The sequence below is a fragment of the Crinia signifera genome, chromosome 1, assembly GCF_055691185.1.
Source record: "Crinia signifera chromosome 1, ASM5569118v1, whole genome shotgun sequence".
In the NCBI taxonomy this organism is placed as follows: Eukaryota; Metazoa; Chordata; class Amphibia; order Anura; family Myobatrachidae; genus Crinia; species Crinia signifera.
In genome coordinates this window covers 243,126,373-243,414,730 of record NC_139217.1, presented here as the reverse complement: position 1 = coordinate 243,414,730, position 288,358 = coordinate 243,126,373, and the positions used below count along the sequence as shown (strand labels likewise).

General features: G+C 43.1%; 1 protein-coding gene across 12 annotated transcripts; it reads right to left on the bottom strand.

Moving 5' to 3' along the window:
• Nucleotides 1–45,912: 45,912 nt before the first annotated feature.
• On the bottom strand, nucleotides 45,913–246,494 carry SUSD1 (sushi domain containing 1). 12 transcript variants are annotated; one of them, XM_083179480.1, is made up of 25 exons: nucleotides 246,354–246,494; nucleotides 230,414–230,536; nucleotides 225,241–225,396; nucleotides 216,001–216,153; nucleotides 215,629–215,808; nucleotides 201,463–201,615; nucleotides 194,837–195,016; nucleotides 186,284–186,463; nucleotides 169,249–169,428; nucleotides 166,010–166,189; nucleotides 157,366–157,545; nucleotides 156,819–156,916; nucleotides 156,537–156,726; nucleotides 143,130–143,224; nucleotides 138,453–138,639; nucleotides 132,978–133,066; nucleotides 132,056–132,212; nucleotides 131,652–131,737; nucleotides 101,046–101,235; nucleotides 85,074–85,167; nucleotides 76,029–76,275; nucleotides 67,955–67,994; nucleotides 59,434–59,527; nucleotides 57,545–57,587; nucleotides 45,913–46,355 (listed from the first exon to the last, which is right to left on the bottom strand). In XM_083179480.1, the coding sequence occupies exons 1-24, from the start codon at nucleotides 246,427–246,429 to the stop codon at nucleotides 57,572–57,574; spliced, it is 3,324 nt and encodes a 1,107-aa protein (XP_083035606.1). In that variant the 5' UTR covers nucleotides 246,430–246,494; the 3' UTR covers nucleotides 45,913–46,355; nucleotides 57,545–57,571. The 12 variants fall into 12 exon arrangements, 10 of the variants coding, with proteins under 10 accessions (XP_083035606.1, XP_083035605.1, XP_083035609.1 ...); XM_083179479.1 differs by having other exon boundaries at nucleotides 57,549–57,587; XM_083179482.1 differs by lacking the exon at nucleotides 45,913–46,355 and adding an exon at nucleotides 55,205–55,335 and having other exon boundaries at nucleotides 57,549–57,587.
• Between the last annotated feature and the right edge of the window lie 41,864 nt (nucleotides 246,495–288,358).

Here is a 288,358-nt window from a genome sequence, read left to right as displayed (position 1 = left end):
TGGTAGCTGGATGGAAATACTAGCAATAAATAGAATAGAAGGATGAAAGCTGCAGGTTATAGGTAGCGGAGCCAAATAATTAAAAGACAGCGGACAAATGAATCACAAAAAGCAGTTTAAGTTTAACTGCTCGTTGAGTCCCGCTGGATTAACCGTGTTTAATTCATATGTCCATCTTGCCTCTTTCTGCAAGAGGATTTTATCACGGTTGCCTCGCCTGAGAGTCTCCGGGACACTGTCGATGATTTTATAACGCAAAGTGGACAATCCATGACGCGCTGCGGCGAAGTGCCGGGCCACCGGTTGGTCCGAGATCTTATATATATATTTCTTTTCACTTTAACTTTGTTTAACCTTGATCTCTCTACCTGTAAAATTAGTATCGGTTTGCTTCTAGTTTTCATTGCATAGCTGCCACAGTTTTTAGACAAATTCTAGGATCAGAATCCAAATTGGCCAAATGTTATGCTCAGAAAAATGATGTACATATACCAATTGTGCTTAAATGGAAATACAAATATTTATTCTACAACTATTAACTTAAGGCTGCCATACAGCTACAGATCGATTGTCAGATTGGGCTTGTTGGAACAAATGCCTGGTAATATTTGAATGACAGTTTTTGTCAGTTTTCCAGCATTTCAAAGCAAATGGTCAATTGTCATTTGCTCTCATCCATTACCAGGTGTTTGTTCCAACCAGCCCAATCTGACAATCGATCTGTAGATGTATGGCCAGCTTTACATCCAAAATTAGTCCAGTTGACTATTACATTTACAACCTGTACATAATATTTTCACTTTGGAACTTTGCGCAGGAAAGGTAGGCACACCTTCAGTTGGCACACCTGTGAATAGCACAAAAGATGTATACCTGGATGATTCACCAAGCACACATTAAGATGCAGCCCTTGTTGATTATGTACTCTTGTTATTTATGTTAACCAATCAGTGGCTTCCCAATGCCTAGTGAATCAAAGCAAAGACACCATTATAGTTGCAGATAGCCATCTCTGTGCTAAGTCTCTAAATCACTTGTCATTACTGGTAGCAAACTGCACGGGAGAATATTACACCGTCAAACCACAAAGTGGGGGGAGGGAGAGATTAATATAAACATAGAGCTCAGCACAAGCCTCTCAGCCTCTGACTTCTTGTGCAAAGTCTCATGGGATTTAGTCAACTCCCAGTAATGCACTGCACACTTGTGCCTTGGCTCCCGATGCTCAGCACCCTTAATCATTGTCACATTAGTATATAGGTGAAGGGTCCACTGGGGAAAATTAATGATAGGTGCACATGCTTCTGGGCAGGGGCGGATTTAGGGATGAGGGCGCCCCTAGGCACAACAATAATGTTTACTAAGTAGGACAGTTTACAGGGGCAGTATCTGCATGTCCTATCCATTTACACTCTATTTAAGATGGAATACGGTACAGTACAGTGGATATTTTGCAGTTATTGGTACATTTTGGGCTGACAGTACTATCACAGGCATCCAAGTGCCGCCCCCAAACATGTGCCGCCCCTAGGCCGGTGCCTCACGTGCCTAATGGGAAATTCGGCTCTGCTTCTGGGTGTAGTCAGCCTCCATAGGGGGTGTGGCCATCTACTACAAACACTTGGCTAACTATTATAGAATGGATGGTCTGGATCCCTTCTATAAATACGGGACATACTGATAGAACATACACCATAGCTCAATGCAATATAATGTATGCATAATCTATAATGCAAGTGCACAAACTGGAACCTAATCCATAGAGTAGGTTGTGGGATTTCAGGCAGGGGTGCCATGGGGGTTAAGAACGATGGAGAAGATGCTAGAATTATTTTTAATTTGAACAAAATAATCCATTGTAAGATTAAAAAAAAAAATTACAGATGGACAAAAATACAGTACATATAAATCTCAAAAATAACAGGGAATAATATTTGATATTGTAACATGTGTGGGCACCTTAAGGCATCATTTCTCTGTAAATAGCCACTTTTCATAATAAAACACAAAGATAATAATACTGCTAATAATTCTGTATTTAGTAGCAGAAAAATAGCCCAGGATTTACCTTTCTGCTGCACGGTTTTCTCCGAATTAGGGGCGGGCGCTGAACCCAATGGTTCCTTGGGTGCGCCTACTGTTTTTGTGTGCATGCGCAGACCCCCACCATCGTAGATGGGGCTAAATTCAGACCTAACCAAGCAGGTCTGAATCGGCCCCTTAGACTATGCTTGCACTTTTGTTGTTTGTGGGAGGAAAGAAATAATCACACTACATGTAACAAACCCACAGCACCATGGGCCTAATTCAGACCTGATTACAGGACACATTTGTTATGGAAATGGACAAAATCATGTGCACTGCAGGATACGACCATTAGTACCCATTCGATATTAAATTCCCCCCTTAGTGCATGCACTAAATATCTATTCACATTGCTGGGACTAGATCGCTTAGAACGGATCGCTAAGCACACGATCGCCCCGTGTGTATGCGGTTTAACTCCCTGCACATGTTACATCTGCCCCACCTGCAGTTCACAGGTTTTTGCCTATTTTGAGAACCAGTTTGTCCTGCGATCAGGTCGGAATTGTGCCCAATTTCATGTGACTAATAAGTTATACTTTATACCCAAGGCTCATATCTGACAATTTTTGTGTGTGTGTATTCTTGTGGACCTAAAGTGGATCGGAAGCCAGCAAATAAACATCTAAAGTGAACACACTGTAAGTATAATTATGGATTGTATTTTACTTACCTAGTGACACAGTGACAGGTTTCACTGGTACAAGCTCATGCTATTCACAATCCCAAAATAGAGCACTGGTATGTCAGACGTTACTCTGCTGTGACCACTGAGATCATTTTGCCTTTGTGACATGTAGTGACTTAGCAGTTCCCGTACTTGAAAGCAGACTAGGATCACTTTTATTTGGGCAGGATAAACAACCTTATGTCTATGAGTCAATACAGCTGTTCTGTATTGATTCCTGGCAAGTGCATGGTTTCTGTCAGTCATATTCTGCTATGTAAGGGAATGCAAAGCAGGACAACTGTCCGGTGACTAGGACATTGTGTGCCATGCTGTAACTGTACGTGTCCATATAGGGATTGATATATCCTATGCATGCTTCCCATCAGATAGTAGAAAGAATGACATTCCATTGTAGAGACATCTGTCCAATGAAAGATGGGATCTACAACATTCTGCTAATGTAGTAAAGCCACCTCCATACAGTACTATGTGAGTCTTTGTCACACAGGCAGAGGTGGATTTAGCCCTCATAGGGTCCTAGGCAAGATACTGGTTTGGGCCCTTCTCCCGTAAACAATCCATTTTGGTATATTATTGCTGCTGATAGCAGGCAGCAGCAATAGAGTAGGATACCTTTTCATGTCTACAGTCTACTACCGATAAATGCCCAGCTGTGTGAACATCAGCATTGCATTCAAATCTGAATCAGGCTCTAGGTCTTTTGGATACCTGTGTCACACTTAGAATAACTGCCTGTTCACGTACAGTGGATGAAACCATTTTGTGTGTCCAAATATTTTTTTATCCTATCAAATGGACTTTGGAGTGTGGGCAGGTCCATGTCATGACATCATACGGTAGTGTCGCAATACTCCTCTGGGAACATTTTGCACAGCCAGGACATCTTTATGGGGCACCTTGGGACCTGCTGGGCATTAGGCAGTTGCAATATGTGAAGCATGGTGCCAGGTAGGATCTGCATCTATTTCAAATTCTGGATTACACTGCTATTGTATTGGAGAGAGAAGGTTTCATGGAGAAATAGGGAATGAGAGAAAGAGAGAAGAGAGAGAGGAGGAGGGGTGTGAGCATGAGTGAGAAAGAATGTCAGGGAGGGAGAGAAAGAGTCAGCAAGAGAACGGATAAGAGACAGGAAAAGAAAGTGCAAGGAAGGGAGAGAGAAGGGGAGAGCAAAACAAAGAGGGGGGGAAGGGAGGAAGAGAGAGGGGAAAGAGAGGGAAGAGAGAATGAAAAAGGAGGGAAGAGAGAGGGGAAAGGGAGGGAAGAGAGAGGGGAAAAGCAAGGGAAAGATGTGGGAAGGAGAAAGATAAATAGAAGAAAGACTAGAGGCAGAGAGATGAAGTGGGAGGAAAAGAGAGGGTTGAGAAAAACAAGGGGGCAGTGGGGTAGGGGAAAAGAGAAAGAGAGCAGAGATGTGAGAGGGGGGAGTGAGAGGGTGTATAGAAAAATAAGGGAATCTGGAGATGTGGGGGAGACAGTGATAAGAAGGTGAAGTGAAAGAGAGGTGGGGAAAGAGCAAGAGAGTGTGTCAAGGAAAGTGAGAGACAGTGCCTGAGAGTGAGACAGAGGGGAATGGGAAGAGGAGAGAAGGGAAAGAGGACTGGAGAGAGAAAGAGAGTGCAAGACAGAGAAAAAAAAGAGAGGAGAGAGCAGGAAGATGTGTGGGGGAGAGCTAGGAGTTTGAAACGGGTGAGACTTGTATATTCTTTATGCCCTCCTAATCCACCCCACCCCAGTACAGGTTGCATTGTGCTCCCCCACCCTTCAGTATAAGTTGCACTGTATATATCCAGCAGTGGTGCTAGGTCTCCTCATCAGCACTTGGTCACGGGTCTCTTGCTCATCAGCACTTCCAGCCCTGGGACTCCCTCTCACCTGCTCCAAGTCTCCCTTGGACCCCTTAAGTGGCTGTGCCTCATAGCAGTTGCATCCCCTGAAGCCTCCATAGTTATGCCACTTATTGCTACTACAGTAGACTTTAACTGACATTCACAGAGAGTTGGCAAGTGTTAAACCCACCCATGCCAATAATAAAAAATAATCCTATTCAGACAAATGAAACTAAATAAAAAAATATCCAATGAAAAATGAAACGGCTTCTTATTGAAAGCAGCATTTATATTATATCATTTCAGTTGATTAAGTCAGCTCCTGCAATCACACATGGTTACCATGCTATATAACTCAGAGATTTTGGCTCTGTATTTACCACATAGGGGTTTATGTAAGCAGTGCCAAGTCATCAAATGGCTGCAGGTAACTATAGTCCCGCAGACACCCCCCCCCCCCCCCCAGTGCCCCCACCTTCTTAGCGCCTCCCTGCGCTAAGAACTATAGTTACGTGGGACTGTAGTTACGCCACTGCATACATAGTGTATTTTGGGCTGCCGATACGATGGGTGCTCCCGCGTACAGCAGGCCTGTCCAAACTATGGCCCTCCAGCTGTTGTGAAACTACAAGTCCCATCATGCCTTGCCACAGTTTTGCTATTGGGGAATGCTAAAACTATGGCAAAGCACGGGGGCCACAGTTTGGACATGCCTGTCGTACAGTCCAAAATATGTGCTGCAGGTTCTTTTTGAACTACATCGTATCTAGTTCAAAACGAATGCTGATTTAGCACATGGGACGGATTTTGAAATAGATACGATGCAATCTACTGAAATTCAAAACGCATGGTACCTATCGCAACGTGTATGGGCACCATTAGTCGTATCTATCCTGGTTTTACCTTTCACTAATTGGTGCTTTCAGGATATTTTATATCCCATTAAAATTAAAATAAACCATTGATATCCTTGATTTTACTAAAAAAAAAAAAAAAAACATAAACATACTTTACTTGACTAGCCAAAAATGATATTAACCTGTAGAGGGAAAAGGCAATAATACAACTGAAGTGAGAAACAGATGCAGCTTTAATTGACAGCAGACCCATCATATGACAGCAAATGCATTATGGTCTGGAAGGCATTCCAGTGTGATCCTTGCTTAGAAATGGTTCGGCTTATTAATGTAATTGTGGTATTCAAGTAGCTGTGGGATTTACCCTGCAGCTAATTGCCAGCAACATTCAATTCACTAAAATTTTATTCAATAGACATTTTTGGACTTGTGAGTAGAAACCCGCTGCGGAATCAATGGGGTGTTTTTCCCATGTTTGACACGAATTTTAAGTTTTTCCTGAGGTACTGTAGGTTTTTTCTGTCCATCTGTGGGAACGAACACACGTGGTATTTAATGCTATCTGAATGCTTGGATTCATGTAAATATTTTCATTTTTGCCTTATAAATACTCTTATAATCAAAATATATTTCATAGAACATTAAACAAAGCAAATCTACAAAAAAGTTCCTTTTCCTACATAAAGAACTCAATAACCCGCCTGACTGTCCCTAGAGGGGGAAAATGGCACGCTTGGTATATTCCATTCCTTTCAAAGATGAGAACACAGTCAGAGGTCTAATTACATTAATATGACTTCAATCTAATGCCACATCACAGAAAAACATAGCATCATACCAGAAATACATGCAACTTCCAATGCCTGGACGCTATTCAGGACTTAGCAGGGAACATGTTATTTACTATTATTATTTTTAAACTTGACAACAAGAAAGTTTTTATGGTGAAAACAAATCATTTATAGATCGACTTGCGAGTAGTATTATTAAACCTAGTTTATATATTTATTAATGAATGTTAATGTAAAATATTTAGCATCCTTGTACAGTACACTTTTACATAGTAACTTATGGGGCCCAGAGGCAACTGGGATAGTACACTTCAGCATTGCAGAGGCCACATGTAGCTCCGGGACAGGGTCTTGTGGGATTTCATGTTACTGTCCTGCAAGACTGACTGTAGTGAGGAGGAGGAATGAAGATAAATGCAGTGATCTGGGTTTAATAATGCCAGTGGAAGATTCTGGGTGAGTGTGTATGTGGTCCCCTAATGTGTGGTGGTCTCAGGATGTACAGTACGCTCCTGTTGTCCCTACTAAAATCCTAGTAAAGGCCCCCATACATTAGTCCGACTTGTCCTAGGGACAAGTCAGACCTGATTTCCCCTGCAGCTCCGCGGGAGGGGGGCACACGATTAGGCACTTGATGGGCCCGGAGACTGCACATAAGGTTTAGGAAATCTTATGTGCAGCCGATGTGACTGCCCGACTCCTATCCGATGCGCAAGGGACCGCGTACCGGGTCGGACAGGGTGTCAAATCATCCGAATTGGTTGAAATCGTCCCAAATGAACTATCATATAGGCTGCAGGGTGAGGGAGTGCATCAGTGTAATAGACACAGGCCTCGGGGTGAGATAGCGCATCAGTGTTATACTGTAGTTGCAGGCTGCCAGTTGAGGGAGAGTGTCAGTGTGATAGAGTGCAGAGAGTAGGATAGAGAGCAGGCCATAGGTTGAGGGAGCACCTCAGTGTGATAGAACGGGTGAGGGAGAGCTTTAGTGTGATGCAATGAAGGCTGTGTGGTGAGGGAGCATGTCAGTGTGATAGAGCACAGGCTGCGGGGTGAGGGAGCATGTCAATGTGATTGATGCAGGCCATGGGGTGAGGGAGTGCATCAATATAATTGTAGCATGTTTACCAGGTCGTAGTGTGTCTACCTAAAGTATACCTGCCACATTGTTTCTAAGGGACTCTACTTGGTGACATAAGTGCCAATGGGTATTTATTCGTACCTGGCACACTGTGTACAAGTAGCACTGAGAATTGGTACTATGTAACCATGCCCCTTACCCATTAAGCCATGTCCCTATATTTTTTGGTGGCCGCTTTCGTATTTAAGTATGGGGGGAGCACCAATTCCATTTTTTGGCACAGGACACCAAAGTGTTTTGTTGTTGCACTGCATTGGGCCAATTGTAAGTGCTAGCAATAAAAATGTCAATATCTCAGTATTAAAGTATTATAAGTGAAACCATATCGCTTTTTGCCATCTAGCTGTGTGATGTGTTATATAACGCACCCATATTTAATATGCCCCCAGTCTACAGTATCTTGTGCTTTTCAGCATTTGCATGATATCAGTGTGGGATATATATGTTGAGGTATGTCCCACGCTTAGCAGACCAGTAATGTAAATCTTATTTTCACCACAGCCTAGAGGTGCTCACATGTCATGTGACAGGCAGGAAACATCAGTGACTCCTACATGAAAGAGGTGATCGATGGTAAGGCCAGATAATCTGTGCTACATTGCCCGTAGTGTTAGGACATGTGTTTGCATGTTCATGGCATCCCAGCCTATGCTATTACAAGGACGAGGATAATAAAAGAAAAAATAATTAAAACATATCTTTCTCTAATTCCTATTGGGATACAATTGTGACATGGACACATTGTTGAAGAGATCTAAATGAGTGCCATTATAAATTGGGCATGTGCCTACCCTTTATCAGTGTACTATTGATAAGTATTAAAGGACCATAAAACAGATCTCTTTTTTATTTACATTGTATATATTTATTCACATACTTACCTGTGAATAGTCCTTCCCACTCAGTAACAGCTACATTTATGCAATTAAGGTATTTTTCCTTCAAGAGGAGTCATTGACTACTTGTATTCCCTATGACTTGTACAAAAAATTCCACAGAAATACATGGACACTGTATGAAGCTGTCAGGCAGGAACAGTGTCAGCAATAGCTAGGAAGGTTACAGATGTCAATAAGTGGAACGTAAATAGGACAGACTGATTTACGACCAAAAAGAAAACAGAAAGCAATTACGTCACAGATGCCGACAGCCAAACAGAATCTGTGGGATGAAATAAAAAAAGTGTAAACAAGCTACAATATATCACGCATTGACTATTGCAATAGCCTCCTTACTGGTCTTCCAAAGAAAATAATCTCACCGCTACAATCCATTTTGAATGCAGCTGCGAGGCTGATCTTCCTGGCTAGACGTTCATCATCTGCTGATCCGCTCTGTCAGTCCCTCCATTGGTTGCCTGTATATTGCCGCATTCAATATAAAATACTTCTACTTACATACAAAGCCATTAGCAGGAGGTAATTAACATATAGACATGCATCTATATATTAAAGCAGCACTATATCTTTAAACAATGTAAACGTTTGGGATTGTCTGAGAAAAAAAAGTACATTTATTAAAATACAATTTTAACAATTTTAAACATTTAAAACATTCATGTGAGCAGCCTCTTGGGATAATGGTTGCAAGGTTGAAATAAGTCCCCTGAGGGTTTGGAGCAATATGTGGAACCACAGCTAAGAAGTTTGAGTCTCACCAGTTTAGAAAGGGTTTTTCCAGATGGGGTCCAGTTGTCCTCACTATAGATGCGGCTGTGCTTTGATGGTAATAGACCGCTGGAGGAAGTTCTCAGACCTTGTGGTGCTTCCCAATCGGTTTGGTGGTGGGTTTTGTAATGCTGTGCTGGGTATCCAATTTCAGAAAATAAGCTCTTATTAACAGCAGAGGGTAGTTGATGCCAAGGATTTGTTGGAGGTCTGCTCAGGTAGCCACCAACGCGTTTCACTGAGCTATCTCAGCTTTTTCAAAAAGGCTGACATAGCTCAGTGAAACGCGTTGGGGTATTTACAGACAGTCAAAATGTAGGAGGGCCCTGCTCGCAAGCTTACAATCTATAGGGAAGTAGTCATTGATACATAAGGATAGATACTGTATTCTTTATTGCATCGATTCCCCCAGAATGCAAGGTTCTATGACTGGTTCTGGAATTTGATAAGCTTGCCTGAAGAGATGAGTTTTTAGGGAACGCTTATAGGTTTGGAGACTGGAGGAGAGTCTTATTGTGCTTGGGAGGGCATTCCACAGAGTGGGTGCAGCCCAAAGAAAGTCCTGCAGTCGGGAATGGGAGCGAGTAATGAGTGTGGATGAGAGACGCAGATTTTGGGAGGAGCGTAGAGGTCGTGTTGGATGATATTTTGAGATAAGAGAAGATATGTATGTTGTTGTAGTTTGGTTTATGGCTTTGTGTGTAAGTAAAATAATTTTGTATTGAATACGGTAGAATATAGGTAACCAATGAAGTGACTGACAGAGTCAGTCACAAAGATCCATGGACTTTCTGACACTCAACAGTTGGAACATTGAATTCCGACTGGTGAGTTACTGTCACAACAGACAAAAATGACCCCGGATTCTGACTGTGAGAACATTCCAACAGTCGGAATCCCAGATTGAATACCCCCTATAATCTGATTGGTTGCTTATAAAAACTTGCACTTTTACCCCCAAATGTCTCACTATAATGGGCTTCAATTTAACAGCACCGTTTCAGAAAGAAGTTATTTTTGGTACTTTGATTCACTTGTACATAAGTCCTAGCAGCATACAAGTAAAACTACTCAAAGCAGATGCTTTCAGCTGGGAAACAGAATAAGGGCCAGCTGCACTAAGCTTCAAAAGTGATAAAATGGAGAGTGATAATCAGCCAGCCAATCAGCTCTTGCCTGACATTTTTCAAACCCAGCCTGTAACGTGTCTGTTACAAGGTGATTGGCTGGTTGTTTATCACTCTCCATTTTATCACCTTTGAAGCTTTAGTGCATGGGTCTTCAAACTGTGGCCCTCCAGATGTTGTGAAACTACATGTTCCAACATGCATTGCCACATTTTTTCCTATAAGAGCATGACAAAACTGTCAGGGCATGCTGGGACATGTAGTTCCACAACATCTGGAGGGCCACAGTTTGAAGACCCATGCTTTAGTGCATCTGGCCCTAAATGAGAGGCTCTTGGCAAATAAGTAGTTAAAGGTAATAGCTGCAAGCAAGGTGAGTGTGAGTCAGGCAATTGGAAACACAGGTCCAGAAACAAAGAGTAACAAGAACAGTGTAGGTCAGAGCAGGGTCTAGGGATAGGCTGAAATAAAGAAACAAGGTGCTGATAACAGAGTTTCTACAGGACAAAGTGCAAGACAGGTTACTTCCTACAGGACAGAAGCTAATACTGGCAAAGCACTAAAGCTCTGACTGTGCTTTAAGTGTTCAAGGAGCCAATTAAAAACAGAGACAGACTCCTTGCAATTAATTACACTGCAACTGAGTAGAGCTTACACACACAGGCCCCTTACAATTACATAGACTGCAGCCGAGCTGCTAACAGGGCCAGATTCAGGTCTGTGGGGGCCCTGGACAACAAAGTTGTGGGGCCCGTAGTGCCATTAGCAAGCAATGCACAAGGGACACACTGGGTATTAGGCAGCACAGGGTGAATGGCATGTGCCAGCTGGGCATAGAGCAGTGTGACCTGCTGGTTACCTGATGGTGGTTGTAGTTGATCCTCTGCTGGAGGAAGGCAGCAGCCTGGTGGTGGTGCTGGGGGTTCAGCTGGGGGCTGAGCGGGGACCTCCGGCTCTGCTGCTTGGTTATTCTGATCTGAGCTAATAAAGGGCTGCTGAATCCAGGCACATTCAAGTCATTGCCAGGGAATGGGTTGGCAGAGACCGTGGAGAAGCTGTGGAAGAGAGCTGGGTTGTTGGAGGAGAGAATGCTGGGGTAGTACTAGTAGCTGTCAGGCTCCGGCCATTGCTAGTCATTGAGGTTATGGCCGTCAGCGTGGGGCGCAGCCGGCTGCTGCTGCTGGGGGGAGGTGGTGGCGGAGGGGATAAGGTCTGCACAGACCAGGGGGTGCCAAATTCCAGCAGTGAGGGAGAGGAGCCGGGTGCCCCGGGGCTCTGGCTGCTGCTTTGCCTCTCAGTGCTCATTGAAATGGCACCGAACGCACTGCCTACTTCATCCCAGGCTGGCCCCTCGGATATCTCGGGAGAGCTGGGCCGGACAGGCGCAGAGCTGCGCGCCGGGTGCGTGCTGCGTACCTTCAACTTCAGCCTTCACTGCGTCGGTGTCCCACTGTTGGAGACACAGCGCAGGCAGGGCAGGTGACAGGGGGGGTCAAAGGGGACACTCGTAATGGGCCCAGACCAGTTGAGTGGAACCAAGACTTTGAGGGACTCTGGGTCTGAAAGCATGGCTGCCTAATCACTTGCCTGGCTACCTGTACTAATGAGTTTAGTGACATCACGCAACACACTAAACCACACAACACACAGCGCACAATGCTGGGCCCTCCCATCTGTGCCCTTCCGTATTATATTGCATTGTAAATATTATTTATCTATTTACTTCTAAGAATTAAAAAAATGCATTCAATATGCAATGTAATAAGAATCCACGTTCGGTGTTGGGGGGGCCCCCCCCCCGATATATCAGTTTTCCAGGCCCCAAAATTTCTGTTGCCAGCCCTGAGTGCAGGTCTATCATGCTTGCTGTGCTCTGCAGTGATCAGCAGCTGCGTACTGCAGTGTTGGGGCCCCTGATGTGTGTGGGCCCCGGGGAGACCGCCGCCCCTATTGCCCCATGCTGAATCCACCACTGCTAACAGCCCAGACCAACAGGCAGTGTGGCTGCTGAGTCCCAATTGCCTAGCAACCAGATAAACCTGGGAGGCGCTGCAGTATCTCCTAACACCAGGTAGGATAGTAGTCTAATGGAGATACTTATGTACTCTATTTAATTACCCTTCACCACCTGGACCCTACCATGTGGTATAAATTGTTAGCAACTGATCGGGGCTTTTCAGGCACATTTTCACCGCACACTTTAAGGACAAGCATTTTTTGGTCTCTCCACCTCCAAAAGGCACCAATGGAAGATCATTACCCAAATGTATTTAGGGTTGCCACCTCACCCCTTTAATCCTGGAGACATATTAATTACACAGGTTCTGTGGCTGGCACACTTCAAGGCACAATTTCAACTGTTTTTTTTTAATCAGCCATCAGACTTCATTCCAACTGTGTTTTTTTAATCAGCCACAGAACCTGTGTAATTAATATGTCTCCAGGATTAAAGGGATGAGGTGGCAACCCTAAATGTATTGGATATGCAGATTGCCTGAGGATAAGTTTCATTGGGGATTCACCCAATCTCCCTCTATATATCATCGAATTATTGATTCAATCTCAATGGGGGGTCATAGGAACAGACACTACAGTATCTATCAATAGAGCATACAAAGACCAGGAGCAATAGTGTGTATTTTAATGCTGTGATACACAATGTTGGGATTTTTATGTGATTTATGTGAGCTATAGCTTCATTAAAAGCTTCCTTAAAATGATGTTTATATTGTAAAGTCAATTCAATCTCAAGTGTTGTTTTTAAGCGCTGGTTATCCATACATTTGTATTTGTACAGGAGTGACTCCTGTTTCTCCAAGCAGCTGCTAGTGCAGCATCTACATACCAAGTGCCCATCTCAGCCGGGCCACCAGGATCTCTTTTCACTGCTTTTTTTGTTGAAGAATAGATACATGGAATAAATAAGCAATAGGTAAATATACACAGTGGAGATAGATGAGAGCTCGAAGAAAACTGAACACATTAAGGAAAGTAAAATAAGAGACAAAGGTGAAAAGGTACTGGACCAGTGGCGTAGCTACCGCTACGCAGCCCCAGTGGTGGTGGGGGGAGCAGGGTCACGGTCAGTACTATTTTTCGGGAAAAATAGGTGCAGGAACTCCAGATCTGGGGTTGGATCAATTAAATAAAAAATAATATATATAATAAAGAGAGGGAGGGAGAGATAGATGTATATATTGTATTTAGAAACAAAGGCACTAACAGGTGACTTTAAAATAAAAATTATCTTATGGAAAGTACATTTGTAGTTCCTGATGATGTCATATTTAATTAGAGGTTCAGGAACTGAGTTCCTGCTGAAACATAGCACAGGTCACGGTTCTCCAGTCTCACTGAGGCTGCCTGTGTGACAGCCCGGAGCTGCAGGCTGTCACACAGGCAGCCTCGGCGAGACTGGAGGTATTTTCCATGGTTCCTTCTATGGCATCCTGGCCTCAGGGCTGATTTATCCTCTGCGGTTGGTAATTTTGTTGGTAGGGGAAAAGAGCTGCCCCCCTCAGTTACCAGTGTCTGCTGGTTTCCTATTGGCTCGCAGTTATCTGTGCCCTGCTAGGGGTTGCCAGTCCTTCTTCAGCGCTGCCACCTGGTATTAATTCCCCACACAGGGAGGGGGGATCCGTCTCTCCCCAGCCCATGCGCCAGCCAGACACCCCGCTGTCAGCAGTGGCCACCCGGCTCCAACTCCTCCAACACGCTCACAGCCTGTGCGCCCAGGGCAGAACAGTCGCCCGCCAATCACCGCTCAGCTGCAGGCAGGAAGCTCTGTCCGCACCATCAACAGCCAGACCAGACCACACAAACAAGTGGCAATGTATAAACACACTGCCTGGGGTCCCGCCAGTTAGAATCGGTCTCCCTTTACATTGCCGTGCAGTCACCATCACCCGCCTGTGACACCGCCAACATGGACTTCAACGTGAAGAAGCTGGCGGCAGATGCCGGCACGTTTCTGAGCCGCCCAGTACAGGTATGGACGGGGGGCTGGCATTGGCTGTATAAGGCCCACACAGCGAATAGAACCCATGCAGCCATTCCTGTTACCGGGACACCGGTCAGGGGAGGATGACGGTTCCTTTCTACACAACAGAGCTAATAGTTATATACAGCAGAATAATTATGTCTGGCATTTATCGCAGTGTCGTGTCAGTGATGGACAGGCCATTCTGGGTTTTGTAGTAGTACACCATTGGGAGAGCCATAGACTGACCACTACAGTTGTATTGTGAAGTTATCCTGAGCTCCATACATACAGATGATGTCATTGCTTCCTTGCTGCCATCCTCCCAATGTATATCTGTGCTGTGATTGGTAAGCATGGAGCCGGGCAGGGGGGTCCACTGATTGGTCCAGAATTTTTTGGGCAGGGGGAGCTATATTTCTAGTTAAGCCACTGTACTGGACACTAGGGAGGTGTAATACACAGGGTGGATACAGAGGCGTAACTAGAAAGTTGTGGGCCCCATAGCAACATTTTGAAAGGGCCCCCCCCCCCCCCCACCACCATTGTTACTACAAGGAGAAAGAGAGAAATGGAGAGAGTATCAGGGAGCGTCAGGAAGAGAGAGGGGATGTCAGTGAGAGAAAGGGGGAGAAACAGGTAAAGAGAGACAGCACAAGGTAGGGAAAGAGAAGAAGGAAAGAGATGGGGAAGTGTGGGAGGAGAAAGATATGGGGGAGAAAGAGGGATTTATTGCAGGGAGATGGATGGGGAGTGAGAGAGGGGGTTGAAAAAGAAGAGGGCGGGGAAAGGGAGAGAGCAGGGGGACAGAAAGAGAAAGAGAGTGAGTGTGGGAAGATATAGCAGGAGATAAAAAGAATGGGGGCAGTGGTGAGAGCAAAATAGAGAGGAGAGAGATAGTAAGAAATAGAGGGGAAGTGAGAGAAAAAGAGGAGGGTAGGCTGGGGGGGGAAAGAGGTGTGAGCGTGAGCAAGAGAAAAGAAAGAGGGTTTCAGTGAGTGAGAAGAGAGATGAGGGTAAGAGGGAGAGAAAAAGAGGAGAGAGGTGAGATAGAGGGGAATAGGGGATTAAAGAGGCAGTTAGAGAGAGAAAGAGGAGAGGGGGGAAGGGATAGAGAGCTAAAAAGAAAGTAGAGACATGTAGGTAGAGAAAATAAGAAAATAAGTGAGATAGGGAGTTCGGGGGAGGGGGGGGAGCAAGGCTTTTAAAGATTTAAGATATGCATACAGTAGCTTTATTTCTCCTAACAATCCCCCACCCCTCTCTTCCGATTCTATATCGCTGGTACTGTGTACCTGTCCTGACCTGAAGCAGTGATGACGGGTCTTTGAAGGGTCGCCGGGTCTGCCGCTTACCAGCGCTGGCAGCTTAGCCGGAATCAGTGGCAGTGGGTTTCAGCGCAGAGCTGCTGTGTCACAGTCTACAAGCGCCGACTTGGGGGAGCGGTGAAACGGGACCACAGTAGCGCCACTACCCAGGAGTGCACGGGACATCAGCGGCACCGCTGACAGGAGACTATGGGATGTTACCGGCACCGCTGACAGGAGACTATGGGATGTTAGCGGCACCGCTGACAGGAGACTATGGGATGTTAGCGGCACCGCTGGTGAGGAAACAACGTAACATGTCAGTGCAGCTGACGGGGAGCCACTACTGGAAGAACGTGAGACATTTCAGCACAACTGATGAGGGAGCATAGGATGTCGGCTCCCTCATCAGATTGGGACATATGAGGAGTATAGGACGGCAGTGGCGCCAATGCTCGCGGCAATAGATTAAAAAAACAAAATGGTAAAAAAACTTTAGAAGGGTGCAGGGGATTGCCTGCTTGGACCTCGGGCCCCCCCAGCGGCCGGGCCCCATTGCAGTTGCATCCCCTGCACCCTCTATAGTTACGCCACTGGGTGGATAGCCTCAGCATTGAAAAGTATATAGAATTAATCTCACAGTATTACAATCCCTAAAAGTTCTGGGGGTCTCTGGCCAGTAACATGAAATGTACATAACCAGCACTTTCAAATCACATTTCAACTTCTGGACTCAGCGCTCCAAGTAAGGATATATGATCTTCTTGTTGTTACAGTGGTGTTCTCGGTTTCGTGACCTCAAAAATAGAAAGAGGAACACAAAACACATCTCATAGTGTAGATGCAAACCTTATGTTATTATATAGTTATTATATACTGGATGTATGATCGGAAGTGTCTAAGAATGCACAAAGCTATACATTTACACGTGGGAACTGCTATTTGTTTAAATTTACATCTAGTATATTAGTTCCTGATTCTTTTGCTGCTTATTACATTAATACCAGTTGTTACTTTTGTTTGTACCCATTTTTGTCTTAAATGCAATTTGTGCATTTGTAATAGAGCAGAATTGTAATTTCCCAGAACACATTTTATATGAAAGTCTAAATAAATACATCGAAATACATATATTCTAGGTGCCTAAGAAGATATAAAGTGCTACATTAGAAGTTTACATAACTAAAATGTATCTAAGATATACAAGTTTGGAGTTGGTGTAATAAATATGAAGGGATCAACCATGAACATTTCGTTATGTTAACAATTTAGGAAGGTCTCAATACTCTTCACACCCTAATACCAAATGTAATTACCATCCTGTTTAGAAAGTAGGTGCCATCAAACATATACATTCTTTATATATATGTGAACTATCTTAGTGATATTCTAGTAATGTGATTATATGGCTCGCAGAAGTGTCTTGATTGAAATACATTTTAGCAACTTGTTTAATAGTACAAGTAGTCTTAAAAAGTCTTCATTGTGACAATTTTGTGTAATTTTACTAGAAATCTTTTAATTATTATTTAAATGACCCCTCAAATGCTTTCTTTTTACATAAACTCACCATCGGGTATCCCCCTGGCCCACCCCGACGGTTGATACACCTAAATACAAACTTAACTCTAAACCTTATATAACTTAACTTAAAATAAAGACACGACACAAAGTGCTGGCGTTTCAAAAAGAATGTCAAATTTATTTTGACAATTAACTAAGACTATGAATGGTGGCGGCACTAAAGAACGGTCACTATAGGAAAGGTGGGGTTAAAGATCACTAAGCATACATACAACGCTGGGTGACCACTCTCCCTGGTCAGCCACCAGGCCTGGTGGTGACGGCCATTCCCCGGACAGAAGCATGGCCCATGACAATCGATGTCGAGGGAGAGTGCACCCCACTATCTACACACATACAGAGTTCTTAAAGAATGACCGTTCTTTACCGCCGCCGAAGAGGAAGAGAAATAGGGAAGGGTGGGTGGGGCTTCTTGAACAGAGGGTGGTCACTCTAAACTCGTGATCATTCCTACCCTGTCTAAACCCTCCCCCTGCTCTGATAGGCCTTGTGCCCATCCTCATTACAATAGCATGTGATCAACTGCAGAGTGTACCCTGGGAGAACCCTCAGTGGTTTATGTCACCTCAGGCTAATTCAGCCTTCTGTGTTTCTTAAACTCACCATCGGGTATCCCCCTGGCCCACCCCGACGGTTGATACACCTAAATACAAACTTAACTCTAAACCTTATATAACTTAACTTAAAATAAAGACACGACACAAAGTGCTGGCGTTTCAAAAAGAATGTCAAATTTATTTTGACAATTAACTAAGACTATGAATGGTGGCGGCACTAAAGAACAGTCACTATAGGAAAGGTGGGGTTAAAGATCACTAAGCATACATACAACGCTGGGTGACCACTCTCCCTGGTCAGCCACCAGGCCTGGTGGTGACGGCCATTCCCCGGACAGAAGCATGGCCCATGACAATCGATGTCGAGGGAGAGTGCACCCCACTATCTACACACATACAGAGTTCTTAAAGAATGACCGTTCTTTACCGCCACAGCCAGGCCCTAGGCCGCAGCCACCGCCACCACTAATAACGCTCAGCACCTTGAAGATAACCATGAAAATGTTGCCTAGAAAACTGAGCCACGCCCTGCGTGCTCAGATGAATGTCATCGCTCCTGTACAGGTCTGGACACTGGAAGTCGATGGCGTCATGACACCCCCGCCGTTAACTAGCAGGTATCTCTCAACCGCAGAGTTCACCTTCTTACGTGAACGCTCCAGGCGGGGGCACAATCTAGCGTTCCTCCAAACTCTCCTTGAGATCATGGAGGACCACACTAACTCACAAGATGGCAAAAATTGGGCAATGATGTGGAGGTCCCGGATAATCACGGAGCGCAGCTCCAGAGCGGATCCCCGCCCAAGGTCATTCCCGCCTAAGTGGAATATAACGACCTTCGGGACCCCAAACTGCTTCACGGCCAGCATCAGCTGAGCCTGCAGCGCACACCACCTCATGCCCCGTACTCCTAGCCACCTAACCTCCTCAGCTTGTGGGAACATGCATACATCAGAGGCGAGATCCGCCTACGAGGCCCAGTACACAAAGGAATGGCCCAACATCCACACGGACTTAACGTCCTGTCGACCTGAAATATGCACACAAGAGGTTAGTTAGTAGGGGACTCAATTGCAACCAGCACTCACACACCAACCAGGTTAGAGAGAGAGAGGGAAGAGAAAACCGTGGTCGACCAGCTCTTGAGGCACAAAACACACCGCCCGGAGTAAACTAACAGGTACGCCATGTCAGATTGTAAATGAAGCCAAATTGTGCCCCCGGGCGGATGCGAAAACACACCTCAAGGCCCCCACTGGAAGTTGGCGAGCGCTTATGCGTCCAGTCGACCATGGTGAGCAGTGATAGATAAAGTCGGCCGAATGTACCTACGGAATGCTGCCGAGCGCCATCGACCCAGAGACTGAATCTCTGAATAGGAGCGGCCCTCCGCAGCCGCCGAGGTAGCAGCCCCAATCCGAAAGGAATGCGACCCAAATTCCTTTGGATCGAGACCCGTGGCCTCCAGCGCCCGTCCCAATCCGTGGCAAAACTGATACTTGGTGAGCGGTGACCCATCATCATGCATCAACCATGCACCAGGTAGGTCTGGGTGCACCTGTGCGAAGGCCGTAACCAACGCCACGGGGCACACCCCTTCCACCGCACATGGGAGCAAAGACAGCCACCACCCCCTACCAGCCTGGTCCATCTTGGAACGGCGCAGGTGACATAGCACCGAATCCACATGGACCACCAGGTCATCCACGGTCAGTGGTGAGGGCATTCGCTTTGACAGCGCCACCAGCTCCCCGATCCTGAAGGCACCATGATAAGCCATTGCATACGCCCTTCGGAACAACAGGACCTCATAGTCAGGCCAGCAAATGTCCCTCAGGGCACCCAGCAAGGCTGGGAGCAATGTCAAATCAATTGGTCGCCTGCAGTCTGGGAGCGCCGGCGAGGTGCGCAGCCATCCATGCAACGCCCTGGACACCAAAAAGGACCGGGACAGGTCCGCCCTACCATGCAGAGATGAAAAGATAGACACCCCTGCCAGCATCCTGCGTACTGAGGCAACAGAACACCCCAAGGAGTACAAACTCCAGACAAAGGACCCCATGGCCGCACCAGGTGTCTTACCTGCAGAAGGGGCAGACAGCCTAAACTGTTCCCCCTCGTGCCATCCTTCCTGATAGCACCACAGTGTCCTGGGCACAATAGCCCGCATAGCTAGCCCCTCCATTCCGGGCTGATCACCTGAAGTGCCGTGGACACGCCAGGGGTCCCGATAGCCGAGGTTCCAGGAACAACTGCCAGAGGAGGAGCCGGCCTGCCCTGCGAGGCCGAAGTGGACACCGGCCTGAGCTCCCGGGCCACGGCACTAGTTGGGGACACAATTACGGGCGCCACCTGTGAAGAGGCTGTAACCCCAGGCAGCTCAGTAGGGGCTGGCAAAATGGCAGGGTTGGGAGCTGGCAGAGCCCCAGTAGGGGAAAGCCCAGACATGCGGTCCATAAAGGAAGTCAGAAGGGCCATAAACTGCTGTACTCCCTTACCGGAAGTAGGTGGCAGGGGCCCTGCACTGCGTCAGCCAACAGAGGGGAAGTATTTTTGGGAACTACCCTAGACCCCCCTTTAGCGCTGCGGGACCAGCCTGGTCCTCTGCAGCCATTGTCGCCTGGCCGGTCCTGCAGGAGGCATGTCCCCGGGGATGGACAGGAGTGACTGGGGTCCCACAATAGGGGGGTGGCCGTCCCCAGTAGCCTGTACTAGCAGCCCTACATCCCCGTCTCCCGCCACCCCGCTGGCCAGTCTTGGAATGCCAGAGGGGCGTGCAGTGCCTGTGGCAGGAGCAATGGCGGGGACTGGGCAGTGGTATCATCCAGGTGGCCCTGCCGCGCCCCCTGGGAAGTTGCGCCATGGGCACTAGCTCTGTCCGACCCCCCAGGCTACTAGGAGGTCCAGGCGCCATTGCCACGGCCTACCCCTTAGTGATGGGAAATCTAGTTAATTTTTGTGACTATTATGATTATTATCATTATGATCTAGTTCACCCAAAAGATTAGTTCAGAAGATTACCATATATATACTCGAGTATAAGCCCACTTTTTGAGAACATTTTTTATGCTGAAAATGCCCGTCTCGGCTTATACTCAAGTGAGGGTCCCACTCGAGTCAATAAGCTTTCCCGGTTTTTGTTGTAGACTTAGGTGCCTAGGCTTATATTCGGGTCGACCTACACTCGAGCATATATACAGCAGTTTGTCTGGCTCATTATTCCATCACCAACTCAGAGACTGAGAGGGGCGATTAGAACTAGATGAACCAGACTACATTATTACACGCAGAGCAGGGATTTCTAATACTAGCTCATTGGAGGAGTAATGGTCTTGTTAGAATGATCAGATAGGTTTAATAAATCAGATTATTTTTCATTTTAGAAAAGCAGTAAATTATACAGCACCCTTTACCCCTTTCACACTGCACTTTCACATTTCAAACACGTTTAAGGCAAACGGAAAGTTGATTTACCAGTTAAAGATAACCGATATTTCAAAACGTTTAAAAGCAGAGTCCTACACGTTTTATGGGACATTTTTTTTTATGCAGTGAGAATGGCTCGAAACGGTATTTAGCAAAAACAACAGACTACAGACCTGCCCCCTGCATTCTGCCTTGAAACGTGTTGAGGGGATCAAAACGGGTTGACTGATGTGAATGGTATTCAAATGGCATTCAAAACGGCAATCTACTGCAATGTCAAGGCTCAAATCCGTCTTGAATACCGCCTTAAAATACAGCTCTGTTAAAATGTTTAGGAAGGGCGAAAGCGGCTCTATAGGGACCTATTCATTGTTTAGCTCTGCAATATTTATCCCATTTTGGCTATTATTTTAACTTCCATAATATGCAAGTAAAATACCCAAATTCAGAGTAATATACTGTCACTATTTTGCTTTTAAAATACAGTATTTAACATGTCCCTTTGCCCCAATGCAACTGACTTTAGAGAGAGATAAAGTAAAGAGTTTGCAAAATATCCGGTCAGTTTCTGTCATTTATCTTCCACAGCCTAAATGTGACCTAAGCCGATCGGCTGCTAGGGGAAACTGCTCCACTTTATGTATTATGAAGGTTCATACATATCCCTCTTTGTCCTGTGGAGTAAACAGAGCTACAGTATATAACATACTCTACATGATTGGGAGTGTAGCTCGTGACCGAATATGAAGGCAGCATGGCAGTGCATACTATAGTGCTGCTCCATACACACAATACATGTGCCTGAGCACGGCAGTGCCACACATGGCAGCCCAGAGGCACTGTACAGTCTCATTATGGCTGTATGAGTCAGAGATTAGTTTAGGGATCTGTAGGAAGTGAACTAATTGAACTACTGAACTATTTGCATGACTCATGAGTCATCAGGACAATGTAGATCCGCAGAGTCCAGACCATGTCTGAGCTCTGCACTGCCACCTGTGGTAGCTAACATGCACTGCCTCCTGTATATTACATAATGAGAGCTGAATAACATTGCTGCTGAAAAAGCACCTACACTGATCCCAGCAGAAGATTTAGCCCAGCAGTATGCTCAGGACTCAGTAACAGCAGCAGCAGCAGTAAGTGTTTGGGCATCTGTTCTGGACTAATAGTATAGTGATAGTATCACAGAAAGGTGAGCAGCATGAGCACACATGCTCACTCACAGACACCCCACACATAGACTTTGGCTAGGCAGTGCATACTTTCATTTCATTAGATCTGTATTTGCTGGGCTTTGCTGTACATTTAACTATAGATTCAGTAAATAAAGATGCAGTAAATTAGCCTTATGTAGCTGCTGGGCTCTGTATCAGTGTGTTACACTGGGCTCTGTCTGTCTGTGTGTTACACTGGGCTCTGCCTGTCTGTGTGTTACACTGGGCTCTGCCTGTCTGTGTGTTACACTGGGCTTGCACCCAGCTAGAAAGAGAAGGACAGAAAAGGAAGAATCTTACAGGGGAGAGAGAAGGTGAAAGATTTTAGAAAGATTTAGCAAAAGATAGAGAGACAGTATAAGATACTTTTTTTAGAGAGAGTGCTGCAAATGCAGCTCTTGCCTTACCAGCTTCTTGAACAGAGGGTGGTCACTCTAAACTCGTGATCATTCCTACCCTGTCTAAACCCTCCCCCTGCTCTGATAGGCCTTGTGCCCATCCTCATTACAATAGCATGTGATCAACTGCAGAGTGTACCCTGGGAGAACCCTCAGTGGTTTATGTCACCTCAGGCTTATTCAGCCTTCTGTGTTTCTAACATATCCATAGCTATATTTGTGATGTAGTTCTGGTACTCCAAGGAATTGTAGATTTCTGTATTGATCTATAAGTACCAGATACCTTTAGGACCGACCAGGGGTGAATTGGGATGGAGAACCAGCCTTGAAAGTTTATGGATGCAGCCTTAATGGAGTGAGGTCTGCTGAACGGGGCGGGATCACTCTTAATGGGGCCTGATTTTGCGTTGGACGCAGTTGCGGCCTTCCTTAAATCCTTTTCTGCAGTTATATCTGTGGCTTTATACTCATGCCATTACAGATGCTCTTCCCTAGCATACATCCAGGTGTTCATATGTGCAAATACTGAGAAGCCCAAGTTCAGTGTCTATGGATGCTGCTATCATGCTTTGTGTGTCTTTAGTTGCAACCATACTTCACCTTTGAAACATTCACCAACCCTATGCTAGATGCAAATCAGCCATATAGCCTTCAATGAGAGCAATTCAGCATCTCTGTAATCAACCACTTTTACAACATAACCACTTTTACAACATAACCACTTTTACAACATACCCATGTTACTCCAATAACATGCCCATACTGTGTTATAAGTGTGTCTGATTATCCAACCATATGTATCCGCCTAGGAATGTCCAATACATTTCTAATATACTTCTTGATGCATTTGTCAATCTGATCTGCAATTCTGTACAAACACCATCAGAATGCATGAGGTGAGGGGTGCAACTTTCATACATGCACTGGTAAAAACGACACACAAGAAAAAAATCGGCGTGGAGTTGAGAATAGAATAGTGTGGCGAGCGCAGCGAGCCACCGAGCCCGAAGCGTGGCGAGCGCACGCGGATACCTGTGAAGCCCGCGAAGGGACGCGTTTACCTGTGAAGGTATCCGCGTCCGCTCGCCACGCTTCGGGCTCGGTGGCTCGCTGCGCTCGCCACACTGTTCTATTCTCAACTCCACGCCGACGTGGATAGTGGGGGTATGAAAAGGTCGTAGGATGCGTACCGCCGCCCCTCGCGGGCTCGCTGCGCTCGCCACGCTTCAGGTTCACGTTGATCGTGGGGTGGCGTTAACAATTGTGGGGGCCATTTCACACTTCAGGGTGACTATTTGGCCTCTGTGGGCCATTTAACATTGTTTCCTATGGAAAAATCGGGTCCATTGAGGCATTGAACAGTAAAATCGGGTCAATTGAGAAATTTAACATTGATCCCTATGGGAAATCGCGGGCATCGCGTCGGTCGCGTCGCACCCGATTTTTAGTTCATTCAATGGCCGCGATGCCCGCAATTTTTTTACCTGCGATGCCCACGATCAAAATCGTGGGCGCCGTGCTAGGTAAAGAGTACCTTGTATTCTTCAGATTTTGGTCATGGGTTGTTTGTCTGCTTTTGGAGGTTTTGGGGTCCATTTAAGTCTTGTTTTCAATGTGAAGGTTTGTGGATTGTCTCAGCAGCTTAAAGGTCTGGTGGTCACTAGACTGCAAAGCATATTGAAAAACCAACGGCTTTCACAAAGATGTAGTGTATTTACCCCATCTGTTTTAGGTGTTGCCTCCGCCTACATTTGATTGGTGCCACCCACATGAGGCCACTTCTAGACATTTTTAAGTTCCCCATCTGCCCCTAGTTGAAAGGAATACTTGGGCAGATGTATTAAGCCTGGTAAAGTGATAAAGTGGTGATAAAGCAGTGAAAAAGTGAAAGGTGATAACACTGCGGCCAATCAGGGGCCAATTGTGACTTTAATCCTGGCCATGGGGGGGCGGTGTATATAATGGGGGGGTTGGCGGCTGTGTATGTACCGTATGTAATGCGGGGCAGGGTGGCGCCGGCGGTGCATGCGGTTGGGCTTACCTACTGGCTGCAGATGCAGAGCGGTCTCTGCAGCCTCCTCCACCACCACCACCGCCGCCAGTCCACCAGCTGGAAGTTCAGGAAGATGGAGCCAGTTACTGCTGCCTACCCCTGTGTGTTCCCAGCAGCAGCAGAAGGCCCATGGGAGGTGCTGTGCGCTGTCGCGCATGTGCAGAAGCCCTCCCGGGGCCATTTTGCTTTTGGGAAAAGTGCCCAGCCAGCCCAGGGGGAGCGCAGCCCAGTTTTAGTGAGTTTGGGGCCGGCCCACCGGGAAACGGCCCGATTTCCCGGCGGGCCAATTCACCCTGCAGCCAATCAACTCCTAACTGACATTTTCTAAAACCAACTGTTTGGATAGTGCATTATTACCTTCCACGTTATCACCAGTTTTTCACTTTACCAGTCTAATACATCTGTCCCTATGTAGTTGCACTGTGCAGTGTCAGGTAAACCCCAGAGTAAGGTATGAAAAAACTTCATTATATGTATTAATGCAATTTCTAAAGTGTAGATACTTCAATGATATATTCCTACACACCTCATGTTGGAATCCATTTAAAATGATCAAATGTAGTCCCATATAATACAAGGCTTGTGTGCAACTGAATGGGTCCTGCATAGCCACAGGCACTGACACTACATTATGCTGTTCAATCATCTTGCTGGGATGGCAACTAGTATATGTGTATATATATATATAGTAACCACGTGAACCCGGCACTCGGACCCCCCACAGGGTTAACTTACTCAGTTGCCCTCTGCACAAGCGATTGGCTTGATAGAATACAGATCCAGGACAGCAGCGGCACTCTGAGTCTTGTAAACGGTGAAACAAGTGAAGTTTTATTGTCTACATGTTTCGGGGTGTTTCCCCGTCTTCAGGACAAAAACAAAGTGAACAAACAGCTATAAATACCCCACACAGAAACTTACCCCTCCCGCCGGCTTTCCCGCGTCTCTAGAGCCGCCTCCCCTCGCCGCCATCCGTTCGCCGGATGTCTGAGACCCGGAAGTTGCTGCGCTGACCCCGGTGGTTGCCAAGGCGACCAGAGGACTCTCACCCCCCTGGAACGCCGAGCACAGTCCCGCATCATCGCATCTCCTTCCTCCCTTCTCAGGGTACTTCCGTGGACGCCTGGGCAGGTTGTCATGGACACGCTGGAGCCCCTGTAAAATATATGATGAACAAGTGTAAAAATTGTGTATTTATAATAAACACTTGACATGGAAAATAGGTATAAAAACAGCTTAGTGTGGGTCCAAACCCGTAATTTTAAAAAAACATATACATATTTTACAAGGTGTACTCAGTGACTATCACACATATAAGTTTCTGTGTGGGGTATTTATAGTTTGTTCACTTTGCTTTTGTCCTGAAGACGGGGAAGTACCCCGAAACATGTAGACAATAAAACTTCACTTGTTTCACCGTTTACAAGACTCAGAGTGCTGCTGCTGTCCTGGATCTGTATATATATATATATATATATATATATATATATATATATATATATTAGAGATGTGCGGGCTTGGATTCCTCAGATCCGAGCCAGCACAGACGTCATCAATCCGGGCCCAGATACGAGCAGCGCTCGGCGCTTCCCGCCTTACTCGAATCCGGGCGCACGGGCAAAACGTCATCGCCCGGCGTCGGATTCACGCAAGATCACGGAACCTTTAAATTCCACAACCTCGCGCCGCCATCTTCACTCCAATCTCGGAGAAGGGTAGGGAAGGGTGTGCTGCTGCTGTGTGTGGTCTCTGCTGGGGCCCGTGCTGCTGTGTACTGTGTCTCTGCTCAGTGATCAAGACATCACCATTGCAAGGATGACTGGTGCTGTGTTCTGTCTCTCCTTTGTGCTGGGGCCTGCCTCTGCTGAGTCTGCTCCTGTATAGTCAGTCACAGTGTGATAGTCCACTGGTGCTGCTAGTGCCACTGCCTGCCTTGCACTGCCTAGTGTCTGCTGCAGTCTGCTCTCTGCTGTTGCCACTGGCTAGTGCCTACCAGTACCTATTGCAGTATATAATTCCAGTGTGCTGTTGCCCCTGGCTATCAGTACCTATCACAGTATATAATTCCAGTTTGCTGTTGCCACTGGCAGTGGCTACCAGTATTTTATTTATTGCAGTATATAATTCTAGTCTGCTGTTGCCACTGGCTACCAGTATTTATCGCAGTATATAATTCCAGTCTGCTGTTGCCGCTGGCTAGCAGTATTATTTATCACAGTATATAAATCCAGTCTGCTGTTTCCACAGGCTACCAGTATTTATCGCAGTATATAATTCCAGTCTGCTGTTGCCGCTGACTACCAGTATTATTTATCACAGTATATAAAAATCCAGTCTGCTGTTTCCACTGGCTACCAGTATTTATCGCAGTATATAATTCCAGTCTGCTGTTGCCGCTGACTACCAGTATTATTTATCACAGTATATAAAAATCTAGTCTGCTGTTTCCACTGGCTACCAGTATTTATCGCAGTATATAATTCCAGTCTGCTGTTGCCGCTGGCTACCAGTATTATTTATCAAAGTATATAAAAATCCAGTCTGCTGTTTCCACTGGCTACCAGTATTTATCGCAGTATATAATTCCAGTCTGTTGCCACTGGCTACCAGTATTTATTGCAGTATATAATTCCAATCTGCTGTTTCCACTGGCTACCAGTACTATCAGTCCAGGGGTGCCCACATGTGTGCTGTATCCATCCAGGGGTGCCCACATGTGTGCTGTATTTGTCCAGGGGTGCCCCCATGTGTCCTGTATCAATCCTGGGGTGCCCGCATGTGTGCCGTATAATTCCAGGGGTGCCCCATGTGTCCCATATCAGACCAGGGGAGCTGCCCTTTTTTTTAATGAAAATAAAATTAAGGTGTTTTTTTTTTACTGCAAGGGCTGTTAAATGCTCTGTAGTCCAGGGGTGAGCCAAGAGTGCTGTATAATTCATGGGGTGTTGCTAAGTAAGGTGTGCTGCTCTTTTTTATAATTAAAAGAATACACATATTTATTTTTACTGCAGGAATTTGTCTGCCGTATAATTCCATGCCTGCTGCCATGTGTGCCGTAACAGTCCAGGGGTGCCGCCATCTGTGCCGTATAATTCCATGTGTGCTGTATCAGGTCAGGGGTGCCACCATCTGTGCCGTATAATCCTGGGGTAAGCCAAGTCTGCCATATAATTCATGGGGTGCTGCCAAGTGTGCTGTATTAGTCCAGGGGTGATGCTAAGCGTGCCATATCAGTCCAGGGGTGATGCTAGGTGTGCCGTATCAGACTAGGGGGATGCTAGGTGTGCCATATCAGTCCAGGGGTGATGCTAAATGTGCCGTATCAGTCCAGGAGTGATGCTACCTGTGCCATATCAGTCCAGGGGTGATGCTAGGTGTGCCGTATCAGACTAGGGGGGTTGCTAAGTGTGCCATATCAGTCCAGGGGTGATGCTAAATGTGCCGTATCAGTCCAGGGGTGATGCTACCTGTGCCATATCAGTCCAGGGGTAATTCTAGGTGTGCAGTATCAGCCTAGAGGGTATGCTAAGTGTGCCATATCAGTCTAGTGTTTGTGCCGCACACTTGTGTGGCTTATCATAGTTATCCAGCTACCTCGGTGCAACCTTTTGCCCTAAAAACAATATTGTAAGGTGTGAGCTGTTCAGAATAGACTGTAAATGAGTGGAAATGAATGTTATTGAGGTTAATATAGCGTAGGAGCAAAACAAATAAAAAATTCTGCGATTTTAGCAGTTTTTATGCTTTTTTAACAAAAAAATCAGAACCCAAAACCCAAGAAATCCAAACACAAAACACTTAGGAGGTGTTTTGGCAAAACCCATTAGAACCCAAAACCTCAAGGTAATCAGAACCCAAAACCCAAAACCCAAAACCCGAAAAGTGGCCGGTGTACATCTCTAATATATATATATATATATATATTTGTTCCTTAGCAAGAAACCAGGCGGCACTCCACGGGATTGTTTAAATGTGAAAGGTGGTGTTTATTCAGGTATCAAAGTTTCAAAGCCCCCCTGGGCTTTTTCATCAGGATAAAAAAACACGTTTAAACAATCCCGTGGAGTGCCGCCTGGTTTCTTGCCATGGAACAACTGTTTATCTATCTAAATTGTGTGGAAGGCACTCCGGCATTTACTCATCACCCCATCCAGAGGGTGCTGCAGACCTGAGTGCCGGTCGACATGCTATAAATTTATTGTTGCTGAGGAGACGGAGCTAGAGGCAGACCCAGAGAACTAGCTGCTAGTGCTGACCTAAACCCATGCAAGCCTTTTCAACAAGCTCATATTTGAGTAATTAGTACCCAATTGCCCTCTCTTGTCGCCTCTGGGCACCTTACTCAGGGAACTGTACAGGGGTGCAAGCAATGTTCACGTCCAATATAATTACTAATGCTAAATACTTACAAGGAGAGCTGTCCGTTGCATTTTGCACTGCTTGGTACATACCTGCATTATTTATGCCGATAAGTACCCGATAAGTGGTGGGATATATGGCATTGCAGATGTGATTCCTAGTACATCCCACCCACTGTGAGATGTCTCACGCAGTGGTCGCCCATGATATCTGATGGATGTCAAATAAAATGTCTGTTGGTCTGAAATGCACTTTATCTGACTGTTTATACCCAATATTAGAAATCTATGAATCATTATTTTTGTATTTTTATGAACTGGTTGTTTTGTGATGGAAGACCCTGGTAATCTTACCAAAATTGCATTTTTTTTTCATTCAGATGTCACTCTAAAGTAATTTTTATATTATTATTTCTAATATTATTACTTTTCAGTTATGCCTTTTATTAATTTATTTAATTTTATATACAAATATTTTTTAACCTAAATATTAGGGGCTGCAGAAAGCTTTGTATAGGGCATGATATTTTACTAAATATTTTACACAGATTTCCGCACTATAACTAACACCAAACGTTGAAATGTTTGAACAGAGGACATAAAAGGTTCCCCCTCACACCTCATGTATTTATACAAACTTACCTAAATAACGTCATGGTGCCTCTGTTACTTTCTTTACACCTTCTGTCTGTCATATAAATAAATTGCTGTTTTTAAAGATAATACTTTAAATTAGTTAGTCCTTATTTTGGCTGTGCGCTTTGGCTGCTTACTATTTATATAACCTCCGAACTGTTATTTGCTCATTTCAAACATTATTATTAAGCCCAATAAAGTAGGTGTTCAGTTCATACAGTATAAACGAGAATAACAACTTGTGAAATTGTAAATGACAGTGTTAAGCATAGTGATATAATTTCACACACACACACACACACACACACACACACACACACACACACACACACACGTGCTGTCATGATCCCTAAACCCCTTTCACACACACACACACACACACACACACACACACACACACACACACACACACACACGTGCTGTCATGATCCCTAAACCCCTTTCTCTAAGGTAATGTTTCCCCAGGACACCACCCTTTGTCGTCTACAGTATGTGTTGCTTACAGACATGTTCAGCATTATATAAATGTTTTTGTACCAAGCCAGTATGTGGATGCTTTATACATTAAAAAAAAGTGTTCATTCTCTGTTTGTGTGTAGTTCTTTTTTTAGTCTTTGGAAGCCAAGACATGCCAGAAATTTTGGTTCCGCTATCAAACTTGGACCTAATATTATTAACCCAACACCCACAGCGCTGAAATGAGCCCTATGGCTACCAGTTAGGTGCTGTGTTATTCTTCTTTTTTTGGGGGGTGGAGTGGATGGCAGGTGCAATTTCCTTTTATTGTAGCCCTGATTGACCTCCTAGAGAGTACAGCCCTGTGCTGTGCTGACCAGTCTGAATTTGCAAAAAGCTGTGGGACCATGCTGGTCATGGCTACTTCTGGCAGAGCAAGGTTGGGGGATGCAATGGTCTTTGTCCCCTGATTTTTCCAACATCAGCATAGTCTTTGTGCTGGTTACAGTTTTGTAGGGGAGCAAAATGTATATTTTGTTATGTTTTCCTATGTGAAAACATAACAAAATATACCTGGCAGCACAGATTGCTTTTCACAACCATGTATTCACAGTAGGATTGCAGATGGTTTGGAGGAGGACCAGGGGTTATTAATCCACAGGTCCAGTTCTAAAGGTCAAACTGACCTTTAGCAAATATTGTGGTTTTGACCATAATTCCATTGATTCCAAGCCACAAAAACACTGTCACTTAGGGCCCGATTCAGACTTGCTTGCTATGCTGCGTGTTTTTGCTGCCTAGCCAGCAGGTTAACCCTTTGAGTATGAGCAATCCTCAAAATATCCAATAAAAATGTCAGCATCGCTCACAGCGACTGTTCTTTTAGTATAAATAAATACAAATACAGCCAAGTCAGTTCATTGAAGTTTAGTTAAATACTGTAAACCCAAAAAAGATCAGTCACAGGGGGTTATTTTGGTTCACTCTTTCTGACAAAATCCTTCTTAGATGGACAAAACCATGTGCACTCAGGGGCAAACGCAGGATTTTCAGAAGGGGGTTTCCAGAGGGGCGGAGCAAAGCACGGAGATGGACACTTAGGTGACCCAGTATACGCCGCGTCAGTTAAAGTATTATAGATAGACCAAATGTATATTAATAATAATAATAATAATAATAAATATATACATATATATATATATATATATACATATACACACACACATATATATTATACACATACATTTACATAATATATATATATATATATATATACATACAGGGGCATCAACAGCAGTGTAGACCCCTGGACATGTATTGGGGCCCCTACCGATCCTCCAGCAGTAGGGGTGGGGGAAGCTTTGATGTCCTGCGGGTGGTAGGGGGTATTATATCAACCGCTCAGCATGTAGGGCCTAGATCAGTAATTTCCACTAATTACCTTTTTACTGCACATATGGTGGGAGATGGGGTGGGAAAAGGGGGCATTGGGCTGAATGAAGGGGCCCTGATACATAACTACCAGGGTGGTAAAGGATGTTTAATATGCAGAGGAGGGGTGTATAGTGGAGTGGGCTTATTATCCATAATTTTCTGGTGGGAGGACAGCTTGCTTGACTGCAGATATCTCCAGTTCCCAAAAATAGATTTCTTAGATTTTAATGGAATTAAAACCTAGAGAATCCCACCTACCAAATGGTATTGGGTACTAGGGGATCAAAGTTGAGGAGGCAGAGCAATCTGCCAACGAGTATATAAAACTACATACCAGGTGTGTGGAGCTGGAGCAGTAACCAGCTCCTGGAAAGCCAATATCTCTGGTTCTGGGAACAGTAGAGACAAGCTTCTAGTGTCCATCAAAGGGGGAGAGTCCCAGCTTTTGGAATATACCCTCAGAAAAACTGTAAGTCAGACAGAACCTGAAATATCTGACTGGATGGGGACCACTGCTTTGAAGTCAGATATCTCCGGTTTCCAAGGGCCGATTTTTAAAATTCATACCCATGGAAAGAGGGGACCCTCAGCTTTCAGCCTAGGGCCCTTAGACTCCTGGAGGGGTTTCTGGGTACTCAGAACCCCCCCCTGCGTGCGCTACTGGCACTGCAGGGGGGGCAGATGTAAAATGTGCAGAGAGAGTTAGATTTGGGTGAGTTATTTTGTTTCTGTGCAGGGTAAATACTGGCTGCTTTATTCTTACACTGCAATATAGATCTCACTTTGAATTAAAACCCCACCCAAATCTAATTCTCTCTGCACAAGTTACATCTGCCCCATCTGCAGTGCACATGGTTTTGTCCATCTAAGAATAATTTTGTCAGAAAGAGTGAACTAGAATAAGGCCCACTGTGAGTGGAACTGGGTTTTTTTGCGGATATTTTGAGGATCTCTCACAGCAACATTGGCACGCAAAGGGTTTAATAACAAGGTTTGCGTGGCAATTTTTACACCTACTTTGACAAATTCCCTTGGCACGGAATGGGTTAATTCTGCCCCAGTGAATGCCCCCTTCCCCCGACACCCCCACCAAAATCATCCCTGTGCTGGTATGTGAATGGCTGCATCACATGTGGCCGCACAGAGGAAAGACCATTCAATGGTTATCCCTGTGCTGGGACGTGAACGGATGTCTACACACACACATTTATTTAGTCACAGTTTCTTATCTAGTGCAACATATTCATTGCTCTTTAACAGTTTACATGCAGCCACAAAGAGGAGATATAGTTCGATTGTTACTTACCATCAAATGATTTATCCTACTGTGCCCAGTGCTCGCAGATGCCTCGTGTACCTAGAGTCACTTGGCGGCTGCACGTATCCATGCGATTTTGTCACAGGCTCCGACGTCATGCTCCCGCCCCGAACAGGAAGGGGATATGCCTGTATTCGCTGGGGCATGCTCAGTATTTCTATGGGCACGCCGATTAAACACCAGGGGTCCACCCCGGAATGCCACCTGCCTGTCTGTCACTCAGCATATAGCCAGCAAAGGCTGCCCTTCGCACGACCCTTATGCAAGGGGACCCTACGCACATGCACAGTATACCGTACGCATGCACGGTCTATCAATGTTTGGATGGGCTGCAAATTCACAGCGATCCGAACGGGTCTTAAGTAGACGCTTAGTACATAATGTTGTATTAAGTTGTGAAATTATAGGAAAACTGTTTCATTGCAATAAAAATGATATTTTTTCAGGTGAAAACAGCTGTCACCATGAGTCCATATGAAATAGAGAAAGCCACCAGCCTGACATAACAGACCTACCCTATAATGTTCTGCACCATTTTTATATTACGTTTAGTTTATTTCAAATTGTCAGCTCTGAAAGATATACTTTAATTGACACGTGTATTAAGCAGCACATTTGCATCTAAATGACTAATAATTTGGCATGATGTGTGAATTAAGTTACTTATTATGCACATTCTCAGTTCCATTTGTGTCCCTACAGTTGTCATTATGGTAATTTGCACTCATTTCATGCTCAATATAAATAATTGTCTATGTCAGAGATGTAACATTAAACTTCCTTATTCAGAATTTCAATACACTTGCCAGTGAGAAAGGCCAGCAACAGTTTAATACAACAATTTGAGTTTCCTCTTTTTATAGTGTGTAATAATTGAGCAGGTTCAGATCTCCGAAATCCAAGTCCACCTAAACTTTACGTACTCACTTACATCTCCATCATCAGAATCGTCAGCATTCTCATTAGAGCCGACTACACCAATATCCTACTCATCCTGGTGTACTTCTACAGTGACATCTACAATCTCAATGTCTGCATGTTGTCTGGCGCTGCTCCTCCGAACACTTGCAGAGGATGTGCAAATGGTGGAAGGAATCTTCTCTTCCCTACAGTATTGGTAGGGCCAGGCCTAGACATTGCAACCACGGACATAATACTTAGACTCTGCTTTGGGATTTGTGCTAAGAAGCACTTTAACAGCTTTATTTTTTTTATTTTTTGAGAACGAGGAGAGCTTCCATCTTAATTAGAAGCTGAAACACCAATCATGGACTTCTACAGTAGACTTAACAGCACACCTTGACTTGTACAGCAAACAGGGCACCCATGGACTTATATGCCAGACTTGGCAGCACCCCTTGACTAATATAGTAGACTTAACATCATGGGGGGGGGGGGTACTAGACTGCACACCCTGTAATAAGAGGTGCTGCCTCACTGACGTTTTTAGTTACATGCAAAACAGAGGTGGTTGTGCAGGTTCCATATGCACAATTATGAGGTTGTTAGCATACATTTGGCCAAAGATATCTACCTGCCCACTGCGTTAAGGTCACCACTTTCGACAAGCACTAGCACTATGGGGTTCATGTCTGGGGCACAGGGCACCCCCAAACCAGTCCAGCAAAACCACCTCAGGGCATCATATAAATAAAATATAGCTGTGAAGTGTAATAGAGTGTAAGGTGTCATAGAATGTAGGGTATGTGAAAGCAACTAATAGTGATAAAGTGTGTTAAAAGTAAAACAAAATATATATGTGAAAAAATACAAAAATACACTTGTGCAATTGCATTTGACGTGATATCGCTCTCGATTTCCCTTGAAGCTCACCTTGAGATAAATCTAATCGAAAAAAAAATTTTCTCTGCTTTTTTATTGTGCATACAATCATGCGATTTATCGCATTCTGCTTACAATAGAAATCGCGTGGAATTGCACGATCTAATGGGATTGCATCGAATGCTGACAAAAGCACCGATTTATTGAACAATCTTGAAAAATGTAAATAGAGGGCTGGGCTATCTGGGGAATATATAACCTGGCAGCCAATTAAGTCTGCACTCCTGTTTGCTCTGTTATACCTGTTGCTCGTTCCACATTGCTAGCTACCGTGCACTGCTTAGTTCTGCATGCATTACAAAGTGTTTCTATACTGCTGTGTGTAGAGATGGATTCTGCTCGCTATCAGGCTCTCATGTGCTGCACTATGCTCAGTGGCGTAAGTTCAGATGAGGCGCCCGGAGGCAGTATAGATAATGGTTCCCTCCTCTGGCACCACCCCATCCCTTTTTTTCTCCCAGCGGCAGCCCTGCCCCCCCGGCCTCACTGAGCTGGCTGCCCTCAAATCAACAAGTAGGCAAGTATGGGAAGTGTATTTGCACATGCACTATGCACTTATTACTACTAACATATATTCCTTTTTAAATTTTATTTAAGAGGTTGTTAGCATACATTTGGCCAAAAATATGTACCTGCCCACAGTGTTAAGGTCACCTCTTCCAAGCAACCCTGGGCTTATACAGCAGTACCTATTTTTTTTGTGAAATAAAAAATATTTATTTCAGCCTCAGTATTGGCAGACCCTGTCACTGAAATGTTTTGTAAAACTATGCATGTGCTGTTTATGTGGGCCAATTCCATCTTGCACCTCTTTTTTTTGTGGGGTTCCAAATGAACCAATTATTCCAGCCACAGTTGTGTCAGACCCTGTCGCTGAAATTATTGGTTTGTTAAACTACAGTATGCATGTTCGGTTAATACACCATACACAGGACCCAAGGACAATTCCATCTTGCACCTCTTTTCTTTGCATTATGTGCTCTTTGTGGCCTACTTTTTAAAACCGCCATCCTGTCTGTCACTGCAGTGCCACTCCTAGATGTGCCAGGTCCCGCCCACTTGTGTTGCTTAGCATACAGTAGTTATCCAGCTACCTTGGTGCAACCTATTGGCCTAAAAACAATATTGTGAGGTGTTCAGAATAGACTGGAAATGAGTGGAAATTGATGTTATTGAGGTTAATAATAGCGTAGGAACCAAAAAAAGTTAAACATTCTGCAATTTTAGCTGTATTTATGTTTGTTCCCAAAAAATACAGGGGTAGATTTATTAAGCTCGCTGAAGTGATAAAGGGTCCTTATTACCGGCCAAACACACTTCCCATACTTGCCTACTTGCTGATTTGAGGGCAGCCAGCTCAGTGAGGCTACAGGAACAAAATGTATTAATAAATATTTAAAATTAAGTACATTAATACAATATCTTTAACAGAGAGAGAAAATAACAATATGAACAAAAAGATTATTGCTGACCTAATCGGACTAGAACAGATGGATACAAAATGAGTACAAGGGTATAGTGAGAGCTCTCAATCTGGTTGTGATTCCAGGTATTTTCAAAGTAGAATTCATACATATTTTTCTACATTTTTAGGGACGTACATACAATAGGAGTGAATGAATGAATTCTACTTTGAAAATATCTGGAATCACAACCAGGTTGAGAGCTCTCACTATACCCTTGTACTCATTTTGTATCCATCTGTTCTAGTCCGATTAGGTCAGCAATAATCCTTTTTGTTCAGATTGTTATTTTCTAATTATGTTAAAGATTTTGTATTAATGTACTTAATTTTTAATATTCATTGATACATTTTGTTCCTGTAGCCTCACTGAGCTGGCTGCCCTCAAATCGGCAAATATGGGAAGTGTGTTTGCAGGTACACTATGGAAAGTGTGTTTGGCCGGTGATAAAAACCAGACACTAGATTTGTAAAAAAAAACAACATACCCCTGATGAAGTCTCGTCGAGACTAAACGCGTCGGGTACATGTTCTTCCAAGAATTAAGGAACTCCAATAAATCAAGTACTGATGAGAAAAATAGGAGATGGGAACAGGGTGGGGGGTGACTGGGACAGTTGGGTCTGGGTGGGGACTTGTTTCGGACACACACACACATACCTGGGTCAGCTTTTAAGTGGCAGCGGGGTAGACGGTGACAGGGAAGGTTGGTTTTGGGCGGGAACTTGCTTAGTGATATACATGGCCGGGAATAGAGATGGGCAGAATGGGTCACTAAAAAGAGCTGGGATCGCGTGATCAATCTGTGCGGAGATCCGGATCTTTTAGACGGATCACCGGCTGACTTTTAAAAATGGGGTAATTGAAGCATTATTTGTTGTACAATTTTTTATTGGCGTAAACGGTAAAAGCAACAGGTTTTTTTTTTTTAAACAGGGAGCTGAACAAATAAGAACATACATGACCGAGTAAAACAGTAATCCATGGCTGGGTGCCGAATCGCCATCGATTGCAACCATCGATGGTGTCTGCACCGATGGCCTTCCCTAGCAGCAGCAGCCTTGTTTCTTTCACTTGCAGTCGCAGCACTGTACTACTCAGTCTCCAGAGTTATTACATCTCAGCTGCCACAGGTGGCAGTGCTGAGCTCAGGCATATGTATTGTAATGGAAAACGAAACTGAAAGAATGATGGCTCACCTGTTTGGGAGCGGCGGTTCACTCACTCGTTTATCCGATCCGTCCGTCCCATCTGTAACTGGGTAAGCTGTTTAGCGGTGGTGGGAGAGAGGGGTGGGGACTTGCAGAGCATAGGGGGATTGTAGGGGCGGGGCAGCTCTGGCAACTATGTGTTCAAAAGCCATAGCAAGTTACCCGGCAGCATGATGAGGACTGGGAAGGAGGGGGGAGGCGGGGTCGGTTCTGGGCGGGGAGTGGCAGCGGGACTCTGATTGTAAGTGTCCCCAGCCGCAGATAGGGTAGGATCAACCTCCGCACAGTAGTTTATATGCCTGCAGGAAGTGATGTGCAAATGGATCCCCGGACACTGCAGGCTAGTTTGTAGGAAGCTGCTGCATGGAGTCCTGTCTGTCATTCTGGAACTGTGTGTGGGCGGAGTAAGGGGCTCTTATTGAGCCTTGACTCCGCCCAGCATTATAGACACACTCCCAGAATGATTGACACATGTAGCTAAATATATAAGATATATATATATATATACTCAGTAGCGCACGCAGGGGGGGTTTCTGAGTACCCAGAAACCCCTCCAGTAATCTAAAATCCTGAGGAACCCTGGGGAACCGGAGATATCTGACTTCAAAGGAGTGGTCCACATCCAAGCCTGTTAATTGCTCTTACGAGTCAGATATTTCAAGTTCTGTCTGACAGAGTTTTTCTTAAGGTATATTACAAAAGCTAGGACTCTCCCCCTTTGATAGATACTAGTAGCTTGTCTCTACTATTCCCAGAACCAGAGATATCAGCCTTCCAGCAGCTGGTTACTGCTCCAGCTCCACACACCTGGTATGTAGTTTTATATACTCATTGGCAGATTGCTCTGCCTCCTGAAATCTGATCCCCTAGTCCCCAGTAGGTAGGTGTGATTCTCTAGTTTTTAATTCCATTAAAAGCTAAGGAATTTAGTTCCAGGAATTGGAGATATGTGCAGTCAAGCAAGCTGTCCTCCCACCAGAAAATTCTGAATAATAAGCTCACTCCACTATACACCCCTCCTCGCGTATTAAACATCCTCTATCACCTTGGAAGTTATGCATCATGGCCCCTTCATTCAGCCCAATGTCCCCTTCTCCCACCATCTGTGCAGTAAAGGGGTAATTAGTGGAAATTACTGATCCAGGCCCTAAATGCTGAGCGGTTGATATAATACCCCCTACCACCTGTGGGACATCAAAGTGTAACACTCGGGTCTGAGGTTACAGAGATTTACCTTTCAGGAACACCTTCAGTGGCAACTCAGAATTCTTCACAGAGAGACAGGAGTTAAACAGGTGATAGTGAAATAAAGGGGTTTTATTACAATTTCAGCTTCTTCAAGCAATAATAGCAATTGTCACCATTTACTTAGAATACAGGTGCTGAGGTCTGCATTAGTCTGTATGTCTCTTTAAAGAAGCCCTTGGACAGTTAAACAGTCTCTTTTTCATTAAGGCTCTGAATCCTTGCTTTTGCAGCCACAATCTCAAGCATATATATATACAGTATATAGAGTCTTTTCCAGCATTCTAAAACTACAGAATCACAGTCAAATAAATGCTGCAGATGCAGCCTTTAGTATCTTGCCTTATGTTCAGCAAATTATCCGGATGGCACAGTGTCCAAATGTTAAACCAACAGTCTATGCATGGACTTGTCTTTTGCAGTATCAGAACTAAACTTTGTAGAACTATAACACAAACAGCAATAGCTGAAACTTGCAAAGGCTGGGTGACCAAATACAGACTAGTCACATATAAGTGCTGGTTCAGTTTCTTTACTGGGAATGTCTTTACTGGCTGGGTCTGTATCCCAAACAAATGCCTGTCCATCACTGGTTACTTACTCACAGCAGCCAGGGTGCTCATCTCCTCTCAGCATTATTGTACCTTATAGCTTCACTCACTGTGGCTATGGAGGGATCAGATAAACTCCAGGGCCTCCCAAAGTCTTTCTCTGCAGCTTAGCTGGCTATCTTCATGAGAGGTCAGTGTCCTTGCTCCTTGTAATGCTCCAGCAGCTATCACTCTGCAACCATGCTCTCTCCATATGCTGGCTGACTCAGTCCTCTCTTTACTTTCACTTTCTAAAAACTCCTCACCTCATCCTGTGCATGTGTAGCCAGCTTCCTGAGCCAATCAGTGCACTAGGAAGTGCCTGCTATACATGTGGACACATGAGAAAATAAGTTAACCTCTGCAGTACCCAGAGTGTCCCTGAAATGAGGCAGCAGAATAAATAAAGCACATGGATGTTTTCCAGAACAAAACAACTGATAATCATACACATTTCTGTACATTGCTTCCAAAAAACAGTCCCAGTATTTCTTTCTGGGGTGCCACAAACTCCCACACTAAAAGGTTGCATGTCCTCATGCAAAACTGTAAGGTTCAAGGTCCTGAATATACGGTCTGTGTCCATATGATCTCTGATTGGCACTTTGTGTCACATTTTCCATTCCTGTGCGCCCCTCTCCACCTACATTGCATTTGTAGTTTGGCTTGTAGTCCAGTGGAGGACCCCTGTGATGTGAATAGCGCCAATACTGTCTGCGATGTGTTACATATCTGCTGCCTTGAACTGCTACACCATTAGCACCGGTGACATTTACAGCCTGTTGACCTTTAGCTCCAATGATCACATCAAATTCTACAATTTCTCCCTCTCCCAGGCTACGAAAATATTTTCTAGGGTTATACCTCTGGATGTCTGTATAATGAACAAACACTTGTTTCTTCATGTCTTGTCGATTTATGAAGCCATAGCCATATTTCCTGCTAAACCAAATAACTTTTCCCGTAACTCTTCTTGCAATGACTTCACACTCTGGGCCTGTAGCTGGTGTGGTAACCACTTCAATTTGATTTTGGATTATAGGATGGATATCCACATCTCTGATCTGCTCTTCTTTGGTGCGCCATTTTGTCTCTCCTCTGCACTTCCTTTCTTGTTGCATGAGGTATCGCAATTGCTGTGACATTTCGGTGATTCCGTGGGTCAGTTCAGCCACTTGCACTTCTATAGTACTTAATGGATCAGGACCTATGGCCGGAGCACCCTGTGCAGCCGCTCCTTTCAGTATATGCAGATCCCGGATTTCCATCTTTACATTCTCTGGGGCATATTTATTTTCTTGGCACCCCAACATTTCTGGACAGGACAGTTCTTGACTGTTTAATTTCCCTACTATTTTAATGGCAGATTCTTTGAAGGATGAAAAGGAGCTTGTAGATAACTGTAACTGAAGGAGGCGTAAATGCACCTTCACCATCTCACCACGGGAACCCTCTATAAATTGATTAATCAACACTTTGTCTGTTGGGCGAATTTCTGTTGGGTCAATGGCTTGAAGTGTTTGAAGTGCCTTCTGTAAGGCGAGAGCAAAATCACGCAGTGTTTCTCCTGGCTGCTGCTTTCTTGTGTAAAAGGCCATCTTGAGTTCAGACAATGTTCTTGTATCAAATATTGTGGCTATTCGTTTTAGGATCAGGTCGACTGTTTTTCTTTGCTCCTCTGGCCATGAAGTCACCTCTTCTAAGGCTGTGCCTTTCAACTGCCCAATTAAGATCTCCACTTGTTGCTGGTCTGATAATGTGTGCAGGATAAACATCGACTCCATTTTCCTTTTAAAGTCTGTTAAGGTATTTGCCTCTGAAGCTTCTCCACTATAAACTGGGAGCCATGTGACCCCAAAGTGATAGGGCAGCATTATTGGGTTTATGTTGGTCATGGTTGGAATAGTATTTGGAGAATCTCCCGCAGCTTGTTCATTGGATGACATGTTGATATTGTGTTTGTATCCTGTTCGTAGGACGCCAATTGTAACACTCGGGTCTGAGGTTACAGAGATTTACCTTTCAGGAACACCTTCAGTGGCAACTCAGAATTCTTCACAGAGAGACAGGAGTTAAACAGGTGATAGTGAAATAAAGGGGTTTTATTACAATTTCAGCTTCTTCAAGCAATAATAGCAATTGTCACCATTTACTTAGAATACAGGTGCTGAGGTCTGCATTAGTCTGTATGTCTCTTTAAAGAAGCCCTTGGACAGTTAAACAGTCTCTTTTTCATTAAGGCTCTGAATCCTTGCTTTTGCAGCCACAATCTCAAGCATATATATATACAGTATATAGAGTCTTTTCCAGCATTCTAAAACTACAGAATCACAGTCAAATAAATGCTGCAGATGCAGCCTTTAGTATCTTGCCTTATGTTCAGCAAATTATCCGGATGGCACAGTGTCCAAATGTTAAACCAACAGTCTATGCATGGACTTGTCTTTTGCAGTATCAGAACTAAACTTTGTAGAACTATAACACAAACAGCAATAGCTGAAACTTGCAAAGGCTGGGTGACCAAATACAGACTAGTCACATATAAGTGCTGGTTCAGTTTCTTTACTGGGAATGTCTTTACTGGCTGGGTCTGTATCCCAAACAAATGCCTGTCCATCACTGGTTACTTACTCACAGCAGCCAGGGTGCTCATCTCCTCTCAGCATTATTGTACCTTATAGCTTCACTCACTGTGGCTATGGAGGGATCAGATAAACTCCAGGGCCTCCCAAAGTCTTTCTCTGCAGCTTAGCTGGCTATCTTCATGAGAGGTCAGTGTCCTTGCTCCTTGTAATGCTCCAGCAGCTATCACTCTGCAACCATGCTCTCTCCATATGCTGGCTGACTCAGTCCTCTCTTTACTTTCACTTTCTAAAAACTCCTCACCTCATCCTGTGCATGTGTAGCCAGCTTCCTGAGCCAATCAGTGCACTAGGAAGTGCCTGCTATACATGTGGACACATGAGAAAATAAGTTAACCTCTGCAGTACCCAGAGTGTCCCTGAAATGAGGCAGCAGAATAAATAAAGCACATGGATGTTTTCCAGAACAAAACAACTGATAATCATACACATTTCTGTACATTGCTTCCAAAAAACAGTCCCAGTATTTCTTTCTGGGGTGCCACAAAAGCTTCCCCCACCCCTACTGCTGGAGGATTGGTAGGGGCCCCAATACATTGCTATGCCCAGGGGTCTACACTGCTGTTAAATATATATTATTATTTATATACATTTGGTCTATCTATAATACTTTAACTGACTCGGCATATACTGGGTCACCTAAGTGTCCATCTCCGTGCTTTGCTCCGCCCCTCTCTGTAAACCCCCTTCTGAAAATCCTGCATTTGCCCCTGATACTGTATACATACATATACAGTATATAACATAAATGGGCAAGTTTGCTAGAGAAGGAATGAAACAAAGGGTACAGAGTTGCCTGCTCGTAAAATGTGTTATGAAGGCTGTGCTATTGCTTACATTCTTCCTTTTTAAATGATAGCTGATCATGGAGGAATGTATATTATGAAGCCACATTCCTAGACATAATACATTTTAAAAGCAACTGGTTGTCCCTTTGGCCTGCTCTGACACGTTTACAAATAATATTCCTGTAATAATTAGAGAGCTCTTATGTTACACTGATTCGCATTGTGATATATGTAATCATGACTTTCCTACGCTGGATCGGATCATATTTACCTTGTCAAATATGTATCTGTATAGCTTGTTATTTTTTGAATCATCTTGAAAATGTACAGATTTCAGGAATAAAAGAAAGCAGTCTTTATTTTGACTTAATTACAGATTAAGCTCCATTTACTGGTAAAACATATGTGTACTTTAACTCCATTCCAATCAATAAACATCATTTTTAAAACAAAAAAATGTAATGGAACACAGTAGCAGCGTATAATATTATACTTTTGAGGGCCTCTAGAATGCTCAAAAACATTTATGAAAAATACAGTACGGTATATACTCCAAGTGTGCAAGGCATGTGCTCCTAAATAGTTCTGGAAATGTTGAAATAAAAAAAGTACTGTATGGACCTCTGTCACTTCCATTGATTTGTATATGCCCACCCAGAGTATTCACACTGCACCAACAGGTATGTACCTAGAAATGCTCAAAGGCCAGCTCTTTTCATAAGAGCTTTCTTATGCGATAGAAGATCTTCTGTGCTCAAGTGCAATATGACTGGACAGCCACTGGTGTTGCTGGGAGGGAATCGGATCCATTGAATCCCCCTCAGAGGGAATTGTGGAGACAAGCAGATGGCATTACCCACTGGGTCCAAGCTCCAGAATGTATGGCATTCCAAAGCTTGATACATATGGGAAATGTGGGCAAATTCCAAAAAATGTTAGTTTCTGGAAGTTTGACTGCATTTTCTTTACAGTACATCTCAAAATGCATTTTATTACATGGTAAATATGTAGCAGGTTGTAAATGGTTTAATGTCACCCATTTTATTTTCTGTTCAAACTCCAGTCCAGTAACATGTATAGGTTACTTACATGGCCGAAATTAGAATTTTGTTGACACCATAGAAAAATTCTGAAAGCGACAAGGAGCAAAGGGGTGAGTGTGGCAGAGAGGAGAGTGAAGGGTATATGTTGAGGTGTCAGCATAAGTTCACATGAAGTTAATGTGAACAGATTTTAGATTAGATCCAAAGAATAGGGGGTTATGCAGCGCTCTTTTAATGATGCAAACAATATATTGTACAATACATATTTATTTAATAGTGAAATGTAAAAAACAGCGATAAAAACACAGTATGGCAATTAATAATTAAAAACAGTATGATATATGGGCCTGCCGAGAAAAATAAATTGTATAACCTGCTCTGGTCACTCAAAAGTCCCAGCATGATTGGAGAGAGATAAAGTAGGAGTCCCAGGGCCAGCGCTACCCGCTCAGCAGAGGATTCAAAGCAGGTAGGCGCCGGGCAGGAGAGGCGCCACTGTCCCTGCTGTGCATCCCCTGCTGTCTCGGAGGCTGCCGGCTGCTGCTGCGCCTGTCACACTGCAGGGCACACAGCAGCGCCGGAGGCGCAGAGTTCCCTCCAGGCTCCTAAACATCAGGGCAGCAGTAGGTACTAAAAGGGGCGGGGCTACACTGGCGGAGGGGCGGGGTTACATGGACAGAGGGGCGGGGCTATGATGGAGCAAGACTGAAGAAAGACACAGGAGAGGCTGAGCTGCCAGGACAGCAGACTAAAGTGTGAGTGTACTAATGTTGGCAACTGGTGTGGGCACGTGTATAGGCAGGCAGCATTACCAATGTCAGCAACTGGTGTGAGCATTTGTGTAGGCAGCATTACTAATGTCGGCAACTGGTGTGAGCATTTGTGTAGGCAGCATTACTAATGTCCGCAACTGATGTGGGCATGTGTATAGGTAGTGCTACTAATGTCAGCAACTGGTGTGGACACGTGTATAGTCAGCGCTACTAATGTCAGCAACTGGTGTGGGCACGTGTATAGTCAGTGCTACTAATGTCGGCAACTGGTGTGGGCACATGTATAGTCAGCGCTACTAATGTCAGCAACTGATGTGGGCATGTGTATAGGTATTGCTACTAATGTCGGCAACTGGTGTGAGCATGTGTATAGTCAGCGCTACTAATGTCAGCAACTGGTGTGGGCACGTGTATAGTCAGCGCTACTAATGTCAGCAACTGGTGTGGGCACGTGTATAGTCAGCGCTACTAATGTCAGCAACTGGTGTGAGCATGTGTGTAGACATCGCTACTAATGTCAGCAACTGGTGTGAGCATGTGTGTAGACATCGCTACTAATGTTGGCAACTGATGTAGGCATGTGTATAGTCAACGGTACTAATGTCGGCAACTGGTGTGGGCATATGGTTACACAGTAGCGCCTTGAGTCCTGTTGGAGAAAGTGTGCTATATAAATTCTACTTACTTACTTACAGTGCTACTAATGTCGGCAACTGGTGTGGACATATGGTTACACAGGTTACAAAATATGTACCCTGTGTCTCCCTTGTAGTGTTCCATATCTGTACTGTAAACCTATCTGGCTGTTGCAACAACTTAGTGGCACCACTAAATGGCTTCCTGGGTGCTGTGCAGCTCAGCAAAGATGTGTTTCCCATTTCAGTGTCCCTCATCAGGATACGTATATCTGTACGTGTGATTATGGGGGAAATTTACTAAAGGAAATTTGTAAAAAAATAGGTGTATTTGTATCCAGAAATACACTTATTTTTGACATTTACTATCCCGAAAATACGGCAATTCGTAATCGTACTGATGTGCTATCAATACGAATAGGAATGGCCGTATTTTTGGGATAGTAAATGTCAAAAATAAGTGTATTTCTGGATACAAATACACCTATTTTTTACAAATTTCCTTTAGTAAATTTCCCCCATCATATATCTGTACTGTCACTGGTTTACTTGTTCTAGTATACGCACGTATACCTGGCCAAATAAAGCTGATTCTGATATCACTTAAATACATTCTGCTATTTTTTTTCTAAATCTTAATAATTTAGACTTGTATCATAATTCCTGGGGCCTAAGAGTAAATATCAAAAAGATGGAAACATTTTTATATTACTTCCAAAGTATAAACAATGTAGGTGCGTAATAAATATGACAATAATGACACACAAGAAAACATTATTCAAAATATACATTTAATTGTAAAAACACTGAAAATAAAACAATAATATTCTTGCAATGAAACAAATAATAAATAAAGCTGATTTCACAAAAAAAACAATCCCAAAGTCGGATTTTCATAAGTTATTGCAAGTGCAATTTTGAGTTTTGAGTCTAATACTATAAAAGGCTCACACCAACATATTTGTGGTGCTTTAAACCATTTTCCCTTTGATAGATACTGATCTCAGTAATACTGACATATACTGTATAGACAATGAAAGTTCTTGAAGTCAACATTAAATCCTAAAGCAATCTGTAACCACATCTATGTGATGAATCCTATCTTGATTCTCTTCCAATAAATCTTGTTGTTTCAATAAATGCCTCTTTATAAATTGGAATTTCATACATTGATGGTTGAAATAAGACTGAAATAGGCCAGTAGGAATTAACCCTGGGGAAAAAAAACAAAGAGAAACAAACATCACTGCATGGGCCAAATTGTTATAGTGCAAACAGTATAATTTAGCAAATGTATCCAAAATGTATCCAAAATAAGTATACAACATATATGATACAGTATATTAAGATACAGGTAAATTAAGGGACGTCAGCATGGGATCTGCCAGAAAGCAGGGAGAAGAGGGAGGGTGTGTGGTCAACCTTTGGTTACCGTTATCCCTACCAGGGGCCGTGCTCTGCAGCAATAGGCTGAATTGGGGCAGGATTAAGGGGGGGGGGGGGGGGGGGGCAGTAACCCGGACTGGTCCTCTGTGGTCAGCATGTATAAAAAAAAAAAATTATATTAGCTAAAGGTTTTGTGCATGGAAGTGGGGTAGTGCTGCAGCTTCACCTATCTGCAAGTGTGACAATAATTAATGGTGCTGAGTATCGGGAGTCAAGGCACACTAACTGCACAAGTGCAGTGCATTACTGGGAGTTGACCCATGAGACTTTGCAAAAGAGGTCAGAGGCTAAGAAGCTTGTGCTGGGGTCTGGTTGATGGAGCTCATCACATGCTTCTCAGGCCCATGGAAGACAGCAGCAGTGGCTTCATCATGGGAGGGTTTTTAATCAGAGGCAGCACTGAGCCTATGAGGTCTCCTACAAAGTAATGCCTACAGGCTTTTCATGTGGTATATATTAATCCCCCACCCTGCCGTTACCCATTAACCAAGTTTATACTGCCTTTACTCTGTTTTGTTACAGTGTAATATTCTCCCATGCAGTTTGCAGCCAGGAATGACAAGTGGGAAGGGGCCCCCTGTCTAAAATGACCCGGGCCCCCGAAGGCATAATCGGCCCCTGGGCTGAATGGACCCTGTATCTCCTGTCATTCTCTGCATGGCTCTCCTCACTGACAGCCTCCACTGGATGTGCTTCATTTTACCTGGGAAAGAGTCAGGGTTAATGATTTAACCCCTTCAGTGGTGGAGTTTTCTTTAGGGAGTGCTCCCCACGGGGCACATTTTTTATGGGGAGCGCTCCCTAAAAAAATACACCACTGCCTCCCCGGGTCCGGGCAGTGCCGCTGAACTGTCAATAAGCCGCTGCCAGTCCCTGCGACCCAGTGCCCCATCCCTGCTCCCGGCAGCCAGCTTGTCATAAGCCGGCTCCGGAGTCTTCTATAGAAAAGCCGGAGGGGAGGGGGGAGGAGGAGGCGCGGGAGGGGGGAGGAGGAGGCGCAGCAGAGGGGAGGGAGCTGGGCATGGGCTCAAGCTGCCTGAATTCAGCGATTGAACTCAGCAGCGCTGCCCAGCTCTAAACAGTGGCAATCCCGAGAATTTTCCGGGCTTGCTAGACTGGGCACTGAGGCACAGCCCAGAAAATTCTCAGGATTGCCACTGAAGGGGTTAATGGGGTTAATTTTGTTTTCTTTTTATAAGACTGAGGTTTAATTAAGTGTTGAATGCTCTTTGTATTATATGGTAGTCACTAATGATGTCTATTATATAGAGAGGTCATTAATGCTGTCTGTACTATATATTTGTCATTAATGCTATCAGAGTAGAGTAGTAGAAATGTGCCCATTTAGAGTGTTGCTGTGATACATATGTGCATACCTCCCCACATTTCTAATTCTCAAAGCAGGACCTGCCGCACTAAAGGCGCCATTGGTCTGAAAAGGGGGTGGGGCTAAGGGCCTAGCACCATAAACCCCCATTTAAAGCATTTTGTGAGGCATGCCCAGTGCTCCCCTAGCGACTGCCCTCTCTCCCTGAACTGGACAGATGCCACACCCAGTGCTCCACTAGCAACTGCTCCCCTAGCAACTACTCCCCCCACCCCCACCCGTGGGACTTTGCCACCTGCGGTACAGTCTACAGATAGCAGGAGCACTGCCTCCCTGTTACTGTTGTGTGTACACAATGCCACAACAAACATAGCAAAACAATAAATGGACACATCTGTATATTGTGGTTGTCCTTCCTTAATTCTTTGTAGTACTGTACATAGGGGTCATATATAGAGGGTGACTACTGTACTTTCCACTCAGACAGTATTGGTACTGTAATTATCACTGCCCCAGGTGACAAAAACGGTATCTTCTCCCCTGTATGCAGAAACAAAATGTATGTTTAATCTACACTGACAACAAAAAATATATATATATGTTGCCCTTTCCTCCTATACAGAGCACCAGAAACTGAGGCCCTTTGGCCCAGTACTTCTCTGATTTTTTCATAGCTCTCACTGGGGAGATGAGCAAGAGAACGAATCGCAATCACAAACAAAGATTACAATTTGTGAATTGGTCCAAATGCTCAACTCCCCTTGCTCCACCATTTAAACCCTTGCATTGATTATGGGGGTGATTCTGGTTGTCTCACAAAAATTCACTGCTTAGCGAGACTTCTAACACCGCACGCCAGACATGTGAATGCCTGCCCCTGCCACAGTCAGCACATCCCCGCCGCTTTGCGAATGGATCAGTCTGGGCTGACTTAGGGCAGAATTCATTGCTCCCGATTCACCGTTTTTTTCCGGTGAATCGGGCTGTTTTCACTCCTTGCGGTGAATCTTTTTCACTGAAAATGTGATTCACCCTATTCAATGTTCTCTGTTCGCCGAAAGTGAACAGTGAATGCCGACCAGTTCATTGTTTCATGCTCGCTGCAATTCGCTGGTGTATTTCAATGGGGTTCTCACTGGGATTCGCCGAAAGTGTATTCAATGCTAGGATGGTGAACTGCTTTCAGCATGATTTTTGCCATGATTCACCGTTTTGCATTCAAAGGCCAGTATTCAATGGCCGGGCTGGCGGCTGGCAGCGAATCCTGTGTAGGATTCGCTGCACTTTCGCCACAATTCTCCCTTCAGAGAGATTCGCCCAGCAGCCTCCCGTCCTCCCTATTCAACGCGTCAGGGGCTCTCTGCCCCTGACGGCGATAATCACTCTCTGGGGCGAATAGTGCAGGACTCTCTCCCCTGCTGCTGCGGCTACACTGCCACTGCAGGGGATTGAGCAGAGTCCCGGCGGGGGAGCGCGCTGATACTGCCAGGAGTCCCCGCACAGCATGAGGATGGGGACGGCTCAAGCAGCAGTGGCAGACCTCCGGCTCCAGCAGTCCCAGCGCTGACATCTGCTATCACCGCGCTGGGGCTGCCTGAGACGGAGGTCTGCTACTGCTGCTGGATCTGTCTCTACGTCAGCTGAGGCAGGTCTGTGGGGTCGGGGAACAGAGCGGGCGGGGTGTACTGATGAGCAGTATCTTCACCTCTTTCCCCTCCGCTGCCTGTCAGCTCATGTCCCCTCCTCTTGCCTGTCAGCTCATGTCCCCCGCATCCCCTCACCACCACAATCAGCGCAGCAACACACATGTGTCGTCCCACCTGTGGGGGTGTCCAGTCACTTTGTGGGGGTGAAGAAGGGCTCGCAGGGTGCTGGCAGGGTGCTGGGATCGGAGCCGCTGCACTCACTGGTCCCGATCAGTGCAGTGAATATATGAATATTAATGAGCGGCTCCGGCTCCCGGCCCCCTGCTGGCGAATGTGTAAAAAAAAAAAAAAATATTGTTTAAAAAAAATAAATATATATTAAAAATATATTCATGTGCTGCACGTATATGAATAAAAATAGCATGCCCTTTCATAGGAAAAATATTCTGATTTTTGAACACAAAAAAAAAAATTTAAAACGCTTTAATTTAAAAGATCACATTACAGTTCACCTAAAAAAGCTGCCGAATGCTAAACGGAGAATCATGGCGAAAATCAATGGAGAAAGCAGTTCTCCATTTGAGCATTGAATACACTGTCGGCGAATTCCACTAAAAACCCCATTGAAAATCACAGGCGAATTGTGGAGAATCATTTACGGCGAATCGGCAGACGTTCGCTGTTCATTTGTGGCGAATTGCCTCCATTGAATATGGCGAATTGTTTTTTGTGACAGAAAATTCGCCGTTAACCCAGCGAATTGCCAGATTCACTGAAAAAAAACGGCGAATCTGAGGCATTGAATACTGGCCAAAATCTATTTAAGGTGAACTGGAAAGTGATCTTTTAAAATAAAGGCTTTTCTTTTTTTTTTTTGGTGTAAAAAAAATTAGATTTTTTTTCTGTGAAGGGGCATGCTATTTTTATGCATGAATATGCAGCACATGAGTATATATTTAATTTGAAAAAAAGTTTTTACATTTTTTTTTACACATTCGCCAGCAGGGGCCGGGAGACGCTCATGAAATATTCACATATTAACTTCACACTGGTCCCGCTCATTACATATGCACAAGCGGGACCAATGAAGTGTTTCCTACCCACGTCCCCTGCCAGCTCTCCCGGGGTGGCAGCTTCTGCTGCCTGTGTCCCTGGGAGCACTCCTTCCCCCCCACACACATTCCAGTGCAGGCACGGAGGCTTCCAACTCCCTGCCTGCCGCCGTCCTCCGGCTCGCGGCAGGGGTTAAAAAACGCTGTCAGGGGCAGCGTTGAATAGGGTGAGAGGGAGGGCTGGCAGCAAATGCTCCAGCCCTCTGGAACCCTGCGAATGTGCAGCGAATCCTAAACAGGATTCTCTGCACATCGCATAATTTATCATTGAATACTGCCCTTAGACTTGCTGCGTCCGGTCCAAGAATGTTGCAGGTGGCTGACCTCCTGTGGCATCAGCCACCCTTTCCTGGCAGGCAGCGGCCCACCTGCATTTGCATGGGGACGCCCAGCATTTTCCTGGGTACTTCCAGGACACTCTGGGGAACCCGAAGTGAATGCCCCTTGCACCTGTGCACATGCTGGGTGACCTAGAGGGCCGAGGTTTAGAACTACTGGTATATAACATTGAGAAATGTCCTCCGTATTCCATTTGTTTGCCCACTTGAATACTCCCCCACACATGAAGCATTGCACAGATCAGTTAGTTCCCTGCCAGCTTCTGTATGTAAATGTGTTCAAATTGTCATAAAATAGAAACCAAAGTGATTTTTTTAGAGGAGGGACCACTTTGAACACATGTACATACAGTACATACAGTACATACAGTACAACCACTGCACAGATCTAACTGATCTATTCAGCATGCTTGAGAAATAAGTTTTCACCCAAGTATTGCAATATTACAGGTGTAAACCTGTTATTAAAATTACAATTCTTGGTAAATCTGTCTGTATGTTTTTAGTGAAAAGTAAGCGTGAGTTTGGCCGCTAGTGTATTTGTTTGTGACTGAATGCTCACAATTGTTTTTCATTTGCTTTCGTAATTTTATACTCGTGCTTGCCGTTAGTACTGTAGATCTCCGAGTTCAGATAAATGGGGAAACTCACATAGAATTCTCTCTTGACCAAACACAGAGTTAACTTATCTTATATATATAGATAGATAGATAGATAGATAGATAGATAGATAGATAGATAGATAGATAGATAGATATGAGAGAGAGAGAATATATGTATAGATAGAATAGATATAATGTACAGTATTTGCAATGCATAGGAAGTACGGATGGTGTAACGGTTAGCATTACTGCCTCATAGCTCTGAGGTTGGGTGTGGTATAACACACCGACAGTCGGGATTCCGACAGTCATTAGCGTGACGTCGGAATCCCGACTGCACAGCGGGGGGAGCGCAAGGAAGCCCCTTGCGGGCTCGCTGTTGTGCTCACTATGCTGCGGGCACGGTGGTGAGCTGCGCTTGTCACCTATTTTATTCGCCCTCTATGGGGGTCGTGGACCCCCACGAGGGAGCAGTCGGGATTCCGACATCGGAGTAATGACTGTCGGAATCCCGACTGTCGGTGAGACCTCCGGCACCCCTGAGGTCATGGATTTGATTCCGACCATGGCCCTGATGATGCGGAGTTTGTATATTCTGCCCATACTTTTGTGAGTTTCCTCCAGGTACTGGTAGGTTAATTGGCTTCCAACAAAAGTAACCCTAGAATATTTGTGTGTGCATGTACATGTAGTATAGATTGTAAGCTCCACTGGGTCAGAGACTGATGTGAATGTTCAAATATACTCTGTACAGCGCTGCAGAATATGTGTGCGCTATATAAGAAACTGTTATTTAATAAATAAATGGGCTGTATCTTGTAATTGCTTAGCCTGGGGCTATCCAGTTAGTCCTTAAAAATGCCGCTATGAACCATGGCTTGTCAGGGATTTTATTTCACCTGTCTCAGGCAGGCAAAACCAAATCGCAGATTGCAGGGGCTGATAGTCTGAAAAAATAAAAAATAAATATATATATATATATATATATATATATATATATATTTGAGATGTTACAATGTTACAATAACTGTATACCCCCCCCCCCTCATGTATTGTAATTGCGATTTGTCAAGCTACAAAGATGATTGTTTCTTTTGCTTTGATCCCAACTCAGAATCCATCCATTAGAGGTTATCCAAAGACACGCCTTTGGCTAGATATTTATTAAAACAAAGTGTTAAATAGTTTCTTGAGCTAAACAATTAACTGAAAATGTTATCACAATTTGCAAAAATGCTTTTAGTATATAACTTAAGATAAGATTTGATTTCTTACTTAAACATATAAGTTATAAAGGGTAAGGATATAATAAAATGTATTTAAAGTTCTCAATGTTTACACTATAAATACAACTACTGATAAAGATATGGCTAACCTTGAAGGACAGACTTCTGAAAAGTTTCCACTAAGTGATAACTTAAAAAAAACAAAACATGTATTATATATGATTCCTTGGGGGGAATTTGGTTCTTTCCTGTACGCACTGCTGGGCGCCTATGCTAATGGTCATTTATCAGAGAAATACAAACATTGCTCTGATCACACGACCATTTCACGCAGCACATTTTCTAATAGCCTCCGGAGGTGCGAGAAAAAAGTGTTTAAAGTCCATGGTTTGGGTGCCAAAAATTAGATGGGTTTAGGTACACAGAGACAAGTACAATGCCTGGAGTCTACCACTGCTCCACCCCCACCCCCCCCCCCCCCCAGTGTACTTAAAAAAGGGTAGTCTGTGCATTATGGGGATGGAAAAGGGTGACGGGGATGAGAGAGGGAAGCAGTGGGTGTTTTTTCCCCACATACTATACCATAAAGTCTGTGCTCAGTGCTCCCCTTCTTTACCCTCTTGCTCATCTGCTGCTGCCTTGTGGAACCACCCCTCTTGGTGGTCATGGATGACCCCCCCATGCTGCACTTGTTTACAAGAGGTTCATCACAGATTCAGATTCTGACTCCTGGGTCCTACAGCTCAGAAGCCCAAGGACATGGGAGTGGCCTCGCTGCTGTTGATATATGCATGTAGATATGGTAGACAGGATTGCAGCCTGCTAATGGCAGCAGTAGGGCTAGAGATAGCATGAGCATGTCCCGGTAAAGCCAGGAAAAATAACCTATTACAGGTGTTTAGCCACTCCCCCTTAAAAAAGTGAGCCCTGCACTTAGTAAAAGCAGCCTCTGTGCCCCACACACAGCAGTGTGTGTTGTGCTAAAGAGAGAGCCTGCAGCTTCTAGCTGAATCACATGTACAGTAAGAGAGGTGAACATGGGCCCAAGCCCCATCAACAAGCCTGTGCCTAGGTAATAAGTACTCTCCCCCCACCTCCAGTGCCACTGGGCAGCCTTGGCAGCAGCTGCTTCTAGGTGAGACATGAGAGACAGAGCACTGCAGTAGGGCAGAGCTGTTTAACGACTCCTCGGATCTCTAAACCAGATTCCTGAGAGACCAGAGAGTCATCAATGTGACAGTCAGCAACATGGAGTCTCGACCCATGCTGAGATGGTCAGGACCCACAGTTTAAGAACCACTGATCCATTCTCTTCCTGAAACATGTCAATGCAAAATATCTTTTAAAAATACCAGTGTTACTTGCATTTGTTATATAAATTCAAATAAGAATGTTGTGTAAAAAAGATATATATTTACTATACAAGGTAAACATTACAGGTCCCTATGATGAATACAAATGTTTGCTTGGCAATATGGTGTGTGTCTTGTCCACCTTATTATTAGAAACGCAAAAGGTCTTGAGACTGAGAACCACTGATGTCAAATAATGGTATAAGCAGGGGCATAAATTCTTCCCAGTCGCCTTCAGACAAGTTGAAGTGTGGTACCCCACTTTAATAAAAAAAAACAGGGAAATAAATTTGTGTGTGTGAATGTGTGTATCAACATTCACTGGTGTGTCCTATCTCAGAGATTATCTGGGATAGAGCCCATTATCTTCAGTATGCAGCAACAGAAGTGGGTGGATCGTAGAGCTCCATTGGAAAACAGCGGTCACACTTGGATCCGGCTTTGAACCACACAGGTGCTGCTGTACATGAAGATGCCCCTTCAGGGATTGAAGCCCAGAGGCTGGCACCTCCATTGCTTCTGGGAGTTAGGCTCCTGGCTAAAAGAGTAACCATTTTCTTGAAAAAATAGCATTATTTATTTTTTAAAAGTACTTTATGATCATTCTTTTGTTCAATTTATTATTTTAGAAGATACATGTGTAATAATCTACTTAGACCATTTCTTGTGATTTCTATGCTTAATAAAGCAATGTGCTATTGTTTTCATATCAGCTCTATGGGTCCCATATTGCTACAGGTTCTGGAAACAGTGATTAGGTATGACATCATTAGAGGCATATGGTGTGACATCACTGCAAATGGTGGTTCATTGGAAGTCATTAATCATTGTCCTTAGTGACTCATTAGTTTCATTATTGAATAAATCAACATCTATATTTTTTCTCATTTAAATATATTGCAATGTGCAATATTTCTTGTTTTCTCGCAGATATAAATATAAAGAATTCTGATCTATTTTTAGATAACATTGATTCATGCACTTAGTTTTTTTTTTTTTTTTTTTTTTTTAACATTGGAGTAGTTTACTTTTACTGCCTTGTGAGATAACATAAAATTGCTCACTTAACACTTGTTTCCTGTGCAGAGAACACCAAAGAGCTGTGTCATATCCTGGTATCTTGAGGAAATAAAAATACTTAAATCTACATGAAGAGATGAAAATTCCCAAACTTTATTTGAACAATTTATTGCAAACCTACTAGTATCCTGTACTATAACTCATTACCAGCATTAAACTTGCTTCAAGTGAATGAACGTTAAAATTATTAAAAAAAGAAGCCACAGTGTTAGTAAGGGTATGGTATAACTTAACGACAGTCAGGATTCCAATGGTCATTACTTTGACATTGGAATCTCGACTGTCAGGAGCCCAACGGGGGGGGGGGGGGGGTGAGCACATTCAAGCCCCTTGTGGGCAGCTAACCACCACCATCGCAACCTATTCTATTATTAAGTCACTTTGTAGTGTATCCACATCCTCTACTGAGTTCATTTCCTTACTCAATGTTGTCCGCAAATATTGCAATGTTACTCACTATGTCACTACCTTTATCATTAAGGAATATACTAAACAAGGTGGGTCCCAATATTGAACCTTGTGGGACTCCACTTTGGACCTTACCCCAACTAAAATATATGTCATTTACCACCACTCTCTGTCCCCGATTGTGCAACCAGTTTTTAACCCAATTACAAATTTTATTTCCTAACCCTAAATTACCTAGGTTTATTAATAACCTTTTATGAGGCACCATGTCAAAAAGTTTAGCAAAATCAAGAAGTATTACATCAGCAGATTTCCACACTCTTACTGACTTACTCATAGAAGGTAATTAAATTAGAAATTTTGGATAATATCTCTTATTATTCCTTCTAATATTTTTCTCAAAATGGATGTAAGGCTGACCCATCTATAATTTTCAGGGCTAGTTTTGCTACCTTTCTTCCATATTGGTACTACGGTAGCTATGCGCCAGTCCCTTGGTACTGTCTCTGAGTTTATTGATTCATCAAATATCAGATATAATGGTAGTGCTATGACAGAACTCCGCTTTCTCTTTTTCTTCTATTACCAGGGTACCCTGCTTATTTTTTAGTGGGCCAATATTTTCCTTCCTTAAGCGTTTCCCATTTACATAACTGTAGAATGTTTAGAAATTAGATTTGCTATCTGTAGCCATTTTTCGTTCAGTCTCTTATTTAGCCATCTTGATTGTATTTTTACATTTCTTATTACATTCTTTATATGCAGCAAATGATTTGAGTGTCCCATCTTGTTTAAACGCTTTGAATGCCCTCCTTTTTTTTAGCTATTTCAAAATTGACTTTGCTGTTAAGCCACATTGGTTTCCTTTTGACAGAACACTCATCATAAAATTACAGGGCTTTATTCTCATGGGGCACCTTTCTGTATATATTGTCCCAATTGTGCTGCAGGGATCTCCCCTCCTTCCTCCCTGCAATCAGGGTGCCGCAGGCTGCAGTTTGAAATATCATTGGACAGCTGAGTAGTCGCTCAGCTGTCCATACTAGCGCTGTCAGTGCACTCCAGAGGGAACCGATACAGGGAACGCATATCGGATCGGATCCGTAATAGAGATCCAATCCGCAGCGAGTGTCAGCGGGGCCCTTTCAGTGGGAGAGGCCTGATACGGAGACCTTAAATCCCCAAGCGGAGGGGCTCCAAGGACTCTGCAATGGTGGACCTGGTGCCTGTCCTCTGTGCCCCCCTGATGGCTAACGCCTGGCGGCAAAAGTGTCCATTGCCTCCGGGAGTTACGCCACTGCTCCTTACTTATCTTAAATGATGTCCCAGCTAATCAGCTGCTAACTGTCTTGTGTTTGAAAAATGACAGTTATGAGCTGATTGGTTGAAGCACCATTTAAAATTAGTAACAAGTGGTAACAATAATATCAGTCATTATTAAAGCTGCCTCTACATGTCTTAATTATGTCACTTATAACAGATGCTAGCTCTACTTGTTCCATCTTTGCAAGTAGATTTATAGGTTTTCCCTTGCTGAAGAATTTCTGAAAGCATAGTCATGTGATAAGCAGTAAGGGAGGTTAAAAAGTCAAATATTCTTCCTGTTATCCAACACTAAAGTTGTAGGAGTTCATAGCATGGCATTAATCATAACTGAAGAATGTTAGTAATCAAGCCAATCACACACTTAAGCAGAATTTTGAATTAAAGTACCCATATTTTCGGAGTAAAAGCAAAGTTTTTGCTTAAAATCTAATTATATTTAGTATAAACTGCATTTATTCTATGTATAATGTCATCAGCAATTATGGCTAGAAAAAAGTTAAAGGTTTATATTGTTCAAGATAAATTGCAAAGTAACTTACTGACCAGCTCAAAATTCTTTACTTCCATTATCTGTTACAGCACCTATAAAATGACAAAAAAAAGTATTTAATTTTTGGTGTGTGAGGGGAAATGTATTCATTTGTTAATGCTTAACTGCCATATCCTGTTTTTCATAAAAAAATACATTTCCCCACCGAAATTTAGATGGAAACAAAAGGAAAACTTTCCCAGAGGGAGTCAAACATGTCTGTTATTGTTTTGTGTGCCCATCACCCCTCAGCTTAGTATAGCTGGGAGTATGACACTCCCAGCTATCAGTGGATAAAGCACAAGGAGAGGCCCATAATGTCTGTAGCACTATCCTTCCTCTTGTTAATCTGTTTTATTGTTTTTCAGATCGGAAATATTTGTCCACGTACCATCACCATGCATGTGCAAGATATTGGGAGACCTACTGAATCAGCTTTAAGGTGCAAAAACAATATGCAATATCCATGATCAAGATATCCAGGGCTGCCATCAGAGGGGTACTATGGGGACAACTATCCTGGGCCCTGCCACTCTGACAGAGATGGGAGGGACCACTTCCAGCGGCAGACCTTCTGGCTGCCTGCGCACCAGCCCCAGTGTCCCCTTCTCTTATCAGAGCCCACTGCACACCAACTGCCTGCCTACTTCAATTATAAGAGCCAGACTGCGGGTTGGCTGCTGCCCGCTGCTCAAACAGGCAGTGGAGCCAGGGTGCCACACGACTCACAGAAATCCCCCACGTACTGTGTGTCATGGGTAAAGACATCATGCCGTTCCAATGAACAGTGCAGAGGAGCCACCAGCCTGAGGAGCAATGAGCAGCGTGTGAAAGTCAGCAGTAAAAGGGAGGCCCAGGGCTGGCTCTCTGGATGTAACAATATTGCCTGCTGAATTTGTGCAGGCCCAGCAAGGCTGTAACTAATATTATATCAAATAAAATAATAAATAAAATAAAACAAAACCTCTAATATAAAATATCTGACTAAAATATTTTGTTTAACAATAGAGGGGGGGGGTTATTTTGTCAGTCCCGGGCCCCACAATTTCTGATGGCAGCTCTAAGGATGCATAGGGTGCCAGATGGGGTCTCAACAATCGGAATCCCGACAGTCATTTACCCGACGTCGGGATCCCGACAGTCAAAACCCCGACACACGGTAGCCCGACGGCCACCGGCTATTCTCCCTCGTGGGGGTCCACGACCCCCATAGAGGGAGAATAGAATAGGTGGCGAGTGTAGCGAGCCACCGTGCCCACAGTGCATTGAGCACAGCAAGCCCGCAAGGGGCTTTGTTGTGCTCACCATGCTGTCTGCATGTTCAGCAGGGGGGTACTGGTGATATCACCTAAAACTGTTCATTGTGTGTGCGCTATATCGTTTATACGTGAGCTCTGCCGATATTGTTAGTTAACAATATAGTATAATGTTTACCCATTAAGAAATCTTATTGGTTTAAGTTAACTACTGTGCTATTATTAGTTGACCTACTACCTTTTATGTTGCATCATATTATGGTTTACTGTTATGTAAACTTCACTCTTGATCCCTTAAAAATGCTATTAAAATGTTCAGTTCTGCTTATATATATATATACCATAGAATCATAGCAATCCTCTTAGCAATCACATGACTGTGATAATAGGAAAGTCGAGCATCTTACTCAGATGCCTTGGCTTCTTCATTTAGGTTTAACAGAAACCAGTCACTATTAAGTTTCTCCTACTAGGCATAATTCAGGTTATTTCCAGCAAACTAGAAATATTCAAATCCATAAAGATATATATATATATATATATATATATATATATATATATATATATAAATATATATACATACATACATACATAATACATACATATACACACACACACACGATATACAGAACATAATCCTTACCTAGCCAATGAGTAAGATGTGAGTACTATGAAGCACACAAAGGCAATTGATCCTAATAAAACTACAGTCATATGATGTCTACTAGTTGGAAGCTCTGAAAGAAAGAGACAAAAAGTTGCTCACGGACTTATAATAAAGATAGACCAGCAAACACAATTTTAGACTTGAGAAAATAGTCAGTAAAAAAGAATAGTGAGTAATCAGTTTAGTATTAAAAAGGGGAGCTTTATCAAAGCTTAAAGAGAGATAAAGTACTAACCAGCTCCTAACCTCCATGTTACAGGCTGTTTGAAAATGACAGTTAGGGGCTGGTTGGTTGATAGTTTATCTCTCTCCACTTTTTCAATCTCTAATATTTAATACATCTGCTGAATATGTTAATTGGACACAGAAAAATCAATATAGCTGGATTACAAATCAGAATAAGGCAATGCTAGCATTCAAATATTTCAGTCTACAGCATACTGGTATAAAATGATGTATCCATTGCATGCATTTAAATACATTAAGATGAATATAGTGAGCTTGTATTCTGTTTTAGTATGGCACTCCATATTCCTGTTAACAAATAAGTAGGATCAGTGGCTGTACACCAGAGGCAGAACTCTGGGAGGCAATGGAGTCATCTGCCGCCGGGCTCCTGCTCCCATGGGGGCACCTCCCCTCCTCTGCTAGTTTAAATCAGTTAATTGAAATCCATTGATATCGCTTCTATGGCTGGTTCCCCCTCCTAGCAGGACCATAGAGGTCACATTCTCTTTATTTTAAACATAACATAACATACATACATACATACATACATACATACATACACACACACAAGCAAAAATGTACTTATATAAGGTGGTATCTTGCCTCCGGGCAACTGGGATCAATTTACGCCACTGCTGTACACTGTATATGAAGAAAGATATATTATATTTATTTATGATGACTACATCATGGAATGGATCATATAGACCAGCGCTTTTTTCTCTACCCTTGATTGGGCTTTTCATTTATGAGACCCCCTCCTCTCAATTTGAAATATCCTCAGTACTTATGAGTGGAGTGGAAGTGAGCAGTATGCGTGTCCTTATATTAAGGCGTAGTGAGCGGTCAGGAATTGGGTCCCTCTGTGTCTGGCCGCTGGCTGTGTACTGTTTATGGGGATCCCTGTAACACCTGTAGAAGTAATGCCACTGATGTCTGAGGGCAGCATAGGTAGCTCCCAGTGGATTGCTGGTCAGGTTAAAAGTATGAGAAAATGCAGTTGAGGCTACAGATGGATCCAGAAGTGACATAACGTGATTCATCTCCACGACAACGTGCAACTTCTTCCTCTTCTGTCTCCATTACCAATATAAATATCAAGTACCTGCAGCGTACCCTCAGGGGTATAAGTATCCCAGGTTGTGAACCTCTGATATAGACTCAGCCATGAACTTATTAATTTGTTCCACTAATTTACCACCTTACAAACTCCCCCAGATTAAGCAGAGGCACTCACAAATTGTCTGGAGGAGCAGGCCACCCTCTTGCATCCTACCAATGACGATGTGATTCCCTGAGAATTGCCTCATCTTTCACCTGCCACCAGTCCATTTTATTGATACTGACATTATTATGCTAAAGGATATAGTATGCAACCCATCCTTATAGTGACCAACTGCATCTCCCCTTCTGGGTATTTCCCAGAGTAGTACACTAAAAAGTTAGTACTGTATGTGCATGACTGAAAGATTTTTTCAAATACACTCACTTAGCGGAATTCAATGCCCTGATGGCATAGAAGTGCAGAAAGCTCGCTGTCAGGGTATTCAACGAATCTGGTTCACTCACCTGTTCCCTGAGGCGAGGAGGAAATGATGAGTGTGGCCAATAAAACGGCGGCACTCGCCACAAAATGCAATCGAATTCACTGCTTTTGTGAAAAACCTCATCATTTAGGGGGATCCTTGCCGGATTCAGCCTTACATTGAATATGGTGAAGGGGATTGATGGCGCAGACGGTTTTTTTTTGGTGAGGAAAAGCCATGGTTTTTCCCTGCCGCACAACCCCCCTCACCGGCCTCATTGAATACCGTTAGCTGTCTCAATTTAGTAAATAGCAAAGGACATTTTGAGACCCGGGTTATAAGTAGGTACTGTATGTGTTTTATATATTTGCCACTCTGTATATATATATATATATATATATATATATATATATATATATATATATATATATATACATTTTTTTTATATTACATGTGAATAATAAATTGTTTTGTTATACTTTTATCTAATTGTGTCATTAAAACTGTTAATAAATAAATAATAAATAAATAATTATGTTTATAAGGACATTAATAATGTGTGTCATGTGTAAGGGGCATTACTGTGTGGTATTATCAGGGGTGCCGAGAGAAAGGGGTAGGGGGTACAAATAACATAATTACTGTTGTTGTTTTCTGGAAATATTGGCATTGAGAAAAATATGGCAAACTAATAGGTTGATTGTAATCTCAGAAACATATACTGTAATCATTTCCCACCTCTGTCATGCCTAGGGTATAGGCTAACCGATTTTACAACTGAATGTCAGGGCGTGCAATAATAATATAGCAATAAAAGAACCGTGGGAAATGATTTTATAACTAGATCAGGAAGTAACCACTTAGGTTATGATATTCTATAAAGTGACTGAAGCACAAATATTCCAGTCTACTGTGCCAGATTTGTTTATATGATAAAGAACAGACAGACAGTATTTGGCACCCATAGACTACACATGACAATTGTTTTATGCATCTGAGCACTCATTCGGGGGTTTGATAAGATCGTCAGAATCAGCCACCATTATCCACTTCATTTTACTATGTAGGCTCTCTGGGATGCAGCTGTAATTATATCTACTGTCAGCATTACCACTTCATTGAATGAATAATACATGATAGTTAGATAGAGTTGAACCCTGTGGAGATTGCTGGCAAGAAGGAATCTGTGACTCTGTTATTTTCAGTTGTTAATTATTAAAAAAGCTAAACAACAAAGTCAAATATTTATAACACACTGTAAACATCCATTTTGAACACTCACTTTTCATTGCTATGCAAATATCTGTAGAAGTATATTACTATATCAATACAGTATGACTAGAGCAATGAAAATAAGAGTCACACTGGAGAAAGTAATTTGATTTTATAGGAGGAAAATATCAAGACCAAAAGTTAAGTAACTGTGCAACTGCTATAAAACCACCATTTTCAAATGCAAATCGCCATCCCAATTTCTTAATTTTCAAATAATACAAATTATACTCACTGACAAGACGCCCAACAAAAGAGATAGCTGTGACAAAAGAGATAGCTGAAATTGCAACTATATTGCCAGTTCACAAACATGGGTGCCCTATTTTTTTAAATACATTTAACTTTGAAATGAATGAAAGTTTGGTCTTGATTTGCTGCCTGACTAAAAAGACAAACTGAACTAATTCATCAGGAAAGCACAATGGAATGTCCCAGTCATTGTTTTTAGGGGCTTTTAATGTATTTTTTAACCCCTTGGCCTATATTGAATTGATGCCAAAAGAGCTAGAGCAAAGTATAAGATCCACTACACTAAGGAAAATAAATGATTAATTTTGTTTATAGAGGCCAAATATTCTTATTAAGGACAAACATAATCAGTTATTAAATATATTTCCTATTCACTAAATAGTTCATTCATTGAAAAATAGGGTACTTGTGTATTATCACGGTGCCCGTTACGTAGTTAGCGTAGTGTCCCTGTCAAAATCAGCGTAGTGTTCCCGCGGCCAGCATAGTCAGCGTAGTCAGCGTCCCTGTCAGTATCAGCAGTGTGTTCCTGCAGCCAGCATAGTTACTGTAGTCAGCGTCCCTGTCAGTATCAGCGTTGTATTCCCGCAGCCAGCGTAGTCAGTATGTTTGCGGCTAGCTGGAGCTTCCGCAGTTAGCAGAGTCAGTCAGCACTTATTACATTATGCGGGAACCATTGACCATTTTAACCTGCCTGACATGACAGGTGTGAATCTGTTCATGAAACACCCCCCACTATCCACGTCTGCCCGAAGTGTGGAGAGCGTAGCGAGCCCCGCGAGGTGACGCGGTATGCATCCTCTCGACGGGTTCATACCCCCACTATCCACGCTGACGTGGAGTTGAACTTATAAAGTGTGGCGAGCGCAGCAAGCCACCAAGCCCGAAGCGCGGAGAGCGCAGCACGCCCCGCGAGGGGACGCAGATTACCCGTCAAGTAATCTGCGCCCCCTTGGGGGTTACTCACTAGGCTTGCCAGGGATGCCTGATGGGGACACTATGCTGACAACGCAGGGCTGCCGCGGGGACACTATGCTGACTACGCTAGGCAGCCGTTGGTCTACGCTGACAACGTAGCGGCGTGATAATACACAAGTACCAAAAATAGTTTTATTTGCTAAGCCAGTGGTTCTCAAACTCTGGCCTCAGGACGCCACACAGTACATGTTTTCCAGGTCACCCGACAGGTGCACCCATTACTAACTGACACATTTTAAAAGATCCACAGGGGGAGCTTATTATTTCACTTGTGATTCTGTGAGGAGACCTGCAAAACATGCACTGTGTAGGGTCCTGGAATGACTTTGAGAACCTGTGTCCTAAGCAATTAAAGAAAAAGAGTACAATAGGACATAAGGAAGATAGTCATATGAAGGTCGGCAATGGGGAGGCATTTATAGCTGAGGATATGCAGCCATAATAGCTTAAAAACATTTGAATATTGATGGTTGTAGTGGCATAACTATAGTGGGTGCAGCTGGTGCCATTGCTGGCCCTACCAGTGTCTTAACAAGGCCCAACCCACACCCCAAAGTCGGTAAGCTTAGTTCCCTGTATTATTACACTGTGGAAAGCCACATCCCCCTCGATCAGCAATGAACTAGCATGTTCTCTACCATGGTAACAAATCCTGAAGTCCTATACTGAGCCGTCACAACCCTCTCACTAGTTCATGCAAAGCAAGGAGAAGCCAGTTTGCTATTCTGCTGTTACTAATGGCTGCATCTGTCACACTTTATATGAAGTGTGAAACCTGGCTCCAATGTCAGGTTCCTCCGGCTCCTTTCCTTCTTCTCCTCCTACCCGCTGAACCTTTCACAGTGGCGTCGGAAGCTTGAAATGACAGCTTCAGCTGGGCGGGGGGGCTATATGCAGCAGGGGGGTCCGCGCGGTCTGAGGGGTACCTGCGGCACCCACAGCAACTTACAGAGCCCCGTCGGGTGCCGCCATCCGGCCAGAAGAGAGGGAGCCACCCGCTGAAGTGCTGCCGTCCATCATCATCCGCCAGGCGGTGGCGCAGGAAGCGCTTCTGATTTTGAAAACACTGGCCGCACGCCACTCCCCCCCCCCCCCCGGCTATATGCAGACAGCATGGACCCCCCTGCTGCATATAGCCAGGGGGGTGGGGTTCTCCTCCGCTCACCTCCATCCGGGGGGGGGAGGGCTGGGGGGGGGCTGGCTGCTCCGAACTGCTGCCCTCCAGTGGCCGGTGCCCTAGGCAAATGCCTTAAGATGCCTAGTGGTGGCGCCGGCCCTGGTGCCAGCTGTGCCTTACCCACAGCGCATCTACACTGTAGGCGCACTGCTGGCACCCAACTAGTCTTTAGAGCAAGCGTTCTCACCGCTTTGCCTCCTGCTGCTGCTCGGCTGCTGCGGGGAGAGAGGATAGCACCAAGAAACAGGCTGCGGCAGCAGGAGAACCAGAAATGTCAAAAGTCCCAATAAATCAATAGATGGCCACTGATTGGCCCAAAGAGCTGTCTGTGACGGCTCTCAGCCAATCAGTGGCTTTCCCATTGAAATTTTTTTTTTAAAAGCAGCCCATTGATTCAGTGGGTCTTCTGAAATCTCCAGCCAGGCAGCAGCATTATGGCACTACAGGCACCCTTGTACTGCCGACACAGCCACTCACTGCACTGCAGACACAACTGCCACCCCCAATGCAGACACAGTTGGCACTCCTGCACTGCTGCAAAAAAGATATTAATGACACCACTAAGCGCTACTTCCAAGATGCAATCAAACATTTAAAGATAGAATGCAATACATAACTTTTGATTTGAACAAGTGATTTGCCACTTCATAAGTCCCGAATGAAGATGGTATCTTTCTAATTCTGTAAGAGATACTCTCCAAAAAACCACAATGAGGGTTTTTTTGGAGATAAAGAAACAACAAAGAATTGGTGCAATACGTTTAGGACAAATGGAAGTGATTTTTATTCAAAGATATGCACTCACAAGGCATGCGATAGGTAAATGGCATGTATATGGTCCCATATGGCAAAAACTGCTGGGCTAGTTTTCAAGCTGCAACTATTCCATGGGAATAACAGTATTTCTGTGAATACAAAGATCTCCAAGGCATCCACATCAGTTGTAGTAGGATGTGTTGGAGACCAGAAAACAGAAAACAAATTGGTGCAATACTTTCTTAAACAGTGACAGATATTTATTGTGGTAATACACTCACAAAGAAAGCATGATATAAAAGCATGTATCAAATCCACCAGGCAAAAACTGCTAGGCCAGTCCCGAACAGGATCTCTCACCCACGATGTTACCAGGGAGGTAAATGGATTCCAAGTGCCGGCTCAAGGGTCACTAACCAGTATCAGGAAGGGCTGTGCAGTAGGTCCACGGTGGTCACAACACACACTTAACGCGTTTCGGACTCTAAGTCCTTCGTCAGTTCTGACGAAGGACTTAGAGTCCGAATCACGTTAAGTGTGTGTTGTGACCACCGTGGACCTACTGCACAGCCCTTCCTGATACTGGTTAGTGGACCCTTGAGCCGGCACTTGGAATCCATTTACCTCCCTGGTAACATCGTGGGTGAGAGATCCTGTTCAGGACTGGCCTAGCAGTTTTTGCCTGGTGGATTTGTTACATGCTTTTATATCATGCTTTCTTTGTGAGTGTATTACCACAATAAATATCTGTCACTGTTTAAGAAAGTATTGCACCAATTTGTTTTCTGTTTTCTGGTCTCCAACACATCCTACTACAACTGATGTGGATGACTTGGAGATCTTTGTATTCACAGAAATAATGTTATTCCCATGGAATAGTTGCAGCTTGAAAACTAGCCCAGCAGTTTTTGCCATATGGGACCATATACATGCCATTTACCTATCGCATGCCTTGTGAGTGCATATCTTTGAATAAAAATCACTTCCATTTGTCCTAAACGTATTGCACCAATTCTTTGTTGTTTCTTTATCTCCAAAAAAACCCTCATTGTGGTTTTTTGGAGAGTATCTCTTACAGAATTAGAAAGATACCATCTTCATTCGGGACTTATGAAGTGGCAAATCACTTGTTCAAATCAAAAGTTATGTATTGCATTCTATCTTTAAAGGTTTGATTGCATCTTGGAAGTAGCGCTTAGTGGTGTCATTAATAACTTTTTTGCACATTTGTTTACTGTTGGTGATTGACAAACACTAATTTTGGTGATACCTTAGCTGCACAACTTCTTGTTGCGCTTGAATTCTAGAAATACTTTGTGAAAGACTCCTGCACTGCTGACACCATTGATTTCCTTGAACTGTGGGCACTGCTGTCAACCTCGAACTGAGTACACCACCAGCACATTAGTACTGCCGACACACCCGGGTTCCCCTGCACCAGTGGCCTAGCTACGTTTTGGGCGCCCCCCGCCGTTAGGGGGGGCGCCCCCCTGCCCCGCTAAGCACCCCTACCCCCCCCCCTGCCCCGCCGTCGCCCATGCAAACCCCCCCTCAATCCCCCACAGCCTTACCTATTGCGCTGGTCCCGGCGGCTCCGTTCTTCTGCTGAGGACCACCAGAAAATGGCCGCCCCCATACAGCAGACAGTTTCAGAGAACTGTTTGCTATATGGGGGCGGCTATTTTCTGGTGGTCCTCAGCAGAAGAACGGAGCCGCCGGGACCAGCGCGATAGGTAAGTCTGCGGGGGATTGGGGGGGTTAACTATAGCACCGCAGCCCCCGGCGCCCCCACATGCACAGCGCCCCCCCGCGGTGGCGGGGGCTGCGGTGCTATAGTTACGCCGCTGCCCTGCACTGCTGACACTCCACTCTGAGGAAACTGACAGCAACCCTGTTTTTCCAACACCTCATGTCACAGTAAGTGTACTATGGGTGTATCCAACCTACACAGTATCCAACATGTACTGTATCCAACACACACTATATCCGTGCTGTATCCAAACTGCTCTATATCCCGCACTATATCTGCCCCACACAATATCCTGTGCCCTGTGTGTGGCCACTTCAGCAGTGGAATGTAGACAACTGGTACTGTGTGGAATAATGTGAATTGGTACTAATATGTGGCCACGCCTCTCCATGTAAAGCCACGCTCCTAAATTTTCAATGCGCGCACTGTCCATTTTTTTTAGTATGGGGGGGAACCAATTCCCTTTGTGGCGCACAGTGCCAAAATGTCTAGGTACTGCACTACTCTGGACATGTGTAGTGTATTCATTGCAGATCAAGTTACAGTGAATATTCTTACCTTCAACTTCTGCCATAACCATACATGTCTTCGTTCTCATCTGCAGCAGAGAAATAGATCACAAATGTATTAGTATTGCAATGCAAAAAATAAGTCACTCTGCATCGTACTTAACAAGAGATTAGAATAGTATTCTGACAGAGGTCACACAATAAGTACCTAGTCCAGTTCACCATAAAAAGTGTCCCTGGATTGTGGTTTTTGTGTGGAGAAGCTGCACCATTACTGTGCAGGTGCTGTAAAGGGGCACAGCCTTGGGAAAAGGGATGTGGCTTTGCAGGAACGCCATGACCATGAGCCATGCCCACATGTACCATCATGAAGAGGTATGTCCAGTGCTCTGTTAACTACTGGCATGCCCCTTGTCCCTCTGTCTCCTGTGAATGGACCCCACTGCATGACAGTGCTAGTCCACACACTTTTTTTTCTGTATTCATGACTTCTCAATAATAAAATGTATATAATTGAAGCCTGCTGCATGGTGTGCTATGCTGCTCAGGTGCACAGCTCACCATTATGCTGCAATATTTTACACCCGGGTCGTCCAGAGGTGAGGGGGGGGGGTACCCCCTCCCCCATTGTAGGGAGCCCCCTACAGTACATATATCTTCCCTTATAATATTCCACAAGCAGATTTTAAACAATAATTCTTTCTTTGTAGCAATCCTATATCCTAATATTGCTATCAATTTGTAATGAATGAGAGCACTGTGGAATGATAGTCAGGAGATGCACTTTGATCTTGTGTCATAGAGGCCATAGATTAAGATCCAAACTTGTGATCTCACATGAAATGATTTACATCATGTGAAAGTCATGTGTTGGAGTTTTACAATTAATTGCTATAGAATTGTAACCCTCTGTGGACTGACTGCTAGGCAATACCATACCTCCAAACTGTCCTGATTTTTACGGTACTTTTTTTGGAATAGTCCCGGCCCCCAGGTCCCACCCACGGGCAGCATTGTACCATGGTGGAGGGCAGTTGGTAGACCCCCCCCCCCCGTTACTGCTGTCTGCTCTGCGTTGATCAGACACTGTGCATATGCCCACTGCATCTAATCACAGAGACAGAAGAGCTGGAGGCCCCTTTTACATAGGCCACGCAGACGTTCCGATATCAAAACTTAAAAAGTTGGGAGGTATGCAACCAGGATACCCGTTCACACTGCGCCTGGAGCCACGAGCGTTTCCGGGTCCAACTCAGGTCAAGACCCGGGTTGAAATACTGTAACGCTGGACCCGGGATAATCTTTCAAGACCCTTTCACACTGACCAATTTCCTGGGTTGATGCGCGTTCATGTGCAATAACCCGGTAAATATTTGTCAGTGTAAAGGGGTATCAGAGATAAGGGAGGAGAAGTGCCTGGTACTTTATCACTGGCCAATCAGCTTCTAACTGTCCCTTTTTAAACCCAGCTGTAACTTACAGTCAGAAGCTGACTGGTTGGTGATAAAGTACCAGGCACTTTATCACTTCTACTCCCTTATCATTGCTTCATACATCTACCCCTGCTTCATACATCATACATCTACCCCTGAATGAACAGAATATGTATAAATGTGTTTTGTTTCCTGTTCTCTTTTATGTAAACATATCCTGCTTTTTCTATCTCTGAAAACAATTTCCTGTAATTGTGTATATTTTATTAATCATATTGCAAGTTTCAAAAAAATGTTTTCAAATTTCATATTTTAGCTATTTAAATTTTAAAAAGACAAATTAATAGCAGGAAATAATTACCGGTATGAATGGTGTAATGGTTAGCATTACTCCCTCACAGCACTGAGGTCATGGGTTTGATTCCAATCATGGCCCTAACTGTGTGGAGTTTATATATACTGTGCTTGCGTCGATTTCCTTGACAATGCAAAAAAATACTAATAGGTTAATTTCCCCCCCCCCCCCCTCCCCAAAAAAAAACACCTTAAAATGAATGTGCGTGCACGTGGTAGGGAATATTGGGGTAGATGTTTTAACATGCGATTTACGTCCCGCTTTTCCTGCAACCTGGAGAAGTGGGTACCCGTATTATTGCAATGTATTATCATTCTGGATGTGATTAACAATTACCATTCTTTCCCATCTGGGGACATAAGCGATGCATTTATTGTTTTACGCTGCTGCCGCTCTAATCCTAGTGAGACCAGCTCTCTTTCCCCCGGTCAGGTGTGAGATCTCGCTATTATCGCGATATCTCATGTGCAGCCTGGAGCCAGCAGTGGGGACAGCATCGTCCCTGCTGTTGGAAGAGGACAACGCCAGCCTGGGGCTGGTGATCCAGATGCAGCGGCTTTTACTGACACTTTATGTCTGACAATCGCCCGCACCGCAAACACCAGCGAGGCTTCAAGGGGACCGTGGCGCAAAGTAGTTAAGTGTGCAATTAATACATTGTAAAAAAACCTCTAAAACCTGCAGTTAAAGTTTGTGCATAAATGACATAGCGCAGCTTCATACATCTACCCCATAGATTGTAAGCTCCACTAGGGCAGGGTCTGATGTGAATGTTCAAATGTTCTTTGTAAAGCGCTGCAAAATAATTGTGCGCTATATAGATAACTGGTAATAAATAAATATAAATAAATATTTCACATAGTGTAACATGGGTGTGGTATAGCTCACAGACAAATGGTCGGCATGCACTACTGTAGGTCAACATTGACAACCAGTTGACATGGAAAGGTGGGCATTCGGTTTCCACTTTTTTGGTGACACGTGATCATGCAGACCCCAAATAATTGTACCACGTCCCTTCACATGGCTACCACTGTGCCTGGCACACTTTACTGTGTCCAATCAGAGGCCAAGTGTGCCAGGCATACTTGGACTCTGACACTAGCTAACCACTATGAAAATGGGGAAAAAAAACTACTAATGTTGATCTTTCCACGCGTCAAACTTTCTCATATCAACTTTTGCTTGTGTTGACCTTTTGCCAATGTCGACCTTTTGATGTGAATCTATTGGCTGTCATAGTAGAAATCGTCTGTCAGATTGACTATTACCCCAACAGGGACTGTAATGACACTGAATTCAAATACATATACTTTAATACATATTAAATACATCTACATATACAAATACATATACTTTAATATGGTGTTGGCCCTACTTTTGCAGCTATAGAAGCTCCCAGTCTTCTTGGAAGGCTTTCCACAATGAGGTCAGGCACTGAGAAAAAGTTTTCCACACCAAACTCATCAAACCATGGGGCTGATTCAGGATCACTTTGCAAACCCCAGCACCGAACGGCTTTGGGAGGTATAGGGGAGGACTGGGGTGGAAACGGTGCTGGACCATGGGAACATCCACTATTTTATGGGCATCCAATGGGAAGGCAGGCGGGCTGACGTCACAGGTCAGCGGGCAGCTGACGTCTTCAGGCGATTTGCGGAGGAAATAAAAGTCTGTTTCGAGTGACTTATTTCCAAAAGCAAGAGAAATCATTCAATGGTCTGCCATTTTCACGGCTTACTGAGCCAAGCTGAATCAGGCCCATGTCTCTATAGTGATTGCTTTGTGCACTGGGGCATGGTCATGTTGGAGTAGAAAAGTTCCTTCCACAAATTGTTTGAGCAAAGTTGAAAGCAGTGAATTGTCAAAATGTCTTGTATGCTGAAGCATTAAGATTTCCCTTCACTGGAAATAGAGGACCTAGCCCAAACCCTGAAAAACAGCCCCATGCCATTATCCCTCATCCACTAAAATTTACAGTTGGCATAATGCAGTCAGGCAGGTACCATTCTACTGGCATCTGCAATGCCCAGACTTGCCCATCTTACTGCCACACAGAGAAGCATGATTCATCTCTCCACAGAACATGTATCCATTGCTCCACAGTCCAGTGTCGGTGTGCTTTACACCACTCCACTCACTTGGCATTGGCATACATGCAGCTGCTCGTCATGGAAACCCATTCCTTTAACCTTCTGCCACACGGTTTTTATGCTTACATTAATTGTAGTGCATCAGCAAATTTTATGCACCATGTGCCTTAGCAGACATTGAACCAGCTCTGTGATTTAGCATGGTCTTACTCTATGTTGCTACCCTCCCAAAATGGCGGGATGCTCCCGAAAATCAGGTTCCCCTCACAGCCCCCCCGAGAAGGTGTGCAAGTATCCTGCATGCTCTGTAGAGTCCCAGCACTCCCTTTCCCGCCAAGACAAATGCCAGTATTCAGGGCTAAAATGACGCAAATTGCGTAATTTCACATAATTTTTGCCCCTCCCAGGAGAGATGTAAATCAGGGCGTTTTTGTTCAACTTGGGCAGAGTTTAATCATGTCAGCCTCTTCCTTGCCTTCTCCCCTGTCATTTGGGTCTCATCTAGCAAAACAGGCAAATATGCTTAGAGGTGGGCATGGGAGCAGGGATTAAATTTCACAAAGTGTCTTATTGCAAAGGGAACATTCTATCACAGTACCATGCTTGAAGTCACTGAGCTCTTCAGAATTACCCATTTTGTATTTGAAATGTTTGCATATAGAGACTGGCTAGGTGCTTAATTTTATACACCTGTGGTAAAGGGCCTGATTAAATTCAATATTTAACAGGTGTAGCCAAATACTTTTGTCAATATAGTATATATATATATTTTAAATTCAAACTAACATCTGTAGCATGGAAGTAATTTCATAGAGATTAGTTATCAGATTATTGCTATGTTCTGGGAACGAAGCACATACTATTAGGTATTTTTACTACTATAATGTTTCAGTTTAAGTGAAGTATGTAATACTGGCAAGGCATAGAGATTTCTGTCCTTGAAGGGATGCAGTCAGGATTCTGACAGTCATCCCAGCTATAACACAGTTCATGATCTTATACTAAAATGATAAACCTCTTCTTTATTTTTATGTCTTATTTCTTGGGCTTTTGTTCTAGATTCATCTCTCTTTTAGTTGGTGCTGGCGGAAAAATCAGTTATCATCCATGACATCTAAGCCAGGATACTGCAGCATTGTGATAACAGCGTTGCGATTATTATCATTTTTCTTTTTACCTTTGCAATTTTGTTGTTTTCTTAGATTAAGCGAGGGCTGCCTAAGCCAAAGCGTAGTTAAGAGGATTACATTTTGTGTTTGTAGTAGAAGTTGATGACTGCTAGTTGTCTCAAGTTTGGTTGCAGTTACAGTTTTTTCTGGTAGCCTATGAGAGAGAAATGGGGCGTGAGCCTAGGAGAGGGGTATATAGGCGCTATCCTGCAGGAGCTGCTTCCTCTTTCAGAAGTTTCAGCCCCTCCCACACTCCCTTGCCTTTCAGGTATCTAAATTGATTTCGCTACATTTACCATTTCTTTAAAACTAGGTGGTACGGCGTCATGGTCCAGCAGTCACTTGTGGCATAAGAGAGTGTTGGGAGGCACTGCTCCTTGAAAGATGGTGGGTGTGTCTTGCCTTTGCAGGGAGACACATTGGGCATTCCTCCACGGGAATACCCACACCGGCCAAATAAGGGGTGATGAGACTTCCCAGAGTTAGGTTATGCTTTAGTCGGATGGGGCGTTTCAGTTGCCGTCATATTTAGTAGTTGGGGCATTTAAGTCACTGGCATGTTATGTGACATCACATGGTGCCTTTTTGCAAGCCCTTTTACAAAGAAGGGTCATATCAATTAATAAGTAAAAATGACCTTTTAGATCTAATGCTATAGTGCCCGAGTCGTTTTTGTGTCAGCGTGTTTTATTATGGATAAGCTACAGTAGCTTAAGATTTTGTTAAGGTACAAACTCAAGAAATGTATAGATGCCTTATAGCAAGATCATTCCAACTGTGATATTTCTTAGGTTCACTGTCTTGGTTCTTTTGCCTACTTTAAATTACGGAACATCTGGCAGGTCCCTTAGTGTATGCACATGCTTGCTGCGGCTTGACTCCTCTCTGCAGGAAGCTAATGAACAATTTAGATTTTGCATATGGCTTGAAATGTGATATAATAATGAATGATAGCTAAAAGGGTGTACACACAGTGCAATTTTGGCAGGCGATTTTGACTAGATACCTCCCAACTTTGAGGTTGGAGGAGGAGGGATACTGGTGCGCGCCGTAGACGCGCCTGAAAATGTTTTGCCGCTTTAAGGGCATGAATAGACGCTGTGCACATGCTCACATGGTCTATTCACAGGAGACAGGGGGTGAATCACAATTGCTTATGTGTTCTGTTGATGTTGTGACCGTGGGGGGGGGGTTGTGCTAATACCTTGTTGTGGGGTGGGGGTGCGGGAGCCTGCTAATATCCTATAACATACAGTATTTCTCAGATACAGCAATATAATATGTTAAAATGCATGGTTGTAACAGGCAAGATAGTCTGTCATATTGAAGGGAAGACAATGATAGCCACACTTTGCCATATTCTCTGATAGGTCCATTCTATTCAGAATTTGGGTTGGTCCTTTGGGAGAATGGTGATGAACAAACTGTATAAATGATGCTAAGCAATGGGTTTATCTTAGCTTTCAATAGACTATTGAAACCAGATAAGTATAATATATATTGTATATATTGTGCAAGATTCTAAAATGTTTAGGACTTGCACTTTCACTTCTATTATATATATATATATTAATAAAATAATAATAATATCATTAATAAAAGTAAGTAGACCCCCTTTACAATTACCAATAAAACCTTGACACTTTTTAAAATAAATACAACAAAACCTCCTATAAAAAGGGAGACAATAGTGCCTCATACAAATGAAAAATATGTATAGTGCTGACATTGTTTAAGCAGAAAAGTAGTGCTGCCATTAAGGGTAAAAAAAAAAAAAAAAAGTCCACTAACACTTACTTGTCCTCTCATTCTTAGCCTGATTGGGTCAAGCCTAAAGGTTCATAGTGGGGCCAATTCTGGTTCATTTGCAATGAACCAAAATCGCGATTTACACTGTCGCCGGGCCATTCGCAGCAGAGAGGGAGGAAGGGCAAGACATGGGCGGTGGCAGCTATGGTCCCCATGGTAACGGATGGCAGTCCCATGCAAATGCAGGCGGTCCAAAGTGTGCAGGGGGGTGGGCAGCTGAAGTCACATGGCGTCAGCCACCCACCTTGTCTTCGTCCGGGCGCCCACAAATATAAGTCAGTCTCCACTGACATATTTGCGAGCCTAGGAGAAATCATTCGATGGTTGCCAACCATCAAATGATTTCTCCTGTTGCAGGCACATGCCAGGGGGTGTGTACATCCTCTCACATGATTACAAGGGTATACAACGGTGGGGGAGTTTCGTCGGGGTGGGCACTAGTGGACTCAGAAATCTGCAATCTTTACAGCTTACCAAGTCAACCAGAACCAGGCCCAGTGTATAGAGAGCTGAGCAGTTTTGTGAAACTGAAATAAAGCCGACAGTATAACCACCCAGGAACTCTCACTTCTGATTATATGACCAGTCAGCCTTGTCATAAGATATTGGCCAAATGTACTTAGTATCATGTAGTGTGTGTGCATTCTTAACAATGTGCCCTGTTTTCTATGGTTCATTCTCAGTATTCATTCTCTTTGTACAGTAGGTGGACATATGCAAATTCAGTGTGTTGTGTCAGTAAAATGGTAACTTCGGGCACACCATTAAGTGTGTATGGCAGATTTTCACACAAGTGACCGACTACATAGTCAAAATCAATATCCACCTAATGCAAATCGCATCGTGTCTTGCCGCATCCGATCTCAATTTAATCCCAATGCTTTCCCTGAGGTATTGGACTTGAGAGTAGAAATGGACTGTGCAGCACAGCACCCCTCCCTGCCATGTCCTGGCAGCTGCCAATAATGTATCGATATCGGCAGCTACCACATCAGCCCATGTGTACATAATGTTAGGCTTTGCATCTCTTGCTGGGATCGTATGCGATATAACCTATGCAAGAGACCGCACATGATATATCGCATGTGATCCATGCACCGGGGAACTGCCGGGTCACTTGCCAGGGTATTGCATGTGATGCTAGCATGCGATACCTCTTACAAGTGTATGGGGCCTTTAGATTTTTACAAACGGTCTATACCTGTAAACAACCAAATCTATAGTTTTTAGTGAGCTAAAGAGATTTATTATGTACTAAATATACCTTGGTGATAGTCCGTAGTATAATGCAATAGTCCTTCCCTCGTTCTAGTGGAGCATTATAAAAGTCTCCATAGTATTGTCTGTCCCCAACTGAGAATTCTGTATGGTCGGAAACATCTCCAGGGAAAAGCTCAGCAGTGACATATCCTTGAGTCTTTGATGTATTATTGAAGTATGTGACTGCCTCCAAAGACTCACAGGTAAAGGAGCACCAAGAGGTGGGCTGGATCACAAACACCTGGTAGGAACTGAAAAAGTGAGCAGTGATGACAATCAACTCCTTGTCCATTGCACATTTTATGGCATATAAGTACCATTACTATATTATTCATTTCATTACAGTGACATTGCATAAAGTTATCAGATTATAGCTACAGTATATATCAGAAGCAATTTAAAAGAATTGCTTTATAACAGTGAAAAATATGCGGTGTGGATCTGGGACAGCAACGTCTAGTTGTTTGGAACTGGGGGCTGCACTGCTGAGACATATGGTTACACTGTACCTGCTTTATATATATATATATATACACAGCATATATAATTTATGTGTATTTGCTGTAATTCACTATATGGGAGGATGGCAGGGACTACCATGAAGTTGTGCATAGGCGAGTCACCTCATATAGTGTATGACATATGACATAAGAAAGGGTGACACAGGTGTCAAGATTAAAGTGGGGAAGGGCAGTGCAGGCTTAACAGCATTGTGGGCCCTAGGCAAAGCAATGCACTGGGGCCCATAGTTAGGTAAAAAAAATCATATCTTCCTGCGGTGTCTCTCCACCTGCCATAAGCCATCCAATAATTAGCATTACTTACAGCCAGGAACTATTTGGCTGCAGGCTGGTAGGGATGGATTCCCAGCAGATTTTGTGTAATTCACAACCAAAGAAGTCGGGAAGCAAAAAACTCACAAAAAACTTGAGAGGCACCAGCATACTCATGCTCGAAGGCCTTTAGAATTGCGGGGCCCTAGGGCAGCTGCCCAGTAAGCCCATGCATTAAGATGGCCCTGGGGAAGCGAAGGCTTATGCAATTTCACCTCTCTCACTTTCACACACTTTATTCTCCTTGTCATATGTGGCATTCTGTGGCCAGAATCAGGGCAGTGGGCGGCCTACTGTATGCTGCTCTCTCTCCAAGTGCAACATTTCCCTGCTGTACCTCAGCTGGCATGTTGAGACCCTGTTTAGAAAAGGGATATTTAGTTTTCAACTGAGTTACTCATTTGTCTTCCCAACTAACAATAATAGTAAACTGGTATCCTTCCCTGCAACCAGACCAATCATTACATTAACCATCACATTTACTACAGAGCCCCTATCAAGCTGCACTTCAATTACATAAAAAGACATCATATTAAGGAAATAGCTTTCATACTACAGAGATATTTAATAAAATAGTTGCTCATTTAAGCATAAAAAAAAAGGTAAAGGTTATACACTTAGTCCCCGTCACCCTAGTCACATGGTCTGTTGACATCATGCTGTGCCCATGCAGGCCATTATGTGCTTGCCGCAGTGGAAAAATGTAAATCCTCCTTCACTGCAATGGACTTATATGTAACATCAGGTAAGGGCGGAAGTTATTATATGCCCTTACAGCATTTTTCTTTTAATCTAGATATTTTGTACAGCCATGGCCAAAAGTTTTTAGAATGACGCAAATATTGGTTTCCACAAAGTTTACTACTTGAGTGTTTTTAGACCTCTTTGTCAGATGTTGCTATGGCATACTGACGTAAAATTACATGCATTTCATAAGTGTCAAAGACTTTTATTAACAATTACATTAAGTTTTTGCCAAGAGTCGATATTTGCTGTGTTGACCCTTCTTTTTCAAGATCTCTGCAATTTACCCTGGCATGCAGTCATTTATCTTCTGGGCCACATACTGACTGATGGCTGCCCATTCTTGCCATTCAATGCTTGGAGTTTATTAGAATTTGTAGGTTTTTGTTTGTCCACCCACCTCTTGAGGATTGACCACAACTTCTCAATGGGATTAAGCTCTGGAGAAATTCCAGGCCATGGACCCCAAATTTCAATGTTTTGCTCCTCAAGCCACTTAGTTACCACTTTTGCAAGGTCTCCATCATGCTGGAAAAGGCATTTTTCTTCACCATGTAATAAAAGAAGCAAATCAGGCGCAATAAGAGTGTCACACAAATAAACTAAGCATAGATGTCCCAGAGTATGGGATCCAGCAAATAGTGTATCTATAGGATGAAAACTAACATAGTTATATGCCTACATAGGATACAGCCGCTCCCAACTAGTTAACTGGATCACTAGAGAGATAATCAATTAATAAGCAAAGGGAGCGCTTATTTTTCTTCACCAAACTGTTCTTGAATGGTTGGGAGATATTGCTCTTGGAGGATGTTATGGTACCATTCTTTATGCATGTCTGTTTTTAGGTAAGAGTGAGCACACTAACTTGGCTGAAAAGCATGGTCTCAGGATGCATTACTATTGGCATGACACAGGACTGATGGTAGTGCTCACCTTTCCTTCTCCAAACAAGTGTTTTTGCAGATGCACCAAACAAACAGAAAGGGTAATCAGAGAAAATGACTGTACCCTAGTCCTCAGCAGTCCAATCCATGTACCTTTTGCACAAAATCAGTCTGTTCCTGGTGTCTTTTCGAGAGAGAAGTGGCTTCTTTGCTGCCCTTATTGACAACATATCATCCTTTATTTACCTCACTGTGCATGCAGCTGCACTAACACCTGCCTGCTGCCATTCCTGAGCAAGCTCTGCAATGTTGGTGCCCCAATCCCGCAGCTGAGTTAACTTTAGGAGATGGTCCTGGCACTTGTTGGAGGTCCTTGGGCACTCTGAAGCCTTCTTTCCAGCTATTGAACCTTTAAAGTTCAAAAATAATTTAAAGTTCATGATGATCCAATAAATGGTTGATGAAGGTGCAATCTCCTTGCCTGTAAAGGTTTTTTCGTGCAAAGCAATGATGACTGCACATTTTTACTTGCAACTAACCAAGTCTAAAGGTGGCCATACATCAGAATACATATTGTACCCAATCATACAATCTCAATTGATTATAACATGGATTGCTTGCAGATTGTGTGCACATCGTGTGTATACAATCACACAATCTCCCGACTCCGGGAGATTGGAGGATTGGTCCTCTGATCTGACGTGCTGCATGTCAGATCAATTGGGATTGGGAGTAGATTACATGTGCTTTCAAGCACATGCAATTTGTCATTAGATGGCTCATACAATCAGAGTCATGTGACACTCCCTCCCTGACTAGCAGAGAAGAGAGGTGCAGCTTCCGGGTGGCCTGTGGCAGTGAAGATGCTGGGAGCCGCAGAAGTATCCAAGCGGCAGATGGGCAGGAGGCTGAAGAGAGCGGTGGATGTCCTTTTGCACAATTCTGTCACTACTCTGAAAACAGTTTTCAGAGGATTGTTGCATTTGGGCTATTTAATAATGGCATAACACAGCAGATGTGAGTAGGTTGGTAGTTGCTGGAAATCTGTAAATTAAATAAATAAATAAATAAATAAAAAACAGGATTTTCGGTACTCCTATCCTTTTGATCCTAGTAGGCCAGCCCCCTATTTAAATGAAGCTTCAATCATACAATCATGCAGCAGATGAATTGTACGATAGATTGTGAGTGCATTAACAGAAGAAGAACAATGATTTCAAGCACCACCCACCTCTAAAAGCTTCCAGGCTGTTATTCTAACTCAATCAGCATGACAGAGGGACCTTAAGCCTTGTTCTCATCAAAACTCTCACCTGTGTTAATGAGAGAATCAGTGACATGATGTCAGCTGGTCCTTTTAAAACATGAATGATATCCAGTTGAAATGTTGTTTTGAGGACCTGATTTCTGGGCTGCAAATTTTGGGACCACAGCAATAAGTTAGCCGATGGCCCGCCATAGTGAAATATTGCCCCTCTAATTCTTTTTAATGGATCTCCACCTCAATCATCCCCCCCCCCCATCCCCCGTGTGCAGTGGCCTGTGTAGCCAGAAACTTACTTGGCACTGCGATCAAGAATCTAAGGTCTGGGGCCAGAGCGGACATCAATCCTCCCTTCCAATGCCGAAATCCACCTTCTTTTCCCAGACACTACCTGTAAATGGCTGGGTGCTGCCCCAAAATGCCAGCTCCTGTCAATCGTCTTGCGTATGACCAGCGATGAAAACTCATCACTGGATTTCATCACAGGATGACCTTGTGCATGCGCAATATGAAGCATGTGCATATGCGGTCATTCGATAATCGTCACGGCTGCGAATTCAGCAGCAGACTTTGTGAAAATTAATACTAATGTTATTCTCCAAAATTTGGGCCATGGCTGTAGGTTATTTTTGGTTTCCTTTATTTGGGCTCCACACTGACAAAGAGACAGTGGGAGGAATGTATTATACCTATACCATATGTGTGGTTATAATGTTTCCTGGTTAGCCTCTATTTTGAGGTAAAGCAGGAAGCCGTGGTGCCGAACATTAACATCACTGATGCTGAAGTGAGGGAGGGAAAATCCCCCATCCAGCAGATGCCACAGCCAAGGACAGTGCTCCCCCTACTTGTGGTGTATGAGCTATGACTCCTGCATCTGTCAATATAGAGAGCTGCAGAAGAGAGCTCAGAATGATCGACGCATTGCCCCTGCTATCGGCATACTATCTTGTAGAAAGCAGCACCAATAATGACAGGGTTGCATGGTCCCATTAAGCGTGAAACATCATGACGCATTATGCATGTCGTGAGGTCGCAGCCAGAGATGCCAGTGTAACAGGCCCCAATATTTCTGTTTCCGGCCCTGCCCTCCTGTATTAAATCACAATATTCATAGTCCAACCCCTATATCCCATACCTTACATTAATAGCCCCAGCACATACAGGTAACCCTATTACATTAATACCTCCACTACAAGACTGTACTGTACTGTACTTGTCAATGCAGTTTGCTTAACCTTTTCAGGTGATTAAATATGTTGACATCCATATAAATACCAACCACCAATTTTTAATCTACCAGAATAAACTGAACACATCTGGACATGTTTATTGAACGATTAGGCTACAGGGATATTTCTAACTTACAGGAAATACAAATATTTACATATTTATTTTCCGGAAGAAGGATCTAACATGTAGCTTTTCATATCAATCAGTACACATGGCATTAACATTTGATTTGTATTCATTAAAAAAGGGTTAATATTGCAACCTGTAATGAAATGGTTATTATTTGATTTATGAACATTTAGTAATCATTACCCTTTAAATGATCCCCTGTTTAGAACCTACAATATTTGGCTGTTCACTAGATCTCAGTGAGTCACAGAAGCAGCTACACATAAGGATTTAGAAGTGAAACTAGACGTTGCTATGAATAGCCATATTCAAACGAGTCACAGCCCAGCATGAAAGTCTACATATAACAAACAAAAGCAATAACATACACACATTGCCTTGCTACCTGTACTTTCATTACATGGAAACATGGGAATATAGGCTGTTACATGAATATCTTTGTATTCTAAATCCCCATTGCAAACATTGCTAGCAACACTTTCAAGTAGATTCTTAGTAAGAGGCAACCCATGGACTCTAATGGGGCCTACACACGTAGCGACACTGCTGACCATTCTGAGCGATGCATGATAGCGATGTACAAGCGCTGTGTGCTCAGTGATCTGTTGTGGGGCCAGGGTGAACACTGGCCCTGACCCCAGCTACCAACACGATTTTTCCAGCATGCTGGATATAAGTCTCCCAGCGATAGCGATGTACGGAGTTGGCCATCGCTATCGCAATGCTCCTACACACGGAGCGATGTAGGGGCATATTCTAAGTGATATAGTAAAATCGCTTAGAAAATGCCCCTACATGGCTAGGTGTGTAGGCCCCATAAGGATACAATTATAATTAGGGATGGTCATCGGTGGGTTATACATCAATGGTCACTATCGATGGTACCATTGATGGAGAACTTTGATGGTGTGGGCAGCACGGATGGTGTAACTGCCTTTAGGCACTGACGTCATGGGTTTGATTCCCACCATGGCCATAATGGTGTGGAGTTTTTATACTCTTTAATCATTCATACTTGCATGGGTTTCCTCCAGGTACTATGGTTTCTTTCCACAATCCAAAAATATACAAGTAGGTTATACCCCTTTCTCATCGCAAATGCGGGGTCACACCCGGATTTGGACACGGGTCTGTATCTGGTGCTCCCAGTGACGTCGTTCAGGGGGCGGGACAGAGCGTCAGGTGGGTGCGGGGTAGAAGGCAGCACTGAGGTGACACTACTGCCTCCTCCATAGAAATGAATGCGACCTGGGTTGCTCAAGCCAGGTTATCCATTCAGACTCAGAAAAATATATTAACCGAAGTTAATCTGTTTCATAAACAGTAACATTAACATTTATTAGTTACACAATAAAACAATAAAAAATGTGCAAGATAAATGGGCAAGACGGAGGGACCAAGGGTGGTGTAGGGACCGGTCATATATACTGTAACCTGCTCTGATCCAATGAAGAAAGTCCTTGTGGAATGCAGTCCAAAGGTAAGTTGCTTTCCGGGTGTCGCTGGAGGGATCGTTCTTGAGAATTGTTGGAGGAGGGCCAATCTTAAACCTCAACTAGTGCTGCGATTGAAAGTCCCGATGATGTGGAATAAGCATCCAAAAGGGTGAAGGCAGTGGCGTAGCTTGGTTTGGGGCGCCCCCTCCCCGCCGTTAATGGGAGGGTGCCTCCCCCCCTCCCCGCCGGCCTCCCCACCCGCCGGTGCCCGGTGCCCCCCCATCGCCGCAGGCTTCCCTGTCTGCGCGTCCAGGCTCCACACTTGGCTTCAAATAATAATTCTATGCAGACGGACCGCAATAAAATGGCCGCCCCCATACCGCAGACAGTTTCATTTTATCGTGGTCCGTCTCCATAGAATTGATTGAAGCCAGGAGGGGAGCCGCGACGCGCAGACAGGTAAGCCTGCAGGGATGAGGGGCGGGGGCATTACTATAGCACCGCAGCCCCCGCGGTCGCGGGGGGGCGCTGTGCATGTGGGGGCGCCGGGGGGCTGCGGTGCTATAGTTACGCCACTGGGTGAAGGTGGAAACATGATGGTGTGGTGAATGATCAGATGAATAAGCAGGTAGTGGTCCAATACAGCCACCCAGGCTGTATTGGACCACTACCTGATTTAGATTTAGGGGAGTTATTTTGTTTCTGTGCAGGAAAAATACTGACCGCTTTATTTTTACACCACAATATAGATCTCACTTTGAAGTACAAACCCCACCCAAATCTAACTCTCTCTGCACATGTTACATCTGCCCCATCTGCAGTGCACATAATTTTGTCCATTTGAGAAGGACTTTGTCTTTGAGAATGATCCAGAATAAGGGCCTATATGTGTACACAGCATGTCCTGAAGCATGTCATCTCTAGCAATGTCTACTGCTTGCCCTGCTACAGGTCTGTCAGAGGATGGTGCAGGCATCCTGCAGCAGCGCACATATCATGGGTACCCAGTATGTAATTCCAATCCATGGGATCGGGCAACATATAGTCTAGTGCAAGCATGTCCAAACTTGGTCCTCCAGCTGTTGTGAAGTGCAAGTCCCATCATACCTTGCCACAGTTTTGCTTTTAGGTAAGGCTAAAACTATTACAAGGCATGCTGGGATGTGTAGTTTCACAACAGCTGAAGGACCAAGGTTGGACATGTTGGACATGTTGGACATGTCTGGTCTAATGTGTACCCAGCTTTACTGTGCACATTAATTACGTAGCTTCAGGCATTTAACCCAGGAGCTAAAAGGACTAATGGAATTCCTCCCTATAAATGAATAACCCTAAAATAAAAACTAGCTACAATGACATGCTACAAACTAAAACAGGAATAATATTGTACAAAATGTCCATTTACATAAAAGCCTGCCAAAACAATCCAACAGACTGACAATCCAAAGAAACAATACTGTTAAGGAGGAATTCAATTGCCTTACGGTTTTATTATTAAATTGCAGTACTGAAATGGGATGCAGTGATCACCACATTCTTTTTTCACACACCTCCATAAAAATTCAGATTTTTCCTAAAATCATTCATTTTAAGGAACATCAGTGGAACATGTTCTATGTACCTAGTGGTGTTGTCTGCATCCATCATTGAGAGTCAGGTCTTTTACAGCAGTAGTGAGTATCTAGTGTGTGAGTGTTTGTAAGTGTGTGTGGGTAACTCCCTGTGGGTGTGTGACACCGCTTCTGCCTCCTGGATTCATCCACTGGGATAACTACAGCTGCCAGCAACCGAAGCACCCTCCATCAACCCCCAGGTCTCCCCTGGCAAGACAGAGGGGAGAACATTGGGAGCCTAAGAGATCACCAGATGGCACCGGACAAGTAACTATATACAGGTCGAGTATCCCGTATCCGAATATCCGTTATCCGAATTATTCCGAAAACCAGACATTCCAGAAAGTGAAAAAAAAATTTTTTTTTGCTAAAAACTCACTGGGGACATTTGTAACAGCATCACTGGGGACATGATATGTAACTGGCACTATATATGTGCAAGACAATGATTGCTTGGCATTCAAATTCAGTGCTGAGATAGTAGACACATTTTGTTTCACGTTTTGAAACCTTGTTTTATGAACAAATAAAATATATTTGTGTGTATTTTATGTGGTAATAAAATATATTTGTGTGTATATTATGTGTTTATACAGCATAAATGCAAGATACTTCAAAATACATCATTGAAATATTAAAATATTCCGAAATACGGAATAATCTGTTATCCAAAATTCTCCTGGCCGAGCATTTTGGATAAGGGATACTCAACCTGTAATAGTTTTGTTTTTTTGTGATGAAAGCGTAGCAAGTTTTTTACCTCACATTCAATTGAATTGCCCCTTTAGTGTGACACTTAGGTATCCCTGTCAGTTAAAAACAAATTGCTAAAATTAGTTGTAAAATACAGACCAGTTCAATTATGAATTGGTTATATATTTAGGTTTGTATGGTTTAAAAAAACACTTACCTGATGGGTCCATTCCTATCAATTAGCTGAAAACGAAATTTAAGCAATTGATTGTGCGTTGGTCTGATTGTTTCAAATGTAGGGAGTGAAGGTTCTGAAATAGATAAGACACCAGTTTTTTAAGCAGATGTTAACTTTAGAAAAAAGATTAATTAAGGCAACAGGGTAAGACCTCTTAATCTATGCAATTCTGCAGTTGAACCGGTTATCTGTCTCTTCCCCTATCCACATCCGTTTCCTGGTTACTGCTGCTACAGTACTTGTTGCCAATTCCCATGATGGTACATAGCCTGGGGTTGCATCACAATATATGGAGAAGGGAATGCAAAGTATTTTTTATATGGGGGGAGCAGCATATTGAGAAGGGGAGTGCCCTGTATATATGGGGCACTACTTGGAGGGGTATGGGGCCGGGTGCAGTGTTTATTTAGGGGAAGTATATTGTGAGGGGTGCAGAATATGAAAGAGGATGGGATTGTAGTGTATATAAGGGTATTTATGATAAGGGTACAGTGTACATAGGTGTGTGTATGTCCACATACAGTAGGTGAGGCTGCTATAATATATCCACACTGGTCTCCATACAATAAGCCTGTGCGGTGGTACACACACTATTAGAAAATAGCTACCGCACCGCCAGTGCATGGTGAAGTATATGTAAATCCACCCCGTTTTTGTCTGTATTTATCTTTTTATACACTTTTTATGTTAATTGTAATGAAGCTGTTTACCATATCCATTGTTTTAGACACTTCTATATCACCTATTAAGGGCAGAAATGGGTTCACACATAAGGCAACATCATCCCTGTCCTTGGTGCCCACTTTGCTTTTTTTCATCCTATTTCTATAGACTGTATATGAGAGGGGGTGTTTCTCTCTATATAATTAGCAAATGCCGCCATTATGACAGAGGGCCTAATTCCAACCTGTTTGCTAGGCTGCGTTCACACAGCTGAGAACTCATCCCCGAAGGCGACAGAAATCATTCAATGGATGCCGACCATGGAATGAAGTCCACTTTGGAAATACAAGTCAGTCAGAACTGTCTTTTATTTACGCCGAAGACCGTCGAAAAGTAAATGTCCAGTGTTTTACCCTGATGCCGCCTTCCGCCCGTCCCCTCCCTCCTCTACCCATGTTAATGCCTCGTGTGATCTGCACATGTGCAAATACCATCGAAACGGGCCCAAATGTGTCCCCTTCCAAGTCAGCCTGAATGAGGCTGAGAGTTTGCTGTGCGCAAATTGATACACTGTCTAAAACCATTTTAGATATTCCTGAGAAACTAATCAGTGGACTTTCATATTTCGTTAAGCTCAAAATCTCATTTGTACAGCTTCTAATGGAGTTTCTTATAGCTGTCATTGATGATGCTTCTGCTAAAAGACAAATAACGAAAAAGCCTACAGTACTGTATCATCAGCAAAAACATAGACATGAGCACTGGCAGTGATACAGTAATGACTTTTGTTTCTCCATGTAGATCAAAGGGCAGCCACTGGTAATACAGTAGCTCTGTGCTAAGATTCGCGGTACTTCTGTAGTTTCATGGTGGCAGTTACGTAGTTAGCGTAGCGTCCCCGTCAGAATTAGCGTAGTGTTCCCACGGCCAGCTCAGGCGGCGTAGTCAGTGTCCCTGTCAGTAGCAGCGTTGTGTTACCACCCGTTCGCGGCCAGCCGAAGCTTACATAGTTAGCGTGGTCAGTCAGCGTTACGCAGTTAATGTAGTCAGTCAGCGCTTATTACATTGTGTGGGAACCATTGACCATTTTAACCTGCCTGACATGACAAGTGTGAATGTGTTCCTAAAACACCGACACTATCCACGCCAGCCCGGATCATTCCGAGCGTAGCAAACCCCGCGAGGGGACCTGTTACGCGTCCTCACGACTTATTCATACCCCCATTATCCACGTCGGTGTGGAGTTTATTTTATAAAGTGAGGCGAGCGCACGTGCTACCGAACCCCTGTCCATCTCCCTGAAGCGGACACAGGCAGGGTTGCCGTACCCTGCTGTAATAATTACTGAGAAGCACAAGTGTGTGAGACGTTCCTGCTTCTCAGACAGATGGAGCGCCTCTCCGCCGGCGCCCGTATGATCCCCTCTCTGCCGGCTTCTGCCAGCGCAGGAGATCTGGCGGTTACCGGTGCTGTGTGAGAGGCGCTCGCTAGACTTGCGAGGGACACCGGGGACAGAGCCGCAGCTCCTGGGGACAGTACGGTGACTAGCTGCCTGACGGGGACACTTTGCTGACTTCGCAGGGCTGCCGCGGAGTCACTACGCTGACTACGCTAGGCAGCTATTGGGCTACGCTGACAACGTAGTTTAGCCTACGCTGAAAACGTAGCGTAGCCTGCCGCCGTGATATTACACAAGTACCAATTCGCTTATGGCAGCAAAGGCTTTGCCATGCGAAATACAATATTCTGCAGAATAGTGGCAAAAACTCCATATGAACTTTAGCATGATAAGTCTCATTTTGGATGCAAGGGTCAAATGTGTGTATATTTTTTAAACTAAACATTATAGCCAACCCTCTAAATTGTTTAGGATTTTTCTGCACATACCAGATTTCCTCTGTATAGATCTATTGTAGGGCCTTGCCCTCAGACTGTAAAAAGGGAATGGACTGAGACCAACACCTTGCAAACAAGATTACATATAATGTTACGCATTTAAAGTTCTCTCGTGATCTGAAAGCTTTTCAACACGTCACTTTACCATGGATCAATGTGTATTTTAGAGGACCTATATTAGTAAATTGGGTGGAGACTGTGGCTCACCTTGTCTGAAAGCCTGCTATTGTTCCTTTGTGAGTTTGTGTAGTCACAAAGTCATATGTACAGAAGCAAAATGTCCTAAGAAATTCTATTACATTTCTTGATGCCTTGTACAACTGCACAGTGCCATCTAGTGTACAACTGACTGTTGCACACACTAAGTAATTTAAACAAACCACAAATGAGTACAAATACAATTAAAAAAAATATATTAAAATATAGTTCACACACATAAAATGTAATATAATTTACCAAAAAGTAATAATGTATAATAGATATTTTTGAAGCAATAATCCCTAGAAGCATGGTATAGAATTTGCAGATGAAATTGGAAAACATCATCCACATGACAATTAAAAATGAATGCCCATAGCAAAAGGTTGTGAGACATTAGACAATGAAAAGGTCTTCAGGGAGCACTTGCAATGTTCCTAGATGTGTACTTGTTATAACCACGATGGATCCCTGACAGTTTAACACAAAACAGACTCTATTGCAATGGTTACCAAGAGAGAGTGTCACATTTTGTCATGGCATGTTTCTTATAACACACATCTCACAACTGATGACAGCATTACACAGTACGTACCGCTGAACAGGGAGGGCTGCCCAGCTACTAAAGGAGTGCTGGTCATGCCCCCAAAATTATGATAACAGGGGTCGCCAGCAAGGACCCGTCCCTCTGTCCAACATTCCTCCCCCTTCTCGGACAGGCGCGCCAGGTCCCGCATTGCTAGCCATGAAAATAGACCTGCCTATGCTATTGGTCTCCTTGCTATGTCCACACCCAATGCATGTAGAGTAGAATGCAATTGCTAAAATGTAAATTTAAACTATAACATGAAGTCCACGCAGAACATCCATATTACATGCTGTGTAACCACAATCTGGATAGAATGAATTCCATCAAGAATGAATCTAAAGAGCAGGGGTAACCAACTCCAGTCCTCGAGAACTACCACTTAGAGATTAGAACTACCAACTCGAGTTAGATTAAGTTTAGGTGATTGATAGATAGTCCAGCCAATTAGGTAGAAAAGGGTTTGTAGCTTGTGCACGGGTATATAAAGAGTAGTCAGATGATACTGCTTCCTCTTTGAGTCTGGAATCAGTTAAGTCACCACACTTTTATTTTTATAATCCCTTAATCCTACTTTTAAACCTTATGTCTGTGATCTTGTCTGCTCCATGTTGCTCAAGGTTCCCTTTCCTGGAGCACATAGCTAAAGGTTCCCTGTTCTCGAGCACATATCTCAAGCACATGTAGACAGTGTCAGGGTTGGGGATTTCTTTGCTCCCTGGCAGTGGTGGCGCTGCAGTGCCACCTGCTGGTGCTCTGGTTACTAGGTTTGATTCCACTTCTGTGGCATTTAATATGTGTTGAGGGAGGCCTCTGTTTGCGGGCCTCCCTGCCTCACTTGGGCTGGTGCAATCTCAGTCACCCATGGCTGTTTAGATTGGCCCACCTTTTGTTCCCTGTGCAGCCTTCCTGCCTACTGGCATTGGTGGTCCTCAGGCTGCGTAACCTTGGTTACATGGCCTTATGCCTCTTAATTTTAGTTTACCAGCGATGTTTTTATTGCTGGTGGGTCATCAGTTTGCAGACTACATGGTTGGTTACCTCACCTCAGACTGATGGGCACCTGGTGGTTTATACAGGCCAGCAGCAGCTTGGTTTACAGGGTTTTCCATTGCAGCAGGCTGCATATCTGCAATACGCCCCTTTCCCAGGGTTACAGTGTGCATTGTACGTACATGCGTGGGCTGGCGCATCCCCACTGCAGTCCCCCTTTTTGGCGGTCTGGTGCGTTCTCTGGCATTTCTGGGGCAGGTTTCCCTGTGGCTAGGGTCTCTGTACGTTCCCCTAGTTTCCCGATGTGCCCTCCCCCGCGGGGTCTGTGGGTCAGTTGAGGCGACCTCCTGCGTGGTTAATGTCATTGTTTCCCAAAGTGTTTACATTGTGATGTCTCATGCCTGTGTTTTCTCCTAAGGTCACAGTTGGTGTGGGTCATATTTCCTCTGCGGCTGGGCCGTCACCACTGGATGTTGCTCTGGTGATATCTCACAGGGATTCTACGGCATAAACTGAGTGGATCCCATCGACGCTGCTTCCTTCAGGTGTGGTATTCAGGTTCCCCTGAATACCCACGCAAATTTGCTAGATTAGTGGCACATGAGGTGGCTAAACAGGTTTGCAAAGACGGTCATCCCAAGAGGTATAGGGCTCCTGTGAGTCCTATGCCCTCTTCTGACATGGTGCATTACGCCAACGCAGTGGTCACCAGCGGCTTGCGGAAAGGTATAAGGATGAGATCAAGAAGGGTAAATTTGTCGTCTTTATGTTAACTGTTGACATCAAAAAGGGATTTGACAAGGCTAAAAGGTGACAGGCTCTGGGGATAACTCATACAGGAGTTTTCACGGCTGGCTGAAGGGTTTTCTGATGTTTGCCTCGTGATATTTAGATACCAGGCCTGATGAGCATAAAAACATTTTTAGATACCTGTTTTTGTAAATGAGACCTTTTTATCCTATAAAGGTTGTGCCTGGAAGGATTACGATAATCCATTTTTTTTCTGAATCACAACGGCACTCGGGTCATGCCCATGGGATTCAAGGATGTAGAAATATGGTTAGAGGTTATCAGCCTAAGCTGTCCATCTACCAAGGCCTCCGGCAAGAAGGTGTTTCAGGGGGGAAAGGGTAGTGTCAAAACGAGATGAGTGCTTTGCGTTCAATGACTCAAAGTGTGACAGGGGTGCCAAGTGCCATTTTCACCACGAATGTTGGCTATGCAGCACGGGTCCCCCTGCAAAATTCTCCAAGTACATCACATCTGGTCAACATGCGGAGCAGGGAGATGCTGGCACTGGCAGCAAGTAAGGTCCCTCCCCCATGGTAGTTTTGGAGTTGTCCCATTGGTTGAGTCGTAACCAAAACAGGGCAGGTTTTATTACAAGGTTTTGGGATAGTTTTCGCTTACCCATGGGTCAGTCAGTGTAGTTTCTAGCAGGAATTTGAAGTTGGCCAGGAACTTGCCGCGGGTGGTATGGCAGAAGGTGCAGGCTAAGGTGTCATTGGGTCAGATGGTTGGCACTTTTCCATTGGAGCCACTGCCTGATATGTGCTTATTATCCCCTAGGGGGTGGCACCTAAGAAAGCTCCTGGTAAATACCGGCTGATCCAGCACCTGTCGTACCCCCCACGGTTCTTCCATTACGGTGCAATTCCTGACAAATTATGCAGTGTTCGGTATCAACTGTTTGATGAGGTCCTCAGTTTGGGGGTGGCACGCTAATGGCCAAGATGGACATTGAGTCCGCCTTTTGCCGCTTCACCTGGACCCTTCCGTTTTATGGGTTTCCAATTAGACGCAGGGGTTTCCATTGACAGGTGTCTGCCCATGGGCTGTTTCTATCTCCTGTTCCTACTTTGGGAAATGTAGCACTTTTTGCACTGGTGCATCCAGTCTGATACAGGTTGATTTATTGTGGCACGCTACTTTGCTGATTTCCTTTTGTAGGGCCGGAGACAGCACAGTGTGTGAGCATTGTCTCTCTTCTTCCACCAGACTCTTCAGAGCTTTGGTTAGGGCCACGGCGGGAGTCAGGGACCCACATCATACCGTTGGATTGTCCCAGGAGATTTGTGATGACTTGGTCATCTGGTCCTGGTTCAGTTTAGTTGGGGCCTCTGAACCATCCCCAAATTCCAGACTGCAGCTGTTTACTGATGCTGCGTGGTCTTTTGGTTTTGGGGGCATTTCTTCAGGGCGAATGGCCGTGGCTCCACGGCCCCAGTAGTTTTATCACGGTTCAAGTTCACAAAGTGTTGTGAGTTGGCCCTAGATCCGCACCCCTCGGTCTCACTTGTCCACGTTCTGCATGGCAGATTGTAGAGCGGGCATGACGGAGTAAGCCTTGCGACTCCTGGCTACTTCTACTCTTAGGGCCTATTCGGTTGCTTGGCAGGACTGGGTGGCCTTTCAGATGGCCCCGGGGGGGGCAGCGGTAAGTCGTTGACGACTGTTTGCTGGCTTTCGTGTGGGCTTACTATAAACGCGGTAGGTCCAGGTTGGCCATGGAGGCTGCCTTTGCCGGCAACTCCTTCTATGCCTGCGAAGGCTCTGAGGGGTTGGTCTAGGGAACAGCCAGTTTCTGCAGTCTCTCGCAAACCTATCAATTTGCAGATACTGTGTAAGTTGATCGCATGCTTACCTGGGTTTGCTGAGAGCAAGTATCGAGGTGACCCTGTTCAGGTTTCTTTCGCATTTGCTTTCTTTGGCGTGTTTTGCATTAGCAAACTGGTAGTGGCCAATAAGAGGTCTGCTGATTCAAGTCTTCTGGCACAGTCAGGTGATGCGCAAGATACGCCATTCTAAGAATGATCAGCTAGGCAAGGGTTGCTGGGTGTCCTTGGGTGCTCAGGATTACAGTGACATCTGCCCAGTGCTGCTGGCAAGGGCTTGTGTGCCCTGTAGGACAGTTGTAGGACAGTTGCAGCCTTGCAGTTTTTGGCACATAAAGCTCTGCCTTACTGCACTTTCAGTTTACGGCTGTGTTTAAGCGTTATAAGGCCACGGTTCTGAAGTGGTTTAGCGGGAGGGGGGTAATTTTAGAACCTGGCTGTGGCGGGAAGGCGCTCGTGACCGGCAGTCATGTTGAGGTACAGGTGGTCACTGTGCAGTATTGCCCCCCTTTGCAAGGACGACTGGTGAGTCCTACTTCTGTGGGAGGACGTTGGCCACTTCCTGGAAGTGTCCTCAACAAGCCATTGAAGGGGCGGTTTGATCGTCACAGCCCGGGCTGTACCTTTAGATTGGTGGGGGTGTTCATAGCCCATTTTATAAATTGCTGCGTTTTAGTCGCCGCCATTATTAACACCCATTGATCTTCAGTTCAGCCTTGCAGTTTCTGCCTTTAATGCACTTACAGTTACGACTATGTTTAAGCATTGTTTGGCTGCTTTGGGCTTACGGGCAGCCCATTACGGTACTCATTCATTCCGTATTGGTGCGGCCACTGGCGTGGCTGGGCTTCCGGCATCCGCCTTTCAAGAAATGGGGCGTTGGAAGTCCTCCACATTTAAATATTATGTACGCTTAGATAAGGTGTAATTTGAGCTTGTTGCGCGTACTCAAAAACCTATGGTTTACACTCAGTTTTGGAATGGCCAGCATTCCGGAATTGAGGGTGTGAAGGGAATTTTTCAATTTTTCCTCCGAATGTGGGCTAATTACAATTGGCTTCCCCCTCAAGTCCACCGGAGGTTTTTAAGGTTTTCACCTTCACTTGGGTCCTTTATTTGTATTTATTCAAGTTGTGCATTGTAGATGTCCAAACTTCAAGTTGTGTCTATCTTACAGTTTAAGTTTATGATTCTTTTTCAGCCCCTTCCCCTCCCGCATTGACTCATGCATAGTCTGGTTCCTATGGAAACTAATTTATTTTCTGGGCATCAAAGCATCCGTTAGCTGCCAAGGCACCTATAGCATTAGGGGCACAGGCGGTGAATTGGTTTGGTGTCAGGGGTCTGAGCTGGAACGGTTTGTTAGCCTTGTTGTATGCTAAGGAGCATAGATGGGGCCGCCCAGATGTGTTAGTTGTCCACCTCGTGGCAACGATTTGGGCCGCGTGACCAGCATTAGTCTGATCTTAAAAGTGGAAGCCAATTTGAGGAAGTTAGTTTTACGCTGACCTGGGTTGCGAGTTGTGTGGTCGCTTTAATTGGAGGTGCTGTCGCTATCTGGCAGCCATTGAAAAGGACAGGCGTAAAGTTAATTTTGCTGTTTCCAAAGCGGTCTCATCCTTGGGCAGCATAGCCGTTCGGCACCCGTCTTTAGTTTATAAGTCTCCCTCTTAATATAGAAAGGATAGTGTCCATCTGTCAGACAAAGGCATGGTGGTCTTTCTCCAAGATCTATTCACTTGTTTAGATTGTGGGTTTTTTTTTTTTTTTAGTTTAGCATAGATTTATTGTTAGGGTTGGCGGGCTGCGATTCTGCAGTAGTTACCAGTAAGGGTAATTTTGAACCTAGCTGTGGCAGGAAGGCGCTCTCGACCAGCGGTCATTTTGAGGTACAGGTGGTCGCTGTGCGGTATTGCCCCCCTTTGACAGGACGGTTGGTGAGTCCTGCCTCTGCGGGGGGACGTTGGCCACTTTCTCAAAGTGTCCTCGCCATGCCATAGAAGGGGCGGTAAGTGCGGGCTGTGTCTTAAATTGGATGGGGGCGGTTCATCGCCCTAGTTATAAGTTGCGGCGTTGTAGTCATCGCCATTACTAACATTCTTGACCTGAGCTGGTCTCCAAGCACTTTCCTGGCCATCCCTTTACAATAGGGTCATACCACTTAATAAATATCCATGACCTTTTAACTTATGCAGTTGTCCGTGTGATTATTTTAGAATAAGGTGTCTGTATGATTTATTTCTAGGGGTAATATAGAGTTAAGTTAAGGTAAATATCAATCATGATAATTCAATAGGCGCCTTAACATTTTCCAGGTCTCCTCACAGAATCACAAGTTAAGTAATTATCTCTACCTGTGGATCTTTTGTAATTTGGTAGTGAGTGATGAGTGCACCTGTACACTTGCAAGGTGGTCTGGAAAACATAAACTGTTGGTAGCTCTCGAGGACTCAAGTTGGGTACCACTGCTATAGATCATATCATAAAAAAAAAAATTCTGAATAGGACTGACCATGCCCCTAGCATCGTGTCCATATTCGCCATCCCGGAATGGCATAGTCTAAACACCATATGGAAACTGGCAAGGTAGTGCTACTTCCATCTGTTTCTGTCAATACTGGGACCTAACTCCTTTTCTAGATCTCCCTGCTGCAGCTTATGAGCCTGATTCAGCTTCAGTCACAGTTTTGCTTAAGATGCAAAATTGCGACTGCTGTCTCTCATATGCTGGGGGCCTCCCTGCATAGGACAAGGCCACCCAGCATGCACAGTCCCTCCCTGCAATGTGACTGCATTTGCATTGCAGAAATGCGATGTAATCACATTTTTATGGTAGCTTCATGCCTCCGCAGCCTGGCTATAAAGGCATGTGCAGGGATGCATTTTATGGCTCATATCAGCTGGGTGTGATGTCCCACAGCAGCCGGGAACCACCACTAAATCAGTCCGGACACACCTACATCTGCATTTTCCGGACCACGTCACCCAACGCCATTCACCTTTCGGGAAGTGACCACAGTTTGAACCCTCGCTCATTTACTCTGCATGCATTATGCATGCATGTTGCATAATAGCGATTTTTGCATTTTTTTTGCAAGCTGGACCCTTACAAATGGCAACAGGAGGCAGAGAGCAACCCAATCAGAAGACCAACAGCACAATCCCGACAGACTGAATCCCCACATATCTTGGAGGTGAGTACAGGGGTTAGGAATAGGCACCAGGGATAGGATTAGGTTTCATCTGCAGGGGGGTGGTTAGGGTTAGGCTACGGTAGCAGTGGATTACTGTTACGTTAAGAATTAGGGGAAGGGGAAAAATACTTTACCAGATTATACAGGGATCCTGGCCACCAGTATCTGGCTATCAATCTTCTCTGTCAGGATCTGTCAATACTGTTGGTATTTAATGCCAAACCCATAGAACACATTAATAGAAATGTCAGTGGGGTTGCACAAACGCAACGTAGTAATTATTAGTGTTTATCAGGGTTTCCCCAAAATTAAAGCATACTCCACCTAACAACCCCTCCCACTGACTATCCATAACCTCCCCCTCCTGAGCCTAATCCTAATCAACCCCCCTTTCACAACCTTAACCTAATAAATTTACCTCTACACCGTAACCTAACCCTAACTCCTTCACTTCCAATGAGCAAGAAACCCCTAGCAATAAGCATGTCGGTAAGCAGCTCTTATGTGGCATGATATGCAATGGGAATTACCGTGTGTAGCATATTGTGTAATGGGTTTGTGGCATAATATGTCATGGGCATTAAGGTGTGCATAATCCCCTGTCCCACAAAGCCATGCCTTAAATTTTTGCTGTTACTGTTCGATTTCTTTTAGGTGTTGGGTTGTTTTTCACTGTGGGGCACAATTTGAATTGTGCCAGTCTAGTTCATGACTAATATTGCATTGTATCTATATTGCATAATATTGCATTGGCACAGGCAAAATACAAGTGAGATGTGTGTCATGGATATTTTTTTGTTTGTACAATACAGGTTGAGTATCCCGTATCCAAAATGCTCGGGACCAGGAGAATTTTGGATAACGGATTATTCCGTATTTTGGAATATTTTAATATTTCAATTATGTATTTTGAAGTATCTTGCATTTATGCTGTATAAACACATCAAACACATGAAATGCACACAAATATATTTTATTTGTTCAAAAAACAAGGTTTTAAAACATGAAACAAAATTTGTGTTCTATCTCAGATATTGAATTTGAATGCCAAGCAATCATTTTCTTGTACATATATATAGTGCCAGTTACATATCATGTCCTCAGTAGTGCTGTTACAAATGTCCCTAGTGAGTTTTTAGCAAAAAAAAAAAATTTTTCCCACTTTCTGGAATGTATGGTTTTCGGAATAATTCGGATAAGGGATATTCGGATAAGGGATATTCGGATACGGGATACTCAACCTGTAATAATTTAATGATCCTGCATAATTTAATGTTTTAATATTATAATTTTCTGAATAAGAAGCTGGTCGAATAAAAAGCCAACTGCAGCCTCGTAACCCTTCCCCTAGTGCATGGGATCTTGACTGCTAGTATTTTGATTATAATTACCCATGAAGATATTATATTCTAAACCAGGGGTCAGGGAACTTTTTTACCTTTTACCCCAAAATATATTTAGATACGCCGATGTTACCCCCTTGATTTAAAAGGAAGGAAATCATATAATTGTAATACACACTGTACCCCCAGAACTTGATGATATATCCTGCTAGTATGGTACACAGCCTGGCAGCCATTGATGATGATGATGATGATGATGATGATGATGATGATGATTACCATGTATGGCTGTGCGTGGTACAACATTTGTACCACACACAGCCATACATGGTAATCATCATCACCATCAACAATGGCTGCCAGGTTCTGTGTAGTTTAGCCATTGATATTGTTACGTCCAGGCAACTATTATTGACAGTCTGCATTTTTTCTCTCTAGAATAGTGATGGGTATACCTTGACAGGAGCCTATAACCAGGCAAAGAAACTCAGCACTGCAGCGGCAGTACAGACTGTACACTGCTGCGATGGTGCAGCAAATCTCTACTGAAGAAGCGGGTAGACTTGGTGGCGGGGTCCGGGGCATTACTCAGGGAAGTGTGTTCTACACAAGGTCCTGACGCACTACACTGTTCTATGTGCATGCCTGCAGGGCCGGGGCTAGGGTGTTCAGCGCCCCCCTGCAAACTGTAAATTTGCGCCTCCCATACTTTACAGAAAGACAGCATGTGCAGAAGGCGCATGCTTCAAAAAAAGGGTGTATAATGTCCATAGTAGTAGTGCCTCATACACTCATAATATGCCTAGTAGCAGCAGTACCATGACTAGACAATTTGATGGACCTGTGGCAGAAAAGGGATTTGTGCCCCAGCCCCCCCCCCCCCCCCCCACACACATGCGCGCGAAAACACTGGGAGAGTGCTCGCCAAAGTGACTTTGTGCAGGAGGGGCAGGGCCACATAATAGTACAGTGGTTCCCAAACTGTGTGCCGTGGCTCCCTGGGGTGCCTCAGGACACTTGCAGGGGTGCCCTGGGTTGGTGGTCCAGGACCAATTCAAATTATCAATGGGTAATTATTTATGAGCAAAACCAGTGCTGGAGGCTGCCAATCATAAAATGTGTGCAAACAGAAGCAATTCCTGCCCTTTACCACATAACTGACCCTAAGAATCAAATATAAACCCAATCTCATTTTTATTTTTTTTGGCCTAGGGGTGCCGCGAAAAAATTCTGATACTCTAGGGTGCCGTGATTCAGAAAAGATTGGGAACCCCTGTAATAGTACCAATTCAAATCACGCTGCACAGTAGTGTGTTATTCACATTACACCACACAGTACCACTTGTACACATTGCGCCAGGTAAAGCCCCTTAGAAACACTATGCCAGGAAAAGTCACTTAGCCACTTAGAGCCCCTTGGATACACTGCACCAGGATTATGCACACCATATTGCTAATTACATATCGTCACACACTGTAATGCCCATTACACATTATGCCACACACCATAATGCCCCTTGCATATTAAACCACACACAATAATGCCTATTACACATTATGTCACACATCTTAATGCCTATTACAAATTATACCATGTAAGGTCCGCTTACCTACATGCTCATTGCCAGGAGTTACATTCTCCTTGCCTGAGGCTGCAGGCGCACAGTGCCCCAGCGCTCCTGGAATTTGCACTTCCAGATAGCGCTGGGTGCCTTGACAGATGTTCCTGTCTCCTCTAACATGATGCCCATTTTTGGAGGGGTACAGGGTCTCTGTGTGTTCGCAGACAGAGGCACAGAGCCCCCTGCTCCTGTTTTTTTTTATGTAAACGGCAGTCGCCGGGGACCCAACAGGTGCTAGCTAGTGGAGTGAGCACCTCTCTGGCTTGGTGCACCCCCGTCACATTAAACACGCTTACCAGGTTCTCCCGCCTCTGCTTATACCTACCACCCCCTCCTTTCCATTTATCCATATGCCATCACCACCTCCCCGCCCCTTATATCTTTATGTCTATTATATCTTTGTCTATTACTGCACATCATCACAGAAAACATAAGACCCAAATACCTTTAACCTTCATTTGTTTGATGGTGGCTTTTTGGCTGCGTGCACTACTGGAGCTGGTTTAGGTGAGCCATGGACAGCATTGAGGCTCCCTCTCCCTGCTTACTGCACTGGCAGTGCTGACAAGAGATCAGGGCCCCAGTAAAATGTGGAGGCGTGGCCTAATCGCGGGAGGCGTGGCCACGCCCCCTTCGTGGATTTTTTTTTATTTTTATTTTTTTATAGAGGGATACTTTGATCATCCTCGGACCTCCCCTGAGTCATCAGCAGCATAGCCACAGCACACTGCAGCGTGTGCTGTGCTGACAGTTACAGCATGAGCTTCTCATATGCCGTCACGTATGAGAGCTTATGCTGCTGCAGCTGCTACCCCGATATGAGTTGCGGCGGAGCCCGTCACCATCCAGCAGGTATCAGGAGCCCTAGCTGCCTGGATATTTAGAAAGAATGATGCTGCTGCTCACTCTGCTCAGTGCAGATTCCCCCATCATTCCCCAGGGAGTCCTGCTGCTTTACGCTGCCAGTGCCGCGTCCTGTTATAGGCACAGCGGCGGCCAGCAGCAACACCACAAGCAAGGTGCAGAGCAGGGAGCGAGCGCCTATCCAGCCTGGCGCCTCCCTGCTTTGCATACCTTGCTGAGCGGCTAGCGCCGGCCCTGCATGCCTGGCTGTGTGTGTTACAGTACTGTACACTACAGTACTGTAACACACACAGCCGGGTATGCATATAGAATCTATATATAGATTCTATATCCAATTATAGGAAATTACTGGGGGTAATGGACGGCCGGCTGCCGAGATACAGCCGGGCATGCATATAGATTCATATGCATGCCCGACTGTTTCTCGGCAGTGGGACCATCCATTACCCCCAGGAATTTCATTTTTACCCCATTTGGGTTAATTTACCCCTGTTCCCTGACCACTGTTCTAAACTGTTATCACTAAAATAATATTATTTCTGCCCTTCAGTGACTTAGCACTGTAGTTCGTATTGTCCAGATCTGTCAGTCTCAGTTTGGGGGCGAGCGAGCGCTACGGAAGTGGGGGAGAGAGGCGGCGGTGGCGGCAGCGGGTTGGGAGCCTGGAGGCTTTTTTAGACGCCCGAATTCTGGGAAACTAAAAAAGCCTCCGCTAGGGTTGCCACCCTAGTGGTGAGCCAGGTGCATATATATGCATATATATATATATATATATATATATATATATATATATATATATATATATATATATATATATATACCACAAGCGTTCCAGGCACTCATCCGGAGTATCAACGGAAGATGATGAAATAAATCAGCCCAATACAGTGGGTGCTTTGCAAAGCACCCACTGTATTGGGCTGATTTATTTCATCATCTTCCGTTGATACTCCGGATGAGTGCCTGGAACGCTTGTGGTATATATTTCTTCCAGCCGGAATACAGAGGCACCGTCCAAGTTGATTACTTCATGCCTGAGTGCCGAGTGATTCGTTCAATATATATATATATATATATATAATTTGGAGCCCCCTTCTCACCCTAATCCAAGTTCACAATATGCAACACAGCAGTGGGTGGCAGGGGGAGGCAGAAGGTGAAAGGGAGAGGCAGGTGGAGGCAAAGTGTGACAGGGAAAAACAGTGGGTGACAGGAAGAGGGTGACAGGGAAAAATAGTGACAGGAAGAGGGTGACAGGGGCAGCAATGAGCCCCTTAGTCCTCATGGTCCCCAGTGCATTCACTTGCTGCACCATTGGTAGTTCCACCTCTACCTAAAACTGTGCTGGAATCATGGAGAAGGCATTCCAAACTGTGGGTCTCTCTTCCATGGTTTCACAGAGCCTGGCTGGTAAAGCCTAGTGTCTGGCTCATTTTAAATAGCAATGATCTGGAGATCTCTTTTCCCTGATTTTTCCACTACAAGCCGAGGCTTAAAGTCCTAGGCCTGGGTATCAATTTAGCGGGAACTACACTAGGATTTTCTTTTTCTTTTTTTTTTCCTCAAAATTCACAATGTTGGGCTTTTTTTTAAAGATAGTAGCTAACTAACTTAGAAGAAGCTTCTATAAACATGCCTGCCAGAGGAAGGGTATTTCGAAGTAGTGGGAGTGGGGAGAGAGCACCAATCCTCTTTTTTGGCACAGGGCACTGAAATGGTTAGTGACAACAATGCTGGTTTATTCTTATTTCCCTTTTGTTGTTAATTGAAAAATGTATTGGTTTTTTTTTCTCCTTAAATCACAATACCCTAATTGGTTTTCAGTAATCCCAGGATTTCAAAATGTGTCCAGGATTGAAATCCTATTGAACACATTGACCTACTATAAATCTAAAGCCAAAAAACAAACTGAAAAATCATACTGTAGGTATGTTTGTAGTATCTTTCCCAACTACAATGAAAAAAGTGAAAGCATACCTGAGATAGGGGTAACGATATTGACTTGGGAAGGCAATTGTGGGTAAAATGTTGACACAAAATCCACAGTATAGTTAGTTCCTTTTTGCAGTTCTAAGCATACAATAGGTTGTTCCTCATCTGTGGTGAAATTAAGCATCAGTCGGTGCATGAATTCCTTTTGGTAACGCCTATAGCCATGGACAAAAAACTGAAAAACAATATAAAAGGCATACTAAATATAGACTTGACACTGCTTTAAAACACATTTAAAAAAAATATATATATATATATATATAAATGGTTAACTGTTGGCATTATAAAGGTCGACATGAGTTGTTTAAGTTTTTTCATACCCTACCATCCACTAGGGTGTGAATGGAGAATATAATAGTGTGCCGAATGTAGTAAGGCACTGTGCCGGAAGCATAGCGAGCCATGCAAGGGGATACAGTACACTGATATGGTGTCCATGTTGACTTACGTCGAGATTCGGAACAAAAGGTGAAAAACTCATGTCGACCATTTGACTGTGGACCTTCCCATAATGGTTGTGTCGACCTTTTGAATCTCTTGACCTTAGTCATGTTGACCTATTTCATGTGTTGACCTAAGCCCAGTATGTACTACTGATGAGGATTTAGAGACGGCTATGCTTAAACTAGAGAAAGCATTAATACGGGAGGGAAAAATATGGTGGGAACTTACTACCTTAGAAACCTACTGCGTAGAAAAAATTGTCCCCCGTGGTTTGAGGTTGGAGAAAATTCCTTCCTTTGGGAATGAGTCTAAAGAGTTTATGGACTCTTGGTTCAAAATTCTCGATGACTGTTCCATAAAATTAATGCAATTAATTATAACCCAAAAAAAAGAGGAGCTAGAAAAGATAGAAGGGGAAATAGCCGTATATAAGTCATTGGTGGAACCCTATGCAAAATCTAAAGAATATAAGGATTTAGAAGAAGCCGTAACCATTAAAATAGAAAGGAATGAGAGAGATATTATGGCCAAGAAAAAGAAAAAATTCTGGAGGGATAAGGATGATTATAAAAAAGGGAACCAACACAGCTTAACTAATAAAGAAAATAATAAAGAAAAACGTTTACCCAAAAATGATACAGTTAAAAGTAATGAGAACAGTGAACCCCCCCCCCCCACTAATGTCCCTAAAAAAGTGTTTAATTACGGATTAAGAAAAAAACCACTTAATGTCCATGGAAATACTCCTAGACCCAAGCAAACAGAATTTTTGCCATCTAGGGATAGGGATGAGAGAAACCATGACAGGTGGGAAGAGAACAGGTGGGAAAGACCAAAAGAAAAACGGTGGAGGAGGAATAATTACAGACAAACTAATAACTGGAGGGAAAATAAATCATCTTGGGAAGTGACTAACAGCCCTAATGTAGTTAATGATAATGATCAGCATTTTTTAGACCGGAGACCGACAACCCCCAGATACAGATAGAAAAAGTCAAAACACATAGAAAAAGGGGTAAAAGAGGGAAGGGAATTCATAGGACGAAACCAAAAAAGAAAGGTCCTACCCAAACCACTCTAGAAGCTGATAATGAAGCAACCAATACCATCCCTGTAGAGGATCATAAAACAAAAATTGTTAACTTAAGTAATTACCAGCTTACACAGGATGAGAGCTCCCTACTAGAGAAGGGTCTAAAATTTGCTCCCTCGAATAAAATCGACAAATTCGAGGTGTATGTCGACCTCCAGAAATTTGTAAGAAAGTTATCCCTAAAACGGTTCTTTGATGAAAAAAACTCAGCAGGGGAAATACAAGATAATGGTGCAGAAGTTCTCACCGATACTGTATCAATTTTCAGGAAAAAATCCACTTTTTATCCTGCTCATAAAAGGGGACATCTAGTTGAGACCTTTGAAAAATTAGTGAGGGACGATCTTGACAGAATGCAAATCAAGGCCCCTAAGAACCTCAATTTAACCAAAGGTGAAAGGAAGGCTATTAAAACTTTGAAAGACAATGACCAAATTATAGTCAAACCGGCGGACAAAGGGGGGAGTATTGTAGTATTGAATACAGAGGACTACAATAAGGAAATATATAGACAGTTGCTAGACAATAAAACCTATAAAAAACTGAGAGGCAACCCTACAGGGGCAATTAGTAAAAAATTGGAGGTCTTTCTTAACATGTATGCACTGAAGGGTGTATTGGAGGAGAAAACCAAGGAGTATATCATGATTGAAACACCTTCCATACCTGTAGTATACATACTCCCCAAAATACACAAAAGTATGATAAATCCGCCGGGCCGCCCGATTGTAGCGGGCACCAATTCAGTGCTTTCAAATTTGTCGCACTATTTGGACACGTTGCTGCAGCCACTGGTCCAAAAAACTGCATCCTATCTCAAAGACACCCCAGCTACCCTTGATGTTCTCAATAGTGTTCAGTGGGAAACAGGGTACACCTTGGTCACATCTGATGTGACCTCCCTGTACACTATAATTGATCACACAGTAGGCCTAAAAGCCGTAGAACATTTCTTAAACAAGGAAGGGACTCCAACAGATGAGAGAAATTTTATATTGGAGGGTATAGCACTCATTTTAAATAACAATTATTTTTGGTTTGATGGGGATTTTTATTTGCAGCTAACGGGTACCGCGATGGGCACCAGGCTGGCACCGAGCTATGCCAATTTATTTATGGCTAAGTGGGAGGAGGAGAGCATTTTTAACAACATGCAGCTCGGTGCCAGCCTGGTGTCCTGGAAGCGGTACATTGATGACATTTTGTTTATTTGGAATGGGGATGATGTCTCTTTAAGTAATTTTTGTGATGTTTTGAATTGTAATGATATCAATGTAAAATTAACTTTTGATAAAAGTCAAACAAATGTCAATTTCCTCGACCTATACATTTATGTGGAGGATGGCAAGGTTAAAACCCGCAATTTCGAAAAAACTACGGATTGCAATTCATTTATCAATTACACGAGCAACCATCATATAAATTGGTTGCGCAGCATACCCAATGGGCAGTTCCAGAGGATAGGCAGAAATTGCACGGAACTGGACATATATGAGGTTCATGCAGATAAATTGGAAAAGCAATTTAAAAATAAGGGCTACCAAGAGAATGTCATTACTAAAGCTAGAGAAAAGGGCAGGGGATCAGTACAAAATGTAGTGAAGGCAACACCAGTGGTCCCCCAACCTGAAAGGAGTAATGCACACAGAGGGGTGAACTTTATCACCAAATTTACCAGCCAATCCAAACAGGTTGAAAAAATCATCAGGAAACATTGGGGCATCCTTAAGAGTGATCCCATCCTAAAACAGTTTGTTGATGAGAATCCCCATTTTATTTACAGGAAAGCCAATAATTTAAAGAATCTCCTGGTCACCAGTGCTATTAATACACCGTCCCCCCTGAACCCCATAAAATCGAAAGGTTTTTATCGGTGTGGGACCTGCTCAATGTGCAGGGTGTGTAAAAGTGACAGTAGAGTGATTAATCAATACAAGTCCACACAGACAAATGAGTGGTATACCATCGATGATTTTATCACCTGCAGCACTAAATTCTGCATATATATAATTGAATGTACTTGTCACAAACAATACATTGGTAAAACCACTAGAATGCTTAAGACCCGCATGGCAGAACATGTGAGAAACATCAAAAAGGGGACTGAAACCCATAATGTGTCTCTGCATTTCAAAAACATACATAATTGCGACACTAAACATTTGTTTTCATTCTGTGGTGTAAATGTTATCAAAGAGCACTGGAGAGTCAATGACAGGGAGAAAAGATTGTCTTGTGCTGAGATGAAAAAAATCTATTCTCACAAGACAATAGAACCAAATGGGCTAAATGTGGCTTTTGAAGTAAAGTGTTTTTTATGAAAATGTTTTTATGAAATTGCAATTTACTAATGTGTGCTTTTTATTATGTTTGTCTATGTCTGGATTAATCCATGGAGAAAGCAATTACGTTTTTTGGCTACATCATGGCTCCCTGAAGTAGGGACACATATTACACAGCATTGATCCTTATGAAAATGGAGCATCCAAAATGGCCCCCGCTGTACATACAAACGGAGAAGGATGTGACACCTGTGCCTGCAGAGGAAGCACATAGAGGAAGCGTTTTACGCGCGCACAGGGAGGAGAGCTGTATAGTGACAAGTGGAACCACTGAAGCGGGTGTTTGCGCACGATCCGGTAACCGGAAGTCACTTCCGCCGGACCGGAAGTGACGCGACGCAACCCTCACAGGTGTGTGAGGAGCTGTAGGAAAAAGAGAAAAAACATGGACTCTAATCCCGGAAGGGATGCGGTGGATCTCTCCTATACTGTATGCGCAATATTATTCATATTATGTGACAGCATGTGTATTTGGTATATGGATGTAATAGAAGTGTAGCCAGGAACAGAAAATGTATTAGCTAGGTATTTAGGAGGGCTTATAGGAGGCAGTTATTTTCTGCTCCGGCCCAGGTTTTTTGTATTACTGTTTTATAGCAATGAAGGGGACAGGTATATAAACCACCCCAGTATACTTACCTCTCACACCTTGAAAAAGGGCTATAACCTGGAGCCCGAAACGCGTTGGTGAAGGAGGGGACACAGCTGATGGTGAGACTTTTTTGTGCTATTTTACATCTGGCAAATTCAGCTCAACCTGTTCCGGATACAGGGAGAGTTTGAACTTTAAGGTCTCACCATTTTTGTGTTTGTTTTTTTAACACATTTTTTATCGTCTGTTTTTACCTTGTACCACATGGAATAAATTTTTTATGGAGTACGCTGGTTGTGGAGAATATCCTTACCTTGAAAAGACTAAAGAAACCGTTATGTGCCTATAGGGCCTCACATAGAGGTGAGTGTTGGTCTTTGAGACGTGTTGATGTGAATGTTGGGAGTCTAAAGTGACAAGGAAGTTACCAGAGGATCGTAAAACCTGCATTAAAGATACCTTTATATGAAAATAGGGCCTTTATATAAGGTCAGTAACATCTACATTGGGTCTATGAAAAAGAGTGCGAGGTCAGAGGAGGAGTGAAGTGAGACAATCCTGGGGAACACATAAAAGATACCTTTATGTGCATATAGGGACCCCCACAGAGGTCAGTAAGAGGCCTCATCCTGTCTAGACAGTGTCGAAAGACATCAGTCAAACCAGGAAATCATCAAGCAAGTTCATTCCAGAATCAATTTAGGGACAGCGCTGAAGTGTTTTTCATTTTTTGTGTATTGTACTTTGTTTGTGGGAGTGTGGTGACCCACAGAAATTACACACAGCAGCAGCCCCGGGCGCAGCTATCCATCTGTCGAACCAATTGTTTTTTGCTAAGCCCAGGGCTGTCAACTTTTCCAGTCTCCTCTTCGGGAGAAGCCCGGAGAGGAGACTTTCAGCAGCAGTTCGGGGGCGAGGCTTGAGCGTGTCATCATTAAGCCCCACCCCCAGGGTGCAGGGGTATCAGAATGCATATCCAGATAGACAAACAAACAGAGCAATAAATTATATATATACAGTGTGTGTGTATATATATATATATATATATATACACACGCACACACACAAGACACACGCAGGGAAAACAGCTCGCCACTCACCATAAAGGCATCAGCTGGCTGTGTGCCCTTGCCACAATGACACATCTGCACCAAACTGGGTTACAGGAAACTGGCATAGCGCTACAGCATCGACATAAACTGTTAGCAGAACCCTGTTTACAGTTCATTCAATGCAGAAATCAGTCCTGTGGGTTAATTGTCCACCTGGTTCCTTTTTAAGAGTCTTATTGCAGCCTCTTTCACAAATGACCCACCAAAGGTCACAATTCAATTCAAACATGTAAAAGAAACAAAGAGCAGGGGAGCAAGTACGTAAGTATAAAAGTATAACAACTTTACTGAAGTAGACACAATTCACATACAGATGTGCCCTTTTATATGTTACAGCATGTATGCCTTGAAAAAGGGGCCCGCTGGTGGAAGAGTTCATTGCATTCGAAAACATGATCCCATAGGATTGCAAGGTGCGAATGCCCTGAACTTTACTTCCGGCGGGCCCCTTTATCAAGGCATACATGCTGCTGTAAGAATGTGCCCAGGTGCTGGGACAGCTCCCCTGCTCCCAGCACTGGAGCAGCAGCGTGGCGAGAGGGAGAGAGCTGTGTCCTCCTCCTGGGCAGCGGCAGACAAGCGGCGGTGGGGATCGGCGGGGCGGCTGTTTGAAGTTGGCACCATTATTGCCACCAATGAAAAACGCCCCCGACTGTGTTAAAACAATGGCGCCATTCGGGAGCCAATCACAGCTCCCGAATTGGCAGCCAATAGGAAATGGCCGCGGCGAGCCAATCGGCACTCGCCGCACTGTACTCTGCCCTGCCCCCGGCGTCGCAGGAAGAGGAGCCCACGCCGGAGGAGCGCAGGAGCACCCCGGCTGAAGAGAGAAGACGCCGGAGGGGGAAGGAGACAGCGGCGACGGACTGAAGAGCTCCGGCAGCCGCTGAAGAGGCCAGAAGACGCCGGGATCAAGCAAGATCTCCGGCGCCTTCTGGAGGAAGAAGAGAAGCGGCGCCACCGATGGCAAGGACAGGACAGCGGCAGAAGTAAGAAGATGGTGGCCGGTCTTGGAGAGGCCAGTGGGAGTGGGATGCAAAAGAGCTGACAAAGCTCCCCCCCCACGGCCTCTCCGAACATCAGGTAGGCATCCCCAGGCCACCTACCCCTACCCTAGACCACCGGGTGTCGGGCACTAGGCCTGTGGGTAAAGTGAGGCCCTTCCGGCCTGTGGGTGCATGAGTTGGGCCCTCTTGGCCCGCGGGCATGATTATCGGGCCCCTAGGCCTGTTTCCTGTTAGTCGGGCCCTCAAGGCCTGTGGTCCTTTCTTTCCCCCCAAAGCACTGCATCGGGCATTATTCCCAATAGTAATTCAGGGCCCCTGTTAGGTCGGGCAGTAGGCCCGTGGCCCCATAACTGGGCGCAAGGCCCGAGGCCCCTATAGGTCGGGCGTTAGGCACGTGGGCTCATCCAGTCAGGCCTGGGCCTTCATCCCAGACCTGTTCCCCAGTCAGGCACTAGGCCTGTAGCCACTGACAGGCACTAGGCCTGAGCTGCAGTTAGGATTTGTTGTAGTGTTAGTGACTTTGGCATTAGGCCAAAGTCACTCTAGTGTGGTATAGGCAGGTGCTAGGCCTGTGAGTAGTATTCAGGCCCCTAAGCCTGCAGGTGGGTAGGGAAGGGCTCTAGGCCACATATCGTTGCGGTTTCCTGTGGGTGGTTGGGGTTAAGAGGTGGACGTGCTCCGCGGCAGTCCCCTCGTGGGTCCCCAAGTAGAGAAAGGGTATCGTTTAGAGTGTGCATATGCTGGCCAGCTCTAGGTAGGAAGGGAGTGTAACACCAAAGGTTAGGCAGAGGTTGAAGGGACTCTTTGTTGGTAAAGTCTTGGGTACTGCTTTCCTAGCACGGCGCCCACGATAAGCATCGCTTGTATCGGTCCTTAATCGTAAGCATCGCATGCATCTTATGTGTTTCTGCACCAAAAGATGCATGCGATGTATACGATTTATGCGACTACAGTGATTTTTCATCATATCCATTTTTATCACATGTATCGCATCGGTAGTACTGTTTTAATGTCATAAGATGCATGCGATGCATACGATTGATGCGATGAAAGTATTTTTTTATCTTGGGCATTGTAAATCCTATCACATGCCTTCACATATCATAAGTAGTGGTATGTCATGGCATGCAATGTGATATGATTTTCATGTTATTTTACTATGATGATGGTGCTTATACGATAAAGAATCAAATGTGTTTCCTTTCGGTTGTATGTAAAGTGATTCCATGTGAAGCAATTCTTAACACCACCCCCACTATGACCGCCAACCCGAAGCGTGACGAGCGGCGGCGGTACGCGTCCTCCGACCTTTTCATACCCCCACTATCCACGTCGGCGTGGAGTTGATTCTATAAAGTGTGGCGAGCGCAGCGAGCCACCGAGCCCCGCGAGGGGACGCGGATACCTTCACAGGTATCCGCATGCGCTCGGCACGCTTCGGGCTCGGTGGCTCGCTGCGCTCACCACACTTTATAAAATCAACTCCACGCCGACGTGGATAGTGGGGGTATGAAAAGGTCGGAGGACACGTAGTGCCGCCGCACGCCACGCTTCGGGTTGGCGTTCATAGTGGGGGTGGTGTTAAGAATGGGGTGCATTTAAAATGACACTGTATTTAGTGGTTTATAATGAGATGATATGTGATTTTTAAGTGTTGATGCATCAAATTGGGTGCTTATAATGTCAACTCCACTTCCATTGTTAATGCCTCCCCAAATGATCAACGGCAATCGATTTAAACGCATAAATCGCAGTCATCGAATCGCACGCATCGTACCTAACTATACTACTGTTTTTCATACGATACATACGATTTAAAAACCGAAATCGCACAGATTGTATGCCTTATAAAAATGTACACGATTAATGCGATGGGCGCCATGCTAGGAAAGCAGTACCAAGTCTTGTGCTGTTTGTATATTGTGTCCGGAGTAAAGTTGTTTAGGCTATTATTGTTGTGTCGCACCACACACACTTAGTCAGTTCTAGGGCTTTGTGTTGTAGTTAAAGTAGTTGTGTCACGTTTAGGTTGTGTTAGGCTCTGCACGTGTCTGGTATTTTTGTCTCCTTACAGGGACCTGTGAGGAGAACCGAGGGTTGCAGAACAAGAGTGAGGACGGTGAGTGTCATCTTGTCCATCTGTGTGTTTGTTCCTGCCTGTCTCCTTTTCTTCCTCAATCCAGGGCGTACGTGGACCTCACATCTCCGTGCGAGGTCAAGGCCTCACCTAGGTGCCAATAGGTTTCCCGGAGCCCGGAGGGTGCCTCTGTAGTGACGTCGCGGGACAAAGGGTGCATCGGTCTTCATCCAGGAGGAACAGCATTCACCTACTCTCCTTCCTCCTAGGTGTTCGTGTCCGGGTGCCGGAGTTTCCAGGACCGTGATTTGGCACGGCCTAAAGGTGAGAGGGTGCGGTGCCAGGTAAGTGGTCCGACGACACCTGCATGGCAGCAGGCACCACACCGCACCGCCCCCAAAACCCACTCACACTGCAATGGGCCAGTACGGATAGTGTAATAGTTAGCATTACTGCCTCACAGCACTGAGGTCATGGGTTCAATTCCCACCATGGCTCTAACTATGCAGAGTTTGTATATTCTCCCTGAACTTGCGTGGGTTTCCTCCGGGTACTCCGGTTTCCTCCCACAATCCAAAAATATACAGATAGGCTAATTGACTTCCAAACAAAATTAACCCTAGAATGTCTGTGTGCCTGTACATGTGGTAGGGAATATAGATTGTAAGCTCCACTGGGGCAGGGACTGATGTGAATGTTCAACTAGTCTCTGTAAAGCGCTGCGGAATATGTGTGCGCAATATAAGAAACTGTTAATAAATAAATAATAAATAAATCATGTTGTAGCGTGCTGCAAATATATAAAAGGACATGTGTACATTCAAGATTAAAAGTACAATGCACTCACCAGCTTTTTGGCTTTCTCAGAGAGTATTGTCCGTGCTGGCTTAGTAATCAGTGTGTAACGTCAGAACATCAACGTCCACATGTCTTCCAGACCATGTCCAACGTGTTTCATCGAATGTCGGGGGGTGATGAAGTCACCCTGATGAAACTCTTTGGGCTGGTCTGGAAGACAATCTAGAATGTACATGAATTGTTTTCTCATCAGTAAAGTTGTTATACTTTTATGCTTATAAGCATGAGCCCTTTCTTTGTTTCGTTTACATGTTTGAATTGAATTGTGTTAAGCTGTGAGTGCTCCATTTACACTCTTCTATACAACCTATTTGTGAAGGCACAGGGCTGAAATAATATTTTTTACGTGGAGTGCCAGACGTACAACACTTTTCATTTCTATGAACCTGTGTGTTTTTCCTTCTATTAAAAAATAGTTCAGAGGCAGCGCTGTGCAGCAGGAGAAAGGCAGAGTGGCAAGCCTGCTATACGCTGCTCTGCTCTGGGGTGCCACCGTTCCGGTAATGCTGCCACTGGAGTACCCCTGCCGGGCTCCCGCCACTTGGCTGCTAGTAGGCTAGCAAAGTGAATAGCCTGCTGTAGTATAGTGCTTTACTGTCCCAGCATCCTCGCTGTCTCTGTCCCTGCTGTCTCCATCCCTACGTCCCCGCTGTCTCTGTCTCTGCGTCCCTGTCGCCTCTGTCCCTGCCTCTCTACAGCCTTTATTTTTCCTCACCCCCTTCAAAATTTCCACTTCCACCACTTTATATATATATATATATATATATATATATATATATATATATATAAAAAGAATGGTTTTAACCTCCGTAGTGCGCTAATCCTAAAGGGACTAGCAGAGGTGATTGGACGGTGTCACGGTGGACATTCCCCAGCATTTGATCTTCTGCAACGCAGTTTTTTCAGAAATTACATTATTTGGGTTCGCCATATATTGAGGCGAAGTCTGAGGTGGATTGGATTGGCGTATTCCCCTTTTTTGCCCATAAGTGGTTGGAGTTTATGCATAGACCTCTAAGGTCATGGCTACCATTTAGATCTAAATTAGACTTGCTTTCACTAAAGAATTTCCCTGAAGGGATAACCGCCTATCCAGGAAATTGAATACCTGAGATAGATTTTATACAGTGTGAAGACACTCTTCTTTACCAATCTTGTCTAGATTGAAAAAACTTTTTCTGCTATACCCCTGACAAAGTCCTGTGTGACGAAACGCGTTGGGTTTTATGAATAAAGGATCACTTATCCTAAAAGGAGTCTCCTCCTTATTTCGGAAAACAGATGAAAGAACTTTCTAATTTCTGATAAGAATACCAGTGGATATGGACTAATTGTGAACTAGCTAGGTGGTACTCCTTATAGCGCACTCCGATAACCCCTCTTTATATATATATATATATATATATATATATAGTACTTTTTATTCACGCTTATGCCTTGACAAAGGGGCGTTGTAGCCCTGAAACGTTGGCCTTTTGCTTGTTGTGAAATATACTTTTTCATCGTTGATAAGATCCCAGAATGACATCTTTTTTCCATTAGCTATATATATATATATATATATATATATATATATACACGTGGGGGTTTGACCCTGAATGCGCTTCCAATACTAGATAGCGGCCAACCTCTACAAAATCCCCCCTGTTAGTGGGAGATGAGGGACAAGACACGAGAAAAAGATGTAGAGGGCGCTGTAGGAATTCCCACCACCTTATTGTGTGCTCAAGTTTCAAGCAGATAGGTAGAGTAATAATTCAATCACATTTATTAAAAATACAAATGTATGACATTTACAAATTCATATTCTTGTGAACCGCAAGGAAACGACCCGACGCGTTTCGTCTCCGAAGAGACTTCCTCAGGGGTACACTGTGGGTGGTAAAGAATGCCATAAGAATCATATATATATCACACAGAATATTAAAACTTTTTCTTTCAGAAATTTTGAGAAATATGATATATAATACATACCGGTAGAATGCGGTATGTTGTAAAAACAATCTTTTAAAATTCTTTGTAAGAATCAAACAGAGTTTGGAAAGGACTTTGTAAAATTCTGTAAACCAGAGCATGTGTCTCATGAGTCACAAGTAGCAAAATTCTACCACAATAATAGGAGGAGCAAAAGTAGGAGGATAAGGAAAAGGAGGAGAGAAAGCATAAACGAATATAAGGTAAATGGACATACCCAATGTAGACAGGCCTTCAATAAGGGCCCTTTTGGCAGAATAGGGTGCTGGAAAAAAGGGGGAGGAGTGTACCTATAGATAGATGAACCATTAAAGGTCAAAAGGTCACCTAGCACAAAATCAATGCTAACAATTCATTGGCCATACCTACTTTAGGTGGGGTCATGTGCTAATAACAAATCTAGCTCAGGGAAAAGTGAGGCTGAGTAGACAATTATAACAGGGAGAATGCCCAAGACCATAAAAGACTCTAACTCACAACTAAGGGGTCAAAATACCATCATAGAGGCTATAAAAGATAGTATAATCACTAAACCTCAATGATGATGGCATCTGAAAAGGACAACTTTAATAATCCGATTCAGTGTATATAACAGAGGACAACCTGATATCTTACGGGTCCAATAAAGTATGCATGGCTGGGCGATTTATATAAGCACAGTATAGTACCGGCCACATTACAAAAGCATTTGTAGTGTTAGTACCTGGAAATATCGGCATAACAATATTGTACCTCTGCATGATATAAATGACTACATCCAGATGAAATGGCTGGATATATCATAAATCCACATAATCAACATGGCTATGTGATTCACGAATGTATAAATTTCAACAGTATATTCATATGAACAGGGTGACAATAGTAAAGACAATGGATATGTGAATCACAATCCAACAGCATAAGGAATTACAACATCATAAACAATTGTCAGATATATCAAAGGGTAACCTACCAGAATTTGGTGAGCACAACTGAACTCTCCTGCACCTTTTCCAGAATGAATGGACTATGGGAGGGTGGACCTAATTTATACCCTGAATGTGGGCCGTCCTATCCGGTCAGTGGAAGGAGTGCAAAAACCGGGTATGAGATGTAATGTGGATAGCTGGAATTCTAATTTAAAGTGAAAGTGCAGGGAGCCGTATAATCGGCTGATATAGATAATAGAGGGCCAAGTCACGCAACTAAGTGTCCTAAGTGCTAGTATACCTAACATTCTATATAGTGCACCTATGCATTCCCCAATCCGATAATGGGGATAATAGTGTTGCTATAATAAGAGCATAAATATTTAAGGGGAAAATAATAAACAGTGTTGAATGGGATAGAAACATTGTGTTTAATGATTAAACCCAATGTTCTTATGAGGTCTGGGTAAACCACAATGATGGATCTGACATTACATATCAAAATACAATGATGACATAGTAATGGGTGACAGAGGATATATATCCTATGTTTACAGGTTGTGAATATAGGCTTTTTACAGATTGTACAGGTGATAAAAATTCTGGTGATCACATGATGACCAATAATATCCAAGGAAATTTTATACAGAAATTCATACATAGATCTAAAGTGTGATATCACATAGTTTCATACAGAAATTTATGTATGGGTTTAAAGTGTGATAACATATAAAGAAAGAGTGAACCCAACCATAAATAGTGTCCCGTATAGGGATATAATATTTAGAACAGAGTATGCCCCAAGCGGATATTATAGAACCGTAGTAGTGCCAATAGGATGGGAAAAAGGGTACAAGGGTGGAGTATAAATCCTGAATCTCTTAAAGGATATACACTAATAATAGGAAAGAAGAAAGAACATATAATGGTATGAATGTATAGACAGATATAATAGGAATATGCTATGGGAAAGGTTCAAAGTATGCCCAGGGGTATGAGGGCCCAAAGTACCACACAAAATTAATTCAAAAGACGGAGACCCAAGGTGTTCAACCATACAACTTCCAAAAAAAAGGAGGGGATGGGCAGCTGAGTGAAAGGGACTAGTGTCCAAAAAATAATAAGGATTTTCTATGAACCTAAAAAGGACACTATGTCAACATTTTCATTTAACCCTTTAGGGTAAAGGGTGTTAAGTGTGTATATCCAAAATGTCTCTTGTTTGGAGAGTTTTAGGTCCCGATCTCCACCTCTGGGATCTACAGTGACTTGTTCTAAGATGGTGAAAGAGAAATTCTTCACTTCCACAGAGGAATTATGTTTCTCTGTATAATGCCGTGAAAGACTGTGGATGGATACTTTATGCTTGATGTTACGGATGTGTTCTTGTATCCGAATTTTGACCTGCCGCTTTGTTTTGCCGATGTACGTAGCTCCGCAGCCGCAAGTGATTCGGTAAATCACGTAACTCGAATTACAGGTAGTTGGGAGGTTCAGGGAATATTTTTTCTTTCCAGTCTCATGTTTGAATGGGGATTTTTCTATGAATTTGCAACACAGACACTTATTACAAGGTGTGCAACGTACCACTTTTGTCAGAAAATTACTCTCTGGTGGTTTTCTGGAGATAGCTCTCAATTGACTGGGAGCAATGATACTTTTAAGATTTTTTGCACGTCTAAAAATCAAATCTGGTTTGGGCGGTAGATGTGGGCCCAAGATGTTATCCTTCAGTAAGATGCCCCAATGTCTGTTCAGAATTTTCTTAATTTGAAAGTTTTCCTTGTTATATTGGGTTACAAAGGATCGTTTTCCAAAGTTCTTGGTGGATGGGGCTTCAACTGGTGATAGGAAGTCTTCCCGTGGTCTAGCAGACGCTTTACTTCTTGCTTGATTGATTTTTTGTGGGTCATATCCTCTCTCGATGAACCTATTCGCCAACATCAAGGATTGGTCATTGTAATCTCTTATAGAACTGCAATTTCTTCTAATGCGGCAGAATTGTGCAAATGGGATACTATCCTTCCATTGTGGTAGGTGACAGCTGTCATATGGAATGTAGCTATTACAATCCACTTCTTTGAAGAAAGTTTTGGTGGTCACTGTTTCTCCAGGGGAACCTTCCAGAACCAAGTCTAGATAGTCGATACTTTTTTGATCCATTTTGTGGGTGAACTTAAGATTGAATTCATTGTTCTGAAGGCCTTCCATAAAATCATCGATGGTGGAAATGTCCCCTCTCCATACCAGAATGAGATCGTCAATGTAGCGTTGGTAGAATAGAATATTCCCGTAGTACTTGGAATTGTAAATGTATTGTTCTTCCCAGACACCCATGAACAGATTTGCGTACGATGGGGCAAATTTGGTCCCCATCGCAGTTCCGGTGGTCTGCAGGTAGTATTTTTTATCAAATTCAAAGAAATTATGTGTTAGAATAAATTTGATGCTGCTGAGAATGAACTCTATCTCTTTAGGGTTACTCAGATTATGTCTTAAGAGTATGGTTTCCACTGCTTTCAGGCCTTTCTCATGTGGGATCGATGAGTACAAAGCTTGGACATCCACAGTCAGCCAAGTCAGATCTTCCTTCCATTGGAAATTGGTTAATTTGTTCAACAGGGAAGTTGAATCTTTTAAATGTGAGGCATTTTTGAGTACGTATGGCTGAAGAAGTATATCGATAAGATGTGACAGGTTGCAGCTTAATGATTTTATACCAGCCACTATGGGTCTTCCAGGTGGGAGTTCTTTATTCTTATGAACTTTTGGTATGTGGTAGAATATGGGCATTGTAGGATGCCTGGTATACAAGTACTCAAATTCTTCCTTTCCAATGACCGAGTTCTTCCTGGCCTCTACTAGTAAGTCATATAGGCCCTTATTCTGATTGACGCGTACTTTTCCGCATACTTTCGGATCGCGTCTTTACGGCGTCTGCGCATGCGTGGAGAACGCAACGCGCATGTGCCACGCCTTGACTCCGTACCTGTTCGGGCAAATCCCGTACAAAACTGTTCACCGCAATCAGTCGGGAAATATGGGCGTATTATGGGCGTCATGCGGAATGACACATGGGCGTAGTTTCAAAGTGGGAAAAACTGGGAGGAAACATGGGCGGACACGGGGGAGTACACTTATGTTGGGGGGCGTACATTCGGATAGCACTCCGAATGCACGCGACCAAAACCGATAGAAATGTGCGGTGTCCAAAAGGCTACTATTGCTTTGCGGACACCACTCGTTCCTGCGGTAGGCGAACGGACCGCCTAATGACTACAAGCATTAACACCTGAACCCAATAGAATCGACTCCTTTACTCATTACTCACTAATAGGACGCTTGTCAGTGCTTTAATTGAAACCATTGCTGCTTCAATTGCTGTAAGGGTTAATGTGTGCAATGCATGTGTTAGGCATGCTTGTAAGGATATATTGGCATCTAATTGATTCCAATTCCAAATATGCATTTTTGTATGAGGATAGGTAATTGAATAAGTGGGTCATGTGATGTATTGCAGAATATACATAATAGTGGGTTTTTTTGCGTAAATACACCGCTTACGTGCGGTAGCACCGCTTGGCTCCCGTTCGGATGCGGTATTCCCGTGCATACTCTGTAATACTCTGTAATACCGTGCAGAATCGGAGTGTTTCTCCCGCACACGCATGGTTTGTATGTCGTCCGTAAACACGCCCTGTTCTTAAAGAGTGAGTCCGTCCGAATGCGGAGGACACGTGGGCGTTTCTACGGACGATGGCCGCACGCGGCAGAACACCGTGGCGTGCGGGCCGCACCGTAAGAATTCGGGAATATCCGCACCGATCAGAATAAGGGCCATAGTGCCTCCAGGTATTCAGCCGTGGGGTTGGTGGGAAGTTCAGTGTAGGTATTTTTGTCCAGGAGAATATTACAAGCTTCCTTTAAATACATTTCACGTGATTGAAGCACTACCGTTCCGCCTTTGTCGGCATTACGTATGATAAGATCTTCATCTTTTTTCAGGGACTTCAAAGCTTTGATTTCTTTAGGTTGCAAGTTGCTTGTGGTTTGTTTGTCCAAGATTTTAATTTTCTTGAAGTCTTCATTCACTAAATTATAGAAAATGTCGATATGACTGCCCTTTGACTCCACCGGGTAGAACTTTGAAGGATTGGACACTCTGGGCAGAATCCGTTCATGAGACGGAAGTATAGGATTTTTTAAAAAATGACGTTGAAGCGTTAAGTTTCTTATAAACTTATTAAGATCAATGAACAAATTAAATTTGTCCACATGTCCGTCCGGTGCAAATTTTAGTCCTTTATTTAGTACTGAGATCTGTTCTGGGAGTAGTTGCCTTTTTGAAATATTGATGATTCCTGTCTCCTGTGGCTCTGGAATACTAGGGCTTTCCTTTTCTTTGGGCTTCTTTCCGCCCCCTCGGCAGCCTCTTCGTCCCCAATGTGCCCTCTTTTGACTCCTTGTGGGGAATTGATTTTGTCGTATAGAATTTCTTCTCCCTGAACTGAAGGGAGACCCTTTCTTCCTAAAAAATGCACCGGTGGTGGTATGCGTTCGTGAGAACGACTTCTGGATCTTAGAGTTCTGTCTTCAAATCTATCATGGAAAGTAGGTTTTCTAAACCGATGTGGGTGGTTATCAGAGTGTGTATATCTGTCATAGTTTGTCCTATGTCTTTGATTCTCAGTGCCTGGATTATTTCCTCTGTGGCGTCTGTAGGGGGACCTGTATCTATAATCCCTTTTGGGAACAGGTTGTTGCCATCGCGAATCATTTCTCCAATTAGAATTGTATCGACGGCGAAAATTATTTTGGTATGGTCTGTCCTGTTGAATTTGCTCGTTGTAGACGTGAGAGTCTCTTCGCATTTTTGGTCTATTGTCAGTGGACCAGTTGTGGATTTGTCCGCTAATATAATCATTTTTGTCGCGTTGAAATTTTTTTTGTTTCCTAAGGATGATGTCACCTTCCACTTTTTCCAATTTTTGATGGAGATCTCTTACATCCCGTTCAAATTCTTCACTATTGGAGAATTTCTCCACAGCTTTGTCTATTTTGATCATATCCTCCTCTATCCTCGTGATTTCCTTCTTTCTTTCACTTATAATAAGTGAAATAAGTCTTAGGGAACATTCCTCAAGGATTTTATTCCAACTGGATGTGAAATCTTCATCACTATTACCCAATGTGGGAGTTTTACTGATTCTGAGTCCCCTTGGGATACGTTTTACTTCCAAATACTTTTCTAATGTGGTTATGTCATACCAGCATTTGATTTCTTTGACTGCCAGTTTTTCGGCTGTATTTAAGTATATGTAGTAATCTTCCTCGTCTGTGAGAAACACATGCTCGTCCTCAGAGAAAATATTTTTCACTTTTAGAGACCTTTTCGATCTATCATTAAATAAAGGCATCCTTACTTGGGAGCTGCAATCAGGAGTCCTAACAGATAGAGAACAATGGGTACACGTGGGGGTTTGACCCTGAATGCGCTTCCAATACTAGATAGCGGCCAACCTCTACAAAATCCCCCCTGTTAGTGGGAGATGAGGGACAAGACACGAGAAAAAGATGTAGAGGGCGCTGTAGGAATTCCCACCACCTTATTGTGTGCTCAAGTTTCAAGCAGATAGGTAGAGTAATAATTCAATCACATTTATTAAAAATACAAATGTATGACATTTACAAATTCATATTCTTGTGAACCGCAAGGAAACGACCCGAAAAACTGGCAGTCAAAGAAATCAAATGCTGGTATGACATAACCACATTAGAAAAGTATTTGGAAGTAAAACGTATCCCAAGGGGACTCAGAATCAGTAAAACTCCCACATTGGGTAATAGTGATGAAGAATTCACATCCAGTTGGAATAAAATCCTTGAGGAATGTTCCCTAAGACTTATTTCACTTATTATAAGTGAAAGAAAGAAGGAAATCACGAGGATAGAGGAGGATATGATCAAAATAGACAAAGCTGTGGAGAAATTCTCCAATAGTGAAGAATTTGAACGGGATGTAAGAGATCTCCATCAAAAATTGGAAAAAGTGGAAGGTGACATCATCCTTAGGAAACAAAAAAAGTTTCAACGTGACAAAAATGATTATATTAGCGGACAAATCCACAACTGGTCCACTGACAATAGACCAAAAATGCGAAGAGACTCTCACGTCTACAACGAGCAAATTCAACAGGACAGACCATACCAAAATAATTTTCGCCGTCGATACAATTCTAATTGGAGAAATGATTCGCGATGGCAACAACCTGTTCCCAAAAGGGATTATAGATACAGGTCCCCCTACAGACGCCACAGAGGAAATAATCCAGGCACTGAGAATCAAAGACATAGGACAAACTATGACAGATATACACACTCTGATAACCACCCACATCGGTTTAGAAAACCTACTTTCCATGATAGATTTGAAGACAGAACTCTAAGATCCAGAAGTCGTTCTCACGAACGCATACCACCACCGGTGCATTTTTTAGGAAGAAAGGGTCTCCCTTCAGTTCAGGGAGAAGAAATTCTATACGACAAAATCAATTCCCCACAAGGAGTCAAAAGAGGGCACATTGGGGACGAAGAGGCTGCCGAGGGGGCGGAAAGAAGCCCAAAGAAAAGGAAAGCCCTAGTATTCCAGAGCCACAGGAGACAGGAATCATCAATATTTCAAAAAGGCAACTACTCCCAGAACAGATCTCAGTACTAAATAAAGGACTAAAATTTGCACCGGACGGACATGTGGACAAATTTAATTTGTTCATTGATCTTAATAAGTTCATAAGAAACTTAACGCTTCAATGTCATTTTTTAAAAAAACCTATACTTCCGTCTCATGAACGGATTCTGCCCAGAGTGTCCAATCCTTCAAAGTTCTACCCGGTGGAGTCAAAGGGCAGTCATATCGACATTTTCTATAATTTAGTGAATGAAGACTTCAAGAAAATTAAAATCTGGGACAAACAAACCACAAGCAACTTGCAACCTAAAGAAATCAAAGCTTTGAAGTCCCTGAAAAAAGATGAAGATCTTATCATACGTAATGCCGACAAAGGCGGAACGGTAGTGCTTCAATCACGTGAAATGTATTTAAAGGAAGCTTGTAATATTCTCCTGGACAAAAATACCTACACTGAACTTCCCACCAACCCCACGGCTGAATACCTGGAGGCACTATATGACTTACTAGTAGAGGCCAGGAAGAACTCGGTCATTGGAAAGGAAGAATTTGAGTACTTGTATACCAGGCATCCTACAATGCCCATATTCTACCACATACCAAAAGTTCATAAGAATAAAGAACTACCACCTGGAAGACCCATAGTGGCTGGTATAAAATCATTAAGCTGCAACCTGTCACATCTTATCGATATACTTCTTCAGCCATACGTACTCAAAAATGCCTCACATTTAAAAGATTCAACTTCCCTGTTGAACAAATTAACCAATTTCCAATGGAAGGAAGATCTGACTTGGCTGACTGTGGATGTCCAAGCTTTGTACTCATCGATCCCACATGAGAAAGGCCTGAAAGCAGTGGAAACCATACTCTTAAGACATAATCTGAGTAACCCTAAAGAGATAGAGTTCATTCTCAGCAGCATCAAATTTATTCTAACACATAATTTCTTTGAATTTGATAAAAAATACTACCTGCAGACCACCGGAACTGCGATGGGGACCAAATTTGCCCCATCGTACGCAAATCTGTTCATGGGTGTCTGGGAAGAACAATACATTTACAATTCCAAGTACTACGGGAATATTCTATTCTACCAACGCTACATTGACGATCTCATTCTGGTATGGAGAGGGGACATTTCCACCATCGATGATTTTATGGAAGGCCTTCAGAACAATGAATTCAATCTTAAGTTCACCCACAAAATGGATCAAAAAAGTATCGACTATCTAGACTTGGTTCTGGAAGGTTCCCCTGGAGAAACAGTGACCACCAAAACTTTCTTCAAAGAAGTGGATTGTAATAGCTACATTCCATATGACAGCTGTCACCTACCACAATGGAAGGATAGTATCCCATTTGCACAATTCTGCCGCATTAGAAGAAATTGCAGTTCTATAAGAGATTACAATGACCAATCCTTGATGTTGGCGAATAGGTTCATCGAGAGAGGATATGACCCACAAAAAATCAATCAAGCAAGAAGTAAAGCGTCTGCTAGACCACGGGAAGACTTCCTATCACCAGTTGAAGCCCCATCCACCAAGAACTTTGGAAAACGATCCTTTGTAACCCAATATAACAAGGAAAACTTTCAAATTAAGAAAATTCTGAACAGACATTGGGGCATCTTACTGAAGGATAACATCTTGGGCCCACATCTACCGCCCAAACCAGATTTGATTTTTAGACGTGCAAAAAATCTTAAAAGTATCATTGCTCCCAGTCAATTGAGAGCTATCTCCAGAAAACCACCAGAGAGTAATTTTCTGACAAAAGTGGTACGTTGCACACCTTGTAATAAGTGTCTGTGTTGCAAATTCATAGAAAAATCCCCATTCAAACATGAGACTGGAAAGAAAAAATATTCCCTGAACCTCCCAACTACCTGTAATTCGAGTTACGTGATTTACCGAATCACTTGCGGCTGCGGAGCTACGTACATCGGCAAAACAAAGCGGCAGGTCAAAATTCGGATACAAGAACACATCCGTAACATCAAGCATAAAGTATCCATCCACAGTCTTTCACGGCATTATACAGAGAAACATAATTCCTCTGTGGAAGTGAAGAATTTCTCTTTCACCATCTTAGAACAAGTCACTGTAGATCCCAGAGGTGGAGATCGGGACCTAAAACTCTCCAAACAAGAGACATTTTGGATATACACACTTAACACCCTTTACCCTAAAGGGTTAAATGAAAATGTTGACATAGTGTCCTTTTTAGGTTCATAGAAAATCCTTATTATTTTTTGGACACTAGTCCCTTTCACTCAGCTGCCCATCCCCTCCTTTTTTTTGGAAGTTGTATGGTTGAACACCTTGGGTCTCCGTCTTTTGAATTAATTTTGTGTGGTACTTTGGGCCCTCATACCCCTGGGCATACTTTGAACCTTTCCCATAGCATATTCCTATTATATCTGTCTATACATTCATACCATTATATGTTCTTTCTTCTTTCCTATTATTAGTGTATATCCTTTAAGAGATTCAGGATTTATACTCCACCCTTGTACCCTTTTTCCCATCCTATTGGCACTACTACGGTTCTATAATATCCGCTTGGGGCATACTCTGTTCTAAATATTATATCCCTATACGGGACACTATTTATGGTTGGGTTCACTCTTTCTTTATATGTTATCACACTTTAAACCCATACATAAATTTCTGTATGAAACTATGTGATATCACACTTTAGATCTATGTATGAATTTCTGTATAAAATTTCCTTGGATATTATTGGTCATCATGTGATCACCAGAATTTTTATAATCTGTATCACCTGTACAATCTGTAAAAAGCCCATATTCACAACCTGTAAACATAGGATATATATCCTCTGTCACCCATTACTATGTCATCATTGTATTTTGATATGTAATGTCAGATCCATCATTGTGGTTTACCCAGACCTCATAAGAACATTGGGTTTAATCATTAAACACAATGTTTCTATCCCATTCAACACTGTTTATTATTTTCCCCTTAAATATTTATGCTCTTATTATAGCAACACTATTATCCCCATTATCGGATTGGGGAATGCATAGGTGCACTATATAGAATGTTAGGTATACTAGCACTTAGGACACTTAGTTGCGTGACTTGGCCCTCTATTATCTATATCAGCCGATTATACGGCTCCCTGCACTTTCACTTTAAATTAGAATTCCAGCTATCCACATTACATCTCATACCCGGTTTTTGCACTCCTTCCACTGACCGGATAGGACGGCCCACATTCAGGGTATAAATTAGGTCCACCCTCCCATAGTCCATTCATTCTGGAAAAGGTGCAGGAGAGTTCAGTTGTGCTCACCAAATTCTGGTAGGTTACCCTTTGATATATCTGACAATTGTTTATGATGTTGTAATTCCTTATGCTGTTGGATTGTGATTCACATATCCATTGTCTTTACTATTGTCACCCTGTTCATATGAATATACTGTTGAAATTTATACATTCGTGAATCACATAGCCATGTTGATTATGTGGATTTATGATATATCCAGCCATTTCATCTGGATGTAGTCATTTATATCATGCAGAGGTACAATAGTGTTATGCCGATATTTCCAGGTACTAACACTACAAATGCTTTTGTAATGTGGCCGGTACTATACTGTGCTTATATAAATCGCCCAGCCATGCATACTTTATTGGACCCGTAAGATATCAGGTTGTCCTCTGTTATATACACTGAATCGGATTATTAAAGTTGTCCTTTTCAGATGCCATCATCATTGAGGTTTAGTGATTATACTATCTTTTATAGCCTCTATGATGGTATTTTGACCCCTTAGTTGTGAGTTAGAGTCTTTTATGGTCTTGGGCATTCTCCCTGTTATAATTGTCTACTCAGCCTCACTTTTCCCTGAGCTAGATTTGTTATTAGCACATGACCCCACCTAAAGTAGGTATGGCCAATGAATTGTTAGCATTGATTTTGTGCTAGGTGACCTTTTGACCTTTAATGGTTCATCTATCTATAGGTACACTCCTCCCCCTTTTTTCCAGCGCCCTATTCTGCCAAAAGGGCCCTTATTGAAGGCCTGTCTACATTGGGTATGTCCATTTACCTTATATTCGTTTATGCTTTCTCTCCTCCTTTTCCTTATCCTCCTACTTTTGCTCCTCCTATTATTGTGGTAGAATTTTGCTACTTGTGACTCATGAGACACATGCTCTGGTTTACAGAATTTTACAAAGTCCTTTCCAAACTCTGTTTGATTCTTACAAAGAATTTTAAAAGATTGTTTTTACAACATACCGCATTCTACCGGTATGTATTATATATCATATTTCTCAAAATTTCTGAAAGAAAAAGTTTTAATATTCTGTGTGATATATATATGATTCTTATGGCATTCTTTACCACCCACAGTGTACCCCTGAGGAAGTCTCTTCGGAGACGAAACGCGTCGGGTCGTTTCCTTGCGGTTCACAAGAATATGAATTTGTAAATGTCATACATTTGTATTTTTAATAAATGTGATTGAATTATTACTCTACCTATCTGCTTGAAACTTGAGCACACAATAAGGTGGTGGGAATTCCTACAGCGCCCTCTACATCTTTTTCTCATATATATATATATATATATATAAGAGGCAGGGTGAGGGCACTCCAATAAGGAGGAAACGGTGCCGGGGTGCTGCACTGAGGGGATAAGTAGAAGTGGGCAGAAAGTGGCACACGCTCGGGCTTGCAGAAAAGAGATGACAGACACACTGATCTGTATCAACGTTTCGGGGGTTTATTCCGTTGTTCTTATCTTGACAACGGAATAAACCCCCGAAACGTTGATACAGATCAGTGTGTCTGTCATCTCTTTTCTGCAAGCCCGAGCGTGTGCCACTTTCTGCCCACTTCTATATATATATATATATATATATATATATATATATATACACACAGTATGGCAATATAGTATCAAGTTGATTCTCTATGTAATCACACCCACTATATTTCTACAGTACATTTCCCCCATCTATTTTCAGGTCTCGCTGAATGATATTTCTTGCAGTATTCTCTCACATGACCTTCCACAAACTCAGCACTACTGTATGCTGTTTGACATCTACATCAGCTAATTAATGAAAATATACAGGTAGATTTGCAGAAATGTGACAGGTGACAGTCCATTGAGGCAGAGGAAGAAATATCTACAGATATAGCTCCACCATATTAAAAAAATGATTCAGTATAAGAGCAAACTAGAAAATATATAAACTTTCTTGATAGTTGTTCATTTTAATATTAATATATTTGACATTGATGTAAAACTATTACTGCAAGAAATGGCTGATGGCAGCTGCAGCACAAATAGTGGTGATGTACAAGCACCCACAGAACTGGCTCCATTGGAGCATCTGCTCAACAAATAGTCTAATCAGGCTGTAGCCTAGGGCAGTGTGCCTTAAGGGCAACAACTGCAATGGTCTTAGGGTGATGATATATTGTTTTTAAAAGAGACTTATTTACTTTTAAGTGGGAGAGGTAGAGGCTGAAGCTTGACAGTCCATGGATGCCCAGATATAGTAATTTCCCTCTTAAGGGCCATTAACCCTAACACGTCTTGGCAGGACCCACTTGCTCTCTGTGTCATTAGGTGGCAGTGCTCTCTGTATTATAAAACAGTTTTTTCTATGCTCTCTTTTTGTATGGTGGTAACCAAAATGTTCTCTGTATTGCTGGAAAGTTCCTGGATTGTTCACTAATGAAATGGCAATCCCAAGCTCTCACCACATTTTTAGGGATTGATTTGCACTGATTGATTTGATCAGATTGTAGATTGCTCAATATGGATTGACTGGCCATATGGCACTTATGGCAAATGCCAGAAGGCCCGATGGCTAGGTGGGTTGAATTTGAGTCCTGCTGGCCGCTGCATGAGTATTGGCCATCTCCTCCCTTGAGCAGCGCTGGCCGCGGCTTCAAGAATACGGCCGCAGTTTAGGGAACATTGCCACCAGCCTCCTGCACTGAGGACCTGTCTAAACAGTGCAGGAGGCCACTACAGAGGGCAGCTCTGTGGGCAGGACGAGGGGCCAGAGGAGAAGGCAGGAAGCAGCACAGTCTGCCTGTGCCGATCACAAGGCACCCTACTTTCTGCTGCCAGCTTGTGTGTGTATGTGTCTATCCAGCAGCGAAATAAGCTTCACACAGCCTCAGGTAGCATATGTACAGGGGGAGAACAGGACTGAGTAGTCAGGGCACCACAGGAGAAGCCTGTGGTGTCTTGACTCCTCAGTCCTGTTATTGTGCAGGGGGAGCAGCCTGTGGTGTTTTGTTATTGTGCAGGGGAGCAGCCTGTGGTGTTTTGTTATTGTGCAGGGGGAGCAGCCTGTGGTGTTTTGTTATTGTGCAGGGGGAGCAGCCTGTGGTGTCCAGTTATTGTGCAGGGGGAGCAGCCTGTGGTGTCCAGTTATTGTGCAGGGGGAGCAGCCTGTGGTGTCCAGTTATTGTGCAGGGGGAGCAGCCTGTGGTGTTCAGTTATTGTGCAGGGGGAGCAGCCTGTGGTATTCAGTTATTGTGCAGGGGGAGCAGCCTGTGGTGTCCAGATATTGTGCAGGGGGGGCAGCCTGTGGTGTTCTGTAATTGTGCAGGGGTGCAGCCTGTGGTCTCCTGTTATTGTACAGGTGGAGTAGCCTGTGGTGTTCTGTCATTATACAGGGGAGCAGCCTGTTGTGCCCTGTTATTATACAAGGGGAGCAGCCTGTGGGGTCCAGATAGTGTCATATTCTGTAATGGGCATTACGGTGTGTCTCATAATGTGTAATGCCTCCTTTTTATGATGCCACGCCTCCTTCCCATGAGACCACGCCCCATTTTTGCTGTGCGGCGAAGCCTACTATGGGTGGGCCTGTGTGCTCAAAATGCCAGGGCCGATTTCTGGTCCCAGTCTGGCCCTGGTTGTGGAGGTATTCAGGGTATCCATCTGAAATTGACTGAAAAAATACACAGGCTACTCACCCCTGTACAATATAAATTGCATGTATAGTACACCCTGCACACTGACACACACAGCATAACATGCTGGCATAGGACATGCTGCAAAAAGGCACGTGCAGTATGACATACTGTACAAGTATATAGTATGCTGCACAGTGACACGTAAAGTATACCATGCAGGTATTGGACATGCTGCACACATAACAGTAATATGGGCATCTGGATATCTGACTTATCATCATACATAAGTTTATAGAATAACATTGAACGAAATATATTCTGGCACTCAGCCAGTAACTGTGACATGTTATGCACACCAATGTTGCCTCTTCACATCCCAAGTTACAGTCCTGGCCATGATATTGCTTGTTTCTCTAGTGAAAATAAACCAACACCAATTAAGCCTAGAAAGGACTATTATTGTATATACTGTACATAATACAAACAAACATTCATACACTGAAGAAACACATTAAAAAAGTTGTAATAATAACAATAACAATAATCATCATTATACTAATGATAGATATATGCTGGAGGCAGGGCCGATGCAAGGCACCGGAGCGCCCCAGGCGAGTCGGGGTGGGGGCGCCCCGGTGCCGGGGGGGGGGTGTACCTGTCCTGCGGCTGTGTATATAAAGCTTGCGGCGGCGGCAGCGGGGGGTCTCTGCAGTCAAGAAATAACGAGCGCTATCCGCCTGGCTACGCGGAAGCGCTTCTGTTGTGAAAACACTGGCCGCACGGCGCATGCTGAATCTCAGCCAATCAGCGTGCGGGCCAGTGTTTCCACAACATAAGCGCTTCCGCGTAGCCAGGCGGATAGCGCTTGTTATTTCTTGACTGCAGGGACCCCCCCGCTGCCGCCACCGCCTCAAGCGTTATGGTACTCTTTACTTAGTTGGGCGCCCGTCGTGGGCATCGCGGGTACATTTATGTCTGGCCGCGACGCGACCGACGCGATGCCCGCGATTTCCCATTGAAACCCATGTTAAACATGGAAATCGTGTCGGTCGCGTCGTGGCCGGCCATAAATGTACCCGCGATGCCCGCGACGCGATGCTCCCGATTTGCCATAGGAATCAATGTTAAAAGGCCCGATGGACACGATTTTACTGTTAAATGCCTCAATGGACCCGATTTGGCCATAGGAATCAATGTTAAATGGGCCACAGAGCCCAAATAAGCACAATTAACCCTTAAATGTCCCCCCAAATTTTTAACGCCACCCCACGATCCACGCCAACCCGAAGCGTGGCGAGCGCAGCGAGCCCGCGAGGGGCGGCGGTACGCGTCCTCCGACCTTTTCATGCCCTACTATCCACTAGGGCGTGGAGTGAGAATAGAATAGTGTGGCGAGCACAGCGAGCCACCGAGCCTGAAGCGTGGCGAGCGCAGCGAGCCCCGCGAGGGGACGCGGATACCTTCACAGGTAGACGCGTCCCCTCGCGGGCTTCACAGGTGTCCGTGGCGACGCGGACACCTGTGAAGCCCGCGAGGGGACGCGTCTACCTGTGAAGGTATCCGCTGCGCTCGCCACGCTTCGGGCTCGGTGGCTCGCTGCGCTCGCCACACTATTCTATTCTCACTCCACGCCCTAGTGGATAGTAGGGCATGAAAAGGTCGGAGGACGCGTACCGCCGCCCCTCGCGGACTCGCTGCGCTCGCCACGCTTCGGGTTGGCGTGGATCGTGGGGTGGCGTTAAAAATTGGGGGGGACATTTAAGGGTTAATTGTGCCTATTTGGGCTCTGTGGCCCATTTAACATTGATTCCTATGGCCAAATCGGGTCCATTGAGGCATTTAACAGTAAAATCGCGGTCAATTAGCCTTTTTAACATTGTTCCCTATGGGAAAATCGCGGGCATCGCGGGCATCCCGATTTACCCGCGATGCCCGCGATTTTTACCCCCGACGCCCGCGATTTCAATCGCTGGCGCCCATCTAGGTAAAGAGTACCAGCGTTATATACACAGCCGCAGGACGGGTACCCCCGAGGTACGGGGGGGCGAAATGCCGCCCTCCAGTGGCCGGCGCCCTAGGCAAATGCCTAGATTTGCCTAGTGGTGGCGCCGGCCCTGGCTGGAGGGGGGCTTCACACTGCCTTGGGGTAATGGTAATTATGGGAGTGAGCTTCAGACTGCTGTGAGGGAGTGGGTGGGGCACCGGTTACCTGGTAAGCTTATGTTGGAATTTGCAGCAGTGGATGTATTGGTATCGCCTCCACCTCTCTCATTTGTCCACACCCATAGTGCCCTGACCAGTGCCCACAGATAGGAGGAGATCAGTAGAAGGAGGGGACAAAGCCTAGCAGAAAAACACAGGTGTGGGGTCCACCCCCCACAACCCCCCCCTCCTTGTTGGTCCTAGGACTGGAGTCCTGACTGTTCCCAGTAATGGTGGTCCTGGAGTTGTCAGTATGAGTCTATTAGCCTCGGTTGGTTGGAAATTCATTTAGGCTCTGTTCCTAGGCCACATTGTTAAATCAATGTTTCAATGTTCATAAAAGAAGTAAAGAAATTATTTTGTCATCTATGTTTTCATTAGTAATTTTGACAAAACTAATCAGGACCATTATTAGCATGCCTAAAGGCCCAAATACAGTTCCAACTTGTCGGACCTGATTTCCCTGAATTCCTGGGGAAAATGACATTTTTTATATGCAATAAATCGCATGTAAAACAACTTTCCGGGAGCTGCCAGGGGGAGTTCAAGGGAAAATCGGATGCAATACATGTGCCACGCGGCGGATTGGACCTGATGTGAAACACCTCTGAATTGGGCCTATTTCACCCGATACTGTATATCGACCCGATCCATCGGAAACAAGTGAAATCAGCCTAAATCGGACCTGAGTATGGGCACCTTAAGACATTGCTCAGATTGGTGCGCACCTAGCTTTCCAAAACCAATGCTTATTAATCACTTATCCTGAAGAAGGCAGCCCTGCAACTGAAAAGTGTGTGAATACGAGATGTGCTCAACCCCTCCATGTCTTGGATTTGGATTTACAGTGTTAACTTTGTGTATTAGTCTTGGTTTTGCAAAAACTGCCCTCTTGTGTTTTGGTTTTGGATCTGTAAAAACTTCAGATGTTGGTTTTAGTTTCGCCAAAACTACCATTTTAGGTTTTGGTTTGAGTTTTTGATTGGGTTCTGCATTATTTAAAAATTTATAAGAACATCTAAATGACATAAATATTTTTTATTTCAATAACATTAATTTCCAGTTACCTCCACTTAATTAGACCATGTGACAGCTCATAAATATTGTTTACCAACATAGGCCAAACAGAGCAGCAGCACAAACAAGGCAGTCATTTCTGTATAAAATGGTTTTGCAAATTAGTATCGTATTAGCAATAATGAATTAAACCAACTTGCAAGTACTTTCAATAGAAAGCAATTCAATAAAATATACTAAAAATCATGTATAGAATATCATTGCTCAGAAGCAGTGGTAGTTAACAAACAGCAATGAAAAAAAAAACTAAACTATATGTAATATAGCAACAGCTCATGTGAAAGCCCCCTATACAGGTGCACAAGTTCATAGCACATGCCTATTCCCAGTACACAATCTGTATCTGCCTTCTTGGGGCCATTGGCCACTGAAGACTGGCACTCACACTGCGCGGCTCATATACAGTGGGGTTTATAGTGCAGGTTGGATCTACTGCCTTTTTGTATTAGGATAACAATGAAATGAACTGAATTAGAAACTCCTCTAGTTCTTATTCTCAGGCAGCACTTTATGTAGAGATGTGTGGTTCAGTTTTCCTGAAATATGAACGCGCCCAAACTTAAGTGCCGAGTCCTAGCTCATGCTTATTGTCAGTTTGGAACTCAGATTTAAAAACCTAACTGGAGTTCTTGATTACATGTCCAAATTACATAATTGCAGTTGTATTTATCCATATATTTTCATACAAAGTTTATTGATTTTTTTTTTAAGGAATCCAAAACCAAAACACAATGATGAATTAGAAGCACTGAGATCTCTTATTTCAAGGACATCTAAGGTTGGGAGGGTTTCTACTGAGTTGAGCCTCAGTGAAATGCCCTTAATGCGGAAGATGCTGAGTACTAATGGTCAGTGGCATAAATTCATCCCAGTCGCCCCCCGGATGCAAGATAAATATAGGCCCCCCACACACACACACACACACACAGCACTTTATATAAATATATGTATGCATGTATGTAGTCGGAAGTCGGACACAGCAGCGATATTGATGGCTTTTAATGAACTGATTGAAACTTGCAGGGGAGGAGAGGTGCCCCCTTGGGAGTAGGAGCCCTGCGGCTGATGACTCCATTGCCTCCCACAGTTCTGCCTCTGCTAATGGTACTTAATTAGAATATCAATATCATTACTCTGTAAAGCTAAAATAACTGACTTTAAAACTGATCAAAGAATAACCTATTACCAATAAGTTAAAATCATATCCTTAAGTCTTGTGATGTGTCAACAGCAAGCTATACGAAGTCAACCAGTTAAGACGAGAACATAGCTCAATACCCATTGACTTACCACATAAAGCTCTTTGAAATGGGAATGTCTTCTCCAAATCAAACACGTTCCATTGAAAACAGTCAACTTTTGAATGGGTTCCCCTCCTGAAAAGCATATACTTTAAGCTCCAATCATAAGGCAAAATACAACTATTTGAAAAAACTTTTTGGGAGTCTTTACAGTTGTAATCAACATACTTCATGATACATAAATTTACTTTTCTGACATCCCCTATTCATTTTAAATGGCAGTACGTTTTAAAAATATATTTCTGGATTTACTGATCAGATCTCAGTGGATTCATCTATAAAATAGAAATGTATTAAGATATTTGAAAAGGCATATCCCCCATTGGACAGCTTTACTATAATTTTCATCCATAAGGGTATGGAGGAGGCTCGCCTGAAAGAGTAAGTACTCACCCGCAAAGTTAGACAGGGCCCCAGTCACATTGATTTGGTGCTGAGTATCCATGGGTATGTCTAAGCATACTGCACTTATATTTTGGGTTATATTAATGTTAGACTGAAGATCCTGAAATAATTCCTCTGGAGACCATTTTCCTCCCTGAACATATAACTGTTGATAGAAAAATCTAAATGACAACATTGAATTTATATATACTCAATAAGCTGATGGTCAGGACAGAATTGCAATTTTCTAATATTTTTTCTTAAAACTAAAACAAAGAAAAGAAAACACATTGAAAAAACTTCGAAAACAGAGTCTGCATACTTTTAATTGTGCTTTTATATAGTCATATATTGTAATTTCATGTAAATAAAATGATGGGGTAAATTTACCAATGTTTGCAACAAAGCAGATCTTTTTTTATGATACATACAAAGAAATAATAGCTACAATCTGGTTACTATGAACAACTCCACCACTTTTCATTTTAAGAATCTTTAGTAACTGAAAATGTAAGTAATTTAAATGTAAGTATTTCATCTTTAGTAACTAATCCTTAGTAATTAAACTTTAATAACCTTACGTGTAACTGTAAAGTTTTCATTTACCGTAATATCAAATTATATTTCTAAATACATTCATGTCTATAGAACAGAACATTTTTGTCACTTAAAACTTTTTTTCTGATATTTCGCTAAAGGACCACGTTTAGGTAATGCTTAGTACACAAGGAAATCTTAATACATGCAAAAAAATAAAGAAATATATAGTTATGCCTGATTCCCACTGCAATGAATGAATGAATGGATGGATGAATGAAAAGAAGCTCTAACAAAAACTGGCAATTCATATGGGAGATCTCTATCTTATATCTCTATCAAGTTACATATAAACCCATACACATAGGCATAAAATACATTCATAATCACTTACTTTGTATATCTCTCTTAAACCATCTAAAATTTTATTCGCCCACAAACAATTTTTATTGAATGTCTCCCGGTTTCTGGATATGTCCCTTTCTAGAAAACAAAAATATATAATTATATATTGTTGTGGTATAAAGGGTCGATAGTGTCTAGGTTGATGGGCAATAGATTATCACCAAATAGTCGATATAGACAAATAGTTGACAAAAGCAACAGGTAAACATAAGAATAGTTGACTCATCAAAAGGTCGACATGAGTATGTCAGTTTGTAGATTTTAGAATATGGACACCCGATTAGTTTACCGTGCCACCCTGCACGGCTCCCTTTACTCTCCATGCTTCACCATTCCCAATTGGAGTCCACATGGATGGTAAAGTATTACAAAGTTTAAAAAAAATATGTTGTGCTTTTTTCATGTCAACATTTTGCTTATATCAACGTTTTTGTCTATATCGATCTTGTCAAGGTCGAACAAGTGGTGTTTACCTATTGACCTTTGATCTATCGACCAGATACTATTGTATAGTAGGCACTTATTTTGTGCTATGTTCTTCTTTAACCAGTTTTACCTTGCACACAAGCTACTCACAAAGAGTACAGTATTAGATACTGTATATGAGATCAGAGCACAGAGTAATGTGCAATTTAGCATAAATATTCTTATATCTGTATTATAGTACTTTTAGTACAGTGCTTCCCAAATCCCAAAATGAGTTTGGAACTATAGTTAGAGAGGTTTTCTGTAATTAGATGAACTTGTGCTATTTTATGGTATTAAGTACCAGGAATATAGTATCTTTACTGGTACTTGTGTACTTTCACGGCTCCCATCGCATGCCATCACATGCCATATGTAGTGGCATGCGATGGGATGCGATTTTTGCAGTTTTTAAGCATTTTTTTTAAAAATCGCATGCGATTTTTAACAGAAATGCATCCAAATGCATTGAAATTAGTATCAAACATGTTCAATGGCCCCCAAATGTCATTTTTCAGGCTGTACCACCCCCACTATCAACACGAACCCGAAGCGTGGCGAGCGCAGCGAGCCCGTGAAGGGGCGGCGGTACGCGTCCTACGACATTTTCATACCCCCACTATCCATGTCGGCGTGGAGTTGAGAGTAGAAAGTGTGGCGAGCGCAGCGAGCCACCGAGCCCGAAGCGTGGCGAGGGGACGCGGACACCTGTGAAGCCCGCGAGGGGACGCGGATACCTGTGAAGGTATCCGTGTCGGGGCTCGCCACACTTTCTATTCTCAACTCCACGCCGACGTGGATAGTGGGGGTATGAAAAGGTCGTAGGACGCATACCGCCACCCCTCGCGGGCTCGCTGCGCTCGCCACGCTTCGGGTTCGCATTGATAGTGGGGGTGGTACAGCCTCAAAAATGACATTTGGGGGCCATTGAACATGTTTGATACTAATTTCAATGCATTTGGATGCATTTCTGTTAAAAATCGCATGCGATTTTTTGCTATGCGATGGACATCGTGGGAGCCGTGATTGTACACAAGTACCTCTTTACTTAATGTACCATGTGTGGTATACTGTTTGCTGCAGTAAATTAAAGCAGCTAATAGATCTTCTGGGGCTGGGGAGAGTCAGTTTTTATCCAAATCAACACCAATGGATGTATATTTACCAGATGATTTGAATGTCCCTTTTAGGAAGAATTGCGCAAAGTCCCAGTGATTACCCAGTGATGGACACCAAATGTCACTCGGATTTTTGAATAATGCAGTTTTGTGGTATACCAATACCCAGCTTGAGTACTGCAGAGTGGAACTCGGTGGTGGGATCCAAGATGGTGGTATAAACTCCAAAAATTAGTTTAGGGTCTGGTATGATGGCTCCAAAAATGGCTGGAAAAGTGGAATGTCTCTCCAAGCGCAGGCTGGAATGGGAATGCTGTGGCTCAAAGCGTTTTAGCGTGTTCACACGCCTTCACTCCTCCAGCCTCCACACTTCAGCTCCTGATGAAGACGTGTGACTTTGCTCAAGTCTTCCTAAAAGGGACATTCAAATCACCTGGTAAATGTTACAAGCTGCATCCGCAGCTTGTTCCTGTTTTTTGTTTGTTAGTATCCGCATGCCATGGTTTGGTATTCTCCATGTAGTGGAGAACCTGGTTTTGGGGTCCTTTGACCCCTCCTCATGGGGGGGGGGGGGTGGTACTGTTAGGAGTCATCAGTTATGACTCCTATCTGCCTTGCCTGTCATGGGGTTATTTCAGCTTGTGTTTGTATTTACTCTCTGGTGGCCTCCAGTGGTAGTCTGTGCCATAGCAGCTCAGTCCTCTGTGATTAATTATGCACAAGTCTGACCTAATCAGTCATGTTGGGCTGGATGCTGCACAGCTGCCCTAATCACCTGAGGCCTTCATAAGGCATCCTCACCTGCTCAGCCCTGCCAGTCATAGCCCTCAGTTCCCAGCCGTGTGCAAGCCTCACAGTCAGAGCTCATAGTCCTGTGTGCATGTTTGTCAGTCTTTGCTCCTGGATCCTGCCTTGTTCCAGCTCGTCTGTTTGTGGAAGCATTTGGTCTCCTGGTCCTAGCTGTGCCTGATATCCAGAGTCTGTCCTGGTTTCTGGATATCCTACCTGTCAGTCCTGTCTGGTCCTGTGCCCTCAGGTCCTCTCAGCGTGCTCCAGTCTGCTCCAGGCACCGATAACACAATAACAACCTTAAATGGCTGCCTAGCTGTGCTCCAGGAGTGGATGAGTGCCAGTTGGCTGAGACTGAACCCAGATAAAACAGAAGTCCTGATGATAAATCACAGGACAAGATGGCAGCATAGCCAACTGACAGGTCTTAAGCTGGGGGGCACAGCACAAAAAACTCTGATCATGTGCGGAATCTTGGTGTTGTCCTGGATAATGGCCTGACACTTAAAAATCAGGTGTCAGCCACAAGCAAATCCTCATTCTTTCATCTGAGAAACATAGCCAGAATCAAGCATTTAATTCCCTCAGAAGACCTGCCTAAAGTCATACATGCATTTATATCATCACGACTAGACTACTGCAATGCTCTCTATCTGGGTCTTCCAGCAAAAGAATTGCACCGCCAGTGGCGCACACAGGTGGGGTTTCTGAGTACCAAGAAACCCCCCCAGGAGTCTAAGGGCCATAGACTGAAAGCTGAGGGTACCCTATTTTTATGGGTACAATAATTTTAAAAATCGGCCCTTGGGAACCAGAGATATCTGACTTCATTGCTATGCCCAGGGGTCTACACTGCACTGCTGTTGACACCCCTGTATGTACGCCCTCTGACGAAGTGTTCCACGAAACGCGTTCGGGCGTGGCTACAGTGACGCTCGCTGTGTGTGTTTGGTCCAGGAGTCCTCCCGCTGTCTGTTCCCGCGAAGGATATCGGCACGCTGCCCTAACCCGTGAGGGAAGAAGCAGCGTGGGCTGTTAACATCCTGTCGGTGCCCCGGACTGATGCTGGACGTGCCTGGCCTGGTAATATGTTGTAACCTTGTGGTATCCAGCCCACAACTGATGAATATTTTGGTACGAGCGATATTTGTTGGCTTGTTCTCCCTGCTTTTTGCTTTTTTGAAAATAAATCGTTTATGCACTATGGAGCGCCCCTCTGTCTCTCTATTGTCTACAGATAGATATATATATATATATATATATATATATATATATATATTATACATTTGGTCTATCTATAATACTTTAACTGACCTGGCATTTACTGGGTCATCTAAGTGTCCATCTCCGTGCTTTGCTCCGCCCCTCTCTGGAAACCCCCTTCTGAAAATCCTGCGTTTGCCCCTGACCGCTTGCAGCTGGTACAAAATGCAGCCGACAGACTATTAACTAACCAGCCCTGCTCCTGCCACATAACTCCCATTCTCTACGCCCTTCACTGGCTACCTGTAAAATGGCGAATCGTTTTCAAGATTGGCTTACTCACTTTAAAGGCCCTACATGACCAGGGCCCAAGGTACCTGCAGCAGCTGCTGATCCCTTACTGTCCTACTCTATTACTACGATGCACTGAAGTAGGACTACTAACAGTACCCAGAATTTCCCTGAATTCATTTGGGGGTCGAGCTGTCAACTTTGCTGCTGTGGAACTCTCTTCCTCGAACAGTGCGAGAAGCCCCCACTGTAGAATCCTTTAAAAATAGACTAAAGACGTACTTATTTACTCAAGCATTTCACTGACATCTACTGTTAAACTTGTTTTGTATTTCGAGCTGTAAAGACAATGGTGAAGCACTTTGAGTCCTATTGGGAGAAAAGCGCTATATAAATATTATTATTATTATTATTGTTAATGTTATTAATATTCACAGATTAAGAAATTGCGTTGACCTAAACTCTACATTTTCCCCAAGCATTAAGTCATCTGTTATTATTTTTGGATATATATTTGGCTAGTTTAGCAGTGAATAATTCACTACAAAATATTCTGTACTTGTCTATAGGACATGATGGAATTCTGCTAGTCTGCAGAAGCAAGTGTACACTGTATGGGTGGTGCAGAGAGGGCCAGATTAGCCAATAGGCTGATCAGGCTGCAGCCTGGAGCGCTGGGTCCTGCACTTACTACTGGAGGCCACAGCAGGGGGTAGCCAGGTCTCTGCAGATTTCATGTGGACGCCATGGAATCTGCAAAAACGGGTATCTGAAAAAAGTGTCCACCACCTCCTAGGAGAAAAATGCTAGTCCTACTGAACTTTTCCTGTCTGTCAGGGGAAGGCAGCACACCAAACTGCGGTTTCCGGGCAGTACCCAATAGCAACAAGAATATTACCCCCTGGCATGATTATGTAACTCCACTGACAATGAGCATGTAACTCCCTGACAACGCGCAAGAACCCCCCTGGCAATTAGCATGTAAACCAAGGCAATGAGCATATGTAACCCCAGACAATGAGCAAGTAATCCCTTGCAATGATCCTGTAACCTCTGGCAAAGAGCACAAAACCACTGGCAATGAGCAAGTAACCCCTGGCAACAAGCATGTAACCCCATGGCAATGAGCATGTAACCCATGGCAACGAGCACGTAGGTAAGAGAAATGATAATTAATGTATGGCGGTGGCTGGAACCCTTAATCAGGCCCTGGATGCAGATCATATGCATATTAATCACATGTTCATATGCAAGGCACAGTAAGGTGTTGGAAATGCAGCCTATGCAGAGTTGGACAGAAGTGTATATACTCCTGTTTTCAGCCATATCTTTTGTATAGGCTGCTGTGTAATAATGATAACTATTAAATACAATGAAACACATGGACAGTGCACCCTAGAGATGCATAAAAACAGTATACAGGGAAATATATGCTTTTCATTTATATGAGGCAATGTGAGAACAACTCTGATCCACTCTTATGCAACTCTCCATCAGCCTCATCAGTTAGTAGTCCTTTAGGTTTAGCATTACATTTGCTTTAATAGAAACTAAAAATCAGCAGATATTGATTTATTTTTTTGGGTATCCATACTAACCATAGGTTGTCGTGTTTAAATTCACATGTTTAGAAATTTCTGTAGATGACTCTGTAATGTTTATCAAGTATTCTGCTGCATAGGGTAACTCTAAACACAGGACAGGAGTAACCTGGTCTGTACTGAAATTAAACATTATGTTCTCAAGTGATCCTTTCCGAGACCAGGTCCTACCCTGAATAAACACCTAAGGCAGAGAGAAAATATGTAATTAGAATGAAAGAATAACTCCAGTTTAAAACGCAAAGAAAAATGTGATAACGATATATATTCAGTGTAATAGAATTAACGTGACTACTTGGGTATGACTACTGTGTGGGTTGCACAGTAAAATGTTCCATAAACCTTATCAATACACTTCCTGACATATTACGGTATATAATATTTGTCACTAGTAAATTTGACTTGGTCATTGACCATTATTTATGTCTTTTTGTTTCACAGTGCAATTTGCAAACTCCTTTATCAGCTTCATGGAGACCCCACTCTGCAAAGAACAAACATATTGTTATAATTTACATTTGTAGATACAATTGTTTTTGTCAAAGAATATAAAGACAGTTATCAAATAAACCATAGAGATTTCCATATGTGAAATACTATGAACACCTATATAATATAAAGTGGATTCATCAATTGCTAGGTATAAATAACTGTGGGGTTTTTAATTAACACTCGAAAAAGTTACAATTCACCATGACCATAAAAAGAAATACAATGTGGTTATTTTGGCAGAGGTGGCATTGCAACTCTGAGGGAGCTGCAAGACGTGGCTGCCGCACCTATCCGGGCAGCGCTGCCGCTTCCACCCGCAGCCATCACTGAATTGTGGCGGGTGGCAGGTGACCTGGGAGAGGGGGGAAGGTGCCCTGGGGGATTCCTGAGGCCAGGTGCTGCCGGTGGTACTGCACCTACAGGTCATATGCACTGTGGGCAAGACATTGCCTCCACACCGGTAGTTACGGCCCTGAATAATAGTACTATTATGAGCCTAATCTCTATTTCAGTATTAAATTATTACTTATTATTGTTGACTTTTATTTATAAAGCACCACAAAGCGCTGTAGAGAACAAAAATGGAAGACATGGCTTAAATGTATAAACAGATGTTCATAGTAACAACTGGGGGCATAGAACTGATATAATGTATGATAAACAGAAACCACATTAAAACACAAACACAGTTGCAAATACTGACAGTTAATAAAATGGTTGTAGAGTGCTGAGTTAGCGAAAAGAAGAGTTCCTACAAATAATATATACCGGATGGCGATGGACACAAAAGGTACTCTTTACCTAGAACGGCGCCCGCGATTAGAATCGCGGGCGTCGGGGGTAAAAAATCGCGGGCATCGCGGGTAAATCGCGGGTACATAAAAATCGTGTACCCGCGATCACCGCGATTTTCCCATAGGGAACAATGTTAAAAAGCCTGATTGACCGCGATTTTACTTTAAAATGCCTCAATGCCCGCGATTTTCACATAGGAATCAATGTTAAATGGGCTACAGAGCCCAAATAGTCACAATTAACCCTTAAATGTCACCCCAATTTTTGTACGCCACCCCACGATCCACGCCAACCCGAAGCGTGGCGAGCGGCGGCGGTACGCGTCCTCCGACCTTTTCATGCCCTACTATCCACGTCGGCGTGGAGTTGAGAATAGAATAGTGTGGCGAGCGCAGCGAGCCACCGAGCCCGAAGCGTGGCGAGCGCAGCGCGCCCCGCGAGGGGACGCGGATACCTTCACAGTTATACGCGTCCCCTCGCGGGCTTCACAGGTATCCGTGGCGAAAAGCGGACACCTGTGAAGCCCGCGAGGGGACGCGTTTACCTGTGAAGGTATCCGCGTCCCCTCGCGGGGCTCGCTGCGCTCGCCACGCTTCGGGCTCGGTGGCTCGCTGCGCTCGCCACACTATTCTATTCTCAACTCCACGCCGACGTGGATAGTAGGGCATGAAAAGGTCGGAGGACGCGTACCGCCGCCCCTCGCGGGCTCGCTGCGCTCGCCACGCTTCGGGTTCGCGTGGATCGTGGGGTGGCGTACAAAAATTGGGGGGACATTTAAGGGTTAATTCTGCCTATTTGGGCTCTGTAGCCCATTTAACATTGATTCCTATGTGAAAATCGCGGGCATTGAGGCATTGAATGCAAAATCGCGGTCAATCTGGCTTTTTAACATTGTTCCCTATGGGAAAATCGCGGTGATCGCGGGCATCGCGTCGCGGCCGTTTATGTACTGCCCGCGATGTCGCGATCACCGCGATGGGCGCCGTTCTAGGTAAAGAGTACCCAAAACATAAATTACAAAATAGTGAAGAAAAGTCTAAAATTAGGGCATGCGGTTTACAAAATAGTAGGGTAAGGGATGACAGCAGACATGGAAAAATGATAACAGGCTATGGTAGGTACAGGTATCATAAAAGGATAATCTGAATGAGCAACAGTCAATGCAAAAGCAGACTACAAAACAGATACACCAGCCAGACCTGAAGATAAATCTTACTAGTGTATGGACACCTTTAAACATTCTTGTTGTGCAGTGTCCCCAGTGTTCTGAGGCCAACCATAACATTTTTATCTTAAGATAAGGATTTACCTGGTCAGAATTACTAGAATATATTAAACAGACCTTGCACTAATAACATTTCTAAAGCATGGGTGTTCTGGGGAATATATTCGCCACAAGTTAAAAAAAAAAACCTGATGCCAGGTACTAGGAAACTACTTATAAAAATGTCAGCAACTACTAAAACAACTATATTATCCCAATGGATTATACCTACCACGTCCTCTATGCGTCTAGTCCATCCTAGAATAGTTTATCTATTTCTTATGGACTGGACAGAGGCATCAGTTCAGAAAGAAAAATTGACACACTTTTTTTAGGTATGGTTACCATACGTGCAAACATTGCTACCGCCTCTAAAAATAGCCCTCAGAAACTCCTTCGCATATACATCTTGGTACATGCAAGAAACATTAAATATGAACCCCCATTCAAAAGAAAGGTGGGCTAGTATGAGAGTTTACCACAAATTGGGTGGGAATGTATATATAAATAAAAGTAAACCTTGATAAAATGTCTAAGAGAATGATAAAATGTAATGTGGTAAAGAAATGTATTGTAACTGAATGTCAATAAAATAAAAAAATAAAAAATAAAAAAAAAGGATTTACCAATTTCTTTTGCCTGCTCTGAATTCTGAAGTGACATTATCAGTGCATTATCTGATGTGGATAATGGTAAACAGTATTGAGGTTGATAGGGATCACCCTAAAAAGTTGACATGCACAAGATTGACATAAGAAAAAGTTTGACACAAGCAAAAGATCAACACAAATGTCAACATGAGTTTTTCACATTTATTTGTGTCAATTTCTACATCTGGGCACATGGACCCCAACTGTAAAACTTCTCGCATCGCTCAACATGCTTTTGGCCTGGTGTCTTGCTCTACTACTGCTGCATTTGGCACCCTTTACCATTCCCAATCATAGTCCACATGTTTACATAGTTACATAGTTACATAGTAGGTAAGGCTGAAAAAAGACTTGCGTCCATCTAGTTCAACCTGGTATAGATATCCATTGCTGATTTGGTAGGTTCTGATATTTTACAGACAGATTATATTTCTTATTTGTACCCATGGATGTTTTTCTCCAGTAAATGTTTGTCCAACTTTGCCTTGAACGCATTTAATATGCCAGCCGTTACCACCTCTCTGGGAAGAGAGTTCCAGAGTTTGACTGTTCTGACCGTAAAGAAATTCTTTCTATTAGCTGAATGAAATCTTTTTTCTTCTAATCTATACTCATGCCCTCGCGTCCTAGATTCCTTTCTAGTAGAAAAGAGGGTGTGTGACAGTTCCTTATATTGGCCCTTGATATACTTGTACATGTTGAGCATGTCCCCCCTTAAACGTCTCTTTTCTAATGTAAATAGTCCCAAATTGCTTAATCTCTCCCCGTAGCTTAAATTCTCCATTCCCCTAATAAGCTTTGTTGCTCGCCTTTGGACTTTTTCTAATTCTATGATGTCCTTTTTATAGTGTGGGGCCCAGAACTGTTCTCCGTACTCTAGGTGAGGTCTCACCAATGCTTTATATAGTGGCATAATTACCCTTGAGTCCCTAGTTTCCATTCCCCTCTTAATACATGCCAGAATTTTGTTGGCCTTTTTTGTAGCTACATTACAATGGGCGCAACATCCCAGTTTGCTGTCTATTTGGACTCCTAGATCCTTTTCAAGTATGGAATTACCCAGTTCCTCTCCGCTAAGGTTGTAACTTGCACACTGGTTGTGTCTCCCAAGGTGCATAACCTTACATTTATTGTTTAGAGTTCAAAGAAACATTAAAAAATAAGGAAAAAACTCATGTCAACCTTTTTATGTGTCGAGTATTAACATGTTGACCCTTTGCTCATGATGACTTTGTGCATGTTGACCGATAAGAGTTGACCTATTGACTATCAACCTAATATATGATGTCAAACCATTATTAGGATGCCCCACAGCCTATAGAGCCAGTGTGCAGTATGTGCAATGCAATATCTTTCTACAGCCTCAGTACAGCCTCAGTGCAGTATGTTGTATGAAGGAAGTCACATGCAGTGGGAATTCTTAACTTAGTGCTAGTTACATCTGTACACACTACTTACTTACATACTACTTACTTTATACACCTCCAGTGATCTAACTGGGGAAAAACTTCTTATCCATGTCAAACATGTTTCATTGAATACTACAATGTTACCAAACATTGGTTTCACTGCAAAACAGACATACAAATGTTAGTATATATTAACACTCATTTAATATATACAATTTTATAATATGCTTTAATAAAAAGTTGTCTCTAGATACACTCTGTGAAAATTCCATATAATTTTTTATTTTTATTTAAATAGTAAACTACAGTGAACCTTTTTAAATGGAGAACTATTTAATAAAATGTAATGAAAAATACATATTGTCAGATTAATAACTGCTTTTTGATCTAAGCCAGTGGTAGCCAACTTCAATCCTCGAGAGCAACCAACAGTTCACATTTTCCTGCTCACCTCGCAGGTACACAGGTGCACTTATTACTGACTAACACATTTTAAAAGATCCACAGGTGGAGAAAATTACTTCACTTGTGATTCTGTCAGGAGATCTGGAAAACTTTAACTGTTGGTAGCTCTCGAGGACTGGAGTTGGCAACCCCTGATCAATGCTTACAGTGGCGGATTCAGGGGGGGGCACCCGGGCACGTGCCCCCCCCCTGTCATTTCATTTTGTAGCTGAGGACCAGGGCTTTCCAACGAGCCCAACCCCGTGTCTCTAGCCCCCCGGGAACCGGAGATATCGCCTGGCAAAGCTGTAACGTTTTTCCCCATAGGATAATATGGGAACCGTCAATTCCGACCCCCACCCAGTTCCAATGGCTGCCAGTTCCCCCCCTGGCATCACAGGAGCTTGTGGTTGATGTCATTCAATTCCAAATTGCTGGGCCTTCAATATGATTCCAGGATGGTCCATATCGGTCAATCGGTTCCAGAGATATAGCGTGTAAATCGATTATTTTTCTTTTTGAAATGTAATTTCAGGGCTGTTCATGTTCTTTGAGGGCAGATTACTCTGGAACCAAACGTTCCAGTTTCACTGGACCAAAATCCTTCAAAGCCCACTCAAAAGTTCTTCAATATGATACTCATGTAAATGGGTCAGTTGCTTCCGATTTAGCCGGTTAAATGAGATAACTGGTTAAAGGGGGGGGGGGAGGGGTGGTTTTCTCTCCCCCTCACACCAGAAAATGCAGGGACTAGGCTGGTGTAAAAGGGGCCAAACTGGGAATGCATTTTCTGGTGTGAAAGGGGTATTATTTCAAAGAGCTGGTACCTGCAGTGCTCTGAATACAGCCAGGCTCTGCCACTGTCAGTGGCTATCACTTCTGCCTGGCGGCGGCTGTCCCCCATTTACCGCGAGCATATACTCCCCCTTGGCAATGAACATGTAATCCCACATGGCAACGAGCATGGAACCTCTGGCAATGAGCATGGAACCCTTGGCAATGAGCATGTAGATAAGCAGCACTTATGTAGCATAATTTTTAATAGGCATTATGGTGTTTGGCATAATACATAATGGACATAATGGACATAATGGACATAATGGCGTGTAACTTAACGTGTAATAGACATTATGGTGTAAATCTTTAATGCGCGCCTTTGGTGGACAATGTCCCTGTTTATGAAGCGTATTGTGAATTTTGGCTTAATCTTTGTGGCATTATGTGAATTCTGGCTCTATCCGTGTGGCATTATGTGAATTTTGGCTCAATCCATGTGGTATTATGTGAATTTTGGCTCAATCCATGTGGCATTATGTGAATTTTGGCTCAATTCATGTGGCAGTATGTGAATTTTGGCTCAATCCATGTTGCATTATGTGAATTTTGGCTCAATCCATTTGGCATTATGTGAATTTTGGCTCAATCCGTGTGGCAGTATGTGAATTTTGGCTCAATCCATGTGGCATTATGTGAATTTTGGCTCAATCCATCTGGCATTATGTGAATTTTGGCTCAATCCGTGTGGCATTATGTGAATTTTGGCTCAATCCATGTGGCATTATGTGAATTTTGACACAATCCATGTGGCATTATGTGAATTTTGGCTAAATCCGTGTGGCATTATGTGAATTTAGTTTCATTCCATTTGGCATCATGTGTAAGGGGGAAGTACAGATGTAGCAGGATTCATCTTTGCAGGGGATGGCGATGGCGTCGCCATCGCCATCCCCTGCCCCACCGCCATCTGTATGCCATGAGGGGACGCGCGTGCACGAGGTGCGCGCGCGTCCCCTTCCAACGGTGCTGCCCTCGGTCGCCCGGTGCACACACCGGGCGACCGCACCCCCCCACAGTGGCCAGAGGTCCCCCCCAGCCCCCTCGAACGGGAGGCGGACAGTATTGCGTCCGCCTCGCCCCCCCCACCGCCAGGATACTGAGACGCGCGTGCGTGGGGGACGCACGTGCGTCTTAGTCAGATAGAGGCGCCGTGTTGCTGGCGGATCGCCAGCAGCATGCTGCTGGCGGATCGCCAGCAACAATGAGGCTGGATACATCGTATAAAGGGGTCTAGTATTTTGTTGCATAATGTGTAGAAGTTGTACGTGGTGTTGTAGACTACACTCAAGGACACACCTCTGTTGAGTGGCCACACCCCTCTTCCGGAGCGCGCCTTCGGCGCACGTACAACTACATCCTTTGCTTTTGTCGCCATGGTGGGCCTGCATACTTTAAATACCAGGGCCTATTTTTAATCCCATTCCCACCCTCTCTCTGCCGCTCTCTTAGCATGTACACTGGCACCACTAACACTGCCCCTCCCCCACCTAAACCCTCTTTTATCATGGTGCCCCCCCTGTCATTTTATCCTGGATCCGCCCCTGAATGCTTATATTATACCTCCCGATTTTGGCGGGACAGTCTTGTTTTTTTGGGGACGGTCCTGCATCCCGCCCAGGATTGGCAGTGTCCAGAATACAGTACAGTATATGTATTTGCATTTTGTGCAGATGCTCCTACAGTATACACATGTCTTGCACTACAGATCTGCATGTCTATTTCCTAATATGGAAAGTGCAGCCCTAAATATTAATAGCCTGTGCTGTTAATGTCATATATATAACAGCAGGGACATAACAAGACATTTGTAGGCCCCATAGCAAAAGTTTGTAAGGGCCTGTATTTAGAAACTATACAATAAATGTATATAGCACATATAACTTAGGGCGGGATGTACTAACGGAAAAATGCGGTAAAACTCCTGTTTTACCGCATTTTCCGATGTACTATTACCTGGCCGCCACGTCACTGCATTGTAGGGTATCGCCACCTTTGGGTGGCGATACCCTATAGAAGCCTTTTGGCTTCTTTTCGCCGCCCGCTGCCTCCGCCGTAAAAACCCGCCGACCCTCCTCTCCCCCTCCCTCTGGATTACCTGGTCCAGGTCCTCCTGGACCCGGAAGGTAACACATCTCTCCCCCTAGTGATGCAGCCAAAAGCGTAACTACCATAGGTGCAAGGGATGCAGCTGCTATGGGGCCCAGAGCTGAAGGGGGCCCATCTTTACTGTATAAATGATATTTTCTATATACATTTATCGCCAATATTTGGTATATAGGGGCCCTTACAAACTTTTGCTATGGGGCCTGTGAATATCTAGTTACGCCCCTGGATGCAGCCGACGTCCTTCCGGCTGCAGGGGGGAGAAGGAGGCACCGGGGACAGCCTGCTTAGCTGTCCCCAGTGTGAGGGATGCAGGAGGGGGCAGGGAGGTGACGGAGACATTCCAGGTATCGTGGGGGGCCTCCGTCACCGCATCGTGATGCCAGCCGCATATGTTAGTACATATGCGTCAGCATCGCGGGGGACAGGCGGCGATGTATATTAACACATCCCGCCCTTAGACTGTAAAGATGGGCCCCCTTCAGCTCTGGGCCCCATAGCAGCTGCACTCCTTGCAACTATGGTAGTTATGCCCTTGTATAACATTATGCTGAATTAAACAAAACATAATTTATTAATATATTCTAAAAATGTTCAAATAAAATAAGCTACAGTATACAGCCACATCATTCCTACAACTCACCATATATTCTTTTAACCAGCATTCACATGTCCCAATTTGTACAAATGACATAGACTTAGCCTGCTAGCAAAGGAGGAATGAATGCATGTATCTGACAGTGTATAGGATCAAGTCAGTATAGATGGAACCTAAGATAAGCCTGTATGTCTTACAAACACCTTTTGGCTGATAGGTTTCTGAGCCCCAATTATAGTATCCGGCTCAGGTACTTTTAAATCCAGAAATTAATTGCAGAAGCAGTCAGGCTTAGTAATACATAAATGCTGTTGGTCAGAGGCTTTGTGGTACTGTCGCTACCAGATAGAGTGCAGATATTGGGTTGGAATAGTGAGCAATAGGTAAAGGGATTCCAGGCTGTAGTTTCTGATGCATTTCTGTGTCAAACACACTTTCATCAAAGTATGCACTATCTTGCGGAACAGGTCCGCATGCAAAGTTCCAGATTTGCCACCCTTTAAACTACAGCACTTGGTCAATTATATGTTTGTGGACAAAAAAAGTGCTTAACTGGTCTGGATAGATCGACAGCATAGGGCTGCATTTTCTCTTCCTATTCATTTTAATCCATAGAATTTGGACCACAGACTTCATAGAAATATGTGCTAAACTGTATAGTTGTTTTAACAGCTTAACCCTCCCCACTCTTTAGGTGTGAGAAATGTAAACCCAGCAAATAGCCATTTTCTATGTCAGCTGGCCATCTACTGTAAAAGGGTGATTCAGTTCTCATTCTTTCATACCTCATGCTAGGGCTGATGTTCTCCCAGTATATCACCTCCCTTCTATAGCACTGTGTTTACAATCACGGAGGGTTATTAAGACCAGTAAATTTGCGGAGCCCTGTGAACAGATAGCAGCCGCCCTGCCATAGTGAAATCCCTGTGCAAAGCTGTGTAAGACTTGCAAAATGATCGCAGATAGGCGATAGCTGCAAATCCATTTGCAACTCACCTGCCATCAAATGATTTTCCAGTGTGTGCAGTATTTTTATAACTAAGGACCTACTCAGCCAGTATGATACAAACAGACTGATCAGAGCCAGAGCTGACGTCACATAACCTACCTGAAAATGCCTGGATTTTCCATAACACTACCAGAAAATGGCAGGTGCCCACCTAAAAATGGCAGCTTTGTATCAATCAGCTTGCAAACTGCTTGCAATCAGAAAATACTCTGGATTTTATCGCTGGCTGGCCCTGCGCATGCGTGCTACGAACCACTCGCATGTGCAGTTGTTTAATAATCGGGCGGCCTGCAAATTCGTAGCCAAGTGATCAGGTCTGAGTAGCCAGCACAAGAAATACACCATTGAAAGACATAACTGTGTATAGCTGGCCACACATCCAAAGATTGTATTGTCAGCCAGCCAACTAGTTGGCTGACTGGAACTGAATTCTGGTATTGTATGGAAGTAAATTAAAATCAACAATTTGTTTCCAAATGGCAAAAAGCAGTCAATAAGGTAATGCAGACACTTTGTTACATTTGTTTGATTTAATAAACTTGTCTGAGTAACCATTTGTGTAAATTTCCCAGAGTTTGGGAGTAAACAGTTGATTGTAATTTGATCCTAGTTGGCTGATTGGAAATATAGGGAGAAGAAGCTTAACTGCGAAGCGCGTGCCGGCTAGCGGTGCGCAGGCAGTTTGTTGCTGTTTTGTTATTTTTCATATACTGCATTTTGATTATATATATCTACAGTGTGATGTCTTGGAAGCCCTTATAAGGGCTCGAACTCACATGTGTGCTCCATTAAGAACACCCTGTACCTGAGTCTCTTACACCTACTGATACCCCCCACCTTTTTGTCGATCTCTGGGGGTTGAGGTCTCTCTGATTTCTATACAGAGAGATAACCCACTCCAGTGACTCCACTAGTAGCAGAATATATTATCACTGTTCATTGGTTTTCCGGGGTTGAGGTCCCTCTGGTATATACACAGAGAAGACACCCCTTAACCCCTTCCCGACATTTGACGTATATATACGTCATGGCCGGGATGTACTTCCCGACACATGACATATATATACGTCATGACTTCAAAGTGCCACTGCGTCTCGAGACGCAGTGACAGAGGGACGATGTCTGCTGTCCCTGACAGCAGACATGTCCCTGCATGCCCAGGGGGGGCTGCGATGCCGCCCCCCCCGTCGGCGATCGCTGTGATTGGCTGTTCAGTGTGAACAGCCATTCACAGCGTTTTCCTGTGTTACCGGCGAATCAGACGCTCGGTAACACAGGTGTCAATCACCGCCGGGCGTCAGGGGGCATGAGGGGGTCATCGGTGATGACGACACCTCACCCCACCTGCCCCCAAGGCTGTGATTGGTCCGTGGGGCCCACGGACCATTAACAGCCAAGGCGCGTGATTTAAACTAACGGTGACTGCGCTGCAGACGCCATTCCGGTCTGGAATTGCGTGCAGAGCGGTCACCGTGCCAATCTGTCGTGATACATACCTGATCCTTGCCTGAAACTTACCTGATCACCGCTGATCACCGCTGGTAGCGTGCTGCCAGCAGCTGGATACTTCCTGGATCTTGTGACTTCTGTGTGTGCTGCTGCAGCAGTGTCATAGAGTCACAGATCGTGAGAGATAGGGACAGATAGTGACAGAGAGTGATAGAGAGTGATAGAGAGTGATAGAGAGTGATAGAGAGTGCTATATTTTGTGTCTGCTGCACCCCCTTTTGTGCTGATCACTATATCTGAGGTGATCAGCAACTTTTTGGGGGTGCAGAGGTTTTTTTTTATATATATATACCTGTCAGTTGCAGCAAAGGTTGTGCTGCCTGTGCAACTGACTGCTGCCCCCCCCTGCTGCCCCCCCTTTTGTGCTGATTGTGCTGATTAATTAACTGATCAGCAACTTTTTGGGGGTCCAGGTTTTTTTTTTTAATATATATACCTGTCAGTTGCACCAAAGGTTGTGCTGCGTGTGCAACTGACTGCTGCCCCCCCTGCTGACCCCCCCCTTTTGTGCTGGTCAGTTTTAATTAATTAATCAGCAACTTTTTGGGGGTCCAGGTTTTTTTTTTTATATATATACCCTGTCAGGTTGTGTGTCTGCTGCCCCTCACTGCTAATCAGTGGTGCATCACTGCATCACTGATCTGCAGTTTTTTTTTTTTTGGGAGAGTGCAGTGGGGTTTTGTTTTTACACCCACGTTGCTTGTGTGGGTGTCCTGTGGCCGCTGAGCGCTGATCAGTGACGTACAATCACTGAACAGCATTTTTGGCACAGGTTGATATCATTTTTTTTCTGCAGTTTTTTTTAAATTGTTTTTTTTTTTTTTTTTTACACCTACGTTGTTTTTGTGGGTGTCCTGTTGCCTTTGAGCGCTGTTCAGTGATGGACGTTACTGACCAACATCTGTGCTCAATTTTTGGCGCAGGACCTTTTTTTTTTTTTTTTTAACCCCTTCAATTTTTTTTTTTTTTATTGGGATCAAATTCCTGTATAAAGTATTTTTTTTTTCTGCACTACATACACACTACACACTACATACCCCCCGTGTTGAAATAAAGTTTGTACCCCCCCTACACTATACACGTGTTGAAACATTACACTTACAGAAACACAAAAATAAAAATGGCATCCCAAATGTCATCCCAAATATCATCCCAGTCATCCAGAAGAATGTATTCAGCGGAGGAGGCATATGCCATGCTTGCCTCTGACTCTGACTCTGACACAGCCAGTGATGCAAGTGGGGAATTTGAAGGATTCGCCTTAAGCTCCTCTTCCTCCTCTGCTGATGAGGGGCCCCCTCAAAGACGCCCCCGTAGAGCAGCTGAGACCCCCCCCCAAATGATTGATCCCGTATGGACCCCACCACCAGACAATTTTGAGCCCCAGGTTCCTGAGTTTTTGGCCATCCCAGGAATCCAATTTGATTCAGCAGGTCTCAGAGAAATTGACTTTTTCAAATTATTTTTCTCTGATGATTTTATAAATTTAATGGTGGACCAAACTAATTTATATGCCCAGTAGTTTATTGCTCAAAACCCCTCGTCATCATTTGCTAGGTGGACCCCTGTAGATGCAGTAGAGATGATGACGTTTTGGGGTCTGGTGTTACATATGGGCATAGTAAAAAAGCCAGAAATTAGGCAATATTGGAGTACAGATGTTCTGTACAGCACCCCATTTTACCGTATGGCCATGACTCGTGCTCGTTTTGAGATAATCCTTAAATTTTTACATTACACCGATAATACACTGTGCCCACCCAGAGATGATCCCACCTTTGACCGGCTATTCAAAGTCAGGCCGGTCATTGATCATTTCAGTGCCAAATTTGCAGAGATGTACATCCCTGAAAAATTTATTTGTATTGACGAGTCCCTTATACATTTTAAAGGAAGGGTTAAATTCCGCCAGTACCTTCCCAGTAAGAGGGCAAGGTATGGCATAAAAATGTATAAGCTGTGTGAAAGCACCTCAGGGTACACCCACAGGTTTAGGGTATATGAAGGGAAGGATTCAAGAATTGAACCGCCAGAATGCCCCCCCCTCCCTCGTAGGTGTTAGTGGCAAAATTGTCTGGGATTTAGTGCACCCCTTCCTGGATAAAGGTTATCACCTCTATGTGGATAACTTTTACACTAGCATCCCCCTGTTTAAGGCCCTTGGTTCAAGAGGTACAGCAGCTTGCGGTACTGTGCGTAAGAACCAAAGAGGCCTCCCAAAAACGCACATTGCCCAAGTAATGAGAAGGGGTGAAAGCAGGGGAATATGCACTGAAAATATGTTGTTGGTCAAATATAAGGACAAGAGGGATGTCCTTATACTGACAACAATTCATGGAGACAGTACCACCTCCATCCCTGTACGAGGTACCAGTACCCACACCTCAAAACCTAATTGTATCCTAGATTACAATAGGTACATGGGCGGAGTGGATCTTTCAGATCAGGTACTGAAGCCGTACAGTGCCCTGCGGAAAACAAAAATCTGGTACAAGAAGCTGGCCGTGTATATCATCCAGATGGCACTGTATAACGCTTACGTGCTATTCCGTTCTACCAGCCAGAGGGGGACATTTATGCACTTTCAAGAGGAAGTCATAAAGGGCCTAATATTTGGGAACCAGCAGGCAGAGGGCCCCAGTACTTCTAGTACTGGCCCCCGTATTGTACCAGGGCAGCATTTTCCTAACGAAATCCCCTCCACTGCAAGAAAGGGCAGGACACAAAAAAGGTGCAAAGTTTGCTATAAAAAGGGAATAAGAAAGGAAACTATTTTCCACTGTGAAACTTGCCCCGACAAACCCGGCCTATGTATAAAGGAGTGTTTTAAAATATACCACACATCTATGGATTATTAGGTTCATCATTTCACCGTGCTTCGGGGGTCTTGCTAATGCCACATAGCACCCACCATTCATTCCACCAGAATCTGAGCTGCAAAATCCAAAAATCACTCCTTCCCTTCTGAGTCCTGCCATGCACCCAACTGGTATTTTTTGGTCACATATGAGGCATTGCCATACTCGGGAGAAATTGGGGCACAGATTTTGGGGTGCTTTTTCTCCTTCATACCTTCTGAAAATGAAAAATTTTGAGCCAGAACTGCATTTTTGTGTAAAAAAATGTAATTTTTCATTTTCACTGCCCAGTTGTATCAAAATTGGTGAAACCCCTGGGGGTTTGAAATGTACACTATTCCCCTAGATGAATTCCCTGAGGGGTGTAGTTTGCAAAATGGGGTCACTTGTGGGGGGGTTCCACTGTATTGGTGCTTTGGGGGTCTTGCTAATGCGACATAGCACCCACCAACATTCCACCAGAATCTGTGCTGCAAAATCCAAATATCACTCCTTCCCTTCTGAGTCCTGCCACTTTTTGGTCACACATGAGGCATTGCCGTACTCGGGAGAAATTGGGGCACAGATTTTGGGGTGCTTTTTCTCCTTCATACCTTCTGAAAATGAAAAATTTTGAGCCAGAACTGCATTTTTGTGTAAAAAAAATGTAATTTTTCATTTTCACTGCCCAGTTGTATCAAAATTGGTGAAACCCCTGGGGGTTTGAAATGTACACTATACCCCTAGATGAATTCCCTGAGGGGTGTAGTTTGCAAAATGGGGTCACTTGTGGGGGGGTTCCACTGTATTGGTGCTTGGGGGGTCTTGCTAATGCGACATAGCACCCACCAACATTCCACCAGAATCTGTGCTGCAAAATCCAAAAATCACTCCTTCCCTTCTGAGTCCTGCCATGCATCCAAATGGTATTTTTTGGTCACATGTGAGACATTGCCGTACTCGGGAGAAATTGGGGCACAGATTTTGGGGTGCTTTTTCTCCTTCATTCCTTGTGAAAATGAAAACTTTTGAGCCAGAACTGCATTTTTGTGTAAAAAATGTAATTTTTCATTTGCACAGCCCAGTTGTATCAAAATTGGTGAAACCCCTGGGGGTTTGAAATGTACACTATACCCCTAGATGAATTCCCTGAGGGGTGTAGTTTGCAAAATGGGGTCACATGTGGGGGGGTTCCACTGTATTGGTGCTTGGGGGGTCTTGCTAATGCGACATAGCACCCACCAACATTCCACCAGAATCTGAGCTGCAAAATCCAAAAATCACTCCTTCCCTTCTGAGTCCTGCCATGCACCCAAATGGTATTTTTTGGTCACATGTGAGGCATTGCCGTACTCGGGAGAAATTGGGGCACAGATTTTGGGGTGCTTTTTCTCCTTCATACCTTCTGAAAATGAAAAATTTTGAGCCAGAACTGCATTTTTGTGTAAAAAAAATGTAATTTTTCATTTTCACTGCCCAGTTGTATCAAAATTGGTGAAACCCCTGGGGGTTTGAAATGTACACTATACCCCTAGATGAATTCCCTGAGGGGTGTAGTTTGCAAAATGGGGTCACTTGTGGGGGGGTTCCACTGTATTGGTGCTTGGGGGGTCTTGCTAATGCGACATAGCACCCACCAACATTCCACCAGAATCTGAGCTGCAAAATCCAAAAATCACTCCTTCCCTTCTGAGTCCTGCCATGCACCCAAATGGTATTTTTTGGTCACATGTGAGGCATTGCCGTACTCGGGAGAAATTGGGGCACAGATTTTGGGGTGCTTTGTCTCCTTCATTCCTTGTGAAAATGAAAAATTTTGAGCCAGAACTGCATTTTTGTGTAAAAAATTTTATTTTTCATTTTCACTGCCCAGTTGTACCACAATTGGTGAAACCCCTGGGGGTTTGAAATGTACACTATACCCCTAGATGAATTCCCTGAGGGGTGTAGTTTGCAAAATGGGGTCACTTGTGGGGGGGTTCCTAAATTTTAGCATCTTATGGTGCCTAGAAACCTACATGGTGCCTAAAAAATAATCTCATAAAAAGGAGGCTCCAAAATCAAGTAGGTGCTCCTTCTATTATGAAGCCTGTGGTTTGGTCAACGTGCACACTAGGGCCACATATAGGATATTTATGAAAACAAAAGAATTGGGGGAATCAATTTTTAGTCACATTTCTCTAGTAAAATCTACTGTGTTCCTTAGAAAAATGTATTAAAATTGCAAATCTGCAAAAAAAATGAAATTTTGAAATTTCACCTACACTTTGTTTTAATTCCTGTGAAACACCTAAAGGGTTAACAAACTTCCAAAATGCTGTTTTGAATACTGTGAGGGGTGCAGTTTTTGAAATGGCATCATTTATTGGGGTGTCTCACATACAAGTCCCTCAAAGTCACATCAGAACTGAACTGGTCCCTAAAAAAATCAGTGTTTGAAATTTTCTTGAAAATTTGAGAATTTGCTATTCATATTGTAAGCCTCCTAGTGTCCAAAAAAATTAAAAGGAAGTTGAAATAATGATGGAAACATAAAGTAGACATATGGTCTATGTTAGTTATTAACTATTTTGAGTGGTATGATTATTTGTCTCACAAGCAGAAAATTTAACATTTTGCAAATTGCTAAATTTTCCATTTTTTTACGACATTTTGGTATTTTTCACAAAAAAACACAGACTGTATCGACCCAAATTTACCACTAATTTGAAGTACAATGTGTCACGAGAAAACAATCTCAAAATCACTGGGATAAGTAAAAGCAAAAAAAAGTTATCCCCACTTAAGTGATACATGTCAGATTTGAAAAAAAGGGCTCTGTCAGGAAGGCAAAAACTGGCTGTGTCAGGAAGGGGTTAATAGTAAGACCTGTCATAAACTACTTGGTGACTGTGATTTATTACGCACAGTGCCCCACATTGTCAGTCATTTACACCACCAGAGATTATACATTCTGTCATGCTCTGTTTGGGTTTTATTTGACATTCTGAGCGACTAGAGGTTTGCTGACCCAGTCCCTCATGGCACCCACTATAAGGTTCTGTTAGCAGGGACAGATTGGATCTCTTGCAGATCACGATCCACTGCACAGACAGGGCTGGAAGGTCGACACAAGCATTAGGTCGACAATGGAAATGTCGACGGTCAAAATGTCAACATGAGTTTTTCATGCTTCGATTGAGCCGACAGGTGGCATTTCATACCTTATCATCCACCGCAGCTTGGTAGGAGAATAAAATGGGGTCCATGTCGACTATGGCGACATTCAGGACAAAGACCATGAAAAACTTGTGTCGACTTTTTGACTGTCAACCTTCCCATTATCGACCTAATGCTTGTGCCAACCTTCTGGCCCTGTTGACCTTAGCAATGTCAATCTATTTCAGGTATTGACCTAAGCCCTGTAGACATTCAGTGGTCCTAATGCGTGTCGACCTTCATGCAGTCGACCCTATGACGCATACCAAATGTTTTAATGTGAACAATTTTTATTATGTTCTTTATTTGAAATACCTGAGATACCCGAGTGAGATTAGTTGATTAGTATTACTCAGAGGAAGCTGTATATACTTTTTTAGTCTGCCTCTGTCAATTTGTTATACTTTTATATATTTAGAGCAGGGCTATTTTTCAGCAGGCTCCAGCAGGAACTGAGGCCCTTATTCTAGTTCACCCTTTCTGACAAAATATTTCTTAGATGGACAAAACCATGTGCACTGCAGGTGAGGCAGGTGTAAAACCCCACCCAAATCTAATTATCTCTGCACAAGTAACACCTGCCTCACCTGCAGTGCACATGGTTTTGTCCATCTAAGAAATATTTTGTCAGAAAGGGTGAACTAGAATAAGGGCCTCAGTTCCTGCTGGAGCCTGCTGAAAAATAGCCCTGATTTAGAGAGACATTGGAGCATATAGTCTACATACTACCTACATGGCGCTGGCCTCACCTCCGCCACTACTCATAATAGGCCTTTGAACATTCCCAGCTCCAGGCCCATGAGGCCCTTAATGTGACACTACAGTACAGTGCAAATAGTATTTTATCCATTTTGCTCATTGTGAGGATAAGGACATGCAAAATACCAGTATCCACACTCTACTTTTGATGTTTGTACAAAATAAATTGTTACCTACTAGCTGTTTGTACCGTTATATTTAGCTGTACAGCAGGAACATCGGATGCCAACACTGTCATCGTCACAGTGTAGTTTGTATTTGGAAGAAGATCCATACACACAGTTGGATATTCTTTGTCTGTAATATAGCTGAACGTTTTCTTGTCAACAAAGTCTTTGTCATACCACCTGACTCCATGTATACTGAACTGTAAGAGAAGAAAAACAAAGTTATTGCACAGTCTCCATGATGTACTTACAGGTGCCCATATACCTGTATATACAGAAGTACACAGTTTACCTTATACAAGATCTCCCATCCGAATGTGTCACTGCTTTTCTTCCATTTTAGGCACGTTTCATTGAAAATAAGTGGCATGCTTATAATATCTTCTTTTACTAAAAATTGTAACAAAATACAAGCATTTACATATTTCACTTATGTAGATATTGTATCAGACATGAAATGGTTATTTCATTAGTATTATATTTTCTATATACCAAAGTTTAGGATTTGAGCGAATACCAGCTGTCGGTGCATGTGCCAAGGAGGGATACATCCCCGAACCCAGTCCTCAGGATGTCAACAGTCAAAAGACAGAGAATCCCGAAAGTGCTCCATAAGTGATCTAACCCCTAGCGTACCCCCCTAACCTTTACAATCCCTCCTCAATAGAGTAACCCTCCCTGCTAGAGCCAAATCCTATACCTCTGTAGAATGATTTTGTTGACCAGATTTAAAAAAAATAGTTACTCTATAGAATTGGAACAGACAGAATACCTTTTGTAAAGCGCCACGGAATATGCTGCGCTATATAAGAAACTGTTAATAAATAAATAAATAATACCTGTGCAGGTCAGATTTAGTCCTTCCCAAGTAGCATTTTCAAGGCATTGAGAGTGTTTCTTTCCACCATTATCCTTGAATCCCGGCTTACACTTATAAAAGACATAGCTTCCCATGGCACTTTTATTGTTCCACAGCCAATCAGTATGTTCAATGACTAAAGGTGTTCCACAGTTAACCTCTCCAATAAAAAAAATTACAATTACTTATCTATATAATAAAATGATAGGGTCACATTTAATAAACATTGTACAATGTATAGTATATCCAAAGGTTTTTAGGCTCATTCAGAGTTGGACTTAAGTGGGAAATGCCCCTTTGATTACTATACGGTAAAGGGTGTAGGGCCTGCTTCATATGCTTCATACTGTATGTTGATTAGGATATACAGTATTTTGCACATATTGCGTACTAAGCTAAATAATGGGGAAATGGAGAGGTAATACAAGACGAGGTCTAGCTAAAACAATAAGGAAATTAATTAAGTAGGCTTAGAGGCATGCAACAAGAGGAAAATGCCAATGCAGAATTATAACATATAACCCCCCCCCCCCCCCCCCCCCTCCTCCCAACTTAAAATATAGTGCAGGTTTCTGGGGTAAGGGGAATAAAACAATTTAAGTAAAACATGCTTTTTTAACTAGTCCTCAACATGTCCTGTCTACCTTGAAAATGCCGACCCTTGTTCATCAAAGTATGGCACATTTTATTCTTGGGTCCAAGGAAGGGGGTCTATGTAGGCCTCTCAGAGTTAAGAAAAATCTTTACAGATGATGAGAACTTATACCTTAAAGAACTGTGATGCAAATGAGATAGACAAGGCATATCACTTCTATTTATACAGTGGAGTGTTCTATTTGTCTTCACTGTAATATTATAATTAAAATTGTTACCCCACTAGACTTTGTTTTGTATAGTTACCCTGCGATCTAGTTTCAATGTTGTTACCCCATTAGACTTTGATATGCATAAAGAGTTACCCAGTGATCTAGTACCAGCATAGGCGTGCCCAGCACATTTTATTAGGGGGTGCACTATTAAAGCGGTGTGTGTTGCACCCCTGTTGTGCATGTCTATTGGGTGTGTCTACCATCATCTATTGGCCACAACATAATCTCCTGCCTACAGTATTACAGTTTGAAACTTCTAATTACTCTGTGTAACAGTAAAGGCAAATAAAGTCAAAAACATATATGGATGATGCAGGTATTTAGTGATAGGACAATGGTCTAGTACAGTGGTAGCCAACCCTAGCCTACGAGAGCTACCAACAGTTCACATTTTCCAGACAACCTAGCTGCTGCACAGCTGCACTCATTAATCACTGACACATTTTAAAAGATACACAGATGGAGCTAATTAGCTCACTTGTGATTCTGTGAGGAGACCTGCAAAACATGCACTGTTGGTAGCTCTCGAGGACTAGGGTTGGCTACCCCAGGTCTAGTACAAATAACAATGCAAATCACGTAATTGATTGATGGGCGCTTCTGTTAATGGAATACAGTTCTAAAAAGCAAAAGTCTTTGGTAAAAGGTATTGCAGATATTGCTAGCAGCAGGGAGGTTTTCATAAGGTGGGCACAGCATTAGGGGGTGCCTGTGCACCCCTAACACTCAATGTGCGCACACCTATGAGTACCAGTGTTATTACACCTCTTTCTTTGATGTGCATATAGAGCTAAGGTGCATACACACAGATAGATTTGGGAAACGATAGTGGAGTGGATTGGAGTGGAGAGAGAGAGAAAGAAAGTCAATTTGCTTTTACCAAATCGATTATTGTGCATACACATAAAACGATTTGAACATATTGCAAAAGATTAGTCTATGATCTTTTTGCATGCATGGAAGATCATAGACCTCTATTAACATGTGGTATGCGCATCGGCATTGATATCGTTCATACACAAGGAACGATTTGAACAATTGATCGTTCCGATCGATAGGGAACGCCCACATTGTATGCCAAATCTATCCACGTGTATGCACCTTTACCCTGCAATCTAGTCAGGGCCGGATTTTTGCCTAGGGCCGTGAGGCACGGGCCTCAGGGCGGCACCGATCAAGGGCGGCTCAGCAGGCTGCCATTCTTTTAAATAGCAGCATGGCAGAGTGGGTGGGAAGCGGCAAGTGACAAGCGGCGACGCCGCTGACATGATTCATCATATGTCAGAGGCAGCATTGCTCGTTACCGGCCGCTACCCTCCCGCTCTGCCATGCACACAGCACATTGTTCGCACACGGGCCGACTGACAGCCGCCAGCGCCAAGGGAGGCTAGAAGACAGTACCTGTGTCAGCTGGGCGGGCGGCGTGTCAGTAGAGCAGCCTGGGCGCTTCCCGTGATCTGCCTCCCTGGGATCATAGCAGCTTCTTACTGCTTCTGTCCCAGCCAGGGCCGTGCGTAGTGTTCCAGCAGCTGCTGCAGTGTGGCCTGAGTGGCTGCGGCTCCGGCTCCCAGCGTGGGCACCGGGATGTATGTGTGGGCAGTGGCATCAGAACAGAGGAGGTAAGGGGGCAGCTTAGTTGGCGCCCGGAGTTGCAGAAGTGGCACTTGCAGACAGGGACAGCACAAGCAGCGCGGCTGTCCTGTGACTGTCTGTTCATCGGCAGCGTGTCCTCCAGTTCCTGGCTCCAGAATGACTCTACTGACAGCCTGTCTCTGTGCCAGAACCAAAGTAAGGGCCTTGCTAAGGCTTACTTTCTTAAAACAAGGATGTTGTACATGTAATGTGTATGTGTATATATGTATATATATATATATATATATATATATATATATGTATATAGATACCTGTTCTCTCGCTGCACCTTGATAAAAAACCTAAGGGTTTTGAAATGTTGGTTTAAACCTGCTGTCCGTCTCCTTACTTCTGAGTGCCGCCGCGCCCCCCCCCCCCCCCCCCCCCCCCACCACCACCTGTGATATTGTATGAGGGGTACAACCGTATCTCCTCCTATTGGAAGGCACCGGATTTACAAACATTTCTGTATTCAAGTCTGCTTCTAAACTTGGGCTCATTGGAGTGCTAACCTCCTACATTGATATATATAGATATGTATATATATATATATATATATATATATATATATATATATATATATATATATATATATATATATATATATATATATATACAGGTTGAGTATCCCGTATCCGAATATCCATTATCCGAATTATTCCGAAAACCATACTTTCCAGAAAGTGAAAAAAATTTTTTTTTTTGCTAAAAACTCACTGGGGACATTTGTAACAGCATCACTGGGGACATGATATGTAACTGGCACTATATATGTACAACAAAATGACTGCTTGGCATTCAAATTCAATATCTGAGATAGTACACAAATTTTGTTTCATGTTTTGAAACCGTGTTTTTTGAACAAATAAAATATATTTGTGTGTATTTTATGTGGTAATAAAATATATTTGTGTTTATTTTATGTGTTTATACAGCATAAATGCAAGAAACTTCAAAATACATCATTGAAATATTAAAATATTCCGAAATACGGAATAATCCGTTATCCAAAATTCTCCTGGTCCCAAGCATTTTGGATACGGGATACTCAACCTGTATAGATATTATATATTTAGCCACGTGTCAATCATGTGTGTGTGTATATAACTACACCCCGTCCAGCGTTATACACACTAGCTAAATATATAAGAAGAACAGTGTGTGTAAGTGTGTGTATAATGCCAAGCCCCTCGCACAGAGCCGCCCACCTCGTCCCCGTCACACTGCTGCGCTGCCACACAGCAGGATTCGGCTGTGCGCCGTGCTAACTGTGGCAGCAGGCGCAAGCGTCAACAAAAATTTGGTCTTGTTTTTATTTTATATTTTATTAATATTCATTTTGCATAAATGTATAGTGTGCAAATCTTTTTTTTTTGTGATGGACAATTCACATCTACTGTATTCAAAAAATGGTTCATTATAGGTGCAACCCTAACTGAACAGATTACAATATTACTGGGGCCAGATTCTCTAAGCTTTAAAAGTGATAAAATGGAGAGTGATAAACAGCCAGCCAATCAGCTCCAATCTGCCATGTTACAGGCTATGTTTGAAAAATGTCAGGCAGGAGCTGATTGGCTGTCTGTTTATCACTCTCCATTTATTATTTATTTATTTATTAGCAGTTTCTTATATAGCGCACACAGATTCCGCAGCGCTTTACAGAGAATATTTGACCATTCACATCAGTCCCTGCCCCAGTGGAGCTTACAATCTATATTCCCTACCACATGTACATGCACACACAGACATTCTAGGGTTAATTTTTTTGGGAGCCAATTAACTTACCAGTATATTTTTGGATTGAGGGAGGAAACCAGAGTACCCGGAGGAAACCCACGCAAGCACGGGGAGAATATACAAACTCCGCACATTTAGGGCCATGGTGGGGATAGAACCCATGACCTCAGTGCTGTGAGGCAGTAATGCTATCCATTACATCATCCGTACTGCCCCGTACTGACTTAACATACAGTACCTGTTTAGGAGACCTACATCTGCATTTCCCAACTACAATCTTAAGCCTTCTAAGTGCATGTGTCACAGATCTCCTAGTTGGTGCCAAGGTGTATTCATTACTGGCTGATCACTTTGAAATGTCCATAGATTGTGCTTATTATTTCAAATGTGATACTGAGGGGATACAGTCATTTGGTCTACAGCATGTTGGTCGACAAGCATTGGGTCGACATGGGGATAGGTCGAAATGGGTCTAGGTCGACAAGCATTAGGTAGACAGTCAAAAGGTCGACATGCGTTTTTTCACTGTTTGAGAGGACATGTGCCGACAAGCGGTATTTCACGCCCTACCATCCACTAGGGCGTGGTGGGAGAATAAAATAGCGTGCCGATGCGCAGCGAGGCACTGTGCCCAAAGCATAGCATTAAACAGTGTCCATGTCGACCTTTTGACTGTCGACATGACACGGTCAACCTAATAACCTGTTGACCTAAACCCATGTTGACCTTTCCCCATGTCAATCTAGTGGTGTAGACCAAATGATCTCAACCTATACTGAGAATCTCTAAAATATGCACTGAATGGGTCCCTAAGGACTGGAGTTGGGAAACCACATAAAATGCGAGTTAAGGACTCTGAATTCAAAGAAAATATTAAACTAATACGTAGCATATACATCCCAGGGTTCCAGTAATGTGGGTTTCTTACAACATAGTGAAGAGGTGCAAGTACAAGAAGGGGAAATAACAATATTTGGATTTATCACTTTTAAAACTTAGAGAATCTGGACCCTGGTCTTTTGTTCAGGTATATTAGTCTTAAAATATCTCACTCACTATAAAACATATAAAAATAGTATGAATTATTAAACAGACCATGGATTACCAACAGTACTACATATTAAAGTGTAATATTAAGGGAAGTCTTCCACAGCATGTATAATTAAGATCAAATTGCAATTTTATCATTCAATATGGTATAGCTCACGGGCGTAACTACACTAAGGCAGCCACCGCCACCGCTTGGGGGAGCGAGTGGCAGCGCTGTCTGTGTGGGCGCCGGCATCCAGCACTTTCGTTATACTTGCCTGCCGCTGCCCACCCCGCATCCCTGGTCCACACTGCGCTGCCGGCCCGACGCCCAACAACCCCCCCTTCCCCCGGCAATCACCACTTATCTGCCAGTGCCCGGTGACTGTACTGAGTGAGGTACAGAGCAGCCCTGTGCGGACCCTCCCCCTCCAGTCTGCCGGGGCTTGATGTCACGCTCTGGGAGAAATGAAACACAGGCCGCCCGCAGTGTTATGACGCTCTACTGCCCAGTGCTCCTGAGTCCTGCCACGGGCTCTGCAGCCATAGCCTTCTCTGGACCTGCCGCTGTAGCCTCCGTGTAACCCACCGCTGATGCCTCCACCGTCCACATGACCCACCATCGCTGCTGCCCTGCACTCCCTAATGTGATGCCCTGCTTCCCACTGCAGCCTCCACGGGACAATGGCCACTGCCTCTACGGTACTATGATTGTCTAAATGATGATTGCTGTCCTTATCTCTATCTCTGCTGTCTTTATCTCTCTCTGCTGTCTTTATCTCTCTCTGCTGTCCTTATCTCTCTCTGCTGTCCTTATCTCTCTCTCTGCTGTCCTTATCTCTCTTTGATGTCCTTATCTCTCTCTCTGCTGTCTTTATCTCTCTCTGCTGTGTTTATCTCTCTCTGCTGTCTTTATCTCTCTGATGTCCTTATCTCTCTCTGCTGTCCTCATCTCTCTGCTGTCCTCATCTCTCTCTGCTTTCTTTATCTCTCTCTGCTGTCTTTATCTCTCTCTGCTGTCTTTATCTCTCTCTGCTGTCTTTATCTCTCTCTGCTGTCCTTATCTCTCTCTGCTGTCCTTATCTCTCTCTCTCTCTGCTGTCCTTATTTCTCTCTCTGCTGTCCTTATCTCTCTCTCCACTGTCCTCTCTGTGCTGTCCTCTCTCTCTCTCTCTCTCTCTCTCTCTCTCTCTCCGCTCTTTCTGCTGTCCCTCTCTCCCATGTCTTTTCTCTTTCTGTTGTCCTTTTGTCTCTCTCCACTCTCTTAGTGAGTACATGCATCCTGGCAATATATATATATATATATATATATATATATATATATATATATATATATATATGTATATATATATATATATATATATATATATATATATATATTTGTGTGTGGGGGGGGGGGGGGGGGCACAATTTTTTTAGCAGGGGGGAGCAAAATTTATAGTTACGCCACTGGTATAGCTTTTATGCATAGAATATATTAATCCTTATATTTACACTCTTTAGTTTTCAATATACAACATGCATCTATAATATACTAATATACCCCTTGCACCCAGATTTCCTGTATCGTATCTCATAGACAAACAAAAGGGGGGATGCAGTAGCGCACGCAGGGGGGGTTTCTGAGTACCCAGAAACCCCCCTAGGAGTCTAAGGATCAAAGGCTTAAAGCTGAGGGTCCCCTCTTTCCATGGGTACAAGAATTTTAAAAATCGGCCCTTGGGAACCGGAGTTATCTGACTTCAAACTAGTGGTCCCCATCCAAGCCTGTTAATTGCTATTCCCAGTCAGATAGTTCAGGTTCTGCCTAACTTAGAGTGTTTCTGATGGTATATTCCAAAAGCTAGGACTCTCCTATTTTGATGGACACTAGTAGCTTGTCTCTACTGTGATATCAGAGATATCAGCTTTCCAGCAGCTGGTTACTGCTCCAGCTCCACACACCTGGTATGTAGTTTTATTTTCTCATTGGCAGATTGTGCCGCCTCTTGAACTCTGATCCCCTAGTGCCCAGTAGCATTTGGTAGGTTGGATTCTCTATTTTTTTATTCCATTAAAATCTAAGAAATCTATTTCCGGGAACTGGAGATATCTGCAGTCAAGCAAGCTGTCCTCCCACCAGAAAATTATGAATAATAAGCCCACTCCAGTATACACCCCTCCTCTGCATATTAAACATCCTGTATAACCCTGGAAGTCATGTATCAGGGCCCCTTCATTCAGCCCAATGCCCCCTTCTCCCACCCCATCTCCCACCATCTGTACAGTAAAGGTTTAATAAGTGGAAATTACTGATCCAGGCCCTACATGCTGAGCGGTTGATATAATACCCCCTACCACTCGCGGGACATCAAAGCTTCCCCCACCCCTACCGCTGGAGGATCGGTAGGGGCCCCAATACATTGCTATGCCCAGGGGTCTACACCACTGTTATATTTATATGTGTGTGTGTGTGTGTGTGTGTATATATATATATATATATATTTATTATTATTTTTTTTTTATTATTATTATTATTATTATTTATATACATTTGGTCTATCTATAATACTTTAACTGACCCAATACTGGGTCACCTAAGTGTCCATCTCCGTGCTTTGCTCCGCCCCTCTGGAAACCCCCTTCTGAAAATCCTGCGTTTGCCCCTGGGATGGGTGGTTTTCAGGGTCAGTTGCCTCTCACACAGCCTGGCCAGTGGCCACCAAGACATGGAGAGAGAGATGCAGCATGCAGTGAAAGCTGTTCATGTACAGTTACTTTGTTCTCATTACCAGTTCATGTTATGACCAGTTGCAGTTTATATAAAACAAATCATACCACAAAGACCTTTCCGGTGTGTGCCTACTGATTGAAGCTTAGTCCAAACGGTGATGCTGACTGTGTGGGTAAAACTTAAATGCCAACAGGAAGCAGTAGCATCAATCCTACAGGCAGCAGAGGGAACCCCGGAGACAGTATACAGCCAGCGGCCAGACACAGAGGGACCCATTTTCTGACTGTTCACTACTCCTCCTCTACTCCTTAATATAAGGACATGCATAAGGATACACGTACGGCTCACTTCCACTTCACTTAAAAGTACCGTCGAAGTTTAAAATTGAGAAGAGGGGGTACTCATAATTGAAAAGCCTAATCAAGGATAACAGGAGAGAAAAAAGGTTGGGAACCCCGTTTTTAATGACTCTTTTAAAATGTCAACATTGTATTGTGCACAACGCAGTTTGTATATTACAAGGTGGAACATTATAATTTATAGTAACTTAGAAATAGATTAATGTCCAGTTACACTAGCAAAATAATGCTCTGCTTAAGGATATAAAATGGTTATAAAAAAAATTTATCTACTGAGCTTACCTCTACATACAAGATTAGCTCCTGTCCATTTTCCATCCTCATTACAGGTAGCCACTTTATTTCCCCTGTCTATGACATATCCAGGTAAACATTCAAAAGACACATGGCTTCCATATGTAGTGTTCTGCTGCAAACCCGGGACAGCGTACTGGATAGAAGGTGGAGGACCACAGTCTGCAACTGCAACCAGTACATTACAATTATTCACTGACACAGTAAATGGAAATTGGTGCCTCTGTGGCCTTATTGCGTGTTTGGATATAAATGCGGATCTCCACCTGTATAAAGTAGGCTGCATCTATGGAGCGCCGCCATCACAATCATTTGCTTGTGAAATCAGCCAGATGATCTCTGAATATAATCTCCACTTAATAAACTGCAATTCTGTGTACATACCCATAGCACACGTAATTTTGAAAACACCCAGTTAGTAGATATGTGTATGAATTCCCCATAGTTACTGTACATAAAGTTACAGAGGCACAGTTACCAAAAATCACAAACTCCAACTTGCATTTGTGCGGGAATCTAGATCAGGCACATAATATCCAATGCATTTATTTTTAATTGTTTATCAGTTTTGTATGTCTAAGATCTTTTGCTGCTGAAAGTTTTTATATAGCTGTATGTGCAATGTGGCATGGCTGTATTAGTATGTATTACCTTTACATCGCATCACATACAATGGGGATATCACTATATAGAAAACTTTCCTACTCTCCCACATATTGCACAAGACTAACAATTTTTGGTACTTATGTATTATCTGGGCTGCCGATTTTTTGATTGTATGCCTTAACTTAAGGCATACAATCAGATGCGATGCGATGCGATGCGATATCGCATCGCATCGCATACGACCATATCGCATGCGATGCGATGCGATGACCCGATTTTTCCATAGGATTCAATGTTAAAATGGACTGAGTCCATTTTATCATGGAATTCAATGGGAAAAAGGGGTCCTTTTCATACCCCTACTATCCAAGTGGGCATGGAGTTGGATATAAACCTGTGGCGAGCGTAGCGAGCCACCGAGCCCGAAGCGTGGCGAGCGAAGCGAGCCCCGCGAGGGGACGGCATTCTGTGTCCCCTCGCGGGGCTCGCTACACTCGCCATGCTCCGGGCTCGGTGGCTCGCTACGCTCGCCACAGGTTTATATCCAACTCCATGCCCACTTGGATAGTAGCGGTATGAAAAGGACCCCTTTTCCCATTGAATTCCATGTTAAAATGGACTCAGTCCATTTTAACATTGAATCCTATAGAAAAATCGGGTCCATCGCATCGCATCGCATGCGATATGGTCGGATGTGATGCGATGGACCCGGTTTCAAAATCGGCAGCCCAGTTAGTACATAAGTATCCAATTTTTTGTGCAGTCCTCGGAAGAGCATCTTGCATCCCCCCAGGGATTAAAAATTGCAGAAGTAAAAATGTAATACACTCCCAACTCCACTAATCATCAATTACAACAAGGAGTAACATGGGTAGTCAGAAATTATCTCACTGGCCTTTGCTATACTCCTCCTAGTGAAATGCCATCCACCCTAGGTGCAGATTGGCCAATAACTCTTTGGGCCAGATGTATCAAGCTTCAAAGTGATAAAATTGAGAGTGATAAACAGCTAGCCAATCAGCTCCCTGTTATTTTTCAAATCCAGCCTGTAACATGACAGGTAGGAGCTGATTGGCTGTCTGTTTATCACTGTCTATTTTATCACTTTTGAAGCTTGATACATCAGGCCCTTTAACTTTAACTAGCCTATCTAAAGAGACCCAATCTAAACACTCGGAGTTCCCATTACATTCTGTAATAGCATAAATCAAATTACTCTCAATTACATAACAGGAAATATTTACAGGCGAGGGCTTTAGAAATACTGCTGCCCAAAATATCCTCAAGAAGAAAAGGCATTGCTTAGCCTTCCCAACCACAACTGAAATGTGAGATGACCATTACAAATCCTCAGTAAAATTTATCCTTAAAGACTTACTACAGGCCATCTCTACTTCCTCGCCATTCAAAAAACAATGGCTCATTTGTGGTTTTCCAAAATTTTCTAATATCTATTAGCACCTCCTTCGTCTTCTTACCGCTTAAAAATAAATGATTTTTCTCTCCCCAGGTTGCTGCATCTTGTAGCTGTCCTCCTTTCCCTTACTTCTTTCAGTTCCTAGTAAGGCGGACAGGATGAAGATATTTTATGGGGAATTGTAGCACTGTGACGGTGGCAGGGCTTATTGGTACATATTTGCATAATTTAACCCCACCCCTCCCTATGCAAATTACATAATTTTGGGGACAGGGCCTAGTGATTCTTCGTTCTTTACTCTTCACTCCAATTCAGTCTTCCATCTATTCTCCGGTGGTATGTGGCATATGAGTGAATGACCTACCAGACCCTGATGATGAATAGGCACCTTAGAAGTGTTCTTATGGGATTATGGGTACCACTATTCACTAACATGCACAGACACTCACACAGTGTACAGTATCTGTTACTTATGTAAGTCATTTATTCTACATTGAACACCATAGAAGCATGAAGCCATGCCTACAAATTCCGTAGAAGGTTTCAAACAGAAGACCAATGCATCTGCTTATTGAATGTGATTTTATTCCAGTCATAACTTAAAATATACGGTACTTATGTAGTATCTGGGCGTCCGATTTAGAAATCGGATCGGATCGCATCGCATCGCATGCAACCAAATTGTATGCGATGCGATGGTCAAGATTTTTCCATAGGATTCAATGTTAAAATGGTCTGAGTCCATTTTAACATAGAATTCAATGGGAAAAAGGGGTCCTTTTCCTTTCCCCACTATCCAAGTGGGCATGGAGTTGGATATAAACCTGTGGCGAGCGTAGCGAGCCACCGAGCCCGAAGCGTGGCGAGCGTAGTGGGACCCGCGAGGGGACACAGAATACTTTTTAAGAAATATGTGTCCGCTCGCCACGCTTCGGGCTCGGTGGCTCGCTACGCTCGCCACGCTATATAAAATCAACTCTATGCCCACTTGGATAGTGGGGAAATGAACAGGACCTTCTTAACATTGAATCCTATGCAAAATCGCATCGAATCGCATCGCATCTGATTGTATGCCTTAAGGTAAGGCATACAATCACAAAATCGGCAGCCCAGATACTACATAAGTACCAAATATACTGTATATAAGCAACAATAAACTTTTTTTTACATTTATATTATCCAGTTGATGATCTGTGGGCCTCACCTTTACACTCCAGATCTGCTCCTTCCCAGCGAGCAGCTACAGTACAGATTGATGAATTGGAACCACTCAACGCAATGAATCCTTTTACACACACAAATATCACAATGCTTCCAAAAGTTGTGTTTTGATTTGAATGGATTTCAGCAAATGGCATGGCCAATGGTGGTCCACAGTCAACAGCTGGAAACACAGAAACCACATGGTGATCGCTTTATGTTCATGCTTTGGTCTCAGGCAAATCAATGGAACAACAAGGGTTTATTAATCTGTTACAAATTTGATGGAGTTGCCAGAAGAGTTGTATTGTTATAGAAGGGATACTGCTCATACACAAGCCCCACAACTGAAATGATCTTACATTTTGACAATATCTAAAGGAGCATAGGCACTATGACATTTTGTTAGAATGATATGCACAATAACGATACCGTTAAAAATTCACCAGGGTCGTAACTACCGTATGAATGTCAACATACTGTAATAAAATGTTTGCTTTCACTGTGCTGTTTGAGCATCTGGGACACTCACAGTCACAATGACAGTGGAAAGCACAGGCAGCTTTATAAATTCACTAGGATAGTAACTATGAATATTAAAATAATAAAATATTTACTTTCTCTGTACTATTTTAGCATCTGGGATGCCCAAAGCCAATTAATTTCACTGAGCATTCACTATCTCACTGCAGGTGATCATCATCTGCCTCTGTGGCTGTCTTGTGTTAGTGGGTTCACCAATTGTTACCATGCCCTTTTCTTAGGGTATGGTTCCTGCAAAGGATACATGCATCTTAAATATGGTGGCCAATGGACACCCATTCTCTGGTGGTGAGCTGTTTATGTTGGTGTGCTGGTGGGATCAGGCTTAGCCAGTAACAAGAATAAGTGGCAAGGTTATAAAGGTTCCTGGCCACATATGGGCGCAGTTTCTCTGAGTGCTCCCTCCAGAGGCGCTAGAGGATGCCTAGTCATTTGCAGGCCCTGGGAAAGTGTAATTAAGTATGGTAGAATATTACTGTACATTAAGTTACTGTATATTCATTAAAGTTAAAGTTACTGTACAGGAATTGTATAGCCAATCAGGTTCTGCTGTAGTGGCATTACTGTTTTTGGTTTTAAAGGGAAGTGTACTGTAACCAATTTTTGAGGTTGCCCATGGCAACCTATCATAATGCAGGTAACATAATAAATTTTCGTACTATAGAGAACGTTGAGTAGAATACCAAAACATTAATGAACACAAATAGAATGCACTCTGTCTAAGGCTATCTGTGCATAAAATGTAAAAATTATATCTATATATTAATAGTAAAATAATGTAGTAGAAATAATAAAACCGAATCACTCCTGAGCAGGAACGAACCTTAGGCGCTGTACATGGCCCACTGTTGCCTTAGCCACTAGTTCATTCACACCTGATGCTTTTGAGTGGCAGTGTACAGTACATAACATTGTGTAACATTGTGTAAATCAGGCTTAACACAGAATAGAATTACAGTATAGTGCACCATTGCTATCGAACATAAGCACAATGCTGAGCAGTGGCAAACGCAGGATTTTCAGAAGGGGGTTTCCAGAGGGGCGGAGCAAAGCACAGAGATGGACACTTAGGTGACCCAGTATATGCCGGGTCAGTTAAATTATTATAGATAGACCAAATGTATATAAATAATAATAATAATAATAATAATAATATATATATATATATATATATGTATATATATACACACACACATATATTCATACATACATATATATATATATATATATATACATACAGGGGCGTCAACAGCAGTGTAGACCCCTAGGCATAGCAATGTATTGGGGCCACTACTGATCCTCCAGCGGTAGGTGTGGGGGAAGCTTTGATGTCCCCCGGTTGGTAGGGGGTATTATATCAACTGCTCAGCATGTAGCGCCTGGATCAGTAATTTCCATTAATTACCCCTTTACTGCACAGATGGTGGGAGATGGGGTGGGAGAAGGGGGTACTGGGCTGAATGAAGGGGCCCTGATACATAACTTCCAGGGTGGTAGAGGATGTTTAATATGCAGAGGAGGGGTGTATAGTGGAGTGGGCTTATTATTCATAATTTTCTGGTGGGAGGACAGCTTGCTTGACTGTAGATATATCCAGTTCCCAGAAATACATTTATTAGATTTTAATGGATTTAAAAACTAGAGAATCCCACCTACTAATGGTACTGGGGACTAGGGGATCAGAGTTCAGGAGGCAGAGCAATCTGCCAACGAGTATATAAAACTACATACCAGGTGTGTGGAGCTGGAGCAGTAACCAGCTGCTGGAAGGCTGATATCTTTGGTTCTGGGAACAGTAGAGACGAGCTACTAGTGTCCACCAATGGGGAGAGTCCCAGCTTTTGGAATATACCCTCAGAGAAAGTCTGAGTCAGACAGAACCTGAAATATCTGACTTGGAAGAGTAATTAACAGGCTTGGATGGGGACCACTGCTTTGAAGTCAGATATCTCCGGTTCCCAAGGGCCGACTTTTAAAATTCTTGTACCCATGGAAAGAGGGGACCCTCAGCTTTCAGCCTAGGGTCCTTAGACTCATGGGGGGTTTCTGGGTACCCAGAAATCCCCCCTGTGTTCGCTACTGCTGAGTGCAAGTTGTTCAAACAACGAAGTTGCAGTATAAGCTAAGCTCACTGTGTTAAAAGCTTTGCGAGTGTCTCTCCCCCCAAAAATAGGACAGTATGGACAGAATTCAACAGAGTAGCGGAACATAATTGCACCAAAACTGAGCTCAGTGATTGAAATGCTTTGTGAGTGTCTCTTCCCACCCAAATTATAATATAAATACCGTTATTGTTATTATAAACAATAATAATAATAATAATAATAATAAATGTATACAGTAGATGTTAATTAAAAAGATTTGCAGCCACCAATGCACCTTACCCCAGATTCAAACCCAGGATACTAATGCTATGTAAAAGCATTAAGTTAACCACTCTGCCACTTACCCCAGTCCTAAATTGGAGCCATCACTTTATAAAGTAATCCTAAAGCCCAGAATTCTTTTGGAAGGCAGTATAAAAATGACACTAGGACTTGTAGAATTTGATAATGTAGTTTTTCCTTCAATATTATTATATATTATATATTATATTGTATTTACTGTACTGTGCACTGGGCAGCTTGTCAGGACTTGCTACAGTACCTGTACATTATGAGTGTTATTCTGGTTGATTCGTTCAGATGTGAATTCGCATCCTTGCGAGTCAACCAGAACCCGCAGTGCGAATGGTGGTACGCCGGCCCACCATTCGCATGATGCATACAGTCGCATGGCATGTGAATGTATTATTTACAAATGCATCCATTCGCATGCCAGTGGGAACCTCCCTCAGCTATCGATGGTCCCTGACCATCAAAAGATGTGGTACGCACATGCATATATAAAGTGACTCTCAGGTCACTTTTATATGCCTGTACGTTCTTGCTAAAATGGGCGGATATCTGACATACAGGCGATTTCCATGGGAACGCCCATGAAACGCTGGGCATTCCCATGGACTAGTACCCCTGCCTGCCGCCCCACGCCCCTTCGCCCACCAGCCGCAAGGTTTGGTACATGCACCCAGCAAATTTTTTGTTCGCCATGGGCGCATGCACTCATAGTGTTCATGCTAGCACCCGCTATCTTTGAAAACCCATGCAGTTCCTCTTCTCTGCCTGGGGTGTCGCTTTCTGCTGTGGTGTCTCTAACACAGGTCTGGTTTGCATATCAGTGCTGCAGGGGCAAACGCAGGATTTTCAGAAGGGGGTTTCCAGAGGGGCGGAGCAAAGCACGGAGATGGACACTTAGGTGACCCAGTATATGCCGGGTCAGTTAAAGTATTATAGATAGACCAAATGTATATAAATAATAATAATAAAAAAATATATATATATATACACATACATACAGGGGCATCAACAGCAGTGTAGACCCCTGGGCATAGCAATGTATTGGGGCACCTACCGATCCTCCAGCGGCAGGGGTGGGGGAAGCTTTGATGTCCCGCGGGTGGTAGGGGGTATTATATCAACCGCTCAGCATGTAGGGCCTGGATCAGTAATTTCCACTAATTACCCCTTTACTGCACAGATGGTGGGAGATGGGGTGGGAGAAGGGGGCATTGGGCTAAATGAAGGGGCCCTAGAACTAGAAATTACTCAGTTTTTTAAGTAAATTAAGGTTGTGACTTGTATTCTTAATTATATCTGAAAAACTGGGATAGATCATGTTTTACGCAAACTAGTTGCGGTTATCATATTTTATCAAATGTGAATGTATGTTTTATGAGAACTGTACGCACAAATGTTGTGCATTGAATTGTGTGTGTTTTATAATTGTGTTTATTTATTATTATATTGTGATATTTTGAAAAAAGTGTATAACACAGCGATCAAATGTTTACGTTGCTAGGAGCAACTACAAGCAGGCATCTAGCACTGCGGTGAGACCTTGACGATTCCAATCAGGTGATTAGCAACAATTCGTAACATCTGAGTTGTGGCTATGAATGAGGAGACTGAGCAACACTAGGCCAGCCCTCTGACAAAGTCAGTGTGATGAAACGTGTAGGGGCGTGGCCTAGCGACGTTCAGACTGTGGAGCCCAGGCGAGAGTGACCGCTCCGGCAGTGGTAACGCAGTGTTGAGCACCGTCATTTATGTTTTATTCTCTGCGGTGATTATATACCGCCATTTGTGGTACGTCACCTTGACCATTGTGGTGGATTGTTCTTAAAAATAAAAATTATTTTATACTTATGATAATTGCACTATGGGATTCAGGACACCTGTTTGGTTCAGGACGGAGAAGCCGGTTTAAATGAACTGAGTGCATTTAACGAACGTGGAAAATACTGTTCACTGACTATCATCTGTTCCCCTCTATAAAGAATTGGAAGTGACCTAGAGTGGGGACTGTCTTGAGGAAGCTCTCAGTGTCAGAGCCTGTTCATAATTTGTTAACCAATTGCGCACTGTTTTTGTTTCTGTATATATATATATATATATATATATATATATATATACACGTTTCGGGCGGGTAGCCCTTTATCAAGACATGTCATACAGTAGATTCTCCTATCGGATGGAGGGACACCTAAGTCTTTGCAACTACATTACATGAGTGCCGGGAACCTTCCTATGTGTATATATATAAATATATATATATATATATAATGTATGAGGGTTATGCCGCACCGGCTTCCAGTGAGATAGAACTGTGCCAGGTTAATATTAATACAATTCCATGTCCAAGTAATGTAATCACAAGTCCTCAGACAAACCAGCACCAGTAAACTTGTTTGCAAGTAAAATATTTATGTTCCATTTCTGGGCTAGTTGAAACCATCCCCCCTGTTGTATCCTCTATTTTTGTAATAGTGTTTGCGGAGTTATCTGTTTGCGCGATAAATGAGAGAAATCTTCCTGACCTATCTGAGCTGGCATATCTTGTATATGATATAATACAAAGTTGAGATTTCCAAACTGTATAAGGCGCAAAAAGATCCTGATGATGTTCGGACCGACAAGCTTTTCAACAAGTTTCTCCGTGTGTGTGAATCCCCTCTGTGTTTATTTTTTGAAAACATAAACCAGAGAAACCAGCAATTAGTTTAAGTTCAGACACATAGATAAATTTCACAGGTGGAGCGAACAGAAAGAACTGAGGGTGAGCGTACCCCTACTCACTCTGTGAGTGGCACTGTACGTGCACGTAGCGTGTACTTTCTCCTGTTGGAATCAATCTTCTCTATTCTCTCTCCTCGCTCCAAATGATGTTTATATCATGAAAAAAATAATAAATAATACTGTGTAAACCCGTTTCCTTCTGGGTATATATAGATTTTTCAATAGAAAAAATGATTCTAGGGCGCACCTCACTCACCCGATCTCAGGGGGAGGCACACATATAAAGGTATCTTTAAATACAGTGAACTTGTGACTCAATTCAATGGTGAAAAAATGGGCGTACCCCACTCACGGTAGATGTAGATGGTGTAAATGCCCGTAGCAGGTTCTTTTAAGTTTTCTCTCTCTTATCCAGCGGGATACTTTTAATTTTTCTCCAAAATGTGAACATGAAATATAAAATAAAAAAACACAATGTGTAGTTTCGTCCTGACTGATCAGTATTTAACCAGGGAACCACCAAGTGGTGTGTGCTGAATCGTACCAGGACTCACTCGTTAGAGGTTTTTATAAAGTGTGTAAAGGTATCTTTGTGGGGTGTGAATTTTATAGAAGATTCCTCCACCAAGACCAAAAGTGTAGAAAATTTTCTTTACCCAGGGGTAACAGGGTTTAGATGGAGAATGATGGCGTACCAGACTTACGGATTCGTAAGGCTTTATGTTCTCATAGCGTTTTCTTTATTGGGCTTATGTTTTTAAACCACACTGGACAATGCTTCATCCAACCATGTACACCAATGGGTGCAGGATAAGACAAAAAAAAAAAGAATATTTTTGTCTCAGTGTTTTGTGTTCAAAAACAGAGAAGGGGTTATCTGTTCATTCCTTATTGACCATAAATAAATTTGTATCCTTTGTCTCTTTTTTTTTTTTTTTAATTATTTAGACAAATGAGGTAAAAAAAGGTTCAATCACCCTTTGATGGTCACACACCATACAACAGGGGGAACACAATTTAGAAGGACCCACACGGTCATATAGAAAAAACAGAACTGTTTAAAAATCACAACAATAAGCATTACAAAAAGTAAAAAGCATAATAGAAAATATGATAAAAAAATACATACATCCAATGAAGATTCGTGATAAAAAAGGGGGGGTGATGGCTGCTCACACTCCACACCAACTATTTTTACTCTGTTTCTTAGTATTACTTATTCCTTTTATTAAAATACCTCTCATGTAGGCCTTAAATGCATCCCATGTAATGTTATTTGGGGCTGAGCCTTTGTTAAGTTCCCAGAATTCCAGCCACTGTTCTCCATATTTATCTGCTTCTCCCATCCTATCCAACCACCTGGGATCAAATTTCCAGAATTGAGTAGCTCTGTCTTTGGATTCAATAAGTTCTAATAGTACTGGAGAATGATCGGATATCCCTCTCGCTTTATATTCCACTTTACCTACTCTTGGCATCAGTTTCCTTGAGATCAGCATCAAATCGATTCTGGAAAATGATTGGTAGGATGTTGAAAAGCACGAGAACTGCTTCGTGTTCCCATTTCTCTCTCTCCATCCATCTACCCAGCCTAGCTCGTCTACAAATTTATCAAACCCTTTGTTCCCTCTCTTCGTTCCCACCTGTGATCCGCTCCATCTGTCCAGTTGGATATCCAGGACGTTATTGAAATCTCCTGTGCAGATCACAGGAAGGCCCGGCGAGGAGGCAACAAAGTCCACTGCCTCCCTTAAGACATCATATGAGAATGGTGGCGGTATATATACTACCAATAGATACATTTGAACCGCATTGATAGAACATTCCAGAAATATATATCGACCCAATGCATCGATTTTTACCCTACTGCAAGCAAACATCAAGGATTTTTTTACTAATATTGACACTCCTCTAGAGTTCGTAGTAAAGGGTGCATGGTACGTCTGACCCACCCATGCTTTCTTCAGAGATTTTAACTTGCTTCCAACTAAATGGGTCTCGGCCAAGCACGTAATATCTGCGTTGTATTGTTTTATTTGCTTTACAACTAGTGCTCTCTTGATTTTATTGTTAATGCCCCTTATGTTCCAAAACAAAATCCTTACCATCCTTGGTGCTTGCTTGCAATTTTTAACCCCTCATCGTGCCCCTGTTTTATTGGGCAATCCCGTTTATCACGGTACATAATTAATACAACATTTCTGAACAGAAGGAAGGATAATTCTACTATCACGATAAATATACCCAATAGGCCTTCTTCTACACATAGCATCGTTACTGGACCATTTCTGTTTTTCCTTAATAACTCTGGATGAAGACAAACATACAACAAAAAAAACCCTCCCCCCACCCTGTATAACTACCCCCCTGTGTTATACTTATTCCCATATCCCCTCTCCCTCTTCTACCTAAGAGGCTTTTGCTACGAAGGCCACCAAAGTGCGGTGAACTCCCTGGCTCTCTAATTTATTATTTAAGCTTCGCTGCCAGCAAGTTGGTTCTCCCCCGGTACCCACTTATCCACCCATCTTGCTGCATCTCTGGGTGTCTGAAAGAAGATTGTTTGTCCTTCCGAGATTACTCTTAATTTGGCAGGATATAACATGGAGTATATTATTCCCTTTTCTCGCAGCTTCTTTTTTACGTCCGTATATTTGGCTCGGTCTTTTTGGATTTCAATCGCAAAATCTGGGAATGACGATATCCTTGCACCGTTGAATTCCACTAAGCCTTTCATCCTTGCCTGTCGAAGTATAGTGTCCCGGTCCTGATAATTCAGCATCTTTATAATCATGGTGCGAGGAGGGGCTCCTGGGGGTGGGGGTTTAAACGGAACTCTGTGGGCTCTTTCTATAGCAAAAGATTTGGAGAACACATCTCCAAATGTTCCCCGGATCCATTTTTCCATAAATATTATGGGATCATTGCCTTCTTCTCGCTCTGGGAATCCAATAAACCTTACATTGTTCCTTCTCAACCTTCCCTCCATATCCGTTATTTTGTGTCGCATGTCCCGCACTTGATCTGCAAGAATATCCACCGCCCAGAAATCGAAAAGGCATTTAGAGAATATTTCGGTAAATTGTATGAGTCAAGACTCCAAAAAGATCAGGGTGAAATTAGAGAATATTTAAATAATATAAATATGCCGTGCTTATCAAGTGAAGATAGGGAAGTGATGGAGGCACCATTGAACCTACTTGAAATAAAATTGGCCATCAACTCACTTTCAAACGGAAAATCTACAGGGTTGGACGGTATACCAGGGGAAGTTTATAAAAAATATGTAGAAGTAATCGCCCCTATGCTGTTGGATACCCTAAATACCAGTTATGAGGATAATGCTCTTCCCAGGTCAATGCTGGAGACAAAAATAGTGGTATTGCTTAAAGCAGAAAAAAATCCTGTAATGCTAGACTCATATAGGCCTATCTCGTTGATAGTGACTGAGCCGAAAATATTAGCTAAAATATTAGCAAAAAGACTAACCCCCTTACTGGGTAAGATAATACATGAATACCAAACGGGCTTCATGCCTGGAAAAGCAACATCATGGAATATACGGAAATTATATACCCATCTGCAGACTCCTCGGGAGGACGATCCCTGCCCGGTGGTGGTGTCACTCGACGCGGTAAAGGCGTTTGACGCTGTGGAGTGGCACTACCTCTGGGAGGTAATGAGGAGACTGGGGATCGGGCCTAGATTCATAAGATGGGTACAATTGATGTATACAGCCCCTGAGGCCAGAATGGCAATAAATGGTCGAATCTCTCAGGCATTTCCCATCAGTAGAGGGACGAGGCAAGGGTGTCCCCTATCACCCAGTTTGTTCGCCATAGCGATTGAACCTATGGCATGTATACTGCGGGGCCAATTGGGAATAGAGGGATTCAGGAGGGGTAGGCATTTGGATATAACTGCATTGTATGCAGATGACCTGCTAATATTCTTGGCAGATGGAGCGAAATATGTCCCGATAATTTTGAAAGTCATCGAAGAATTCGGCGACCACTCCGGCTTTCGGGTCAATTGGGGAAAGTCGAGTATTCTTCAAATTAAGGCGGGAATATTGAGCTCCCAAATAGATTCACCACTTAAAATTGTAAACACATTAAAATATCTGGGAATCTGGTTCTCACCGGATCCCGGTGATTTTTTAAAATTAAACCTAGATCCCCTGGTGGTATATCTGGGGACAAAAATAAAACAATGGAGTAAGTTACCATTTACAACAACCGGTAGAGTGAATCTATTAAAAATGATAGTGCTCCCAAAATTTCTTTATATTATCCAGCAGTCCCCCTGTTACATACAAAACAGTTTCTTCAGAAAGATAAACAGTATGTTATCTTCCTTTATCTGGAATAACGCTCGTCCAAAAATCTGCCTTCAGACCCTGATGAGGGAAAAGGGGGACGGGGGGTTGTCACTCCCGGATCTAAGATTGTATAACTATGCTAGCCAAATAACAGCAATGGCAGATTGGAGGGAGGAACCAGGGACAGGGGAAGGCATAAAAGAATTGGTAAAGCAAAGTACAGCGGGGAATACACCAATGCAAAGATTGCTAATAGGGCATGTCATGACCAACGACTGTCCAATGGTGCGACAAGCTATTCAAATTGGGGGCGAGGTTAAAAAACTATATAAATTCCAAAGCATGGATGTAGATCATCCCTTAGATGATGGGAAGGGCCTGAGAGAACTAAGACATTTGCAAGTAGCTAAAGTATGGGGAGTATATGGGATAACGAGAGTAAGTCAGCTATACGTAAACAAAGAAATCAAGCCCTTTCACCAATTGCGGGAGGAATTCACCCTACCATCATCCCATCTCTTTAGATACCTCCAATTAAAAAATGCACTTCAGACACAATTTAAAGGGGCCTCCCCAGATTTTGGGGTATCCCCAATGAAGAAAATGATAATGGGGGATGCGAAATCAAATAAAATTTCTAAGATTTATAGCTATCTGTTGCAGCGTAAAAACGAAGATGGGTTAACTATTCTAAAGGAAAAGTGGGAAAAAGATGTAGGGCAGATAAGCGCAGAAGAATGGGAATCCGTAAAGGCTTCAATACCCAGATCAACAAACTCCATCCCAGTCCAACAAATACAGCTATATATATTACATAGGTCCTATCTGTCTACAGCGAGAATGATGAAATTTAAGGCGATAGTATCAGATACATGCCCAAAATGCAATAATGCACCTGGATCCTTTATTCATATGTTATGGGAATGCCCAGCGGTACAGGAATTCTGGAATAAGGTTAAAAAGGTTATGGGAGAGATTGGGATAGAGGAAAGTGTACTCACGTCTAAATGTTGTCTGTTGAATATAATTGAAAATGGGGAAACATCTAGAGGTCGGAAAGATCTTATCATCAACCTGTGCTCTTTAGCTAAAGTGATGATCGCCAGAACTTGGATGGCAAAGACAGCGCCAGAACTCGCAGGCTGGAGGTCTTTAGTAAATTACACAATAACGCACGAAAAATATATTTATAAAAATAGAAACACAATAGAGAAATTTAAAAAGATATGGAGTGAATGGATTGAGAAATAAAGTCCCTATAGGAAACACAAGTAAAGGGGAGTTCACAAATAACAATGTATCACAAAAGGAAATTAGATATAAGAAAATTAACACATATCGTATAGTTAGGTGCATAGTTACATGGGCACAAAGGACAAATAAAGAAGATGGGGGGTGGGGGCGGGGGGGAATAAACTAATAAATAAATAAATAAAAAAAAAAAAATTATAGAGTTAGTATGGGCACCAGGGCCGGATTAACAATGGGCCTGATGGAGCTACAGCTCCAGGCCCACTCCCCAAATAGGCCCATTTTGTAGCTGAGGGCCAGGGCTTTCCAACGAGCCCGGCCCCGCGTCGCAAGCCCCTCGGGAACAAGAGATACCACCAGGCAAAGCTGGAACGTTTTCCCCATAGGATAACATGGGCCCCGCTAATTCAGACCTCCACCCGATTCCAACGGCTGCCAGTTCCTCCGCCGGCATCACAGAAGCTCGAGGTTGACCTCAGTCTAACCCATATCGCTGGGCCTTTAATCTAATACCAGGCTGGTCCATATGGGTTCATTGGTTCTAGAGATATTGCGGGTAAACCAATTTTTTTTTTTTGCATTTCTGAAATGTAATTTCATGGCAGTTCATGTTGTTTGAGGAGAGATTTCTCTGGAACCAAATGGCCCAGTTTCACGGGACCAAAATCATTCAAAGCCTACATGTAAATGGGTCAGTTGGTTCTGAAGATATAGCTGGTTGTTTAAAGGGGGGCAGTTTTCTCTCCCCTTCACACCAGAAAATGCAGGGACTAGGCTGGCGTAAAAGCGGCCATACCGGGAATGTCCCTGCATGATCCTGGGACCATATTCCCAGGTAAGTCCCTGCATTTTCTGGTGTGAAAGGGGTATTATTTCAAATACCCAGGACATGCAGTGCTCTGAATACAGTCAGGTAGCCCCCTGCTCTCTGCCCGGCTGTCAATGGCTGTCATTTCTGCCCTGCAGCGGCTGTCCCCCAGTTACCGCGAGCATCTATTCCCCTTGGCAATGAGCTTGTAATCCCACATAGCAACAATCATGGAAACCCTGGCAATGTGCATGGAACCCCTGGCAATGAACATGTAGGTAAGCAATACTTAGGGCGGGATGTATTAATATACATCGCCGCCCTTCGCCGGCTGTCCGCCGCGATGCCAGCGCATATGTACTAACATATGCGTCTGGCATCGCGGTGCGGTAACGGAGACCCCCCGCGATACCTGTACTGTGGTCTGCGGGGGGTCTCCGTCACCTCCCAGCCGGCTCCTGATGCCTACACGCCGGGGACAGATAAGCAGGCTGTCCCCGGCGCCTCCTCCTCCCCCCTGCAGCCGGAAGGACGTCCGTCTGCATTGATAGGGGGAGGAAGGGCTTACCTTCCGGGGTCCAGGAGGACCTGCAAGTAGGTAAGCCCAAGGGAGGGGGAGAGGGGGGGTCGGCGAGGTGGGGGGGTTGTGGCGAAAAGATGCCCATAGTTTTCTATAGGGTATCGCCACCCAAGGTTGGCGATACCTTGCCCTGCGATAACGATGCGACCGGGTAATAGTACATAGAAAAATGCGGTAAAATGGGGGTTTTACCGCATTTTCCCTTTAGTACATCCCGCCCTTACTGTATGTAGCATAATTTTTAATAGGCATTATGGTATTTGGCATAATATGTATTGGAGATTATGGTGTGAGGCTTGTCATGTAATGGGCATTATGGTGGCGCGCAATGCCCCTATTTATGAAGCATATTGTGCATTACTGCTCAATCTGTTTAGTATAGTGCAGGCATGTCCAAATGATGTCCCTCAAGCTGTTGTGAAACTACAAGTCTCATCATGCATTGCCACAGTTTTGCTATTAAGGATTGCTAAAACTATGCCAAGGCATGCTGGGACACGTAGTTTCACAACAGCTGGAGGGCCACTGTTTGGACATGCCTCGTATAGTGTGTATTTTGGCTTGATCCATGTGGCAAAATGTGAATTTTGCCTTAATCTGTGTGGCATAATGTGAATTTTGGCTCAATCGGTGTGAATTTTGGCTCATTCCATGTGGCATAATGTGTAAGAGGCAAGTACAGTATAAGGGGGTTACGATTGTGTTGGATGATTTGTATAAGGGGTATATGGTGTGGTAAACTTAGGTGACCATATAAAATGTGCTGAAATGTTGTCTACCAAGTTTTATCTTTCAGTATTTTTTTTATGACTTGAATGCCGCCTCACCCCGCAAGTATCTTAGGACATTGGCATCCTGTGGGTGCACCTTTGGAGGGCACCCGCCAATATATCTCCCTGCATTTTTCCTATGCCAGCCCCCTTCCTTTTCCAGGCATATATAATTAGTTGAAAGTATTTACACAAATAGAGACACACCCATGAGCAGACCAACCAACCAGAACACTGGTTCTGGTGCTGGCCACCACCCCTATTATTGTGCATAATAGGCCCTTGATCATTTTCAGCTCCAGGCCTATTTAGACCTTAATCTGGCTCTGATGGGCACAGTATATTAGAGAATGGAGAAACCAACCTCTTAGCCATACGAGTAGTAAAGCAGGTCGGACCAGAAGATCGGCTAATAAAGTAAAGCACAGGCATACAGAGAAGGGAACTATTCAATAGGTGCAGACTGGGGTAAGGATTTATTGGACCAAAAGGGGGTTGAACAGAAAAGGATGAGGACTGTTTAATGTTTAGTGTTATGTATGTTGGGTTATGGTATTGACATGTAGGCAGTGGTAAACAGGCAGGAATATCAGAACATTAGCCCTAATAGTTTTACAGGCCACTGCAATATCTGTAGCTGTTTATACTGGTGTATGCATTGTATAAGCATATCATTAATGTAATACGCAAATGCATATACATGCAAATGTTTTAATGTTGATGTCTTTTTTTATGCAAAAGAAATAAAAAAAATATATATATATTTATGTTCCATGAAAAGGATCCATTTTCAAAAAAGCCAAAGTCCCAACACCACATCACATGGCAATAACAGTTTGAAGAAACAAACGGGCCGTTTCGGCGTTACACACGCCTTTCTCAAAAGGGCAACATTATTCTCATTCCCCTTTTGAGAAAGGCGTGTGTAACGCCAAAACGGCCCGTTTGTTTCTTCAAACTGTTATTGCCATGTGATGTGATGTTGGGACTTTGGCTTTTTTGAAAATGGATCCTTTTCATGGAACATAAATATTTTACTTGCAAACAAGTTTACTGGTGCTGGTTTGCCTGAGGACTTGTGATTACATTACTTGGACATGGAAATATATATATATATATATATATATATACACAACAAGGGAAATAAGTGCGCAAATTTGAAAAAACCTTTAACAGTAAATGTTACTGTGATCGTCCACACACAAAGGGGTTATTTAAAAGACCCGTTCCAATTTTTCAAGCACCAAGGGTTCTCTTTGTCTTATCTTGGCAGCTCTCGAACACCTGAATTCCACAGGTGTGCAAACACTAAAAAAAGAGGTGAGAGCGCTCCATAGTGCAATATCATAAGAAACTTTTATTTTTTAAAACAAAAGTTTTCCAGTAAAAAGCAGGTATAAAGTGACGTACCACAGCAGGCGGTTAAACTACCGCAAGACAATCGCGTGTACTCGTGCCTCAGACACAAGAAATGTAGGAGCGGTTACACTCAGTATTCTCCGCGTCTCGACACATCTAATGGACAGACTGCCACGCCAGGCCACGCCACTGCCCCAGCCCTCTGACGAAGTACGTCATTACGAAACGCGTTGGGTGGTGGCCTGGCGTTGCAGTCTGTCCATCAGATGTGTCGAGACGCGGAGAATACTGAGTGTAACCGCTCCTACATTTCTTGTGTCTGAGGCACGAGTACACGCGATTGTCTTGCGGTAGTTTAACCGCCTGCTGTGGTACGTCACTTTATACCTGCTTTTTACTGGAAAACTTTTGTTTTAAAAAATAAAAGTTTCTTATGATATTGCACTATGGAGCGCTCTGACCTCTTTTTTTAATATATATATATATATATATTTATACAGTATATATATAATATATAGCTATATATCTCCTTACAACTAAATATTTATGTGTGTATAGCTGTAGCTGTAGCTGTCTTACTTTCATTTTAAGCAATAACTTGACTTGCATGTCTGCTGTTTATCATACCATAATTTAAAAATGGTTTGGCGTTATATCATCTTTCTTTAAGCAATGACAAGGTTGATCAAATCTTTTAATTTAACTATTAAACTGTTAAAATGATATATTTTAGAAGTCATCTATAAAAAAAAGAAATTCATGGTAATCCAATTCTGAAGAAAAAAAGTGTTACATGTGCTGGTACCTTAATTACAATTATGGTTACAGAGATAAAGTAAAATTGAGAAAAGTACCCATAAACCCTTTGGGCGAAATTTAATAGGGGGCGATTTTTGGGCATGTTTAAAAAAATTTCGCATATTTAATGAGATGCGTATTTGCGGCAAAATAGCACGATAATGTGCAATAAAGTGCGATTTTTAGTCATGAAAATGTGCAATTTCAGTCATGAAAATCTGCACTTTCAGAAATGTGCGATTTTGATAAAAAAAAAAAAAACGGCGTGGGGTCCCCCCTCCAGAGCATAACCAGCCCCAGGCTCAAAGAGCCGGTCCTGGTTTCACAAAATCAGGGGGCAGAACAAATAGGGGTCCCCTGGATTTTACAAAACCAGCACCAGGCTCAAGGGCCGGTCCTGGTTCCCAAAATTTGGGGGACAAATTGAGTCGGGGTCCCCCGTATTTCAACAACCAGCACCTGGCCCAACCAGCCAGCAGGGTAATGCCACACCCGGGGGAGACTTTTTATACAAGTCCCCCCGGCCAAAGCATTCATCCCCCTGACCAGTCAGCATGGGCAGGGATCCTGGGGAAGTGGGGACCCCCCCAAAGAAGGGGTCCCCCCCCTCCAGAACTTACCTGTCCATGCTGAAGCCCGGGGCTGTCCTCGATGCCGCTGGGCTGTGGGCATCGAGCTGATTCTGTGTAAAAAATAGATGAAAAACTATTCTCTTATACCGTGGAACTTTGAGTCCCAGCAAGCCTCCGGGGCATCGAGGACAGCCCCGGTCTTCAGCATGGGCAGGTAAGTTCTGGAGGGGGGCGGTACTCGTATATAGTGTGGCGAGCGTAGCGAGCCACCGAGCCGAAGTGTGGCGAGCGCAGCGAGCCCCGCGAGGGGATGCATAATACACGTTCGCTCGCCACGCTTCGGGCTCGGTGGCTCGCTGCACTCGCCACACTATATAAAGTCAACTCCACGACGACGTGGATAGTGGGGGTATGAAAAGGTCGGTCGGACGCGTACCAATGCACTCACCACGCTTCGGGATGACGTGGATAGTGGGGGGGGGAGGGAGTAAATTACATTATGTCATTTTACCATTTAATGGCATTATTCTAGGTTCCATCAGAACCGATATCTCATCGCATCGCATGCCATAGAATAATGGCATGCGATGTGATGCGATTTTTTATCGCATCCTATCTTTTTAATGGATTCACTGACACAGAGCAGTGAATACATTACATAGGAAAATCGCATTGCATCACATTGCATGCCATACAATATGGCATGCAATGCGATGCGATGCGATTTCACTACCCTGAATAGCCCTCTACGCAAATGGAGTAGTGGGCGCCGTGATAATACACAACTACCCTATAAAATATGCAATTTTTTGGAAAATGGCCGAAAATGTCAAAATCGCAAAAACAAAACAAAACGCACCCTATTAAATTTCACCCTTTGTGTTTTGCACAACTGAATACATGAAACAGAGATATGTACTTACCTTTACATGCTATTAATGCTTCAGTCCATGTACCCACATCTGAGCAAATAGATATATATTGATCTTTGTCTGCAGTGAATCCATCTTCACACCTGTATGTCACTTTACTTCCAAATGTGGTGTCAGTTATGGGATCCGTGTGTGAATTTGGCAGAAGCGGTGGATGTCCACAGTCAGTTACTTGAGAAAAATGAATTGTAAAATAAATCACTTTAGAAATGACAGACTTTAATACTAAATAAACAATTCTGTTTTGTTACAGACTTTATCTATATATCTATCCATCCATCCATCCATCCATACATACATATGGCTAAATACTCCTCACCGCTGAGCCAGTGACCACTAGAGGCCAATCGATGGACCAAATTACTCCTACAAAAAGTGAAAGCAAAATGATCTGTTTCCAACTTACTGGATACTGGATATGGTAATGGAGAGAGGAAGCTGTGAAGACAGAGATTGGAGGTAGGAGCAGACTAAGGGACTAAGCCGTCATTTTGACAGGCGTTTAACTAGTATAAAAATAATCTGCATCCACTTCATGGACTTTGAATACTCTAGAGAAATTTATCTGCAAATTATGAGCTTGTGGGTCAATTGATTTGACTATTTTACTGCTTACTCACTGCACTTTTTTAAAGTGTACCCATTCAGACCATCCCCTTCATTAATTTAAACATTTCTCTTTTTCTTCTGAAATAATGCTTTCTGGTTTGCATTCATGAATGTAGACAGAAGTTTTTGATTATTTCTCAATGAGATTATTTTTAAGTGTTTGATTATCGCTCAATATGAGATAACAGGGCTTAATATTGTAGAGTGTGCATAAGCACTGGGTTTTTTCTTTGTACAACTACAAGTCCCAGCCTCTTGATACATGGGTGTGCATTCCAAGATTCTTTCCCCCCATAGGCACAGACTTTAGGCTTGATTCAGAGATGAATTTGTAGCTGCAATCCTGTATGTGCATAAAAAAAAATGCAAATATTGCAACCACTGAGAATTCCAAATGCCACACTTTATATTCTCAACTCCACGCCGACGTGGATAGTAGGGGAATGAAAAGGTCGGAGGACGCGCACCGGCGCCCCTCGCGGGCTCGCTGCGCTCGCCACACTTCGGGTTGGCGTCAATCGTGGGGTGGGGTTTACGGTGTTAAATTTGGGGGTCTAGGGAATATTTTACATTGAATCCAATGCACAGGTACACGATGCCCAAGATTGTGGCCGTGCTAGGAAACAAGTACAGAATAAACTCACCACAGTGACATGTTGATACTCTATAAATATATATTTTGTATTGTATTTTGTGTGACGGTTTCTTCCTTTTACCAAGCAGCAGGACAGCTGCAATCTATTTTTCAATTAACCATTGGGTGTATATATATGGACTCCTATGGACATGTTTCATTCTGCTCCTGATGAAGCTAGGAGACCTTTCCCAGGGAAATACGTAGAACTATTACATCTTTAACCTGATATGTACAACTCCTGAGGACTTCTTTTATCACGACCTTATACTGGATAAAGGACGCCCCATCTTTTCTATGGTCAACTCTCCTTCTCAAGTGCAAAAAGAGGACCTGGCCAGCGGCATCTAATAATCCAGTTACCATGAATATATGCAAGATATATATTTGAAAAACATAGCCAGCACTGGTTCTTTTTTTTTTCCATTTGTATTGTTTGGATTGACACGAACCAGCTGCAGATAGCAGCGCACCTTAATATATATCTCACACACTCCCTATCACGTAAGTGTAGGATGCACTGAAATCACAAATAGTCTCTAAAGCCCCCTATCCTGATGTCTATTCTATGTCATGCTACAAATATGCTACAATAGGAACAAGACTCTTACTGAGATGTAAACAGGACTTATATGTAGCTTTCACATCACACTTTTAAAACGGTATATTGCCGTTTTTTTGCCTTTTAAAACGTCTAAGGCTGCAGTGTGAAAGTGTCATAGTTGAAATACCATTTAAAGTTAACTGGTATTTCAACACGTTTAAAAAGCAGAGTCCTACCCGTTTTAAAGCCAATTCAGAGCCGTTTTTTGTGCTGTCTGAATGGCACTGAAATGGTATTTAGTAAAAAATATAGGTTAGAGCACTGTGATAGGCTGTCCCTTGTCTTGTGTCCCTTCCCTGAACCAGGAAATAAGCTGTGGGTAGAAACGTGTTCAGAGGTTAAACGGCTTGACTGGTGATGTGAATGGTACTTAAACGGTATTTTTAAATGGTAATCTGCTGCAATATGAACACTAGACCCGTTTAAAATACCATTTAAAATTACAGTTTTTCAAAACGTTTCAAAATGTTTTATGTGATGTGAAAGCTACAATACATTCTGGCTGAAAATTTAGAACTGCTATGAAAAAAGTAATGGTACTATTAAAAAAGGAAAACGTTTCAAGTAATCACCAACACTGCTGAAGGCCCTGTAGCTAGGTTAGGGTCTCCCTGGTTTATTAAAAAAGCTGAATTTGACAACTTTCCTGGAAGAAATGTTAAAAAATACCAGAAATGACAGCAGAAGAATTTCCTGTTTACTGAAAATAAAACAAAGGTTCTGCTGGTCTGATACCCATTTGTTATGGTTTATAATTGAACCAGGAAATCTGACAAATAACTACTTATATGTGGAAATTGATATATGAACTGTACCATTTAATGCATAATTATAATTAGCAATCTGATAACATAGTATACAAGGTAGACTATATTATTGCTACTCACTGTGTTTTTAAATTGCTACTCACTGTGGTTTTTATCTCTATTTTTATACTTTATTGTAGAATATTTTTACATTTAGGTTTTCCTCTTTAATGACAATCCTTTTGTAAAATTTGGATCTGCCTTCTTCAAGTAACACTGATCTATTGTAAGAATTATATACCATATGATGAATTATGCAAAAAACACCTGGCAGCTTAACATATTTGTTGCCATATACGGTACCTTTAAAAATGATCTTTAATGACTTACTATACATGCAGTGCTCAAAATGGAAATAAAGTGGGGGTATGGAAATTTGAAACACCCCCTCCTCCCTGTGCATCTAATTCCCCTATACCTCAGCTCCCAAACCCCCATTCCTGTGTGCCTCTCACTTCCCTATTCCCCCTCCCCACACGACTCTCATACCCCTATCATGTCATCCCACAACAAACTTTTCCATGCGCTGGGATAGAGGTGGTGGTACTTATAGACAAAGCATGACTTTATAATCGACCTGTCAGGCCATCACATGATTGGCCACGATTTAAAAACAAACGTGCAGCAATCCAGAAAGACATTGGCACAATCTCAAGCATCCAACACATACTGTACTCTGCCCTCTGCTGACATTTATACTCCATCAGGTTCCCCAGCATGCCACCCTCACAGTACCACTACAGTACAGGTTCTCAAACTTGGTCCTCAGGACCCCACATAGTTCATGTTTTGCAGGTCTCCTCACAGAATCACAAGTGAAATAATTAGCTCCGCCTGTGTATCTTTTAAAATGTGTCAATGAGTAATGAGTGCACCTGCCTGGCTACCTGGAAACCGTGATCTGTGTGGGGTCCCGAGGACCGAGTTTGAGAACCCCTGCACTACAGTCATGCATCTTTAAATTTGGTAATGATTGCACACCAATCTTCAATCACGAACAGCCAGACAATGAGAAGCTGCCGCTTGCCAGCTTCTTATTGGCTGTTGGTCTGCGGAACATGATTGGCTAATGCCATATTTAAAAAACAAAGGAACTTCCTTCTTTAGATTGGCAGCTGGCTAGTGAGCCACATCAAACTGCAATGCAGGGGAGAGTAGAAGCGTCCTACCTGCCTCCTATCCCAGTGTTGCTGCCACCAATGGAGAGACACTCCTTGAAACAAATTCACTGCTGTTCCAGTGCTGGAATCTGGAACTCAATTCCAGCCCAGGTACATTCTATTCAAGGGCAAAAACAAAGTGGCGGTATTTCATACCACCGTATACTGCCCAAACTTCAAGCACTGTATACATGTATAAAATAACTTATGCTTTAGAAATGGCAATTTCATTATTATCATCAGCATCTATTTAAGTACAAACTACCATTACACATAAAATCAGAACAATTAACATTGAGCATTATTCTAGTTAATTAAAAACATATAAAAAATATAGTGGAATACCAATAACAGAATTAAATAAGATAATGCAATAGAACACTTGATCACAAAGTTGTATACTTCCAGGGGGACATGTACTAAAAGGGGAGTTCTAATTCACATGGGATGTTGCTATGGGCAGCCAATTAGATAGCATCTACTATACTATATACTCAGAGGCGGATTGGCCACCGGGAAACCGGGCCGTTTCCCGATGGGCCGGACCAGATTTCACTCTGGCTGTGCCGCTTACCTTGGTTAGAAGCGGGCGCTGTCCAGCCTGGTCACAAACGGCAGCATTGCCCAAAACAAATATGGCCGCCGCATATATGCATATATTAAATGCACATATGCGGCGGCCATATTTGTTTTGGGCTATGCTGCACATGGAGTCAGGACGGATACAGGATGAGTTTGCCCGCCCTAGGCTTTGAAGTGCCCAGCGCTTGAGAGGTCCCGGGCTGTGCTGATTGCTACAGGCACAGCTGCAGACAGCAGGGAAGTGTGACTCCGGGGAAGATGAGCGATGCCGCGGCCGCCAGATCACTGCTGTGCTCGATCGCTTCCCCCCCATCTCCTGTGGTCAGCGAGCCTGGGATAGAGGAGCTGCAAGCAGCACACAGTCCCTGCCTGAACTCCAGCAGCAGCAACTGCTCATCCGGCTCGTTCTCCCCGCTCGGCATCGCAGACAGCCTTCATGCAACACTGCTCACTGCTGGATCATTGTATTCAGCGGCTGTACCTTGGAGGCAAGTGTTCACCTTATGTTTATGGCCAGTGTAGGAGGTAATCACTCAATCCTAATAAAATGAGCAACAGATATTTATTTGTTCTGTGTAAATAAGGAAGTTCCACATTGAAGACAATTAGATCAGGTATTATTTGTGCTATAGGGAACTATTTTACTTTATTTATCCTTGCAACATATCTCTGTTACCCTTTTGCATCTGCCCCTCCATTGATCCAAGGGCCCATTTATCATTTAATATTTGCTGCTAAAGCTTTTCGGGGGTTAGCCGCAAATATTAAGTATCACCTGAATGTATATAGGAGGGACTGCTGCGTTACCTCCTGCACTGACGCCGGCCGCATCCCTCATCGGTTTCTATGGGGGATGCAAAGCTGCCCTGATGTATCAACATCGGGCAGCATAGCTTTGGGTCCCCAGGCTACCACCATGCGGAGATGGTGGTAGCTCATTGTAGCCTATGGCTGCAGAAGGCAATACCACTAAGCGCGCTTTTGCTGACCCCCAGCTGAGAGCATCACAGGGATGGGCTCCATGTGCGTATTGCCAGCTCAGGCACTTCTGAATCAGACCCTAAAGGACATGTTCAATTAACAGCAAGGTTTATCCTGCGGCTAATTGTCATGTTATTATCAAGGGGTGCAGGAAAAAAAACTATTCAATTGAATTGCCTTTTTCCTTCACCATGCGGAGGCAGGATAACTGATTCTCCTGTCTGAGGTGATGTGTTAGTCCTGGTGTCTGCCTGGCTTATTTTGCTATTGATAGGAATACGTACTATTTGCAGGACATGCACTGTTTAATTTTATTTTGTACGCTAAAAATTCTAAATATATACACACGTACTGTATATATGGATTTTTTCTATATTTCTTTCTATGGATCATATTCACTGGCATTTCAGTTCGCAGAAAAGGGTGGCAAGCTGAATTCTGCAAAAAGTCACTTGTTTGAGCGGCCAAGCAAGACTATTAATGCTGCGCCCATTGGTTTGGATGTGTTTAGCCACTATGTGCAGCTATACTTGACCATAATGAGTACCTTCAACATAAAAAAATAGATCAATTGCATATCGCCCTACTTTCTCCTGTCACTTTAGATGGAAGATTGGGTGCAATATGTCTATTATTTGTGTGAAATATACTATAATATATTTACACACTGGTCTCATGCCCATATAGGTGGTCACACCCTTGGCACTGGCACACAGTAGGCCTTTGTAAATTTTTAGCCCACATTCTCTTCACCCCACCTCCAGTTGTGCAGGCAGCTGACATCTGGTGATATTTGTTTTGGCAATGGTCAGAGAGGTGTGCCAATACAACGCAGGCGTGAAATCGACCATAATGATGGTGAATATCAGACAATGGGCATCACAGTGTTTGGCATATGTATAGTGGGCATTACGGTGTGTGGCATATGTATAATGGGCATCACGTTGTGTGGCATATGTATAATGGGCTTCACGGTGTGTGGCATATGTATAATGGGCATCACTGTCTCCCCTCCCTGCATCCTCCACCACTTTGTGACACCCCTCCCTGCATCCTCTGCCACTCTGCATTCCCCCTCCTACCCTGCATCCTGTGCCACCATGCCCCCCTCACACTCTGCGTCCTGTGCCACCCTGTGTAAGTCCTCAATCCCTTCATGCTCAGCCACCCTGCATCTCCCCTCCCAGCATTGTACGCCACCCTCCGTCCCCCCTCCCTCCCTGCATCCTCTTCCACCCTGCCACTCTACTCTCACTCCTCGTCACCCCCTTCTCACCCTTCATTACCAACCCCTCTCACCCTGCACCAACCCCCTCTCACCCTGTGTCTTCTCATTCTGTTGCATAATGTGAACTTTAGCTTTTTTTTTTACTCATTCTGTGTGGCCTGAGGGGCTGGGGACATAGCCAGCAGCTCAGAGAGCCACTAGCCATGCCCCCGCAGCGGCAACAAATTGGACGTGGCCTCGTTGAAATAGGCCACACCCCATATTGATAGGCCATGCCCCAAAAATGGGCGCGACTTCGGCGCGCAACAACACCCCCTCCACCCCCCACCCCCTATAGGGCTGCTTCAAGATATTTTGTGAGCTGGTTTTAATTCCCAATCCGCCCCTGTATATACTATAATAACTTCTAGAAGGTGCTAAATAAGAAGTAGAGAACCTTCCATGTGAATAGAGAACCTTCCATGTGAATAGACCTACCATCTTAGTAAATCCCCCCCCCCCCCAGTCTGAAAGCCAGCAACCAAAAGAATAATTTAAATGTACTTAACAGTTTAGCATGACATTTTCTATGAAATCAGTATCAAGGATATGTATTATGTTTACATACATCATTCCAGTGCAATTCCTGCTGCTGCTTTTGCTCTCTTTTGCTGAATGCAATTGCAATTATATGCAATGATACCATTTATTATTATAACTTTCCGCCAACAGTGTATAATTGCTGATACATCATCACAGCGGAACATGTCACAGACTCTGAGTATAGCTGAGCAGCTCTCCTGGGACATACTGTAGAAGGATCTCCAGTAGAAAGTAAGATCGCAACTGCTAATTTATGCACACCAGGGCCGGTGCAAGGCACCGTAGCGCCCCAGGCGAGGGGGGGTGGGGCGCCCCGATGCCTGGGGGGTACCTGCGGCGCTGTGTGATCTGGCGGCGGGGTCCCTGCAGTGATGCACGCAATCCGGCAGTCAGGCGGCGCGGGAAGCGCTGATGGGTTTGAAAACTCGCCGCACGCTGATTGGCTAAATCTCAGCGCCCTCCAGTGGCTGGCGCCCTAGGCAAATGCCTAGATTTGCCTAGTGGTGGCGCCGGCCCTGATGCACACCACAAAAATGCAATTTAAATGGCCACTACAAGCCTGCATTTATCTGACCACTCCCTGTTCCCATCCCCAACTGATGTCATAATACTCATTTGGTGAATTATTCCTCAGTGAAATAATAATTCACTTCCTACGTGTGAGTACTGTGGCTCAGATGCATGCACAGTAAGAAAACATTTTCTAAGAAAGTAAGAAAACATTTGTGACCACATCTGAATGAGCCTCCATGTTAAGACTCCCATACACTATGCGATTTGGGGCAACTTTCACCCGATTCCAATTGGATCTGGTCAAGAAATCATGTGAAATCTTTATAAATTGCATGTGCATGACATCCGATCTTATACGATGCGCAGTTCAGTGCGCATCGGACCAGAGGTGGAGGACGGACAGGCTGCACGTAAGATAAGTTGTACGTTCAGCCGTCAACAGCACACACCTATCTGAAGAGCGGGGAAGTGCATGACAGGAGAGGCCTTCTCCACACTCTGGCTCCCCAGTGGGCGACGGCCAGGATCATTTAAAAAAAAACATACAATAGACTGGGCAGCCGCTGGTTGGCTGAGAGAGATCTGTCAGCCAATCATCAGCCAACCACTAGTTTGAATTTTTTTTTTAAATTCCTCTGTAGCTCCCCGGGAGTAGTATTACATGCAATAAATCGCATGTGATTTATCGCATGTAAAAATGGCACATTAAGTGCCAAATCGTAAGTAAATTCTTACAGGGAGCTGCCAAGGGAACTCAAAGGGAATTGAGTCTGACTTGTGTCCTTAGTACAAGTCGGACTAGTGTATGGGGTCATTTACATCAAGTTATAAATTGAAAGCATTACCTGCACAGACAATAGATGCACCATCCCAAGTCCCACTAACTGTGCAAACAGAAGTGTTGTGTCCAGATTTTACAAAGAAACCAGAAATACATTTATAAGTTACTTGGCTGCCAAACGTAGTGTTTCCTGATAAGATCATCTCAGAGTTTAGGATAACTGGTGGCTGACCACAGTCAACAGCTAGAAAGATAAAGAATAGGAAAAAAAAGCTAAAGTTATTTCGGGAAATGTATTTATTGTACATATAATACAACATGTTAATGATTACTTGATTTCTAACTTGAATATTAAACTAATTGTGGATATGTAAACTAATGTCATATTGGTCATACCCTCATACACTGTTATAGTACTAAGGGGAAATAGTACTATGTACTAAGGAGAAAATGTGACCTTTGCCTTGACAAAGCGGTTAAGCGAAAGCACGTGCTCGGCAACTCAGTCGTGCGGACGCAGCTGACTGTGTGCTCCGTGCTGCCACTTACTATATCTGTGCGGTGACAGCCGCTCCGGCTTCAGCCCTTTTCAGGGCTCTGCCCGCTCATGTGTTTAGCTATGTACTTAATGCCAGCTTAAATTATTACCATTAGAACTGTCCATACCAGTGTGGGGGCATCAATAGCATACCCACCTGTGGAGAGAGACACTGGCAGAGACTCCAAATATTGGAGCCTGCTGCAGGAGTTTGATTTAACCCCATTAATACTGGCTCTCACTGGTCGGGCATATGTGAACTATGTACAATTATTTTACTAACAGCAGAAACTGCATGTACAAGAGTTAGCGAAGATATAACTTTATAGCTCAAATACTCATTTATGTGAGCATATAGTCAATACCTTTACCATTTGCCCACAGGGTTAACGAGAGTAGTAACACACAGAGCCGAGTGCAGTGTAACCAGTCTGGGTGAATGATACATCCAATACAATTTTTGGTCTACAATTGTTGCCAATTATCTTTTGAACTTTAGGATACAATGTTATACAATCTGCTTGTTTAACAAATATCATATTATAAAAGTGTCTGTTCAAAGGAATCTTATAAATTCCCAGGTTGCATAAAAGCCTTACCTGAGCTTGTCCCACTTGAAATCGCTTGAGAAGCTTTAAAGTAAGTGGAGCACACACGGCACGTCCGCACGTTTTAAGTTTTAACACACACCACCTGTCACTTGTCTGTTTATTTGTGTTTTTTTATATTTTTTTATATTTTTCGCTTGCTTTAAAAATCAATAAATAAAAGTTATGTTTTATGAATAAAACTTCTTGTTGGTGCACCACACCATGACAAATCTTTTTCTTTCCTTCTGTCCTTGAATATATTACATTTGTTAGTGGTAGCACACTTCTATAATATATTTCCCTATATGGTTTGCAAATAAATGAAATAAGGGGGTCGAATAGGTATACACCATACAATTGTAACCTACAATCTTGTGTGATTGCATCCAATCCAGGCAGGACAAACCTACAAGGGCAGGTTTGTCCTGCCACAGCAAAACCCACCACTGAGCTGCGGGCCAGCATTAATGGCATGGAACACCATATCAGGGAATTTATCACGTGCAATACGAAGAATGTGGTTTATCTCATTGGGTGTACGTGTAATTTGTTTTATATAGGTAGGACATCTTGACCACTTAAAATACGGCTTAGTGAGCACATCAGGAATATTAAAAAGGGTGTGGAAACCCACTCTCTTTCCCAACACTTTAAAACATTCCATAGCAGTTCCCCTAACGATATAAAAATATTCCTGGGGATCAAATATGTAGAAGGACACTGCCAACGGAGAGATACAGATGTCCAATTAGCAAAAATAGAGATGCAAACTATTTATAATTTTAACACCCTGAAACCCAATGGCATAAACGCAGACTTCGAACTGAAATGGTTTTTATAAGGATTTTTTAATAAAGGTTTTATATTATGCATTGTATTTATTTTATCTTTTTCTGTCCAAGGTAAATTATATATGCCCACAGTATCTACTGGCGGAAGCAGATTTTGAATGAATGGCATCATCCGCCGATCATGTGAGAGTGTCGGTGATCACATGATCGGGGTAATAGGAAGCCTAGAACAGCGGAGGACAAGGACGTCATCCACAGCGTCATCACGCAATGACGCGTACGCCACTCCGCCCGTCAGCACGTATGCGTTGCCGCGAACCCGGAAGTGCCGGGCTTTCGCGTAGCATCGCGATACCGGGAGGGTATATAAGAGGACTCAAGATTGCACAAAGTCTGAAACGCGTCGGCGGGCAAGGACATTGGACTGAACTGGAGGACTGTTATCCCTAAGCAGCGCATGATCCTGGTTGTGCCCGAGCGATCTTGGTATCATTCTGCATGCTCACTTTGAACTGTATTATGTACGGTTCACTGGCCATCTGGTAACTACCTCTAAGTCTCTTTTCTGATGCACTTGCCACTTTATACCTTGGATTTTTTACTGTGTGCAAATTTTTCATTTATCAATGTTTATGTATGTGTTATGTATTTCCATGTGATGTATTAAACGGTATACACTATGTCATTTATATGTTCTTTTTTCATGTACAAATGAATACGAGCTGAATAGAAACAATATATGACATATGCAGGTGTGCATGGAAAAAGGAACATACACATAGAAGGAAAGTATCAGTTTATTTATCCTGTGCTGGTGGTGGTTGAACCTATCTTTCTTCCAATGCGCTTAGTACAGTATAGTTGCAGTAAGTGGCAAGATATGACGCTTTACAGAAGCAAGGTATAATACCTCCCACCCCATGTCAGGCAATAGCAGTGAGTGTTGTGCAAGGTCATTCACCAACTCAGAAATCATATGAATATGTGTGCAGCAAGATCATATATATGTAGTATTCCATACATTGCATGGAATGGGGCTGGCTTCATCTTTGCAGGGCTGGCGTTTCTAACACCAGCCCCGCCATCACGCCAGCCCCGCCAGGGGCGTGCGTGCACGAGATGCTTGTGTGCCCCCTGGGCAATGGAGCCTGCCTCCAGTCCCCGCTGCCTCCCCCGCCATCGCCGCCCCGAGCGCCCCCTAACCCTGCCCATCTCCCTGAAGCGGACACGGGTAGGGACATGCAGCATCCCCGCCGAGAGACTGGGACGCGCATGCGTGTGAGACACACGCGCATCCCAGTTCAGTGTAGCCCCTGCCGCCAACGCTCGCCAGCGGGGAGGGTCTGGCGAGCCCCGGCCAAGGAAGGCAGGGGCTCCATCTGTAGATGTATTGATCTGGCTTATAATGGATTCTTCTAGATTACACATGTTCTCCAAAACTTCATGAAGTTAGGGATACTTTTTTTGTACCTGCAGTGCAAAAGATTTCTATTGATGTAAAAGCAATGCATACATATTCAAAAAGAGTGCTGGATGACGGCCCGATGGTCGATTACTGACATCGGAATCCTGACTGTTCAAAAACTAAACAGTCAGGATCCTGACTTACAGGGGCTATTCTCCCCCATGTGGGTCCATGACCCCCATAGAGGGAGCATAAAGCCTGTGGCAAGCACAACAAACCATGGAGCCAGCAAGGGGCTTCTTTGCGCTTTTAATTTCAGTACACTCGTAGGCTCGCCTGCCTTCCCGCAAATACAATCTGTCCCGTGGGAGTACTCTGAAGGACTGCACCATTTGGCAAAAGCACCAGCAGCCGGGTTACCACGGTAAGACTGAGGACATTGTTACAAAAAAGGAACGAGGACGGCGAGTCTTGAGTTCAGGTGAATGTATTATTTTACACCTTCTCCATTCTACACCACACTTGCAGAGATTGGTAACTAATTACGTTTTTTATATGGCATGCAAATAACGTTTAAACTAACCAACAGCAGCGAGAGAGCTGGTTGAGTGACTGTAATTGGATTCATCTACATACTAATCCAAAATGCCTCTCTACTATACAAATGGAAGCTGATCAATAACCTATTTTATTCTATTATTGAAAGCTGATCATTAATCTATTGTGTCATTATATATTTTTAATAATAATTTGATGTAATTTTCATTGTATATTATACCGGCCGGTGATTTGCTATTAGTGTACTATTATTTTTAAGTAAAAATGATTTAATATTATCTGGTTACATATTGTATAATGACTTACATAGTTACATAGTAGAGAACAAAGAAAAAGGTAGCGCTTGGACCAATGAGGATTTGAAAAAAAAAAGGTACTTGTGTATTTTGGCGGCGCCCATCGCATCGCATACCATAACGTATACGATGGTATGCGATGCGACGCGATATCGTACGATAGTGCACGATGGCATACAATTTTGAAATTGTATGCCATTGTACATGGCATACAATGCCATACGATGCGATGCGATTAAACATTGTATAAGCACCCTAATGGGTGCTTATACAATGTTAAGCACCCAATTGGGTGCTTACAATGTTAAATGCACCCCCACGCCACCCCCCCACTATAAACGTGAACCCGAAGCGTGGCGAGCGCAGCGAGCCCGCGAGGGGCGGCGGTACGCGTCCTACGACCTTTTCATACCCCCACTATCCACGTCGGCGTGGAGTTGAGAATAGAATAGTGTGGCGAGCGCAGCGAGCCACCGAGCCCGAAGCGTGGCGAGGGGACGCGGATACCTGTGAAGCCCGCGAAGGGACGCGTTTACCTGTGAAGGTATCCGCGTCCCCACGCGGGGCTCGCTGCGCTCGCCACGCTTCGGGCTCGGTGGCTCACTGCGCTCGCCACACTATTCTATTCTCAACTCCACGCCAACGTGGATAGTGGGGGTATGAAAAGGTCGTAGGACGCGTACCGCCGCCCCTCGCGGGCTCGCTGCGCTCGCCACGCTTCGGGTTCACGTTTATAGTGGGGGGGTGGCGTGGGGGTGCATTTAACATTGTAAGCACCCATTTGGGTGCTCAAAAGCACCCTTTAGGGTGCTTATACGATTTTTCGTCGTATAGGGGGTCAAAATCGCGTCGCATCGCATCGTATGCCATCGGGTGCATGGCATGCGATGCGATCTGTCCGTCGTACGACGGACATCGGGGGCGCTGCCAAAATACACAAGTACCAAAAAAAAAAATTACATTTATTGGTACACATACATGTTAAATCACATGGAAAATAAAAACAAGATTCACTGCCCACCAAGCCACTAATGTCAATGGGTTTTTGGGGGGGAGAGAAAAACCAAGATGGGGATTCGCTCCTATTTATGCCGCCAGATGGTAAAACGGGGGACCAGTTGATATAACAGGGAGTATTGTCAGCGCCAATTTAGCTACACAGTAGCTTATTGTCTGTATAGTTACATAGTAGGTAAGGCTGAAAAAAGACTTGCGTCCATCTAGTTCAACCTGGTATAGATATCCATTGCTGATTTGGTAGGTTCTGATATTTTACAGACAGATTATATTTCTTATTTGTACCCATGGATGTTTTTATCCAGTAAATGCTTGTCCAACTTTGCCTTGAACGCATTTAATGAGCCAGCCGTTACCACCTCTCTGGGAAGAGAGTTCCAGAGCTTGACTGTTCTGACCGTAAAGAAATTCTTTCTACTAGCTGAATGAAATCTTTTTTCTTCTAATCTATACTCATGCCCTTGTGTCCTAGATTCCTTTCTAGTAGAAAAGAGGGTGTGTGACAGTTCCTTATATTGGCCCTTGATATACTTGTACATGTTGAGCATGTCCCCCCTTAAACGTCTCTTTTCCAATGTAAATAGTCCCAAATTGCTTAATCTCTCCCCGTAGCTTAAATTCTCCATTCCCCTAATAAGCTTTATTGCTCGCCTTTGGATTTTTTCTAATTCTATGATATCCTTTTTATAGTGTGGGGCCCAGAACTGCACTCCGTACTCGAGGTGAGGTCTCACCAATGCTTTATACAGTGGCATAATTACCCTTGAGTCCATAGTTTCCATTCCCCTCTTAATACATGCCAGAATTTTGTTGGCCTTTTTTGTAGCTACATTACAATGGACACTACATCCCAGTTTGCTGTCTATTTGGACTCCTAGATCCTTTTCAAGTATGGAATTACCCAGTTCCTCTCCGCTAAGGTTGTAACTTGCACACTGGTTGTGTCTCCCAAGGTGCATAACCTTACATTTATCTACATTGAACCTCATCTTCCATTTTTTTGCCCACTCATCTAGAATTGCAAGATCATTTTGAAGCATGGTGACATCTTCTGATGATTTGATGACTTTGCTAAGTTTTGTATCGTCCGCAAAGATGGATACATTGCTGAGTAACCCTATCCCAATATCGTTAATAAAAATGTTAAACAGAATGGGCCCCAAAACCAAACCCTGGGGCACTCCACTTAGTACCAGTATCATTTCTGATACGGCACCATTCACAACCACTCTTTGTTCTCTATTACATAGCCAATTCCCTACCCATCTGCAGATATTTTCACCCAATCCTAGGCTCTCCATTTTATTAATCAATCTCTTGTGTGGGACAGTATCAAATGCTTTAGCGAAATCTAGGAAAATCACATCTACAGCATTTCCATTATCGAGGTTTTTGCTAACCTCTTCATAGAACCCTAGTTGATTAGTTTGGCATGAACGATTTTTCACGAACCCATGTTGGTTAGTACTGAGTAGACGGTGACTTAGTGTCTTACCCTGACATGAAGAAACAGCATGCTGTACTTTAACTTTGCCAGTGCCATTTTGCAGCTTATAACCCTCTTTACAGTAACATTCATAGCTTCCAGGGGAATTCTTACATTGCTCATGAGTGCCACAGATTTTAGGTACTGTACACTCATCGATATCTGTGAGAGAAGAATAAAGACATTTTATACAAAGTTGAATTTCATAAACCTTCGTCATTACAGCCGTAACTGAATGAATACTAAGTACTGACTATTGGCGGGCAAGTGGCTATATGACACAACTATAGATGAATAATTATAGCACCACCCTCTGCTTTTAGTGGATAACCCAGGTTGGTGAGACTCGTCATGACATGCACCCTGCACTAAAAGTAGCAGTAGCATCTTTATAAATCAGTAACTAACTAGCCTACCATGAAAATCCACATGTACACTGGAAGAACATACAATTCCATAAATACATTTTTTTCCCTTTATCAGCATTTTACTCTTAACCCCAGCACAGTTAGGCAGTAGTAATAATAATAATAATAATGTTATTTATATAGTACATTTCTCTCAATAGTTCTTTACATTTGCCGTTATAGCACAACATATAAAACAAGCTTAACATTAGATATTAGTGAAATGCATGAGTTCACTGGAAATTGTTAAGTCTGTTTTTGAAAACTTCTAGAGTGGGGGCTTTGTTGCAAAAAAAGGGAGGTAGACTGCGCTCATTGATGACAGAGTGAGAAATAAAAATTAAAATAGAATTTTAATTATGTAGTAAGCATGCTACAATGAACATATAAAATACAGTATACACAATGTAAAAACGGGGGGAGGAGGAAGGGAAGGGGGATTGAAGGTTGCTGCATCCACTGTAAGTGTGATATCACCTTATGTAGAGTCCACAGTCCAATGGTTAACCAAGGAATGAGAAACCGATGAATGAATCTGAGCCTGGCCACAGCGGTAATCAGATGAAACTTTCTCCAGATTGTAGTAGGGGGTAGCGACCCTCCCAAATTGGATTGCGAGAAGTTGTTAGGATGTCCGCTGTAAGACTCTGGGTGGGTATTAGATAGGCGGCTTGCCTTCAGAAGGTGAGTGCCTCACTCCAGGTCAATGGGGCCGAAGATGATAGGCAAATACGGAACTCCAATCGGTTTTCGGTGGAAGAAGGTGGTGGTGGAGGCAGCGTTTTTGGGTGGGCAGTTTGGAGCCTGGCCAACGCGTTTCACCGCACAGAGCAGCTGATTTCCCTCTCAGCAGGTCTGAGACGGTGCCTCTGCAACAGGTCAAAAACGCTGCCTCCACCACCACCTTCTTCCACCGAAAACCGATTGGAGTTCCGTATTTGCCTATCATCATCGGCCCCATTGACCTGGAGTGAGGCACTCACCTTCTGAAGGCAAGCCACCTATCTAATACCCACCCAGAGTCTTACAGCGGACATCCTAACAACTTCTCTCAATCCAATTTGGGAGGGTCGCTACCCCCTACTACAATCTGGAGAAAGTTTCATCTGATTACCGCTGTGGCCAGGCTCAGATCCATTCATCGGTTTCTCATTCCTTGGTTAACCATTGGACTGTGGACTCTACATAAGGTGATATCACACTTACAGTGGATGCAGCAACCTTCAATCCCCCTTCCCTTCCTCCTCCCCCCGTTTTTACATTGTGTATACTGTATTTTATATGTTCATTGTAGCATGCTTACTACATAATTACAATTCTATTTTAATTTTTATTTCTCACTCTGTCATCAATGAGCGCAGTCTACCTCCCTTTTTTTGCAACATTTCTATAGGGATTGACAACCCCTTTTTTTGACAGCCGCTGGCTGAGGCCACTCATACAGGCGCCCCTACAGTTACTTTGGTAACTGACCCCCCCTCTTTTTCTAGAGTGGGGGCTTCTCAAACTGTGGCTCCATAGTTTAGCCACAAAGCTAAGAGTATGATCCACAAAGTAGAAAGCTTCTAGGTACTGTTGGACCTGAGTCAGAGCCGATCACTAATCTGCAATTTTGCGGTTAGCCAGCACCCAGACAGAGTAAAAGCCTGCCCTGTGTAAATATGAGAATGAATTGCAAAATGTTGCAATTCGGTATCCTGTCGCATATCTGTATGCAATTCACTTACCATCTAATTATTTTCCCAATATGTGCAAATGTAAGTCTGACCCTTCCACAACTCTGAGACAGAGACAGGTTAATCAAGACCAGCTCCCTAAAAATGCCTGGGAACGCCTGTGTTTTTTGACACTCCCAGAAAACGGCAGGTTTTACCCCCAAATGCCAAGTTCCTGTCCTTCGATTTGCGAGGGGATGGCAATTAGATACTGTATTTTCGCTATTTCTGATGCTATTTAGGTTTGCGCATACGCGCTATGATCCATACACATGCAGTCATTCCATAATCAAATGGATTGTGAATAGCGATCAAATATGAAACAGACATCTAGTCCATCATCTATAGAGTGTAGTAATTCAGCGGAACAGTAAGGGATCAGAAGCTATTTAAAGTACCTTGGGTCCTGGTCATGGTCAGTAAGCCGATGAAAGCGATTCGCCATCTTACCGGTAGCTAGTATAGGGATTAAAAAATTTGGGTTCTGTGGCTGGAAAGGGGATGGTTGCTTAAAAGCCTGGCAGCTGCATTTTGTACGATCTGCAAGTGTTGCAAAGCTTTTGCTGAAGTTCAAGGCAGAGGTCATGCAATCAGTGTATAAATCAGGATTTTTCAAGGAGTGTTCTAACAATTGCTCTCTTTAGTGGTTTGGGAAAAATGTCTGGGTACTTATATGTTAGTTGGGCGCCCACTATATTTAGTACACTCATACCCCCACTATCCATGTCGGCATGGAGTTGATTTTATATAGTGTGGCGAGCGCAGCGAGCCACCGAGCCCGAAGCGTGGCGAGCGTAGCGAGCCCCGCAAGGGGGGCACGAAAAACTAAGCAAATAACTTAGTGGGCACCCAACTAACATATAAGTGCCTAACATATAAGTGTCTGTCTGCAAAGAACATTGAACTATCTTTGCAAATACAGAGACAATTATGTCCATACATCATATCAGAAACTTGGTTGAAGTAGAGTCCAGATCACAGGTAGTTGGTAGTTTCAGCTTTCTTTCCTATTTATTTGATCAAATTCCACATCAATGGCAAAAGTATTGAACATTGGCCATAAACCATCAATGATTTAAAATCATCGATAGTCGATGACTATCCCTATTTGTTACAGGAGATAAGGGTTTTTTAGTCTCACCCTGCCCTGCCCTGGTGAGTTTTTATAAAAATGCCAAGGGATTTAGGAATGGAAGGCTGTGCTGGAGTAATAGGAACAACCTCTCACGGTGGGTGGAGTGAAAATATAAAACTGGGGGTATATAAATACATTGGGTTAATGAGAGAGTAAGTACAGATTGCATTTGATGATGAGAGAGGATTAAACCCTATTTCTATTTTTCTCAAGTGAGTGATCCAGAAGTTATAATGCAGTTCCTGAACAGAGTCTGGTTTCATTTGGTTATTGCTACATCCAGTTGACTCTCTCTTATACAACAGTTGTATTTTGAACAATGATTCATTAAAAGAACTACAGGTAACTTTTCCTTTCAGTCACTGATTTAGATTCATACAAGTTATTCTAGAACAAAGCAGGCTTGTGGCAAGGTGATAGAAGCCATTCCTCCTGTATATGTGTGAAATCTCAATGTGAGGCCCCTTTGAAGTGTATATTCTTTGCAAGGGAAGCGATAAAATGTCTCTTGGGAATAAGTTGGAGCCTGTGTTTTAATTAAAATGAACAGCAATCCCAGAATGCAGAGGCTGTATGTATTTTTTTCGATAAATTATTAATTGAATAGAACAGAGTTATTTGCTGAACAGAGAACATATGTGATTGTCTAAATGTCTAAAGTTACATACACACTGGATGATAATCACTTCAATCATGTCAACGGTTGCTGACCATGCGTGCCCCTGCGCATCATCAGCAACATCCTCCATCTACCCTCTATGCAGGACTGACAGGAGACATCGCTATCTGGGGCATGTTGTGGATCGAAATTCGTAGCTTTGCGGGTCATTCAAATGCTGCCCGCACCCACGGTGCTGCCCACATCATGGACCCCGCCGCCTGACCCCCGCCAGCTCCCCAGGGATATACATGCAATAAATCACATGAAATTTATTGCATGTATAATTTGTCACACCAACTGCCAAATGGTAAGGAGCTGTCCGACCAGTGTATGGGGGCCTTAAGTGCTTTAGGAAAGATTAGGAGTGATTTTGACGATATGTCCAATTAGGCTATGTACATATTAGAATAATGGGATATGATAAGATATTGTATACAATTTCCCGTGCTCTCCCAGACATGTGATCTCTTATGTACACTCTATAAGATAACTTATGTGGTATACATCACACTATACAATGGGCCTTATTCTGGTTGGTGCGGCCGGGCCGTACGCGTACGTTCCGGGGTTTTTCATGATCTGCGCATGCGTACATTCGCTAATGCGCAGGCGTGAACACTCCACAACGCTTACGGACGGGTCTCTCCGTGCGAAAAAACCTGTACGCGAGAGTACGGCCATTGGGGGCGGCATAGGGGCGTGTTGAGGGGAGCGGCCGAAATAATGAGGGAAAATGGGCGTAAATATGGGCGTACACGGGGGTGTGCACCAAAAATGAGCGGTGCTACTACCGCACGATCGCCTAAAGCACCGTTCACTTCGGACACAAAACAGGCGGCCGCCAACCGCCAGCTCAGACCACCCCTACAGATACCGCATGCCTGCGTGCGCCTGGGTTTGCTAATTAACGCTGATTACTACTCAAACACATACACCTGAATGTAATAAGCAATGCTGCAGTCTATTAAGTCCAAACCATGATTTCACTACCTGCAAGCCACACACAGCACTCAAACACATTGGAAGCTTATCTTTCTATATTCTCTACATTTAAAGGTTTGTTTAATTTAAGGTAAGAATCTTTTTAAGACCTGCTTATATATGCTAAGGTAGGTATTTGTTAAACAGTTAGACACATTCACTACGTGCTTTCATAGACTTTACACAGTAGCACACTCAATCTACACAAGTCGACATGTGTCAACGTGTTCACTCTAATACAAACATAGGTTTTGTATTTATGATACAATAACATAAACCACATCTAACACCTACAAAGTATGTTTCAGCAATGTTTTAAGCCCATGCCCACTATTTTGCACACAATCTTTGTATAGTACCCAAAATACAGAACTGTACCACTATCTGATCTGCTATGAATTGGATTTTACTACACTCTGGATGTAAGATGCCACCAATCACATTATTGCACTCACATCTCTCTAACAAAGGATTCCTACATCTGCTTATGACACTGTAAAATCATATATATTTAAAAAGTTATACATGTTTGTTCACAAGCAATTTTATCATGTTTGGCCGATTCACACATCTTTTTTTAGGGAGGACACATATGCATTCCTACACAAATGTACCTTTTGACCCTTGTTTGTCTGCCTCACCCACTCCATGAGGAAAGCATTGTTCTGGACCTGCTTTTACCTACTACTGTAGGAGCTACCTCACCTGCACACAAACTGCTTTCTCACCTATTAAGTTGCTCTGCACATGTGCTGACACAAACTAATTAGCAGGGAAAAGTTGGATAGGAACATGGGAATGGCCATGGAGAGGGTTACACATGGGAAACTTCTACCACACTTCAACAAATGTTCAAAAATACCCTGGTCAGTAAGTACACATAAATGTAGTATTTGTTTCACACAAGAAATTACACATACAACAATTTTGTTTTAATTGGTAAAATAAATTTATTTGCTGTTCAGCATCACAGCTTATTTGACACTTTAATGTCATAAATCAAATAAACAAATAAAATAGACACAAAAATAAAAAAACAGCCAGAACAAGAGGTTGCATATCTCCAAACATGTGTTACCCTGCAAATGCAATGGTGAAAGAAATGGGGACACCAGAATACGTACTGCAACAACCAGGGTGAATACTAAGCAAGATACACACCACCAAAAATTTATCCTGCATTTGTAGAGGTCAAAATAAGAACTTTAATGCCCATGGCACGAAAATGGATCGATGGCCAACTCAGGAAGTGGATGTCCAGTGCAATTTAAACATTTGGGGTCCAACCACAGAGGAAGTGAACCAGGTCTCATTATTTGGGCCCTTTTTTCCCCCTTTTAGATGGGGCCTTGGGGACAGGGGCCTTTGGCTCAGATGGCTTGCGGCGTCTTCCCCTAGTGGACACAAGAGGGTCAGCAGAGGTGGAAGGTTGGGGAGCAGCTTGGGGTGGGCCAGCAGATGGTGGATTGTCCCTTAGGGACCTGGCGGTGGTCAGCAGCTCCGCAAGAATTTCATTCTGGCGGCTGAGGTGTTGGCCAATGCTTTGCATGCCAGCCGCCAGAGTGTCATTCATGCGGTTGAAGGCCTCACACTGCTGCCTGTTTGTGGCCTTCCAATCCGCCAGAAATTCCCCAATCTGCTGCTGACGGATCGCAGCATCCACCCCTTGCTGCTCGATCCTCTCCAGCATCACCATCACGCTCTCATCCCATGTCTCCTGTGGCTGGGGGTGTCGTCTTGGTAGAGGCTGGACCACTTGCTCCACCTGTGGCTCTGCAGAGGAAGATGCTGCCGGTTCATCCTGGGTTTCTGCTTCTTCTAGGATAATAATTGAAAACAATGTCACCATCACATACGCACAAAAAAATATCTTTCAAAATAAAATGCATTACTGTGACTTACCATCAAAAGCAGCAGCAAAGACCTCCGCCGGGAGCTCACTATCCATATTGGATATCCCCCTGACCTCGGCCACATCAATGACGTCCAAGGCGTCCTGCTCCAGGGGGGTATACTCCAAATTATCTGGCATAGGACCTCTCCCGGTGGACATGCTGTGGTTGTACCGGTCAGTCATCTTCCTCTTCAGTGTCGTTTTGAAGTCTGTCCACCTACAAGTTTAAAAATACAAATATCACCATGAGATATGTGCACCACTGTGCTACGTGACATTTCCTAGTGTGGGTGATCTTATGTTTTTTAGCCATATGTGTCCCACACACACATTAATGTCTCCATTAGGAGGCATTTCAGTGTCTCATCTCATTCATTAGGCCACTAAATGCACATACATAGATCACTATGCAGAAATGACATCATCCATGGCCAAATTATGCACCTCCACCTGTTGTGAAACTACACATTCCACCATAGCTTGACAGTGTGGTTATTATGGAGTAATTTAACTATGGGATGGCATACTGGGATGTGTAGTTTCTCACCAGCTACATGTGCACAGTTTGGTCATTCTTGTTTCAGTAGCATCATATGGAACATGTTACAACAACTCTTTCAAAAACACACTTTCTCTTGTCCCATCACATACTTCACATACTTCACATGAGCAGAACTGTGCCCATAACCTCACATCACACCAATGGTGCATGTTTCATATATCAATGTGGGTTATTAGACATGGTTGTGTTCACATGTGACATTGAAGTGTAGCACTATCTACAAACACACCTTTCTATTATTCTCAAAACATACATGTAACATATGTACACACATATGACATTATCAGGGGGACAAACACACTTGCCTTTTCTTCACCGCTAGCCAATCTCTGACCACTGGTTACACCTGGTTCACTTCCTCTGTGATCTTGTCCCAAAGGTTTCTCCTTGCACTGGCACCCGGCTTCCTGGTTGGCAATTCGATCCATTCGCGTGCTCTGGGCACTAAAATTCTTAATTCTGCCTCTACAAATGCAGGGTTTCTCTTTTTGGTGGTGGTATCCTGCTCAGTCTTCACCCTAGATGTTGCAGCTCGTTTTCTGGTGGCCCCAGTTCTCTCACCATGCACCTGCTGGGTCACACCTGTTTGGAGAGATGCAACCTCTTGTTCTGGCTGGTTGCTTGGCCCTTGTGGAGCTGGTGGAGGTTGAACAGGGCCTGTTAGTGAGGGGCCCGCTTGGTCTTGCAGGCTACTTCTCTCTTGAGCCCTCCTTCTCCGCTCCTGTTCCCTCTTCTGCAAAGCTTCAAGCAGGGATTCTGCTGTAGCTCTCTGTAGAGCGTCCTCAGCTGCGGAATCATCTGAGCCAGACATGTTTGCAGCAATTCTGGCCTGCATCTGACTGAATATTTATATGTTAATCTCCCGCCATGAACAAGGGGGCGTATATTTTTCCCCGCAATGTAGTTGCTAATTTACGCCGATATTTCCCGCCGATAATTGCCGCTTAAATTACGCAGGTCTCAACGCACCTGATCAATCACCTGTATATGCACATACACAGGTTGTGGAGCATTGTGTGCTACATCGTGAAATGTGTGCACCTGTCATTCCAATGATGAGTGTTGTCAGCTGGTATCTGTTGGAGTTCGTGTATGCTTTGTGAGTCACATTTCAAAACATCACGTTATAATGCTTTCCTTACATATGTAATGAGTATGAAATTGTCATACACCAACATGTTGCATTGTGCCCCTTTTAGCAGCGTATTTATTAGTAGACGGTTGCGTGTATTCTTTTCCGCACACTGTATATACAGTACGTCTCTCCATGGAAATCGGTGTATTGTGCCCCTTTTAGCAGCGTATTTATTAGTAGACGGTTGCGTGTATTCTTTTACGCACACTGTATATACAGTTCCTCTCTATACATTGAATGCATGCTGTTGGTTATGGTGTGTGTGTATATCTGAACGGTCCGCGTAAGTTTCTATTCGCATCCAGTTTATTCATGTAAGAAGGATTAATAAAGTTAATACTAAACAAACAATTTTTTACACCAATCAGCAAGCACCAAAAGTGATATATGTACCTGCAATTAATAACTGCGCCATTGCCACTATGACTTCAACCAGGGCTCGCGCGTTTTCGACCCAGGAGCTGCTGGCCTTGGTTGAGGTCATGGACCGTCGGCTGGGGCCCAGGGGCCCATATGTGTCCAACATGGACAAGCGGCGGGCGTATAATGCTGCCCGCCGCCTAATATACACCCGGACCGGCGTCCGCAGAAGCCTGGCACAGGTGGAGCGCCACTGGTTTGACCTGCGCCGGCGGCAGCCAGTGTTACTTTGCTCTATTCGCCGCCATATTGCCCGATATAAGTTTTTATTTACTAGTATGTCTGCGTTTTTTTGCAATGTTTTCTGTACTTTTTATAAATATGTTCCTGAGTATGTGGGTGTATAGGGGGTGTATATGGGTGTATATGGGTGTATAGAGGGTGTATATGGGGTGTATAGGGGGTGTATATGGGTGTATATGGGGTGTATATGGGGTGTATAGGGGGTGTATATGGGTGTATAGGGGGTGTATATGGGGTGTATAGGGGGTGTATAGGGGGTGTATATGGGGTGTATATGGGGTGTATAGGGGGTGTATATGGGGTGTATAGGGGGTGTATATGGGGTGTATAGGGGGTGTATATGGGTGTATAGGGGGTGTATATGGGGTGTATAGGGGGTGTATAGGGGGTGTATATGGGTGTATAGGGGGTGTATAGGGGGTGTATATGGGTGTATAGGGGGTGTATATGGGGTGTATAGGGGGTGTATATGGGGTGTATAGGGGGTGTATAGGGGGTGTATATGGGTGTATATGGGGTGTATAGGGGGTGTATAGGGGGTGTATATGGGTGTATAGGGGGTGTATAGGGGGGGGTTTAAGTAGTTGGTCAGTTTTGGGGTGTAGCATATCAATTAGTTCGCATGATAAATGTCTGAAATATAACAGCAATGATAATTTGTAAGGTTATGAGCATGACTAATGTGAATTTTTCTTTCCCCCTTTTTTATGAAACCCAACCTTCGATTTCTATCCCATCAACATGAACATTTCAGCACGGGCAAGGGCACGCATAGAAGCCCGGGAGGAGGCAGCCCGGGAGCAGGCAGCCCGGGAGCAGGCAGCCCAGGAGCAGGCAGCCCAGGAGGAGGAAGAGGAGGAGGAAGAGGAGGAGGAAGAGGAGGAGACAATGGGTCCAGCTGGGGCCCACCAAATTTTGCCATCCCCTTCCACCAGCCACTCCCCAACCCCCACCCCCTCCCCAACCCCCACCCACACCCCTACCCCCACCCCCTCCCCAACCCCCACCCACACCCCTACCCCCACCCCCTCCCCAACCCCCACCCACACCCCTACCCCCACCCCCTCCCCAACCCCCTCCCCAACCCCTACCCCCACCCCCTCCCCAACCCCCACCCCCTCCCCACCCCATTTCCAACCCCCCTACACCTCTCCACCACCCACCCCCAAACCTCTCCAATCCCCACTCCAACCCACTACCACTATCCCAAGTCCTATCCCATCCCCCTTGCTCCTGACCCCCCCAACCACCGCACACCCAACCAGCGGCGAGCAGGATAGCTCAACTAGCCGTAAGTAAATAATGTGTCTATTGTTTACCTACACATTTCTACACATAAACAATCACAACAACCACATATGTGTATCCAACATCAACATTAGTTGCAACATATCACTGCAGGGCGACCATGAGGTGTGGCCTGTCCTTCTCCAGGAACAAGGGTCCCCTTGGTGGTTTTTTGGAGTGTGGCCATGCCTCACCCCTTGAATAATTGACATAACAGTACATCCAATGAGATATCCGACATTAGTGGTGTTGTAGTTATGTGGGTCCAGGTGTTGGGTAACTCCAGTTCCCAGCATGATGTGCAACATTAATTTATAGATTGTTTTGTTCATAGTGTGTGAGGCCATGCGGATGCATGCTTTACAAACATAGCTTTAGGCCTATAATTTGTACAGCAATGTCCTAAATTTAAAATATTAAGGAGTGCTTAAGCCACAACAATGTCATAACCCTTAAATAGCACAGCCTAATTGTGAGGTTAGAGGTGAGTCCCCCAAAACCAAACTACCAATTGGGATACAGCATACATTCATCCAATAAGGAGTAATTTTTATGTAATATGTCACATATGTAATATGTCAACAGAATAGTATTTTGGACCATGTTTACAGCATACCCATCTTCAATGTAGTGGAAAATTGTATGTGGCCTTCACACTGAACTCACAAATTCATATTATGTTACAATGCAATAAACATTTATGTATATGATATATTAATTATAATGTGTTTTTCCCCTTCACTACAGACACTGAACAGCACCAGGAGGAGGTGGCACGGATCATGAGGGAAATCTTCCTGACCCTCCTATATTTATATATTCTTTTTGGCCAACTGGAGGCCCTCATTTAATGTTTTTTAGACGTTTACAATTTTTGTTTAAAAAAAATAAAAGTTCATGTACAGTTAGAAGTTGCCTGTGTTGTTACTCATAAATATGTTATAGGGTTTGTAAGGGCAGGTACATACAGATGTGTAATGTCAGTTATATTTGTAATTTGAGGTGAGGGGTAACGATTGATGTGTGAATGTGTGTGTTTTTGAGTTAAATAACACATAGTGAAAATGCATGAATGTTTAATGTTGTTCGATTAAAACATCACACATAACATCAGGGTAGGTATACATGTTACACATTTTGGTCAAACTAATTATGGACATAATTTAGTACATATACAGAAACACCAACATAACTTGATTTAAAAGTAACAGCAATGTGGGGACACATAGATAGTGATTAAAATGCCACATTAGAACATAACAAATATACATGTAATGAGGGTTAAAATGTTGTTTTATTAGGGTCTTTATTAAGGTAGACAATTGAGTTAATAGAAAACAATAATTGAATAACAATTAGAATAATTAATTAATTGTCAGAATTGGAGTTGAAAGGCAAGATTTGCAGGTCCATATATGTGAAGGGTATGCCAGCGTGCACGGACGTACGCTCACTCTCACGAGCGGTGACATAAGCCGAGTTTTCTATTGAAAACAATAGGGACCCGTCCGTGCAAGCTGGCGTACGCTCAGATAGCCGCAAGAAGTCGGTGGGAAGACGGACGAGAGACGTCCGCAAACGGTGGCGTACGCTCTGTTGTACGCTAGTTGTCGGAGTGTAAGGGCTGGTCCGTCCGTGTACGTTGGCGTACGCTCAATTGTACACCACTCCCCTTCGACGTTGTTTCTGCCCGTACGTATGCGGCTGAGTTGTGGGTGGACTTAACCCCAACGGCCGCGTATGGAGAGCGTACGCTAATAGTGACCTACGCACGTTTGGCCGCACCGATCAGAATAACCTCCAATATGTGCTGAGCATCACCCAATATCTCGCCATTAAGCCTGCATGCAGGGCTATCAGACAAGATGCACCGGAGTGTGGAACTTAAACACATCGTGTGTACACATTACACAATATTGAACTGAACTGAAGTAAATTGTTGCAATCCTGTACAATATTAGTAAAAACCCTGTTGGAAACGCACATCTCGTCGTCATCGTCCACCACACACACACACACACACACACACACACCCCGCTGCCAAGTCCCATCACACCCATGCATTCCACCACTGCAAGAGAAATCACTCAATGTCACCCGACCATCTAATGATTTCACCTGCCTTTGCAAATAAAAGTCATTGGAGACTGACTCTTATGTGCAGCTGCCAGGACGAAGACAGGGCGATCGGATGATGTCATATGACATCAGATGCCCGCCCCGGCACACTTCGTCGCGCCCGCATTCTCATGGGAACTCCCAGCATTTTCATGGGGACTCCCATGAAAAGCTGGGAGTTCCCATGGATCACACTCGACCCCGCCTTCATCTGCCCCGCTCCCTGCGAACGGCGCAGTGACTATGCAAGTCAGAGAAGCCATTTGTAAAGGGGAGCTGCTGCAAAGGGGACCTGCATTAGTGCATAAAATAGCAATTGTATGCCCAGTCCCCCAATCATCGGAAAGAGCCGAATTCACCCCATTCCGAGGAAATTAGAATTACTCCCTATGTGTATGGGCCCTAAGGGCCTGATTCAGACCTGATCACTTGCCTGGAATCTTTGGATCCCAGCTATCAGGTAAATGCTGTCCTGCCAGTTTCTCCCCTTGCCCTTGTGTACGGCGGCAAATATGTTTGCAGCCATGCACACAGAGGGAAAACCATTCTCTATCACTCCCTATCGAATGGGTTTCCCTGTTCCCAGTGCCAAGTAAGTCTAGATTTAATTGGTGCTGCGATGGCTGTGGGAGATGGAGGCCGCTGCTGACATAAGCGCCCCTCCCTCCCGAGGGCCTGTTCCACCTTTTTAGGAGATGCTCCCAGAAAACACCAGGGTGCCGCCAACAAACACCCCATGGCTGTCAATCAACTTTCAAACAGCCAGCGATGGCTTAGTTCGCACCCTCACAGCTTACCGTGCAAATTCAGAACCATTTGATAATCATCAGGGCCTTTAGTGTCATAAAAATAAGTCCTTCGATATTTTCAATGCTTCTTAATTGAAACTATTTTGTGGAGATGTTCAGGAGCATGTAAAAGGTCATGCAGCCATTTTAGGGCACGCTCAGTAGTTATGCTAACCAATGAGGCACTTTGTTTTTTTCTGTAGTAGCAGGCATGTTACAAAGTAGATAGCAAGATAGTTGAGTGCAGCATGGCACAGAGGCCTAGGATCATAGACAGCAATTTTAAAATACCATTGGCTCCTGAACACTGTTTTTAAATATACATATAAACATGATGAATGCATGTGATGCCACCATTCGGTGACCAATAAGGCAAATGCAGGAATATTCAGCCTTGGGCATAAGGGCATAAAACAATAGCTGCATCTGTACATTAAGGATTTTTCCTGTCACTAAAAAAAAATAACAATAGCTGTATAAGTAAATATAATAATAATGTCTGTTCAGGCTTGTCATTTTTTCAGTTAAATAACCATAATTAATAGTTAGTTGGGCCAAATATGCTTAGCAACACACACTTTAGAAACAAAATATGGTAGAATACATGTCAGAGGCTTACCAGAAATCTGAGACCGTGAGACAGAGAAATCAGTCCATAACCTGGAATATGCCTACCAAACGGTCATACATTTAGGGCTTTACGGTACTAATGTATACTGATTTAGGAATATATGAAACTTGTTGGTCTGCACTTGTCCCAAACTGATACAGTTTCCAGTTGCAATTTATATTATGGTTTTATAAGGTCTGTGGTAAAATGATGTCTCACCTTTGCAGACCATGGTAGCACCTTCCCATGTCCCCTTAGTTGTGCAGACAGACATGTTGCTGCCATGATCAGGTAGGAATCCAGGCTCACACATATAAGTTACACGATTGCCAAAGGTTGTGTTGCCTGCTAGGACTACTTTGGAGTGGGGACCTTCCGGAGGCTGTCCACAATCCACCTCTGTGAATAGAAAAAGGAATAATTAAATGCAGAATTAAAAATAAATATGTTGTGAATCACTTTACGCACACACATATATATATATATATATATATATATATATATAATATATTCACACACAGAGTATATAATAGTGTAAAGCGATTCACAACATATTTATTTACTTCACAGCATTGTCACTTATTATCTTACCTTTGCACAAAGAATGGCCACCGTCTGCCTGGAATGGTTCAGTACCATTTAGTAACCTGAATCCCTCTTTACAGTAGCATTGATAACTTCCAATAATATTTATACATTTCCCATTATAACCGCAGATATCAGATACTTCACACTCATCAATATCTACAAGAGAAAAGGCAAGAAAACCATAACATTTTCAAAAAGGAATATTTTGAAATATACAAAATTCCCTATTAGAGCTCTATAACTCTAGAATTCGAAAGCGTGCTAAAAACATTCTGGCCGACTCTAGTCACCCGTTTTCTAGCTCTTTTGATTTATTACCCTCGCATAAAAGGTTTAGAACCCTTAGAGCACGCACTAGCCGCTTACATAACAGTTTCCTACCGTCAGCAGTACGGTTGTTGAATGCTTGACGCTCTTGTTTGGTTTTATGCATCTTGTTTGGTTTTATGTACTGTATCTTTTATGTACCTCTTTTTGTATGTATGTATGTATTTATGCGGATATTGCTTTTACTGTACTGGTATTTTATGTATGATATAATTTCGTCTGCAGAGAGGGAGTTTCTCCTCTGTTGATGACAATAAACTTAACTTGACTTGACTTGACTTGACTTGAAAATTCATTGTAATACGGAAAATTCAGAGTAATACGTGGGAAGCTCTGTTCATTGGGTGTGGATCAGTTGGTCACCAGAAAGTTGTTAGACAGACATTAGGTCGACACCATTAGGTCGACATGCAAGAAGGTCAACAGGGTCATAAGGTCGACAGGGTCATTAGGTCGACATGGGTTTTTTCACTGTTTTTTTTACCTGAATGTGGACACAGGGTAAAGTGCACCGCTGCGCTCGCCATGCTTCGGGCACACTATTTTATTCTCCAACCACGCCCCAGTGGATGGTAGGACATGAAATACCGCCTGTCGGCACATGTCGGCTCAAAAAACAATGAAAAACCCCATGTCGACCTTTTGACTGTCGACCTAACCCAGGTCGACCTAATGACCATGTAGACCTAATGACCCTGTAGACCTAATGAGCCTGTCGACCTAACCCATGTCAACCTAGACTCATGTCGACCTTCTTGCATGTCAACCTAAATTCATGTTGACCTTAATTCATGTCGACCTAAATTCATGTTGACCTAATGACTGTCTAACAACTTGCTGGTGATCCAATGACCATATCCCCTGTTCAATATACCAATCTTGAAAAACATATCTGCTGACATTTTTACAGATAACATGTAATTAGCACATTATTGGTAGAGATGTGCGCCGGCCACTTTTTCGGGTTTTGGATCTGGATCTCCCTTAGTGTTTTGGATCTGGATTGGTTTCGGCAAAACCACCCTTGCGGGTTTTGGTTTTGGATCTGGATTTTTATGGGCCTGTTTTTGCCCCTAAAGTGTTATTAACCTCAATAACATTAGTTTCCACTAATTTCTAGTCAATTTTGATCACTTCTCAGCTGACAAAATTGTTTTCATTTACGGTAGTTGGTAGCTGGATGACTAAGCTAAGCGATAGCAGTGGTCATCACATACATGTGGACCTTACACTTCCAACCTGGCACATCTTGGAAGCAGAGCGGCACTGCAGGGGCAGTCAGGGTGGCAGTTTAATAAACTACCCCAAAAAAAGAGAAATGCTCCAAAGAGCAAAAAATACAAAGAGGTGCAAGATGAAATTGTCCTTGGGCCCACCCACCCACCCTTATGGGTTGTATACAGGATATGCACAGTTTAACAAACCAATCATTGTCATGACTGGTGGTAGCAGCTTCAGCACTTCTATCAGGTTGCTGATCTCCCACTATTTCCTCCTCCATCATCCTCCAAAAATGTGTTTTTATTTTATTTATTACTTTTATTTATTTTTCTTACTTTACACTGGACACAGCCCGTTACACTGGACACTGGATACAGCCAGTCACACTGGACACTGGATACAGGCCGTCACCCTGGACACAGCCCCTGGACAATGGACACAGCCTCTGGACACAGCTCCTGTACACTGGACACAGCCGTCACACTGGACACTGAATACAGCCCGTCACCCTGGACACAGCCCCTGGACAATGGACACAGCCCCTGGGCACAGCTCCTGTACACTGGACACAGCTGTCACACTGGACACTGCCCCTGGACACAGGCTGTCACACTGGACACTGGAAACAGCCCGTCACCCTGGACACAGCCCCTGGACAATGGACACAGCCTCTGGACACAGCCGTCACACTAGACACTGGATACAGCCCATCACCCTGGACACAGCCCCTGGACAATGGACACAGCCCCTGAGCACAGCTCCTGTACACTGGACACAGCCGTCACACTGGACACTGCCCCTGGACACAGGACGTCACACTGGACACTGGATACAGCCCGCGGACAATGGACGCAGCCTCTGGACACAGCATCTGTACACTGAAGACAGCCGTCACATTGGACACTGCCCCTGGACACAGCCCCTGGACAATGGACACAGCCCCTGTCACACTGGCCAATGCACCCTGTACACAGCCAGCCCCTGTCACACTGGCCAATGCACCCTGTACACAGCCCCTGTACACTGGACACAGCCCCTGTGCACATCCCCTGTACACTGGACACAGCCCCTGTACACTTAACACAGCCCCGGTACACTGGACACAACCCCTGTACACAGCCCCTGTACACTGGACACAACCCCTGTACACAGCCCCTGTACACTGGACACAGCCCCTGTACACTAGACACAACCCCTGTGCACAGCCCCTGTACACTGGACACAGCCCCTGCAGCCCCTGTACACTGGACTTGTGTACAGTCAGCAGCCCCTGCATGCAGACCCTAATCGAGTGAGCACTGCAGCACCAAACAAAAGTGCACAGCACAGAGCACAGATCCCAACCACCCTCTTCCCTCTCCTATAATGGAGTGAAGATGGCGGGGCGCGCGTGCGTCTTAGATAGAATCCAGATCCCGCGAGAATCCGATGATGAAGTTTTGCCTCGTTTTCAGTCTGGAATTCAGGCGGGAACTCCCGAGTTGGCTCGGATCCTGCCTTGGATCGCGATGTTCGGGTGGGTTCGGATCTCAAAGATCCGGACCTGCTCATCTCTAATTATTGGTGTTAGATTTTAAAGTGGTAGTGGTAACTAAGATCTCTTGTCACAAGATGCCTTTCAAAGCCATTATTTACAAGATGGCTGGGGAGGTAGTCAACCAGGCGCTCCCACATACTTGGGACCCCCAGACATAACTACATCCCCAGAATGGGAGGCACTGTGGCATAAGTGAACTGGGGTTTCTGTGTGTAAAAATATGAACTGGAGGCACTACAGTGTATTTCACGCAGTTCTGGTGCTGGAATTATTTACACATTTCTGTTTTTAACAACATTGTCAGTATATTATTTAGACAATTTTATTGCTAGAGGCCCTCATAAATTAGTTGCCCTGGGGTCTCTCTGGGGTCTCTCTAAACAATAATCTGGCACGGATACATTTTATTGCTTCTGGCTTCAGGGCCGTCTTAACGGCAGTTTGGGCCCCTGGGCAAAGCAATGCACTGGGGCCCTTACCCATTCTCCCCTCCTAGGGTGGGGGGTGCTATCAGCAGATGCTTTGATGTCCCACGGGTGGCAGGGGGTGCTCTATCTTACATTCAACATGTAGGACCTGGAGCAGTAACTTCTGCTAATTACTCCTTTACTGCACAGGTGGTGGGAGGGTGAACACTAACGTGTGGAAGGGGGCACTGAGCTGAATGAAGGGTCCCTTGTAAATGACTTCCAGGGAGGGTTGGATAATGACTATATGCAGGGGAGGGTTGGATAATGGAGTGGGCTTAATATTCGTCAATTTCTGGTGGAAGGGCAGCTTGTTTGACTGCAGATATCTCCATTATCTGGAAATAGATTTCTTAGCCTTCTAACTCTAAAAACCTAGAGTCCCAACTTTCAGGAGGTGCTGGGAACTTGGGGATCAGAGATCAGGAGCCAGAGCAATCCATTGACAAAAGTATAAAACTCTACACCAGACGTTTGGAGCTGGAGCAGGGACCGGTTGCTTGAAGGCTGATATATCTGGTTCTGGGCATGATAGAGACAAGCTGCTAGTGTCAACAGAAAGGGAAGAGTCCCAGCTTTTGGAATATACTCTCATAAAAACTCTATGTCAGAGAGAACCTGAGAAATATGACTGGGAATTGCAATTAACAGGTTGGATGTGGACTGCTGCTTTGAAGTTGGATATCTCCAGTTCCCCAGGGCCGATTTTCAAAATTCTGGTATCCCTGAAAAAGGGGATCCTCAGCTATCAGCATAGGGCCCTTATGCACATGGGGCCCCTGGCAAGTGCCCATTAAGCCCATACGAAAAGACAGCCCTGTCTGGCTTATACCTTGAATTTAACAGCATGAGATCTGTTTGTATGCTGCCCAGGTCAGGGAACAGCTCTGGAAAAATGTTTTTTAAAACTAAACTTTAAAGGCAAGAAAAGTAAAAAAAAAAAAAGCTGCATGTACAGACAATGGAAGTAATTGTTAATGACCCACCCAACTATACTAATCACTTGCGATTAGTATCACATTTTTGTGACTGTCCCGCTATCCTACCTGCGAGCAGCAGTATCCCGTAATAGGGGTGGGGGGCAGTTGGGAAACCCCCTGTCACTGCGCATGTGCACCTCGTCTATTCACCGAGCTAGAGTGGCTGGAGGCATGGCCGGCACCCCCCAGAGGTATATATGTGAAATACTATATACACATAACTAAGCTGTATACTAAATTAAAATGAATAAAGTTGATTTACATATGCAGCTCTAAAGTAGAATCAGTCTTGGCAGAAATGTATAGCATCTTGATGTTATCCGCGGCAGACTAGGGCAGCGAGGCATCTGTGGCTAATATGTTCTGATTGTCTTTCACCAGCCAGTCCCAGACATGCACAGGTATACTGACATACTGTGCCCAGTATATGGCACCTACCTCTAACCAATATTAAGGTTCCCCAAATGACTGATTGGCACATGACTGAGTAACCCACCAACCAGAGTACAGAAAGCAGTTTGCTGGGTAGAAATTAATCCAAGAACAGTCCGATCAGTTCTGAAGGGAGTCAAAAAAAAGTGTGAGTGATTTACCAACAGAGATTGATGGGGCATTATGATTTGTATTTGATAATAGAACTTTGAAATAATAAAAATTATTTTAATGACTATATGGCTGTTTATGAATATTAACAATGTTACGGCATTTGTACCTATTGTATTATCCGAGAGATATAACAATCTACAGTCCTACATATTGGTTTGAAGACTGACGGCGGGATGTACTAAAGGGAAAATGTGGTAAAACGGGGGTTTTACCGCATTTTCCTATGTACCAATACCCATCCGCCCCTTCTTCGCCTGGCAGGGTATCGCCTCTGGGTGGCGATACCCTATAGAAGCCTATGGGCTTCTATCGCCGCCCGCCGTCCGCGCCCCCTCCCCCTCCCATCCTCCTTTGATCTCCTCCTCCCCCAGCAGGTGTCACAGCCGGGATGACATCCGGCTGCAGGGGGAGGAGGAGACGCAGGGGGACACTGGCAGCCGCCGGGATGTGACGGAGACCCCCGCACAGCACATTACAGGTATCGCGGGGGTCTCCGTCACCGCACCCTGATGCTAGCCACATATGTTAGTACATATGCGGTAGCATCGCGGCGGCTGGCAGGCGAAGGGCGGCGATGTATATTAATACATCCCGCCCTGAGACTGCTGAAGATGTTGGAAATGATGTGTTTGCAGGTGTGAATTTTGCAGAGTTATGTTGGCACACATCTGCTGATGACACAAACTATGAATGGACAAGGTATTTAACCAGTTATGACAGTTTAAGGTGGTGGAGTGCAGATGAGTGGGGTTTAATCAGCCAGTGAATGTGTACTGTTAACAGGTAGCAGTGCAAGGATGCATTTTTGGCTGGTATTAACCAGATCTCTCATAGGAGCTAAGCAGGAGACTTCTGTCTCCGACCATGGGCCTTATTCTGGTTCACTCTTTCTGACAAAATCCTTCTTAGATGGACAAAACCATGTGCACTGCAGGTGGGGCAGATGTAACTTGTGCAGAGAAAATTAAATTTGGGTGGGGTTTTACTTCAAAGTGAGATCTGTATTGTGGTGTAAAATAAAGCAGTCAGTATTTTCCCTGCACAGAAACAAAATAACTCACCCAAATCTAATTCTCTCTGCACATTTTACATCTGCCCCCCCTGCAGTGCACATGGTTTTGTCCATCTAAGAAGGATTTTGTCAGAGAGTGAACTAGAATAAGGCCCCATGTCACTGTACACAGTCTCACATAGGGCCTTATTCTGGTTCACTCTCAGAGGCAAATTCCTTCTCAAATGGACAAAACCATGTGGATTGCAGAATAAGGCCCCATGGCAGATGTAACATGTGCAGAGAGAATTAGATTTGGGTGACTTATTTTGTTTCTGTGCAGGGAAAATACTGACTGCTTTATTTTTACACTGCAATATAGATCTCACTTTGAAGTAAAACCCCACCTAAATCTAATTCTCTCTGCACAAATTACATCCCCCCCCCCCAGCAGTGCATATGGTTTTGTCCATTTGAGAAGGAATTTGCCTCTGAGAGTGAACCAGAATAAGGCCTATACTCCCAAGATGACACCACACATGCTTATTAGAGATCTTCTTGGCCATCTTGGGTTAGAACATGAAGCCTCTCTGGAGAAAAGGACGACTGGAGCCTGCACAGTAGTTTCAAAATTACTATCCTTGTTTGGAAATCATAGCTAATGGTGCATTGTGACATTTCCTTTCTTATTTATTTGCATCACACTTTCCATAGAAGCTAAAACATAAACCTTTACCTCGCTCAGACTTCACTGTTTGGCAATCAACATCTCTAGAAAATGTTGGTCTCTGAAGCTCAATAAACTGACAGTTTATTGCATTTATACAACACAAAAAGGTAATTTGACATCACGCGCACAAAAGAACAGTAAGGGCCTTATTCTGGTCGATGCGTTAATTTCCGAATTCTTTCGGTTGGCGTTTTTTAGCCGTCTGCGCATGCGTGGGCAACGCTATGCGCATGTGCCACGCACGGTCTCTGTACTCGTTCTCACTAATACCGTACAGAAATGTGCACTGCATTCACTCGTGAAATATGGGCGTAACATGGGCGTCATTCGGAACTACACAGGGGCGTAGTTTCAAAGTGGGCTAAACTGGGCGTAAACATGGGCATACACGAGGGAGTGCACTAATTCTGGTAGGCGTGAATTCGGACAGAACACCGACTGCAAACGAACCAACAGCCAGGAAATATGCGGTCTTCATAAGCAAGTTTCACTTTGCGGACACCACTCGGTCATGCGCTAGGCATTCGGATCGCCCAATTAGTACAGCCGCATCTGAACCACAGTCAGCTGAACATAATACAATCCACTCCTCTACTCATTACTCATTAATTACACTCTTTTCATTGCTTCAATTGGAACCATTGCAGACTAAATGGACCATTACTAAACACACAAATATATGCTGAAAGCACGGCTGGGTGAAGGGTAATGTAAAGATGTAGATAGTGTGTTGGTGTGTATGTGTGTGTTTGCATTTGAAGAATAATTTATGATACATGCATACATAACACATGGGCGTAAAGGGGCAAGAAAGAATGTTTGGAACTTTGCATGATGTAAGGGTTAATTTAAAGTGGTAGTAATGTGTTTAATGATCAATTCGAAAAATAATAGATGACCATTAAAAACAATCCCTTTTTAATGAGGTAGCCTAATTGCATACGTTTCTTCGTACGATGGGCGTTTCTTCGTACGATGTCCGCACAGCGTGGCGTGCGGTCCGCTCCGAAAGAATTCGGAAATTTACGCACCAACCAGAATAACCTCCTAAGTAAGGATCCTGCTGCCACTGCCTTAAGGAGAGGGAAGGATAATATCCAGATAAGAGGTGTAGAGATAAGTGTGTGTGTGTGGGGGGGGGGAGACACAGGTTGTTGTAGTGATACAGGAAGAGGAGATACCCAGACTGCTGTAGAGACACAAGGGTGCTTCACTGCCAAATTACTGCCTTGCCTCAGGGTACAAAATTCCTATTTTCGACCCTGGTTGTCAATCAGATAGTTTGGTACTGCTTTCCTAGCACGGCGCCCACGATTAGCATTGCATTAATCGCAAGCATTGTATGCATCTTATGTGTTTCTGCACCACAAGATGCATGCGATGCTTGCGATTAATGCGACTACAGTGACCTTTTCATACCCCCACTATCCACGTCGGCGTGGAGTTGAGAATAGAAAGTGTGGCGAGCGCAGCGAGCCACCGTGCCCGAAGCGTGGCGAGCGCAGCAAGCCCCGCGAGGGGACGCGGATACCTGTGAAGCCCGCAAGGGGACGCGGATACCTGTGAAGCTCGCGAGGGGACGCGGATACCTGTGAAGCCCGCAAGGGGACGCGGATACCTGTGAAGCTCGCGAGGGGATGCGGATACCTGTGAAAGTATCCGCGTCCGCTCGCCACTCTTCGGGCTCGGTGGCTCGCTGCGCTCGCCACACTTTCTATTCTCAACTCCACGCCGACATGGATAGTGGGGGTATGAAAATGTCGGAGGACGCGTACCGCTGCGCTCGCCATGCTTCGGGTTCACGTTTATAGCGAGGATTTGGCGTGGGGCTGCATTGAACATGGTAAGCACCCATTTGGGTGCTTAACAGCACCCGGGGGGTTGATGTGGGGCTGCATTTAACATTGTAAGCAGCCATTTGGGTGCTTAAAAGCACCCTTTAGGGTGATTAGGCAATTTGTACGTATAGGGGGCATACATACACCATAGTATATCACACCCATCGCATTCATTGTACATCTACAACTACATACAATCCATACAAGTGACTCGATGAGTGTGATGCATGCGATTTAAACGCTTACATCGCAGTCATCGCATCGCACGCATCGTAGCTAACTATAGTTCTGTTTTTCATCGGATGCCTGCGATTTAAAACCCTAAATCGCAGGGATCGCACAGATTGTATGCCATATAAAAATGTACACGATTACTGCGATGGGCGCCGTGCTAGGAAAGCAGTACCGATGGTTTAATGAGCTACAACCTGTACTGGAATATTTTATAGGCAAAATCTTAGAACTCTTGTTACACCTTGTTACATCATATCTCAGATATATGCCTTTGTAATATCACATGGTCTCATGCAGTGTTTCTGTAGTTACCTTTACAAAATGTGCCATCATTTGGTATAAAGTCATCATTGTTGTTGGACGGCCTGTACCCTTTCAGACAGGTGCAGTAGTAGCTCCCATGTGTATTGCTGCATAGTGTGTGTTCTCCACAAACCTTGTGTGATCCCACCTGGCATTCATCTTTATCTGTAGGAATAAATGAAAACACATTACCCCACTGTTTCTTGTGATAATTCATTTGTGTGAATGGGCAGGTTAAACTCTAATAATAAGCATGTATTTGACTGCATAAGCAGAGCTGTGTGCCCCAGAGGATATTACTGCAGTAAATGTGTCTTCTAGAAGGTCTCGAAAAAGGTCTTATATCATACTGCAGACATACCGATGTAAGCTGCTAGAGTTACTTTTCAGTTAACCCTTTTGTCAGTTAATATGATTACTTAGGAACAAAAATATAGTGTGGGTTATTGTTGTATTATAGCCACTAAATTGCTATAAATTGCTGAATATGTTTATTTAACTTGTGATCATCATTTATGATGTAGATATATTTGGAGAATAATGTATCTAGTGTTAGGAAATGAGCTTTGTAGTTGAAGATAATTGGGACTTAAACATTTGGATAACAGAAAAAGGATGGGTATCCAATAGGATATTACAGGCATTACAGTGTCCTCTCAATAAGCAGCAGTTAATTAATGGCATAGTCAGTATATACATAAAAAAAGAAAAGCAATTGGAAACTGTGCTTTTTGAGGATTAATTAAACGATATCACATAGCGTGAGTAGTAAATATAATGCACATATTTATTCATTACTCATTAAAAATGTTTCCCACGTTAATAAAACTTTAAAAGAGTTAAGGCTGGGTATAATAATTAGTAACCCCTTCTCTCTCTCCATGATGTGGATCCTGTTCCTATCGTAGACAGCTTGTGGCACAGTCTGTAAAACCACTCACGATTCTCTGGAAGTTTTGCACCAATAGTTGTTGCCCTTTGTAGTGGTGTCAGCTGGATTGTGTCCTGAGCTTGAAATGGTATTCCTCCACCAAGGTTTATTGTTCACCGCTTTTAAAGTATTGCCCATACTTTTTATCTTGTGTGGAAAGGCATTTTGGCATTATGAGAATGGGGCGGATGGGCCATGGTGATATATATGGGCACCCATCACCACTGGCATACTATATAGACAACTGGATAATACAGTACCTGAGTGCAGTAAGTTTCAATTGAGAGTAGTGGTTATACTTAGGGATGTGCACCGGCCACTTTTCGGGTTTTGGGTTTTGGGTTCTGATTACCTTGAGGTTTTGGGTTCTAATGGGTTTTAGCAAAACACCTCCTAAGTGTTTTGTGTTTGGATTTTTGGGGTTTTGGGTTCTGATTTTTTGTTAAAAACTGCTAAAATCGCAGAATTTTTTTTTTTTTTTTTTGCTCATACGCTATATTAACCTCAATAACATTCATTTCCACTCATTTCCAGTCTATTCTGAACACCTCACACCTCACAATATTGTTTTTAGGGCAAAAGGTTGAACCGAGGTAGCTGGATAAAAATGCTAAGCCACACAAGTGTGCTGCACAAACACGTGGCTCATGTAAGAGTGGCACTGCAGCAGCAGACAGGATGGCAGTTTAAAAAACAAGGCCCCAAAAAGACCCCTATCTGGCTTCATCGTGCACTGTTTACCATGTGCAGCCAAGGAGCAGTGGGCATTTCGTGCAGCACAGAGTTTGTCTGCAAGTGTGTAACTGTTGCGATCAGTTTAACATCCAACAAGACCCCTATCTGGCTTGATTGTGCACTGTTTACACAGTGCAGCCGAGGAGCAGTGGGCGATTGGTGCAGCAATCAATTACTCTCATTAGTGGAATGCAATCAGTTGTATGCATTGAAAAGACAAGTCCCTCATACGAATGACTCTCAGCAGTGGGCACCAGACCAGACAGGTAGATGAGGCAGTACTAGGCACCACACGGTAGATACTGCAGTACTAGGCACAAGACCGGTAGATAAGGCAGTACTAGGCAGTACTAGGCACCAGACGGTAGATACGGCAGTATTAGGCAGTGAGTCCCAGACCAGACAGGTAGATACGCCAGTAATAGGCAGTGAGCCCCAGACCAGACGGTAGATATGGCAGTACTAGGCACCAGACAGTACTAGGCACAAAACAGGTAGATACGTCAGCAATACTAGTATTGTGCACCAGCAGAATTTATAATAATAAATTTTATTATTAGGTACTGCTTGGCAGTGGCACTCAGTGGCACACGTCAGTGCACAAGCAGCATTATTTTTTACAGTCCCACACAGCACAAGTATTATTTGTTAATTAAATTAGATATAGCAGCCTAGTATGTACTTGTACTACTACTAGGTAGGTACACTTAGGCAGTAACACTGCCAGTGGCAACAGTGGACTGAGTAAATAATACTGGCAACCTCTATTCACAGTATTCAGTGCAGGCAGGCAGCACCAGTGGACTATATATAATTAAATTAATTATTAATAATATAGCAGCCTAGTAGGTAGAGAAAATAAACTACTAGGTACTAGGTAGGTAGGCAGGCAGGCAGTAGCACTGCCAGTGGTCACCACAAAAGGTAGTTATTATATTACACACCACCAGCAGCTTTATGCAGTGCACCAGCAGAATTTATATAATAATTAATTTTATATTAGGTACTACTTGGCAGTGGCACTCAGTGGCACACGTCAGTGCACCAGCAGCATGGAATTATTTTTTACAGTCCCACACAGCACAAGTATTATTTGTTAATTAAATTAGATATAGCAGCCTAGTATGTACTAGGTAGGTACACTAGGTAGGCAGTAGCACTGACAGTGGCAACAGTGGACTGAGTAACTAAATAATACTGGCAGATTCAGTGCAGGCAGCACCAGTGGACTATATATATAATATAATTAATTAATTATTAATATATAATATAATATTACAGGCACAGCACAGCACCAGAGGTAGGCCCCAGCACAGAGGAGACAGTAGTACTACAGGTACACAGTTAGACTGTTCTCCTAAGCAGAGAGGAGAACAGAGTACACAGCAGCACTGAGGGAGACAGCGCCAGCGAATAAAATAATTAATTACAGCACAGCACACCAGAGGTAGACCGCACAGAGGAGACAGTAGTACTACAAGTACACAGTTATACTACACAGCAGCACTGAGAGACAGCCCCAGCGATTAAAACATATTGCGTTCAAGGTCAAGCTCAAGTTTAAGCCCCAGCAGCAGCACCAACACACCCTCTCCCAACCCACTACTAGACTGGAGTGAAAATGGCGGGCGCAGCTGCCGCTTTTAAAGCCTCGCGAAATCCGGCGCCGGGAGATGACGTTCTGACCACGCGGACGGACCCGAGTCAGACGGGAATCTCCGAGCGCTGCTCGGAACCGGGCTCGGAATGATGACGTCCGTGGGGGCTCGGATCTTTGGAATCCGAGTCTGCACATCTCTAGTTATACTGCGGTTATTAAGCAATGAAAGATATTTATTTAGAGTTTCTTATATAGAGCAGCAGATTCCGTTGCACTTTACAATTGTAGACAGTGATCAAATAAACTGGGTAACAACAGACTTGAAGGTAAGAGGGCCCTGCTGCAAGCTTACAATCTACAGGGATATAGGAGGGAAACACAAGGACAGGAATGTCGATAACACGACAGGAAAACTTTATGCAACATAAATGATCTCATGCAAGCTTTCCTTATTGTATTTCAATCACTAGGATTATGTTTATATTATATGATGGGGCAGATGTATTGAGGCTGTTGAAGTGAAAAAGTGAAAGCTGAAAATACAGCAATCAGGCAGCTCCTAACTGTCAAGGCTGGTTTTGGAGAAAGAAAATGTAATTAAGTAGCTGATTGGCTGGTGCATTATCACTTTCCACTTTATCACTTCACCAGACTTAATACATCTGCCCTCAATATACAATGTAGCATTGCAGGTACAATTCAAGAGACATTATATAATACAGCGCAGAGAGGGCATAATGCAGACCAATACACTGTACTGGGAGAAATCCTAAGACAAATATACAGCACAGGGGCCCTTATTCTGGTTGGTGCGGCCGGAGCCGCACACGGTGCTCCGGCCGCACAAACCAATCCCCGCCCACGAGACGGATCGCCACGGCCGTCCGTACACGGACGGCTGGCGATCCGCATAAAAATGGTGGGGCGTACGCCTCCACCATGGTGGGAGCTGCCCCCTGCATTCGATGGTCGTCGACCATCGAAGGCAGGGCCGCACGCCACAGCAGCTCCCGCAAGCTGAGACCACACGGACAATCGTCCGTGTGATAGCTTGTATGGGGGCTGAGAGCTGACATCCGGCGACGTCAGCTTTCCGCCCCCATCAGTGGCGTCATAGCCTCATTACCATGCATACGCCCCGCGTTTGCATGGGAACGCCCATGAAACGCGGGGCGTATGCATAGGGAAATGAGGGTATGAAGCCCCTCACGCCCCTATACGCCCCCTTTGCGGCGGCGAAACTTTATGTGCGGCGATTTCGCCTGCACATGCGCAGATTGACCTCTGCGCATGTGCAGACTGAAAACATCGGCGGTACGGCCGCACGCGGGCCGTACCGCACGATGCAGAATAAGGGCCAGGGTGTGGTCAGTTTAGTGCACTGGGTGTCACTGACCCCAGTGTTGCTGCTGCTATTAGCTAGACCTTTTAGAAGATATACTTTTGTATATTTAGTCTTGTGCATTTCTATTTGTGAACTGTTGCAAAAAGAAAAATATTACAAATATTAGTATATTGTACAAGTTTGTGCTTTGTCATATATTTATTTTTTGCAATTCACAAATGCAATTAATCTTACCGCCCAAAATGTTTTATTACTAATTTGTATGAAGTGTGTAGGCCCAAAAGATAAATGTTCCAAAGCCGTTATTTGATGCATACATAAATCACTGCATTACTGAGATGAATAATGTTTGTAGATTTTATACCGCAATTATTCTATAATAATCTATTTTCTCTTGAAGAGAGTAACCTATTTAAAACAGCAGCCAGAGACTGATTTAATGACTTACAGACATTAGTTATGCATTATATGGATTGGCAGATTTATATGCAGATATGTTGTACATCAAATAACTCCCACCTTCCTGTAATAAATATTTATCCAGGACATTAGTGGAGAAAAGTCTACTTACCTAAACAATGTGTCCTTCCATTTCCAATAAATCCTAAGTTACAAATGCAGGAGAGTTTGTTGTTTGTTTCTGTACATGTGGCATTTGCATGGCATTCTTTGCATAAATTAATTGACAGTGAAGCTACAAGCAAAACAAACAGAATATATCATTCATTTTTGCAACAAAGTTCAGTTTGCCTCATGTTATAGTATCTTCTAATAAAATAAAGATAAAAACTTGTACCATCATTGATTTACAGTTGTCATATTTCTGTAAAGGGCATAAAATAACTTTCATAGCTAGTACTAAATACCAAAGGTCATATTACATGCTTTAATCACATATAAATAACGCCAAAACATGGCCCAATCATTCCATCAGCAATAACCTTTAAGACAATTAAACTTTTAAATATTTTAACTATTGTAGAAGAAATTAATAGTGATGCTCGGATGGGAATGCAGAAAGCAAGGCATTAACTGACTAGAATCATATGCTCATCATTTTATATATATATATATATGTATATGGAGAAAATGGAGGGTTTTCAGGGTGCGCTAAAAACCTTATATGATTAAACTGTACAATTCAAATTATAATAAAAAACAATTTATTAAAAAGTTGCTCACAGGAGCATAGCAGTAAATATGTAAGGTTCAATTACAGTTGCAGTGAACCGATGGTGTTACAACAAATTGTACAAATAAACAATAGACGGATGTCCATAATGCCAGTTTAGCCCAACGCGTTTCGTCGTACACACGATTTCCTCAGGGGCATGGTACAATACGATGGTCAAACGATGGTGGTCGGACACTAGGAGTTTCCTAGAAGGCACAATTTTTTGGCTGTGGAAACTCGATAGATTTATAGACAATGAACGTGGTGTACTGCTAGGCTCCACAAAAGTCACTTTTGTGGAGCCTAGCAGTACACTCTTGATTGACTGGAAGACAAAATATTTTTTGCACGCCAAGAAATCTATTTCCATACTTATATTTATCACGGCTGGTGGACACCACGTTCATTGTCTATAAATCTATCGAGTTTCCACAGCCAAAAAATTGTGCCTTCTAGGAAACTCCTAGTGTCCGACCACCATCGTTTGACCATCGTATTGTACCATGCCCCTGACTAAGTCGTGTGTATGACGAAACGCGTTGGGCTAAACTGGCGTTTATGGACATCCGTCTATTGTTTATTTGTACAATTTGTTGTAACACCATCGGTTCACTGCAACTGTAGTTGAACCTTACATATTTACTGCTATGCTCCTGTGAGCAACTTTTTAATAAATAGTTTTTTATTATAATTTGAATTGTACAGTTTAATCATATAAGGTTTTTAGCGCACCCTGAAAACCCTCCATTTTCTCCATTTCTTTAACCGGGTCCCGTCTAACAGGGGATCCTTTCAGGGTTGCAGCTTGTCACATCACTCCCATTGAGCGCACTGTGTGGCCCCCCTTTGCCATTCCCCATATATATATATATATATATACGAAGTGGAGGGTAGCTGGCACTCGTTCCAAAATGTATATGTGCCCGGTGCCTTCACAGGGGAGGGCTGCTTCACAGGCCTCCAATGAATACAAGGAGGGGGGAGAGCGGCACTCGGGACTGGGATCCAAAAGAACGACAATATCACACAAGGTGTATTTGTGACGTTTCAGCCCATAAGGCTTTTATCAGCGTAAGCTGTTTGATAAAAGCCTTATGGGCTGAAACGTCACAAATACACCTTGTGTGATATTGTCGTTCTTTTGGATCCCAGTCCCGAGTGCCGCTATCCCCCCTCCTTGTATATATATATATATATATATATATATATATATATATATATATATATATATATATATATATATATATATATATGAACAACAAGATTGAAAGGTGTGCTCCATGGTGCAGATACATTTTTTTTAATTTGGAGACATACAAGTAAACTCCACACAGATTTTAAAACCAAATGCTTGTACCATGTACAAACACTCTGTGGGCTGGATACCACATGAGATGTTAAAAATACCACTGGCAGAACTGCTCCCCAACGGACCTGGAGGCCAAAGAATCCACAGGAACAGGGACGCTGGTTTGCGCCGTATGATCAAGGGAGACCGGAGCCGCAGGCACACAGCGAGGAGAGACGCCAAGATGAAGGTAGAGTGCGGGTGTCACAGGCCACGCCCTAACGTGTTTCGTCAGAGACTATATATATATATATATATATATATATATATAATATTCTGTTATTTTTAGCACATATCCAATAATTACTTCACAAGGAAAAAAAGTATTTGGCATCATTTATGTTCTACTTGCCTTTTAACATTATTTAAAATTGTAATCTCTTCCTGTGCCATTGTATTAAGCTTTAGAACAAACTTTTGTCAAAGGAAACACTTCTTGGCATTGTACAAACATTCAAAATATTAATGGTTTTGATGTGAGGGACTGCTCAACTGTACCCTGCCAAGAATTAACACAAATTGTGGAAAAAGAGACTCCCCCCAAGGAACAATCCAGCAGCAGCAAGTCCCGGCCGAAGACAACAAGGATTGAATAGGTCCTTGACAATATTTCCAAATATTGGAAATATCTTCCAGCATTGAATACCCCCTTAAACTTTCTAGAAAGTTACAGCACTGTCGTAAATTGATATTGTAATCGGTGCACACTTCCTATTAAAGTATAGCAGCTGATTTGTCAATAATTACCTGGCAAATTGACATTTCAAGGAATAAAATGTTCCTCAACAAGATTAGAACTTCAAAATATTTTTACACAGTTAGAACATTTCTAGGTCAATTTAATTATACTGAACATATTTATAGTGAATAGTAATTGTTGCTATTCAAACTCAGGTATAGACACTTAGCAAACAATTCACTTAAAGTATTGCATGCTTCTGGAATGATAAACATGCTTTGATATAGATTCAAATTATACTCATGTGTATGAGTGTTTGTGCTGGACACAAGCAGCATTTCTAGGGTGCACATGTAGCATCTGGACAAAAGCTACATCTAGTTTTGGTAGATGAACTAGGTCTCCCTGCGCACCCCCTATGCAGCCCTGGAATTATTCTGGGTGTTTTCCAGACACCCAAATATATTGCTAGTGGAAGAAAAAATTGAAAGATTCCTTGGGCGCAAAGGGTGTAAACTTAACAAGGTAGGTATTTATTGGTAGAAGAATAAAAACATCACATTAAAAACATCATTGAAGCAAAAGGACAAAAAAGGAAAAACATATAAAATCCCCTCTCACCCAGTGTAGGTGGTGGAGCCACAGATGTTAAGAGCAGAGTGTCCAAAAAAGATCCACCCTGCAGGCTCCACAAGCATGGCACTGGGCTGGGTCCTTAGGTGATAGCAGCAATCCTGGGCCAACGCGTTTTGAGTCTCTAGGACTCTTTATCAAGGACTTGATAAAGAGTCCTAGAGACTCGAAACGCATTGGACCAGGATTGCTGCTATCACCCACAGTAAAGGCTATCAGATTTGAGAGGTGTTTCCTCCCTCTTGGACTGCCAGTTTCTGCAGGACTAGCCAGCTTTGTTTGCGCATGCACAGTACTGACACCGCTACTGAGCATGCGTGATGCATGCAGCCTGTCAACTGCATTATACAGGAGATGGGACATTGGCCAGTGGTGGGGACAAGACGGCGGAGACTCGGCAGTGCGACCAGCTGCAGCCCCCCTCCTACAACCAGGTAGGAGCCACCTGCATGGTGCAGACTGTTCAGTGTGGGCCCACTTGCCTGAGGGCCAGTGTGAACTGCACACCCTGCACTCAATATAGATATGTTATTGGTGGATTGGAAGTAGTGGGGCTCCAAAGCAGCATCTTTTTTAGGGGGCTTTAACCCCGCTATGATACTGTTATAGGCACAAAACAAGAGTCATGAAATATAAAAGGCTCTTTAGTAATAAGAAAACAGATCATTGTACATGAGTAGCTCTGGCAAGCATCCAAACCATGTTTTCTGCAATTTCCCTCAGTGACCTCACAGTACCTCAGCAATGCATGACTGCAATGTGACACAGCACTGACACCACATCCGATAAGCCAAACAAGAAGGTCTGATTGTACAATGAGAAGACATGGCACCTGTGTCAACAGATGACAGATACAGCACAAACATACTCTACAAGTCGGAGCATATAATAAATAATAATACAGCATAACCAGTTATTGTCAAACAGCCTAAAAGGTAAAAGGCACTGCGATTAAGCTTGATCTGTAGAAAAGTAAGAAAGATGTATACATCTATGGTATATGGTCGTTAGGTCGACACTATTAAGGTTGACATATATTGGGTCGACCACTGATGGTCAACAAGTGTTAGGTCGACACATGAAGAAGGGCGACATGCCTAAGGTTGACACAAGCATAAGGTCAACATAGGCTTTTCAGGGGGTTTTTTTGCCGACATGTGCCGACAGGTGGTATTTCATGCCCTACCATCCACTAGGGCATGGAGGGTGAATAGAGTAGTGTGCATAGCAAGGCACCGAGCCCAAAGCACGGCGAGTGTAGCGACCTAATGCTTGTATTGATCTTTTGACCCTGTCAACCTTAGGCATGTTAACCTTTTTCCAGTGTTGACTTAATACCTGTCGACCTTCAGTGGTCGACCCAATGTAAGCCGACCTTAATTTGGTAGACCCAATGACCCATACCTAAATCCATTACTTAATAATAATGCATGTAACTGGGTCCCACACCTCCCCGGCCTCTGGGTGGGATGATGAGTTGGGATCCATCCCAGATGATGAGTCAGTCCAGACATGCCCCCTGCCAGTACTGTAAGCACCGAAGGACAGGTTTGCTGGCCCAACAGAGCCGCACCCCCTGTCACTCACTGTAAAACTTCTGACGTCATAGGTTGTCAGCACACGTCAGAGGGAGAGAATTAACATGTATATTGGTGCAATTTGTAAGTATTTATACTGCTGTCTGAGCATATGCCTGTACTCCTGATTAAAAACTGACACTGTTCAGTTGAAACAGCTGTTGGGACAGCAGCTGCTGCTGCTACACACTTCTGTCTACATGGAATAAACAACTTCATCTTTATTTACCTGAGTGCCGGTTCTGACTCCCTCCATGCTGTGGGGGGTAAGTGTACTATTTACTTGCTTTAAGGACCAAGCACCATGATTATAATAACCCAGTAGCCCTGTGACCCCATACATATATATATATATATATATATATATATATATATATATATATATATATACATATATATATAAAATCCAACATTTGGGATTTCAGTTGTGAAAAGCCCGACACCGGCATCCCCATATGAAGGGCTCCATAGGTAGTCTAAGAATATGGCCACAAATCACTACTAATCTGGAGCTATCAACAATAAGACAATGTGCCATCATGCCAGCATACAAGCGCAGCAGGAATCTGAAAGAGTATGTAGTACACAACGATATTTCCACACTACAAAAAGGACCAACACCTACATCAGGCTTCTTCAAAAGAAGGAACGGTAACTTTCTCTGTCTCAAATGCAAAACAGGTGGTGGTTTGGAAATCCAGCATCCGAGCTGCCCTGAGTCCAAAGGGCTCAGATCAACCAGTTGCAAGCCACTGGAAAGCCCACAACCACAGCCTACCAAGCCTCCGATACAAGATCATCGACTGCGTCCCAGAAAGCCCCAGAGGAGGTGACAGAGGCCGTGCACTCCTTAGACTGGAGGCTCGCTGGATTCACAAACTCGATACCGTACAACCCCATGGATTGAATGAGATTTTACCTCTCTCCTTCTTCCTGTAATAAATGCACTCTCCACCCTCCACAGCGCCGAATGCAGCTTTCAGAACAAGAATCAGCCAGACGGACTGACACTGACCCATCTCATCAGATCCATGGCTGTACCCCAAAGGACCCTCTGCTATTAGTGGGACATTGGTTAATACACCCCCTCATTATGCTGGCTTAACTGAGTTACTCCCTCCACGCTACCAGACGCAGCAGCTACACTATACAGTAAGGTATGGCCCGTGGCTGTTCAACTCCGCAGACCTGGTAAGTGTTTCTCTTCCAATATGATTGACATTTATGACCATTGTATCAGCATGGACTGTACCATCGTTTACTAGACATTGCCGCAGTCGGGAAGTGGCTGAACACCTCCGGCACCAGGTCGTTGTCGCACGCTCTCATCTAGGAACATTATACTATACCATGAGTATGGATTTCCACTAGTACAGTTATAAGTGCAGATCCGCCGTGACTGCCGGTTCCATTGCTGCAAACTCTTCATGCTTTGATGTGTTATTATGTCCGCACACCAGGGACTGCAGATCCGCCGTGACTGCATGCCTCATTGTTACCAGTACCATGCCGGTACACCGAGAACCGCAGATCCGCCGTGACTGCGTGTCTCTGCGTCATTAACCTGGAATGCACTGATGCCATGGCAACACCATCTTTATATGCATATAGCATTCATTCATTCAGATTCATGTCTATCTTTGTTTCTCTCATGCTTAATTACCAACCTACCGGTACTTTTCTCTGTACCACTCTTATACCCACAGATCCGCCGTGACTGTGTGTTGGACTTGTTACTCATGCTCTACTGATACTGTATTGTGATTGTTACAAATGTCAATCTTTGATCATACCATTCTATCTCGTGCAGCCCACACTCAGCATCTCCATAGCCTGCCCGACAGACCCGCGATGTGCTTTGCACTTTATTATTTTTCACACGATCCCACTTGCCGCACAGGCACCCCTTTTGTGCGCACTCGCACCAGACATAATCTCACTCATTGCCATAACTACCACTCCGAGGTTAGACACATGCTCCCGGGTGACCCAATGAGCGCTGGTGCTCTGTGCGCCGGTGACGTCATCACCACCCCGCCTGGAGATTTTCAGGTGTTTGCTGCACGAGGTACCCCCAGTTCACCTATCATGTACGTTTTTTTACCACTGTTTGTTGGTGTCTTGATAAAGGGCTAGGAGCCCAAAACGTTGACCCACAAACGCATGTGTCCTCAACTTTATTTATTTATCCCAGCTGCCGTGCAGATTGAAAAATCTTATGAGTGCCTACCCACCACTGTGTATATATATATATATATATATATATATATATATATATAAATAATCCAACATTTGAGATTGCAGTTGTGAAAAGCCCGACACCGGCATCCCCATATGAAGGAGCTCCATAGGTAGTCTAAGATCTGTACACATGTACACATGGTGCGATTTTAGCCTGAGTGACCATATCGCCCGGGTTTTTATGTGTGTACTGGGCGATAAATCGATAGGAGCACACTCCAGCCCTGTACTGGTTGCTGGTGACTTTTTAGTTAAAATTGCTGGTCTCTGATAAAAATGGGACACTTTAGCTATATAGTCACTGAGCAATAGTAAGCAAAATTCGCTCAGCAACAAAGTCACACTGTGTGTAAACACGTTAACCCTTTCCGCTACCTGCCTATCCCTAATATTGGGTAAACACAGTGAGATTTCCCCTATTTTATTATTCGATTTTTCTTATAGAACCAAAATCTAATCGGAATAGAATTATAATCGAATGGGCATTGAATAGTTTTCTCACATTCAATGCAGATTCGATCCTGATGCGCGTTCACATTCAGTGGAAATTGGAAAAAAATAGTCTTGCCAGGCAAGACTATATAGTAGAGATCGATTCAAAATGTAATCAAATGCCAGATCGAATCAAACAGCATATCGAATCAAATTAAATTCCACAAACTTACTATAAACCCTCATCAACTTAATCCCCCCTCTCTGCAACCTAACCATAACTCCCCCCTTCACAGCCTAACCCGAAGTCCCCACCCCCCCAAGGCCTACACCTAAAATCCCAGCCTAACCCACCTCAGCAGACTTACTGTATGTTTGAGATACCAGCTGCCGGGATTCTGACGCTGGCATAGTAATCCATGTCGTTGTTCTTTTGATATTTATTTGTATTTGTATGAGAATAGGGGTCTGCCGTCGGCTTCTGTGGCTAGAGGACACTTGTGCTGTGTAAAGTTGTTATAGCAACCTCCAGGTCAGTGTGAGCACCTTTATTCATCTTGAGGCACTTATGTCTTCTGGCTTTCGGAGGGCGGGGCAGTACCCCAGTCTCCTTTTTAAAGGTGAGCATTTCTCCATGTATGGTTGTATTTTTTCCTCCCCGAAACATAGAGGGCAATAAACACATTCTAAAGAACTGTAGTCCTGTGCTGGTTTCTGTGTTCCTGAGGGGATTGTGGTCACCGTATACATCAATTTATCATTCGCAGAGGCGCACAGCCGATTACTCTTGCTGTGGTGAGTGCCTGTCCGCACATCTCTATATGATTGGATTCCCTGCACAGGACTCCTAAGGGACAAGGCACCCCTGATATTTATTGACCTTTATTTTACTTTATTATTGCAAGTATGCTTCACCTGTGGCCAACAGCAGGGAGGAAATATCATCACAGGCGACCACAGAGAACAACACAGACATGGGAAGTATGGATTTTCCAAAGGAGAGACCCTCAGTTTTTCAGCTGATGAAGCGTCTCAAATTTTATTCACCTCGGATTTGGAACAAGAGGCAATCACAGCAGATGACATATACCATTTGCGTACTAAAATTACGTAAGAGAGAGATTGATTTTTTAGCATGGACAGTCATTTTCTGACTATTTCCGTCAGAAATTAATCCCACATGGATTCCTGGTGCGTAACATTCCCACCATCGGCTGACCGAGCCCAGAATTTTGATGCCGGTGGGTGGCTCTATTAAACAAGTGCAGCTTGGACTTGATGATACTAGTTATAGATACTAGTTATGGGGAAGGAGCTGAAAATTACTAAAGACAAACTTAACTCTATGTAAACTGAACACCAGACCTTTTTGGCTGATCGTGATCATGACAAATTGTGGTCGAAGCTGAATCTCCAGTGTCAATCTTATAAAGCTGAATTATTACAATTTAAGAAAGCCAAATTAATGATGGCCCAGCAAGATTATGAGTACAACAACATATACCGGTGATTAACAGGATCTGATGTTTCCAAAAAAACATCAACTCCAAGGAATAGAAGGAATTGGCATAATAAAAGAGATATCGGCAATCGTTAACAGTCGTCTTCCAAAAGGGACAGTGACTTTAATGCAATGAATTCAGATGAACCGTCAACTTCATCTCATCCCCCTTTAGGGACAGTTACCCGAAGAAAGTCAGCAAAAAATAAAGAACCCATAGAGGCAAAGAATGCGGAAGGATATGCAAAAGGACGCACCAAGTTTAAGAGTTAATATTTAATCTGTCATCCAGACCACTCTCTTCTGCTGAAACCAGGGTACTTGATAAAGGTTTGTCCTTCATTCCTACTGTTGACCATAATGCCTTTGAATGGCAGTGTAATTTACATCGTATCGGCAGGAATATGAGATTACGTGAACACTTTCAGAACTCTACAAGCACTCTTAGTGATGATATTATCTTCATTTGTAAAACGTCTAATTAAATCATCTCATGATCCTCAAAGTTCTAATGCATCCATTAAGACCTTCAATATAGTGTTAAATGACTCGATGGTTAAATATACTGCTGCTAACCCAGTTAAATATTTTAACTTGTTGAAAATTGAACAACACACTCTCAGAGAGCTTAGTAATGATAAAAGTATCACAATCCGCCCCGCCAACAAGGGGGGTGGGATATTGATGCAAGATATCGAAAACTATTGTATGGAAATAGATCGACAACTTGCTTGTTCTAATGTTTACTGTAAATTGTCCGCTGATCCTACATTTGAGTATCAACGTGAATTGTTTTGTATCAGATGGTGCTGTTATAAGGGTCTCATTAATTCCAAATGTGCTCAAGCATCGAAATGTTACTCCTCTTATTCCATTGCTATACACCTTACCAAAATTACATGAAGACCAGATAAATCCCACTGGCCGTCCAATCATCTCGGGCAGGAGGAGTTTGTATGAACCGGTATCTGAACTGTTAGACATGTTGTTGCTGGCGCACATTGTCAGCTGTGATACTTATCTTGAGGACACCACATATTTTTTTAATCGTTTACTGGAGGTTGGTAATGTCCAGCAGCACACTATTATGTGTGTTATGGACGTGAACAGCCTCTATATGTCCATCCCCCATGATCAATGTTTGGACACTATGCATATGTTTCTTAGTGATCTCCATAGGGTATGTGGCTTTGACATTAATTTGTTCCTGGTCCTCCTAGAATTGGTTCTGACTAGGAACGATTTCATTTTTGATGGTAATATATACCTGCAGACATCCGGGTGTGCAAAGGGGGCAGTGGTTGCGCCCTCTTATGCAAATATGTACATGTTCCAAATGGAGCAAAGAATGTTTTTTCAACATTGGTTTGACTAACACATCCAGATGTTCTGCAGGTACATACAGTAGATGATCTATTCATGTTGTGGAATGGGGGTAGTCAATTGTTGGAAGCAATGATGGAAGACATAAACTCAATGGAAACACGTATCAAACTTACGTTTAAGTTTAGTACATCGGAAATCGATTTCCTCTATGTTAAAATTATATTAAAAGATAGTATTTAAACTTCAGTGTTTTCAAAGACAACAAACCGCAATACTCTGTTATTGGCAAGTAGCCACCACCCCCGACCTTTGAAAAAGGGTTTACCCTATTCTCAGATGGTATGGGTGGCTCAGATCAATAGTGACTGGTCTCATCTATCTGTGGAGTTGGACAAAGTGGTGTCCAAGTTCCATGAAAGAGGATATTCCTTAAAATCACTACAGACATCTAAACAGAAAGTTCTCAAACTTAATAGAAATACCCTATTAAATTCGTCTTACATAAGACGAATAAGAACAAAAGTAAAGACATCTTTCCCATGGTGTCTAATCATGATTTTTCCAGTCCTATTTTACCTATTGCCATTAGAGCATTATGACCATTAGTTGCTTCAGACAGGGACCTACCGTATATCACTAACACCCCCCATTTTAAGTTATAAATGAGGACGCAATTTATGGGATTATTTCGTCCACTTTGATATATCTGGATTTAACATTGACACGGACAACCATGGAGATTGAAGAAACCTGGATGTTACCGCTGTGACATGTAGTTATTTAATGGCTGGTCATCATTTCAAATATCCACCTCTTGATAAGCAAACATGTATTGATGTGTGACACATATGTAGTTTATATCATTATTTGTTTATGTGGCTTTTATTATGTCGGCATGCCAACTCGCAAATTCATGGAGAGGATGGCTACGCATAGATCATCTATTAAAGCGGCGCTTGAGGGGAAAAACGATGAACAACAGGTAGCTATCATCCATTATGCTCTTTGAAATATTAAATGTAATGTACCCGCTTCTGCCAGAGGTGGTGATCGTGCTAGAAATCTGTTTAACTTTGAGGCATCGTTGATATTTAAACTAGACACGGTGGCTTCGAAAAGGCTTAATGAAAGGATTATGTGGAATGTCTTAAGTAAAATTTTGTCCTTGAATAAATTGAGCATGTTTTGATCTTGTGTTGTATAAACTTCATGTTACTCTTTGTTCCTATACTGTATGTGTTCTATACTTTTTTTTTTCCTTTGATGTATTTTTGTATCTTTGTATTTATTGCATTGTGTTATATATGTTTCATTTTGTATGTTGTTCTTTTGATATTTATTTGTATTTGTATGAGAACAGGGGTCTGCCGTCGGCTTCTGTGGCTAGAGGACACTTGTGCTTTGTATAGTTTCTATAGCAACAACTCTCTGTGATTCATCTTGAGGCATTCATTCACCTTCTGGCTTTCGGAGGGCGGGGTAGTCTCCTTTTTAAAGGTGAGCACTTGTTCATGTATGGTTGTATATATTTTTCCTCCTGAAGCCCCGAAACGTAAAGGGAAATAAACTTATTCAAAGGAACTGCAGTGCCGTGCTAGTTTCCATGTACCTGATGGGAATTGTGGTCACCGAATTGTGGTCATTCGCAGAGGCACGCAGCCGATTACCCTTGCTGTGATGGGTGCCTGTCCGCACATCTCTATTTGTGTGTGTATGTATATATATATATATATATATATATATATATATATATATGTGTGTGTGTGTGTGTGTGTGTGTGTGTGTATGTATGTATTGGGAGGAGGTCCATGGGGGGGTGACACCATGAGTTACTACACCGGTGCCTCTGACTGTGCAAATACGTAAAAGAGACTGATCAAAGGAAACTATCTAATTACATGCTGTAATAGAGGGACGTGGCAATTCTGACTAGCTAAATTAGCAGCAGTTATGCATAATATATTGCATAAATCATAGCTATGCTTCTGCAGATAAGATTTAAAACTCCAAGCAAATCTTTCAAATAATAATATATAGCAATGTTAGATGTTAAATGTTAGATGGTAAAAGCACTTTTGATAGAAGAGACTGATCTCAGAAGACATCAAACAGACACCATAGAATTGGCTCATACCACCAACGAAAACCAATAGGCAGATTTCGGTAGTGTCTTTGTGGAATACCCATCACCAATTCTGATATGCAAATTAACATCTAACATCTGACGTCTAAAAGAAATATACTCATATATTTACTTGATCCTATGGTTTCATTGTGTAAAAATCAAGTGTAAAGAACCAGTGACAACACTGCTATACTGTTTCCAGTAAGGGGAAGGGATCTTTCTATTGCACACTAACTATTAAATTGTTATTGGACCTTCTTCCCTCTGACAAAGTATTGGGTTCATATTTAATTGGTCCAATAGCATTGCCTTTCATTTGTTTCCTTACATGTTACACCTACTGTAACACCTATTGAAAACTGTATTAATGGGGTGAATGCCTGAAAATACTCCCCTTTATAATAGCTGACTCTCCGTGTGTAAACATTTGCATAGACTGTAGCTGAGGGGGGACTTTTACTAAGATGTGTATTCTACTTCACATGGGCAACCAATTGGACCCTGTCTACTATCTTCTAGAGCAGGGCTGGGCAACACCGGCCCTCCAGATGTTGATGAACTACACATCCCAGGATGCTTTGCATTAGTTTTGCTATGTGGCCATGCTGAAACTGATGCAAGGCATGCTGGGATGTGTAGTTCATTAACATCCCTGTTCTAGAGGGTTCTAAATAAATAAGTAGATTCTGATTGGTTGCCCATAGCTACATCACATGTAAAGTAGAATTCACATCTTCGTAAATTTCTCCCAAGATCTCTAATTATTAGATTCAAAGCAATGCATTCTGAGACAGTCACCTGGCACTTTCCTTTTCAACTTCCAACACCTGGCTGTGAAATAATACTGCTGACGTGAAATGACTGCACGCGGCCACTTCCTCCATTGTCTTCAACAAAAGCATCAATATTGTAATTATATCACCACAATGGTCACTTTTATAGCCTAATCTCTGTTAAATATGGGACTTCCTTCCAGCTTATAACAAGCTTCCTTCTTGCTTTTCAGCTCAACCGGATAATCAATATAGGAAAATATTTACTCATGCAGTTCAATGAAGCACTGGAATGTGCAGCTCTTCCTGAGCAATGAGATAACCACTCTAGTTAGCTCCCAAGACTAATTATTTATTATTCTTGCTGGTGCTTCCTTACTCATTACTCACATGCTTCCTAGCTGCTTTCTGTGGCACACGACACATGGACTCAGGTGTGCTTAAGGTGACAGTCTTATATTTGAAGCTGCATCACATAACACCTCTCACTACAGACATTTGCCCACAGCAACACTCCATCCAAAATAGAACTCCCATCTTAGTAAATAAACCCCATAGAGGGAACACCAAAATATATGAGTTACTATAGTTTGGTCAGGATGGTCTGTATGCAGCTACCACTGGCATATTTATATTGAGTGCAATGTGTGCATGCTAGTCGAGGTGGGGGAGCCCCGGTGCCGGGCGGTGGGGGCAGGGGGGTACCTGTTGCGCCATCTGGGGAGTGGGCATGGGGGTCCATGCTGGCATCTGACAGGAGCCTGCAGTGGTGTCCTTGCCGCGTGGGTACCTGCGGCGCTGTGTATAAAGCTGGTGGCGGCGGGGGGTCCCTGCAGTGAATAAGAAATAACTAGCGCTATGCGGCGGCGCTGGTAGCGCTTCTGTTTTGAAAACACTGGCCGCACGCTGATTGGCTGAATCTCAGCCAATCAGCGTGCGGCCAGTGTTTTCAAACCCGGCAGCGCTTCCCGCGCCGCTGCATAGCCAGGCGGATAGCGTTAGTTTTTTCTTATTAACTGCAGGGACCCCCCACCGCCACCCGGTTTATACACAGCGCCACAGGTACCCGCATAGCAAGGACACCACTGCAGGCTCCTGTCAGAAGCCGGCATGGACCCCCCTGCCCGCTCCCCAGACAGCGCAGCAGGTACCCCTTTTGCACGGGGGGCGAGGGGCGAACTGCCGCCCTCCAGTGGCCGTCGCTCTAGGCAAATGCCTAGACCTGCCTAGTGGTGGCGCCGGCCCTGAGTGTGTGATGTATATGTACTACGCAACACACCCTGTGAACCCCCCCCCCAAAAAAAACATTATTAGTTAACTACCTCCTCTCATGTTAAAAGCCACTTTTTTTACAAACCCCTACACTGTGACCATCCTATTATTTTTGTAATTTCACAAACAAAAATAATAAAAAACACAGCAGTTGCTACATTTTCTGAAACTTTACAATCCCAGCAGACCACCATCATGACACATACTGAGACAAGTCCTGATTATGGAAGATCTCTGCTCCACTGTCTTTCTTTATGGGAAATTTAGCAACCAATCAGCTTATAGGTAACATTTTATTTACTGTATTAGATCAGCTAGCTAGAATCAGATTGGTTGCTATGGGTAACATATATTACAAAGTTTGATAAATCATCCTTTATAACATAATTGTAAACTACAGATATGTTTGCCTTTCAACCCCCTACATATCGAAATACTTTTTCAGATAAAGTAACTTTTTCGGTTACAGCTAGAAAAAGTATTCTGTTGTAGCATTTCCTGATAAACTGATTCCAACGTGTAAAAAACAGTCATAATAATAATGATGTGTTTTACTAATATATACTGTAACAAACATAACCTTGAGTAGAAATTGGTAAAACGTTGTTATTCTTACTAAACAATAAAAGGAAGTTAGCTCATTGATATACTCCAAGAATGCCTACAATCTTTAAAAAGGATATAAAAAAAATTTTGTTCATTTATGCGCTACGGTCAGGTAACAAGATCCTGAGCTTCAAAATAGAACAGCTTAAAAATGTAACAAATATTTGTACAGATGTAATACTTTCAATATGTGTTTTCAGACTTTCCTTCACCTTTCATTTAAGTTTTAAACAAATACATTTTGGAGGTATACACATGAAAACAAAGTGTAGAAATAGAACAGTTATGGCCTAAAGCTTTTACTTGGGGCATATTTATGAATGTACAGTATGCAGGATATCCAATATTTTCAAGTATTTTCAGGTATAGGCTCCTCCATCTCCGACCGCAACATAGTTCCCCATGGGTATAGATTTTATTTTACTATTAGTTATGTATTATTCCTAGACAATTCCCCAGTATGATAATTGTTTCAGACATTTGCAGTAATGTAATCACTTATGCCTTTGCTGATCTAAAAGCAATGTAGCAAGTTGTATATGTGTGTGTGTGTGTGTGTGTGTGTGTGTATGTGTGTATGTATGTATATATGTGTATATATATATATATATATATATATATATATATATATAAACACATTTATTATCATTTATATTTATATTATCATTTATATTTAATTTCCCTTTATACATTTGTTATGACCACTGATGAGAAAACAGTTAATTTTGTTTTAGAGAGAGACCTATGTTTATAATATTTATCTAAGCACAGAAGCAACATAAGTAACCCAAAATGTTCAGATATATTTCAGTGAAGAAACTCACCAGTACGCCCTTGGGCACAGCAGAGGAGTAACAGAGAAGCCTCCAGGAGTGCCAACTGTAAAGTACTTAGTGTCATCTTATCACAAACTCTTATAACACTCCACCCAGTGTAAACTTCTTGGCTCTGGCAGTTCTGGCTCCTTTCCCCTTAGCACTTATAAAATAAGGCAAGTGCAGAAACCCCTTTTTTATCAGATTCAGAAGCGTCATTTTCCTGTGGGCAGCCCATTAATACAACTCCCAGGCAGGATGGAGCACACACATGTTGTGACTCATTCTAAGACTCTAGCTGCCGACACCACAGCTAACAAGACACCCTATTCTAAAATATATATGTATAATAATAATAATAATAATAATGATGAAAAGAATTATACAATAAAAAATTACTAAATTAAATTTATTTTCTGAAGATACGTTTTATATCTGCCTAGTGGAAAATGACGTTAATATGATAGGGTAACTTTAAATATGGGATATGAGATAGCAGTGCTGTGTGCAGCGGTTGTTCTGCTGTGACCTGACTTCTTAAGCAACATGTTGTTTGCATACGAGAAAACCCTCATACACGTCATGTGACAAAACAAGTAATTGTGCGCACTTATGGGTTTGGCAATAATAACCTCAAACTCATTTGTGCAAGTGCATATAGAGTTACATTATACTGTATGGGAGGGAACCACAATACAGCATAAACAATTATAGAAACTTAACCCTATGATTGCCAACATCTCTGAGAGATGTGCAAAATATTGGTTGAAAATGCCAGCGGCACTCACATTTGTTATATTAAGTCAAACAAAAATGTTGTTTAAAAAAGATTCTATTTTCCATATGAGGTAAACATTACAGGTCATTATGATGAATAAAAATGTTTGCTTGCCAATTTTCACACCTGTGTTGACAAATTGACTTGGCGTTAAAAGGGTTGACATATTATATTGTTATAAAAATTTGAGATAGTCCTATCCATACGTGTGTAAATGAACATTGAATAAATACATACAGAATGGAGTGAGCAATCAGTTTAATTAAAAGCATGCCTAAATTAAAAAATAAAATGAAAGGACTTTTGTACCAATTAAATGTAGGCTACTCTAAAATATTTACTATACAGTATATCCCTCACACTCATAAACTGTAATAGTATTACTACAGCATGTGATAGAAAGCATGGCTCTCTTGGATGGGCTGCACATATAAAGCAGTGACATTGGGACATATCTTTTTCCTCCAGATATGAATATCTCTTGTGTGGCTCAGTCTACCTCCCTTGTGCTTCCTTCCAACTCATGTGCCCTGGGCATTTGAGCAGCTTCAGCACTGTGTGCAGGTGGAGAGGTCTGATAAGCCCATTGTTTGGAATGACCAGTCAGAAAGGCTGCTTAATTTGCTTCGGAAAACGAAATGGTTTGTTTTAATTACTTATCACTTTCTTTACATATACCGTAAATTTCTAAAATATACTGATGCAATATGTGTGAAATACACTAATGAAAAAAAAAAATGAATGGCTAATAATACAAACAAAGCTGAGTTATAACTTATATGATGCTGTTGACTATCTGTATATTATCCGCATATAATTTTGTGGAGAGTTGAACTTGTCTTTGCATGCAGTGTTTTTTCTAGACTCTGTATTACCTTAGAAACAGTTTTTTTATTAAATGAATCCCAAATGAAACATGCATTCATTTCATTTACATGAAGACTTTTAAAATTGATACTATCACTTCTGTCCCCTATTACTATCTTTTAGGAGGGGTCCCTAGAGTAACTAGATTACTGATTGCAAGAACCAGTTCACTTATGCTGCTTTCAGACCGCAATAGTGGCTTTGACCAGGTATTTTAAAATGTTTCTTAAAATAGGTCTGCCAGCTAAAACCCCTTTCACGCCGCATGTCTTTAAACATGTATTTCAGTGCAGTGTTTGTCCTTAAACGGTATTTCAATGCAGTTTTTGTTCCTTCACAACACTGAACCCGTTTTAACCCATAGGAAGCAGTGCATGAAAAAAAAAACGGGTCTGAAATGGGTAGGGCCCTGCTTTATTACCATTTAGAAATACCAGTTCAATAGAACCGGTAAATTCACTCTGCACCTTTTAGACTGCACAAGTTACCATTTTAAAACAGTAAAAAAACGCCAAAATAACAGGTAAAAAGTGCGGTCTGAAAGGGGCATTAATTCCAGAAGTGCAGTTTCCAGTGTCTGCTGCCAGTCTTCACCCTGATATTAGAGTGGTCAGAAAGCAAGGTAGAACCGGATTTGGTAGACTAATATGGGCCTCCTCTTTCACAATGAATGAAAACACCACAGTGCACAATAGTTCAAACAAGAATATAAATGGACAAATTATCCATGGCCAGCAGTTTGACTTCACTAGATCCTGTTCTGATTTACCAGCACGATCAATTATCGACTCATTTAGCAAGAAAGAATGTTCCAAATTTGAGCCAAATTACTGATATCGCTATCAGTATTGAAACATGTGCAGCCTCAGCAGCATTAAAGGTCCAATTCAGATTCCCTTACCAATCAGATTTGTCAATGAATATTAGCATCTGCTGTGGTGCTTTTAGTACAGGTCTAGTCTATATATCACTTCAGTGGCGTAAGTTCATCCCAGTCGCCCGGAGGCAAGATAAATGTGGGTGTACCCCCCATAACCCGCCCCCCTCACACCAATATATACACAGGATACACATACATACACACCTATGTCTCTCAACATAAACACACGCATACACACCTCTGTCACTCAATGAAAAACACACACCTCTGTCCAGAGGCAGGGGGTGGGGTGATAAAGGGTAGAGGGTGGGGGGGAGGTAAGGGGAAAGGAGTGGAGTGATAGAGAAAAGGGGAGAGAGCAGAGAAAGAGGAGAGAGATAGAGGAGCGTGAGGGTAGAGAGAGTTGAGAGGAGAGAAATAGAGGGGTGAGGGAGGAGAAACAGGGGTGAGTGAGTGTGAGATGGGAAAAAGGGAGGACTGTGCTGAGATCAGGGTCCCTCTATATAACAGACACAACTGTTGCAGAATTTTTAGCCCACCATTTGGGATCACAGCTATAAGTTTCTAATTTAGGACCATAAATGCACAATAGACTGTTAAAAATAAATCATACATTTTAATCCTAACTTATAAAAAATAGATAAAGAAAAATAAATCAAACAATATAAAATATACAAAAAAAAATACACAAAATTATATATACACTGGTAAAATTGCTAATTAGCAAGATGCATTTCAGAGTGTTTGAGATATTAGTTGGTCCATATTAGTAACTGAGATAAAGCTGAATTTTGATTAGTATAGCAGTCCCCCAGCAAGTTGTTCACAGGGTTAGTGAGCAATTTAGTCAATAATGCAGGTATTTATTTACCAATCCTTCACACAGAGCAGTGTTGTTACTCTTGATATTTTCCCACAAAGCTAAGTGGATAAGCAGGTGGCCACCTGTATAGCAGGTAAGATGTTACCTCCTGAATTGGTGTCAGGGTTCAAACTCCACTCGGTGTGGTAAGCGGCCATGGATTTTAAATATCCACATATGGGTAAAGAGTAAAAAACTGGTACCAGGAATAATAGTTGTGAGATGGGAGGCTGAGAGAGAGTGGGAGTGAGTGTGAGAGAGAGAGGGGGAGAGAGATAGAGAGGGGAGTAGGGGCAACAGAGAAATGAAAAGTGAGAGGGGAGAGAGCAGTAACAGGGAGAGGGAAAAGAGAGAAAGTGGTGGGAGGCCATGTGCAAACAAAACAGGTATATAAACCTCAAACACCACCCATATCCGCTATCAGCCCTGCCCCTTCATCTGGAGACAATCAGGGCGGGGCGGTAGCCGAATATTGTGAATTGATAATTAAATAGCAAAACATCCATGATAATTGAAATATACTGTATAGATCACATACCATTTTCATTTTTTACATAGTAAAACATACAAGACTGGCATACAACATTTATATTTACATTAAGCATAATTAACGACTGTGTACCATAAATCATAGAATTCCGTACACACTAAGCAATCAACACTAGCCAATTATGTAGGATAAAAACAAATAGAAAGTCCCCTCCACTGGCGCTTTAAAGGATAATACGTCCCTTATGATAGGGAAAAGATCCTCTTCTCCTAATAACGATAACCAGAAAGTGGGTAGGTGAATACCATACTTCCCTCCTTCAATAACAAAGCTCAATAGAAGGGGAGAAGGGGGAAATGGGTATGTCAATCGCACAGGAGGTAAGTTTTCGTCATAAGTATCGGCCCCTCATGTATGTATTGGGAGTACAACTCAATAAAGTCTGGAGGGTGTGCTACCACTGGACAGCTGATTAGAGCAGAAGTTCATGGGGACAGAAACGGGATGTCACTGTGTGGTGCACCCAAAGAATACATATTAAAATGTAACCTTTATTTAATTAGATAGATAAAATGTAGCGAAAATATAACAGACACAAGACATTAAACATATAACATGTAGTTAAAAATGGATATCTTTATCCATGCGACGTGGGACCCCCATTCCCTTACTAGTAATGTATTCACTTTCAATTAGTGTTCTGAGAAACTGTCTTTTAAATAAGCTTTATTAGGTACGGTATATAAGGGAATAAGTCTCCGTATAGTTAACTGTGTATGTGACACAGAGTACAGATAGTAGCGGCTAGAGCGCAATCATATATGCGGCATAGGAGCACAATGCTCGATCACGATTGTGCCTTGCGGCCGGTTAATGCCTCAGAAGTCAGGGGGTCGCAGTGCTACGCGTCACGCACTGCGCTTCCCTCGCTGACTCTGGTGTTAGCGGAGCTATTAAGACACACGGACCTTAAAAAAAATAAGATTAAAAAAAAATATATATATATATAATTAAGCTAGACAGATCAGAAATGCATTCAATGGGTAAAGGGAGTGGGGGGTAGCCACGAAGGTACGGTCCGTACCTTCGTGGCTACCCCCCACTCCCTTTACCCATTGTCTCGTCATCTCTGCTCTATAGTCATACAATTTTTGGATGACTATAGAGCCACCCTTGTCCGCTTGCCTGATTATTACATCATCAAGAGCGGCAATGGTCTTTAGCGCTGCACGTTCACTAACAGTCATATTCCAATATTTAGGTTTATGTGCAGACACCGGTTCACTTAATGAACTATCTAAAATGTGTACAAATGATTTTATTGAGGCATTGTTACTCACCGGGTCAAATACAGATTTATTCTGCAGCTTTCTTAACTGTACCGGGACAACAGACTCAGTAGGCATTTTATCAGAAAAAAACTCTTTAAATTTTAAATGCTTATCAAGACGATACATATCAACATTCCAGTCCAATAAATCAAACGGGGCTGTAGGGACAAACGTTTACCCTTCATGCAGCGCTGATAGTTCATTGTTCGAGAAAGTATATGTGTATATGTTTAAAATAATATGGTAAGAATAAAACAGTCTCCAGTGCGTTTCTAGATAGTCTACTTTTTTCACATAGCAATTGTTACCAATGAGTGTTCAAGGAATTTCTGAAATCTTTTGTGAGCTTTGAATTTATACAGGACATGAATCAAGATATCAAGATAACATTGTTTTATAAAATGCTAAGTGTACAGGTCTTAAATAAAAGCGTATCTATTCTTAGCCCAATGTCGCCAAAGCCAATCCAAATGCCATGTGAAAGGGAAGTAGTTATTTTCTGTTTTAACGTAAAAAAAAGAAACTGCAAGAAAACAATTCACACGGGAAACTTTTTAAAAATATATTAAAATACAAAATATCAGAAAAAATAAAGTATGCCACTGATATAACATCATGTTATCTCTTATCAGGCAAGTACATATTGATGCTAATTGCTGTACAATCACCTTGTCATCTAATCATAATCTGATTTATCACTAGTGAGCTTTGTTCACAGAACTCAATAATTACCACAATTCCATGATACTAAATGAAAATGTATACAATGGATCTGTGCAAGCCTACATATGTGTTTTAGGGTGACATACATTCTAAATTAGGTTACTATTTGAAGCAGAAGAGATCAGGTAATTAAAACATTGCAGGCAAGATGAATACAATATTTGCTTATGATAGGAAGTACTTTAAAATAATAATGTTACAATATTTTAACGCTTATTTATTATGTCATTATGGAGGGGGATGTAGAATAAATCAGGTACAACTGTTATTAATAAAAGTAAAAAGGAACTTGCGGTTTTAGTTCTGAGCAAGCCATGAATTTCCAATATGATACAGACATGGATTGAACTGAAACTCACCAAAAAATGTAAATGGCTAAAAGTGTGCATCTAATGCTGCTTTCACATTGCCTAAACATTTGAGACCCAGTATATTGAAACAGTATTTAAAACAGTATATTACCGTTTTAAACCCATTTCACATTGCACATAAATACCAGGTCTCAAGCAGGTTTGCAGTGTGAAACCAGGAGAGACAGTAGCTATAAGACCACATAGTGCATATGTAATGAGCCGCTCGTTACATATGTGGATATGTAATGAGTGCAGTGCATATGAATGAAAAGTTCATTAAATATGCGCATATGTAATGTGCGTCTCATTACACATGCATTGCGCTCATTACATATGCGCATATTAATGGTTCGCTCATTAAATATGCACTGCACTCTCATAGCTTCTGCCTGAGTCCTATATACCGGTTCAGAGCCATTCACACTGCATAAAAACAGCTCTGAACCGTGTTGGACTCTGCTTTTTACCCGTTTGCAAATACCGGTTATTTGTAACCGGTAAATGCAGACTGGAGCTTTCACACTGCAGCTCTAACCGTTTTAAAAGGCTAAAAAATCGGCAATATACCGGTTAAGAGCTGCAGTGTGAAAGGGGTATAAGAAACGTGCTGTAGGATGAGTCCTTCTGAACTTTTACAAAAAAGTAACTTCCAAATTCACTGACACAACTATTCTTACCTGTGTGATGGAAGGAATTTCTTTTTCGTTTTTAAGGATACATGGTATCTTGGAATACCATGGTTGTTTATGTAATCAACATTTATTACCCATTCTAAGGGGTGGGAATTTCATGAATAGATTCTAATTATTGAGAACACATGCACTGTATCGATGTATCGATAGCTGTGTGCATATTATATCTAAGTGCAAATTTATCAAAGTGGGGTCAAAACTGAAGTGTAATTTCAACATTATTCCGGCGTTAAACCCAAGTGAAACAGAAGGACAACACCCTTTCAAAACTCAGAAACCTAAAAGACCACTTTAAATAAATAAATGTGAGTTCACTTAAACCTCACATCTTTCACCTCCTGCTTGTTTAACCTGGATACACAGTACTGAACTCCCTTTTTTTGTAAATTGCAAAAACTTTCCATTTCACCGGCAATGCTTCTATTTGTACCTTCAGTTTTGTGACTGCACAGTTGTACCAATGCAATTTTGCCTTTATACACAAAAAAGTCCAGTCTGAATTATCTTTTGTGCCCAGACTCACCTCCACTAATTTCATGCACAGTCAAAAACAATTTCTGCACCCATATTATATTCACTTTTATTTCATTTCAAACTAAATGTAATGCCATTTAGCTGACACTATTACAGCACTGTACTTCTGTAGTTCTTCTGCTCTATTTCTGTTACACCGTTTACTCCTATTTCTAGTATTCTCCCTTCATTTACCTACTTCACGCCATGGGGTAAATTTACTAAGATGGGGGTTATGGGGGAAATTTACAAAAAAAAAAATCATGAAAAAAAATCGTATTTTCGTACGAAAATACAATTTTTTGGGGTGTATACGTATTTTTGGCATTTACTATGCCAAAAATACGTATTTTCATATTCTTAATTATGGGACATTCGTATTTGTATTTACAAATACGAATGAGTACACCATCAAAAGAATACGGCAGAAATCACCATTGAAAAGAATGGTGGTTCCAGATTTACTAAGCGGCCGTATTGATAATACAGCCGCTAATTAGCGTGAAACTGCCACGAATATACGGCAGGAAAATACACTTTATTTTCCTGTCGTATTTGGCAGAAGCCTGCATGGATCAGTCAGATCCGTGCAGGCTTCAGTGTTAAAAAATAGAGAAATAAATAAATAAAACAGCGTGGGGTCCCCCCCACAGCTGTAACCAGCACCAGGCTGAAAGAGCTGGGGCTGGTAATAAAAAATCAGGAAACCTGACAAATAGGGGTTCCCCGATTTTTTAAAAGCAGCCCCAGGCTCCAGGTCCGGGGCTGGTTCCCAAAATACGGGGGGACAAAATGACTAGGGGTCCCCCCCCCGTATTTTAAGAACCAGCCCAAACCAGCCAGCAGGGTAATGTCACAGCCGGGGGACACTTATTAGATAAGGTCCAGCGGCCAAAACATCACCCTACCGACCAGTCAGTTAATACTGTGGAATTAGCCACCCCAGCAAGCCACCCCCGCAAGCATTAAAGGGCCCGCTAGCACTTGTAGTTCCAGTAAAAAAAAAAAGTGAAATAAACACACACTGACACACAATAAAAATAAAACTTGAATACATCCAAAGCCCATACATACTGATATCTTGAGCCCGTAGGTAGGTCCCTGGGTCTTGGTCCGGTGCCTTGTCCTGGTCCGGATCCATGTCAGAATTCGGCTCCATGTCAATGTCCATGTCGGCGGCGTCTGTCGGCGGCATCTGTCGGCGTCCATGGACATCTATTGGCTAGGCGGCCAATCAGGAGCTGACTTTACTCAGCTCCTGATTGGCCGCTAGGCGGTCAATAGAATCATTCAGTGGAGAGGCACGGAAAATGAAACATCTCTGCGCCTCTCAAAGTCCGATGCGGGGAGCTGCAGGAGTCGCCGGCATGTCACAGAAGATGACAGAAGACCAGGACTACGGCGGATCAAGACAACAGATCTTCACAGGAGGACCTGGGTGAGTTGGATTTCCTTCCACAGGTCCTCCATGAATTTCTTCGGACCCAGATGGACGCCGACAGACGCCGCCGACATGGACATCGACATGGAGCTGAATGACGACATGGATCCGGACTAGGACAAGGCACCGGACCAAGACCCAGGGACCTACCTATGGGCTCAAGATAGGTAAGTGTCAGTATGTATGGGCTTTGGATGTATTAAAGTTTTATTTTTATTGTGTGTCAGTGTGTGTTTATTTCACTTTTTTTTTTACTGGAACTACAAGTGCTAGCGGGCCCTTTAATGCTTGCGGGGGTGGCTTGCTGGGACTCACTTTTTTTTTTACTGTGGAACTACAAGTGCCAGCGGGTCCTTTCATGCCCAGCAGGCTGGGACTTGTGCTTCTCCAAGTCCCAGCTTGCGGGGGAGGCTTGCTGGGACTCATAGTTCCACGGGATTAAACAATAGTTTATTTCTATTTTTTTACAATGAATTCAGCCCGGTGACCACCACACAGGGTCACCGGGGACAGCAACAGGCTTCAGCCTGGTCAGGTAAGTCCTGGAGGGGGGGACCCCTTTATTGGGGGGGTCCCCACTCCCCCAGGGCCCCTGGCCAGGCTGACTGGTCGGTAGAGTGTTGTAATGTATATGTAATAAGTGTCCCCCGGCTGTGACATTACCCTGCTGGCTGGTTTGGCCTGGGGCTGGTTCTTAAAATATGGGGGACCCCTAGTCATTTTGTCCCCCGTATTTTGGGAACCAGCCCCGGACCTGGAGCCTGGGGCTGGTTTTAAAAAAATCGGGGAACCCCTATTTGTCGGGTTTCCTGATTTTTTATTACCGGCCCGGATCTTTCAGCCTGGTGCTGGTTACAGCTGTGGGGGGGGACCCCACGCTGTTTTATTTATTTATTTTTCTATTTTTTTATTACACCTTGCAGCCTGCACGGATCTGACTGATCCATGCAGACTGCCTGTAGGAATTCGTATTAGCAGCCGTATATACGGCCGTTAATACGAATTAATACGACATCGGAGGGTTACAAAGCAGTCGTATCTGACTTCTTTGTAAATTCCCCTCCGGAACACGACTTTGCATACGAGGTATGCAGTCGTATTTATTCATAGCAAGAGTACGAATACAATTTTTTATATTCATATTCTTAGTAAATTTCCCCCTATATCTCAGATGGGATGTTGCTATGGGCAACAAATCAGAATCTACTTATTTATTTAGCACCTTCTAAAATATAGATATAATCTGATTGGTTGCCCATAGTAACATCCCATCATAAATAGTACTCCCATCTTAGTAAATTTACCCATATGTTCAGGTTTTCTACAAATACCCCTATCACTTAGTATCTAACTAAGCCTACGTCTTGCATCCTGTTCCCACCTCTATCCTTTCCCTTTGTAGGGCAGGCTCTACCATTAGGCAGCTTTAAGCAGCTGCCATGGGGCTCCAGAATCTGGGGGCACCCCTGAGTCTGACAAACAAAAAATTAAGGATGATTCTAAGAGGCACCCTTGTTAAATTAAATAGAAATCTCAGGCGTTGAACTATGATGCCACCCTCCAATATTTCACCTGAGGTTCTGGACAGTCGATATTGGTGTGTGGGTGGTAGAAGCAGTAGGCTGAAGTTTGGGCTAAAAAACCTTGCACCAGACCTGATCCACTAGTCTTCTACATATCTTCCTCTTTCTTCATCTATCTCCCATCCACCCCTCTGCTTTTCTTCCCGTTCTCTCCATTTCTCACTTTTCTTCTCCACTGCCCCACAATGGTCCTACTACTCCACCACTTATCCATGTTCTCTCCCTCTTCTGCCTGTCGTCTCACCTCACCTGTTTTCCTTAAACTCCTTCCCTGCCTACCTTCTGCAGTTTCTCTTCCTAGCTCAGACATCAACACCATCACTACTCTCTCATCATCCCTGCCCTCCAAATTAATCTCACCTCTACACTATCTACACTACAGCAATCTTGATAATCTTCTCGTTCACATTTCTCCCACAAACTCTTCCTCTCTCTTGTGCCACCTGGAATGCCAAATCCATCTGTAACAAATTGATCCCCATCCATGAGCTTTTCATCTGCAACTCCCTGAATCTCCTGACCATTACAGAAACCTGGATTTTCCCCTCTGACACCACGGGCCTCACAATCACACACAGCCCCAGATTCAGGGGTTGATGAGGCAGTGGTGTTGGGGTCCTTCTGTCCTCCAGTTACTCCTACCAGCAAACACCCATATAACCATCCCTTGCATTCTCCATATTTGGGGTTCATGCCATAGACCTGTTACAACCTGTTCACACTTGACAGTAGCTGTCATTTACTGTCCCTCTGACATTCCCACCAAATTCATTGGTCACTTTGCTTCCTGACTTACTCACTTCCACTCTTCAAACATTCCCTCAATTATCTTAGGTGATTTTAACATACCAACTAATATCCCCACAAACTATACCTCCTCACTTACCAGTGGACCTCCTTTCCTTTCCATCCCATGTAAGTGGGAACTCACTTGTTCTAGTCTTCATTCAACATTGATTTATTTCTGACTTCTAAAATTAACCATTCCCCTTCTCTGCACATCACCTGCTTTCTTTAAACATATCCCTCTCTGCTTTTCCATCTCTACCTCATAAGGCTACATCACTATTCATAGCATTGAAGCCACTGACTCATTTTATTCTCTCCGCTGGACTCACTTCTGGTTTCTATTCTCTCTAATCTCTTGAACAAGCTACTTGCCTGTACAATACCTCCCTGCTCTTGACTCTGTAGCTTCATACTCGTAGATCAACACTCAAACCTGGCATTTCAAATTCACCAGATAGCTGTAAAAATGTCCGCAGACTTCCTCCATTTCAAATGTTCTCATCCTACAGTACTGCCCGTATCTAGACAATCATACTTCAAGAACCTCGTCTCATCCCAATCCCTGCCCTTGCCACCTACTTCACATCCAAAATGTACTCGTACATCATGACATCACAACCTAACAGACCCTTAACAACTTGCCCCCTCCTTTCTCTAGCCACCTTCCCCCATACATTTAACAAATTCAGACTTCTTTCCTTGTATCTGGAGATTAAGTAATCTTCAGACTACTAATCCTGTCCTCTGCCCACCCACTACCTCCCAGCTAGACCTTATCTCCTCCCACCTCCTCCGCTACATCTCTTCTTCTTGCCCACCTCCTCAGACACTGTCCCCTCTCCTTTCAAGCATGCCCTTGTCTCCCCTATTCTTAAAAAACGACCCTCGATCTTAGTACTCTCTCCAACTACAACCCATCTATCTCTTTTCTTCTGCCTCTAAATTGCTTGACCATATTGTCTACAACCACCTTATAGCCCTTTCTTTCTCCCACTCCCTACTTGACCCATTTTATTCTGGATTCCGTTCTCTCCACTCCAATGATCCTGTCCTCACAAAGTCTGCAATGACCTCCATGCTGCCAAATCTAAGGGCCACTACACTCTTCTTGACCTCTGTGCTGCTTTTGACACTGTGGACCATCCTCTCCTCCTAATCTTTCATTGCTTTGTCGGTGTGATAATGTTCTCTCCTGGCTATCCTCCTACCTCTCTGACAGCCCTTTCTCTGTCTCCTCTCATGACACCAACCTCCACCGCACTTCTCCTAACTGTAGGTGCCCCTCCCCCCCCCCCAAGGCTCTGTTCTTCAACCTTTCCTTTTCTCTTTTTATACATACTTTTTAGGTGAGCTCATTCTTTAATTCGACTACCAATATTACCACTATGCTGATGATATTCAAATTTGCTTCTCTCCTGATCTCTCTTCTTACATCCTCAATGGTAATTCTAACTGTCTCTCTGCTAGATCTTCTGGGGTTTTCCAACGCGTTTTTAAACTTAACATGTCTAAGACTAATCTGATCATCTTATCACCTTCTTGCATAACCTCACTTTCCACAATTTCACTATCTGTTGACAGCAAAACATATTTTATAGTTATTCCTGATTCCTCCATTTCTTTCAAACCACACATATTCAGCACCTCTGACAGTCCCGCCAATTCCATCTCAAAAATATTTCCAGTACCCTCTCCACAAGATTACACACCTTATGGGGCGTGACCAGAAAGGACACTGCAGGGAGGTAGGAAGCTCTCGTAGAAACTCTGCATGGCATGAGCGGCTAGAAACCAGGCAGAGGCAGGGAACTGGAAGCTTAGTCTCTGCCACTGGAGGAGCATGTCCCTGCAAGAACCAACTGTCAGAGGGCTGGTTAGAAGCGCTGTGAAATGAGCAACGACGAGCAGCTGATCCGGATAACTGGGCAATCAGCCCCGGGGTTGACACTCAAACGCCCGACCCAGACGCAGCAGAGAGAAAACAGAAGGGGAGGTGGTTGTGGATGTGCACTGCCGTCCAGACAGAGCTGAGGAGATGAAGGAAAAAGGGGGGGTTGAGACCGCGCTCGCTATAAACATGCAACAGGTGTGAATAAATATAACATTTATTGTAAACACGAATAAATCTAAAATATCCTAAGATAAAACATAATCCAAAGGGGTACCTGGGGAAGCAAATCCTACTCACCTGCTCCTGTGGCACCCACCCCGGCATCTGCTGTTGAAGTCGCGCTGCTCCCGGCTGCAGTGGTACCCGCTCCGCCTCCGCTATACACTAGAGACGCAGAGATCCTTCTTCCTCGGCGTCTCTACTCAGAATGATTTCTGGCCAATCAGGAGCCGAGAAAGTCGGCTCCTGATTGGCCAGAAATCATCAGGGACTTTTGGACCAAACAAAGGGACTAACTTACCATCATTTGGATCCATGTTCCCAATCCTACAGGTTGACGTAAATATAACCACTCTAAATCAATATAGAGGTGGTCCACGGATCATCCAGGCACTAATAGGAACGGCCAGTGAGGACTTACAAATTATCCACTTAATGAGTCTCCCCACTACATTTTTAGAAAAGAGATTTGCAATGTCTTTTTAAATGATGTCCAGTATGTATTACATTTTTATGCATTTAGGATTATAAAATTTGTAAAGTCAATCCAACGTAATCGGTATATTTTTTTCAAAACTAGCGACTTTCTCGGCTCCTGATTGGCCAGAAATCATTCTGAGTAGAGACGCCAAGGAAGAAGGATCTCTGCGTCTCTAGTGTACAGCGGAGGCGGAGCGGGTGCCACTGCAGTCGGGAGCAGCGTGACTTCAACAGCAGATGCCGGGGTGGTCGCCACAGGAGCAGGTGAGTAGGATTTGCTTCCCCAGGTACCCCTTTGGATTACTACGGATCCAGGACCCCGGACTCTTCAGCACTGGAGCCCCAGAACCAAGGCCCCGGAACCAAGCCACCGGACCGGACCCTGGGACCTACCGACGGGCTCAAGAAAGGTAAGTATCAGTGTGTTTGTGTAATGTATGTATTAAACTTTTATTTTTCTAATGTGTCAGTGTGTATTTATTTAACTATTTTTTTTTACTGTGGAACTACAAGACCCAGAGGGCCCTTTAATGCCCTGCAGGCTGGGACTTCTGGTTCTATATCTGTTTAAAAATTCAGGGTACCGCAATGTAACAGAGAGAGCAAGGATAGCCACCCACAGTTCGGCCTTGAAAAAGCTCTTTAGCGAAACGCGTTGGTGGAGGGAAGCAAGGACACCCAAACTATTCAGACGCCCCACTTTTCATCTCCTGCAAACCGGACCAGTCTCCAGAACCATTCCCTAAATCAGGAACCACAGGACATACTTCCAAGCATACCAGGTAGAGCACCTCTTTCCATCTGGCGCTCCCTGGTCTGGAGATCAGCATCTCTCCTAATACAAGTTCTCCTGCATTTGGCAATTCCTAAACGGGAAGATTATCTGGAGGCACTATAGGAACGGACACAGGACATTATACGGCCGAATTGTGGGTGACTATCCTTGCTCTCTCTGTTACATTGTGGTACCCTCAACTTTTAAACAGATATATGTTTTATCTTAGGATATTTTAGATTTATTCGTGTTTAAAATAAATGTTATATTTATTCACACCTGTTGCATGTTTATAGCGAGCGCGGTCTCAACCCCCCCTTTTTCCTTCGCATTACTCTCTTTGGGTCAGACTTCCCAAGCTTAGAGACCGCAGCTCCAGCAGAACAACTCCTCCCAGGCGCCCTTCAGGCCACTTTCGTGACCTACTCTTTTCTACAGAGCTGAGGAGATACCTGACTTACATGTGCCTCTACTGCAGTGAGAAGAAGAGCATGGGGTCAGAATAAGCAGCAGCTCCTCCCCTAATCATTTATGCACAGACTAAGCCTGTAGACTAAACAGGGAATACCCCGGAGAGCTTTTTAAAAAAACAGATGGATACCAACAAAAATAGTAATAGACTCTCCATCAACTCGCAAACCAATGACTCTCACAACAAAACCTCAGAAACCTCCATTAACATGGGGGAAGATAACGCAGAGGAGCCCATCACTCTATCCAGAATGGCATCTCTGTTGAATGAGCTTAAGAAGGATATACTAGCTGATCTAAGCCTGATGGTAAAGGAAGTATCAAGGGAATCGGCTCCACTGGGAGTCAGAGTAGGTCAAGTGGAACAGTATAATATAAAGATCATAGATGCTCATAATGCTTTATTGAGACTCAAAGCTACAAAAGAAGAACTGGTTAAGCTAAAAGTAAGAATGGCAAACCTCGAAGATAGATCAAGAAGAAATAATTTAAGAATATGAGGAGTGCCTGAGTCAGTGACACCAAATCAACTACAGCAATATATGTCTGACATGTTTCATAAATTACTTCCAGAGCATCTATTGGATTAATTGATCATAGATAGAATACACAGGCTCCCTAAACCCAAGGGAATATCTGAGGACAAGCTATAGATATAATATTAAAGGTACAGTACATTATTACCAAACCAAAGAGCAGATCCTGAAGATACTGTAACTAGGGAAGATGAAAAAGTCCTCAGGACATTGGGAGATCTCAAGGTTTTTGGAGACATTTCTGCAGAAACTCTGGTTATAAGAAGATCTTTCCACAAAGTCACAATGGCACTGAGTGAAGCCAATATCAAATATAAATGGGGCTTCCCCGTAAAATTGATTGTAAATTCTCAAGGAGAAGTAAGGATGAGGAATTCCATTGAAGAGGGATTCAAGGTTCTAATAGAATGTGGTATAAAACATCCCCTGCAACAGGATTGGCAAGAAGTTTGAAAAAAATAAGCATTATTTAATCATTTGATTGTCTCAGGGGGGGGGGAGGAGGGGAGTTTTTTTTTTAGGGAGGATTCTATTTAAGATGTTGACAGATTATATGGAAATACTGAAATATTATACACTTATATAAATATAAATGATGGTGATTGCATTAGTAGGGAAAGGGAAAGAAATTTGTGAAGGTGCACTAGATTATAAGCAGATGATGGTATTATAGATATGTCTTATACTTTATAGGATAGGAATACTGTATATGAGCACAATTTCACAAAGGGGATGGGGAGGTTTTTTTTTTTTTTACTTTGGGTAGAAGGACTATTTAAGATGTATTAAAAAAGGAAGGCAAAAGGGGGAAAATTTTTTATTTTTGAATTGTTGAATTTTGAATTGTTGATAATAATAATCACGGAAGTATTGAAATATCATACACCCATATAAATTGACACAAGATGGTGATTTCACTAGCGAAAAGAGAGATAGAATTTGATGATGGTACTGTAGATATGGGCTAGGCCCTAGGAGAGGGAAATATTGTATAATATCCAAAAGTTTATAAAACAAGATTTACTCACTGATTATTGTATTTTTTGCTTTCTGTTCTCTTCCCCTTTTCTCCTCCTCATATGATATAATGATAGAAGACTAGTTGGATAAATTCTAAGCTAATGTCATGATATATAAAATCATAGGGTTTTTTTATGCTGTTTTTTTGTTTTGTTTTGTTTTTAGTAAGTAAATGAACCTTACAAACCTCCTAAGTGAAGTATAGAAATAAAGGAACAGGAAGGAAAAGGGTTAATAAAAGTGTTTTGTTTCCTATTTTTTATTTTTTAGTGCTAGTTTCCCTTCTCCTCCTATCTTTTGATGGGAAAATAAAAACTGGTCGCTACCCCCAAGGTCATTATTATCCTCCAAATGGGAGGACAAGTGGGCCCCTGGTGTGTCCTCATCTATTTTGTTTAGATTTGTCTTATCTGTTTTATATTCATTGTGTATGTATGGAGGGAGGGTGTTCCTCTTTGTGAGGGAAGTTATAAGAAGATCAAGCAGGAGGGTTTTACAGATATAAGGGTATACTGTGGCAAAGTTTGGGGCCAGATTATAAAAGAGACCTATATGGTACTTAAAGTAAAACCAATAAAGTAATACCATGTTGAATCTAATGGGAAACGGTCATCTGTCAAACCAAACTTAGGTCGACAGTCATTAGGTCGACCCCTGAAGGTCGACTGGCCCCAAGGTCGACAGGGTTAAAGGTCAACATGGGTCAAGGTTGACATGACTTAATGTCGACATGGGCCAAGGTCAATATGGGCCAAGGTTGACAGTCAGTAGGTCGACATGAGTTTTTTTGAGACGACATGTGCCGACAGGCGGTATTTCATGATCAAAAAAGAGAGGGTTGTTGGGGTATCGCTTTCTGGCTGGACCAGAGAGAGAGTCCCTGTAGGGGCGCAATAAACAAAAGCTGTCTCACTAAGTAGCAGCTGCAAATGACCAGGTGTGTCAATCCTGGAGCAGAAAATCCTAAGAAACAAAAGGACGGGTATGCAGCGCTGGTTTTGAAAAAAATATACCGATTACGTTGGATTGACTTTACAAATTTTATAATCCTAAATGCATGTAAATTTAATACATACTGGTGTGGAATATATCACATAAAAGAAAAAAACAATAAAACATCATTTAAAAAGACATTGCAAATGTCTTTTCTAAAAATGTAGTGGAGGGACTCATTAAGTGGATAATTTGTAAGTCCTCACTGGCCGTTCCTATTAGTGCCTGGATGATCCGTGGACCACCTCTATATTGATTTAGAGTGGTTATATTTACCGTCCACCTGTAGGATTGGGAACATGGATCCAAATGATGGTAAGGTAGTCCCTTTGGTCCAAAAGTCCCTTTTTGTATCCAATTACGGTGTGGCTTGCACCTTTGCTGTTGTTTGGTGTGTGATAGAGATCTGGGCCATCCAGGCTGGTTCGGGCAGCTGGCATGAGATTTGTGGTTCCACTGAGACTAGTAATCCTCCTCCATTGTGGCTGAGATACCACCTCTAACGCGTTTCGCTCGTAAAGCTTTCTCAAAGGCAATAAGGGTGACCGTGCCCAAAGCATCGCGAGCGAAGGGGCTGTGGTTCAACTCCAACTGTGTCCATCTCGACTGTGTCGACATTCAGGTAAAAAACAGTGAAAAACTCATGTCGACCTAATGACCGTCGACCTAAACCCATGTCGACCTTGCCCCACGTCGACCTTGCCCAAAAAAGAGAGGGTTGTTGGGGTATCGCTTTCTGGCTGGACCAGAGAGAGAGTCCCTGTAGGGGCGCAATAAACAAAAGCTGTCTCACTAAGTAGCAGCTGCAAATGACCAGGTGTGTCAATCCTGGAGCAGAAAATCCTAAGAAACAAAAGGACGGGTATGCAGCGCTGGTTTTGAAAAAAATATACCGATTACGTTGGATTGACTTTACAAATTTTATAATCCTAAATGCATGTAAATTTAATACATACTGGTGTGGAATATATCACATAAAAGAAAAAAACAATAAAACATCATTTAAAAAGACATTGCAAATGTCTTTTCTAAAAATGTAGTGGAGGGACTCATTAAGTGGATAATTTGTAAGTCCTCACTGGCCGTTCCTATTAGTGCCTGGATGATCCGTGGACCACCTCTATATTGATTTAGAGTGGTTATATTTACCGTCCACCTGTAGGATTGGGAACATGGATCCAAATGATGGTAAGGTAGTCCCTTTGGTCCAAAAGTCCCTTTTTGTATCCAATTACGGTGTGGCTTGCACCTTTGCTGTTGTTTGGTGTGTGATAGAGATCTGGGCCATCCAGGCTGGTTCGGGCAGCTGGCTTGAGATTTGTGGTTCCACTGAGACTAGTAATCCTCCTCCATTGTGGCTGAGATACCACCTCTAACGCGTTTCGCTCGTAAAGCTTTCTCAAAGGCAATAAGGGTGACCGTGCCCAAAGCATCGCGAGCGAAGGGGCTGTGGTTCAACTCCAACTGTGTCCATCTCGACTGTGTCGACATTCAGGTAAAAAACAGTGAAAAACTCATGTCGACCTAATGACCGTCGACCTAAACCCATGTCGACCTTGCCCCACGTCGACCTTGCCCCATGTCGACCTTAAGTCATGTCGACCTTGACCCATGTCGAACTTTAACCCTGTCGACCTTGGCGCCAGTCGACCTTCCGGGGTCGACCTAATGACTGTAGACCTAAGTCTGGTCTGACAGATGTACCGATTCCAATCTAATGACCAACAATGCTAAAGGGCTAAATGCACCACTGAAACGGAGAAAAGCACTTAGATATTTTAGTCAATATAAGATTGACATTGTAGCAATACAGGAAACACACTTTTTAAGTATCAATCCCCATCATTTTTGGACTCCCAATATACAAAAGGTTACTTCTCAAATGCCTTAAAGAAAAAAAAGGGTGTGGCAATCCTATTTAATAAATGAATTGATTTTGAATTAGAGAAGCAAATTAAGGATAGCCAAGGTAGATTTATTATATTAAGGGGCTTGATGAATAGAAAGAAAACTACGCTGGCTTCCGTATATGCTCCAAATATGGAACAGATTCCATTTATCAAGACCTTTATACAGAAATTAATAAAAAATAGAGAAGGAGTTCTATTAGTAATGGGAGACTTTAATTTGCCTATAGACCCCTGTATGGATAAATCTGACTATGGGAACCTGAAGTCCCCAAAGGAGGTTATGAACTCTGTGGTAAAATTTGAAACCATATTAAGCAGTAATATTTGATGCATGGAGAGTAAAGCACCCAACATCTAGGGATTACACTTTCTTCTCTAATAAACATAAAACAGACTCTAGGATAGATTATATACTGTACTAGTGGATAGGCTCTCCCTGGAAAAGATTTTAAAAAATAGAGATCTACTCTAGGGGGGTTATTCTGTTTGGTACGGTGGGACCGTATACGGGCGGATCAGGCTTTTTTTTCATCTGTGCATGCGTATATTTCGCAATGCGCATGTGCGGTGACCTCACACCGCTCACGGACGGGTCTCTCCATGCGAAAAAAACTGTCCGCAAGAGCACGGTCATTGTGGGCGGCATGTGGGCGTTTTTATGGGTGCGGCCGGATTAATGAGGAAAACTGGGCATAAACAGGGGCGTACATGGGGGTGTGCACACAAAATGCACGGTGCCACAACCGCCTCGATCGGTGAATGCACCGTGCATTTTGGCCCAAAAACAGGTGGACGCCAAAGAGTTCTCCAGACCACCCCTAGAGATACCGCATGAGAGCGGACGCCTGGGTCTGCTAATTAATGCTGATTACTAGTCAAACACATACACCTGAATGTAATAAGTAATGCTGCAGGCTATTAAGTGAAAACCATTAGTTCACTACCTGCAAGCCACACACAGCACTCAAACACATTGGAACCTTATCTTTCTACACTTCTCAACATGTAAAGGTTGGTTTAATTGTAGCTAATATTCATTCTAATACCTGGTTATATATGTCCAGGTAGTTATTTTATAACCATCTACACCCATTCAGAAAGTGTTTTTTTCTACTTTAAAAAGCAGGACACTCAATTCACAGGAGTCGACATGTGTCAGCTTTTTCACTGTAACACAAACATACTGTACCAGTTTTTTATTATGAAAAAGACACATAAACCACGTCTAAGAGCAACAATGATGTTTTTGGACTCAATTTTGTACTTGCAATGGTGGAGCAATGTCCTAAGGCCATGGCCACTTTTTTGCACACAATCTGTATATTTTTTCCCAAGAACATACATTATGCACTTTCATATCTGCTATGAACTTTATGTAGCACACTAAGATGCCACCAAGCACATTATTGCAATCACATATCTCTAACAAAGGATCCCAACATCTGCCTATCACACTCTAAAGTCTTATTTTGAACGATATTAGAACATGTTTGCATGTGGCGTACGCTCAGATATACGGAAGGTGTTGGTGGGAAAACAGACGAGATCCGTCCGTGCACTGTGGCGTACGCTCAAATGTATGCCAGGTATCAGTGGCTAAGAGGGAGATCTGTCCGTGCATGGTGGCGTACACTGAAGTGAACGCCACTCCCCATTGTCGGTGTCTGTGACCATCCGTGTGTGGCTGTTCTGTGGGAGGACTTACGCTCACCGTGAGCGTACGGAAAACGCACGGTGTGACGGACCGTATGCACGTTTCACCGTACCAAACAGAATAACCCCCTAGAACCTGGTCAAATCATTCTCCAGTATTAGCTAGGTGGGATGAAAAGCAAGAGCAAAGTACCCAGAATATGGAGATGCGCAAATGCCCTGCTGGAATCAGAAGAGATTAAAAGTATAATTAAAACTGAAATAGAGGAATTTCTGCATTTCAATATGTTACAACAAACTAGACCAATGCATTTATGGTGTACTTTAAAATCCTTTATTAGATGTAAAATTATCCAGTTAGCATCTAGAATTTAAAAAAAAGAAACACAAGAGATAATAAAAATGGAGAATAACATTAAGATTCTGGAACAAAAAAATAACATCCTAAAAACACAGCCTACAGTATATGAAGGAACTTGATAAAGCTAGGGAGGAGTTGGAAGTCCAGAACTCTACATTAATACAGAGAGATATGGAAAAATTAAATCAAAGATATTATGCTGAAGGTAATATGGCCTCTAGACTTATGGCTAGGAAGCTAAAAGGACAAAGAACCAGGAACTGATGGGTAGATTTATTATAGCGGCGCTAAAAGCGCCACTATAACAGTTCCTGCTTCGCCTCGCTACTGAGGGGACACCGACAAGATCTACTAAGATCTTGCCGCCGAAGCGGGGGAGCGCTAACTCCCCCCTCCGACGATGTCCCCTCCAGCTGACAGTTAAAACTGATGCGCTGTCTCCTTCCCCCGGCCGGCTGGACTGCGCATGCGTGGGATCTCGCTACTCACGCGAGATCCCAGCGGGATCTCGCTACTCACGCGAGATCCCAGGGCAGCTCAGAGCCAGCAGCAGGGACAGCGCTGTCCCTGCTATAGGCATAGGGCATCGCCGCCTTCAGCTGTCAAAGTCGATAGCTGCAGGCGGCAGCATAAATCAGGCAGGAGACAGGGGCGCAGCACGAAATATCGTAGCTGCGCTATGCCTCCTGCCCCACACCGCCGCCGATAAAGTACCCGGCCAGCAGGTGTGGTAGATCAGGAGAAGCGCTATCCCCTGCCTTAAGGCATGGGGATAGCGCATATTCCCCTGATCGTTAGTTAATAAATCTACCCCTCAGTTAGGGCTTTGTACAATAAAATTGGTGTTAAAATGAGAGATCCAAAGGAAATCTCTAATATATTTGTAGATTATTATAGTAAACTGTATAATCTGAAAGATGACGTAGATATGCCTAAACCATCTTCAGAAGAAATATATTTAGTTCTATCTAAAAATCAATCTCCCTAAATTAACTAATGCTCAATTAACTACACTAAATGCTCCCTGGACATTAAAAGAAGTTATTGAGGTAATAAATTAATTAAGTATTAATAAGGCACCAGGACTGGTTGGATATATATCTGGGAATGGAAGCAGGATTCTTGGTGGAGATGTTAGAAGCCCGTATAGTCTCAATACATACAGAAGGCAAAGACCCAACAATCCCCAAAAATTATAGACCAATAGACTTACTTCATAAATATATCAAAATCTTTGCTAAAATGAAAGTGAATAGAATGGATTCAGCTAAACGGGATTTAATTAATGAAGACCAGACAGGCTTCTTACCTAAAAGGATTGGAACTACTAACATACGCAGAGCGATAAATATTTTGGAATATCATGGGGAGAGGGCGGAGGAATTACTCCTGGTCTCCCTAGATGGAGAAAAAGCTTTCGATAGGCTAAATTGGAAATATATATATTTGGGATTAAGGGATATTTGCTGAAGGCTATAAAAGCTTTATATACATCTCCCCGAGCACATGCTTTTTGTAACGGATACCTTTCTGAAAGTTTTAAAGTTACAAATGGGACCAGACAAGGATGCCCATTGTCCCCCCATAACTTAGGCTCTAGCAATAGAGCCTCTGGCAGAAACTATTAGGCAATCCATTGGTAGAAGGCCCATAAATTGTACATTCTCAACATAAAATACTGCTTTACGCAGATGACGTCTTACTTTTTCTAAAAAATCCAGAAATATCCTTGGTTTCTTATTATAAATTAAATAAAGATAAAACTGAAGCTTTACATTTAAATTTAGAAGCTATAATCCTAAATCAACTTAAAGATAAGTATAAACTGAAATGGAAAAATCAATCATTGAAGTATCTAGGGATTAACCTAACTCTATCTGAGACAAACTTTTATATAGTAATTATGGAGTATTACTCAAACATTTAGATTGTTCAGAGCTATGCCTAGGTGGCTACCATAGTTCTGGATTTATAGATTTAATAGAGTCCTCAATAAATATATATGGAATAATAAAAGACCTAAACTAGCAAGAAAATATCTGAATTTATCAAAAAAACAGGGAGGGCTCGAAGCCCCTGACCTGAAATTATACAAGAGAGCTTGCCTGATTGAATAAATTAAGGAATGGTTCCCGGTAGATAGCCTAAACCCAACAACTAGGCTTGAGGAACATCTGGCTGGTGGAATAATGCTTAGGGGATTTGATATATATTCAAGGGAAAAATAAATTACATACATCAGTTTTGAAAGCCACTAAAGCAACCTTTAAAGCATGGGATGAATGGATGGAGGAGAGAGAACCTTTTTATTTCCCCCTCCAAATACTTTCTATGCAGGCTATATCTAAACTTGTTCCTGATTTAAAATTGGAGGGATGGGGACAGAAGGGTATATTATCCTTAAAAGATCTATTCTTGAATGGGGAATTCATGTCCTTCTCCCAATTGTCCGAAAATTTTTGACTTTGAATGTCAGAGGAAAAAAGGAGGCATCTCACTAATCTATAAAGAGCACTTAGATTGGAAATGCTCTGAAAAGACTAAATGGCAAAATAATTGGGAGAGGGACCTGAATTTCTCAATGGATGGGGCAGAGTGGGCTCAGATGTTTGAAATGACTTATAAAACTTTTAGATCATACAAATACTGTATATAGAAGGATATATCAGAATTTTCCATCAATTATATTGGACACCGGCTAAGTTAAATAGAGCATGACCAAACTTAATGGATACCTGTTGGAGATGTGGAGAAGAGGCAGGGGACATGATTCACGGATTCGGTATGAAATACCGACGGTCAAAATACCAACAGCTATTGACCGACGGTCAAAATTCTGACAAGGTCAAAATCCTGACATGGTCAAAATACAGACATTTAAAATCCCGACATGGTCAAAATACCAACATGGTCAAAATACCGACATTTAATATTCAGACAAGGTCGAAATACTGACATATAGAATGTAGACAGGAGAAAAAGTCAACATGACTTTCGGTCCACAGGTCGCATGGTCGACATGGGGTTTTTACTGTTTTTTTTACCAGAATGTCGACACAGTCGACATGGACACAATAGGAAGTCAACCACAGCCCCTTGCATCGCTCGCTATGCTTCGGGCATACTATTTTATTCTCCCACCACGCCCTAGTGCAGGCATTCCCAACCACGGTCCTCAAGGCACACCAACAGTGTAGGTTTTAGTGATATCCAGACTTGAGCACAGGTGACTTAATTAGTACCTTAGTGATTCTGATTAAACCATCTGTGCAGAAGCCTGGATATCACTAAAACCTGCACTATTGGTGTGCCTTGAGGACCGTGGTTGGGAATGCCTGCCCTAGTGGATGGTAGGGCATAAAATACCGCCTGTTGGCACGTCGGGTCAAAAACAGTGAAAAACCCCATGTTGACCTCGCGACATGTCATGTTGACTTTTTCACCTGTCTACATTCTATATGTTTGTATTTTGACCTTGTCTGGATTGTAAATGTCGGTATTTTGACCATGTCGGTATTTTGACCTTGTCGGGATTTTGACCGTCGGTCAATGGTTGTCGGTATTTTGACTGTTGGGATTTTGAACGTCGGGATTTTGACTGCATCCCATGATTCACATGTTCTCCGCCTGTAAAATGAGATAGAAGTCTTGATATATAAAGATTGTGGGATCAGAATCAAGATTACCCCACAGCTATTGCTCCTCCATCTCCTACAGATAGACCTTTCATATCCCCAGAAATGTATAATATTACAAATTTTGATGGCGGCAAAAACCTCCTTAGAACAACTCTGGAAACAGGAACTTATCCCTGGTATACATATGGTAATTCGTAAAATATATTATTGTTATGGAATGGAAAGGGGAATTCATAAAAAGGGGTATCTAAAAATTGGTGCTTATGGTCCCAATTTAGAAACACATAAGGAGAGATGTTGGTTGATCGCTAATGTATCAGGATGTAACTTGGACGCCCCTTACACATTAGGTTTATTAAACAGAAATTGTACAAGAACAGTTGTATATCTTAGACCCGGCGTAAGCGACCACTCACTGTATGAATGTAATTGTTATGATGTTTTGTAAACTTTATTATTGTATGTTATTTAATTATTATTTTTTCTTCTTTATTATTCTTTCTGTAATAGATGAATGTATCTTGATGTATTGTTGTATCGCATTGTTGTATTGCCCATGTATGTATTAGAGGAGAGGTTATGGTTGTTTATACTTAAAAGGAAATAAAGATTAAGATTTTAAAAAATATATACATTTACAGTACCGGCCCTTTTCTCACTGCCAAAACCTCATCCCCAGATTGGACAATTCCTATCTGGCCTCCCTGACAAATGCCTCTTTCCACTCCAATCTGTCCTTTTCTTCCCAGCTCATCTTCCTTTCCAAACATATTATATCTACCTCTCCTTTCTTTTACACCTTACACTGGCTCCCCCTTCCCCTTTATGAATATAATTCAAGCTTCTCACATTCACTTACAAAGCCCTTATCCATTCCTTTCCCACTTAATTAATAATTATCTAACGTTCTCTCTCTCCTTATACTCCCATCTTCCTTCTTCGCTCCACAAATGTATGTTGCATCTCCTGCCAAATAGTTACTTCCTCCCACTCCTGCCTTCAAAATCATAGTAGTAGTGATAATAAAGATGGGTGTGAGCACCCATAAGCCTATTATTTGACATGCACATGCTAATGTGCAATAGAGCCTCTGGCAGAAACTATTAGGCAATCCATTGGTAGGCCCATAAATTGTACATTCTCAACATAAAATACTGCTTTACGCAGATGACGTCTTACTTTTTCTAAAAAATCCAGAAATATCCTTGGTTTCTTATTATAAATTAAATAAAGATAAAACTGAAGCTTTACATTTAAATTTAGAAGCTATAATCCTAAATCAACTTAAAGATAAGTATAAACTGAAATGGAAAAATCAATCATTGAAGTATCTAGGGATTAACCTAACTCTATCTGAGACAAACTTTTATATAGTAATTATGGAGTATTACTCAAACATTTAGATTGTTCAGAGCTATGCCTAGGTGGCTACCAAAGTTCTGGATTTATAGATTTACTAGAGTGCTCAATAAATATATATGGAATAATAAAAGACCTAAACTAGCAAGAAAATATCTGAATTTATCAAAAAAACAGGGAGGGCTCGAAGCCCCTGACCTGCAATTATACAAGAGAGCTTGCCTGATTGAATAAATTAAGGAATGGTTCCCGGTAGATAGCCTAAACCCAACAACTAGGCTTGAGGAACATCTGGCTGGTGGAATAATGCTTAGGGGATTTGATATATATTCAAGGGAAAAATACATTACATACATCAGTTTTGAAAGCCACTAAAGCAACCTTTAAAGCATGGGATGAATGGATGGAGGAGAGAGAACCTTTTTATTTCCCCCTCCAAATACTTTCTATGCAGGCTATATCTAAACTTGTTCCTGATTTAAAATTGGAGGGATGGAGACAGAAGGGTATATTATCCTTAAAAGATCTATTCTTGAATGGGGAATTCATGTCCTTCTCCCAATTGTCCGAAATATTTTGACTTTGAATGTCAGAGGAAAAAAGGAGGCATCTCACTAATCTATAAAGAGCACTTAGATTGGAAATGCTCTGAAAAGACTAAATGGCAAAAGAATTGGGAGAGGGACCTGAATTTCTCAATGGATGGGGCAGAGTGGGCTCAGATGTTTGAAATGACTTATAAAACTTTCAGATCATACACATACTGTATATAGAAGGATATATCAGAATTTTCCATCAATTATATTGGACACCGGCTAAGTTAAATAGAGCATGACCAAACTTAATGGATACCTGTTGGAGATGTGGAGAAGAGGCAGGGGACATGATTCACAGATTCGGTATGAAATACCGACGGTCAAAATACCAACAACTATTGACCGACGGTCAAAATTCCGACAAGGTCAAAATCCTGACATGGTCAAAATACAGACATTTAAAATCCCGACATGGTCAAAATACCAACATGGTCAAAATACCGACATTTAATATTCAGACAAGGTCGAAATACTGACATATAGAATGTAGGGGTTGGGATCATTTGGTCTATTGCATTATGGTAGAAAGTCATTAGGTCGAATCCATTAGGTCGACATGCTAAAAGGTAGACATGATTCTAGGTCGACATGGGAAAAGGTCGACATGATTCTAGGTCGAAAGGTCATTAGTTCGACAGGTCATTAGTTCGACAAGGTCATTAGTTCGACATTGTCTATGTCGACATTCACAAGGTCGACATGGGGTTTTTCACTGTTTTTTTACCTGAATGTCAACACAGTAGACATGGACACAGTTTAAAGTGCACTGCATCCCCTCGCATCGCTCGCTGCGCTCGCTATGCGTCGGGCACGGTGCCTCGCTACGCTCGGCACACTATTTTATTCTCCCACCACGCCCTAGTGGATGGTAGGGCATGAAATACCGCCTGTCGGCACATGTTGGCTCAAAAAACAGTGAAAAACTCCATGTCGACCTTGTGAATGTCGACGTAGACAATGTCGAACTAATGACCTTGTCGAACTAATGACCTGTCGAACTAATGACCTTTCGAACTAGAATCATGTCGACCTTTTCCCATGTCGACCTAGAGTCATGTCGACCTTTTAGCATGTCGACCTAATGGATTCGACCTAATGACTTTCTACCATAATGCAGTAGACCAAATGACCGCATCCCGAATGTAGACAGGAGAAAAAGTCAACATGACTTTCGGTCCACAGGTCGCATGGTCGACATGGGGTTTTTACTGTTTTTTTTACCAGAATGTCGACACAGTCGACATGGACACAATAGGAAGTCAACCACAGCCCCTTGCATCGCTCGCTATGCTTCGGGCATACTATTTTATTCTCCCACCACGCCCTAGTGCAGGCATTCCCAACCACGGTCCTCGAGGCACACCAACAGTGTAGGTTTTAGTGATATCCAGGCTTGAGCACAGGTGACTTAATTAGTACCTTAGTGATTCTGATTAAACCATCTGTGCAGAAGCCTGGATATCACTAAAACCTGCACTGTTGGTGTGCCTTGAGGACCGTGGTTGGGAATGCCTGCCCTAGTGGATGGTAGGGCATAAAATACCGCCTGTTGGCACGTCGGGTCAAAAAACAGTGAAAAACCCCATGTTGACCTCGCGACATGTCATGTTGACTTTTTCACCTGTCTACATTCTATATGTTTGTATTTTGACCTTGTCTGGATTGTAAATGTCGGTATTTTGACCATGTCGGTATTTTGACCGTCGGTCAATGGTTGTCGGTATTTTGACTGTTGGGATTTTGAACGTCGGGATTTTGACTGCATCCCATGATTCACATGTTCTCCGCCTGTAAAATGAGATAGAAGTCTTGATATATAAAGATTGTGGGATCAGAATCAAGATTACACCACAGCTATTGCTCCTCCATCTCCTACAGATAGACCTTTCATATCCCCAGAAATGTATAATATTACAAATTTTGATGGCGGCAAAAACCTCCTTAGAACAACTCTGGAAACAGGAACTTATCCCTGGTATACATATGGTAATTCGTAAAATATATTATTGTTATGGAATGGAAAGGGGAATTCATAAAAAGGGGTATCTAAAAATTGGTGCTTATGGTCCCAATTTAGAAACACATAAGGAGAGATGTTGGTTGATCGCTAATGTATCAGGATGTAACCTGGACGCCCCTTACACATTAGGTTTATTAAACAGAAATTGTACAATAACAGTTGTATATCTTAGACCCGGCGTAAGAGACCACTCACTGTATGAATGTAATTGTTATGATGTTTTGTAAACTTTATTATTGTATGTTATTTAATTATTATTTTTTCTTCTTTATTATTCTTTCTGTAATAGATGAATGTATCTTGATGTATTGTTGTATCGCATTGTTGTATTGCCCATGTATGTATTAGAGGAGAGGTTATGGTTGTTTATACTTAAAAGGAAATAAAGATTAAGATTTTAAAAAATATATACATTTACAGTACCGGCCCTTTTCTCACTGCCAAAACCTCATCCCCAGATTGGACAATTCCTATCTGGCCTCTTTGACAAATGCCTCTTTCCACTCCAATCTGTCCTTTTCTTCCCAGCTCATCTTCCTTTCCAAACATATTATATCTACCTCTCCTTTCTTTTACACCTTACACTGGCTCCCCCTTCCCCTTTATGAATATAATTCAAGCTTCTCACATTCACTTACAAAGCCCTTATCCATTCCTTTCCCACTTAATTAATAATTATCTAACGTTCTCTCTCTCCTTATACTCCCATCTTCCTTCTTCGCTCCACAAATGTATGTTGCATCTCCTGCCAACTAGTTACTTCTTCCCACTCCTGCCTTCAAAATCATAGTAGTAGTGATAATAAAGATGGGTGTGAGCACCCATAAGCCTATTATTTGACATGCACATGCTAATTCACATAATATATAGGGTTACTGCAAAAGGCATGTGGGATGGTTAGTAAAAATGTAACAACCAAAGATAATTGCAAGGTGGTGGTGTTCAAAACAGGTGAAACATATAAAAAAGTTGTATATTTATTAAAATGAACACAATATGGGGAAAAAATTGATGCCCACTTCAACCTTGGATTTTGTTTGTAGAATTCTAAGACTGATTTTATGTTTGTTATCATTTCAAATTACACGTTGAAAGGCCAAGTCAACAAGTTGTTTATCCTTAGTCATCAGCAAAATAATTAATACCTGTAAATGATAAATAATCTGTGGGAAGGACACCATCGCCTAGATCTTAAGACAGGGCTCGACAAACCCCGGGGCCCAGGTTGCCATGCGACCGGAATTTCCTCCTTGGTGACCAGATCCTCTGAGGGTTGTGGCCTGCCACCTGCCACGGAGAGAGGATGCAGCAGCAGTGTGTCTCAGCTCCTGCCTAAGATAATAGCCATGGATAATAGTGTGACGCCCCTCACAGCTTATCGGAGATGCAGGCCCCTCTGCGACCCCCTGCAGCATCTCGGAGATCTGGACCCCGGACTCCCCCGCATTGTGGAGATCCTTCTGCGATGCATTCCACTCTCCGATGCTGGGCCCATCACATGCCGTGGCCTTAGTAGTGGGAAGCCATGGATGTCAGCGCGGTTCCAGCCATCCTCCTGCTGTGATCTTCTTGCCTGTTGCCCCCCTCAGTGCAGCAGTTGATAAAATGTCATCTCCTCAATGTGAGTACTACTGTGTGCGATGGCCGGCTTTTTTAATTCCACCCCTGCCCTATAGCCCTATACACCTGGCAGTAAAGCCGCGGTCTCAGTAATGGGAAGCCAGTTCTAGTCTGCCTAAACTCCAGCCACCCTCCTTCAGTGCTTTGGTCCTTCTGCCCCTGTTGACCCCCTCAATGCGGTAATTTGTTAGGAAATCCTGTGCCTCCTCAATATAATTAGTACTGGGTGGGGTAGCCCGACATTTTAAATCCACTATACAGTATATACAGTATGTATATATAAATGTATATCCCTATATATGTGGTGTGGCAATCAAACAATGTATTATAATGCAGAAATAATACCTATACATGCTGCATTTCTAGAAGAAAGTCAAGTAGCTAGATAATGTCAACTAAATCTTGGTTGATATTATCCAATTACTGACTTTATTTTAGAAATGCAGTATATATATTGCTCTTCTGTGCAGCATATATAGCTCTTCTTTGCATAATAATTGCTTGTCTGACTGCAGTTGATGACCAGGAATTGTGTTAGTTACTAAGGGCCTTATTCTAATCCACTCTTTCTGACAAAATCCTTCTTAGATGGGCAAAACCATGTGCACTGCAGGTGGGCAGATGTTACTTGTGCAGAGAGAATTAGATTTGGGTGGGGTTTTACTTTAAAGTGAGATCTATATTGCAGTGTAAAAATAAAGCAGTCAGTATTTACCCTGCACAGAAACAAAATAACTCACCCAAATCTAATTCTCTCTGCACATGTTACATCTGCCCCCCCTGCAGTGCACATGGTTTTGTCCGTCTAAGAAGGATTTTGTCAGAAAGAGTGGATTAGAATAACCCCCTAAATCTCTGCAGCCATTTTAAATGAACCTGAGACAGGTGGTACTTCAGCTCCAAAGGAACATGTCATGTAGATGGACACAAACTCAACAAATAGGTTAGTCAGTGATCGGCATTATTGTTTATATGCATGTCATGTTTCATACTGCTTTAAAGTACACCTTGTACAAGTTTTCAGTAATTTCTATTTTTTAAGGGCGATTCAGTTTGTCTGGCTCCTACACTTTTGACCTGACTCCTAGATTTTAGAACAATTTGTCAAGCCTTGTCTTAAGTTAAGATACTTGATTTTATAAGGTTATCTCTGTCAGGAAAGATATTGTGTATAGGGTTTGTTTTAATAAATATATTACTGTACATTTATTTTTTATGTTTACTTTGGGTACTTATATTTTAGTTGGGCGCCCACTTTACGTACGCTTGTGGAAGAAAATCGCATTGCATCGCATGTCCCGTTTTAGTGCCGTGCGATCCATGCAATGCAATGCGATGCGATCCCAGTACTGTATATGCATATAGTAGTGATGTATGCTATAGTGACAGTTGTAGGTACCCCCTCTATTATCCATACAACCCCATACTAACCCCTCCCAGTATCCACACCACCCCATAGCGTTGCAAGCGCAGCATTGCCCCACTATCCATGCCACCCCGAAGCGTGGCGAGCGCAGCGAGCCCAGAGAGGGGCGGCGGAATGAGTCCTCCCGACCTTTTCATACCCCCACTATCCACGTCGGAGTGGAGTTCATCTTATATAGTGTGGCAAGCACAGCAAGCCACCGAGTCCGAAGCGTGGCGAGGGGATGCGGATTACTTTACATGTTTTCCGCATCCGTTCGCCACGCTTCGGGGACGCGTTCCACCACAACTCGCCACAATCCTCTAACTAGTTTCGCTCCAATGTGAGCTTTTTCAAAGAGTACTCTTTGAAAAAGCTCACATTGGAGCGAAACTAGTTAGAGGATCCTGGCATCCGTGGAGAGGAGTTACTTTTTCCTGTGAAGTCCACCATTGTTGTCCCATACGCTTGTACTCACTGCCAATTCCGCCAGAGACATCGATTACACAGGCGGCCACTACACGGACACCGAGTTCCAGCTCTGCTGTTACCATCAACTGTGCAGCGGGTGAGAGACGCAGCACAGTACGCCCTACGGACACACCGCACTAGCCGGAGGTGAAACCACCCACTGCTGCGGGTTAGAGATTCAGCAGTACCGGACTGATATCACACTGCTGGTTTTCAGGCGGTTCTCTTACCGGGCAATTCATCTTGCATTCACCGCAAATTAGCAGGTAGCAGCACTGGGGGCAGTGAACACTTCACGGAATCGTCCCTCAGTCTCCCTGCTTCTTTCCATCTTGCTACAAAATATTTACTGGAGTCCATGAGTACCACATATGTGGAAATATTATCCCTGCTAAATAACCAAATACACTTGGACACCGAGTAGTTTATTGGCAACCTGGTGGACAATCTATATTCATATATTCACATATGGAATTTGAATAAATCCCGGGGACATTCATTTTTATCTTATACAATTTTTATGCATATATATTTCGTATTATTTATTTCTATTTATATTTTTGATCTTTTTTATTTATTTTCATTAATTATGTTATAGCTTGCATATAAACCAACAGAAATAGGTGGCCACCTAAATTATATGAGCATTGTCCATTATCCATCTAATATTCATTAATATTTTATATTGTGTGAAAATTATTTATTGTATTTTTTGATATGTTTTATAAATGAGATTTTTTTTTACAAATCATTAAATAATCATTTATTAAAAATTGAGTGGAACGGGGACTCAGCCATATTGCACTCTATACAGACAAAAGCGCAGACACTGGGATTTTTATCTCTCTTTGTTGTTCTATAGAAGATAAACCTACATCTGTGTGGGGTAGTTTCCGTCTAACTAGGTGTGATCGCACAGTTACACCACCCCGTCTGCACCTGAAATATCATACCAGGGAGTTTCTATTTTCATTTTTATTATTTATTTAAAAAAATTCATATATTCACATTAAATGATACACAGCGCCTAAAATAGGAGGGTAACCTCAAGGAAGTTTTGTTTTCCCTTACGCAGAATAGCCCACTAAGCAAATAGCTTAGTGGGCGCCCAACTAACATATAAGTACGTTACCTTGTTTTGAGCACCAGAACATTTAAATAGTTTTTTGGTTTGTTTTTGAGGGGATTGGCATTCCACTTACTGCCTATAGCAGTAGGTGTTTTGATTTGTGGTTGAATACAGGTGTTAGTGTTCTGAGGCCCATGGTTTTTTTATTATTTGCTTGCATCATAAAATCTACATGAAGGCCAATTTAAGCTAGCAATACATTAAAAAGACCGCTATCCGAGTCATGATTTCCCTTGAACTCCCCGGCAGCTTCTCGGGCACATGATAGACCTTATGTGTGTAATTTCACACAGGATCTATCAGAGGATCTGCAAGTCCCATTATACTGGTCATTAGTAGCAACTTCAGATCATGTGTACAGTACATAAGATCTACCTCAGGACCCATGGGTCCATGCATTGGATGGTTTTTGTACCAAAACACCTCACAATGTGCACAAAAACACACACAATGTATTTTATGAGCTGTAGAAATCGAGAATTCAGGCCTGAAATCGTTCTGCTGTATGGCCAGCTTTAAGCTGTCCAAAAACTAGAATGTTATCTGTTCTGATTCAGTATATGTTGTATTGTGTAGTATCACAGGTTATGATGTTTATGCCACTTGGAGAGAGGATTGTTAGTGCATAACTCTCTATATTGTGGGTTAAACTGCCTTTTAGCTGTTAGTCTTGTATCCCCTACTTGTGGAGATAGATACAGTGTTTAATATAATTTGGAAAATTTCTGTATCAATAAAGTATCAAAGAGACAATGTTAGTTCTAGCAGCCTCAGGACTGCAGGGAGTTTGGTCAACAAGCAGCCTAGAGTTGCCCGCTTACCAATATACTAACAAGTTCCCAATGTCATATATATAGAGATATACGGGACTTGTATTTATGGGTGGTTGAATTCCACAATTATGACAAAAAGGATATTAAATGCATTGCAGGTCAATAACAAATCTGTACAAACATATAGTTATATTTCAGGCAGAGAGGTGTGGTGCAACTCAGATAAAGTAGAGCAATCACCTGATATTCTCAGCACCGTGGCTATGTGATTGTGATCTTAAATTCTAGTGCCCACGTTGTAATGCTGCCTGTGCATCCTAGAATTGCCCGTTTGTCTATATAATACCGGATTCACAAGCTCATGTATATGGGGATATATGCAGAGTTTATTGTGCTTGTAGGTGGTTATAATTCCACATTTAGGGTAAGGTGGATGGTGGGCACAGTCTAGGCACTGATATAACCATGTGTACATATGATAGGCAGAAAAATGTGGTGCAACTCAGATAAATCAAACAAACAATGGCTGTGTAGTTATGATTTTAGATTCTGATGTCCACGTTATAAATCTGCCAGTGCAAGCACTAGATGTGTTATGACTCAAAAATACCAATAGTCTCAGCACCATGGCTGCGTATATTAAGTCTCCAATGCTAGTGCTACAATGTTGCCTGAACAGACATCTAGTATATTGTAACAATGTCTGTCACAGGCTAATGTGGTGACTCTTGCTTCGATGCGTGGCTGAGCTGCTATTTATCTGGAGGTGCGTGTCAACTCTGCTGCCTGGGTAGACATAGATATCGGTCTTAACCAGGAATGTGCCAGCAGTTGACAGCGCAACTTACAGATTTTAAAGTAGCGAGGCAGAACTCTAAGACCGGGTTTTTAGAAGGAAACCTGTGGGAAAAGATACAGATCAAAATACATTGCTATCAAACATGCGTTGCCAATCAGCGCACCGCTAGCCGGCGCGCGCTTCGCATGAGCTTTTTCAAGGCTTCTAAAAATGAAAAGTGGTGATGTTGCCCATAGCAACAAATGTCTATATCGTTTCTTTATTGCATGACAGAAAATGATAGAATCAGATTGGATGCTATGGGCAACATCACCTATTTATTTAGAAGTTTTATTAAATATACGCCCTAGTCAGTGGATGACGGCATAAAGTGTAGCAACATGGTAGTCCTAGCTCTATGCAGTCTTCTTGGCACATATAGATAAGCTATTTTGTGTCACTTAGAAATGATATTATTGAAAATTCACTGGTGTTACAGTTTGTGGTACAGAAAAGAAATCTACACATCTGAACTATCAATTATACAGCATAACTATCAAGATAGCATTGTGTAAGCAAATGTTAAGTTCACACTGACCTAATCTTAGTTTAATTTTAACAAAAAGCCTGTCCATATACGATGCTAGTAGAAAATAGGTTTTCTGGTTCATCTCAAAAGAAAGAAAATATGTCATAATGTATTTGGTTTACATTCATTTTGAACAATATTTTAATTGAAGATACTGAAGTGAAGTTCAGGCACACAGGAGCCAGAGGACACCAACTGCAAAATGCCCGACAGTCGGGATCCCAACTACAGGGATTACAGGGGCTATTATCAGAGCCATCTTCATACTACAGCAGGCCACTGGCAAAATAATTTGAGCCCCACACCCACCTACAGTATGTGCAGCAGCAGCGATCTGGGCATTGAGGGCTGGGAACTTGTTGTAGTGCTATTGGCTGGGCGGAAAATACTGCTCATTTTAATAAGACTGGTCGGACGCTCAACCAATCAGCATCCGCCCAGTCTTTTCAAAATCAGCATCTTTTTCCACCAGGCAAATAGTGCTACAGGCTCCCAGCCCTGGGAAACTGCTCATTAAGCCCAATGGGAAAGACAGCACTGGCTACCTTCTCTCATCAACACTCATTTATCGCTCACATTCACAATTGCAGGACTTTCGTTGAGCTGCACACACTTTGTGGAATGCCCTTCCAAGTACAATAAAACTCTCCTCCAGTCTCCAAACCTACAAGCGCTCCCCGAAACCCACCTCTTCAGGCAAGCTTACCAAATTCCAGAACCAGCCACTTAACCTTCATATACCGTTCCTATCTAATCACATTCCTACTGTACAGTCCACACATATCCACTCTCTTTCTTTTTCCCATTTTCTATCCTCCTGCCCCTGGTGACAGCATCATATGCAGTGACTGTAGACATGTCATTAATCGTAGGCAGCTCCTCAGCCCAAACCCGATGTCCAAAATTGCTCCTCACTGCCTTACTGCCCTGCATCACTGACAGCAGTTCTGCTATGAAAATGCCATTTTTTCCTTGAAGCCCCACTTGCTGGAGAAAATGAAGGAGCTGTTGCTGTGTCACGTTCCGCGTGAGCTGACAATTTTCTTACCAGCATGTCTGCAGACTTTTGTCCACTGGAGATATACAACATACGCTTTAAAGGATCGAACATGGTGGCCAAAATGTAGTGTTCGGATTTCAACAGATTGACCATCCTTGAATCCTGGCATAGAGAATGAAGAGCTCCATCCTTAAGTCCCTCACACTTAGCAAAACACTCTGTTATAACTCTTCCTTCCTTTTCTCCAGGTGTTTCTGAAAAAGCCTGATTAGTGGAATGACCTGACTCAAGCTGGCAGAATCTGAGCTGACTGTGACAAGTTCAAAGGGTTGGAGAACCTTGAACAACACAGAAGTCATTCTCCACTGCACTTGAGTCAGGTGCATTTCCCCTCCTTTGCCTATGTCATAGGCGGCTGTGTAGACTTGAATGCCCTTTTACTGCTCTTCCATCCTCTGAAGCATAAAGAGGGTAGAATTCCACTCTGTTACTACCTTTTCCTTCAGGTGATGACAGTTTTCTAAAACATCTGTATAAACAGCCCAAATTGATTACTTTGAGTTACCTCTTTGGGTCCTATTTATCATAAAATATTTGTGGAATAAGGTACTTGCAAATATTTTGTATCCCCCAGATGCACTATAGAGGCATCAGAACACATATCTTCGATATGCACTGTAGTTCCTCCATTTCCCACAGCATTGGGCGGTCTCATAGGTATCCAAAGGGGCTGAAAAGATGCCAGATTACCAAGCTTGGCAGTAATAGGATAACAATTTTTTTTTCAAAGAAAGATCTTCACTCTCTCCCTGGCTGCCCCCAGTGACACATGTACCGACATGACCCATATCGAAAGCTTTGGTTTGTCAAATATACTGATATTTGTACTCCGCTCTGGTAACACATGTTTAAAAAAAAAATCTGCAGTGCATCGTATAATATTCTACAGTCGTCTCCCCCTCAAGAATAATGATTTCAGCCACCCAGTTACAGTACCTGACAAATACAGTACCATAGGCAAGTGGTGTAATGCTTTACAGCAATCAGAAGTGACAACAGTACAAATGACTTTGACATTCATAGAGTAGTAAAATAAATTAATAATAGTCCATAAACAACATTTTCAGCTGCATAATGGTAAAAGGTCACCAGAATACAAGAGTCATTTTTGACAAATCACATTTGTTTTAACTAATTAAAATTCTGTGTTGATTTACATTCCAAAGTAATGGTTATCACTGCTGGAGCTCTCCATCCCCACACTATGCATCGGATAGAACTACATCTAGTAAAGTACTGTAATATGCTGCAATGGATCACATTCATCCAGAATTTTTCCTTTTTATTCTGATTTGCTATATATTTGTTAACTTTATGCTGTCAGGTTTCCAAGTCCATTTCATGCTTGGTTTAACCACCTAATTGATATTGTATATGACTTAAACTTACTATGCAATGGTTTAATAGACCTTACTCCTGATCAGATGTCCCCAAAATACAGCCAATATGCGCATACACCCCTGTACAATTTTACTTATAGTAGTTGATTCCCTTCCGTCAAAATTATCAGAAAGAAATCAGTGTACAAACTCTCCAGATTTAGTATACCAAAGGGCTGAAATTTGCATTTGCATTGTTGTCACCCGGGGTAAGCAATAATTTGGCTCCAGCATGGTCAAGCATTTCTGGCAGATCCAGGTTAACTTTTTGCACATGTATCCTGTCCTGTAGATAGAGGACATCTGCTGACAGAGCACACACAATGGGATTTTAGAATCTCAATGTATGCATCTGCACATGCATCGCCATTTTCTACTCAACCTACTAGAAAGGAAAAGAAAATCAGGAATCATGGTTGCTGAACCAAGGATTGGTTACCGAGATGAGCAGTGGCAAACGCAGGATTCTAATGGCGGGGTTTCGAGATATATTGCTATATATAGATATATATATATAGGTCCACAGGTCGGCATCACTCCGGTCTTTAATAAGTAGTTTAAGAGGGTATGGGTAAAAACCGGACCAGGACAAAACCCCCGGACCAGACATCAAACTCTGCATTTTGGAGCTTGTAGCGTCCGGTCCGGGGGGTGGCCTGTCCTGTCCTGGGGGGCTGCCTGTGACACCTGTCACCAGGTAGAGGAGGAAGGGTAGAATAAAGTCTCCCTGTATGGTCCGGGCATGTAGCAAAAACCAGACGGTCCGGACCACAAGGGGAGGCTGTAATCTCCCCTTCCCCATGTCCCTGATGATAGCTATCACAGGGACCCCCCTGGACAAGACACCCCCCAACAGGACACCCCCCGGACCTGACCCTATAAGCTCCGGACTGCAGATTTTGATGTCCTGTCCGGAGTCTAGTCCGGTCCGGTTTTTACATAGTCCCGTTTAAGAGAATAAGGGGACTGCACACATGGGTTAAGCAACGTTTCAACTCCTTTAATTGGAGTTTTTGTCAAGCCACACGGTACACTGAACAGGAAACTGGTTAAATAGCAGGGATCTCAAATCACGTTAACAAGCCACCTCCCACAACCAGATCTAGTCCGTCAGGGATGACATCAATCAACAGCCAATTTAACAATAACAAGATAACCTATAAAAGATACATCAAACACATTACAGATATGAACACACACATATTAAAAATACTGTTAATTAACAATGTATCTACTGACTCAAGTTCACTGCCCTTGGTACTTTATGAAAACATTATGTTAATTAGACACAATGTGTTTAACCATAATGACAAAACACCACATCAAAGAGACAACAACATAGCGTAAATCTGAGATCCCTGCAATTGAACCAGTTTCCTGTTCAGTGTACCGTGTGGCTTGACAAAAACTCCAATTAAAGGAGTTGAAAAGTTGCTTAACCCATGTGTGCAGTCTCCTTATTCTCTTAAACTACTTATTAAAGACCGGAGTGATGCCGACCTGTGGACCTAGATGACAGCGCGCTCCACATGCTGATTTCGGAGGGCACCCGGCATTTATAGAGACTTGGACTTACAGAGTGCCGACTTGTTTGAAATTGCTATATATATATATATATATATATATATATATATATATATATATATATAGTCGATTTGTAGGGCGGCACTCTCATCAAATAACGGATACAGATACGGAGCTGGATCAACGTTTCGAAGTTTAATAGTTTACTTCGTCATCAGGATACATAAAAACAGTGCATACAACAACAGAATTTATACATACCAATCCCCACGAAAAGGAGACGCCGTCCGCACGTTCTTCCGGGTCACGTGGCGTATGGACGTCATCATCCGGCTGCCGTTGCTATGGTATCAGCATAGCACTCGGCGCACAGATGGCGCGTCGACGCTGTTACCTGGGAGGCTGATGAATCCAGCTGATAGGTGCTTGCGCGGCAGCCCGTCGTCATGGATACATGACGCTAGCTCGTCGCAGCATTCACCACAGCTATCAACATCAGTTGTGTGTCTGGCAACACCTTGTCAAAAATACAATAATACCACCCAGTACGAGTGATACAAGAAATAGAAAAAATATAAGATGTGAAAAATTACAAAAAATGCTTTACATCAGAATACTTGCAAATAGATTATATTAGTTCAACAGATATAATAAATTTGAGAAATGGGCACCCATAACAGTTCAATGTAAGTAATCAGAATTCAGAACATGAATACATTCTTATCAATGGTCAAGTAAAATTACATAAGATAATGTACTACAGATTTGCATGCTTATAAAAAGCAATGCAGCCCATGGGATTCATTCAGGCCACCCGGAGAAAGGGTGCCTAATCTTTGAATCCAACTGGCCTCTGCCCTGAGTAGTTTGAGGGATCTGTCCCCCCTTCTCAGTGAGACAGGAATGTGGTCGATAATAACACTTTTAAGAGATGCAACGATGTGTTTGGCCTCGAAGAAATGGCTTGCTAGTGGCTGATCACTGCCACCTTTCTCAAACACCATTTTAATTGAGGAACGGTGTCCTGCAAGTCTTTCCCTGAGGGTTCTTTGAGTTTTGCCAATATAATTTAATGAGCATGGACAAGTGAGCATATATACAATATATTTGGTTGTGCATGTCACCCGATGATTGATGCTGATTTTGGTGCCTAAATGGGGATGTAGGAAATATGGACCAGACGACATTGATCTGCAAGACGTGCAGTCCAGACACCTATAGCAACCATTCCTGGGCCTAAGGAATTGTTCACTATTTTGGTGTCTAAGACCTGTAATGTCAGCCTTGACCAGATGGTCTCTCAAATTCCTTCCCCTAGTATAGCAACTCATAAGTCCCATGTCTGTAAGACCCAATGTTGGGTCTGATTCAATCATGGGCCATAATCTCCTCCCCACATTACTAATGGCATTACTTTCAGTATTAAAGTGTTTCACCCAAGGAAGCTTCTTAAGCGTTTTATCACGCGGTGTTGGACAGAGGAGCCGATCCCTAGGTTGTTCGAGGGCTTTACTTTTAGCCTTTTGTAATAAAGGCATTTGATACCCCCTCTGAGAAAACTTGGTCACCATTTTGTCAATAGCCTGTTCAGCCAATAAATCACTGCTACATATACGTTTGGCTCTCGCAAACTGTGAGTAAGGGAGGCCAAACTTCAGGCTTTTGGGGTGAAAGCTAGATGCATGTAACAGTGAATTAACATCAGTTTTTTTGGTAAATAAATCGGTTGTGATCCCACCATCCTGGATGGTGAGCATCACATCCAAAAAACTGACACAATGTGTGTCAACAGTATATGTCAGTTTGATGGGACTGGGGCTATTGTTTTGACGTGCGACAACAGTAGCCAAATCCTGGGCGGATCCTCTCCAAATAAGAAACAGGTCATCAATGTATCTGGCATAGAAGACCACCATGCCAGATACATTGATGTCCGTGAAGAAGATGACCTGTTTCTTATTTGGCTACTGTTATATATATACACACACACATACAGTAAACATCGGCACTCACCTTTCCTAGTTTTGGGGTGCCCTATGGCTTGTGACCACATTGTTTAAAC

Coding starts and splice junctions, on each gene's coding strand:
- SUSD1 (XM_083179480.1), bottom strand. CDS start 246,429: ATGACACTAAGTACTTTACAGTTGGCACTCCTGGAGGCTTCTCTGTTA. Junction 143,225..156,536: donor TATAACGGTACAAACAGCTA/GTAGGTAACAAT, acceptor TCTGTTTTGCAG/TGAAACCAATGTTTGGTAAC. Junction 133,067..138,452: donor TTTAAACACGACAACCTATG/GTTAGTATGGAT, acceptor TTTGTTTTCTAG/AAAGGGACATATCCAGAAAC.